Source organism: Zootoca vivipara, chromosome 1 (assembly GCF_963506605.1).
Source record: "Zootoca vivipara chromosome 1, rZooViv1.1, whole genome shotgun sequence".
In the NCBI taxonomy this organism is placed as follows: domain Eukaryota; kingdom Metazoa; phylum Chordata; class Lepidosauria; order Squamata; family Lacertidae; genus Zootoca; species Zootoca vivipara.
In genome coordinates, this window is record NC_083276.1 from 101,957,209 (window position 1) to 102,227,264 (window position 270,056).

General features: G+C 41.6%; 4 protein-coding genes across 12 annotated transcripts in view; all 4 read left to right on the forward strand.

Moving 5' to 3' along the window:
- The window catches only part of MBD5 (methyl-CpG binding domain protein 5), a 100,079-nt gene extending 99,869 nt beyond the window's left edge, over positions 1-210 (forward strand). For all 7 annotated transcript variants that reach the window (XM_060279649.1, XM_060279646.1, XM_060279641.1 and 4 more), the window contains one exon: positions 1-210. This exon is cut by the window's left edge and continues 1,822 nt beyond it. The gene's annotated coding sequence lies outside the window, so the exon portion shown is untranslated.
- Positions 211-28,814: 28,604 nt separating this feature from the next.
- EPC2 (enhancer of polycomb homolog 2) lies at positions 28,815-78,218 on the forward strand. Its single transcript, XM_035131277.2, has 14 exons — positions 28,815-29,239; positions 55,903-56,062; positions 57,757-57,902; positions 62,448-62,654; positions 63,879-64,027; positions 64,323-64,455; positions 66,087-66,278; positions 66,761-66,850; positions 67,856-68,001; positions 68,107-68,450; positions 73,925-74,061; positions 75,218-75,374; positions 75,844-76,177; positions 76,965-78,218. Exons 1-14 carry the CDS (start codon positions 29,087-29,089, stop codon positions 77,035-77,037), a joined length of 2,421 nt encoding a protein of 806 aa, XP_034987168.1. The 5' UTR covers positions 28,815-29,086; the 3' UTR covers positions 77,038-78,218.
- A 6,240-nt stretch (positions 78,219-84,458) lies between these two features.
- On the forward strand, positions 84,459-157,062 carry KIF5C (kinesin family member 5C). Its single transcript, XM_035131291.2, has 26 exons — positions 84,459-85,125; positions 104,236-104,326; positions 109,963-110,036; positions 117,382-117,486; positions 118,893-118,941; positions 120,927-120,982; positions 122,444-122,531; positions 124,411-124,535; positions 125,040-125,144; positions 125,520-125,668; positions 126,938-127,086; positions 131,872-132,047; positions 133,244-133,312; positions 135,975-136,181; positions 137,860-138,006; positions 139,368-139,556; positions 139,683-139,800; positions 141,638-141,714; positions 143,167-143,276; positions 145,605-145,706; positions 146,839-146,899; positions 148,771-148,842; positions 150,691-150,795; positions 152,411-152,627; positions 153,105-153,206; positions 156,364-157,062. Exons 1-25 carry the CDS (start codon positions 85,000-85,002, stop codon positions 153,197-153,199), a joined length of 2,862 nt encoding a protein of 953 aa, XP_034987182.2. The 5' UTR covers positions 84,459-84,999; the 3' UTR covers positions 153,200-153,206; positions 156,364-157,062.
- A 6,383-nt stretch (positions 157,063-163,445) lies between these two features.
- On the forward strand, positions 163,446-232,670 carry LYPD6B (LY6/PLAUR domain containing 6B). Of its 3 annotated transcripts, none has more exons than XM_035131312.2 (6): positions 163,446-163,941; positions 225,619-225,719; positions 226,332-226,476; positions 227,364-227,462; positions 228,534-228,664; positions 230,858-232,670. In XM_035131312.2, the coding sequence occupies exons 3-6, from the start codon at positions 226,362-226,364 to the stop codon at positions 231,020-231,022; spliced, it is 510 nt and encodes a 169-aa protein (XP_034987203.2). In that variant the 5' UTR covers positions 163,446-163,941; positions 225,619-225,719; positions 226,332-226,361; the 3' UTR covers positions 231,023-232,670. The 3 variants fall into 3 exon arrangements, with proteins under 3 accessions (XP_034987203.2, XP_034987220.2, XP_060135654.1); XM_035131329.2 differs by having other exon boundaries at positions 225,619-225,715; XM_060279671.1 differs by lacking the exon at positions 163,446-163,941 and having other exon boundaries at positions 224,803-225,719.
- The last annotated feature ends 37,386 nt before the right edge of the window (positions 232,671-270,056 follow it).

Below are 270,056 nucleotides of genomic sequence, written 5' to 3' on the forward strand. Positions count from 1 at the left end.
GTCACTTTCAGTGTTGGTGCCCCATGTGGCAGCAGTGGCCCTCCCCTTTTCCCCAGGCGGCCCCAAACGTATTCTCTGTTTGCCATGCCTGGGCCCAAGATGGAGTCCTTAGGACCACCTTCTACCTCTTCATCTGGGAGCCACCATTGTGTTGTATTCTGGAACTTGGTTCCTTATAACGGCCTAGTTACCTCTCCTAGCAAAGACTGCTGGTAATCGGCACCATCCATGGCTGGTAACAGCACCAGGATAGCGGTAACCAAAATCTAGTGCTTACACAAGGAGTATTCATTCCCTGCCCACGTCACCTTCTCCGGGGCCATGCTCCATTTTCCTATGTGATAGGAGCACCATTAGCTCCAGAGGGATCTGAGAGAGCAACAGTCCCATGGTCAGCTCTCCTGTGCCAACGCACACAGCACTACCCCTGGGCTAGAAGGCTTGCTCTTATCGCAGGTGGACACAGCCCTTCTCTCTTTTTTTTACACCCCAGCCCGATGGAATGCAATTAGCTACTCTAAGCTACAGTGGCCTGGAGACAGAAACCCTTCCTTCTGCTGGGTAGGTTCATTTTGTCTTTTGTGTAATGGCAGGGCAGCCTGCCATAATCCTACATGAAAACTCATGTGAAGTGATCTTTTGTGTAGTTTAGTTAGCACTCTTTTATTTTTTTTGTTACGAGTTGATGTGTTTGTTATGTTTAAAGAGTTAATGTCCATTTTTTCGTACCAGCCTGCTTTCTGCTCTCGTCTAAACAGATGTTTCTATTCATGAATACTCATGTGCGTGCGTGTGTGTATGTGTGTGTTTGGGTGAGTGTGGATGTATGTTTATATTTAGTTCTCCCCCCCCCAAGTTTTTTTTGTCCCTAAAACTGAATTTTGACATTTTTAACTAATTAGGTTTGTACTTTTCTCACCAATGTATACTTTACATTAGTAGACTATGTAAAGTATTTTTGTGCACTTGATTTCATTGGTTAATATTGGCATTGATGTGGGTGCTAGGAATAGTTTGTTTCAGTCCATATAGATTATTTTTCTTCCTCTTCAGAGTTTTTATGGTTTTATGTAAGCAGTTAATGTAAATATTGTGAGCATTACAGGTCATGCAGTGTTGTAACATTTTAAAAAAATGTTGCACCTACTTTACAATTAAAACGCTGGTCACTCGTACTTGAATTTTGCCCATAGAGCCATTTCTTTCTCTTTGCATTGAAGCATAAATTACTTTTTTTATTGAGGCCCAACCCTTCTTTCTACGCTTATTTTTTTGTTTAACAAATCTATATTTTTCTAACAAAAGATTTTAACATTTAATTCTTTTTGCCAACTTTCTAACTTATGATGAGATCCTCCTATATTTAGAGAGTGAGAAAATAACCCTCATTTTGGAAAGTGGAATAATTGAATTCTGCAACTTGGCCCAGTGACAGAAATCACAAGTGGGAAACTAAACTTGGGCCCCATAAGATTAATTAGCCTCTCATTAGATCGATTAGTGGATGTTTGTGTGGTGTTTTGAGGATATAAAGTGGTAACTATCCTCATGTGTCTATTTATTTATTTATTCTTGGTGGGTTGTGATAAAATTATATAAAAATCAAAGGAATTATTCTTCTTTCTATCATGGAGCTTTATGAACACCATATAATTATTTATATTTATGAAAAGGGTTTAGTTCCTAAAACCAATCATTTAGGCTGAAAGTGATTGCTGACAGTAGTTATGAAAATAATATCTAAAGGGGAAAGTTAATACATGTCCCATATCAGTTATGGCCACAGCCTAAGTTTGGGGTTTTGAGTTATAGTTTTATATTTAAATTTACCAATGCCATTGTGCATACAACTTGCTAATTACGCAATATTACTGTGGATTCCCTGAATATTAATGGTATATAGTATCATGGTGGACTGAATTACCTTTTATTAGCTACAGTTTGTATTTTGGTACATAGGGTTTTTAATATGAATATTCCAGAAGAGCAGTAGCATAAGAATGCTTTTCTATTTTAAAAGAACCCCATTCTAGTCTTACTAAGAGTTAGATTTTTTAAAAAAGAAACAATATCAGTTTTGTAAAAATTTGATAAAATTGTCAATATTATGATTAAATCACACAAAAAGCCTCACTGTTATGTTCTCTTCCGGAAGGGGGCCATGTTTGCACAACACCAGGCTGGGAGGGGGGTACATGTCCCTGACTTAAAATGGGGTGTATGTTGTACTATTTTAAAAAAACACACATAAAATTAACACAGAGTTAAATATATAATCCTCAGATAATTTGCTTATGATAGAAAATCTGGGACACAGCACTCAGTTCTCCTGTTGTGTCCAGATGTTAATAAAGACTCATGAAATAGTGTACCCAGCAGGTCCATTTAGAAATAAGATTGCATGATGGCTGTATATTCTGCACTGGTCATCTGTAGTTAAAACATAGAATTCTCAATTAATTCCCCCGCGACTGGGTGTATATTTGTGAAGATCACAGTTGTCCTGAAACTGATAAAAAAACCCAAAGTGCATTATTTTGTATCTGCAATCCATTGCATCCTACACATTTTAGGCAATATTTAAAACCTGTTACTTTGACAGCTAATACTCAATCAATGAAGCTGTGCAGCAAGCGTGGTAGTTACATTTTACTTGATTGGATAAAAGGTCCATTTAATTTAGCACCAACAGTGACCTCACAGGAAGCTCATAGGACTTGATGGAAAGTCCTGTTTGTCCCTGGTCTAGCATGTTTCACCTTCTGATGTTCCATTTTTAAGCTTTTTTTAGGGGTGGGGTGGGGAGAATTATAGCCATTGAAAAATAAATCCTCCATGAATTGGTCTAATACTCTTTTTAAAAAGGCATATAAGCCAGCACCACATCTTCTGGCAACAAATTATGTGTTACTTGAAGAAATACTTAGATTTTGCTTGTCCTTAATCCATTTTGTTCAGTGACCCCTCATTCTAGTATTTTGATGCTGTGTAGGGGCAGGGAGACACATTCTAGAATTGGAAAGAATTGTGCTAGTTTAATATATCTGAGTTTTGAAATGGTTGACTAACCCCATTCTACCTAGCCTTAAAGATTTTTGCCAATCCTGATAATGTATCAAAAAGTTTGGATAAGCAGAAACTCCTATCCCAATGTCCGTTGCCTCCATAATACTGGATATATCCTTACCCAAGACACTGGCACCAGCCAGGCTACAAAGATTGTCATTACTCACTGAGAAAAAGGATGACTTCTAAATGCAAAACTAAAACACTAAGTTATTTATTTCTCATTAAAACATCCATGGAAAGCATATGAATCTTTTGATGTCTCTAATTAAAATGGATTTGCTTTCCAATTGTACAAATGAAAAATACAAGAAAGTAAGATCTAGCTACCCCTTTCCTGTCAATTAATTGGGGGGGGGGGGATCAGGTGAATTTTCTTATAAGCCACAGAGTAATCTGCTGTGTTTTGACTTTATGGTGTAACTTATTAGATAAGAAAGCAATAAAGGAAGAGGTCATAAATACAAAATGGATAAAAGGAAATCTGCAATGTGCAAGTTTGCCAAAGATTCATTCTCAAGTTCATATCACTCAATTATAGACACCACAGGACTGAAAAAAATTAAGCTGTGCTATTATATTTCAATACACGTTATCCAGATATTTTGGTTCTAATTCATCCCTCCACTCTCTACAAATGGACATAATCTTCCTCATTCACTTTAAGGTTGAGAACATCTCACTGTTTGAAATTCACATTCAGTGCTTTCCCAATAATGAAGTAAATGAAGAAAGCCGTACTAACAAATGAACTCAGCATAGAGCTCAATAGATTTGAATTGGGCTGAATGTCTCCTGGAATGAATTTCATATCCCAACAAGGAGTTGCAGATCTTTTTGAACTACTCGTGTATGTACATAAGATTCCTTTTTATCCAGGTGTTCTGGGATTCCAGAACCAGAGTGAATTGGCAATGCAGAAGATAAATGTCTTCATTCTCTTCCAACTCAATCTTGTCGTGATGCTTCATGGCATTACTGGATGGTGTCTAAATAACTGCAGGTAAGTTATCTGAGGGTTATATAAACAAAAATTCTGTTTGACTAGAGAGTTTCTTAGTTGGTTAATTGCCTACTTGACGTGCCTCTTTGTTCTTAATTGCAAGGGTTCCAACCTCCAGCATCAGGATTATAAGCTACATGGACCCTTATTGTTGCTGGAACTCCTGTTCCATTCCTAATGACCAAAATAATAGGGAATGCAGGGTGATTGACCCCTTAACAATTGCATTGATTGACTTGGCCTGAGACCCACTCCATGGGACAACTTTGATCAGAGGCACTCAGCACAGACCCTCTGGAATGCCGTAGCTGAGTCTTATGGTATCCCGTCAGCCTAGCTCCCAGTGGCATACTTTTTAACAGCAGCTGGGCCTTTTAGTAAGTGCCAAAATACAATGTACTATGTGCTTGGTCAATGTGCATGTGGGTTACAGGTTGTGTTGCTATTCTGATGGTACATTCAGTTTTAGTACCTTAATATTAGCAAGGTTTTATTTTATATATTAATAAATTACATCTCAAGATAGTAATAAATAAGTTTTAGAGAACAAAGCAATTACAGGAACAGTGTAGAGAGAGTGTTATAGCTCTGAGCCTATGGCTTCTTATAAAGATGCACCTAGAGCATCTATGGAAGGAATCCTCTTTACAGTTACTGGGTACTCCTGATCTAGCCAAAGGTAATCATTTTGAAGTCTCATTGGTTTCAGCGGGAGACATTTCAACATGAGCTTAACTCTCCCATTTATTTCAATGGGTCTTTTACTACTTTGTGCTCTGTTAGTTTGCGAAGAAACTTTTTAGAAATAAAATACATTAAACGACTAATGAGGACATTCAGTCTGCCGTCAGTGAAACACACAGTGTTATCTTTCAGATACTCAAATGGAATGTGAGAGAGTATGCCGGAAGATGCATTTTATGACACATTAAATATAAATAAAACAGCTCACTAACATATTTGAAGGACAGAGTGCGTTAATAGGAATTTTCCAGGTAGTTAAGGATATGTTGCAGTTAGACTTCATAGTATTGATATATTGAGATAAGATGACAAGGCTCAGAGACACCGATGCAGACTGTTGACTAATGGAGAGAGATGGTGGAGGATAATAGTGATATAATGTTTTTTTTAAAAAAAAAATTCTGTATCTAAATGGGAGGACCTCTAGATATGGAAGTAGTATGAAGGAAGTAAAAACAAATTTTTGAATTGTTATCCTTTTATCATGTAAGCTGCCTTCAGAATAAAAATAGGTTTGGGGGATTTAAACCTTGCAAGAGCATTGTTTAGGCAAAATTAGAGATTTTCGAAGGAAGCATATGAATGGAATCTATTCAAGGCCATTAACAACTGGAAATCACTACTAAGCTATACTTTATGTATTTGTGGCCAACAAACATTCAGAGATATTATGATTGGATCCATCGAGAAGGGCTTTTTCTCTTTTGGCACAAAATCCCTGTATGAAAAAAGAGAACTGATATCCAGAGTTGTGTTTTAGGTTGCATAAAGCAATACACGGTCATTCACATAAAGTCACACAATGTCTCCACTAGCTCTTGGACAATAGTTTACAGAATAGCACTATCACCAGAATTTCTGGTGAATTTTTATTACATGTTGCTGTCCATTTATTCCATTTTCAGGAGCAGTTCTTTTATCTGCTGCTCTCTGTAAGCTGTTTACTAGCAGTGTGCACCAATTAAAAGAACTTTGTAAATCAGCCTGATTCGGCTCAAATCAATATGGAGGTTATATGATACAACTTTTTTTTTCAGAAAAGGAACATCTATAACAGTTTTTTAATTTTTTGCAAAATTCAATGAAACTTGCATGCAAAACTCTTCAGTGGATATCTAAGCACATCCATGAGATGTTTTGCTGTCCAAATGTATCTCCACACAATTGTTTGGGGAAGTGACAGTTGTGGGAGCCTAGGCTCTGATTCTTTAAGCAAGTTTTCATAAAAACAATTCAACAAACATTGCTGGGGATGATTGCCCCAGAAAGCATTTAGTGGAAGTACAAGAACTTAATGATCTTCATCAAAAAGTGTGTCCTACTTAAAAATCTCATGTTGTTACTTTTAATTTATCTTGTAATGTGATGAACTGTGTGTTTGTGTCTTTGCAATATTTTATTTTATTTTTATTTTTTATTTTGCATTGCTTTGAGAAAATGCCACAAGTGGAGATGGAGGCCTTCATGAAATTTGAATGTTAAGTTACCAACCATTTTTATGTGTGTATTTTCTGCAGGTAGCCATGGCCATTAAGCAATATCAAAGCCGGTATAACAGATACTATTAGAGCTTACACTGTGTGACTGCAAGTATAAATATCCAAGGTCACAGGAAATTACCCAATTGAATAACAAGGCAAGGCTGTGCTGTTGAAAGGGCACTGGAGATGAGAAGGCAAGTTGAAAGAGGAACAAGGGTGTGGCAATGAGAAGACAGCTATTTTTATGGCTAGAAATTGCAATCTGAAGCTGTAAGAAATGGCCTAGATGACAAAGGAGCCGTTGCTGCCATTTCATAATTTCATTTATTCTTGAAAGTTGTGATAGTGCTTTTAACTGGCCTGGTGTAACTTGGTGTAAGATGACGCTTGTGCCAAATCATGAGCCAATCAATTCAGCTCCAGGTTAGGCTCAGAAATCTCTGGGACCACATCCAGCATTTAACTCAAAAAGGAAATTTTACTTAATAAAAGAGAAAGTAGTTAATTTTGTCTTGCAATTGGCCTTCTACATGCAAGGTCATTTTTTTTCTCCTCCTTCCCAATATGCAAGTTGTATGCCGTTCCATAGCGTGAGAAGGTAGAAGATACGGTAATATTTTCAGTATTGCAGTAGTATTGCTTCAAATGCTTTTTTCTTTATTCCCCATGAATTGATAAACACCAAAGATTGTGCCTGTATTGCTAGAGTGTGCAGCTTCTTAGACTGTGATTTGATAGGAGCTCCTCACAAATTAGGAAAATGCAGCCCAGATACTGCAAGTTCCATGGTGGTATATTTGTTGCAATGCGGAGCCCCAAAGGCAAGCCCAGTCATGAAGCCAGGAGAAAGAAGTTGTCTTTTCGGGGAGATTTGAGGTGGCAGAATTTGCACTTGGTGATGCTTGTTTTTTTGAAAGTACAAATAAAAGAGTGCCTCTTCGAGTTCCACAAGCACAGTCACCATGGCAACCCTGCATATAATGCTAGCATTGCAACCCTACCAATACTATCAATTTGGAGCATTTTCCAGGGGTCCGCCACTTTCTTTAGCTTTTACTGCTTCCCTTGCCTGTTAAGAGAAAGCATTGCTAAAGGGAGAGAGAAACAAGGAAAAGGAAAAGAATAGGAGAGCCAGATTGGGAGAGACAAATGGTGGCCTGCCGCCAGCACGTAAAGATGAGGCTGCTACGCCTGCTTCCTTTGCTCTTTACATTTGCTCTGAGGTGCACACAGGGGTGGGGGGAAACAGCTTGAGAAATTGTTGCATCTTTTAGATTTGGCTTCTTAAACTCACCTCCCTTTCTTAGGGACTATAGCTGTATGTATGTATGTTTTCTTTTTTTATCCCACCCTTTCTTCCAAAGGATGCTTGCATGCAGCAGGTCCAAATTCAGATACTGCCTTCTGCAGGTCCCAGGAAGCAACACATTTTCTTCAGAATATGGAAGATCTGGCAATCAACAACAGAAGACTAGATCAGGCATAGGCAACCTTGGCTCTCCAGATGTTTTGGAACTACAACTCCCATGATCCCTGAACAATGGCCCTGTTAGCTAGGGATCATGGGAGTTGTAGTTCCAAAACATCTGGAGAGCCAAGGTTGCCTATGCCTGGACTAGATGAAGCACTATTTCATATATTCTAACTTTATTTTTCTTTCAGTGTTTTGCTCCTGCTCCAAGCTTGCTTTACATTTCCCCTCAGTCAAAGGGAAGGAGTTCCTGCCTTCTCTTTTCCTTACTGTAGCAGTGTTGCTTTGCTTGTCTTCAGGTGTTCTTAACTGCTGTAATGCTGGGACTTAAAAAAAGGGAAATCCTTGTTTCTACCCTTTGAACCATGAGCCAAGGACTGCCCTTTCAATTGCAGGAGCAAAGGTCCATTGTGACAATGCTACAACTAAGTATGAAGCAAAGCTGTTTGGACAGCACAGTAAGAATAGCAGATCCAGTGCCTGCCAGCAGTGCTACGGTGCCCAAAAAAATTATGAATCCAAAGCACAGATCTTCATAAGCATTCATGGACAAATGTAGACAGACATGGGGACAGCACAATTTGAAACTGACTTTCACCAGAATTTCGTGTTGGAGTGGATATGGTGATATGATGTCTTTCGGTGGGCAGCCTCCCAGTGGCATGGATATGTCATTCAGTATAGCTCAAAAGTTTATTTTATTTTTATTGACTAGTTTAAAAAGAAAAAGATGGCGACCTGATTACTCATGGTTTGTGTGTATTCATTCAGAAATTTATATTTATGGATGGCAAGCATAGTCTTAAGAGGCATTTCCTCCATGACAGAATGTGGGAGATGCCTCTTCGAATATGATGGCTGCTATGATGCATGGATACATCATCTGAAAAACAAAGGAAAGGCATGCCTCTTGATTTTGAACTATTGTTTTTACCCATATGTAGATATAATTTAGTATAACTGGAGTATCAACTAAATCTCGCCCAATTAATCAACTAAGAGATAGTCGGATAGCAGTCCATAATTTGAACATCTTGGCTTCCCCCCCCCCCCCAGGCAAAATGCACTGGCAATATGGATCATTTCCATCCATCTCCCGTTCTATCAAGATAGCTGTGCAAATTGTCTATAAACGGATGAGGATTCTAAAGTATATTTTCAATGTTAACATAGTTTACATCCCATGTTGTTTGTCCTCCTCATTAATATTTATTGCTTTTACTAACAGAACAATGAATTGGCAAATTGTGCTAGAACTTGCCAAGGGAGAAGCCCTCCAGCCCGACTCTCCAAGCACAAAGTAAACATAATTAAAATTAAAGTTCTCCCTAAGCTCTTGTATGTCCTTAGGAAAAACTCCTTGGAGATAGTTAATACAATTCGGCTATAAAAAGTGATAATCTCTGGTGTGTGTCTCTGTTGGGTATTATTTCATATAAACAGAGTAAACAATAGGGGGATATTATGCTGTAATGGGGAATAAATTAAAAGACACTTTGTCTGAATATAGTCATTATATATCATTTGTATAGTGCTGTATGAAATTGCTTCACAATTTGTATATCACTGTATGAAATTGCTTGACAAACTTTCTTTTTCACTCTTAGCAAAACAAAAACAAAACAAACAAAATCTTTGGAAGATGTTGATGGCTATGCAGTGAGTCTGGTGAAGCAGGGTTTTAACCTAGATGGGCCCAGGCTTGTAGTAATGCATTGTCTCTGTTTAGCTGAGTATGAAAACATATCTTTTTTTAAAAAAAAAAAAATACAGAATAGGTAAGTTAAAATCACTGTGAATAACAGTATACCAACATTTGGGAGGGGGAATATGTCTGAAATACAATGCTTACGAGTTTAAATCTGTATACTAATATTTATTTGGGTATTTTCATGTTTATGTAACCAAAACCACACCACTGACACAATGAATGAGTGTTGGCAGACTTGGAGAAGCCATGAGGTAGCCTCTAGTTCCCTAAGCAGCAGGAGGGGCAGAACTCCAAATGACCCATAATAACTCAGTGGCACGTAATGTTGAGACAACTGAAGCCCTACTTTGGGCATTCATTTTTCAATTGTGTATGGGAGAACAGGGTTGCACTGGCAAGCCCCACCCCTTCCAGTGCATCATTTCCCCTTCTTTACAGCCCTTGTTGAGTTTACCAGGGTTCTAAATCATTGGGCACACAAGTAAAAGAGACTCAGTTCAGAAGAATGCCCTACAAGCTCAAGAAGGACTAATAAAATAGGCATCATTGATGCACCAGTGAGGGCAGGGCTTGTAAGCACTGCTTTATATCATTGTTATCACATGAGAGAAATGAAAAGCCCAAATAGGACTTGTCATGCAGGCATGGGGGGGGGCAGAGTGGAGAGAACCCTGAGAATCAGGTAGAAGGTAAGGACATAGAATGGAATGGCTTGAGCAAGAGGACAGATACACATAATTAAAGGTCAGAAAGGGCCAATCTCCTCCTTTTTATTTGTTAAATTTGTATACAGTGGTACCTCAGTTTACAAACACAATTGGTTCCAGAAGTCTGTACTTAACCTGAAGTGTACTTTCCCATTGAAAGTAATGGAAAGTGGATTAATCCGTTCCAGACGGTCCATGGAGTCCCGGTACTCAAACAAGCGTACTTAACCTGAAGTGAACTTTCCCATTGAAAGTAATGGAAAGTGGATTAATCTGTTCCAGACGGGTCTGCGGAGCACTCAACCTGAAGCGTACTTAACCTGAGGTATGGGTGTAATTGGTTCCGGAAGTCCGTACTTAACCTGAAGCGAACTTTCTCATTGAAAGTAATGGAAAGTGAATTAATCCGTTCCAGATGGGTCCGCAGAGTACTTAAACTGAAAATACTCAAACCAAGGTGTACTTAAACCGAGGTATGACTGTACTGCCCTTCACCCAAAGATTGCAGGGTAATTCACACTGAGTAGCTATTTTTTCAGTGTCCCTGGAGATGAAAGCAGAAGCGACCTAGGGATTGGTGAAACCAGCCCCTGCCAGAGGCGCAGGCCCAGAGTGGGGCACAAATATCACCTATCAGACTATGGAGTATATGATGTATATGTGTGTGGCACTGCAGCACAAAGGAGTGCATTTTTTCCCCACCCTCCTCGTCTTGCCCTCGCTCGGTACACTTTGAGTACTTGGTTGTGTAAAATAGTATGTGTAAAATGGTAAAGTGATTTTTTTTGGGGGGGGGCACTGATACAGCTCCTTGGCAAGGGTGCAAGGGACCCTGGGTATGCCTCTGGATGAAAGACAAATCTGCCCTTACCGGTAGGTATCAGTAGAGGAAATTGAAGGGCTTAGTGTACCTGGGATTGTTCCCGTGCCAACAAAAAAATCACAGAGGAAAGGGGAGGAAGCCAAACAGAGAAAGAAGCCAAACAAGGATTGAGCATTCTCACTGGTTATGGGAAGCTGTTTTTTATAGAAACCCACTGGTTTATATTAAAACCCAAATTACTGTTGAATTACTGTTGTAAGTCACAACCAGCATCCAAACTCTGGATTTTCCAACCACCACCCCTTCTGAGATAGATACACATTCATTCATAATTTTATTTGTATGCTACTTTCCCACACAAAAAAATATTGTGCTCAAAGTGGCTTGCAACAAAGAAATCAGGAATCTCAAAAACAGCCATTGTTAAATGTAAAAATAATAATATAGGTACAGATACAGACAGTGTTACTTTTCTCAAAAAAGAGGTGCCAGAACTCACCATGAACACCTCCCTCGTTCTATTAGAATGGCAATGGCACCCACTTGAGAGGTGCCGGAACTGAGCTCCAGCAAGTTCTGGCTGAAAAAAGCCCTGGATACAGATACGCACTAGATTTTTTTGGGTGAGTCGATTTTTGTTTGTTACAGCGCAAATGTTTTTAAAGGGGATTGCTCACAGGTTAGCAGGATTACAGCTTTGATTGCTTTTCAGATTCAGCTCTCAGATTTTATTTATCTATTTTATTGTCTCCATTGTCTTTTCCCACCATTAGCAAGAGACGGTCTTGCTACTGTTAATGGTTTTTTTTTGCTTTTACATAGTTGCACAGCCATAATAAGACACCAGTTTTAAGTGGGAGGATCGAAAGCATAATCAAAGAAGTCAGCAAAGAATATTATTTATGTAGTCCAGCATTTTATCTATAAAGATTGTACCAAGAGCATGAGGAATCCTATATCTTGCAGTATTTATTTGCATAGCATCCAAATACCTTGAGGGTTGTAAAACAGATAACAACTGTTACCTGACTTCAGTGCAAATATAGCCGTGCCACATTCCTCCCCTACAGACTGTTTTTAATTAAGTAGATTTCAATTAATTATGGAATATGCCCAGCAGGACATTATTAAGCAAAACAGAGATATTGGAATGGAATGATTTTGTGGGAATACAACTTTTCATGTCCCATGTTCCATTCCAGTTCATGTTATAAGCCTGTTTGTTTGAAACGTAAAGAGTCATTGCCATCAGGAAAAATAGGTTCCAGCTAATCAGAGATGTTACTTCTTATGCTTTACTCCCTGTGTGTCTGCACTAAAATGTTTGTGTATTAACAGCAGCTTGGCTTGTGTATATATCAGTCACAGGACAGCTGGAGTAATGGATATTTTGCAAGCTGCTCTCCCCTCAAGTAATTATTAGGCGTCTCAGGAAACTGGCTTGCTAAAGGGCTGGTCAAGGGAAAGCAATTGGAAATGTGTTGTTTTTTAAACAGGTGTGGATAGCCTTCAAGTTTGTGAGATCTGGTTTTGGACTAGAACCCCAACTCGTGCTAACCAGAGTCAGAGCCAAAATACTTGTTGAGGGGTGCAGAGCTATTAACTTCACCACTGGGATTACCTGCATTCATGGCTACAATTCTGGAATCCTAGCAGCCTAATTAAGAAAAGAGAAGGGAGGAGCCTTTTTCTTTTTAAAAAAATGTGGGAGTCAGAAACCCTTGTTGATCTACTGCAGATCACACAGAAATTGACAAGCAAATTCCCATCTACTTTCTGCCTATTACTAGCCTGCTGCTCTAGTAGGAACACTGAGGGGTAGACAAGGTGGTGCCCTTCTCATGTTGTTGGACTACAACTCACATCATCCCTTAGCATTGGCTGGGGCTGATGGGAACTGAAGTCCAGTGCCACCTTATTTTTATTTTATGTATTCACTTAGTAGTCACTTGTCACCCAAAGGTCCCCAAGTCACACACACACACACACACACACACACCACAAGGTAATAAAAATGCAGGGGATTATACAATACATCAATATATTGTCTAATAACATATATGAAAAAGCAAAAACATAACACCTGGAAATAGATATGCATGCAATAAGGATAGAGAAATCCAGTGATTTAAAATGGGTAACATGTTTTTTTTCTGGATTTATCAGAAGTTCCTAAGTTGTTGCTTTCCCCCCTCTGGGCCAGTTAACACACTCTTGCTTGGAGTGATTGTCTGTCAACATATTGCCTCCCCCACTAGCCACCATTGACAAGGAACTTTCACAGAACTGATTTGTGATGCCCATTTTACTCAGCCAGGCGCACACATCATTATAGTTGCAGCTATCATGAGATGATAGTTATGTGAGTTGGTCCCACGTCATCCCTAGAAGTAATTCCAATAAGGCACTTCACATGCACATCTGTGCCAAGGGCTTCCAAGTACCTTACTTTGACAGCCTATATAACTTTCAGAAGCTTCAAACTTTCTGTATTGGCAATGCTATATGGTGCCTGAGCACTGGCAGATGCCTGCAACAAGATCCCTTTTGGCTATTCCATTATGCCGCTTTGCATTATAAAACTTTAATGTCAAGAAATCAACTTTCAATAGAAGGCTTTTCCATTAACTAGGCAACCCTGGAAATTATTAACCCCGATCAGCCTAGGTTGGTACTCAGATAATGGGGGTGGGGAGTTAGCAAAGGAAAAGAATCTGTCCTTGTTAGAGGATGATGGCAAGAAGGGAGAGAGGTGGCTGCTGTAAGTCAAGTTGTGTGTGCTTTGTCGGTTTGATAAAGTTATTGCATGAGAGAGTCCACTTGTGGTCTCCACCTGTGGAGCAAGGCTTCTCATTCCCCTCCCCTCTCCATGTCCTCCTCTGTGAGAGCTTGAGGCTCATGTGAGAAGCTTGGCTGTGTGCCAGCCATCAAGGGGTCAAGTTAAGAATCCAGAGCACCAACAGGACATTGGAGAGCTCCCAGGATCTTGCTGAGACAGCTATATATACCTAGATCCATGAGAAGCCTTGTATATCAGTTAACTGGCCCTGTAGTGGTGAACCCCACCTTCCTAGAGGAGCTGGTTGACTGTTAAAGGGCTCTTGTCTTATTTTGCAGTCTGTGGGGTTGGGAACACAAGTATTGTGAGAGACTTCTCTGAATCAGAAGAAGGCAGCAGGACAGTGTGCTCATGCCATGCAGGTCCTGAAGAAGATCCCGTCGGTTCCTGCCCCCCAATGGATAGAGCTGAAGCCTTATCCTCCTCGGTCTTCCATCATACAGTGCATTGTCTTTTAAAATATACTTTTTATTGATTTTACAACTATATACAGTACCAAATCACATAAAAAAGAAGAAAAAGTTATTTCATGCAAATAAATGAAAAAAGTGCCACAGGTATCCAATTGTAACATTTATCAAATAAAATATTCTTTCATACCGGTTGTCAACCTAGGCTTGTATCTCAAATCATTGCATTTTTCTTCCTATTCTTTGTTTTTTTCCCTTCACCTCATTTTCCCCTACTTGACTTCCTCCTCTCTCTCTCTCTGGTTTTCTTTCCCTTCAGTTGATTTCGTCCCTTACATACCATACAGTGCATTGTCATGGGTTATGGCACCCTGCAACCTCAGTGCATCCCCAGAATCTACTCTGGAAGTTTGGGGAATCATCTGGGGCAAATTGGGTGGGGTGCAAGGGAAGAAAAGGAAGTCCTATCGTACAGTACAAGCTGATTTTCCCTGCACAAGCAAGCAACATTATTGGATATCACCTCAGATCAGAAATACAGAGAAACAGGAATTATGTAAAATTGCCTTTGCTACTTGGTGAGAAGTTAACGGATGACCAGTTTGCCAAATGATTGCATGCAAAACTGCAGTAATTGACTGCTTTCTTAATCATTAGTATTCACCTCAGTCTTTGGCATGTGTGTGAGAGAGATATTAAATCTAATCAGCTTTTTAAAAGAGAGGTACATTTATTAGTTGCATTTTGTAGTCATTCAAGAACGGTCCCCTAGCAGTGAGGTGTGGCCTTCTAAGAATATTTTGATTTCCTGCCACCAGCCTAGTTCCTGCTATCACCACATCCTGTTATAATACTTTCTTTCAACTGAGTACTGGGTTGTGTGATTGGGGTTCAGGGTTTTTTCCTTAAGGGTGTTGCATGTGTTTGTGATTAAGTTATGGAACCTTTTTATGTACAACACAATCTCATGCATGCATGCATGCTTACTCAGAAGTCAATCCCGGTATGTCTTAATGGGACTTGCTGCCCCTTACATATGGATGCAGAAGATTTCAACCTGAACTCATCTTTTCTCTTTTTTAAAAAAAATCCCACAGAATTAACTGGGTTCATTTTGGTGTTTTAAAGTCAGTACGTTTAGCAGCTAGAGTATTTGTGATGTAAGAGAAATTCCCACTCCAGGTCACAAATCTCTCTGCATGACCTTCGGCCGGTCACTAAAACTCAGCTTAATCAACTTCACTGGGTTGTGTGAGGGTTAAATGGGTTCATCACTCTGAGAAAGGATGGGTCACAAATACCATTTTTATCTCAATACTGGAACTTTGTTTATGTTTCGGATAAACATCCAAGGCAGTTTAAGAGAAGGAAGAAGGGCAGAGTAAAGCAAGCCTCTTTCTGAAAAACCAAACTAAATGTTGCTTGGTAGATAATATGTTGAATCAAGACATTGACTTGAGTTTGACACATTTCAGTGATAGACACTTATCTTGGACCTTTGAAAGAGCTGGTAGGGTTGGGTGGGAATTATCCAAATGGTTGTTTCTGCGATAGCAAGAGAAGCCATGATTCTTTTTACTGTGAGCTTTGTTTTTTATATGGTATTGAGCTGATAGGGCCACACCTTCCCAACACTTATTTGCATGCGGACAGAAGATTTTAAAAATAGTGTTCCACTGTTCATGCTGGTGGACACACTAGCTCCTATGTTTCCTCCATGTGACTGCAGCCAAAAACACTCCGTACTCTCTGTTTCAACATACTCTGTAAAATGGCAATGTCTCTCTTCTCCATTCACTGTAAGGTGATTTTGGTTCTAAAGATAAGTGAACGTAATAAAGGAATTTTGTATATTTACATGTATCACACAGGGCTGGGCCGTTGGCATCAGTCTGGAGAGTTTCAGGAAACAGAACACAAGGGCAACAAAGATGTAGAGTCAGAAAAAAAGCCAAGACAGAGATGCAATGCAAGAAATTCAGTACGTGCTACAGCTCAGGTAGATCTTGTTGCTAAAGTAATGTGCAGCTGGAAAAGGAAGTCCTTATATACTTCATACAGCCAAGGGGAAGCCAATAGAGAGCCTGGGTGGATGAAGCCAGGCTAGATCTGGATGGTTCTTCCCGGAGAGGCTGCATTTATGCAGCTCACCACGTGGGGCAGTGGTCAGCAGTCCTTGAAAAATATATGAAAAATAAAATATATGATTGGGCCAAGTTCCATTAACTAAAAGAATTAACATAAATGGCAGATAAAAGTTTTGTTTAAAGTCTAATATGTGGACATAACTCTGAAAAATATTTATCCTGAGCTCCCCCGCCCCCAAAAAAGAATTTTGCATAGGATTATTTTTTGTCTCACAACAATCCAACCAAAAGATTTCTATTTAGTGACAAACATTTTATAAAGATGTAGACTGCAACTTTACCCCTTTCATAGACATGCAGCAGCACAGAAGAAGGTGTGCATAGCTTTCTGAGACCTGTGAGATAATGGACAAGAAATAATTTCCTGTCACAAGGTTCCAAAAGTGCTATATCTCACAGCTCCATAATGTTCTATAACATACAAGGGATGGAGAACCTATGGCCCTCCAGATGATACTAGGACTCCAACTCCCATCATCCCAGACCATTGGCCATGCTGGATGGGGCTGATGGGAGTTTGAGTCAGACAACATCTGGAGAGCCACACGTTTTCCATCCCTGTGCTACCTAGAACAAACCCCAAATAGAAGGTAGGTAGGTAGGTTGTTAGATTGTTGTTGTTGTTGTTGTTTCATGCATAATTGATTGATTAATTGCAATCACTGAGAGAAGGAACTGGGATTGTAATGTTCCTTCTACCAAAGTATAGGTGTAAGGTTAGAAAGCTTATACATATGTTCATGTTCACCCATCTGATGCTTAGAGAGTTGTGAACAGATCTAGGCTGTTCTTTGCTGGGTCATTATGATGAGATTCCTGGATAATCCATGAGCTGCATTGATGACTGCAACTTGGTGAATGATTTTTGAAATCAATTGGCTCGATTAATTTAAGTCTAGCTGGCATATGTATCTATGTTTGAGTGGAGTTTCAACAAGCCGTTCTCTCCCCCTGCCCCCAGACAACTTTTCTAGTGAATATTTGTTTGAGGCTTGTCATTGTACCAGTGTAATCAGATTGTAGGAACAGCAGCTCCAAGTTTTAGACATATTTTGCTGTGGATTTCCATCTCTCCTCCTCCTGAGCAAATGTACAGTAGACATGCTTTGCTCTCCCCAGGTCATTTTGTGAAGAGACGTGCTGTGTCGTGGAAGATTTGTGGCTTTAGATGACTTACAGATGCACAAGAGTTCAAAACCGGAGCCCTGTGTACCATTACATGTCATGCAGTGGAGATGCTTGTAATGTATTTTTTCCTAAAGTAAGAGGGCATATTTTGCTGACAAGATGGTATACACCTATGTTTTCAAAAACTGGCTTGAAGCATAGTAAGAATGTGTTTTAAGAAATGGGCCCATAAGTGCTAAAGTTTCTCAACGTTTAGGTTTTAGATTACATTGGTTTTATAATAATTCAGAACAAAAACATTTTTCCTGCAAATACAATTCTCCCTCTATGGCTTTTGAACAAATGAATCATTATGCAGATACCATTCCGGTACCCCAGCCTCTAAAGCAGAGATTTCATTACAATGTACTGTGTTTTTTCCATCTATAACCGCCCCCATGTATAAGACGCCCCCTATTTTGGGAGACTCAGATTTAAGAAAATGGGGGAAGATGACCCTGTGTATAAGACACCCCCTAATTTTTGACATTATTTTTTAGAAAAAAACATAGTCTTATACACGGAAAAATATGGTATGTTGTGTGTTACCATTTTGAAAACAGGTTGCAGTAGGAGTGGGGAGCAGGGTGAAATGATATTCTAAACATTGTTTATTAATCAGGATCTATTAATCAGCAGACCAAAATATATACCAAAGAAAGAACAGATCAGAGGAAAATATATGGAATATAGTATGAAAATAATTCTATGTATCTCATCTTAAAGGTCTAGTATGAATAAAAATGTTCCATATATAAAACCATTAAAAACCAGTTCCATAATTCCAAAGTTGCATTGGGTTGGATCCAGAATAAGTTACTTGAACTTGGTTCCCATTGAAATCACTGGGACTTGACAATGTCACAAGCAGCTTTTCACACTAAATTCCATGGGACCCAAGTTGAACAAACTTTTCATCTGATTCTAGCCCATTGGTCTTAAGGTAAAAAGCAAGCAGAAATATTCAAAACTTATGTATAACTTTGCCCTGAACAAGTGCACCAGCTGACATTCTGATAGTCCAGTGTTCAACAGAATCAACATACTACAAACACTATGACCTCTCTACAGTATTTAGAGTAATTTATATACCTCCTTATATTCATATAATGTTAAGGCATTTTACAGCCATCTAAAATATAATTTAAATCAATAATTTTAAAAATAGAATAAGTAAATGATACACAAATGAAATTTGATGCAGCAGCATCAACAAACAGTTCGAGTGCAGCAGTTATCTTAGCTGGATATGGATATGAGTGGGAGCAACAGAGCGCAATCCCAAGTTTAGTGATGATCTGAACTGGGAGTCATGGCTTATGAACTGGGAGTCAACAACTTGCTCATAAACACAAAGAAAACAAAGGAGCTGGTGGTGGACTTTAGGAGACAGAAGAACGAGGTCCAGCCACTTTTGATTGACGGAATTTGTGTGGAGAGGGTAACATCGTTTAGATTTCTAGGCATTGAGTTACAGGAGGATCTGTCCTGGAGTGTTAATACAAGGGGGCTTGTGAAGAAGGCGCAGCAGAGACTGTATTTTTTGAGAATTTTAAGGAAAAACCATCTTCCACAAAAGCTGCTGCTTGCCTTCTATCACTGTGCCATACAGAGCGTGCTCACGTACGGTTTATGTGTGTGGTACGGAAGCTGTACTTTCCAGGACAGAGCAGGGCTGTGTAGAATTATTAAAACAGCAGAGAGCATTATTGGCTGCTCACTCACCACCTTAGAACAAATTTACACCATCAGGTGCCATAAAAAAAGCACTAGATATATCAAGAGATCCAACGCACCCTGGTCACCATTTCTTTCAGCTCCTGCCATCGGGACGGAGATATAGAACTATGCAGGCAAGAACGAGCCGTCTCAGGAACAGTTTCTTCTCTAGAGCGATTTTGGCCTTAAATGGAAAGCCTGGACTTTGAAGTCATCTTATTTTACTTGTTATTTTGTATTATATTTACTGTTTTTAATTAGGTTTTTATAATTTTGGATTATGCAGAATGCTTTATCGGAGTGGATGTAGCAACCGAGTAATTTCGTTGTTCCCGCAAGGGGACAATGACAATAAAGAAATTATTATTATTATTATGGTCTTTTTGGAGCAAAACAAACCATGATCCCTGGTTCTGAAGCAATGCTAAGCCAGGGACCATGGTTTGTTTCTCCTGCTAAGGGAGGAGGAACGTGGGAGCCAGCTGCATGTTCAGGCCAAAATGCTGTCCGAGAGTGCATTACGTAGTAACATAGCAAGATAGTTTATGCTGGCTCACCCTTTTTTATGGAGTTACAACCAAAAACGCAAATAAAGATAGTGCTGTAATCATGCCACAGTTATTCCAGCTTTGCTTTAACTATGTAATTACAGCAATGATGGAGTTATTCAATAGGAGTGTGGGTTAGAAACTAGCATTATTTTGCTTGTGTGTGACTGGATATTTCTGGAGTGAACTGTATATTTAAAAATTTACCATAAAATGTTAAGACATTACTGGGTTCATCTTTAGGAAAGCTTCTAACCTACCGTAGTAGCTTTCTGGCATTGTACATATCATTTCTAAACAGTAAGTTCTTTAACCGGGAGAGGGAGGGAGGAAAGGATTCAGATGGCTAGCCCTCTAAACTCTTACAGTAACTTCAGATGAAAATAGTTTGGAACAGCTGAGATGTTTAACTCTCTGAGCAGGAGCCACTCAGCATGCTTAGTAGCTACTTTGATTAAGCTTTTCATAAATGACAAAAACCCATTGACATTGATAGGACAGAGGAGCCTTTCATTTCATTTGGGAGTTTTCCGCAAAAGGGAGAAAGAAGGACTTCATAGTCTTTAGTTGGACTCCAAATCCATTCATCTATCTATCTATCCATCAGAATGCTCTGCACTTCCCCCCTGTGCAGAAGATATGCTTTCTGGCTACTCAAATGTTGTCTGCTATCCAAACTTGCACTTCAACATCTTAGGTTTTGTAAAAGGTGCTGCATACTTCCCCCCAAATTATGAAAGCTTTAAATGTGTAGCAAACTGATAAATTGCTTTTATCCCCCCCCCTTTTTTGCCACAAAACCTGGGTCTGAACTTTTTTTCAGCTGGAACTTGGAGGAACTGAGTTCCAGCACATCTCAGGTGGGCACCATTGCCATAATAAAAGAACAAGGGTGAGTTCATAATGAGTTCCAGCACCTCTTTTTCTAGAAAAATGTCATTGGGCTGGATGAAATGAAAGGTAATCACCAGTTCAGGTCTATGCCCAGAAATGATAATCTGGCAGGATTGAACAGATTTCAGAATAGCAAAGCAAACCTCCTACTTGCATGGGAGTAATTTGCCATTTTCACATGAAGCCCCTAAGAAGCAGATGTTCACCCCAACACCTTTTCCATGCTCTGATCTCCTTTGCTGGAATGGAGCAATCGCCTAAAAATCTTGAGTTGCCAAGAAATATTCACAACAATGCTCCCAACACTTTGACTAATGAGCCATCTCATCATAAGGTGCTGTTGGTGATTAAAGGTCTATCAACCACATGACCTGGCATGCATTACAGAAAGCTGGGTGAGCCTGACCTTCTCCCAGCTATGCTCTCTTAGGTATTAGGAAACAGCACCAGCAGATGTTCGGGGAGCTGGTGGGGCAGAATGCTGCCATCATTTACAAAAATTGCATCTCACTTACCAGGAAGCCTGATCACTTTCAAGGGTTTGACATTTCCCCCTTGAGTAACAGCTTGAACTAAGGCTGGGATGCAAAGGAAGAGAGAACTGAGATAGAGTGCACTCCCTGTTCTTTACTTTGAAGCTGGGTCACTTGGCACCATGGAGAGATGAGGTAATTGACAGGTGGGCAGCCTCATCTGCCAGCCAGTTCCTCTCTCCTACTCTTGCTCTAGACCTGGCAACCCAATACCCATTTACTTCCCTCATCCACCCAACCTGTCCTGCCTCTTCAGTTCCTTCTTGCCAATCGTTACAGCCCTTCCTGACTCTGAGCCCAATGGGAGGTTTTGTCCCAGTCCTCCTTTCTCCTTTAATGTTCCTTTCTTCCATTCCAAGTCTCCCTACCACCCATTTTCTCATCGGGTTTCAATTCCTTAGTTCACTGCCTCCTTTGTTACATATTCTTCAGGGACTTGGCCAAGCTTTCCCAGCACTCCTGTCTGTCACCCTGTTTCACTCAGATAACTCAGATGCCTCTTCTCTTAAGTGCTATTTGGCTGTTTAAAAAAAGATTTCTATTAAAGTACGAATTTTTTTTTACATACATTATATTCTCTCCTTCCAATTTTTAATTTCCCGTACCATTTTCCCTTTCCCTTTCCACCCCCTCCCCCACCCATAATCCATTGGAAGGGTTCAAACAGTTGTCCTCAGCCACGGGCACAATGTCTTTAATTTCCACTGAATGTCTTCTGATCCAGTAGTTGTTATCCATTGAAGACAGGGGTTCCATCTGGTCCTTATAATAGTAGACTTGGCCTTCCATGTTATTTCCTGTGATGTTACTGCCACGATGTCTGACTGAATAAATTCAAAGAAATAATAATTACTGTCCATTTTTCTCTATCTTTCCAACCTAAAGCTATTGTTGCATTTCCCGCTAGTATCATTGCTTTGAAGGTGTTCTGGTCACCTTTCTCTATGGCCATGTTTCCTAGTATACCCATTGTCATGAGATTGAAGTCTATGGGTAACTTCACTTTAAAAACTTCATTAATAACCTTAAAGATTTTATTCCAAAATCCCCTTATCTCTGGGCATCCCCAATACATATGGGAGAACCATCCCTTGGCTTGTTCACAGTGCCAGCAGTTAGGGTTCAATCCTGGTATCATATTAGCTAGCTGGGGCGGAGTTCTATACCATTTTAGAAAGAATTTTAGTTCGAGCTCCCTAAATTTGCTTACTTTAATCTCGTCTATTCCTTTCAATATCTTTTTGACCTTTGATTCACTAACCTCAGTACCTTATCGTCTATACCCTTTTATTTAAACCTCTTGCTTGCTTTTTCCTTCCTTCTCTTTTCAAATGTTACTGTTCTTCAATCTATTGCCTACTTTGCACCTACTTTAGTCATTTCTGTGCATTACCTCTGAATCCTCCTCGGAGTGTTAAGTGTTCACCACAAAAGTATTTCTGTTTTTAGGATCTATGAGGTTTCAATATTTGCTTACAAAACCTGAACTATGAATATTGTGTTGCTTTCAGCTTTGTTTCCTGAGCAGCCGAGATGTTCTTAAGCATTCCATGCCACCACTCCACCCAGCCTCCAAAGCTTCATCACCACAAACAGAATTCAATATAGTTTTGATGTGCATGCAAACAAATGCTTAGAATGGGACCCACCTCTACAAGCACTGGTGCTTTGAAGGCAAGAGGGGATGGTATTAAAAGAATTAAACTTATGGTGTAGATGGCATTTCATAGCACAGATTTACAACAAATAGCTGAGCAGAATTATTAGCCAGTGAATAAATGGCTTCTCCTTAGCTAAATATAGTGTGTTTAAATCTTACACAGTGAATTGAAGGGAGTCTGCACTTTACTCACCTAAATACTTTCCAACTCTCTAAATGCATGACAGAGAGATATGTATTTATATTTACATACTCAAAGACCTAATTTAAATTGGAAAATTCAAGCCACTATTAATTTGAAGCATGGCTGGTGCAGGAGCTCCATCTGCTTAAGGAAACAAATAATAATAATCTAAAGTTAATCTATGAGAAAAGATTTCCATCAATGCATAGCCTTTTTAATGGATGAAGCTAAGATCTAGGTGTGTGATACTTGTGGTGCATTCTTGCCATTAGCATGGATGGTAAAAAGGGTAAAAAGGTAAAGGTTAAAGGACCCCTGACCATTAGGTCCAGTCGCGGACGACTCTGGGGTTGCGGCACTAATACAAACTACATGTGATATTAAATGTCTAAAGCAGCACCAGTGGAGTTCTGCTGATGCAGCAGCACTTCTGTTTCCTCTCTTTCCCTCCTGAGCTGCCACAATCTTCTCTGGAGGGTCCCCCAAACCGCCAGAACTGAGACATCTGAAGGCAGCCCTGTTTAGGGAAGCTTTTAATGTTTGACGGACTACTGTATTTTAATATTTTGTTGGAAGCCGCCCAGAGTGGCTGGGGAAACCCAGCCAGGTGAGCGGAGTATAATAATAATAATAATAATAATAATAATAATAATAATAATAATAATAATAATTACTTTGAGGACATGGGGGAGGGGCCCCAGAGGAGAGGAGTGGGAAATTCCATCATAAGTCTCTTGTTCTAGTACAGGCATGTCCAACAGGTAGATCGTGATCTACCGGTAGATCACTGGACATCTGTGGTAGATCATTGGCTGCTCCCAAAGAAGCTGAACAACTGTGGCTCCCCTTAAAAAAGCTCAACATTTTACCTCCTCCCTGAAAAAACTCAACAACTTTGACCCAAACCCAAAAAAGGGGGTAGATCACTGCCACTTTTTAAACTCTGTGAGTTGATTGCAGTCTCTTGGGAGTTGGCCACCCCTGTTCTAGTAGAATGGAAGCACTGGATATTGCCCCCCCTAAACAGCTGACATGAGAGTGGGGGGGCTGTCCTTGATTAGCATTTCTGAGAGGACAGTCTGACAGCAGTGCCACAAAACAGCTGACTGCTGGAAATACCTGGCAGAGCCATTAGCTAAAGACAATTCTTCCATTTATCTAAAGCCTTCTGGCCCTGGTGTGGTAGTTCAGTGGCAATTATCTTGCCCTTTTGTCCACCCCCATCTGAATATGTTAATCACACACCCCATTCCATCAGTAATACCCAACACTTTGAGATGTTTTTCATGTGCAGATGCCCACTATAAGCATATGAATGGGCAAATGTTCTAAAAGTAATGGTATATGAGGGCAGGTTTTAAGCCCTCATATTTAAAAATACTGTATTTAAAAATACTGTTTAAAATTTAATATTTAATAAATTTAATAAAGTTTAATATTTAATTTAATAAATTTTAATAAAGTTTAATATTTAAAAATACTGTTGCTAAAATACTGTTGCTAAAAACAGATAATACATGTGTACAACCTGGAGAAAAGATTAGGGAATATATTGGATGAGGGGATAGCATAGCATGGAAAGTGTCTGTGCCCTAAATCCACTGCAATATGCTAAAGGCTCTCCTTGGAAAACCACCCAAAGGTTTCAGATGCCCTGCAGAATACAGCTGTCTTCTTTCTTCATATAATGTCCGCACTCAGATCTTTAGGCTTTATCCATTTATGCTTCTGGGGGCAACTGGAGATGCTACTGATTATCTCCCAAAGCATTTAATGGCATTTCTGCTCAGTGCCTTGTTGTTTTAATTTAGTTTTGTTGTGAGCAATCCTTCAGGGTGGGATTTATTAGTGCTGCTTTTAGTTGCTAATTCAGGTTGTTTTCAGTGGTGCTACTTGTGGCACTTAAGTCTTGGTGACAGCGGGCTGTGTGGCATTATGAGGGCTTAACGATTAGTAATGCATTGGCATGAAGTGGGGCAGGGGACTAGATCTTATTTTCATGACTCTTCCAGGGTGAGTTTAGTTCTATAAATTGCTTTTAGCAAAGCTCCATGTCCACATGGCACTGGCAACAGCACTAATACATCTGCTAGCTAGCAATGTCTAATGTTTGAATGTTACAGTACTGTGAAACACAGAGTTAGAGAGAGCAAGCTGTAACTTGGTTAAGCATAAGAACATAATAAGAGCCCTGCTGGATCCAGTCAAAGGCCCATCATAGTTCAGCATCCTGTTCTCACAGTGGCCAACCAGATGCCTATGGGAAGACCTGAATGCAGCAGGCAGTACATGCCAATCAACATTTTATCCATGAGATCATACCTTCCGTTTAGGACTGTAGTCTTATTGTTTTGCCCAAGATAAAAAAAAAAAACATCAACCACATGTTAAGCATCTAGATTAGCATTTTGTCCACTGACTGGACTTTTGGGCCTCACAAGCAGCAGCCATGACAAAAGTTAGGCAACTGGTATGAACTGACTGTAAAGTTTTGTGCTAAACGTTGTCCAGGTATTGCGAGTGTGTCTATGCAGTTATAGACACACTTTTGTAGACAAGCAACTTTTCTTCCTGGTGCAATGTGGATGCCACCACTGCTGCTCAAGTAATAAATGGATAATGTTTGCATAAGTATAGGCTATTAATATTTAATATCTTTATTCATACATGTGCATATACATATAATAATGCAGTAGGTGTAATGTAGGGATCTGTGTGAAGGGATGATGATTTTGTGTGACACAGACAAGTGCTTCTAACTGGTAGTGGTTGGAGTAAAAATAAAGTCAGTTTGTATATGCACATTAATATTACCGTATGTAATTTAACAAAATCGCTATGGGCAGCAATACCAGGCCCCTAGATTAATAGCCCAGGATGACCATGAGAAGATAATTCAAGTCACACATTATTTCAATACTTCCTTCTCTGGATGCTGGACAACAATTTCACGTTCTCTTCCTAGGCTGTTGGTTTTTTAGACTGCTTGAGGTCTAGGTAGTCTGCTCCTTTACTGTGATGTAATGTAATGTAATGTAATGTAATGTAATGTAATGTATGTCAACAGCCAATTCTATTCACAGTATGATCACACTGGACAATGTTTAATACAGTTCTGCTTTTAGACATACCAGTATGTTCACATTCACTAGAGCAGAGGAAACTGTTTCTATCATTCAGCTCCATTCATAACTGTGGCAAAGAAAGTAGAATGCAGACACAATATTGGGTACAAAGAATGTCTTTTGGTGCAAAAAAGAACATCCCACAAAAAATATTCAGTGCCATTCTCGCTTCTATTTCGAATGACATTAAACTGAACCGATCTTCACTTTGAAGCCCATGTGCAAAATAATGATAAAAACAGACAGGTTATCAGGTTTGCACAGGCACAGCAGTAAATATGAATTTTTTCTGTTCATGTCTATTTTACATAGGGAAATGCATGAGCTGAGTTTCATCTGGGGATCACTCTCAGTGTGAGTGTAAAATGTGTGAGGTAAAATGTGTATTTGCCTGTACATATGCACATCAACATACCGGTACTAGTATTAAATTACTGCCAGAATTTGTATACATCATAGCTTTGTGTGGTGTCTTTAAATTAAATACCAATTATGTTTGAAAGTCTTATTGCACATGTGCAGGGATAGTGTTCCTCAACTACGCATGCACAATAAATTCACTTTAACATTCATGGTGTTGGTGCAGATGTCTGCTTGTTAATAAAGAACAAAAGCTGGGGTGTGTGTGTGGTTGCATTCTTTGATCAATGTAGGCTTTTATTTTGCATTACATATGGACTTACAGTGATTCTCATTTCAGTCTTGTGTACACAGCTTTCTTTTCTTAATACCAAGTACTGTAAGTTTAATGGATGCAGTGGGGACCTCTTGAGAGTAGGTAAGTTTTTGAGCTATGAGCTGCACGTCCCAAATCCAAGCTCTCTTCGAACTCTTAGTCATACCGTGGGTTGAGTGCGCTGTGGGTTGCGTACTTTCAGGATAAGAACCGCGGAAGTGTTTACTTTTGGGTTCCGCAGCACATGCATGCGCAGAAACATTCTGTGTGCTTTGTGCGTGTGCAGAAATGCTCTATCGGCGCTTCGCGCATGCGCGGAAGCGCCACTCGGGCTGTGTACTTTACGGGGTGCGAACGGCACCCCGAAACAGATTGAGTACGCAACCCGAGGTACCACTGTACTACTGTTTTGCCAGCAAAGAGCTATTGAAAATGGAGAAATCAAGCTAGTTTACAGAGCTTTAACTGAAAAGTAAACTCTTGAAATGCGTTATACAATGCAGTATATATAAATCTTTTTACCGTCATATCTCTTCGGTAAGCACTTCTCGAACATGAGCTGTTGCTGTTATTTTATTATGTACACTATATATTTCATTATAATTTTTTTTAAAGAACATTCCATGACCATCTTTCAATGCTCAAAGTACCGTATTTTTCCATGTATAAGACTAGGCTTTTTAAACCAAAAAATTAGTTTAGAAATTGGGGCTCGTCTTATACACAGGTAGTGCTGAGGGGTGGTTTCTTAATTTGGAGTCTTATCCAAACCTTAACATGGGGGCGTCTTATACATTGAAAAATATGGCACTTCATATGCATGATCTTCTGAGTCCCCACAACCCAGTGAGGTAGGCAAATAACCTGCATTAAGATTGGTGTGGGTGGGTGCTGACAGACAGCACCCTACTTAAGTTTACTTCGTGAATAAAAGACCATAGAGACCATAGATAATTCTCATTATCTAGTCCAGGCACCCCCAAACTGCGGCCCTCCAGATGTTTTGGCCTACAACTCCCATGATCCCTAGCTAACAGGACTAGTGTTCGGGGAAGATGGGAATTGTAGTCCAAAACATCTGGAGGGCCGAAGTTTGGGGATGCCTGATCTAGTCTCTCATCCGTGATGCTACACTAAGTCTCGGGTTCTTTGGAAGGTGACTAGAATCGAAAGCGGGGTACTCCTACCTTTCTCTGAGATCTTGGCAGAGGGGCAAAAAGTCACCTCAGCTGAAATGCCGTTTTTTGCTACTACCATTGATACAGAAAACAAAAGGGGGGGAAAGCATGGGAGCTCTGTTCTTCACCTCTTCTTCCAGTCACCCGGCCAGCTTCACACATTACGCAGAAGAAATCCAGACCCAGGTTTGCCCCGGGTTCAGCGTTCAACAGGGACCTTGCGAGCGCCCATTGCTCCCCGCCGCCCTCCCCCTCGTACAGGTGCCGGTCCCCGTTCGTATTCTGCTCTCGAACCCGTGTGAAAGAGGAATGTGTGAAGCCGCCAATTCCTTTATAAATAGAGGGTTTAACTGGAGAAGGCATATGTGTTTTATACATTGGGGGGGGTGAAAGTTTGCTGGTGGAAAGGAAAGCTCCCGACGGCGCTCTTGGCGCTCTCCCCTCAGCAGCGCCTCGCTGCTTTATAGCCTTCGGCAACGGCATGCGCTGAGGCGAAGGAACGGCGAGCGGGTGGGGGCGGGAAGCAGAGCGAAGCGGCCGCAGCAGCAGCAGGGTCTCCTCTATCTCTCAGCACGCTCTGCGGGTTACCCGGCTGGGGCTGCGCGCGCAGCCTCCCCCCTCTCGCTCCCCCCGCTTCTCTTTCTCTTCCCCCCTCCCACCCCTCCTCACTCCGCTCGCGCGCTCGCACTTCTCCTCTCTCCCCACCCCTCCCTCTCCCCGCGCTCTCGCGTTGACTGCCGGGATCGCTGGCCGCTTTGGTTAATGTCCGCCATGTTTGCCATGGCGCAGGGAGCGGATCGAGCGAGCCCGGCGCGGACCTAGGGCTGCGGGCGGCTCTTCGGCGGAGCTGTTCCGGGGCGGCGGGGCTCTCCATGGTGTGTCGGGCCGGGTCCGGGAGCGGCTGGGAGGCGGCGGCGGCGAGGCCGTAGTGAGGGGGTCCCCCCTCACACACACTCCCCCCCCCAGCCCGGCCCCGGGGTGTTATTGTGAGGGGGAGACAATGAGCAAACTCTCCTTCCGAGCCCGGGCGCTAGACGCCGCCAAACCGCTGCCCATCTACCGCGGCAAGGATATGCCCGACCTCAATGACTGCGTCTCCATCAACCGCGCCGTGCCGCAGATGCCGACTGGCATGGAGAAGGAGGAGGAATCGGTAAGGGAGTCGCGCAAGTGGGGGGGCACCATTGTTTATCAGACATCTCCACCCCCCCTCCCCTCACGGGAAATAGGCCATTGGCATTCACCAAGCGCCGCTACGCACGCTCGCCGCCGCAGCGGCGCACGCTCCTTATGGGGTCTTGCGTAAACAGCGCAGCGTAAACTCTCCTCCGGCGCCGTAAGCGGGGCCTTGCTCCGCCATCTTCTTTGCGTCCCCAGGACTCGCGAAGTGTTTTGATTAAGGAGGGGCGGGGAGAGTGAGAGGGGAAGGCTCTTACGCTGGCGGAAGAGAAGGGAAGCGCAAAAAGCGTCCTTGAATGGGAGAGTGTGCGCGCCGGCCGTTTTTGTCGGAGCTTGTCTTCTGCTGCTGTTTGGTTTTCAGTTCTGTGCATTAGGCGGGCTTGGGCTTAAAACGGCAGCCGCTCCTAGAGTTTTCCATATGCTTCTTTGCTTTTGACGGAGTGTCTTTATTCCAGGGCATCAGACCTTCCTTATGGCAGATATTGTTTCGTACACATTCGCAGCTGGCTGCTCTCGTAGCAGCACAGCGAGTGATGGCAGCGCTGTATCTGGCTGGATAAATAGCAAAGATGTACGTTGGGGGAAAGGAAGCAGGGTCCTGCTTCCGTTTGAGTTTAATGAAATAGTGATGTGCTTAGCTCGCAGGGATTGGACTATATCCCAAGACTCGGAAGCTGTTATATTATTTTGACAGCCCGCACTTCTGCATCCAAGTGGGGCTTAACGCTGCCAGTTTGCTTTGGCTAACCTGTGAGCCATGCAGAACAAAAATACGGGATTTTTATGGTTTATGTTAATCTGTGTGATCCAGCACTATTCCGTTATATTTTGATTTGTTTCTGTTGCCAAAACAACACTGACAGCACAATCCCATACATGCATGTACTCAGAAGCAGGTACCACTGAGTTCACTGGGGCTTACTGCTAAATAAATGTGTATAGAATTGTAACTGAGACTTAATGATTCACAACAGAAGTGTCTGCAAGTGACCACTAATGTTGTTGGAAATGATGACACTTGTTTGTGGTGGTTGAATGTATGTAATGGGCTGTAGGTGTGAAATACCAGCTTTCTCTTAGTTCACATCTCTATTAGGCTGTGATAGTTGGAATTTAATTCATTGCTTTTGTAGTATATGTATAATTCTTTGCTGTATGTTATAGATAAGACACCTGCTGTCTGTATTATTTGTGCTTCTTGAGCAAACCTGCTGAATTAGTTTTCTTAAAAGCTGGAGTTGCATATTGTTCTGTGTACAAGCTGCCCCTCTAAAGTGCCTGTACTTGCATGCAGAGCTGATAGTAAATGTATCCTCAGAAATTTCTTCAATGAAACGATTTCTCCGCCTCATTGCCAGCCCACTGTGTGTTGGATTGGTTGTGACTGTCAGAAGAAGGTCGCACACTTTGTGATTGGCTTCCTTGTTTGAGTGTTAAAACAGAGAGGCATCTTTGTAATCATTCATTGGTAACTCATGATTATGACCTCATTGTATTTTTTTCCATTATAATTTATAATATATTGAGTATTGTTAATACTTCAACTGTATTTTAACCCTTTTAGGAAGTGAATTAATGCAAATGTGTATTTTTAAAGCAAACTATAATGTAGTTTATATTTACTAATTTAACTGCTTTTTTCCAGTAGCTGTCTAGTTTAAAAGATTTTTATCGTTTCAGGCAACTACTTTGTAGAAAGTGGAATTAATATTCTTTTAAAAATCTGGATATTAAATTTTGCAAATTTTGTGTATAATTTTAATATAAACATTTTAAATTATGCCAACATATACAACTTTTATTATTGGTTGTTTTGAAAAGCAGTCATAATTTACAGTCAGTTATGAAATATGTCTCTTGAAAACAAAATTCGCTAGTCTCTTTGGGACATTCTCACAGATAGGTTAGGTTGAAGCCTTGCTGTACAGTCATGTGCATGTTTAGCCAGAATTACTGTACGTCCCACCATGTCCAGTGAGTCTTACTTCCTAGTACGGCTCTATGACCCAGAGTGTCTTTTGTGCAGACATCTGGCCCACTTAGACTGCCATATATATATATATATATATATATATATATATATATATATAATCTCCTTTCAGCCACATTTGTGCAGAAGGCAACTAATAAATATGAATAATATTAATGTTCTAAAGCAATCCTATGCACACTTACTTGGATTTAACATTAAAAGCAATGGGCCTTATTTGAGTAGACATAGGATTACACAGTTAGTAAGCTTCAAGCCCAATGCTAGCCATGCTTACTAAGAAATCACATTGATATCAGTGGAATTAACTTTGAAACAAATATTTTATTTTATATATACATTTGTATATTATTCTGATGAACTCCACAAAGAGGTTTACATACATCAGGAATTCCCAAACTGTCCTGCGGACCACTCAGTCACTTGTGAGCTTCATTCATGTGGTCCACAGCTTGTCTGGATTTGTAGCTAAAGACAAGAGATGACATATTCATTGCATTAAATAGTCATGCTATGACATATTCATTGCATTAAATAGTCATTGCATTAAATAGTCATGAGTTTGACCAAACTGCGGGGGGCAGTGCAAGACAGGAGTGCCTGGCGTGCTATGGTCCATGGGGTCACGAAGAGTCGGACACGACTAAACGACTAAACAACAACAACAAATAGTCATGCTAATTTTTAATTGTCTTTTGTTTAGCATTGTAGTTACTATTATAAAATATATAAGAAGGAATAAATATACAAATAAAAATCAAAAAGCATATTGGACAGTGCATCATATAAAATCATTAAATAGTCCACTAAGACCCAGTTTTCAAATGATCCATGAGGAAAAAAGTTTGGAAACCACTGACATAATTAAACCCCCAGTCTATCTTGATACCTACTCTTTCGTAAGGGTTCCTCTATACATGGCTGCCATTTCTGATCTGGTATCCTATGCCGTTCTCAATATTTCCCCATGAAATTGTTGTCAGGAAAACCTGGCACTGGTTGACTGTTTTTCAGTGGGGCCTCTCACATTGAGCTGTGCTCGGCTGCAGATGCAAGTCTGGTGCTGGGTTCTGTCTCCATAGAGGGGAAGTGGCTCAGACAAAAGAAAGGGCTGCTAGGACAAGATGGGAACCAACCATTCTTAGCCTAGACCAGGCATAGGCAAACTCGGCCCTCCAGATGTTTTAGGACTACAACTCCCATCATCCCTGACCACTGGTCCTGTTAGCTATGGATGATGGGAGTTGTATTCCCAAAACATCTGGAGGGCCAAGTTTGCCTATGCCTGGCCCAGACCAATCTTAGTTATTAAAGGTGCACCAGATCCAGTGTACATACTCCCTCCTATGGAGTGGCCACCCAAAAAGCCTGACACTGGACTTCTCTTTCTTTGGATCGCACATATTTTTGGCTCAAGGTTCTGTCTCTTCCTCTTTTTGCAGTAGTTCCAGTTGACAAAAGGGGTTTGAGGACACAGTACCCATCCTTAAGATGGTATCCTTGCATTTCTATAGCCCAGGCACGTCCAACAGGTAGATCGTGATCTACCGATAGATCACTGGACGTCTGTGGTAGATCACTGGTAGATCACTGGTTCCCCCCATAGAAGCTTAACAACTTTGGCTCAACTAAAAGAAGCTCAACATTTTCTCCCTACACCCCCCAAAAATGGGGTTTCCCCTCCCTAAAAGACAGCTCAACAATTCTTTCATCTGAAACCCCAAAAACGGCCTTTGTTCCTAAAAAAAGCTCAACAATTTTGACCTGAAACCACCCCCCACAAAAGGGGGAAGATCACTGCCAGTTTGTAACTCTGTGAGTAGATTGCAGTCACTTGGGAGTTGGCCACCCCTGCTATAGCCCTATTGAACATGCAAGAGGTAAAAGTGGGGAGGGACTGGAGTGCACACGCAAGTCCTGCCGCAGGTCACACATTCAGCATAAACAGGATCTGGAGACTCAGGAATGCTGTTCTAACTTTAATATAATAATACTAATACTAATACTAATACTAATACCGGTACTAATAATAATAATATTTATACCCCCCGCCCACCTGGCTGGGTTTCCCCAGCCACTCTGGGCGGTTTCCAACAGAATATTAAAATACAATAATCTATTAAACATTAAAAGCTTCCCTAAACAGGACTGCCTTCAGATGCCTTCTAAAAGTCTGGTACAGTGGTACCTCTACTTACGAATTTAATGCGTTCTGAACGCACATTTGTAAGTAGAAAAAATCCTATCTAAACCGCATCCAAGATGGCGGACGGAGCTCCATTCGTAAGTAGAAACATTCGTAAGTAGAGTTCTTCGTAAGTAGAGGTACCACTGTAGTTGTTTTTCTCTTTGACATCTGGTGGGAGGGCGTTCCACAGGGTGGGTGCCACTATCGAGAAGGCCCTCTGCCTGGTTCCCTGTAACTTGGCTTCTCGCAGTAAGGGAACCGCCAGAAGGCCCTCAGCACTGGATCTCAGTGTCCGGGCTGAACGATGGGGGTGGAGACGCTCCTTTAAATAAATTGAATTTCACTGCATTCACATACTCTTGGTTGGTCTCTATTTCTGTTTCTATGGCAGATTACAAATGGGTCTCTCTGATGTAATAGGGTGGATATATACATGCGGTGAGGCATTATAAAGTAATCTCAGTTTTATTTCCTTTATGCAGTTGTACATGGAAAACATTTCAGTCATGTTTCAGTCAGTTTTGCTTGTAATTGCCATTGATGATGATGAGTATAGTGCTTCTATAAATGGGCCAGAGGTCTTAAAATAGTGTGGGAGTGGGTTGACAGAGTTTATGACTAGACTGGGTATACTCTTGTTGTTCTTTAAAGTGGGGGATGACTTCTGCAGCAAGGTAACCCAAATTACATGGTTTGAACCAATTCTACAACTGGCTTGGCAAGATCAGGGTACTGATTAATCTTATTAAATGGTGGACCCCTAATAAAGAGGTGCTGTATCTCTCTTCTCCGCCTGCCTGGTGTAAATAACTATTTTATTTTTTAATTAGTAATGCATAGTTTATTTAGGGATCAGTTCTGTTGGTACAAGAATCACAGAAACATGAAGTGGAATAATGTAACTTTGTAGTGTTGCTTGTGATTGTAAGGTATAAGTGGAACATGACAATAGTGCCACTTGAGTAGCTACAATAATTAGATGCAGTTCCACTCAAATAAAATTAGTACATCATCTTCTCTGCTCTAGGTGGTCACTGGTGGAGCGCTGGACTGTGAGGCCCTAGAATTTAGCCCTATGGTCCAGCCTTTAGCTGCACTAGTTTACCACTGTGGTTATAAAGGCAGCATTAATTTTGATGATGATAAATGCATACATGTTTTAACATCTAATTTATGCATAAAGCACAAGAGACTCTTGTGCATTAAAGAGTAGATTAAAAAAGATTTTACTAAGCTTTGTTTTTCTTTTTTTGGGGGAAACTACTAGCACACTTCACGTACACACATGATCATCACCATTCTTAACAGTTCTGCAGCTATCAGAATGAAAAACTTCTTTAAAAATATTAGGAAGTGGCATTCTGTACAGTCATACTTCATGTTATGTGCGCTGCGGGTTACGTCCTTTCGGGTTGCGCTCCGCTCCGAACCCGGAAGGACTGGGGGCCGGTCCACTGTCCCTCAGACATTGTGGGGGACCAGGCTATATTTTGAATTTTTTAAAATAAATGAACGAATTCCTCTGCCCCACAAATAACCCAGAGATGCATTTTAAATAAAACGACACATTCTACTCAGTAAAAACACACTGATTCCCAGATCGTCCGCGGGCTGGATTTAGAAGGCGATTGGGCCAGATCCGGCCCCCGGGCCTTAGTTTGCCTACCCATGGCATAAACCTATATTCTGTTGTCTTTGCTAATGCAAACTGAAGATAGCTATGTAAGTTTCTTAAGCTAATAATAACGGAGTTTACACACTTTTACATCAAGTTTTAGTTCAGTTTGAGCTATACAAAATGCTGTGTTCAGATATTCTGAAAAGGTTTTTGGAGTGTGAACACAGCCCAAAGACACCTGTCATAAATGCACTGCTTTCCAGTAGAGAGCCACATGAATGTTTCCATCCATTTGTTTGCCTCCCTTGTTGGGACAATTGTTGATGGGAAATAGTGCCTCTTAGTGTGGCCATATTCAGATGTTGTTTCCTCCCCAGGGTTTGCATTCCACATGGAGGGTTTTAGAGTGTGTGAAACAGCCCAAGTGACTTCAGCTTTCTATAACTTAGTCTTTTGGTTTAGCCTAATGGGAATGCAACAACAGTGACTGTTGTTCAGTTCAGTGGATTAGGTAAATCAGTTCAGTGGATTAGGTAAAATATTTTCATCTTTAGTTTGAGCAAAGGAAAGAGACAACACTTGACACATATGCACTTAAAGCAAAGGTAAGTGCATCTTGGAGTATCATAACTGTTGATAGTTTCAGCCCAGTCCTGTGCGTGTTTCCCCATAATTAAGTCCCAGTGTGTTTAATGGGATATATTGTCCAATAGATTTGCAGATGATTGCAGCAGTGACCATGGAGCTATCAAGAAGAAAGATGACTTTTGATTTACTAACAATGCAATTCTAGATATGTTTGCTCAGAAGTAATCCCCACTGAGTTCAGTGGAAGGTGAGTGAGCATAGGATTGCATTGTTAATGTTGATGAGGATCTGCTGTGAGGTCTAAGCATTGCCAAACCATTTGGATACTGTGGCCATAGTAGTATGAAATTTAACTTCAGTGCAAATTGAGAATTTTCCAGAAGACCTAATGCAGTCAGTCCTTTTAATCTTAAAGGGGAATTTTTCTTAAAATAAAGGTGGGGGTGGGAAGCACAAACTCGGGCATATGAAGGGTAATTGATGGTAAAGTGAACCATTATTGAGCAAGTTGATTCTGTAAAGAGAAATATATACATATAAGCTGGCTTGCACACATGTGGAAATGCACCTGGATGTACATTATCATCCAAGCTCTGTTTAACTGCCTAGATATGAAGTGTGTTGTGAATGAGGATGCAAAGTTATTACATGTTACTAGTTGCTTATGACTGCAGCCAAACTCTTTGAAGCTAGTATTCTTACTGTTCTCTTACGGTGTGAACCAAATATTGATATTAATACCGTGTTTCCCCTTTTTTAATACGTAGTCATTAAGTAAGACATGGCAGGATTTCTAGGCATGTGCGAAACGTAAGACATACCCCGAAAATAAGACATACCTCGGAGAGGTTTGAGACCATGTGGGAGGGGGTGCATGAATTGAGCGCGTTGCCAGGCGAGCCGCGCTGGGAGCCTCCCCACTCTTCCCAGGACTTTTTTCCACTCGGGCCGAGCGCCCGGACAGGGAAGCCCCCCCGGCGTCGGGAGCGCTGCTGGCCCCTTCCGCGCCTCTGGAGCATTGTGGGCTGCATGGCCCAAGGCTGAGCGGCGACGGGAGGCCCGCTGGGCCTTCCGTGCCGCCAGAGCAACGGACGACGGCGGGAGCGCTGCTTGCCCCTTCCGCGCCTCTGGAGCGTCGTGGGCTGCATGGCCCAAGGCTGAGCGGCAACGGGAGGCGTGCGGGCCCTTCCGTGCCGCCGGGGCAATGGGTGGCGGCGGGAGCGCTGCTTGCCCCTTCCGCGCCTCTGGAGCGTCGTGGGCTGCATGGCCCAAGGCTGAGCGGCAACGGGAGGCGTGCGAGCCCTTCCGTGCCGCCGGGGCAATGGGTGGCGGCGGGAGCGCTGCTTGCCCCTTCCGCGCCTCTGGAGCAACGGACGGCTTTTTTTTCTAGCCGCTTTTAAAAACAAAGCGCTGGACTGGAGGGACCTTTGGTTTGGTCCGCCTGAGCTCTTTCTGTTTAAGCGCGGGAGAACAGTTCTTCGGAGAGGCTCTCCCAGCTCCCGCCTTGGGCTCTGCAGCACCACCTTCCACACAGAGAAAGCGTGAGAAGCGCAGCTGCCGAGGGCCCCGCTGACCCCCGCGGAAGCCATCACGCCCCTCCCTCAAAGCCATGTTGTGCTGGAGCAGCCCAGCAGCTTAGCCGGCAACGTCTCGCCCCGCTCCCAATCCGCCTTGCCACCCACAACTGGGCCATTTCAGATTCCACCCTACTCCCGCCCTGCCTCCTCAGCCGCTGTGCGATCGAGCCCCCGCCAGCCAGCCGCCCAAGCCTGGCTCCTTGAAGGCTTCGCCTTAGCAAAATCCCTGCCTAGGCTGGAGCTGGGGGAGCCTCGCGCCATCGCTTCACACACCCGCTCACGGCACGCCCCAAGCACCAAGCTACCCCGGCGCGGGACCTGCCCGGTTCCCGCGTGCGCAGGTTCAGGCCGCGGCTTCGGCACTGAACGGACGGTGACGGGAGCGCTGCTGGCCCCCTTCTGCCCCGCCGGAATGTTGTGGGCTGCATGGCCTCGGCGTCCGGAACCGGCGGCTGCTGCAGCGCCAAGCAGCGCCCCGAGCCAGCGGCCTGTCATAAGGTACCGACTACACTTTCCTCCCTTCCTGTATTCCGAGAGCCAGTCTCTGCAAATTCCACCCTTCCTGTCTGCCTTATAAGACCAACGAGCAACAGAAGGTACCGTAATAAAATAAAATAAAAACCTAATAAAAAATTAAGACATCCCCTGAAAATAAGACACCTTGTGTTTTTTTGAGGAAAAAAAGTTATAAGACGGTGTCTTAAAAAAGGGGAAACATGGTATGAAATACAGTGGTGCATCGCAAGACGAAATTAATTCGTTCCGCGAGTCATTTTGTATTGCGAAAATTTCATCTTGCGGTTTTCCAATGTAAACAAAGCAAAGCAAAAAAAAAAGCAAAAAAATTCGTCTTGAGAAGCACGGCCATAGAAAAATTCGTCTTGTGAGTCAACAAAAAGATTGTGAAACACTTTCGTCTTGCGAGTTTTTCGTTGCGCGAGGCATTCGTCTTGCGAGCTACCACTGTAAATAAAAAATTTTTTTAATAGTCTGAAACAGGAAATCAGTCACACAGCCAATGGGACTATTAGATACTCCTTTTCCCCTATTTTAAGATGTAGTCATAAAATAAGCATAGCAGGATTTTTAAGCATTCAAGGAATATAAGCCATACCCCGAAATTAAGACATAGTGATAGGCGCAGCAGCAATGCCAGCTGCGGCAGGAAGAGGAGGAAAAAAATAAGACATCCCCTGAAAAAAATAATACATCCCCTGAAAAAAGCCATATTGTGTTATTTTGAGGAAAAACACGGTAGCTATGGGGGGAAAGGAGTATTAAAAGATGACAGGGAGACTCTATAGAAGCTAAATGAATTATTTACACCAATTTTCATTGTAGAAGAGTTGATGGTTTTGAGGAATTGATTTTGAAGACTCAAGTGGAGCGACACAAGATTTTGAGACTAAAACAGTTGGGAACCTTTGGCCCTACATGAGCCACAATTCCTATCATGCTTGCCCGTGTAAACTGATAGTACTGCAAAGGACAGAAATGTTTTGTTCTGTTCTATTAGATGACACAGAATTATTCTTTTTTTCTGTAACAGAAAATATTGCTTCACTAGGTTTTGGATTATTTTTAGATAGTATTAGTAGACGTGAAATTAGAATGATCTGGTAGATAAAGTCCAATAAAAATTTGGACTTAAATATATTTTGAAAAATCACAGAGTTTCTAAGCAATTTTTATCAGTAACTGCTTAAAAAGGGAGTTGAATAAATCAACAGGTGGTTTGCATTAGAATGAAGTTAACAGTGGAGTTCCCCAAGAATCTAAATTTGGAATAATTTTAGTTATTAATCAATGATCTGGAGTCAGGTGAAATAAATATAATTTATTGATTGCACAGAATTATTCAGGATGTGCAGGCTGTGGAGAACTCCCAAACGACCTTTTCAAATTGGTTGACTAGGAACCAACTAGTATATTAGATTCAATGTAACCTTGAGCACATTAAACAAATAAATAAACCAAAATAATGTCTCATATACTGAGGATGTCAAAAGTGGCTGTAATTGTTGAGGAAAGAGATCCTGGGGTCACAGTAGAAAGCTTACTGAAAATGCCGAATCTTTGCCAGTGGTAGTACAATGGACTGATGAGCATCCTTCTGTAGACTGCAATTTCCAGATTTCTCTTATTCCAGATGGGCCTCTTATATTGAATTATTTGCCCACAGTGTCATTTCTGCTTTGGGGCTGGTTGTACTGTTGGTAATAACTAGATCTTTGTTCCTAGAACAACTTTCTGAGCTAGGAAGTGTTTCCAAGTATATAGGCATTTCTGACCTATATCCTCCCTCCCTTTACACCCCCTCCCCTGTGTCCTGCCCTTTCCCTTCTCTACACCTTTGCTTTTTTTATTACATAAAAAGAAAAAGGAACAAAGGTGTTAATAAAGAAGTTTCCAAGCTTTGGCAGTGAAAAGGGGTGTGTGTGTGTGTGTGTGTGTGTGTGTGTGTGTGTGTGTGTGTGTGGAATCGGTACTAATAGGTTATGAGGGAAGGGACAGAAAATAAAACACCAATAGCATTGTGACATTCTGTAAATCTAATGGTGTTGGATCCAGGCTTGCACTCAGTAGAGTTCTGCCTGTGCTGAAAGAAGAGGGTGGAGTAACCATTTTTACTCATTCCCCCACTCCATGTTCCCTAAAAAGCTGCTCTGGAGGATTGGGGCGCACTCTAACAATATGGAAGGTGGTTTTGGTGTGAACAGTGCAGTCTGTTTCTGTTTCTCTTTCTCTACTGGGGTGCCTGCTGGAACTTTGTTCCTCCTCTAGAGAAAATCTAGATGTAGTCCACAGTGTGGTCACACTTTTAATATTTTGTACATTTATCCTTGATGTCTCCCCCACTTCCCCTCCCAGAAAAACAAACAAACTGCTGTATAACTGGAAAAGGCATAACAAGGAGAAGCTAAGATAAACAGGGGTTTGGTGCACCTCACCTGAAAGCTTTTGGTGTTTTTTATTTATAGTAAAATGACAGCCAATAAAAGGCATGACAAATATTTATAAGATTATTAACAGCCTGAAGAGAGTGCGTAGATTAATTGTATTTATTTCTCTCAATACAAGTTATTGTGATCTTCTAGTGATATTGGCAGTTGGTTCAAAAGAGAAAACAGCAGGTACTTCACACAAGACACACTAAACTTTGAGAATAAAATGTAGTATCTTAGGTTTTAATTGTATTGGACAAAAATCACAAAAATAGTTCTATCCGTGGTTAATAGTCATAAAAGCAGAAATGGAGCTTCAGTATTCAGGAACAGTATACTGTACATCTGAAAATCAACAATAAGGAGTAGTCTGCTTGTGAATATTTTGAGTAGAAACTGAATGCTGAATGAGATGGGCCATACTTTCAACCACCATGGCAGTTTTTGTTGGGGTCATTTTTGGTAGACTGTATATGGTAAAGAGCGTTTTAAGGCAGAAAAGATAAACCCTTGACTCTGAGAGAACATTTTGCATAATGCAGTGGAAGGGTGTAGAGATAGACAGGTTGTATGCAATGTAGCATTAAACAGCCTATGCAGCATTAAGAATCTTACGCCTTATCAGTGGGACTTTGCTCCCCTCTCTCCCTCCTGTACACCTCCTAAATTTGTAATTGCTTGCAAAGTGGGAGGGAGACCAAGAGTCCTCCATATGGGTAACATACTGTTTGTTCTTCTATGGAGTGTTTCTTTTTGTTGCTGGTGAGTGGGCAAATGGCAAATTAAAGGCTATATTCTATCCACTTTTTTCACACAGTATATCTGGTATAGAGGAAGATCTAGTTTGGAAAATATTGTTGGAAACTTTTCTCTCTCTTTAAATAAGTATGGAATAAGCAAATTGTAATTTTTGCAACAGGAGACAGTCAGTTTATGCCCAGTATATTATTTCTGAGTGAGGAAGTTGTATTGTTAAATAATTCAATCTGCCTTTCCCCTACTTTGCTGTTTCTAACCCCCCCCCTCCCCCAGAACACCAGTTGTATTGCTAAAGGTTTGCTTTGTTTTTAGTGTCACAATTCCAGGACTAGACTCTTGCTTGTATTGATCTGGCTAGCTCCTCTCATTTCTTAAGTTTTGACAGACCAAATGACAATGGTCATGATCCAAAGAACTAGTTTAGGTCAGGGTAGATTAATTAAATCACGATTTAAATCACTAGTCAGTAAGACTTGATTTAATTCACTAGTCAGTAAGACTTGATTTAAATCATATTTTTTTTTCAGAAAGACTCATTCTTGCTGGTATAATCTTAATATTTACAACCAGATGAAGGTTTCATTTTTGGAATAATAAATTTTCAGAGTAGTTTTTACAGTTATACATAGCTGCCAAATCTCCCGCTGAAAAATGCGGGATCAGCCGTGGCGTGGCACCGGAAGTCGCTTCTACGCATGTCCGGACATAGTTTTCTATCTTAATTTAGGAAGGTTTGCTTTGACAGTTTAAGAGTCCCCATCCTAGTGAATTCCATAAGAAATTTTCTTTCATTATTTGAATACTACCTGCTACCTGGAAACTCAACATACATTGAAGGATGGTTGGGTGAAACATGGAGTTACCAAGCTGATAGTTCTTTTGTAACACATTTAAATTATGGGGGGATACCAACTACTCCTGTGGATTTAATTTGAGGAATGTTTGTGAGAAAAAACATTTTTATTGCAACCAACTTCACAATGGTGCTTGTAACAAGGCACTATTTTTTACCTTACTCAATCACCTACAAGAAGTTGCCATGTACATTGTTTGATTTTTTTTTGTTATTATTTTTACTATTATTTTGTCTTGGAAATTGAAAAAGCAGGTTGCAGTTTGCCACAGGGGAGGGATTCAGGGGTGGAGAGTGTCAAATGGAATGCAGCAGTTACAGCCTCTGTCATGTAGGAAGACACCATTCCCATGGAGAGAATGGTGCCTCCTGCCCCAGAGTTTCTGTATCCTATTCTACCGCCTCTGCCACTGCTTGCTTTCTGGAGTGAACCTCTAACTCCTATTGAAAAGGACCAGAAGCTCCTTGCTGCGCACAACTAGCAACTGTGTCCTTTACCCTATTTATTAAAACAAAATAAAAAAATTCCGTGTGCATGCACACGAAAGCTCATACCAATGACAAACTTAGTTGGTCTCTAAGGTACGGCTGGAAGGATTTTTTTTTTATTTTGTTTCGACTACGTCAGACCAACACGGCTTCCTACCTGTAACTAGACCTATTTATTAAAATATTTTATCCTACACATTCAGGCAGGATTAATAATATGAAATTAAAGTAGTTGTATGTACTGTACATTCTAATTCCCTGGCTATTCTTAACATTGACAAAGCTTTCCTATTAGGTTGTTCGTACCTGAGAGATGAGGACCCCCACTGCTTTGTGTGCAGACACAGTTTCCACTACTTAGCTAGGGCCTAAGAACCAATTCTGTACCTTCTACTTGAATTGTCTTTCTGGCCCTGGTTTGGTTGCAAACCCATCACTGTGGCTTGGAGGGCTCCATATAAAATTATTAGGTCTTGGATGTTTTGCTGCTGCTGTACTGAGAGTTAGAAGTGGCTTGCTTCCTTCAGCCTGTGCCTTCAGAATTTTCTGGGTAAGGTAACTGCTCACTGTTTGACCTGATTAGCGGGTGCTTAAGGTGGGGTTTGGCTACATGTTCTGTATGGTTTGCTAATAAGAAGTGCTGAAGAAGGAGGGAGTTGGTGGAAGAGCACTTTAATGCCCCCTGCAAATAGGGCTGGGCGACATCTAGTTTTTCAACATCATGATATATCACCAGGTAAATATCATGATATCTTGATATATCACAATATATATCTGTGGTGGCGGAGGGCCTTGCTGGGCCTCCCCAAAGGGCAGAGGGTCCTGGCATACCTCCCTGCAGTGACAGAGGGTGCGCCGCGCTTCCCTGCAGTAGCAGAGGGCCTTTCCATGCCTCGTTGCAGTGGCAGAGGGCCCCACCATACCACCCCACAGCGGTGGAGGGTGCGCTGTGCTTCTCCATAGCAGTAGAGGGCCTTGACAAGGCTCCCTGTGGCGGTGGAGGGCCTTAAAATGTAAGGAAGAGGAAGATTTAATAAAAATATTAAGGAAACTTCCATATATTATATTTAATATATTTTCAACTAATTTATGAGTAGTTTAAGTGATTTACTAGTCAAGTTGCATCTGCTAAGTGAAATCTGTGCATGCATAAGCCCCACTGAGTTCAACTAAGCTTACTTCTACTTTCCTGGGAATGAATCCCAAACCGGGCACAGTCAAGTTCTTCTTATATAAACCCCCTTCTGTGAGCACATATTGGGATCCAAGCATCTTAGGTTTTGTTGATGTTTTTCAGTTTAAAGGCTAAGCCTTGTTAGAGGTATCCTAAGGACCACAGAGGCTCAGGATCCCGTGCCTTGGACACAATTCTGCATGTGTTTTGCATGTGTGTGTGTGTGCTTCAGCACAGGTTTTGCAGTGGAAATGAACTAGGAATTAATGTTGTATGTACATACAGAATTTGACAATTTGTCTTTTTTCAGCAAGATAATAAACACCTGCCTTTTTGACAACAAGGTAAACTGCAAAAACCCTTACTGCAATTAGCTATACATTGGTACCTCGATTGTCAAACATTATCCATTCTGGAAGACTGTTTGACTTCTGAAATATTTGACGACCAAGGCGGAGATTGCAAAGTCAGTCGAGAAAATTGGGGGAAAAACAAAAACAAAAACCCAACACAGTGGAAAACTGAGATACCACTGTACTGTCGACTCAACTTACATAGGGGGCATGTTCTGGGGATAGCGCATAAAGCCAAAATCACGTATAGTCAAAACGTTCCTAATGCTCCCCCTTTTAATTTTTATTTTATTTTTTGGCCAAGTGCATAAAGCAGAATTCATATGCAAGTGAATATGCATAATATGCGAGTTGGCTGTACAGTATCTGATTTGTTTCTGGCTTTTGCTCACTAAAGGAGGTGCTAGATGTTTGTGGTCAGGGGTCCCTTTACCTTTACCTTTAGATGTTTGTGGAAAGAAATATACCATAGATTGCATGACTGTTGATGAAATGATGGGGAGTAGAAAGCAATTTTTTTAAAATTTAAAAATAGGATTTCAGTTCAGTATATTGTCATACGTATTACCTCACTCTCTGCTGCTTTGCTTCCCTTTTTGCTTCAATATTTATGTTATAAAATACAAACACATCATCAGCAAATAAAGCAGCGTGGTAAAAATGGAGTAATAAAACAGGTTGTTAATAAAATACATTGATGTTAAAAACCCAGGAGAATAAAAGTGTTTTTGCATTGTGCTAAAAATATATTAAAGAAGGTAACAGGCAAGCCTCTTTGGGAAATGAATTCCATAAAAATGGGATGCCACAACCACAAGGGAGCTTTTCCCAGTCATCTCCCTGTCACCTCAGGCAGGAAGAAGAAGGTTCTCTTAACATCTTGTGCAGGCATGTTTCTTAGGAGAAGTTCTGTTCCCAGTCAAATTTTGTATCTGAACTGAACTGAACTCTTCATCAGTTTAATTCCAAGCCAAAAGTGGGGTGTCTTAGAGGAATTTGGAGCCTTTCAGAGGTGAAGCAAGTTAAGTACTGATGGCATGAGTTGAAGCAGGGACCCTGAATGTTAGAAGGGAGAGTAAGCACCATATCTGACTTATAGAAGACATCTGAAGGCAGCCCTGTTCAGTTTTTACTGTTTGATGTTGTATTGTGTTTTACGGTAATTTCTTGGAAGCTGCCCAGAGTGGCTGGGGCAACCTAATCAGTTGAGAGATAGACATATAGATAGATAATATCATAATAATTATCATTATTATATTCCTTTATTGAAATTAGGGGGCACACCTGCTTTAGGGTTATGTGCCTCTTTTTCTTATGAACTTGTTTTTCTAGTGGTCACTAGAACACCCCGAAGTGGGGTTTCTCCAGCCTGCCCTCTAGGTCATGCTCCTCACTAGCCCTGCTTCACACCCTTTTTGATTGCTTTTGCTTGGCTAGAATGTGTCCTTGAACATGGATAATACTTATTACCTGCCTGGATGGAGGATAGAGAGGGGTGTGTGAGTGTGTGGCCTACTATACAAAAGTAGAAAGTGCATTTGTTGCTCCACTCATTTTTGCCTTTGGCCCTGCTCACCACTGGTATGTGTCCCTTGGCAGATTGTCCAGAAGGCAATGTTGCCCCTGGGTTTTGGGTTTGCTACTGGTCATTCAAATTAATCTTTTTCTTCCTCTTTCTTAGGTCACACAGATAATTAGATTATGTCTTATTGTAGTATGTCTACTGCAAATTTTGAGCTCTGAATGCTTACTTGATACCTTACAGTCATACCTCAACATCCGAACGCTTCGACATCTGAAGGTTTCGACTTCTGAAGTCGACAACCCCGGAAGTCTTTTCGCCACGCGCGCCCGGTATGCGCATTCTGCACCTGCACAGAAGCGTGAAATTGCGCTTTGCGCATCCGCCAAAGCGGCACTTCGACATCTGAAAACCTCGACTTACGAAGACAGCCGCGGAACGGATCGTCTTCGTAAATCGAGGTTCCACTGTATAACAATTGAGTAGAGAGTGCTTCATTCATTTATTTCTTTGCCTCTCATTTATATATGCTTAGAAAATCTCTCTCTCTCTCTCTCTCTCTCTCTCTCTCTCTCACACACACACACACACACACAGAGTTGTGGATTCCAAGGTTATGCACTTTAAAAATAAATAAGCTCTGCAGTTACTTTAACAAAAATGGGGGTGCTATGCATACTTTATTGAAGAACTGAATAGTGATTTAAATTGCTATCTTAAACCTGAGAGTATATCCAATGGGCTTTTTCCCCTGAGTAGACATATATTGAATGGCACTGTTAAGAATCTTTCAGTCTGTTTTGCGGCATATCTAAATATTTGAAATCTTTCGAGGATGAATACTTAATCGAGGGCTTTGAGAGAGCATGTGGTATAAGTATGTGTATGCATGTGGAGCTATTTTTGTTGAGAGAGACTGCAAAAATGTTCTTGCCTAGTTTCCTATAGTGTCATGCTGCACTAGCAATTGGGAGATCTACCGGTAAGTTCAGATTCTAATTATATGCTCTCTCTCTCTTTTTTTTAATAATAATTTTTATTAGTTTTTATAGAAACAAGACAGACAAAACATACAAAATAAACTCTGTCCCTTCATTTTCCCTCCACCCCCAAGACCACTTCTGCCACCAGTGGTACCCATGGGCATTGAGAAACAAAGGGGTCCATTTTAAGCTGGGTTTGACCTCCCCCCTCCCTCCTCCACCCCCATCCCCCCCCTGCCACTGAGAGGACAGAGGCGGAGGTTCTCTGAGGTTTGGTTTTTTCTAATTATATGCTCTCTCTTTGCACAGTGGTTGAGTACACAATCCGTTCCAGAGTGCTGTTTGCACCCCGAAAAGTATTCAACCTGAGCAGCGCTTTAGCGCATGTGCGAAGCGCCGATAGAGCATTTCTGTGCACATGCGCAGAACGCTTCTGCGCATGTGCACATGCTGAAACCCAGAAGTAAACACTTCTGGGTTCGCCGAGTACTTAACTCGAAAGTACGCAACCCGCAGCGAACGCAACCCGAGGTATGACACTATTCTAATCTAGCCTTGATGGAGTTGCCTTTTTATTGTTTACATTTTAAAAGTAGTTGTTTTTAAACTAGCTAAGTAAGGGGTCAGCAGACTTTTTCAGCAGGGGGCCGGTGAACTGTTCCTCAGACCTTGTGGGGGGCCGGACTATATTTGGGGGGGGGAAATGAACGAATTCCTATGCCCCACAAATAACCTAGAGATGCATTTTAAATAAAAGGACACATTCTACTCATGTAAAAACACCAGGCAGGCCCCACAAATAACCCAGATATGCATTTTAAATAAAAGGACACATTCTACTCATGTAAAAACATGCTGATTCCCGGACCGTCCGTGGGCCGGATTTAGAAGGCGATTGGGCTGCATCCGGCCCATTGGCCTTAGTTTGGGGACCCCTGAGCTAAGTACTTCCCTACTCATAGTTACATACTCCTCTTCATTCTACACTTGCTTTATTTCTTATTTGTTCCCTTTGTACATCCTGCTTCAGGCAGGCCTGTGTTACTTCTTGGAATTGATGCACATGCCTAGAACCCAAGGCTTGTACTCAGGGCTGACCCACCCATGAAGTAAGATGAGGCCACCACCTTAGATGGCAGGATCCACAGGAGCAGCAGATCCAGCCTCCAAGGAATGCATCACCCACTGCTGCTGCCATGGTGGTGGTGACAGCTTTGGCATGCTCCCTTGAGGCCGGATCTGCTGCTTCCTTAGCAGCCCCCAACCCCCATGTTCCCTCTACAGCAGCCTATTGATGAACAGTTGCTGCTTATCTCCTCCCCAACCTTGTTCCCACTATAGATATTACTCCTTCCCTTGCGGTTTGCCTCAGGTAGTGGTGTGGGGTGAGAATATTATCCAGAGCAGGCACCCCCAAACTGCGACCCTCCAGATGTTTTAGCCTATAACTCCCATGATCCCTAGCTAACAGGACCCAGTGGTTGGGGAAGATGGGAATTGTAGTCCAAAACATCTGGAGGGCTGAAGTTTGGGGATGCCTGCTCCAGAGAATATTCTCTGCTAGAAAATTCTCTGGAGAATGTTGTTGTTTAGTCATGTCTGACTCTTCGTGACCCCATGGACCATAGCACGCCAGGCACTCCTGTCTTCCACTGCCTCCCGCAGTTTGGTCAAACTCATGTTCGTAGCTTCGAGAACACTGTCCAACCATCTCATCCTCTGTCGTCCCCTTCTCCTTGTGCCCTCCATCTTTCCCAACATCAGGGTCTTTTCCAGGGAGTCTTCTCTTCTCATGAGGTGGCCAAAGTATTGGAGCCTCAGCTTCACAATCTGTCCTTCCAGTGAGCACTCAGGGCTGATTTCCTTCAGAATGGATAGGTTTGATCTTCTTGCAGTCCATGGGACTCTCAAGAGTCTCCTCCAACACCATAATTCAAAAGCATCAATTCTTCGGTGATCAGCCTTCTTTATGGTCCAGCTCTCACTTCCATATATCACTACTAGGAAAACCATAGCTTTAACTATACGGACCTTTGTCGGCAAGGTGATGTCTCTGCTTTTTAAGATGCTGTCTAGGTTTGTCATTGCTTTTCTCCCAAGAAGCAGGCGTCTTTTCATTTTGTGACTGCTGTCACCATCTGCAGTGATCAAGGAGCCCAAGAAAGTAAAATCTCTCACTGCCTCCATTTCTTCCCCTTCTATTTGCCAGGAGGTGATGGGACCAGTGGCCATGATCTTGGTTTTTTTGATGTTGAGCTTCAGACCATATTTTGTGCTCTCCTCTTTCACCCTCATTAAAAGGCTCTTTAATTCCTCGTCACTTTCTGCCATCAAGGTTGTGTCATCTGCATATCTGAGGTTGTTGATATTTCTTCCGGCAATCTTAATTCTGGTTTGGTATTCATCTAGTCCAGCCTTTCAGATTATGGCCCTTATGGTTTCTTGCATTAACAAGTTAATGGTTCACAATGAATGTGCTGATCTAGGCTGTCTGCCCTCCCCACCTGGTGTGTGAAGGAAACAAATCATACTCCCTTGCTTTTTGCATTAATATAGGGGTTGTGATTATTTTCACTTATAGAAAAACACAATGGCAGCTAAAGTTTTGTATTGGCTTACTGGGTATGGTATGACTGAAAAAAAGCCTGTGATGTCCAATTCAGAAGTAGCACTAAGCCAGGGATCACTAGCAAGGAGGCTATATAATTGCATTCTGAAGTATGCTTTGCTGTCAGAAGAATGTTTTAGAGTGATGTGCAAACTGGGCCACCGTGGTGAGGTGACAGATTGAATTTGGGGGAATCTTCCAGACACCCCATTCCAGTGGTGGATGGAGCAAGGGATGTGGCTCTTACTTTTGTACAGTTGGTTACTGTAATGGTGTTGTTGTGGCTACTCTCGGGTAAAGACACCTAAGTCCGTGCCTGTCTTTAATGGTTTTATTGTGCATAGTATTTATAGTGCAGAGATAGCAGAATACATGACCTCCTAGTCACTTGCAGAATCCGGGAGTGGACGTTTCCTGTTGCGTTACCAGCATAAGAGCTTAGGCACCCCAAAACGCCTCCTCCCGACCTTACGTTTAGTGGCGCGCCTTAATTCGGGCGCCGGAAGGGGCTGCCTGTTGCCCTCCACCTGTTGGTCAAGGCAGTGCAAGGGCTCTCCAACATCGCTGAGCCTTGCCTCCTCCATCCCGCTAACTTCCTCATTCCCCCCCACCTGACCCGCTGCTGCTGCTCTCACTGGGCGAAGTGCTGGTCAGCAGGATGGGGAGAGGTTCCCTGTAGGAAGGTCCCCGACAGTTACATTCCAAAATTTCTTCATACAAAAGTCAGGTATTTTTGCACATTCACAGCTCTAAACACTCAAGAACTATTATCACATTTCATTCCAACTAGGCAAAAATACTACTCAAGAAGGGCATCATATCGGGCTCATTCATTCATTCATTAAAAATATACACACTTAAAGCTGTTTACAAAAGATACAATAGTGCACCCCCACTTTAAAATATGCAAAAGTTAAAATATTAAAACAGATTTAAATTATCTCAATTTTCTAAGCATGTGTAACGGGTGTTCTTCATGCTGCTGGAAGGTTTTTTTTTTGATCCACCAGAGGCTCTTGTCACCAGAACAGGGTGGAGAGCTACTTTCACCGATTTCCTGTTTCCATACTGTTCCAAAGGGTCTCTCTCCCATTCTTGAGCATATTTAGAGGGCTGGGGAAGTAGAATCTCATCTGTCAGTGAAATGGGAAGGGACACCATTTGATTCAGCCACCTATCTCCATCCAAGTTACATGAACACTGCTGTTAAGAATGTTTGCTCTTAATTACTATGTTATATCTTAACCCAGGGGTCAGCAAACTTTTTCAGCAGGGGGCCGGTCCACTGTCACTCAGACCTTGTGGTGGGCTGGACTATATTTTGGGGGAAAAATTGAACCAATTCTACTAGAACATATTCTACTCATGTAAAAACACTTATTCCCGGACCGTCCGTGGGCCGGATTTAGAAAGCGATTGGGCCGAATCCGGCCCCTGGGCCTTAGCTTGCCTACCCATGTAACCAGTATGTTAACCAATATGTTGAAAATGTTTGCTGTTAACCTTCCTGAGCCAGGGGATATTGTCTGGACCCCACAGTTATAGCAAATCTGAATTCCTTTCTGATCCATGTATTCATTCCACTGGATGGTGCCAGTTCTGCTGCATATGTTCTTGGATGAAATGATTTTATTGACCCATTGCAGTATGACTTAAACCCTTGCTTTGGTGGACAAAATTTGGTTTGGTCACTCTGATGACCTTCAAGAGAAGAACAGGAAGAAAGTGACTGTTGATTCTCCTGGAACTCTCAGCAGCTTTTGATAGCTTAACCACAATATCCTCCTGGACTGCTTCTGTAGGTTGGGGGGGGGGAGAGACTGTTTCACTCCTTATGGGTTTGGATGACTGCACCTCAGCCCCCTGGCAGTTGTGCTGTGGGGTGCCACAGCACACCATCTTGTCCCCAGTTGTATTTAATTTCTGTATGAGGTCATAGGGAGTGGTTGTTAGAAGAGATAAGGCAACATGCTGCTGGTATGCTGGTGATACTCTACTCTGTTTATCTGAATCTGGAGAAGGGGTGCATACCCTAAAGCAGTACCTGGCAGTGTTGGAAACTGTGATATGAAAGCTAGGAGCTAAATGACAGCTTAAATCTAGGTTATGGGTGCTGCAACGGAATGTCTAGGCATGCTTTTTTTATTACAAGAATACAATGCCGAAAATGAATTACAGTGGTACCTCTACTTATGAATTTAATGCGTTCTGAACACACATCTGTAAGTCGAAAAAATTCGAATCTCATAGGAAAGCATTGGGAGAAAAATCCGTAAGTAGAAGCAACCCTATCTAAAAATTCGTAAGTAGAAAAAATCCTATCTAAACCGCATCCAAGATGGTGGACGGAGCTCCATTCGTAAGTAGAAATATTCGTAAGTAGAGTTATTCGTAAGTAGAGGTACCACTGTAACTGCAGCTAGAATCTTATATTCATTTTTTGTATAGTCTAGTCATTATCTGAAGACTGCAAAAAACAAAACAAAAAAAATGCCATTCTTCCCCTGTCTTCCCCTCAGAGAGTGGCTGGAAGTGGGGAGGCAGAAAAAGGTCCTCCTTTTGTTCCAGCAGTGGCAATTTTAATCTGAAATCTTAGCACAGTACTGCTCCCAGAGCTCAGAAACTGTTCTCATTAATGAAATTCCCTGTTGCAGAATGGGCCCAGAACAATGAGAGTTTTGAACGCTGGTACCTGGATGCACTCATGGACTGTGTGAGTGCTAATAACTTTTGACCATATCCTGACAAGATGGAGGCCCTATGGCTGGGTGGTTCAGACAATTGGGTTGTGTACTAACTTTCTATAGGGTTATATTTCCTCTGAAGAAGCAGGTGTATGTATTAAAGGTGCTGCTAGGTACACTGCTGTGTTTGGAGCACTTGGCACACCAACTGCAGTTGGTGCCAACTATGGCTGTCCCTAGACAGGACTAGTGTTGGTAACCTGATGAGGCTACCCTTACAGTTGGTTCAGAAATTGCAACTAGTGTAAAATACAGTTGCTGGGTTGCTTAGTGTGACACCCAGCTTTACACATATTACAGTAGTTTTGAAAAAGTTGTGCAGGCTGCCTATTAGGTACTGAGCCAGGTTTTGTTGTTGGCATTTAAAGTCCTAAACCAATTTGCTACCGATTTGGCTCAACTTGTATTAATTCTCGAAGCCCTAAACTGCCTTAAGGGCCATTTGACCCCATGTGTTCCACCTCAGTCACTGACATCCTGTAATGGGCCACTTCTTGTGATTCCCCACACACCTGACTTAGAATCTGGTTGGCCTTTACTAGGGATAGAGCCTTTAGTGCAGCAGGAGTGCCAGTAGAGGTTTAGCAGGAATCTAGTATTTGAAACATGCCTTTTCTTTTAACAAAGTAATAGTTATGGATGTTTTGTATGATATATATGACTTTCATTTTTTATTAAACTATAGCTTATAAATATTTTTTAAAAACCTACTTGAGACCAAGATACCTTGCAGACAGTCTCCTGCAATACACACCAAGCCAGTGTTGAAAATCTTTTGGGGAAACCTTGCTGGTCATTCCACGACCAGTGAGTTGTCACTTGAAAGCAGTGTAAAAGTGGGCCTTCCCAGCAAAAGCTTCACCCTTTGGAATGCCTCCCCTTGGGTAACTCAGTGGAGAGAAGTGGAGAGAATAATGATTTTAAAACAGATTTAAGTACACTCAAGCTCTCCTAGATTCTGACTCTTATATGTTTTTTTGTCTTGTTTTGTACTCTGCTCAGTTTTATTTGTAACACTGTATACAGTTGTGCTTTTATCTTATTTTTAATAAATCTACTGAAAGATATTTGCATTTTATTGTTACTGTATTTTATTGTAAATTACTTAGAGATATTTGTTATTTTAAGTGGTATAAATGTGTACACACAAACTCTTTTAATGGTCAAGGGTCAAGTCTTAACTTGAACGGGAAAGGCAAATTAGGCTCCTTTCCCCATGGCAGGGGAAATAATTTAGCATTTTGCTTATATATATATAACAAAGTCCATGTTTGTGCTTTAACGCTTAAATAGAGTAGACCTTTTCTGTTTTCTGTTTTTTTAATTCCCTCCTCTACATTCCCAGTGGTCCCAGCTGGGAGATAGAGTTCTAGCCTGAAGGGGAGGCGTGTTCTAGGCATTTGTGACAAGGTCCTGTACCACCACTTCCACATTAAGGTTCAGTAAGTAAAGTAAAGTAAAGAAGAGGACAGGTTTCATTAAGGAAAAGTGAGACATAGCAGAGGATAGGTCATGATTATTAGCAAAGTCAGGCAAGCTGCAGTCAGGGCCAAAAGGTGAAGAAACAAAATGGGTAGCACCCTGGATAGCTCCAAGGCTGGAAGGCAAACTTGAATGTTATTCAGACAACCGGCAAACCCTGGCTGAGCCTTAGTAATATTGTACATCTAGGCCAACCCCTGATTAGTAGAGCCTTTTGCCTTAAAGGTGTCAAACCTGCTTTAGGAGCCACTGACTGGTGGTTTGAGGGAGGCACAGGCTCAGGTTCTATGATTGCCTCTGAGGTGGAATCTAAGAAGGGCAGTATATGCTCCTCAATTTCTAACCTTATTACACTATAAATTAGTCTCTTAATAGGCATAAGATAAGTTGCATGTAAATTTGTGCCGTTGTAAATGGTGTGTAATTTCTTATTCATGTGCATCTTTCTTCCTTTCTTATTTATTTATAGTATTTTGTCCCACCCTTCAGCCAAAAAGCCCCCTAGGGTGGCTTATGTAAAATCAGTTAAAACAAGATAGTCCCTGCCTGCAAGCCTGCAGTTGCAAGACATGACACACAAGAAAAAAGATCCAGGGTAGGAAGAGGAAAGTAAACTTAGCCACCCTCTTTCCCATTGAATTGTCTATTGAGTTTCTCATGACAAATTACAAATTTGACTGATAAGAGAGTTAACAGTGTGCAGTATATAGAATGGAGTACCCGTAGGAGGGCACAGCTGACCACAGAAGTGAAGAGGAGCACTCCACTCTGAAACATTTTGTTGAAAGTTCTGCTTGTTCTATTATGCAGTTAGCCTCTGAGTATCCATGTTTTGCAAATGTTGCTTTTGTATGATGAGATATCATTCATAAGAGTTTTATTCAGAGCATAATACAACAAACAGATTTGAAATGGAATGTTATTTTCAGGACTAGATAGGGCATGTGATTAATGTGTGAGCTTCACATATCACCACCCTGGGGGCCTGGTGCTGAAGGGCAGCCTCTAAATCTACTATGTAGATACAATAAATAAATGCACATTAATTGGGGAGTAATGGTTTTCAGAACTGGAAAGCATTTCTTTCTTACACTTTTGTATAGTCGCTATATTTCATTCTGCAATTTTAAGCTCACAATGCAAACATTAAACTTTCAGTTTCAGAAATTTGCCCCTTGAAACTAAACATAGTACTGTATTAATAATTCCTTGTTTTAACAGTTTGAAAAGTGAAGGTTGACTAAAAGCAAAAGTTTTTGAATTCCTCCTTAGCTGAGTGGGAGGTGAGCATGTGTATTCAGACAGAGGTTATGATCCTTCACATCACACTTACCACAGTCTGAACTTGGTCAGTAGATGGATGACACAAGCTTTTTCTTCCTTGAATTTATTTAATAATCTCATTTTATAGAATGGCTTTAATTATTGATCCCCTTCCTCTGAAAGCAATGTGAGTTACATTTTTCCTCCAACCAGTAGTCTGATTTGGTATAAGGTAAATTATGTTTCACACTAACCTAAGAGTCCACTTAAACATTTCTATAAGAAATCTTGGAAATTTATTATCTGAAGCGCAAGCACAGTGTGTGATGCATGTGGTTAATGAAGATTTAAAAGAAATTATGGCAAATTCAGGATTATCTTTTTGCAAAGGTGTTTATTATTTGAAGTATAAGAGTTTAAGTGATGAAGCAGGGAACACTTATTCTGTTTGGGGATTCATAATTAATGTATTTAGTACATTTTTGCTTTAAAATATTCATGTACTGAAAAAAGAGAAAGATCTGATCCTCATTGTGGATTTTAAAAACTTAATCTATAATTATTAAAGGTTTCTTGAATTACAAAGGTGTGTTCAGTGCCTCTCATATTTTAACATGTATCATTTTTGCAATTCAGTTTCATTTTTAAGACACCAAGAAGAAAGAGGGAAAACAAGATAGATAGGGGGTGGGAGATGAGGGTGGGAGTAGGTGACGATATATGTAGGGCGTAATCTTAATCTTGTTGAAAGTTTAGGAGTCTTCATGGGCAGGGTAATCCTAATTCTGCCCCAGGATCTCTTGTGGGGTGGAGCCACTACCCCAGGGCCCCTCTCTAACAAATGGGTAGGTTTAGGATCCAGCAGTTCCTTCACTGACCCTATTTCTGAGGCATTGCATGGTACAAGTTTTTTTAATTTAATCAACTTGCAATCTATGTCTGCCTTCATGGTTTTCAGTTGTGGAAAGTGAGCAGGGGCTTTTGCCCTTTACATCTTTCACACATTTGGAAAGTACTTCATAAAATCTCTTCCCTTTTCCTTTGCCAAATATCTTCTCATTACAGCTGCCTTGTTAAAAAAAACTCTCAAAAGTAATTAACCCACTAATATGCTTACTAGTCCTCATACTCACACATATTTATAGTATTTATGTGTGGTTTAACAGAAGAAGAAAAAATAGTTTCTATGAAGATTACCTGTCTGCTTGCCTGCAGGGTATTCTTACTTGGCAACGCAAGGAGAGCAATCTTTCTCTAAAGTTTTGTTTTTGTTTTTAACTGTAACCTGTGGGTTCATTGAAGAAGGATGAATGATACTTTCCCTTGAATATATATAATAGTTTAGTAAAAATATTTTTCTCAAAGAGAAGCGACCTATTGAAATATTCTGAAATTAAGCTTTTCCCGAATTTTATTATTTTCAGCATGGTAAGGCAGGATATTGTGCTAGTTGTTTTTCTATAGTGCAGTAGTGACATCTCAACTATTACCTTCTTTTTAGGAACACCATTTGCAACGAGCTATCTCAGCACAGCAAGTCTTCAGAGAAAAGAAAGAGAACATGGTTATTCCAGTTCCTGAAGCAGAAAGTAATGTCAACTATTACAATCGTCTATACAAAGGAGAGTTTAAACAGCCAAAACAGTTCATTCATATCCAACGTAAGTTCATTGTTACTTTTTTTTCTTTTGCATTAAATGTCAAATCCACTGAGTGGCTGCTGACAAAAAATGTGCAGTAGTACTTTTAGGTTAAAGAAGTAATGTAATTTCCTCATTCTATGGGAACTAACCATTCTTCTATATTTGTTTTGTGGATGAGATTCTAGATTATCTTGCATATAATTCACATTGACAGAAACAATTTTGCTTCTTACTACTGATGAAGACAGAAATAGTAAAATACACCGGAAGGTGTAAAACCATTTTCTGTGGTTCAGAATTATGGTTTTATCCAAACAAATACACAATAGCATATGTCCAAGTCATTCATAGAGATCCTGCTTTGGGATCTTCAGTGATGTGAGGCAGGTGTGGACCAAGAATAGGGCATTTTTAACAGTGGCACCTTGGCTCTGACATTTGTCCAGATCTTTTCAGTTCAGCTTGCTGGCCACCCATTTTGGACCCTTGAATGCAGAATTTCACCCTTAGTGGGAACGAAGGGTTATATGGATCCAGTCATTTGCCAGGTATTGTGTTTGGTATTAGAACAATCCATTCAGTATAGGCTTTACCATGGCATCTCTTACTGACAGATGCATGGGGTGAACAGAATGACAGTTTTCATTATGCCCTTTCTGTGAATTTCTCAGGGGAGTGGTGCTGTTTCTTGTTTTGTATACTTGCTACTTCCAAGATTGTGGATGAGCTTCTTGTTTGTTGCATGCTCTTGAACACTTATGGACAAGTTAAGTTTATGCCTAGTGTGGGAGGTTAGCATAATGTGAACTGTATTGGAGATAAAAACAGTTACTACTAGAGAAAGAAAAATAAATAAATATGAACCTTAACTTCATAGAATTGGAATAATCTTGATTATTACCTTAATCAGTCTTCTGCAAGTAGAAGGATTAAGTCACCTCTGATAGGTGATAATCTAACCTCCTTTTAAAAATAATCATGGAATAAGAAAGTGAGATTTATTTATATCATCCAGCTGTTGTTGAGATTATGAAAACCTTCCAAACAAGTAAATGTCAATGTTTGAATGATAAGAGTGGCTGATTGTGAAAGCCCCTTCATTACTGCTTTAGATGGTTTGGGGGGGGGTCCTAATTTGATTAAAATTGAATGCATCCAAGGATACGGCTTGTAGATGTCATAAGGGCTCCCTCCTTTTTTTGTCATTGTAATTTGAGAACTGGTATTTGGAAAAAGTGTCCAGCTATCCTTTAAGACATTAAAGGGTATTAATGCCATTAAGATAGGGTGTCTTAACATATATTCATATTATGTGGTAGGATAAGATAGCTATCATCTTACATTAGGGGAAAGTTTTTCCAAATTGTGCTCTGTTCTTTGTTATTCTTTAAGTCTTGTTAGTCTAGTAGCCCCCAAATTATTTTGCCTTTCTTTGTATTGTGCACAGTAGGTCACTTTTTTGAGTCAGCATGAGCCATTTTTTTGTGGGTATCTTTCAGAAGCACAGATGCTCTGTTCTTATGGTGTACTGATCCTGATCTTCTGTATTGTCTTTTGTGGAAGAGGAAGTTTTCCAATAAACAAGTCCTGCCTTTTGAGAGCAGCTGTTTGAACTAGTTGACATTTTATTCATTTCCAGCTGATTGTTGTTAGTATGCATGTCCATTTCACATGGTATTTTAAAGTATGTTTCTGTCCCCTTTTTATTTCAGCTTTTAATCTGGACAATGAGCAACCTGATTATGATATGGACTCAGAAGATGAGACATTATTAAATAGGCTCAATCGGAAGATGGAAATCAAACCACTGCAGTTTGAAATTATGATAGACAGGCTTGAGAAAGCTAGTTCTAATCAGGTATTACGGTTTCCAAAGCACTATTCATCTAAGATTTCACTAATAAAGTTGAATTTTGATAAGAGTTCCTTAATGTGAATGTCTTTATTTATTTTTACTATTTACTTTGTTGGGAGCTGCCCAGAGTGGCTGGGGCAACCCAGTCAGATGGGTTGCATGTAAGTAAATTAAAAATATTTATTTATTTATATCTCATTAATAAAGCCTTAAGCTTTACTAGTCTATGGAGCTTTCCTTTATCTGTTACCAGTTCCTCTTGCTTGTTGGGAGGTTGTATTGAATGCCTATATCAGCTGTGGGGGGATAAGGCCCTCTGTGCCTCTCATTTAATGTTGCATGGAGGGTCCTTATAGACAGTAGTTACATGGTTTGTGTGATGCCTAGGTGCAAAATCCAGGAGGTGAGCAGAAAATTACTTTAGCTAGGATTTACTAATGCTGCTGTAGAAAGGACCACAGCATGCCTTTTGTCAAGCTAAAAGCTTTTCTCCAATTTAAAGAAAAACATGACACGTCAATTTACACAATAGACTATAAATCCTTGGTTTCATTATATTGTCAAAAAAGTATTCATTTTAAGCTTTCCAATTTTTTCTTACTGATATTTCTTTATTTAGAAATTTCACTTCCACCTTGTGATTTACAAAAATCTAAATCACACTATCATAAACAATCATTCAGTTAAAATATTTTAAAAATTCAATAGAGGCAGGTATTGTGCAAGGTTAAAATATAAACAAAACATCAAGTACAAAGCAAGGCAAAGGCCTGCTGAAATGAAAAGGTTTTTACCAACTGATGAAAGAAAAGAGAGGGGACTATTATTCTTCACAGGGCAATGTGTTCTACAGTGGATGCAAAATTTTGCTCAGTGCTCTGTTCCAACGAATTCAAGAAGCACAAGTTCTCACGAAACCATATTCAAAGTTGAATTAAAGTTTTATCTGTACCTTGAGGAATCATTCTATATTTGTGTATTCTGTGGTTCCAACAATAGTTTTAGAAATGCCTAGTGAACGAGCGTAATAAAAAGATTTCACATCTTCTTGAAGCACTAACTGCTATTCTGTTATATGAGCCCTAACAATTTAGACAAATGGTGTGGTTAGAGCCATCAAAAAGCAAAGATTTTTGGAGCCATTCTATTCATAACCTGGAGCTGGGAAAGTTTCTTTGTTGTGTCAAGTGATATGGAACCTTGGTTCTTGAACACCTTGGTACTCGAACATTTCGCCTCCCAAATGCTGAAAACCTGGAAGTATGTATTCTGGTTTTCAAATGTTTTTTGGAAGCCGAACGTCCGATGCAGCTGTTGGCTATTGTTTCCAGGGTGCCTGTGCCAAACGGAAGCCAAACCTTGGTTTGCGAACGTTTTGGAAGTCGAACAGACTTCTGGAACAGATTGCGTTCAAGAACCAAAGTACCACTGTACTTCAATTGGCTGGTTAAATAGTAGTTTATAGTGCCTCTCATTATAAAGCAGACTCTGTCATAATTGATGCTAGGATCACATTTCTTCTGCAAGGGGGGACTTGACCATATAAATCATACAGTGTCATCTTCTAAAGTGTAAATAAGATAGCAACTAGTGTAAATTTCAGATACTGTCCAAATAATGATAGTTAATTGATCATTGTTTTCTTGTGAAGAAAATGAGGCCGTGAAAGAGCATGGAACAACTTAGAGATTTGTGCTGAATATTGGTTCATTTTGACTGTGTGTATTCGTCCAAACTGCCAAAAGTTCAGTCTTCCATTCTCAGGCACTGGATGGCATTAAACCTAATTCAGCAGAGCATGTGCAGGATCCCAGAATAAGCATTTGAACATGTGGAACTGGAAAGTTGCCCATGAAATACGTTTCGTATAGGAAAAATAGCTGATGGTAATAGTTTCTGTGTAGGTGTTATTAAATCATTATTGGCTGAAAAGCAAGGTCTTCCAAGGAAGTAGTTAACTTCATTAAGTGATCAGTTTTCATTTCAAAGAAATAATTGTTTGTGCAAACAAAGAACAATAGAGCTCAAGTGTCTTGAGCTCAGATATATAGAACAAATGTGTAACTTGTGTCAAAAGCAGCTTTACATTTTCAGGCATATAATCATAATGGAGAGGTTCTGTTTAGTTGATGTCTGGGTATCCAGTTACTATTCTCAAAATCTCAAAAAGTGAAATAAAAGATTTTTATAAAATCCTTGATATTGTTATAATTAGCATTGTTATCAGATGTGCCTGAAGCCAATGAACCTTGACAGAATTTAAGAACCAGTTCATCCTGCCACCCCATAAAAAGTTACTTGTTGCAGCTTTAAGAGCGCATTCTGTGCCTGTGTATGCAACAGCTTTACAAACAAGCTTACAGTAAACTCAAGCAATTTTAATGTAAGGTAACTGCAAACTATTAGATTTAATTCCTGGTTCATATGACACAACAAGCCAACATTCATTGAAAACGAAACTAATCTCCACAGAAGTCCTCATCCCACTAAACAGGAGGAATAGAGGGAAGGGTGGAGTGGGCAAGCCATGGTTCAGCATTATTTGTGAACACAGCCAATGTCTTAAAAAGCAGTGGTTCCCAATTAGCTAAGTACTATGGACCCCATAGGGACGCAGGTGGCGCTGTGGTCTAAACCACTGAGCCTAGGGCTTGCCGATCAAAAGGTCGACGGTCAGAATCCCCGCGAAGGGGTGAGCTCCCGTTGTTCGGTCCCAGCTCCTGCCCACCTAGCAGTTCAAAAGCACATCAAAGTGCAAGTAGATAAATAGGTACCGCTCCGGCAGGAAGGTAAACAGCGTTTCGTGCGCTGCTGTGGTTTGCCAGAAGCGGCTTAGTCATGCTGGCCACATGACCCAGAAGCTGAACACCAGCTCCCTTGGCCAGTAAAGCAAGATGAGTGCCACAACCCCAGAGTCGACTGCGACTAGACCTAATGGTCAGGGGTCCCTTTACCTTTACCTTTATGGACCCCATGTTTTTCAAAAGCCAAGCTATGGACCCTCTACTTTTTTGGGGGGGGATACTTGGTTATTTTTGTTATGTGAATGGTGCTAAGGACCCCCTGGGTGAATTACGCGAACCCCCGATGGTCCGTGGACCCCCAATTGGGAATCACTGTGTTAGAGTGTTTTCAGAGAAGGAAACTTAACAAGAGCAGTCCCAGAATGTCAAACTCTCTTACTTTACCAAACATACGGATATCTGGAAACACCTGGGATTACAATATGCAGCTCTTAGGAGCACTTAGGAATGTCTATAGTACATCACAGTGCATCAGAAATCAGTATTTTGGGACCTATAGGGTAGCTTTTGTAAAGACTCAGAATTGCAGGGTAATGTGGTCTGAAGCATCATCATGTTTCTCTAAAGTACTTGTCTCAACCCAGCAAAAGTTAGTTGCACTCAAGTCCCATTAAAGTCTGTGAGGCAAAGTAGTTACAGCTAACTTAAGCCCCATTAATTTTAATGGGATATAAGTGTGACTACTTTTAGTTAGAATAGGGCCGCTGGGTGTTGATATCCTCATTTTGACTACGAGAGAAGGCTTTCTGAAAACTCTTGTTTCCTGCGGCTGTGAGCTGTTCTCATTCTTTATTATAAAATATCCCTTTTACCCTAGTTCTTTAGTTTTATACCTCAATCCCACCAAAATCATTGTGTGGGAAGGAAAAAAGCTTAGCAGCCTAGATTCCACAGCACTAAAGTTCAATAATTTTATCTATGTAAAGATGAACTGACATTTTCCAGTTTGCTTTTCCTCCTTTAGTTGAATAAAACTTACTTTCATTGGGTGTGCTCCTAAGGACTGAGTGAAGAAAATATGTAAATCATTTTAAATACCTAATAGACTTACTAGCTTATTTGTTTTGCTGCTTGGAATGGAGAGACCATTCACTCAAGGAGTGTAGACAGAACTCAGGCAATTCCAGTGTAGCTCAGGGGTGGTCCGGATCTGTATTCCTTGGAACAACTCTGTTCTTCAGAGAAATTGGTAGGTTAGGCAGGGTCTAGATTATGGAAATGGTGAGAATAGAAATTATAGATTTATTTTGACACAAGTGTAGGCATCATTTTAGCCTTTAATCGCTTAGCAAGATAAGCTTGTTGAGGTATGAAATATTTTGACCAACCCAAATCACCTGAAGGTACCTCCTAGTTTCTATTGCTATATTGACAGTATGGAAATATGTGCACCTGCAGCCAAAATAACTGTCTGCTGCTACAGAGGAAGTAAATGATACAGACACTGCATTTCAGACACCGATGAATAATTTGTAGTATTAAAGAAGTATTTCGTCATAAAATGTCTGATGTCTAATTTTTGTGCAAAAGGTCTTTTTTTTGAAGCTGTAAAGTCATGCCACATTGCTCTCTTCACACCTTGCAGTACTAATTGTATAAAGAAACCAAAGTTCTAATAGCTAATACATTGTAGAGGATTGTGTGTTACATGTCCTTATCAAAATTTTCATCCTGGATTATTGTTAAGAACAACTTTTAAAATAATACTTTGTGTTACACAACAATGTTTTTATATCTTTTCCAGCTTGTAACACTTCAGGAAGCTAAGTTGCTGCTAAATGAGGATGATTACCTTATTAAGGCTGTCTATGACTACTGGGTAAGAAAACGTAAGAACTGCAGAGGGCCTTCCCTCATCCCCCAAATCAAGCAAGAAAAAAGAGACGGCTCCACCAACAATGATCCATACGTGGCATTTCGGAGGAGAACAGAGAAAATGCAGACAAGAAAGGTAACTCAGTTCTGCAGTTTTCCAAACTGCTATTTTCCAAAGGTTAAATGTCACAAATTCTTTGTCTTATTAAGGACAAAAGGTGAAAATGTTGCATTGTCTGCTAAAATCTGTTTACCTAACTCCTAATCAAGATTACAGTAAGGAAGTTTTTAAGTAATATTAGCTAGAATATTAATAAAATAAAGATCATGGGTCTAATCACATTCTCATTCTAATTTTTGGAGTACTATAGTACATGAATGCAGTGTGCCTTCAAAGTGGATCCTAATTTACAGTTTTTGTTCAAGACTTTAGCTTCCCTTCTCTTGTCACTTTCTGCAGTCCATTCTTTGAAACAATTCAGTCACATTTCCTTGGATTTCGAATGCCCAGATCTCTGTATCAATATTCCGTGGCCCTGATGATTATGTTAAAAGATATAACTTTTGTTTATTTTGATTTCTGTTGTTTGTTTTTGCATTTTGGAAATAAATAAATATTCTATAGGCCAGTTGTAAATGTTTCCTTTTTAAGGAAGTAGCTTGAGCAAATAGTGGGTTTTCAGTTTTAGATGACACTATTTAAGAGTCATCTCAATTTGGCTTTAGGCCAGTTCCAGCTTGGAACTGAAACTGCCTTGATCACCCTATGGGATGACATTTGCTGGAAGAAGGATGGAGAAGTGTGACCATGCTAAATTTCTTGGACTTTCAGGGACATGGACTAGTGTCTTTTGAGATTCACTGGCCAAGCTTGATATTGAAAACCACTTGCTCTGGTGTTTCTGATCCTACTTGGCAGATTCCTTCCAGAAGGTGATGCTGGGGGACTGCTCTGTGCCATGGCAATTATATTATAGAATGTCACTCTCTGTATCATTCTCTATTTAACTTCTATATGACATTGCTGGGGAAAACCATTTGTAAATTTGGGCTGAGGGCATTGCTGACATTTGGCTTACCTCCTTTTCATCTAACTTGGGTAAGGCAGTAGAAGTCTTGAACCAAGTGCCTATAGTCATGGACTCGATTCCGGCAAGGCATAGGCTCTGTGGATGTTTCTGACTGAGGAGGTGAAGTTTACCTTGTTCTGGATTACTGTTGTGGAAGCAGAATGCTACCCGAACATAGTTTGGACCCAACCTTAAATGTCAGTGGTTCAATATAAAGTGCAATTATTTAAACTCCGTACGACTACATCTTCCATATATGCTTTTTACTATTAATATTTTTTCTCCAACAGAACCGAAAAAATGATGAAGCCTCTTATGAGAAAATGCTGAAATTAAGAAGGGAGTTTAGTAGAGCCATAACAATTTTAGAGATGATTAAGAGACGAGAGAAAACAAAACGAGAGTTGTTACATTTGACATTGGAAGTTGTGGAGAAAAGGTAATTTTTTCTTCCATTCTTGTTAAAGAGGTTCCACTTGAATTCCATAAAATAATATGTTTTAGTTGAAGTGCAGTGATTAGCGAATATAGTATATTTGGTGGAATGTTGCACTTGGCACATGGGGTGTTCTATCCTATATCAAACATATCCATTCTCAGTTTGTAAATAGGAAGCAATGATGACATGCCTTGCTGGGTTCCTGTAACAATAAAGACAAAATATTTTAAAGCACTTCACATATTTAAAGTATTTCATTAATGATTAGCAATAATTACTTTTCTTTTTTGTTAAGATACCATTTGGGTGATTATGGAGGTGAAATACTTAACGAAGTCAAACTTAATACAACTGAAAAAGAGATGAACACCACTCCAGCAGCTCTTCATAATGGAAATCATCACAAGGTTCAAGAATGTAAAGCTAAGGTAAATGACTTCATGACCATTACCGTATTTTTCGCTCCATAAGATGCACCTGACCCTAAGACGCACTTAGTTTTCTGAGGAGGAAAGGGGGAAAGCCCCGTTTGGGGGATCAGCTCACAGTTGTGCAGCTTCTTTTGCAAAGAGGAAAAACCCCATTTTTAAAGGATCAGCTCAAAGTTGTTTGCAAAGGGAAAAAATCCTGTTCAACTCACAGTTCTGCAGCTTCTGATAATCTAATCAGCCAGATAATCCAATCAGCCAGTCACATGTTGCTGGGGAAACAAACAGCCTCCCTCTGCAGAACATTCAACAATGGAGGCCTGGGGGGGGGGGCGGGCGGAAGGGAGCTAGCATCCCTTATCTCCCTCCCCAATCTCTTGCAATCAGCTGCTGAGCGGCTTCCTCTTTCCCTCTTGTTAGCCTTTAGATATATATATATATATTATATATAAAAGCACAATCTGCTTTTCACCCCCTGGGCAATTCGGCTTCAGGGACCACACATTCGCTCCATAAGACGCACAGACACTGCACCTTACTTTTTAAGGAGGAAAAAAAGTGTGTCTTATGGAGCGAAAATACGGTAATTACCCTGGCTACTTTGTCCTTTTTGTAATGTGGAAAGTGTGATGTATATGCAGTAATAATTATTTTCTATAATGTTGTCAGAAGAAAGCAGAAATAAAAATCTATTTTAAGTTGTATGTACATCAGATAGCAATACCTGATGTTTGTAGTCAGCTGTATATCTTTTTTCATTTTAGCAGTTCAAAAATCAATAGCACAGGAGCTGAGAAGGTGTGCTGTGCTTCTTGGTTTATGCAACTAATTAGAAAGGGCTATATTTCTAGTTGTATATGAAGCCATTTGCTGGAGGCATTGCTGCATTTTAGAATGCTTTCAGGTTATAGAGGTAAAGAACATAAAATTGTTTCTTCCTTTAGACCTCTTACAAGAGATAACTGCAGATTAAAGCTTTTTTGGCAGTTAATTTTAGCTAATTTATCCAGACACTTTTAAAAATTTGCTTCATATTAGTAGAGAAATAATCTTCCAGCACGGTCTTCAAATCACTGTAATGGTAACAGTTGCAATTACTTCATAGAGACTCATGCTTGCCGAGCTTTTAGAATTGGCTTACTTTTAGATGGTTCTTTTTAGAAAAGAACTAAACATTTTCAAATATTTTAAATCAAAATCCTTAAAACGTTTCTCTCTTGTGTTTAACTTTGATGACATCTAGTGGTTATTACATTGTAGGCACCTATCACTGTTCCATTTGGTTCGTACTTGCCTTGTTCTCTGCTGCCACAAAGTATCAAACTTTGAGCGGGGGGAAAGTGTGCAAGACACCAGCTTTTTAGAAATTTACTGAGTACAGTACTTTTAAAAGTTAGTGCAGAACACAGTAAAGGATACTGAATATTATATGTGCGAGTTGTTTAATATTAAATTTTGTAAAAGAAATACTTGTTCAGAGTTATATAAACTTTATTCTTTAGGCAACCTGTTCATGAACAAAGCTGAACCATAGTGAAATTGGAAGGGTGGTGGAGGATATAGACTGTTTAATGAAATAAGAATAATTATTAACAAACGGGGGGTTGTCCAAAATTTATTGTATACAACAGCATGCTCACCACTCATCTCTAAAAGAGGAAGTGTCTGATGTTGTCCGTCAAAAGAAGAAGTATCCAAAGAAGCCTAAAACTGAGAGTGTAATAAATCCTCAGCAACCCACTACTGAGCCTTTGCCTGTGATCAGTAAAAGTGATATCAAACAGTATGACTTCCACAGTTCAGATGAAGATGAATTTCCACAGGTAATACGTGTCAACTAAGTTATATTGACAGAGAGAAAAGGAAAAAGTTGTGTAAAATAGAAATATTTGTCACTTTAAAAAAGTTTTTAAAAATACGTTGCCTTTTCACCATAGGTTTCTGTTGGAATGTCATGCCACAGTCACTGGGATCCAAAGGGCTGAGGCTTCTACAAAGGGCTTAGATGAGCCTGGTGCCCTTTTTGTGTTTGGGCAGCTGGCACCTCCTAGGCTCTCAAGAACGGTTCTTAAACATAGTCTCTGCGGGATATGGGAGGGGGGCTAATGGAGAAAAACAATTCTACAGACCCTCAAGTTCACAAAACTTGCTTCACCGTTCCTTAGATGCTGGCTGGTGGGAATTTATTTTATTTTATTAAGCGTCCAATAAATGAACTGCTAAAACTGAGCAAATGGAGTACTCGTCAGTTATAATAAGGTGGCATAATAGCGTGTTTTTAAATCAAACTGCTTTGGCCCCCTAGGTACCCTCACCGGTGTCTGAGCCAGAAGAAGAAAATGATCCTGATGGAGCAAGTGCATTCAGAAGGAGGGCAGGATGCCAGTATTATGCTGTAAGGATTCTTGCTACTGTTAAGACCTATCTAATTGATTAATGCAGAAGACAGACGTTTGGTCAAAAGGAACATACTTCAGCCTTCCTCCTCATTTTCCTCTCTCGTCCACCTTGGGTGTTTAAAAACAGACTTGATCTTCCTAAAATACTATCAGATTATGCCAGCCACAGTGTATCCACTCAAGGCTGTCAAATGTACAGGAAGGGCTATACCTTGAGGAAATTGGGGCACACACGGAACTGCTAGCTTCACTTTAACTATTTCAGTATGCTTGAAAGGGTACGCCTGCCAAAAGAGGTGTGGCTGATGGCTACTAGAGGGCCATTTCAGTGGTGACACTCCAGTTGTGGAATGCCTTTCCCAACGAGGCTCACTCAATGCCTTTGTTACAATCTTTGGTGCTTGGTGGAGGCCTTTTTATTTCCCCAGGCTTTACGGACTAAATCGTAATACTTTTTTGATTTTTTGGAATACTGTTATTATGTTGTTGGTTTTACTTTTTTATGCTGTTCCTGTTTTGATTTTTCAATTTTGGAATTTCATGTCCTATTTCAATTTCTCTCTGTGTGTGTGTGTGTTTTGAAGGGATTAAAAAAACCCCTACTAATAGTGTCAGTAAGGCACTAGTTTAGGTATATGGGACTACATTCCATCGAAATATTTTACACAATAGCTTGAACCCTGCAAATCTAATCCTGTTGCTTGTACACCTAATGTTTGTGTCCTCTTAGCAGTTGTCTCCACATTTACTTACATTGTATGATATTTGTTTATTCTATTCATATTTGTAAAAGTGTTTATATATCCTCCCCTCATCAGGGTAGTCTATAGCATTAAAAGCAATAGAGAGCAATAATTAAAATGAGAAATTTGTTTTATGAAAGTGTTCTGCTTTTTGCAGCCAAAATAATGTCAGGACCTTTACGTAAATAGTTCTATTCAAGTTTCATTTTCCCTTTCCCAAGAATGAAAGCAAAATTATTCTTGTCTTGTCTTCTGCAGGCTCATTTGGACCAAACTAATTATTCTCATGAGAATTCAGAACTGGCAGAATTGGATAAGCTAAGGTATAGGCATTGCCTTACAACACTTACTGTTCCAAGAAGATGTATAGGATTTGCAAGAAGACGAGTTGGCAGGGGTGGAAGGTAAGAGAATTGCTAATTTAAATTAACATACTATTTACTTCCCTTTTCGTGGAAGCAAAACTCAAATGTATATTAATATTTTCTTTTCTTCTTCTTTTAAAACAGGGTGTTGATGGACCGGATATCCACAGAACATGATCCTGTCCTGAAACAGATTGACCCAGATATGCTAAACAGTTGCTCAAGCTCTTCCCAAAATGTAGACTTTTCTTCTAATTTTTCACGGACCAATGCTTCCAATAAACATTGTGAAAATAGACTTTCTCTTTCTGAAATACTAAGCAATATCAGATCGTGTCGACTGCAGTGTTTCCAACCACGGCTACTAAACATACAGGACAGTGATAGCGAAGAATGTACCTCAAGGAAACCAGGGCAGGCTGTGAATAATAAAAGAGTCTCTGCGCCATCTGTAGCTTTATTGAACACCAGCAAGAATGGCATATCAGGTAGGCAGAGATTTGCAATGTTGAACTTTAAATGCATATTTATCACCTTGCACCTGGGACTTGGCTGAGGATTCTAGAAGAGAAAATAGTATGTGTATTGGGGGTGGGGGGTGGGAAGAGAGAGATGTCATTGCAATAAAATGGAATCACAGTGTGTGTGCTTTACATACCTTTGTACAGATATTTTATTCCTTCATACAGTGGATGTGTAAAGAGCGATGCAGGGCAATGAATGATGTTCTGGACATCTTTTCCCTAAGATTACACTCCCCACCCACATAGATAATTTACTAATATTTGGTGTAACGGATTTAAACAGGGAACTCACATATGACTTGATTATACTGCTAGCACTAAGGCTGCACACTTAGTGGTGGGTCAGCTTTGGTGACATACATAAATAAGGTCAGGCTACACAACAAGAAATTGCAAGAAAGTCCACTATTTTTATTTTTGCATTGTGAAAACTGATTCAGCAGTTACAGCACAGGTAGCACCTTGAGCCTTAATGCAACACGAAAGCCACCCTGTAACACACATACACAACTGACGATAATAAGTGAATTGACCTTCATACGTTGCATTGACCATGGACCAGACTTCGCATTGCTGGATTTTAAAGAAGCGTTTGACATAATTCTTTATTCTTCGTGTGGGACTTAGGAGATGCCCTTGCTTATTAGTATTGATAACAGTATGTGCACAATGCTGTACAATTTATGCACACCTCCTTTGAGCAACATTAGCTTTTTAATGGTGGTCGGGGCCATTATTCAATCACTCTGTGTGGCCATAATTACTGACCATAGCTGCCAAGTTCTCCCTTTTTTAAAGGGAAATTGCCTTATGCTAAATAGGCTTCCTCGTGAGAAAAGGGGAAACTTGGCAGCTATGTTACTGACTAGAAAGCTGTTAGTGTGCAGTGGCTTACCACATGGATTGTGTGATTTTACCATGGCATTGCAAATGTTCATTCAGAAAATCAAAATAGAAAAGAAAGAAAGAAAGAAAAGTATTTTAAGTTGTATTGGGCAGTCTCTTCAGAAACTGATATAATGAACTTCCTGATGGCCTGCTTCTCATAGGTCTTAAGTAGCTTCAGTTAAAGTGGAGAAGGGGGAAGTCCTAATTTCCCCCCCAGAAACTCATGGTGTACATATTGCCCTGTCTTACCCTGAGGCAGCAGCAATAGGTACTTTATCCCAGTAATTGGGTAATATCTGAGGTCCAGTACCGAGGGCCTTCTGGCGGTTCCCTCGTTGCGAGAAGCCAAGTTGCAGGGAACCAGGCAGAGGGCCTTCTCGGTGGTGGCGCCCGCCCTGTGGAACATCCTCCCATCAGATGTCAGAGAGAAAAACGGCTGCCAGATTTTTAGAAGACATCTGAAGGCAGCCCTGTTTAGGGAGGCTTTTAATGTTTAATAGATTATTTTATTTCATTTTTCTGTTGGAAGCTGCCCAAAGTGGCTGGGGAAACCCAGCCAGATGGGCGGGGGGAAAATTATTATTATTATATTATTATCTTAAGGATCTTTATTTTTAACAGTTACTTTCTATCTCTTCTCAATACCTTCTGTAAGAGGTGTAAGCAAAAATTGTGTGCTTGCTTAACATGCCAGCAGCAACTGATCTCAGAACTGATTCCTGTATATATAACAGAGTGATGAAGACACACACTTTAGTGTCTTAACTTTTTGGGGTTTTTTTTTTGTAGAACTCCGATCCCATATTCCTGTTAACCTCTCTACTAATATTTGCTGAAAATGGAACCAGCTACAGCACTCTGCGTAGTACTGTCATTAACAGGTCAATTGTCAAATTCAAGTGATTGTGCACAGTAGACAAATAATATCTGTGCCCTTTGAGAGCAAAACAGTCATTGCCAAGGATTTCACTACAAAATGATTCGCACTTTCAAAAACAAGTTTTGCATCAGCAAGAGAAATTACTCTTGGCAAAGGAATATTGATTTCTATAATTATTAGTTGTCTAACTCTTTTCATAAATTAAATGCTTCAAAGAGAAGGTTGCAATAATCCCTGCAGGCCTTAATGTAGTCCAGAATTGCTACCCCCATATTATAGGCTGAGTACTGAGACTAAAAGAGTGGTAGCTTACTTAAGTATACCCAGTGGGCTCCTGCCAGTGGAATTTGAAAGCCCGCAGAAGTGGGATTGGCAAAGCTCATGATCACAACTGCGCTGTACCAGTTCTTTGTATATCAGATTTGAGTTTGAGTCAAAGCATCCTTTCAAAGGTTGAGAGCAAATGCATGGAAGCCGAATGTGGTTCAGCTGCATTACTCTTCAGTAGCACAGTGTTCCCTCAATGTTTACTCTTTTGTTTTTCCATATTTCTATGGAATATTAATGTGTTAGATGAGCCCCACCCTTTTCTATGGTCTTGTGTATTTATGTCTATTTTTTCCAGCGTAAGTTATTTGGAGACCCTTTGGGTGACAAGCAGCTAATAAGTTTAATAAATAAATAAAAATAACGGTTGAATAGAGAAGCAGAAATATTTTTGATATTTTATTCTGCCCTCCTTTTTTAAATGTGACTAGATGTGCGGTCTGGCACAAGAAAATGGCACAGCTTTTGAACAACTAGAATAGAAAGTTTTGTAAAATGGTACACATGAGGGGCATTCAGATAGCTAGCCAAAAATAGTCGCAAATCGTGCTCAAGTCCTACTTATATCCCAGTTGACCATAGTGCTTCTAATATTCATACAACCACACCGTGTAGATACAGTAGCCTTAAATGCACCTTCTGGAAGAGAAGCATCTAGTTTTTATATACAGAAAATACATTATATTTTCTGTATATAAAAGTATAGTCTTGAGGGCATATGGCTTTATTGTTTCACCCTTCATATTGTGTAGAAAGGGTACAGCAATATTGTGTATCTGGTTGTCAGCTGCCATCTAGAAATGATCTGCCCTGCAAAGCATTAATGAAATGTGGTATCTTTGTGAAATCAGTAGCAATGATGGTGTCACCCTCAAGTTCAGTAACCAGCAAAGATCACCCCAGAGGTTGGATTAGTCCAAATTTTGGGGCAAATTATGATGTGTAATATGATATATGTGTGATGTGTTCTGCAGTCCTGGTTTATCTTGTTGGGATCCATCCGTCTTGTGAGAAAATGGTAGAATGCCCCTTTGGGGGTGAAGTCTTAACTGTTGTGGCTGTAGAGACTGATACAGGAGAGACATGTTTTGTTGTAGGAGGGGTTGATGTTGCCAGCCTTCATGTCACGTTTGCAGATGTCTTTGTAACACAGAGTTGGTCTGCCAACAGGCCTTGTGCCTGAAACCAGCTCCACATAGAACACGTCCTTTGGGATCCTGACATCTTCCATATTCTTGACATATTCCTGTTACTTGTATTTTGGAAAGAATAGCAATCACAGTATAAGGAACTAGTGGAACTTGTATTGTAAAAATGTTTTACTTTAACTTTTCAGAAATAATCTAGATCTCGTACTCTTGAGTTTCTGAAGGACTACATCGTGCAGAGTTGTGTAACACAAAACCAATGTTATGTTCTCCACTAAATCTTTATAATTTCCCTATAAATTAATAAAAAGCAACAGTAATCTGTTGTTCTCCTTAATAGAATGTTTCCAACATGAATATGGCCAGAAGAATCTATTTCAGTGAAGCTGGGGTGAAAAGCTATGTTAAGCATTTTGGTTCTGGTGCTTAGGCACATGACACCTTTTATTCAGCTGTATGCAGAGGCACATGAAATGCTTAGGCACATTAAATCTTTTATTCAACCATAAGGCTAAGGTTCTGATGCTAAATGCCAAACGCTTGACGCTTACACTGAAGAGCTGAAGTAGCATTCCATTCCCAAGTACAAGTCAAAACCATAATTGGGCTGAAATACTTGAAAAATTCCCTACAACTTCTGCTTTTTGCGCGTCCTTTGTTGGCATCAATTTAACCTAGGCCATAACCACTTGAGTATATAGGAGGCATTTAATATTTGAAAGCCTGTTTTCTCCTCTCCTATACTCTTTGGGATTTATGTTAGTCTTGGCCTGCTGCAGTAGAAAGGGGCTGCAAAGGCAAAAGCTGAGTTGCCCAACAAGTTTGTTAATAAGTTGTGAAATTTGGAAATTTTGTTTTTGCTTCATTGACCTTGCCTTTTCTTCATTCATTTGTGAGTTGTACTAGCTTCCAAGAAAACTATGGTGACTTCTAGCATAACTGTTGTCTAAAATAATACACAGGGCGGGATCCAGTGGGGTGTCTAATGCAAGACATCCATCAGCGGAATAGGGATGGAGGCAACTTTCAGCAATTAATCTGCAGCCTCCCAAAAGGCTGCCTTTCCTATACCACCTATGGATGCTTTCCCCATTTGATTGCACCCATAGCACAAAATATGCTTTATAAATCTTGTTACTTTAAAACTCACACATGACCTTGAGCTTCAGCTTTGCCACTAATTGAACCATGAATTACTCACACTAGGTTGCAATGAATTTGAATGATGAGATGACCACAAGCCACCATAAAACATTGCAAGGCATGCTTTTCATGTTATCGTCATAAATTGAAACTAGGAAAACATCTGCATTCATCCTTTGTAACACTAGTATATTTTAGTCACTTTTAGAAATATTAAATGATGATAAACAGTACGGCTATTTTCATCTACAAAGAAGTAATACCTGTGTAGTAACTGCCTTTTAATGTATGAGATGGGATGCACAAAGTTTTCTGTTTTGTCATGGGAATCTGTCAACCTGAAACAGCCCTACCCATCATTTTGCTAGCATTGAGCAACTATTGCAGGCATCCCCAACCTGCGGCCCTCCAAATGTTTTGGCCTACAACTCCCATGATCCCTAGCTAACAGGACCAGTGGTCAGGGATGATGGGAATTGTAATCCAAAACATCTGGAGGGCCGGCGGTTGGGGATGCGTGAACTATAGTGACTCGTTTCATTAGTATGTCACTTCTAGCAAGATGTTTTCCAAACACAGAGACAAGTCATTCTCAACATTCCAAAGAAAAGGCAACATTTGCTCAGGAGACTCATTGATCCTTTGAATATTACAGAACCTGTTAATTGATGACCACTTGAGAAATTATTTGCAGTACCTGTGAAAGGAGTTCCTTTCTGGTGGCATTTTAAATATTAAGTAACTTACCTCAAATCACAACACATTCTCAAAGGTTTTTCATTAGACAAGGAATTCTTCCATAGCATCTATATTTAGATACTATAAATCAACTGTTCAATGTTGTGATCCAGCAGGTAGTCATCATACGAAACAGAAACCAGTTAACAGCACAAGGTTAAAAGCATTTACTGAAGCTTCTGTACATTGCTTAACTGATTGTATAAATCTGTTGCTTTTTGTCCTGTTTTCATATTCTTTAAAGTTTGCTATGAGAATTGTATTCTGCCAGATTCTTTGAGGAAATTTAAGCATAATCTCCTCCTTTTCTGCAGTAACAGGGGGTATTACAGAAGAACAATTTCAAACACATCAACAGCAGTTAGTTCAAATGCAAAGACAGCAACTTGCTCAGCTTCAGCAGAAACAGCAGTCTCAGCATTCCTCCCAACAGACGCATCCAAAAGCACAGGTAATATTCTGTTCTGGAAAATGTTTTTCTTCTGTTATAAACATGATTTTAACAGCAGTTATCCCTGCTCCCGGGGAGAGCGAGAGAATGAAACTACCCCTCCCCCCACAAAAAAAGGAATTGAGATGTTTCCCTTAAAACTGGTTCACACTGCACTTTTTGTCCATGTGGTCATCCCTGGACTGGCCTTCCTCTAGGTCAGGGATAGCCAAAGTGGTGCCCTTCAGATGCTGTTGGAATCTGTCATGGGGCTGGGGCTGATGAGAACTGGAGTCCCACAACTTCCTGAGGGCACCCAATTGGTTATCCCTGCTCTAGGTATACATGCACACATACACACAGACAAATGTATTGTTTGAACTGGACAGTCACATTCATAGACTACAAAAACAAAAAAGTTCCGCCAATGTCATGATGGCTCTCTATATCAAAAGTATGGGTCAACTTTGCTGCTGTTCTGCATGTAGATCTAGGTAGCAGAAATACCTACTTTGTTAACTGTAAGGGAAACAGATTATTTAAAAATGTGATTCAGCAAACAAAATCATTTGAAATCAGTAAAAATTGGACTAAGAAATGCTTAGTTGATTGCATCCCTCTTATTTTTTGGTTCCTGTGAATGAGTTTTTAAGAACATTTTTTTATATAAATAATAAGTGGCTCACATTATACACTCTAAAATAAGTAAGCCCACCCATATTTTTGTTTGGAAGTTATTACACTATTGCTAAAAATTATTTGGAATTGTGAATTCTTAAAAATAATCTCATGCAGAACACTGCACATTATCATTGAAGCTTTACCCCCACAACCACCACACCACCAAATGTCTACTGTAGCTCTTGGCAAGCAGTAAGTATCTGATGTAGCAGGAACTGCTACTGTTTGAGGTGTGGAGGTGTTGACATCCAAAGGAACTCTTTATAGTTTCAGAACGGATCAACAGAATTTTGCTCTAATAGAGATATAGGATGAAAGGCAAAGATACTCATTTATGGTCTCTCAGCTCTGGGATATGATATTGAAGGGTAATAACACTGAGTTGGAATCATATTTTGACTTTCTCTGCCTGTTACGAGACGTACACTGAGCTAATGCACCAGCATCTCCTTATTAGTCCATAATTAACAATAATTGTTTTGTGCAAATTCCCTAGGGCTCAAGCACCTCTGACTGTATGTCAAAAACGCTTGACTCGGCCAGCGCCCATTTTGCTGCATCTGCAGTAGTGAGTGCACCTGCTCCCAGTCGCAGTGAGGTGACAAAGGAACAGAGCACCAGCCACAATATAAATGGTGTTGTTCAGCCCACAGGTATGGATTTCTTTTTTTGTTCTCCAGTCAAGTAAGATTTGCAACAAACTGCTTGATGCTGATTTTTAGTGAAATCAAATTATTGTTTGGAAACAAACCTAGGAAATAAATGAGACTATGTTCAGTTGAGAGTAAATTTGTTTTATCAAATGGACATGGTCATACTTTTACTGTGTTTTGTTTCAGCCACACTTGAGAGAAGTGAGTGGCTGCCTCTGTGTGCCCACTAGTGCTTTGATCCTATTACTATCTGCAGTCAACTGTGCAAGCCCTTTCAAAGCAGCTTGGCAGATCTTATCCTCAGCTTAAACCTCCTTTACCATTTTAAATTTTTACAGGCTTTGGAGGGTTAATCAAAAGAGTTCTAGTGTTTAGTTCTAGATTAGTTTCACAATGACCTTGATTTTCTTGAACGTGTTATTGTTTATTCCTGGAAATCTTACTGTATATGTGTGTTTGTTTTGAACAGCAACGTCAAAAACTCTGTATTCCACCAACATGGCTCTGTCATCTAGCCCAGGGATCTCAACAGTACAGCTTGTAAGGACAGTTGGCCACACCACCACAAACCACTTAATCCCAGCATTGTGCACAAGCAGCCCTCAAACGCTTCCCATGAACAATTCTTGTCTCACCAACGCAGTGCACCTCAACAATGTCAGTGTTGTTTCTCCAGTCAATGTACATATCAATACAAGGACTTCAGCACCATCGCCAACTGCCTTAAAACTTGCCACAGTTGCTGCCAGTATGGACAGAGTGCCAAAGGTGACTCCTAGTAGCGCCATCAGCAGCATAGCAAGGTGAGTATATATAAACAGAGAAAGAGACAAACAGACAGACAGACAATGATTCAAATCAGGATTTTAATGTGACCACCTCTGCTTTTTATTTTTAACATAAAATTGAATTGATCCCAGATCACATCCTACAAAAGTATAATTTTAATTATATTCTGAGCTAACTTGTTTTGATGGTCACAGGGAGGTGCTCCACCCCCAGTGACTGTAAAGTTTATTCAGTCACCACCTTCTGAAGTTTCAGGAAAAATCTGAAAATCCACACATTACCATTCATGCCTTTTATTTTCCCCTTCAGTAGTTTTCTGTACACTGAATTCTGTTTTCAGTTTCACATTATGTGCTCTTGGAACTGAATGTACCCACAATCCTGATTTTCAGTTAAATAATCGCCTATAATAAGAAGAAAACTTTTTTTAAAAAATGTTACTGTGGAAGAAACTTAAACTGCTTGGTGAAAATATTGAGGCCGTGATCCTATATCCATTTATCTCTGATAAATCCTATTACTGTGACTTCTGAGTAAACCTGGCTGGAATTGTACTGTGAGTTTTCATGTGATAAGATTAATTTCAACTAAATAGAACTTGGATGAACCTTTAAATAACATCCAATAGGTAAGTTTTTTTATTTTAAAAATCTGGAAAATAAACAGTAAGATTTTCAGTTAATTTGATTTGTGTTTATGTTTATTATTTATCCATACAATAAATGTGAATAAACACTGAAGAAAATTAATTTGCCAAATATTGAGAAATTAACCATTTTCCTTTTATAAACACATTTTCAGAGAGAACCATGAACCAGAACGATTGGGGTTGAATGGAATAGCAGAGACGACAGTAGCAATGGAGGTGACATAACCTCAAAGCAGTGGCTCAACCTGTGCTAATGGTGTAGTCATTTATATTCCAGCTGAATGCAAAACAACACCCTGTGGATCACAGGGAATTAAAATGGACCTAAATGGACTATCATATCGTATATTAAGTCGATATATAATGTACATTTTGTAAAATTGGGAAAATCACTACCTTGTAAAATAGTTTATTTGTATCATCAATATTATTTCTGTTACTTGAATAGTAGATATTCATCATCATGCTTTTGCACTTGAATTTGCAACTGAATGGATTTAAAAATAATTCTTTAATGGGATCATGAGCATGAAATGGGATCCTGCATCACTTGTTTTAACTATTTATTTTGCCATGTTTACATTTTGTATCTTGTAAAAATAAATCCAACTTTGTGTCTAAAAAAAAGTTAAAAGATTCATAGCTAGGAAAAATTCTTGTAATTTTTTTCTAAAGAAAATGTAAAGTTTTCACTTGGTTCATTTTGTTTCACAATTTTAGATGGACTTTTTGGTAAATACTTTAGTGGCATTTCACTGTCAAATATGAAGTTCAAGGCAAAATAGTATTTTCTATTACTGTGCAGGGGAAAGGGATGGATCGATACATGCAAATTTAATGTAGTAACCCACTTTTCCATATATTTTGAATGTATATTTCTATTTATAATACCAGTTTATAAAAAATAATTACACAGAAAACCTGACTAGTAAAAAATTATGCATCTAGCACATATTAAACTGTGCAGATATGAAGAAAATTTTCAACTGATTATATTTTATCTGAAGTCTGCATAATTTAACCGGCTTTTAACTGTAACACACCACATAAATGATATTTTACCAGGTATGTATTGCATTATATATCATTGCAATAATTATTGGATGTCTAGATATCGAGCCATCCCAGGTGATGGGGGAGGGGGGAGGGTTGTGGCAGATTGTCTTTCAATTTTGGAGAGTTTTCCTGTGGCTACAAGGCAAGTAACGGGTTGGAAAAAGTCTGACTGTAAGCGTTGGACACCTTCGTAGTGTAGTGTTTTAGTGACTTTTTTTATACAGTTCTTGTAAATTAGATACGTGTAGTGGTGTTTCAGAATGTTTGTTTATGCACTAGTTCAGACAACTTTCCCTGTTACTTGTTCTTGATAAGTGAAAACTGCAGGGAAATAAAAATACATATCAAAACATGGGCACCTTGCATACGTATTTATTTCACAATGCGGAGAACAGTTTGCATATCATATTCCGAGGTTGAGCATGTACACTTGCACCTCCATCCAGCAACACATAGAAGCTTCTCGAGGCGCATGACTGGCTGGATCATGGAGTGCATGTGCAGAAGGTTGCTGCATGGAGCTGGATCTCTCAACCAGCACTCGAGGCTGCACGTGTGAATCCCAACATTGGACTGGTGCCGTGTAGACATCATTGAACAAATAGTGCTGTAAAAGTCAACACGGTAGACTATGTGGTGAACACTGGGCATGTGCAGAACTGTGTGGGCAACACACGGTAGCATGTGCCAATCTCTTCATTGGGGCTTGAATCTGTTTAAAGGGGCAAGTTTTCCTTCATTTGTATTGATGTACATTAGTGCATATTGCACAAGTAACCCCTACCTCATAGCTGTAACTTATGCTGCACCTGCTTTTGCAGAATCATCTAAATAGAAATTTACTACTCGGATTATGTATGTGGCAAAGAAAACTACAAAATGCTTCTCCAATTTTAATTGTTTCGGAATTTATATTTTTGAAGTGAGACTGAACATATTTAAAGTAACAAGTGACATCTGAATTAGACTGCCTTTAGGTTTTATTACGGTATATTATATTACACGGTTTTATGTTGTGCCTCTCTTTTTTTTTAAAAAAAAAGTATAAATCATGTGTGTATACCATGTTATTAATATACTTCCATCAGTTATTATATAAAGAATCGTTATCTGTTCTAAAGTAAAATGCATCGAGCCTCTTTGCTTCTTTGCTGCCAGAGTTTTCAGATTATCTGAGAGTACGGTAGGAGAGAGCCAGAGGACATTCCCCCTCTTGGCAACTAATGAACTCCTGGAGTTTTTAAAACATTGCAGAGAAGGAAAGGAAAGGATTAGAATGGCTTTTTCTCAGAAGAATTTTCAGCATATATGTTACCCTTCCTCATACTTTGTGAAGATTTGGTTGTGTAAAAAGGTAAGAAGTTAATGAATAGGTGACCCATGCTTGACAACTCCATACATACTATTGAGCCAGTCTAAATATTGGATATTGGGTATAGGATATTGTTTGTAAAATATAAGATGTCAGTTAAATTGTCCCGAAGCGCCTACAGAAGTACTGAATGTGGCTCCTTATATCTTCCAAATAAAACTGAACTTGTAATCGCAGTTCAAGCCATGAAAAACTGGTATATTGAGGTCTGCTTTTCCTTCGTTTTATCAGTCTGAAGAATCACTGCTAAAGAAAGAACCAATAATTCAAATATATCTGAAATTTTGGTGAATACTTACTCTTTGTGGGCAAAGGGAGAAATGATGGCACTTAAGTCCAGCTTCAAGGTGCTTTTCTGGTAACCATCCTATTTAGTAGCAGGGTTTGCATCACTTTGAAATCATATGTTCTATTTTGCAACTGTTATGTAGACAGTGTGGCAGCACCTGTACACAGGTACCTGCAGATTAGGGGAACATTGAGGTTTGCAGAAACAGATAAAACAGGCAAAAACTTAAGGGCAAGGGAGAACTCATCAAGTTAATGGCATGGAGTGCTGAGCAACTGAATGAAAAAAAAATGGCAACCAGGTAGAAGGGAAATTGAATGAAGTAGTTGAAAAGGAAGGATGGAGAAAAACATACATGGTGATAAAAGGGTACAAAGAAAACTTGCCTGGGTCGTTCATTTCCTAGTTCTCACTGACCAAGCTATTTTTAAATGCCCCCAGGGATGTACGAGCATAAATTAATGGAGAAATCCAATATTTTAATTAGACTGAGCACCAATATATTTGAACCACACACCCACACCCAAAAAAAACCACCCAAAGGTGGTATGAAGGAAGTCCCCCCCCCTAAATTTTAATGTATTAAACTTTTCTTTAAAATAAATCTATATATATCCTACTAATGCCAATTCCAAAGCAGATGGATTTTGGAGTTGGGAAGGGTTCCCATTTATATGTTGGTCAGACTTGTATGTATTGTTTGCAACAATTGGGCAGTGTCGTGCAGAAGTATTACGGTAGATTGCATGGGCTTAAGTTGAGGTTGGAGTTAACTGGGTGAGTTCAGTAATCTGCAGTCTGTGCTGCAGATTGGATGGTACGCAACAACCCTGCAGTATAATTCAATCAATTCCTGTTACTGGTTGGAGGTCTGTGCTGAGAGAGAGTAGCGCAGCCCTGCAATATAGTCAGCTGTTAATACATCAGACAAAGAGTAAGGGTGGTTTGGATTCCCTGTGGAACAACCCCTATGGCTTTCATGTTGCAGCAAAGGAGATTCAAATTTGGCCCCTCGGTTCTCCCCAGCCAAGCCAAGCACTCAACAGTATGCAGAAGTTTCATGCTCTATTTACTTCCATGCAGGCAGGTTGTGCTTTTTAGAAAATTAAGACAGATTATAGCAAATTATAGCAGAGAGACTCCTGTTAATATGCTTTTATTTTCTTCAACCACTTCTTCCACAGAGTCAGGTAACATGTGCACACCAAGGGTGGTACTCTGCAACATTTGAGGTGGGGCTCTGCTCATACATTTATTAGTACCAAAAAGACTGCTGCCACTGCAAGAGAAGAAATATCCCAAGCTGCTCAGAGTTTGAATAGGGAAATCCGCCAGTTAGAATTAGTACCTAAGATGTAGAACCAACAACTGAGTGACTTGGGTTCATGTACTAATACTAGTCTAGTGGATTACAAAATGTTGGTATGTGTTCCAAACCTCTAACTTTGTCCCACCATGCTACGTAGTGCTAAAGGGCTTTTAATTTGCAAATTTATATTCAGGAAGGACCCTGAATATGTACCGTAATAGCCACCTTTTGAGCAGCCTTTGTTTTACTTCCAAACTTTTAGGCACTCGATGACCCAAATTCACCATTAGGTGGAATGTTGCCGTTGCAGCATTGAATGCATTTTATGCAGCAGGTAAAAAGGCAAACAGTGAGCTCAAGTGGGAAGAATAAAAGCTAGAGGGGAGTGAAGTCAGGAATGCAATTCAATATTCTGGGGATTAATTAGCAAATGAACCAGAAAATAATGAGGTTATTTAAAGTAATCCCTCAGGATGCCATGTTTTGTTCTTTAATGTTTATAAATTATTAAGGAACACATGGTCCAGGTCAAAATGTAATGGATTGACTGTTTCCCTTTGAGCAGTAACAAAACATTGACTACTACTATGTTAAGAACTGTGGCAACTTGCCTCCCTCAGTGTATATGTACTTATTAAATGAATCAATCTACAAATCATATTTCATATTGATAGCCATCCTTTAGTGGCAATCAAACTACTGTACAGTATACTAATAACAACAATACATTCTGTAATTTAATGTTATAAACAATTCATTCTGATAAAAACAGCTCTGTGATCTGTGAAGTAACAACCACTTGTCATATGACAAACTTGTCTACATAGAAAACGTTTTATGCAAGACATGACAGTTTCATGTTGACACTGTTGCACTGCATTATCACCATGTGATGGTTTTGCAACACAATCTGGCAAGAAGCCACAGCTAACTTCTCCCCAGGGATTTGAAACATAGTTTTTAGAAAACATTACAATAGTTGCTTGGATCGTCTGTGCACAGGTTGTTCGTTGTTTTCTCCATAAACTGCCTGCATTAATAATATGTAACTGATATCGGACAAAGATGCTAAACAAATGAAGAAATATTCCTAGTTTGAGCCAGAATGAAACCCTAGGACCTAGTTTCAAGTGTCTCAGATTTCTCTAGAAAACAATGTATGAATTTAGATAGTAAATGAATAGAGACAGCTAAGTTCTATTTGAGTATATTTTTCCAGGTATCAATAGTCCTTTAGAAGTAAGTTGGAATACTGTATAGCTTTTGAAATCTGTCTATCCCATTCTGGGGATCCTAAAACATCTACTCTGATGAATACTGGGAATTATTATGAAGTACAATGTTTATTAGTGAAAAGGTATGAAGTCTCTCTTCATGAAAACAAGGCTGCAGAAATGTACTGTATAAGGAGGTGACCTAAGAATAAAGGATCAGATATATAAATACGAATCCTCCATAGATAATGGAAATAACCATCTGAACAGCTCTCTCATATTCATATATATATATAGAAGAAAGCAATGTAAGACATTTATAGTTTGAACTTATGCAGATATACTCAGAAATAAACCTTGCTAAGTTCAATGTTAGCATATATTCCTTTGGTACTTTTTCAAGCTTAATATACCTTATATTATTAAGCTAGCATCCTGAGCACAAAGCAAGAAAGAGAAATTATTTTCTCATGCTAGGTTCCTGCTTTGTGCTCAGGATGCCAGCTTAATATAAGGGCTTACAAAACACCCCAATTCTAAACACATTTTTGGGTCTCATTGATCATAATAGAACAAATATTTATTGGAAGGTATTTGGATTAACTGCTAATTAGATCACTCTTGGTGTGCACTGTGTAATCCGAAAGGATTGGGTGCATGGGTTGTTGCACAGGAGCAACATGGCAATTTATGTACTGTAACTGCATTGATTCAATAATACAGTGTGTACAATAGGAGTTTGGTGCATGCTTGTCTGAGCTTATTGGTGGGAAGGCTGAATAGCAATGAAATAAACTTGAGTACAGTGGGAACACAGCAGAGGAGAGGCAACACTAAGTAGCAGCCTTGTCTACACTAACAGAACCAGGTAATATACTTCACATATGTATTGCCTATCAATTACTACTAAAGCTCATATAGGCCTCACAAAGGAGGGGCAGATCTATAATAGGTGTGCACTGATCATTAAACACTAACATGAATGGGAAATACCAACATAAGGCGAAGGACGGTGAGCAAAAACTAATTTTTTAAAAGTACATGTGCAATGAAGCCTGGAACCACCATAAAATTATGATTCGTTTGAGCTGGTGCAAGCAACATTATCTTGGAAACATGTTCCATTAACTTTTTTCTAAGTAGCAGTGAAGTAGTGCTTTGCTGACAAAGCAAGAATCCATGGAGCTGCGAGTAAAGCAAAAGGGAAGCAACCCTATTGGAAAGACATGTGAAGAGGCAAGTCAAATATTTAATTATTAATATAGGTACATATTTTAAATTTTGTAATATTCAGATGGTTCCTGAGAAGTCATGGATAGTTGGGTACCCATCTGATTGAAGGATTACCAGAGTAATGTACACAACACCACCCAATGAGCCAGTGACAGAGCGCAGGATTTTAAAGTTAGGTAAATTAAAAGTAAATTAAAAAGAGAAGAGGCAACATCAGGAAGATCTCAGAAAGGGGTTATAATCATCATCAGTGCTTTTTTTTTCTGGGGGTACGTGGGGATATGCATACCCTGAAACTTTTTGTGAATCTAAGTTTGGCCTCATTGAGGGGCAGTACAGTACAGTACCGGTATTTCAATATGAGTAGGAAAATGAGAATACCCCTAAACATTTTTTTAAGGAAAAAAAAGCAGCAGCACCACCACCACCACCACCAACAACAACATTATTCTTGGCAGATAACATTACTTTCACAAGTTGTTTCAAGCAAGGCACTCTAAAACTAGTATGCTTAAGATACTATATGCAGATATTGAGACTGTGGGATGGGATTGTCTACGAGATTTGAGGAAGAACTGCAACCTTCTCTTTTAGGCAGGACTCAGGAGGCGTCTGATTTTTAGTCTGACGGATGATTTCAGGCTTTATACATGCTAACATTGTGCCATTCAGCTTTGTTAATTTGAAATATATTTTCTATTTGTATTTTTTAGAAGTCCTTCAGGTGCCAAAATATAGCAAAAAGTTAGGAGGAAAGGAGGAGGAGGAGGAGGAGGAGGAGGAGGAGGAGGAGGAGGAGGAGGAGGAGGAGGAAGAAGAAGAAGAAGAAGAAGAAGAAGAAGAAGAAGAAGAAGAAGAAGAAGAAGAAGAAGAAGAAGAAGAAGAAGAAGAAGAAGAAGAAGAAGAAAGAAGAAGAAGAAGAAGAAGAAGACCTCTCCTCACATTCCTTCTCGCCTCGTCTCTCCGGTTCCCAGCTCTCCCCACCTGTCCTTACAAGAACTACAACTCCCAGGATGCGCCAGGAACTTCTCCCCCTCCAGTCCAGCCCATGAGCTTTGGGAAGGGTTGATGTAATGCAGTGAAGTCACAAAGCCCTTGAGGGCGGGGGAAGAGAGAGAGAGGGAGAGGGAGAGGGAGAAGGTGGTTTGCTGGCGGGGATGCAGGATGGTGGCGACAGCAGCAGCAGCAGCAGCAGGAGCAGCAGCAGAGCTTGCAAAGCTAGCAAGCGGCTCCGGCGTTTGAGTGGGCAGGAAGTGGGGCGGCGTGGAGAGTAAAGGACCCGGCTTCATTTTTTATTTATTTATTTTTATAAAAGACTTCGAATGATCATATGCATTCCTGTTGTTCGATGCTTTTCTTTCACGGCACCGGCGGCTGCCACCGTCTGAAGAAACCCGAGCTGCAGCCCTCGAGGGGCTGAGGCTGGCGCCCCCCACCCCACCCCTCAGGCCATTCCCGCCCTTCTGTTTATTTCCCTGCCTAAGTTGCTCGCGCCTCGCGCTCGCCAGTGGTCGTGTTGAGGCAACCGGGCATGCTGCCTCGTTGCCGCCGCCTCTCCTGACCGGGCTGGGCTCCTTCCCCTGCCGCTCGAACACCCCCCCGCCACCCCCCAAAAGAAACGAGAAGCCGGGGAGGGGGGGGAAAGGAGCGGGGTCGCCCGCGCCGTCCTCGCCACGCGCCGTAGGTCAAGGCGCCACCTCCTCCCCGCGCCGAGATGGCGGACCCAGCCGAATGCAGCATCAAAGTGATGTGCCGGTTCCGGCCCCTCAACGAAGCCGAGATCCACCGCGGGGACAAATTCATCCCCAAATTCAAAGGCGAGGAGACGGTCGTGGTCGGGGTAAGCTTCCTCGTCGTCGCCTTGCTTGTTTTGTTTTGGGGTGGCTTTTTTGTTTTGGGGGTGGTGGCGTGCGTGGGAGAGGGAGTTGCCTTCATCTCGTCCCCCTCCCCCCTTCGCCTTAAGACCTTCCCTCGCCTCCTGCAGCAACGTGGAGAGAGAGAGAGACCCGCCAATTTCCTCCCTTTCGGCAACATTGTCGTGCTGCCTGGGCCCCCTGCGTGGCGTGCCTTCGCACTGCATTGTTGTGCTACTACTTCCTCCGCCCATTGTTCCCAACCTTGGCTGCTGTTATGGAGCGACGGTGCGCGCGCGTTTCTGTGTGCTGGCTCTTTTCATTCACCTTGAGCTCCGAAACCCTGGTATGGGAGGAGGGTGCGGGGATGAGATTGGGAAACCCCTTCCACTCACTTGCCATGGGAGGAAAGGTCGCGCCCCGCCTGGGTGTCTTCCTCCCTTACTCCTCAGACTTGGAGATCAGCTTGGGGGTCCCAAAGGAGAATGCCTCTTCCTCTTCTCTTTAGCTGGAATAGACACACAAAAGATGTTGGAAAGGGGTGTGAGTAGGTGGTGTTTTTTTTGGGGGGGTGTCACTTAATATAGGTGTTTGGTGGTAGCATTTTCCCCCCTTTGGGGGATGCAACATTCCAAGCCTTCGCATGTGCGTGAGCATAAGGGGATGGCACAGCCAAGTGTCCTGCGGCAACCTTTTTCGAAAGCCTGACATTTATTGCTGCGTGAGCCTTTTGTGGGCTAAGAGCCCACATTGGCAGATGCATGGCACAGTTGCCTTCAGCTGAAAGATAGGCATAAATAGGTATAGAGAAAGTAACTGTGAATGGTGGTGCAGAAAAGGCATGAAATGCAAGCATTTTTTATTTATTTAATGTTTCACTCCCCTGTCTAGCTTTGTTGAAGTGCCCATTTCTTGTCTTATCATCCTTTGCTTCTGTAGGCCAGATACTACAGTTAATTCCTACATCTGTCAAACGTTAGTGCCCTGCAACAAAACATCCTCCTTCGACCCTTTTTGGATGCTTTCTGCAGGGGAAAACCTGCCATGTAAGGTACTGCTTGGCTGAGTTCCTTGTTTTTGTAGCCGCAGCAGAGGGCAATGGTGGGGAACTGAATAGAGTCAACCCCAATTGACTCTTTCAGCTGCCTCCTTTCCTTCCTTGCTGCTGCAGCCTTCCAATCCCCAGCATTGATCAAGCTGATGTCATCTGGATCACTGGGCATGCTCACATACTCCCTCCTGATGCCTTTGACTGATTGACAGGTGGCAAGAAATTGCTGAGAGAATTACAGAGGTGGAGGAATTCCCACCCCCTCTGCCAACCCAGCTTGTGTTTTCATGCATTTTTGCAGCCCTGAGTTAAAAGCATGCCAAGCTGCAGTCTCTGCAGACGAGAGCAAAATTTATGTATTCCATCCAGAGATGTTCAATCCTTGCCTGCTGTGTTCATTTCCTGCTCTTCTTGCTGCATTATGGGGAGGGAGGGAGGGAGGGAGGGAGGGAGGGAGAGAGAGAGAGAGAGAGAGAGAGAGAACCTTCGGTTAACAAGAGTTCCATTCCTTATCACTTACAGGATCATATTGGCCTTGGTTGAGATGTTTGCTCTTCCGTTTTCCTACTGTAGATGTGGTGGCGTGGGTGGGGGAGAGGATGCCTATATATCCGACCTCAACGCCAGCGGTATCTGGCTGGCCTTCAGGGCAATTTGTGGTAATATTCTCCTTGCAATATGAATTACCTAATAGTCCTGTAATATGAATCTATGGCAACCTTCTGCCTGAATTCCTCTGAATAATGGCAACCTTCTGCCTCTATGCTAAGATTTTCAAAATGTGTTCCAAGGAAACTGGTTTAATTAGATTAGAAGATCAGTAATGGCAGACAAAGCTTTCAGCTTGTCTGCCCATTACTGGAGTTCCTGGTGGTGTGCAGCTGTTGGACCCCAGTGAATTGAGTGTGCGCCACAGAATATACCAGAGAGTCGTCAACAGATAGGTGGACTCTTCAGTGGACAAAGTCAGTGTGAAAAGCATTTTATTAAAGGAGTTGAAAGCTACATTTATAAAACATTGGTGGGCAGCTTCCTCAACAACCTTTGGTTTTGTTACCCCTGTTACTCCTTTACCTCTGGAGCTCAAAGCTCAATGCATTTTAGCCTCACAATAACTTTGAGAAGGTAGGGATGGCTGAGAGAAGATGACTATCAAAGACAGATTATGTTCAGAGGTGTGAGAAGTACTTGAACTCTGAGACTGTTGTAAGGGATTGGTGCTTCTATCATAACAGGTTTGTGAGTGTATGGGGAAAGGTCCCAGGAACAACCCCCTGGCATCCGTAATTGTTAGCTGAATTCTGATTTTAACATTTTTATGTTTTTTATTGTGTGGTTGTTGTCATTGGAACATTCTGTGGCAATATTAATTGCATGTTGTCTAACGAAGTGCTTTATTTTTCTTGTCTTTAAAAATACAAACATTCCTATAAGATTTGATAATGGACAAAAATTTTTTAAAGAAGAAGAGTTAAAAAACATCAACTATCAGTTGATAAAGCAAAAGGAAATCTGTCTGGTTATTTTATCTTTACTGGTTATTTGATATCTACTTCTCTTTATTCTGCAATGAGAATTTGCCCTTGACTCTGAAATGGTTGTTTCAAATTGTCAGTACACCCATACCCAGTTTTCAGAGTTACATCAGAGCTGGACTAGGAAACTTTAGTAATGAATTAAGCACTAGCCAACTCTGTTCATTTCTACTTCTGGCCTATCAACCACAACAAAATGGCAATAGATATTTGTATGTGGGTGTAATATTTATGTTGTCGGGGAAATGGTTATAGGGCTTTGAGCTAACAAATGATTATTCTAATAGGCTTACTTCAGTACTCTGCTAGATAATTTTTACTTGAATTAGTGAGCAATTAGCCCAACAATAATTACAGTGTTTGTAGGTGTCGCTATGTTTTGCTGTTTATGTTTGGTAGTTCTGGATGCAGCAGTGATACTACTAATTGCATTTGGTTTTGCCCATGGATACTTAAAAATTCTATCACTAAGTAGCTTTAGAATCACTAAATATAAAATAAGAAGCCTTGCTAAATTAGTTTGTTTTTAAAAATGGTTTGTAACTAGAACTCGTTGGTACAGCTTTGCTTTCATTTTTAAAACGCACAATTATGAATTTGAGAATACGGTATATTTTTATAGGATGGAATTCAATGTAGCACTAAGTGGGATATGTGTGCAGGGAACAAGATCTGCTTGTGTAATGGATCTTCCTTCTGTGCACCCCCAAACCTGTTCTGGTGGTTCCTCCAGCCCTCCAGGCTCGATTTAGGGAGTGCAGGAAGGAGAGGAGGGAAAAGTCCTATCACGTAAGCAGACTTTGTTCTTCACACAGAACAACTTAGTTGAACCCTGCCCATACAAATCAACATATCCCTTATTTTTAGCTTGTTGAAAGAAAATACATGGAAGCATCTCTTTTGAAGCTAGCTGTTGTTACTTGCTTAAAACCAAAGATAAATAAGCTAGGTGAAATCCACTGGAAATCTCTACCCTTTCAATCCTTTACTGTTGTTGTAATTTCCATTTGTTTCAGTACAGCTTTCTCTGCATTCTTGCTCCCCTGGCTTCTATGGCTCTTTTGGGGAGCTTGTGTGGGTGCAGATCCCTGGCTATATGTAGTCCGGGGAGACATTGCCAACCATGGCCTGCTTCACCTGTTTGCCGGTAAAGCTGTCTCGAGGCAACAGTGATTTGATTCTTCTTCCTCTGCAAACTTTTCAGGTGGTAATATTTTCTGTGTTCTTCATCACTGCAGACAGAACTCCTAATATTTGCACCAGAACCAAGCAAAGCTGATTCAGTATTAATTTAGCTTGCTTAATATCTTTCCTCCCTTCCTTCTTTCCAGGCTGTGTGTGTTATTGTGGAATTAGCTTCATAAGAGAAATGATCTGTAATAACTCAGTAAGTGATTACAAATTTTAGCACTTTTAGATTACTTAGTGGCAACTACATTTGCTACATGAATAACTCATGAACTTATCAACTTATGCCTTTGTTGATAAGCATTAGCTTGTCAACAAAAACCTTTTCATATTCCTGTGTTCAACATGCGAAGGGTTAGAGATGTTTTGGATTGCTTGTTCTCCTCTCCGTGGGCAGGCAGTTCCCAGCCTTTCTCCCAGCTCTGAAGCTGGAGAGGATTGCCACACAACTACTTTCAAAGTGGAAAGGTTGGCCAGGCCACTTATCACACACTCTTATGGGCAGGCCACGCTCACCATGCTTAGTGGATTTATTGCATCTCATGTAAATCTGCAAGATTTAATAGGTGCTGGTGTTTTTCAGGGGGAACTTGCTGCCTAACTCTCTGACTCTATGTCCTGCCTGCCTTGTTTTACAGCAAGGAAAACTGTTCCACCACTTCACCAAATTGCTGTCTTAAAAAAAATTGTAACAGTAATTGCAGCCAATTGTTAACTTGCAATCAAAGGCATGTTTCACTCTGGCTTGCAAATGAATATTCTGGACAAATGTAGGTTGTACGATGGCCCTCCTGTAATTGCTGAGGTCTCCTTTCTTTCTCTGCTGAATACTGCAGTGATTAGTTGGACTAATTACACTGTTGTTAGCGTAGCAGCTGATAGTTTCTACTTTTCCTAGTACTGTACTGTATTTCTTGTGATTCCATAGCGGTAAGCATACTTTTGTCCAGTGCTGTGCTGGTTCTGTGTCCTGACAATGAGTGGGATAGAACCCACCACACCCACTTGCACATGGACTTTAAAACTGAAAGGAAACAGCAACATTTCTGCATTATTTTTTAAAAAACCAACAAACAAAGCTCAGCAAACCATTTGTGCCTCTGCAGTTCTGGTAGTGTTGCGGTCTGGAAAGCTGTACAAACCTGAGCTGTTCAATAGGCTCCTCTGGTGGGCTATGAAGTGCATGCTTTTCAATCAGTTCTTTTCAATCCAGATCTGCTGTCTGTTGCATCCTGTTGGTTTAAAGTCAATAAAAAAAAGAATGCACCCCAGGGATCTTGGATCACCACGACAGGCCTTTTGTTTGCATGAGCAAACAGAAGCATGTTTTGGCCAAAGTAAAGCACTTTTCCAGTCCTATTTATCTCAATGGGAGAGATTTAAGTATCTATTGGATAGTCCTGCTGAAATCAATGTGATTTAGAAGTGCTTTTGTTTTACTTGTGCCTTAAATCTAGCATCATTATAAAAGAATCTAGATAAAGGCATTTTGCTCAGGGATTGGGAGGAATGTTCTCAAATAAAGAGGGATAACTTTGTGACAGCCATCCATTGTATGCTTCATAGAACAACAGTTGTCACAACAATTAATGTCCCAGTGTCATGAATAAATTTCAGAAGTTTGTTTTGGTATTAAATCTATGCTTAGCAACTTAAACCCAACAATTCTATTAGTCAAATAAAACTCAATTCTTAATACAGTAAGTTGTAAAGCTGTTCTGCTCATTAGCAAAACTTTATTGTATATTCTGCTTGATTTTTTGCACTGTTTAGCATGAAAATAGTTTGAACGGTGCTTTTAACAGTTTTTTAAAATTATTATTAAAATGTCTTTGAATGAGTAAGCATATGTTTCATCATGGATGTTCAAAACAGATAACCATAGATTTAGGGTAAAATTCAAGTGGACTTCCTTGTCCCTCCCCCCCAAAAAATCTGGCGACATGGGGGAGGGTGAGAGGAAGGGGAAGCCCTTTTGTATAATAAGTCAGTCCCACTCACATATGGATAATGTTGGTGTCACTCTTAAATCATACCTTTAAAATTATATAAAATCCTGTAGAACAGCTAAAATATAAACTCCAAAATCAAGTTAGTCAGTACCTTTATTGGGACCAACTGAAATGCCATTCAAAATGGAAGGTGCTTCCAAAAGATCTTAAATAATTATGATAGTTGTATAGTTTTTTCTTCTGTGCAGCCCAGGACCTACGCATGCACTGCCTGGGCTTGTGCCCCAGAGAGGTCACCTCGGTGCTGCTATTGCAGCAGTTTGACTTCACCCCCAGTGACTTGGAGGCGCACTCCATTGTCTCTTGAGACAGACGGATGCCAACAGATTTATCGATTATTGTGTAAAATAATATCTATGAAAAGACACATGGTTGTGAAACCATCATGCAAACAACACTGGTAGCCCAATAAAACCCGAATTATTCCTCTGCTCCCACCCCTCTGTAATTGGATAGATATCCATTTTATTTCCATTGGTACAAGAATATGGAGCAGAAGCAAAAAAGATGAAGAAGACCATACAGTATTGGAGCATGAGAACAATATTTCAGAAGAATGTGATGAGATGGTTGATTATTGAGAAGTGTGACATTTGTTTTGTGTGCTTTTATCAAAAATAAAAACAATTACTCAAATTACATTTGACCACTGTAACTGGCAACTACATCTAGTATATATTATTGGTCTCTTAAATTTCGGAAAATGAACAAAAATTCCCATCCTGGATATGATGTTTTAAAATGAAGCAAATTTCATTTACATAAAATAGTAGTTTTGCTGAGTGCTGCTTTGCCTGTGCAAAGACCCAAGCTAGGTAAGATATAACTTGGAAAATACTCTGCAGCTTAATCATATCATGTTTCAGGTAGGGATTTATTTTTCTGCAAGACTGAAGTTCTTTCTTTCCCCTTTTCATTCTTTCTGGTTTGCTGCATCCTTCTGGCATCTCCAGAGGTCAGACCTTCATCAGACTGGCTTTTTGTCAGGATTATTTGTCAAGTCATTCTGATTATACGACGCTCATTAGAAGCAACTAGATCTCTTGTGGTCCCAAAACACTAGCCAACATCTTTACTTGGAGCACTAGAGGCAAAATCTGGATCTTGGCTGTAAGTGGGAGGATAATTTGTCATTTTAGAAAACCTATGTGAACAAAGTACAGTTAATGATATAAATTTCTGAGGTTTGCTGCATTTGAATCAGGTTCACATTCAGAAGAATTTGAGGCCCTTCCAAGAAGCATCAGCAAGCACTTGGTGGAGCTATGGGGAAGCCTATCACCTTGACCACGTAGCTGTAAAACCTGCAAGTCCTGGTTCTTGCTCTTTGGCTGATGTCTTGCACGTCTGGGAAGGCAGGGCCCTGATTAACTCCACAAAAAAGGCTACTGTTACTGCTGAAGTTGCCTAGAATATATTTAATATGCTTTATTTAATATCCCTTTACCTTTACCTTTATTGACCCAGGTGGCGCTGTGGTTAAACCACTGAGCCTAGGGCTTGCTGATCAGAAGGTCGGCGGTTCGAATCCCTGTGACGGGGTGAGCTCCTGTTGCTTGGTCCCAGCTCCTGCCAACCTAGCAGTTCGAAAGCACGTCAAAATGCAAGTAGATAAATAGGAACCGCTACAGCGGGAAGGTAAACGGCGTTTCCATGTGCTGCTCTGGTTTGCCAGAAGCGGCTTTGTCATGCTGGCCACATGACCTGGAAGCTATACGCCGGCTCCATCGGCCAATAATGCGAGATGAGCGCGCAACCCCAGAGTCGGTCACGACTGGACCTAATGGTCAGGGGTCCCTTTACCTTTACCTTTATTGACCCAGGTGGCGCTGTGGTTAAACCACTGAGCCTAGGGCTTGCTGATCAGAAGGTCGGCGGTTCGAATCCCTGTGACGGGGTGAGCTCCCGTTGCTTGGTCCCAGCTCCTGCCAACCTAGCAGTTCGAAAGCACGTCAAAATGCAAGTAGATAAATAGGAACCGCTACAGCGGGAAGGTAAACGGCGTTTCCATGTGCTGCTCTGGTTTGCCAGAAGCGGCTTTGTCATGCTGGCCACATGACCTGGAAGCTATACGCCGGCTCCATCGGCCAATAATGCGAGATGAGCGCGCAACCCCAGAGTCGGTCACGACTGGACCTAATGGTCAGGGGTCCCTTTACCTTTACCTTTATGGCTGAAGTTCTTGAACTACAACTCCCACCAGCCCCAGCTAGCATGACAAATGATCAGGGATGATGGGATGTTGATTAAGAATGCTAGAATCGGGCTCATTAACGACCATGCTCATCAAATACAGTAAATAAATAAAGCAAGTTCCATTTAAGGTTTAAAAAGGTAAAGGACCCCTGACAGTTAAGTCCAGCCGCGAACAACTCTGGGGTTGCGGCACTCATCTTGCTTTACTGGTTGAGGGAGCCAGCGTTTGTCGGCAGACAGTTTTTCAGGGTCATGTGGCCAACATGACTAAGCCGCTTCTGGCGAAACCAGAGCAGCGCACGGAAACACTGTTTACCTTCCCGCTGGAGTGGTACCTATTTATCTACTTGCACTTTGATGTGCTTTCAAACTGCTAGGTTGGCAGGAGATTTAATGTTTAGACATTGATAAATTCACTTGAATCGGAACACAGGCAGATGAGATTTTCATTTGTTGGGTGCAACAGGCCAGAAGAAGACAGATGTTTTTGTGTGTGTCAGCATGCACAACTGCATGTGCCATTGTGAGTGTTTGAGGCAGCACATGCTTCTTGATCATATGGGATCAGCTGCAATACTAGAATCTTAATTCATTGCTGGCCTTTGTCGGATAGTCAAGTCAGGGTGACAAAGGAGGTCCCATTGTAAATGAATGATAGTGTAGGGGTTTTTTTATAGACCAACATTCTTGCCCCGGCCTTCAAAGAGGTCAGTGTCCCCATCTGTTATTCCACAATGCTTTTAAAGAAAGATGCGATACATGTTATGTTATGTTATGTTCACAGATTAAGGCTTTGTAGTGTGCAGTAAATTGTGGAATATCACTAGCTACCACTTCATCAATGGAAATGATATACCTCCCCACCCCGTTTGCTCTCTTTAGAAGCTGGTATCCTGCTGACTAGTATTCTTTGGGTTTAGAATTCAAGCTACCGGTGACCTGGCTCGGCTCGGTTATTTAGCTGGTGCTGACTGTGCTTTGTGCTTCTCAGCTGGATTGCTTCTGCTTTCTCTTGATTTAGAATATTGATTTCCACCTTCCCCCCCTCTCTAAGTGAGAAAACTGGCTGCAGACTGAAAATGGCATGGCAGGAGGGGAAAGTGAAACACAGTGGGTGAGATTAGAACAAAATTGGAAGAAATGACAATAGGAATCAATGAGGGGTTGTCGAAACAATAATTGATTATGTGGTCTCGAAACAAGAACATCATGTCCAACAGCATGTCAAGCACAATAGTTGGGAAGTAGATGAGAAATACACATCTAAGCAAAATGTGCACCTGCATTATTTCTTGCTTGATCATAGTCCTGTACAGTGCAACAAAAGGCTTCATGTGTGAAATTGTGCAATTACACTATTGCAGCATGAAGAAACGTAAGAAATGAATTTTACCTTATTTCATGACAAATAGTGTAGCAATAGTATATTTCAGTTGATTACTTATTTTTATTTTATTGCTTACTGAATTTTTATACCGCCCTATACCTGGAGGTCTCAGGGCAGTTCACAGAATAAAATTAAAATATAAAACCACATAATACATAATCAAAATAAAAACAACAACTCAATAATACCCCCCCCAAAAGCCACATTTTAAAAGGGTTTACATCAGATGTCAATCAAATCAACCAGAGGCCTGGTTAAAAAGGAACATTTTTGCCTGGTGTCTAAAGGTGTAGAATAAATGTTTTTTATGTGGTGGTGTCCAGACACAGGGGAGGTGCGTGCAGTTCTGATCGTGATATTATGAACAGAATAGAAATTAACACTGAAAACCTTGCATTCTGGCAGTGCACCCTGCTCCATTCACCTCTGACCTGTGCAAAGCACTACATGCTACAACTTGGCTACTCAAGGCCTCCTGCCAGTAGCCCAGTGCTAGTGCTTTGGGATTATACTAGTGCAAGATGGAAAGATAAAATACCTTTGAGCCAAAGAATCACAGTTCAGTACACCCATGAGAGTTCTGTGGTTTTGATTTCTTGTTGAATACCTCTTCCCATGTTATATGGCATTCCTGTTTTGGAACAGAGGGTAGTACTCAAAACAACTCTGTTGCATGCAGTCTTCTAGTTCAAAGTCTAGAAGAAGAAGAAGAAGAAGAAGAAGAAGAAGAAGAAGAAGAAGAAGAAGAGGAAGAAGAAGAAGAAGAGGAAGAAGAGGAAGAAGAGGAAGAAGTTGTCCTAGACACATCTGATCATAATTTTTGAAACCTGTCAGTATTTCCTAGTGTACAAGGAAAACTCTTGGAGAGATTCATAAAAATTGGCTTTTCTTACTAACCAGTCTCTTCTGCCTCACTACTAAATCTCCCCTCACCCCACTCCTTATGTCCTCTGGTGTGTGCAGAAGACTCCAGGAATAGGCAGGAGAACGTCTAGAGTAAAGTGATCCTAAGAGAGCAGAGACTTCGCTTGCTGCTTTGTATTGTATCCAAAACTTTCTGTAATGGAGAAGACTTCTCTCCCTTGAGCAAGGCCTTTTGTGAAGCAGCATGGAGAAGGGAAGAATTGGCAGAAGGTTTGCCCTCTGTTTTTAAGCTTATCCATGATACGTAACATGTGAGCACTTTGGGCCTTTTGCATGATATTCAAGGAAGGGGTGGAGTCTAGTCATACTACCTGTATTTGTGGGCACGGTATGATAAGACACAGGATGAAGGAGGAACTTGCACTGAGGTCTGGAGAAGTGAAGAAAGAAGCTTTGTGAGAACCTGTTGGAGGTGGCTAGGAGTTCTTGTCAGAAGTCTAGGAACATTTTCTCCTCATAAGCTAGCAGGTTGTTAAGTGTGATCTGGTCTTGGTTGTATGATGCCTTGGCTGAAGTTAGGATGTTTGTGTAAATTTGGTGCTCTGGGAGATCATTGAATAAATGAAACATAAGATTTTTAGGACTTCTTTGGCTTTAGTTAGTAGAAGGTTTTAAGATGCAAGTATGTATTTTTTAAAAATCAGAAAAGAGCAGTTTCATTATTCTTTTTCTGTAAAGTTCAATGAAGTATTGCTGTCAGACCCATTATATGTGTATGAAGACAGTTCTCTCTCTCATCGAGGAGGGAGAGAGAAGGTTCACCCACTTTCTTTCTGTCAGTATTACTCAGTCCATCTCTCTGATGTATGGAGGCTCAATGTGATGCAGTTTGAAAGACTGAAGAGCATTGTTCACTGAAGAGCATTGTTCACAAAAGGGGTGGTGAGGGAAAGATGATCACAGGAATTATTAGTGACTCACCATTGCTGTTGTCTATATTTTGGTTTAATATTAAAAATGGAACTCATGTACCTCCCCCCTTGATGTTGAGATAGCTTGTACTGTATTTCGAGGTTGTGTGCACCCAAAATATCTGAGAACAGGAAGCGGGAGTCACTTGTGTCTACTTAATGGGTGACCAGAAGAGCAATTTTGTTGCTTGGTTTGGTATTGATATTCATAGGGGAAGGCTACAGCATAGACTCCTTATTTTTTCCGCTTGTGAAATCAAGTGTTAGAAGCTATTTTAATTGCTTTCTTTTGTACTGTACAGCAATCTTGCCCTAAACTTCTTCATGGCCACCATTTCATCCCTTATTGAATACTGATACCTTAAGGAAAACAAGACCCTGCTGTGGTGAATTTATGGGGAATTTTGACCCGTTCACCTCACCATGGACACTGCTAATTTACTTGAGCAGAAGCTTATCCTAGGTTCTTCTTGCCAAACACATTTTGATGATCACATCTGGTAAGCTATGTTGACGTTATTGAACAAAGAGTTCACATGCAATATTTTAAAGCACCCTTTCCAAAACTGCTGTTGTAGGAGAACAAAGTGAGTATCAATGGGGAACATGAAAGATTGGTACTCAAGCAGTGAGAGACGAAGTGGAAATAATATGTATCAAATGCTGGCTTAGGGAAATGGTGGACATGTGTTTAGAGATGCTCACAGTGCTGTGAATGCACTTTGATGTGGTGTGCAGCTGTTGCTTATTTGCAAACTGTGAAAACTATAGCATTGGCTGGCCACTGTATGGCAGCTGTGGTGTTGGTTATAGTAATACTACTATTGAATTTATTACTCACCCTCCACTGTGAAGCCCCTGGGTGAACTGCAACAATTTTAAAATGACCTATAGTCAATACCAGGCACCCCCAAACTTCGGCCCTCCAGATGTTTTGGACTACAATTCCCATCTTCCCCGACCACTGGTCCTGTTAGCTAGGGATCATGGGAGTTGTAGGCCAAAACATCTGGAGGGCCAAAGTTTGGGGGTGCCTGGTCAATACCATAGGTTTCCACCTAGAACAGAGTGCCCCACAGCCAGTTCCTGAGATAATAGGAGGCTGTACATCTTTGGTGCCAGGTGCTTCCCCCCCCCATTAAGAACATGGGGATCTGCCTTGTCCTGAGTCCATTCGTCTATCTAGCTCAGGCTGTCTGCACTGACGGTTGGTGGCTCTGCAGGATTTCAGGCAGAGTCCTTTCCTTGTACTACCTGGAGATGTCAGGGATTGGACTCAGGGCTGCTTGCATGCAAAGCAGATGCTCCACCACTGAGCTATGGCCTAGTAGACGACAGTGGTAGCAAGGGGGAGCCGTGTGAGCCAAGAAAGAGAGTGCTTGCTGCAATACACTTTCTTTTCACTGTGTGCTTGGATGGATGGCCCTTCTCCTACTTCTGGGAAAGAAAGCCCCCCACCTTTGGCTGGCCACAATATAGGAGATGAAGATGGTGGCAGAAATGGAGCAGCCAGACAGCAGTTGTAGCATATGCTAGTGTTCAGTTTGGAATGCTGTAAATCCCTTTTCATATTTATTAATTGTATTTCCTGCTTGCCTGATTATGTTTCCAATGGCCTCCCATCTAGATTGCTGACCAAGTCCACACTCCTTAGCTTTACTAGTGCTGCTGCATCTACTGTTCCAGACCAGATTTATATTTTTTTATATAGTAATGTTTAATGGTTTCTTTGTTTTTGTTTTTCTAGGTAAAGGTAAAGGGACCCCTGACCATTAGGTCCAGTCGTGACCGACTCTGGGGTTGCGCGCTCATCTCGCATTATTGGCCGAGGGAGCCGGCGTATAGTTTCCTGATTATGTGGCCAGCATGACAAAGCCACTTCTGGCAAACCAGAGCAGCACACGGAAACGCCGTTTACCTTCCCGCTATAGCGGTTCCTATTTATCTACTTGCATTTTGATGTGCTTTCGAACTGCTAGGTTGGCAGGAGCTGGGACCGAGCAACGGGAGCTCACCCCGCCACAGGGATTCGAACCGCTGACCTTCTGATCAGCAAGCCCTAGGCTCAGTGGTTTAACCCACATTGCCCCTATTTTATCTGTAAGCTGCCTTGAGTCCCTGTCTGGGGTGGGTGGGTGTAAATACATATAATCAGTGCTTTTTTCCCTAGGGGGTGCGGTGCCAGGGTATCCATACCCCTAAACATTTTGTGAATCTTTGTGCTTTTGTCCATTTACTTCCCCCAGTTTTGTCCATTTATTTTTCCCAGTTTGAACTATAAAATGGTGATTTTCTTGAGTCAAAATGAGAGTACCCCTAAACATTTTTAAGAAAAAGTACTGCATATAATAATACTGTACATATAATAATGCGTTATCCCCTCCCCCTCTCTCTTTAATGCATATCTTCTCCTATAGACATACTTCTAGAGTTCTTAGTAATGTATAAAATCATACTTCTGTGCTTTCTATCAAAAATGTGCTTGGTTCTTGGTATGCAGTTTTGCACACTAGGGAAGTTTGATAGAAGAAGGTTGCAGGAAGCTGGTTGTGCTGGTTTTTTTATATACTTTTTGTTGCTGTTGTTGTTTAATGCTGGCCTTGAGCATAATGAGGAGTTAGTGGTAGATAGCAGTTTATTTTTTTTGCAATGATTCACGTTTGCAAAGTGGTGTGCAAGCATTCAGTAATTGAGTTCTTGCAGCTCATCACAGCCCCCAGGTAGGGAACTGTGTCTTAAGAGATGACACAGTTTTAATGGCAACCTAATATGTGTACGCCTGAAGGGAGTGTTGGCTGTAGCTTAATGGTGATTTCTCTTAACTTGGTGCAACTGCCTGAGGATTTTTGCTTACTGGTAGTTTTATATTTACAGCATGAATGATCTAGATTGTAATGAATGTTTAGGTGCAGTTTTCTTCACAGCAACTGCCCTGCTTGAGTCAGGAAGCAATTCTTACTCTATTCCAGAGCTTATTCTCCCTCTCTCTTAAAATTCAGTACATTTGTTGCCTTACCTTTTCACCAAAAAGCTTGAAATGATATCACTTGGCTGATCCAAGACATGATACACATTGCACTAGGTGCACATACTTCCAACATAATTTCTCTCTCTCTCATTTATAGAAAACATACTCCGTATTTTCTATTTTATTTGCTAGATTTTTTTAAGCCACCATTCACCTTAACATTCCAGGGTGGAATGCAACCTTTAAAAAAATAAAAGAAAAATAAATCCAATATAACTTTCTATATCTGAACACTCAAACAAGATTGCAATACGGTACTTTTTCTTTCTTGCCTGTGTTTGCTCGAAGTGTTTCTGAGTGTGGCTCTCTATCATGGTTATATTTGTCACACTACAATTAGCAATATATGCAAAAACCATAATGCGCCTTTGTCTTCATAAAGTAAAAAATGAATGAGTGTGTGTGTGTGTGTGTGTGTATTTAATGTGGTGACTCTTGCAGAAATTCTGAAATAAGTGAACTGGTTCTTTGTCCTGAAGGAACTGGTAAAAAATTCTTTTTTAGCTGCTTACTCATTCATGTCTGATAGAGGAACTTGTACTTTCATCTTGGTACAATAAAAATATGATTGGCTGCTTAGCTGAATTCTAGTGAGTCCTACAAGTTACCTGGTTTTATAGGGCCTTACAGTACAGTAAGCGTTTCCCTGCTTGGGCAACCTTGGTCTTCTCTGGAAATTGAACAGTTCAGGCTTTGAGTATCCCTTCTGCCTTAAGCTATTACCTTAGGCATGTTAAAAGGGGTAAAATGTCAAATTATGGTGGCTACTGGACTAATCATGTGTCTTAAACATATTGGATTTTTTAATTATAATATGTTACTACACTGTAGATTTTTGACCATTATGAAAAAAGGATGGTTTTATAGTCAGTAGCACACACTGACATTGAAACACAAAATATTGCAGGTGAAATCTCATTTCATGGATAATATATTGCTTTTGAATGTGGCTTTTGCACATTTTTTGCTACCGGTCTTCAGAACTCTAACTTAAGCAGGTGACAGGTTTATAGCTGCCTTTATGGATAAAGGTTACAGGTAGGTAGCCGTGTTGGTCTGGATCGAAGTAAAATAAAAAAATTCCTTCAGTAGCACCTTAAAGACCAACTAAGTTTTTATTTTGGTATGAGCTTTCGTGTGCATGCACACTTCTTCAGATACTTTTCTTTATGGATAAAGAAAAGTGAAACTCGTGAATTATGTGTGTCAGAACATCTGGTTGCAGATTGCAGTCTTAAATGACAAGTTCAGGTTGGTAACAGTTGTGTTTTTTCTTTTTCTTTTTAAAAAAGAAGCTGTGTGGGGTTTTTTAATTGAGCAAGTACTGGTTGAAGGACCAGCAGTGTTAACTTTGCCCACAGACTCCCATCAAGCAGAGATTAAGGCAAAGGGCTTTTCATTCCACCCATGAACCAGTATTGAGAGGGTTTAAAGTGCCTGTGATTCATGGCCAGATAAGATGCTGTTTATAGTTGTCATGAGGACTCTGCCCCCTTCCCCTTACATAGCTTCTAGTGGAGGCCATTTTTGGCAGAATCCTTAAGCCAGGTTTTCCTTGTTCTGGCTGTAACATAATTGTATTTGCAATGTGGATTCCTTAGGGCCTCGGGTGGCGGATCTAGGCCTTGGCAAGGTATCCTTGCCTAGTCTATTTTCAAGTTGCGGGGGGGGGGGGAGGCATTTCATGCACCCCCATGTGGCGGTGTTTGCAGGGCCCGTTAAAGGGTTGAGTGCGGGAGTTCCTGGCCCAAGAGCGGCAGCATGTAAGTCAAACTCCTGGCTGTGTAAGTTTGTGCTTTACAGTCCCCTCCCACTGCACCTCATTGCCCTGCACATCTTCAGACCTGGACGGGCTGAGAGGGTTACATGCCAAGGGCTATGCCAAGTTACCCACATTCTGAAGTTAAATAAAGTTGTGGCCAATTTGAACCCATACTTTGGTCTCTTGTCTCTTTCTTTTTTGGGGGGGGGGTAGACTCCACAGACAGGGTTCAGCGTGTGTGCTCGCAATTGTACAGTGGTACCTCGACTTACGAACAACTTGACAACCGAATTTTTCGACTTGCGAGTGCGGCAAATGGCTGCACGCTTACGAATTTCTCGACATCCAAACAGAAACCGCGGCAGTTTTAGATAGGCTTTTTTTGATTTACGAATTTTTAGATGGCGTTGCTTCGACTTATGAATTTTTTCGTTTCCAATGCATTCCTATGGGAAATCACGTTTCCAATGGCGCCTTTCGACTTATGAATTTTTTGACCTACGAAGGTGCCTTCGGAATGGATTAAATTAGTAAGTCGAGGCACCACTGTACTTGCAATGTGGATTGTGCTGTTAGGTGAGTATCCGTGTTCCTGGCATTTATAGGTATCAAAAGGAAAACTTGCAGTGTGGTGACCTCATTGCACTGTGAGTTCTGTGCATCAGAATCTGAAGAGGAGGCTGTTTCAGCATGAGTGTAATGGATATAATATGTGCTCTGCTCCTCTGTGTGCGCTTCAGATTGACAACTGTACCAAGGATGGCTGGACAAGGAACCCTGCCAGTTACACCTCTTGGCTGAGCTGGATAATGTGTTCTCCCCCCTTTGGCTGATCTGGGAAATAATTACAGTGGTGCCTCGCTAGACGAATTTAATTCGTTCCACTGGTCTATTCTTATAATGAAAAATGCATCTAGCGAATCCCATAGGAATGCATATTTTTTTTTGATTTTTTTTTTTGCCCATAGGAACGCATTAATTGAATTTCAATGCATTCCTATGGGGAACCACGATTCGCTAGACGAATTTTTTTGTAAAAAGAATTCGTCTAGCGAGGCAACCTCCGCTCGAAAAATCCTTTCTTTAAGCGAAAATTTCGTCTTACAGGGCTTTTGTTAAGCGAGGCACCTCTGTAATTGTGTATGTGTGCTTGGATATTCTAGAATGCATTCTCATCATCTTTTGCCCAGACCTCTTTTTTATGTATTTACTGGCATCCATGAAGCACTATAGCAAGATGCCATTCAATGTCCTGCTTGTGGACTTAGCATGGGCATCTGACTGGCTAAGGTGTGAAAAGGATGGACTAGATCGTCCCTTGGCCTGATCCAGCAGGGTTTTTCTTAGGTTCTTAATCCTCAAGTACCATCTACCCAATACTTAATTCTTTAGAAGGACGCTGGTGGTGCTGTGGCCTAAACCACTGAGCCTTTTGGGCTTGCTGATGGAAAGGTTGGCAGTTCGAATCCACATGACGGGGTGAGCTCCCATTGCTCTGTCCCAGCTTCTGCCAATCTAGCAGTTCGAAAGCATGCCAGTGCAAGTAGATAAATAAGTACTACTGCGGCTCTGGTCTCCATCACGATGTTCCATTGTACCAGAAGCAGTTTAGTCATGCTGGCCTAATAATAATAATAATAATAATAATAATTCATAATAATAAAAAATTATGTATACCCCGCCCTTCCCGGTTCAAAAACCCGGGCTCAGGGAGGCTAACAACAAATTTAAAACACTTAATACAACATAAAAGCAGCATAAAATACAGTATAAAAGCATGAATAACAATAAAATTCAAGTTCAAGAATCAATTTGGGGGGAATCCATCCAATAAACATTAGATAGTCACCAGGGCTAGCTGGCTAAATTAGACCTACTTGGGCCAGCGAGGAGGCCAGGGGAGAATTAGCTGTGGGGTACCAGAGTGGGTAATCTTCATAAAAGGGGGGGGGAAGAGAAGGGAAATAAAAGATCAGGCTGAGTTCAAATTAAAGGCCAGGTGGAATACCATAGTCTTACAGGCCCAGCGGAAGGAGGTTAAATCCTGTAGGGCCCTAGTCTCATGGGACAGAGCATTCCACCAGGTCGGAGCCATCACTGAAAAGGCCCTGGCCCTGGTGGAGGATAGTCTGACTTCCTTAGGGCCCAGGACCTCGAAACTATGGTTATTCATGGACCTTAAGGTCCTCTGCGGGGCATACCAAGAGAGGCGGTCCTGTAAATATGAGGGCCCTAAGCCACAAAGGGCTTGGAAAGCTGTTTGTGGACAAACACCGGCTCTCTCATACTGAAAGCGAGATGACCGCCGTACCCCATAGTCACTTTTGACTGGACTTAACTGTCCAGGAGTCCTTTACCTTTACCTTTTTTTACTTAATTCTTTGTATTGCATTTGAAATCACTTTTGGGTGACACTTGAATGACTGTGACCATGTCAAAATCTTCCTCTTGCTTCTTATTAAAAAAAGGGAGGCTTTTGTATGCGAATACAATATATTATATTATTTCCTATCCTAATAATATAACACTGATGTTTCTGCCACCCACTTCACACAATTGGAAGGAGGAAGGTGTTATGATGAGTTTCCCGTTCCTTGGTAATATAATCTCAACTATAGACCCATGTCCCTTTAAACATTTCCCTTTCCTTAATTGAAACAATGTATATTTGCACCTTAATGTGCTGTTAATGTAGGATTCAGTGGGAAGAAGATATTATATGAGAGAGATTGTAATGTTTTGATATTACAAATGCAAGTTTCTGTTCAGATTATTCATTTTATATTTTTAATTGCTAAAGAAGGAGGTCAAGCCTTTCCAACTGCAATGTTAATGTTTGAGCCTATTCTGTTTCCTTCATACAATGATGAATCTGATAAGCTTCTGGGAAATTAGGATTCTAGTTGATGTTTGTTAAGTGCTCTGAATAGGCTATCTCACAAATGCCAGATATACCATTATATCCAAAGGAACATCTTTTGTAGTAATCAACAATCCAAATTGAGCAGGTGTGCTGTTTTATATGGTTCTCTGTAGGCTTTTATAATAACCCTTTTGTCATTTGTGGTCTTTTGTAAAAAATACCTTTTTGTTTTTATTTCAGCAAGGGAAACCCTATGTCTTCGATAGAGTGTTCCCTTCGAATACATCCCAAGAACAAGTCTATAATGCTTGTGCCAAGCAGATTGTTAAAGGTAAGAGATTTTCAAATTATTTCTAGTCATGCCTGAAAGGGTTTGTGGCAAACTGAAATAGAGATTGGGTAGTAAACAAAGGCGGAGCGGGGTGGTTTTTCTTTGTTTCTGTTGATATGTATGGAGCTACAGTTGAGATGTGGAAACCTCTGAAATAAACTGGGAGCTCAAGGTTCTCAGCCTGTAGCTCAGGTCGAGAAATACATGCATCTTGCATTGCCCTACTTCTGAATAGCATGGCTCATTAGTAAAGTACCTGCTTTGTATGCAGAAATCCTAGGTCCAATCCCTTGTTCCGCCTGAGCCAACCTGAACCCCTCCCTCATTTTCCCTTTCTTTCCCCCTTTTGTTCAGTCTTGTTGTTGAATTGTATTTTAATTAGTTGTTATATATTTGGTGTTAGCCGCTCTGAGCCCGGCCTTGGCTGGGGAGGGCGGGGTATAAATAAAATTTTATTTATTTATTTTAATATTATTATTATTTATGATCATCATCATCATCTATTTCTGTAACTGCTATAACTGTGATGTGTGACAAGTAATGATATTGTTGTCTACCGGTAAGATGAGGCATTTGTAAACCTAAACCATTGATGGTGTGGCCTGCAGTTCTCTGGGCCTATAGTTTCTACTATTCATCCAGCATCCCCCCACCTTTGACCTTGTTAATCTGGCTCAGGTGTGGCTTTTGTTTTGGATGCAGATTGGTGTCTGCAGTGCCTTTCTCCATCTGCTGGTTTTTCAGAACTGCTATTAACCTTATTAGACTAACTGATAGGGTTATACCTATCCCTGCCAATGAATAAATTAATAATGTCCTCATTTATTCTCAGTGGCAACCTGGTCCTTAGGGATTGTTCCCATTTAGTGACTTGGAGCTGGAAATGCTATTATAAAAAGAGATGTTAATTGTGGAGCTTGCCACTTCATTCCGTAATCATTTTGTCAGTTGGTATGGATACCAATAGTGTTATGTTGACATGCAGTTTTGAATCTGGGGATTCATAGTTGAAAGGCAAAGTGATGGCTTTTCTTTCTCCTGTCTTAAATATCACATATAATCTTTCTCTAACTCCTCCTAATACCCAGAGAGAGTTATTTCAAAGGGGGATGGGGGAGATCTTAGTATATCTTAAAGCTTGCAATATGTTAACACTGATATTTCCCGCCCCCCAAGCTTCAATCACAATTTCCTGTAAATTGTTCCCTTTGCTTTCTCTCATGCCCTGCTCTAGCTATTTGTTGTTAGGAGAATAGAAAGGCTTCAGTCCATTTTCTGTGCAGGAAAATGACTGTTCTATCAGCTGAATCCTGCTGACAGAGAGGAATTAAGCACCATGGTTACTAGAAGATGTTACTGGAGTGAGTAGGAATAAGAAATGGCCAATATGCACAAACTGCTGGGCATTTGTCTTTTTTACTGTGGCTGTTCACAAGGGACATCTGGAGCCTTGGATAAAGGCAAAATGATATTTTAATGCTTTTGTGAAAATAATTGCTTATTGAGACATCCTCAGTCCACAATGAATAAACTATTGACCGACTCATTTGGGTTATATTATTGCCTGACCATTGAATAATAAATTGCAGATATATCTATTTTGTAAAATGTAGAGGGGTGTGTGAACTGAACCTGTGTTACAGGAGCAATATGGTTGCTATTTTATCAGTGTAGAAATTCATAAACAGAAAAGAGCAGGAACAAGTCTGTCCTTGATTTTGTTTCTCCTGTGTGAATTCTGCATTCCTGTGTTATGATTAGCATGAAATGGAAACATGGCATAAGAATCTGCCCTAGTCTGTATTAGGGATTTCCAAACATTCTTTGCAGCAGACCATTTGAAAACTGCTGAGAGTCTGGGCTTTTTGGTTTTTCTGAATGTTGTAGTAATTGTCATACACTGTGCTAAATGTTGTATGATGTTTAATTGTATTTTTATTATCTTTTGTATTTATTATATGTGATAGTTTATGGTTTGACAATTAAAATTTCCAAATTGTAATACAATACTGTAAATACAATGTAAGAAATATAGGAAGCAATGAAAATGCAATTTCAAATCAATATGGATATTTATTATGATGGATGTGCTGTCTCCGGTCTTCAGCCACATATCCGCAGACATTTCATAGACCACCTGAATTAAGCTTATGGACCACAGTTTAGGTAGCCCTGGTCTACCGTTTGTATAAAGAAATGCTTCAGTTTGGAAGAAGACAACACTCCAGCCTCTTGATGCAGGTTTCGACAGTGCCTTCATAGTATACAGCCATCAGCACTATTCCTATGGACAGCTCCTTGGGTGTGATAGAACTCAGGAGGTTTTTGATGGTTTCTTGCTGAACTGCCAGCTTTGATTGTAAACTTAACAACCAGCCATTCCAAATTCTGCACAAACATCTTAAGTTTTATTTCAAAAAAGAGCAACAATTTTACTGGTTACCTCAAAGGATATTGACCTTGTAGATTAGCAAATCTGCATTAAAACATACAAGTCAGGACACTGTCTAATTTTTGGAAAAACTGATTCTTAATATCTTTGTAAATGTCTAGGAAGATATTGCAAGATCCAGACTTTTAGTTAGTGAGTAAAAATATTGACTATCTATTGGATCTAAGTGTTTTAAAATTAGAGTGATCTAAATATGTTTTTTTTTAATTTCTAAAAAAGTGCCTTTCATCTACTTGTTTATTTGCCCTAAGCTTTTGTTGTTGTTGTTTTTTTAAAAAAACCAAACAGAGCTAAATTAAATGTTAATTTTCAGCCTAAGTGGTTTCTTTTGAGTGAAATACAGTGCATGGATGGTTAAAAATCTGGTTCATAATTATCTGTTTAAAACCACAACTGATTGCTCTACCAAGGAAAACTGCTGTCTCAATAATATGCAAGTCTTGTTTCATTGACCTGAAAATCAATATGATGTTGCTTTTAGGAAGGCATTCAGAACGAGACTTTGCAATTCCACAAGCTTGTAATTCCTCCAGCTGTTTAGGGACCCCTTTGCTAAAAGCAAGAGGCTGGCCAGAAACATAAATTATTGTGTTTAAAGGCTAAACCTTTAGTTCATGTTTTTTTCTTCTTCATTTTGTGAGTTCAGTGCTGTCAGTCTTGCAGTATGAAAGGAACAAGGTTTATTATTATCAGTAATGTGGTTCTGTTTTTATGTTTGTGATGCAGAAGGACAGGGAAAATTTTCTATGTCCTAGTATTTATTGTTTTTCCATGCCCGTATTTCTTTGTTGCTCTTCAGTGTTTTTGCATAGTAGCATGGTGATCCCCCCCCCTGCTCCAAGCCAGGAAATAAGGTTCCTTTAGTAAGCTAAAGAGAAAACTGAAGCTTTGAAATGGGGTTAAGAAGGAAAGAGTCACTGGATTTGTATGATTTCTTCCCCTGGGATGGTAACTGCTTATAGAAAACCACAGAAGAATGAATAATTCTGCAGTCACTGTGATTAGACAGCAGTGTATCTCCCCACACTCCCAAGATAGCAGCACAGGTGTTCTGTTTTTCAGATATATATAAGGTTCTTCTCCAAACAATGATTAGTTATTCTAGTATTTTCTCTCTCTGACTTCAGCATTCTGTAGGACTTGAATCTCACATAAAAATACCTTTCCCCCTTCCCTTTCAAATTTATATACTTCTGCATACCCAGGAAATCCTCTGAGCATATAGAAATGTGTTTTGTGGTGACCCAGTTTCACTTCCAACCTGATAGGCACTCAACCACCCTTGTTTACTATTAAAAGCATGATGGTTGCTTTGAGGCTTTTATAGTCCACCCCAACCTCCATCAGTAAAAGTTGTTGTAACACCATCTTCTTTAAAAGAGGTATTTATTTATTCTCACTACCCTACTGTCACGGGACTATACCAGCAGCTTAGGTAGCCCAATTTAACAAACACCCTAGTAGTGAGCCAAAATCTATGTGATAGTAGCCTGATGAAAAAAGGAGGGCACGGTTCCTGCACTTTTAATAGTTGTGCAGAAGAGGGAATTTTATCAGACATAGCTTGCATGACAGTACACTGCTACTTTTAGCCAGTATGCCTCTTAACACCATCGAAAAGTTCATGAGCCCTTCTCTCTTTTCCACCTGGCCATTCCAAAATGCATGCAAGTCCAGTCATTCTCACTGTTTCTTGAATGGACAGCTCCCTTTGTGGAACTGAGAGTAGGTACCTGGAATTTCTGCAACAGTTGAGGGATTTTGGGGTGGGTGGAGGGGTGGGACGTGGTTTCTCTTAAGGTATCACAAATCCTTGAAGCTATTTGTTCTACTGGGCGGACTATTAACAACAGATGTTGTGCCAGGTGAAGAAGAGTGTGTTGTGTGGCACATGTTGTGTGGCAACAATGTAGTCTTACTGGCTCTTAATTACATTTTTTTGCCCTGTATTCCTAACTTCCTTGTTTGGTGAATTTTTGGGTGGTATTCAGTGTTGTGCTGTGGTAGACATACTGGCAGTATGTCTGGCATTACAGCTTTCTGTATGGAATGATTCTGTCCCCTCCTTCCCCTGCATGCTGCTCTGGGTGTTCTCCTGACCCCGTGAGCCAATTTTGGGGAGCACTGCGGGAAGAGCGGGAGGGAAAGCCCTGATGTGCAAGCAGAAGCCCTTGTGCAGGGCTCACCGAGATAACTTGTTAGGTGAATCTAACGGCTTGTATTTTACAAGCCGAAGTAACTTTCATGAATTTGGCAGGGGGAAGGAAACATAATCTTTTGTGTTTCTTATTGTAAATTTTATTCCTTCTCATCTTGAGAGTCTCATTTCCTTCCTAAAATAAGTATGCGCTGAAAGTAACTTTCTGTTCCAGTCTAATTTCTTTTGCCATATGAGCTTCAGGACATAATATTCTGTCCTCAGTCTTCACTAGGTTACTTCCACTCATGTAACAGGACTTCTCCCTCCTCTTCTTTCCCCTACAGCTTCCCCATATGCTCCAGTGAATCCCTCAATCCTCCAGAGCAGATTTTATTGGGGTGCAGGTTGGAGAGAGAGGAAGGGAAAGTCTCTTTGCTTGAGTGGAAGACTATTCTGCTGGCAGATGGACACCACTGGATGTCCCCCATAATGTGGGAAGGAGGAACTCATTGTGCCAAATTTACACTGGGAAGTATTCTAGGCTCCATATCTTTCCAAGAGAGTAGACATTGGAATCAACTTTCTTACTCCTTTCCCATTAAATAACAAGAAAAGATGAATATAAAATAATCCTATATTGAGAAGAAGCAGTAGGCAAATCTTAAAACGGCCATTGTTCCTTTTACTTTGGAACCAGCATAGCTCATGATTCATATAATTATCTTCTTTCCTTATCTTCCTCAATTAGTAAACTGGACAGTAACCAGTACCTAAAGGGTATTTATTTGGGGAAGCAATAGGAAGTCATAACAGATGTTATTTTCTAAATTTGATCTAGCTGGCAAGAAATCTGGTTTCTTTATGTTACCCAACTGCATGGTACATCTGTACATTTTCCTGCCAGATACCTTCTTCTCATTTCCTAGTTCCTCCCCCCCCTTGCCTCCCCCCATCTTCTGACTAAATGTTGGCTAATGGCATATTCCTTGATGAATTATAATAGCCTATAAAAATATATAACAAATTCATTCTTTCTCCTTTTAGATGTTCTGGAGGGATACAATGGTACAATTTTTGCTTATGGTCAAACATCTTCAGGAAAAACACATACCATGGAGGTAAGAGTGATTTTTGAAATATAAATTTATTGACAATATGCTTATTAGACAGGAACAACAGCTTGAAATTGTTGAAGTGGATTTTGCTACTAATAGAGAAAGAGTGGGTTGTGTCAAATTATGTCCGTCTTTGATCCTGCAGAGGCTCCCACGAATGGAAGGGGAGAAGTGATATCTGGAGATTTTCTCACTGTTACTTCATAACACCCTCCTCTAATCTGCTTCAGAGAGTTGGTGAACTCCCAGGAACATGCAGGTGGTACTGCAGAGGACTGCAGGGGGAAAGGGCTGTTTTGCAAAAACCTCTTCCTCCCACCTTCTGTGCATGGAATGCTTTGCTAGAGTAAAAAGCTTTCCACAATTTGAAGAATACAATCGGTAGAACCCACTAAAATTAAACTGCATTTTTAGAGGAGTAAACTTTCATGATAAGGTTTTTTTAAAAAAAAAACACCAAGCAAACAACTGTATTGTATGTATAATATGATATACTGCAGGTGCATGTGTATGTATGCACACTTCCATTTTGAAATTTACCCAACTCAAATGTTCTAGTCTCGGCATAAATATGTGTGATTGTTTCTTAGCATATATTGTTATAACCCTCCCTGAGAAGGGTGGGAAACAAACAACTGGCAGAAGCTTAGGCAGCAATTACACACATATTTTTCTGACCTGTACCCAGAAAACTGCAGGCTTCCAATTGGATGCCTCCCCTCCTTCTCTACAGCCCACCTGCTGCCCCCCAAACCCAGTGCCTGAACTCCTCTCCAGTCCACAACACTTCTGAGATATAGCATTGCAATCAGCCTGATGCCACACATTTTGTGTCTTTAGTTTGCCTATTGGCTTTAACAAAATGAATATTTTGTTGCACTTCTAGTAGAGGTACTGCAAGCTTTTATTCCATTCTAGTCACCATGGATGTGAGCCCCTGGCAGTGGCAGATAAGCTCCCCTGCTCTCTTTGTAAATGAATGTGCAGCTCAAACTAAAGAAGAGAATAACATGCTACAGGGAGGACATGCTAGCAGTAGACTGCAAAATAACTCTACCAGTATTTAATAATGCACAGTTCAGCTTTTAGTGTGCATTAAATGTGCATTATTTAACATACTTGAATGTGGTCGTGGTGGCACACTTGCCTGGTCTAGAAGCAGCCTTATCTTGCACATAGTTTTCTATTTTCCTTCCAAAGGCACATCTGTCAAAAACCACTGACTGGCTTCCTGCTGTGCTGATTTTCTAGGTGGTTTATAGCCCTCAGGAGTCCTATAGAAAGCTCCGAGCTGCTGCTGCTGATTCTTGTTAGCCAAGGGCATGATGGCCATTTCTTTATGCACTAAAGTAGTGTAGTGTTCCAAAATACATTTTCCTGCTTCTTCCCATTGGTCCATTGGTGTCACACACACACCCCCGGGAGCCTCCCTCTCCCCAGCTGCATTAAATAAGGCTAAGGGCCACATGTTCTCCATTCCTAGGTGGTTAAAGGACTGCTCCACACATTATGTGAAACATTCATGTGGTTTGAAAGATGCAGACACACAGCAGGAAGCTCTAACCAAATTGCCGGTTCCCTGCTCTATGTAAATCTCTTGTAGGTCAGTGTTAAATTAATACCTTCCAAAACCTGTGATTGGCATCCTTACATGTTGTAGCATGTAAGGTGGAGGCCACAGGCACACATGATATTTTTACAAGTTTGAACATTAATGTGTGTTTACTTACCTAAAATGCCACATAACTTGAGGCTATCACATAGCATTGTCTGATTCGCCAAGAACATCTTGATCCATGGGTGTGTAGAGAGGCCATCTTGGTTGCTGCTCTGCCAATATGGAATTCTTTCCCACAGGACTTCCATTTCAGCAGAAATGGAACGCTTTCTGCAAGTGCTTCAAGGCTCCTGTTTTTAGATGTGAAATGGCTGACTGTGTGTATTTGGTGTTTTTTAATTTTTAGATGAAATAGTAATAATTGTGTGGAATGCCTTGAGCTACTGGAGGTTGGATGTGGTGAGAATACAAATGACTGTGTAGTCTGTCATAAGAAGGGAAGTGAGAATTAGCTTTTTGCTTCCTATAAAATAACCAGTTCCCTTCGCAGCTCCCACCTCCTCCCCCTTTTAAGTTTAATGATGGAATAAAACGCCACCTCTGCTTTAGCTAAGTCTTCGCCGCCTTTTTAGAGAACAGGTTCGGGGTGGAGCAGGCAAGGGGAATCGCTCACTTGTTGTGTGCAGATGGCGGAATGACAGAGTAATCCACCAGCTTAGAATTTAATTAAATCAAAATGTCTGTGGTACTTGAGCTGGTGGATGGAAAAAATATATTTGAAAGCCAATTTGCATTCAGAGTTACAGGCTCAGATTATTGTAGGAAAAGGCGGGAATGTTTGCTACCCGTTGTTAAATCATGCTTTTTATGATGCTTTAAATGCAGCTCCAAGCCTTTACTAAGTTTTATTTTAATCCTCCTTTTAAACCCTCTTATAATACTATTAAGAATATGTCTTTATTGGGGGAGGGGAGTTGATGTAGAGAGGAGGGGTCATTAATTCCTGGAAGTAAACATCTTAAATGCTTCAGATTTTCCAGGTTTGAAAATACAGTGGTACCTTGACTTCCGAATGCCTCAACTTCCGAAGGTTTCGACTTCCGAAGTCCGCTAACCCGGAAGTATTTTCGCTGTGTGTGTGTTATGCGCAAAGCGCAAAATCGCCCTTTGCGCATGTGCAAAATGGACGCTTCGACTTCTGAAGAGCGCCTCGGAATGGATTGCCTTTGTAAGTCGAGGTACCACTGTACTTTGAATGCTAAAAGACAATAACCTTTTTACAGTTTGCCACTCTTTTCATAATCCACAGTAAACTTCTTCCTTTTGTCCCCACATCCCATTTCTCATGGACCTTGGGGATTGCAAGTTGTATATGTATAGACAACCCTTCCACAATTTAGTGGCCTCCAAATAGTTTTATTTTAATGTTTCTGTTGGAAGCCGCCCAGAGTGGCTGGGGAAACCCAGCCAGATGGGCGGGGTATAAATAATAAATTATTATTATTATTATTATTATTATTATTATTATTATTATTATTATTTTGACTACAACTCCTATTTTTTTTTTACCATTGGCCATACTCACTAGGGATGATGGGAAGTGCAGTCCAAAATACAGGATTGAGAAAGATGAGATAGACTTGTCCATTTAATCACAGTGTTCCTCTTGATGCATACAGGGCCTTTCTCATCTCCTGCTTGAATGTATGAAGTTGGGAAGTTTTAGTAGGCACAGTTCTTCACCCACTCAATATATTCTAAGTCAGGGGTCAGCAAACTTTTTCAGCTGAGGGCCGGTCCATTGTCCCTCAGACCTTGTGGGGGGCTGGACTATATATATATTTTAAAAAATATGAACGAATTCCTATGCCCCACAAATAACCCAGAGATGCATTTTAAATAAAAGGACACATTCTACTCATGTAAAAACATGCTGATTCCCGGACCGTCTGCAGGCCGGATTTAGAAGGCGATTGGGCCACATCTGGTCCCCGGTCCTTAGTTTGGGGACCCCTGTTCTAAGTATTCAGGTGCTGAAGTTGGGAGCAGGACTGTGGATAGAATGTGCTCTGCAGTGAAGTACATATACAGGATACGTCATCTTCTAAATCTTGGACCTTCAAAGTATTCCTGAATGTATATAGTCAGTAGCTAGTCATCTGTCAGATATTTGCAAAGATCAATTATTTTTTGCCATTATTGTGGCATAATATGCGATCCAAGTATAGCCAAGTGGTTCTTCGTTAGGGATGCCTTCTGAATATCATCCTTCTCACAGCTTTCTGTCTCCACTGGTAATTGGGGGATGGAAAACTTTGAAGAGAACCCTTGAGTCAGGCAGCTATATATAGTCTGCTAGCTTTTCATTTTTAATTTCCTTCTGACTGGCTTAAATGTTTAAGCTGGCTGCCATTCTACCAGTTCTGTTGTGGTGTAGTACAGCACATTATGCCCGAAGGGAGATGCAGCTGAGAATTGTGATGAAAACTGATTGGATTTGCCAGTTTCCTTGTTTGTGGAGTGGCACAGCGAGGCAAAAAATAGATGGGCTGTAAACATATTATATTATTTACATTGATTAAAATTATTTATAGACCACCCTTCATTTTTTAAAAAAGATTTGAGGCCCCTTCACTGTAATATAGGCCTGGGGGGCCTTTGGACTGCAACTTCCAACAGTTCCATCCATCATGGAATAATTATGAGGGGTGAGGGATGGGCCAAAGGTTCCCCAGCTTTGGAAAAAACCAGATGTAGCAGCAGGCCATTCTAGATTGAATGCTGGGCTCCCTCATTTTCCTCTTAATTCTACTTTCCCAGTACTTTTGATCCTCACCAGCATGGTGCTGTACGATCAGAAAATAATGGCACAAGGCCTAAGAATCCAGTCACGTTCTTCTCCTTTCTCCACCCAAGGCAGCGTCTTGGATTGACTCTCTGCTTGCCCTCTTGATATCCATGTTGTCAACAGCAGAAACAGGACTACTATGCTCTCCTGCTTCACATGTCCCATCCTCGACTGAAAGTATTCAATTTCATGCTTAGCCCTTACGAGCAGGATCAAAATTGTTTCAGCTGATAAGAGTCCTGATGCATGCATGAAACAAGAGAAGACTGGTTTGCTCCCCTCCTCTCGCATTCTGTTTATGCAAAGCACGCTTGTGCGGTATCTTTTGATCTGACTTGCATTGGTCCACACGTGTGTGCAGGAGTACACGCAGTAGACTGATATGTCCCTAGCAATGCGGAAGCAGGCTTCATGTATTCTGGCTTTTCAGTTCATATGTGCTGTGAAACTGTGAATTGGTCTCCCTCGGGAGGTTGTGGGCTCCTCTTCTGTGGAGCTTTTTAAGCAGAGGTTGGATGGTCATCTGTCATGGATTCCTGCATTGCAGGGGGTTGGACCACATAAACCGTGGGGTCCCTTCCAACTCTGTAATTCTATGGTTCTATGATCCTTTCAAGAGTGTCCTGAGGTTCATAAAACCTTGCCTTCCTTAAGAGCACATGCACTGCAAGACCTTTGTTATGAAACCCTTTGCTGTTCTTCAGAACCTTTGCCACCCTTCACATCAATATCCCTGGGTAATGTTTTCAGAGTGCTATAGCTTTACATTTCAGGCAGGGTGACCACAATGCGGCGCTCCTCAATAACAAAGTGTTGGTTGAAAGGGCAAGTTGACTGTTTCATATTCATAATTGAAACAGAAGGACCGCAGGTCCACTTGCATTATGTTGCACCTAACAAAAAGGAAAGTGAAGGGGGATGCTGGTTCATTACTGTGGCGCTGACTAATTTTTGTTTCCAGAGGAAAAGTGAAAAATGACATGCAGTCAGGAAAAATGTTCTTCTCTTTCATCTTCAGAGCTCTTGAATAAAAAGCAAAGGAAGCTGACTGTGCAAGCTACCAGCAGTGCTGGCAAAGCAGCATTTGTTGGCATTAGGCCCAGCAGAACAATCTGCAGACTTATTACAGGCTCATCATCCCCCTCTTCCATCTTGCAATAATTTCCATCTATGTGGTAGCTCAGTCGCTGGTGTGTAAGCCAGAAACTGCCTTCCAAGTATTAGAAACTGTGTTCTGGAGACATTTGCTCTGCATTCCCCAAAGGAGATTTGTTTTGATGTTAAATGGCCACAAAGAGCCATTTCTTTCTATAGAGAGTCCCAAGAAGGACAAGTAAGTTGAGGAATGAGCATACCTTAGTGGTAAAGTGTATGCTTTGAACGTGGAAGGAAGACCATCCCAGAGTCAAGTCTCGGGCATCTCCTGTTCAAAAAAATAGAAAAGTAAAAGTGATCTGGTAGGAGGTAATGTGGAAGTCCACTGCATGAGACCCTAGAGAGCCATTGCCAGTCAAGGAGATAATACTGAGCTAGATGGACAATACATACAGCCTGATTTGGCAAAAGGCAGCTTCTTACATACCTAATTTAGTACAGCATTACAGAGGATGTTGAGGTGTAGAGTTGGGGCTGTGCTGCATAGCCACATGATGATAAGTGCTTACAGCCCTGCTTGCTAAGCACTTTGCAAGGATATAAGTAGAAATAGTCTTTTCTGCAGGCCTGCACAGTAGAAGAGGTGAGGATGAGAAAAGGGGAGAGCAGGGAACTGGGTAAAGAGATGTACATGCAGCAACTTCTCTAAAAATGGTTGTGGTGTGGGCAAGTTCTAGGGATAGAAGGATAAAGGGGGGAAGCTAATAATTATTAACAGTATGATAAATAATAATAATAATAATAATAATAATAATAATAATAATAATAATAATAATAATTTATACCCCGCCCATCTGGCTGGGTTTCCCCAGCCACTCTGGGCGGCTTCCAACAGAAAAATGAAATAAAATAATCTATTAAACATTAAAAGCCTCCCTAAACAGGGCTGCCTTCAGATTTCTTCTAAAAATCTGGTAGCTGTTTTTCTCTTTGACATCTGATGGGAGGGCGTTCCACAGGGCGGGCGCCACTACCGAGAAGGCCCTCTGCCTGGTTCCCTGCAACTTGGCTTCTCGCAACGAGGGAACCGCCAGAAGGCCCTCGGTGCTGGACCTCAGTGTCCAGGTAGAACGATGGGGGTGGAGACGCTCCTTCAGGTATACTGGACCGAGGCCATACATAATACATACATAATACATAATAAATACAAGCATTTGTATATTGCTTTTTTCATGTTGAAAGCATTTCCCATGGACTATCCTGTTCTTGCCTACCTTCCCGGGGCCATTGTGTTATCTGTATATTCCAGGGGTGTGTGCCCGAGACAGAAAAGTTGTGGCTTGGCTAGGGCCACCTAATGAGTTCATGGCAAAGGTGATCTGCCCAATTAATATCTCAGTCTCTTAACTACCCTGCTGCACTATTGACAAATACTACATTGTGGGGGCAGTAGTCAGCGGAGAGTTGGAGTCAGATCTGAGTCCATGTCCCACCCTCTACCATCAACTATGGGGAATAAGACATATGGTGGGGCCATAGCCATAGTGTATCAAATAGGCAATTAAAAAATACTATTACTTATTTACAGCATTTGCCACATAGCAGGTACACACATTGGTATCCCATCTTGCAAGACTGTTGTGGAGAGAAAAACATAGTAAAGTTTGTGAACCTGACAAATTGAAAAGGAGCACTATATGAATTATTAATATTTGCAATTGTGTATGTATCTAGAAAATTACTGGAAAGCAGTCAGCTTATGTTTGTTACGTGAACATGCATTTTGTGAAGATTTGCCTCACGGTGAACAGTCTTCTGCAATCACTTCTTACCTTTTGTGTCTTCAGGGGAAGTTACATGACCCACAGCTAATGGGAATAATTCCAAGAATTGCACATGACATCTTCGATCACATCTATTCCATGGATGAAAACCTAGAATTTCACATAAAGGTAAATGCAAAATGACATGTTATGCAATGGTCAAATAAAAAGAAGCTGAGCAAGGTGCCAAACCTGAAAGGTTGCACTTTTCCTTTAAATGAAAACCTCAGAATAAATTTGGGTCAGCAATATTTCACTTTCACAAATGTTACTTGTCAAGATTTCAGTATCTCAGATAAAATTATCCTTTCTTTTTTAGTTGAAATAACATCTAATTCTAGATACAGGTCTTTATGAGCTCTTATGTGCCTGCATTTCTTTTTTAGTGAATTGAGAGTGGGAGCAAATAACTGAATCAAATGTGATTTGGAGAAATGTGAACCAAGTAGGGAGCTAAAAGTACATATAGGGTTGCATGGTTCAAAAAAAAAAAAAGGTTGTAAAATCCTATAAAACACATCCCTTTGAGGCACAGTGACCAGACACAATCCTATTTTGTGCTGGATTCAGTCTGCATTTTGCTGTGGAATGAAAGTTGTTATATGTCACTCTTAATGATATGATCAAGATTTAAGAGCTTAGCACATGTTAACACCAGCTGTATTTAAAAGCTTTAAGTGGCTCCTGGATAATCCTGGAGTGAGCTATTGAGCCAAATATTGCACTTATGGCAGGATTAGTTGTGTACCAGGCTGATAGCTTTTTCTTCGATTGGCAAAGTTTTGAGTTAATCAGTTGTGGCACCCAACTGAAATATTATATAGTTGTAAGCATTTAAAGGGATTAAAAATGCTACTTGTAGACTAGCATTTCCTAAGAAGCTCCCACTATTTTTGTTGCTTTGGTGGAAAATTAAGTGTTCTCGTTACTGACTGACAGATTAGAAATGATTCACAGATCCTTGCATGCCGTAGTGACTGTGTATGGTGCTGCATTTGAAAAGCCCTATAGGTGCGTCTTATTTTATGAGAAACACGGTATCTACAATTCCATTGAAATTACTGGGATTTCTTTATCTCATGAGTCTGTTGCTCTTTGATATATCCTCTCAGCATAGCTGCCAAGTTCTCCCTTTTTTAAAGGGAATTTCCATTATGCTGAATAGGCTTCCTCGCGAGAAAAGGGAAAACTTGGCAGCTATGCCTCTCAGTATCCTCAGGTTTTACTTCCTTAATTCCTTGTCCCACCCCAAATAATTAGAAGTGGTTTCAGTCGTTCTTCAAGTAATCCATTCAACCCCCATTTAGCTAGCCTGTGGATTGTGCAAATATTCTTTGACTGACACTTGTTTCAGCCTTTACTCAATACAAAAAAAAAAAATGTAATGAGTAAATCCAACCCTGGCAGAGAATACAAATGTAGTATGCATAGACAGCATTAAATGGTTGTTTGCAACAGATTTGACCTTTTTGCAAGAACCCAAATTGATAGAGGTTTTTGAAAACTTGTTAAATTAGTGTGTTTCATTTCTTTAGGTTTCCTACTTTGAGATTTACTTGGACAAAATAAGGGATTTGCTGGATGGTAAGTAAAACAGCATCTCATTTCTTTTTTTTACTGTAGCTGTAATTACCATAATGAGTATATTTTATCTTTAAAAATGAAATGGTTTTCAGGTCAAGGACATTTGGATGTGTGCATTTCCTGGAGTAATATTCATACACTGCAGACATTAAGGCCTGTTTTCTCATAAAATTTGGGTTAATAGACTATACCACCCATTTGAAGTGGAGGATGTGGGACTAAACTTTTGGTACTCCAAAGGTTGCAGGCTACAAGTTCAATTAGCCCGGGCCATTGGACATTCTGGCTGGAACGGATAAGAGTTGTAGTTCTTCAGATGCAATGTTGGACCATCTTAAGCCAACATGGTGCAATAGTCAGATATGATAGGACTTGCAGTTAGGCAACATCTGGAGGGCCACAGGCTAGCCATCTTTATGTAGTTCATTAAGGCATCCCTGATTAAAAGATAAACTGTAATATATAAATTCTTCCAGAAGTACCTCCAGAAGCAGAGGCTGGTTGGGTTGTCCACATCCCGTTTTTGAAATGCCCAGGGGCTGTAGTCAATTGCCCAATATTTAGACTTCTGTAAACAAAGCACTACTTACAGGAAGAGAACGGGGCAGATGACATATAACAGTTGGGAAGCTCTCTTACAATTTCAGACTGGAGAACAGAGTGTCATGTTTGCACCCATGTCCCCTTCCCACCAGACTTCATGGGCTTTCAAGGGTTGTTGGGTTCCCTTTTATTGGTCTTAATAGTGGTTGAACTAATAATCTCCCACTATTTTTCATACTTAAAAAAATTGCTGGGAGTGCTCTTAATATTTTGTTTTCGGTTTTAAAAAAGGTATCTTATGAATTGAGAATCATGTTATACCTGTGTATATTTAACAAGCCAGACAGCTTTGAAAAATAAAAGAACTGAAACAGTTGCAGCATCCTTAATATTTTGGTTTGAAGTAATTTTTACAGTAAGGCCTAGTGCATGTGGTCCAAAAAATTATAGTTTGTTGGACTGGGAGCAAACAACAAGCTCATGCTGTCTTTCTTTGCCATGACAATTTTATTTATTTCACATTCTCCAAGCAATTTACAAAACAACAAATACAGTATGTATATGTAACAAACAAAACCGAAAACCTACAGTACAATACAATGCAATACAAAATTGTTGTTGTTGTTGTTGTTGTTGTTGTTATTATTATTATTAAACAATGGAAACACCTGAACTGGGAACATACAAGTTGACCATTTTCTACAAACCAGGATTGCAAACTATGGCTATATACTGTTGCCTGGTTTCAGAGTCGTGGTGAGCTTTGGTTTAAGAATTTATTTATTAATTAAAATTTGTATACCACCCTTCATCCAAAGATTACAGGGTGTGTGGTCCCCAACATAAAAATACAGAATGAAAACACAAAAATGCATAATAAAACAAAAACAAACCAGTAACCCCCCTTCCACAAACACATTTAAAATGCCGCAGAACAAACAAAAAGTCTACTACAAAGCATATGATGATGGGAACATAGTTTGGTGGAATGAAAATGTGACCTGTGAACTGGGCTGTAGTGGCACCATTATCACTTTGGTACTGAATCTGATCACTTCTAATTTTTAAGATGATTTTGTGCATTGACCAAGTAGTTTTTATCTTGGTTAAACCATTTGGGAGAAATTGCACTGCAGACATACATCAAAGCTCCCAACTTTTTTGTGATGTATGTTTTTCATGAGCAAGTCAGAGTAAAGTATGTGTGTCAGCATTGCTTTTTTTGGAGTTTAGTTGAGTCTCATGTCTTGTCGTTTAATGTAGAACTAAGCAATGGCATTGTATACTCTGTGTACATCATGTGCGCATCTAGTCTTGTGTAGATTAAATTGCTGCTTTCCTCCATGGAAGGATCTGCTTGTGTTATTCAAATTATTCTTGTGGCTCATCAAATTTGTGCACTTTCTTCATCAGTGATTCTTGATGACTTTTTTCCCATTTAGTTTCAAAGACAAACCTTGCAGTTCACGAAGACAAGAACAGAGTTCCATATGTCAAGGTAAAAAGATTTAGATACAGAAAAACCTTTAAAAATTGTTCTGGTCTAATGATTGAAAATGACTTGTGTGATCACATGAATATGCTTTATTTTTAAAATTTGAATGCCACCTTTCTTCAGACACCATCAATATAGCTTGACAAAAACTGTGAATAGCACTAAATAAAAAAATTACAGAATACATAGATGATTCCAGTACAGTGGAAGCAGATTTATCTCATCTTCCTGCACCCCTCCCCTGTCAGATCTGCTCCAGAGAATTCCCCAACCCTTTGAAGCAGATTCTGAGGGTGTATGGGGTGAGCTTAGGAGGAAATGACTTCTGTAATGCAAGTGAAAGTCTGCTATGCGAGTGGAGCAGCAACTAGGGGTACAACCCCATGTATAGAATCGAGGCCATAAAAGCAATCACAGCATTATTTAACTACTGGAGCCAACAAAACATACATATTACCAAAAAGAAAATCAATGGATAAGAAATTCTAGGTGGTATCCAGCTAAGTCATGACTTACTTAATTAGTTTATTGGTCTATTCAGAATGTGACTCATTCAAATACTAGCCAACTAAATGAACCCCTCAAAATATGGTAAAATAAAAAAAAAGACTGCAATCGTTTATGTTCCCAATGGATTTTTTTTATTTCCTGAGAAAAGACCTTGTGTAGGTAAATTCTGACAACTTTTCTCATACACCGACAAACACATACATATCCCCCAAGCAATTGTCACAAAATAATTTGCTGTTTTTTGTGGTACAGTGGATATTCAGATTCAATTACTGTACTTAGAAACATTTTTTTTCCTTCTGCTGCTCTGAATGTTATCTTTAACAGTACTTCAGTAAGCCTCTCTTACACTAGAGAAAGGGAATAAAGGAAGGGAATAATTTCTTATCAATCGAGAATTCTAACCATAAATATTCAAGCAATGCTTTTCTTAAATATTAATAGACCTTTATATTTTTTGCTTAATTTTCCTCCTTTTTAAATGGTTTCATTTTGTTAGTCATCCTTTTGAAATGAAACATTTGCATTTAATATTAATATTTAATAAATATGGAAGACACTAGAAGGAAGTATTTTATTCTCAATATTCATAGAAGGGAATGGTGTTTTTTGGTTCATGTTTGAGGTGTCAGGGAAGTAAAGGCCTTTTTCAATCTTCATTATGCAGAACTCGGTCTGTTAGCCTTCTGGATCTGCGTATTAAATTGCACTGTAGAAACTGCTCTTCTGTTGTTATCTGGTATGTTTTCTGGATCTGCGTATTAAATTGCACTGTAGAAACTGCTCTTCTGTTGTTATCTGGTATGTTTTCTATGGTTGTGTCCAACATAAATTTGAGGGCAGAATTTTGGCCTTGATTTGGGCCAACTATATTGACTATTGGTACAAGTTTCTTAGCTCTCCCAAATTCTGTTTATCTGACAAGTGCTTTATCTGACAATCTTGAATTTCTAGGGCTGTACAGAAAGGTTTGTCTCTAGTCCTGAAGAAGTTATGGATGTGATTGATGAGGGGAAAACAAACCGCCATGTTGCTGTTACAAGTAAGCATTTATGTACTGCTAACCCTGTAATTAGGTTTTAACTAACTGTATCCAACACCATGCTAAAGTTCTGGTCAATGTTGTTGCATCACTGCTTGCTATAATGCCAAAAAGGTACAATTAGTATGTGATTAGTCTCTTTGATTTTACTCAGCTTTCTTATGCTGGAGTTCCTAATGCATAATGGTAAAATATATTACTAATTTTGCAACTCGAAAGGCATTTTCAAAATTATGATTAACATTTTCTCAAGCGATAATATTTTAGGTCTTTAAATTTACAATATACTGAATTAATTCCTACCTTGTTGTTGATAAATGATAGATTTTTTTAAAAAAATAATAATTAAAAAATCATGTAACTTTTTGTGTTATTTAGCAACCATGAGTATTCACATTTATAACTTGTGTAAAATGTAGCCAAACTCAAGTGTTTGCAAATATGTTGCAGTTGTTTTTGTGAACTATAAGGCAAACAATGTTGCTCAGAGCAAAGCGCAACAAATATGTTGCCTAGCATAGTCATAAAGCCTCTAGTAGACTGAGTGAAATTTGGCCACCATTAAACTTTGTGGGTTTTTTTTTTAATGTGCTCAGTGTAATGGCAGATAGCCCCATCATTCTGATGACTGCACAGCTTTGTGCCTTAATTAGCGTAGTGTAGTGTAGGGCAGGGCTGATAACCACAGTTTTTGATATATAAGTGTTTATAGAACCATATGTGGTTCACTACCAGTGGAACAGAGAAGACTTAATTTCACAAGGTTTCCACGTTATTATTTTTTTGTAAAGCTAGCTTTCAGGACTTTAAGCTTCCACTTGTTACTATCTTTGATCTGCGTTATATTTTTCTTTCTAGTTGCAATCTATTTTGACCTCTTGTCACCCATGGTCTATATTGTTTTTAGTTTGTCCTCCAAAAAGGGTGAATAAGCTGTGGTCTGCTTTAGATGTCTCATGGACATAGTCCCCACTGCAGAAAAGCCCTTATTTTACTCAAAATTGTCATACAAATATCTCACCCTTGGTTGTTGTGACTGGACCCAGGAATAAAGAGGCAAGACGCAAGTGATGACTTGAACTAGGGTCACATTTTCCTTATAATATTTGCAGGGGGAATTAGAAGAGTGGGAAGCTAGCTTAACTTCATCCTTGGGCAAACCCAACCCTGCCAATTCCAAGGCCTTGCTGCCCCATCCCCTGCTGGGCCCCACAACTCTGGGCAGGTGAACTTCCAGAATATTCCATATCCAGGCTACGGGTCCCACAACTCAGAGCGGTTGAACTCTGGAAATGCTCTTCACCTTCAAGGGTGCCTAAGGGTGCTCAGTTGTTACCTTATTTAACCTTAACCTTTCCGGCAGCTCCCTGTTGACAGTGCCAAGTTAACCACAAAACCAAGCCGTCCTATTTAACAGCACTGACCCCCTATACTCCCCGAAATCCAATACAGAGTAGGTGAAGGGACCTGCTCGACTAAGTTGCAGGCAGGCAAAAAATTACTACTCAGGTCTGAAGTGCCTGGTGAGCCTATACTGGAATAGAGGGGTGGGCCAGAAGATGGCCAAAGAGTCTTTCAAGGGCATGGCCAAGGCTTATAAAAGTCTGTCAGCATGCTCCTCAGATACTGGTGCTGTGTGTGGGTATCTCCAAGCAGTTAGGTTCCCCCGCCCACATCCTGGACTGGCCGCAACAACGCTCCCATATGTAGCACATATGTAGCACTTTCTTTTGTGGTCACAAATTGTTTTAACATGGAGGGCTTCTTGTTGGCTTGTTTTAGCCCATTAGTTATAAATAACAACCCTCACGACAAAACAGGTTTTAGAAGGGAGACATAATATTTTATATAACACCTAACCGAATCTTCTTTTTCGTAGACATGAATGAGCACAGTTCTAGAAGTCATAGCATCTTCCTAATTAATATCAAACAAGAGAATGTTGAAACCGAAAAAAAACTCAGTGGGAAGCTTTATTTGGTAGATTTGGCTGGGAGTGAAAAGGTAACAGAAGTATCTTATTACTCTACATAATGTTATTGATTTGTTAGTGGTCCATGATGGTGGTAGCTTTATTTCAACTCCTAACTAGTCCTTTTGAAGCCACTGCATGATTGTCTTGTATACAAGAGGGGCCAGAGAATGATCTGGAAGTAGAGGATACCATTCTGTTGCAGCTAAGCAAATCTGGCTATATAATGCACCAGAATGGATACTGAGATTTCATATGAAAGCTGATTTAAGCTCTGCAAGGGAAATTTGAATATAAGTGAAATAAAGGGTTTTATTTTTTTATTTTTTTAAAAACCCCACTTGTCTGTTGTGTTTATATATAATTAGCAAAGAAAATAACTATTAAAAGTGTTATGAAACTTTTGTAGCTTTGCAAGCTGATAACTTCTCTGGCTCAAGCAGGACGGGGTAAAGCTACTTTGAAGTGTTCAACCTTTTTCTTATTTTGCAATGATCAGAATTTGAGCTCACTGAGCAATATCTGCTCTCTGGCAGGTCAGCAAAACGGGCGCAGAGGGCTCTGTTCTTGATGAAGCCAAAAATATTAACAAGTCTTTGTCTGCTTTGGGAAACGTGATCTCAGCACTAGCTGAAGGAACTGTAAGTAATTCATACTTTTTTAAAAAAAAATAGTGATCATTTGATGGCTTGGTTACGTCCCCCAGTTTTCAACCTCTTGGTGCAAATAGATCTTCACCTTAAATTCAGAGGAGATAAGGTATCTATCCCCCTCCCACCATCCCCACTTTGCCAGCTGGCAAGAAGTGTTTTTTGTTTTTTGTTTTTACTGCAGGAGCTTTTTGTTCCATATTTAACTAGTGTCGGATAAGATGGCAATCTGTTAGAAATTGTATGAACCTGCCTTAGCAATATGAAAACAGTTTTACATACTCTCTGTTGGCTTACTTTTTACCTATTGTCATCCCTTTTAAGCAGTTGTGTGTGTTCTGATCCTGTATCATCCTTCTTAATTAGAAAACACATGTCCCATATCGAGACAGCAAGATGACCAGGATTCTTCAGGACTCCTTAGGTGGAAACTGTAGAACTACCATTGTCATCTGTTGTTCCCCGTCCATCTTCAATGAAGCAGAAACCAAGTCTACTCTAATGTTTGGGCAGAGGTGAGCAGGTGCATCTGTCTCTTGAGAGAGATTATGGGTTGGATCCAGTTGTGATCCTCCTCTGACAAAGGATCTTTAATCTAGGAAATGCTTTCATCAGAAGAATGGGAGCTGAGTTATGGGCAGAAGTGAGGCCAGCTAATTACGGCTGGATAAGAAAGCATCGCTGGGGTTGGACTTGGCATCTTCTGTCAGCAGACAACAATGATATTGCAGTAGTTCCATGATAAGGCACTCAAGAATAAAATTGCATATGCAGCAAAAGAACTTGCTTTGTGCTTAATTTTCTGCATCAGTGCTTTGCTGGCTCATAGCCTGATGTGGCTCTGTTGATCTTCCAGTGACTGCGTTGATGTGGATAATGTGCATAGCTTTCCTCACAGTAAATGTGCAGATCAGATAAGTGAATTGTAACTGGACATATTAAAAAAGCCTTTCAGAAGGCTTCACTTCTGATCTTTAAACCCCGGTAGGGCTATTGGGAAGCTTAGTAGTATTTGTATCCAAAGGTTTTGGTATCAGAGGGGAAATATTATTGTAAAGAGCTCAGATGTGACAGATTATTGCTCAGATGCAATAATTAAGGCTGCCTAGTATCCATCACACTTGCCTTTTCTTGTTTGTTGACTGGGTCCTTCTTTTTGCATTAGCATTTTTTTAATAATAAAAAAGGATGGAATTTGCATTTGGAAGGCATATCCGTTATGCAGCAGACTGAACCGACATAGTGTGGTATAGCCTTGGCTAATGAGAGCTATAATAAATGCTACATGAATTCAGGGATGTGTGTGTCAGCCATAAAATCAAATGAGTACTACATTTAAGTCTTGCTATGCTGGGATTGTTTAAGGGGGGAAAGAAAAAAGAAAAACAGTGCAATTTGATATCAGCAGAACAGAGTCTATCATTTCTCTTGTTAAAAACAGAAATGCTAGCTGAGACTGGTAGGAAAAGAGAGACTCTGAGGAAAACTTCAAGAAGGAAGTACAAACCAGTTATCCAGAAATAAAGATTTATGTGGCTCACCCTGCTGTAAAGGATGCAAAAGAAATATTAACATTTCGTTTTCCAGGAGAAAGATTCTACATTTGCTGCTGTTTGTATTTGTTCTTTTGCAGTGCACAAGCCTGTACATATCTATGCAGAAGTACATTCCATTGAGTTCAGTGGAATTTACTTCCAGCTTAAGTGTGTATAGTATTACAACTTTCAGATCACAGAGAAGTTAATGTCAGTGCTTGTTTGGTGTGTTTTTGAATTTCTGTACAGGGCAAAGACCATTAAGAATACAGTCTCTGTGAATCTTGAGCTGACTGCTGAAGAATGGAAGAAAAAATATGAGAAGGAGAAGGAAAAAAACAAGACATTGAAGAATGTTATCCAGCATCTGGAGATGGAACTGAACAGGTGGAGAAATGGTGAGAAATAACTCTGTTGTCAATTATTAGGCAGCTGTTAAGGTATTAAATTAAAGAAGCCAAAAAGTTGCAATAAAATAAATTATGATACACTTTACTGTCTGTTAAGGCTCTGTTACAATGATGAATCATGTTCTTCTGTTTGTCTGCACAGACCTATTCAACTTCAGTTCATCCCTAAACACAGGCCTGGTTCAGGATGTCACATTGCTGGCTTCATAAACCATGGTTTATAAAGCTGGGAACCAACAATAGGCCTACACAGTCCTCCCCTGTGGCCTGCCCTCTCCTCCTCCTCTTGTATAGCTTTGGTGTGGAGAATCCTGGCTTGCTTTACATCAGAGTTCTCTTGTTGTCTGAAAAAGGAAGGTCTGGTTTAACTGACTAGAATATTAATAGAATGTCTCTATTTTCATGCAGAATGTTGGAGGGTATGGGATCTAATCAGGAAATATTTACAATTTATGCCTTGTTTCCTTAGGCTACTAGCTGTCACACCCAACTATAAATGATAATGTGTACGTGTTGCAGGGATGGGATTATTCACAGAGATTGCTCATCAATAGACTTGCGATTGAGAGGAAGGAAAATTGCAAATGCCACATTGTGCTGTTGAATTCTTAACTTAAAATGCTGAAACTATTAATTGAGAAGCAAATCCTATTGAAAACAGTTGAATTTGAGTAACCTTGACATGCTTGTCTGCTCATAAATTCTATTGAAATGAGTGGGACTTACTCCCTGGTAAGTGGAGATAGGAAAGCAATCTAACCGAGAAATGGAATGAGAGTCTACAAAATGGTTAAATAATGCCACAATCCCATGCAGGTATAATGATAAATTGTGGTTCAGGTTTTAATGAATGAACTCCATATGTAGGAATAAAAATATCTGAGGTGGTATCCAACTGAATGGTCCCACTACCTCAAGAACTTTAAGCTTTGCATTGGAACTTCATCTCCTCAAACGACAACCCCAAATCTGAGGGCAGGCAAACTCTTTTGTGTAGCTCAGGGCCGGCTCTAGGTATAGTCCCGGTGGCGCAGGGTGCCAGGGTGCCAGGGCGCCGGGCTGGCAGGCGTGGCGCTGCGTGGCGAAGCCACGCTGCGAGGGCGGGGGCGCCGGAGTGATCTCAGCGCCTCAGTGCCAGGGCGCCCGACCTGCTCGAGACTGCCCTAGTGTAGCTCAAAGTCCTTGCACTTTTTTTTACTTGCCCTTGATGAGTTTTGTTTTATTCGCCATCATGCCATCATTCTGCTTATATGGTTTTCTCTGTCAGACAGAAAACTATTGGACCTACAGACTGATAATACAGAAGAAGCAAATGCTTCACTACTTAAAAGAGCAACACGAGTCTGAGCAACAATCAGTCTTAGATCACAACTTTTCCCCTAAAAGCATTGTTCGTATGTTGTAAATATTATAGATACATTATTATTATTTTATTTTGTCTGATGTTGTTAGCCTCCATAGTAGCATACAATGTGTTGTTGAGGGAGAAGGGCTTCAACTGCAAAAGAGTTCTCCCCCCCCCCTATAACCTGGATATGTGAATATTGTTTGTGTGTTACTCAGTTGTGAAGGGGAGGAAAAGAATATTCTTTTTGTTTTATTATACCCGCCCATTGGGCTGGGTTTCCCCAGCTACTCTGCTACCATATGATAGGCAAGAGACACATATGGGGTGGGTTCCTTGTATATTGTTACAGTTTAAAAACTAAATATAACAAAAATGAAATTATATATACCAGGAGTTAAGGTTAATTTTGCCAGGACAATGTAGCAGTAAATTATTTTCAAGGAAGAACAGTGAGTTTCCCCCCTCACTGCTGAGTAGCCACCACCACCTGCACACATCTTGGATAGGCAGGGAAAGCTTAAAGGGCAAAAGATAATGACATTAGCACGTATATACCAGAGATGGGGAATGTAGGGTTCTATAGATTTTGTTCTGCTACTATTCCCAGCAGCCATGGTGGGAATGGGACTAATGGGAGCTACAGCCCCACACATAAATACTACTACTACTACTACTACTGCTACTACTACTACTACACCACAGGGGCACAGCTTTGCTTTACACTTCTACCATTTTAAATACTAACATTGCGAGCAGCCATTCTCTCACCCCCGGCAAGGCATTCTACCGATTGCCACTGTATAAACTTGTGAAAATGATAAGCTGCTTATTTTCTTTAGTATCAGAAAGCACACACTGGAACAAATTCTGAGATTGCTTGTGCTTAATTAAACCCCATTCTCCTCTTTCTTTTGAAAGCATTTGCATCCAAGACACTTGCAGTGATACAGACATGCCACTCTTTAACTTTTCTGGTGCTGTCAAAAATAGAAACGAAGCCTCCGGAACTGCTGCCTTCAACTGTAAAGAGACAGGCATTCTTCTCTAGTGTGTCACCAGAACTGCCTGTAAGTGAAATATTGCAGAAGAAACCTTGGAAATAGGTTCAGTTGGCCTAGCAGAAAGTGGTTCGCAAGATTGGGGTAGGGTTTTCCACACAAAAAAAGCATATAGGGGGGAAAAAGCATATGGGGGGGAAGCATATAGGAAAAGAGGCAGCAGGCAATAAAGGATCTTAAATAAATCAGGATTGGCTAAAAAACTTTTTTGTTTTTTTTGAGGCTGCCCTTATAATTATGCAGCGGATATTGGATAATGTGGAGTGCAAAGTTTAGGGAGGCTTTTAATGTTTAATTATTTTATTTCATTTTTCTGTTGTAAGCTGCCCAGAGTGGCTGGGGAAACCCAGCCAGATGGGCGGGGTATAAATAATAAATTATTATTATTATTATTATTATTATTATTATTATTATTATTATTAATTATATAAAGTACTATCATCTTTCTAATTGCATTGAAGGTTATAATTGGCAGAAGGGCCGTGCTTTTCCCCGCATCTTAGCCCTTTTCTGTTTGCAGCCTACACTTTTTATATCTGTGGGTTGGTTCAGGCAAGGCTTCAGCTGTGTTACTTGAGGTTTCCCACAGGCATCTGGCCTGCCATTGTGAGAACAGGAGGCTGGACTAGATGGACCATTGGCCTGATTCAGCAGTCTTCTGATGTTCTCATAGTAGTGAGGGCATGGCATTGTGCCTCCCTACCCAGTCTTCTCAAAATTGTTGGTATGTGCTAAATGGATTGGCCATGCACATTTTTCTTCCCCTTCCAACATTCCATTAAACGTGTGAACATCAGGCTGAACAGGCATGATCAGTGGGAATGTGTGAGTGTCTTTCTCACCGCACACTCATCTTCTCTGTGTGAATCAGCCCTTGATCTTGGGTAGTTGGAGCATCAGAGCGGGAGAACATTGCCAAGACTTCAGCATTTTCAAAATGAAAACAAGCATTCTGTTTTACATTTTCCTGGGATGTGGACCGTGAGTAGTGGCTAATTCTTAGGCAGGATTTTAGATTTAAATCCTTCACTACAGGCTGCAGCCCACAATATTTCCAACTCACAATTTCCCCCCAGATAGGACTTCAATACATAGGGAACAGCAATTTCCGTTGCTAATAGTAACATAAAGAGCAATTATTGCTGTGCACTCTGGATAAGAGGAAAATAAGGTAATTTTGGGGGTGATGATCATGTCAGACTTAAGTGAGCTAATGCTAACGGATTCAACCCCCCCCCCTTTCTTCCAGACGGCTGTAAAGAGTTTCAGTTTTAATTATGAAATGCAGAGAAGGCTGTAGAGGATTTTTATTTAAATACCTATTAAAAGTATTGAAAATTATAGGCCCCTTAAAAACCACCTTCAGTTCTGTTCTAGATCTTTTCAGTGAGTCAGTAGTCTAAAGGTTAATTATATTCATTACTGACACAAACACAAAATTCTTAGTTGTACTATGCACTTATGATTTAGCACTTGACTTCAAATATAGGATTTTTTGAACACAAGTATGTTCTCTTTCCAAATGAGTTGCCATTCATCATAACTGGGCACTTGCTACTGCAGTTGTTGTTGTTATTAATTATTATTATTATTATTATTATTATTATTATTATTATTATTATTTTGCTGCCCCTGTTTGTATGAGGGTGGGGTAGAGACTTTAGTATGGAGAAAAGGTTTCACCATGACACTTTTTGAATATACTCAATGTTAATATTGCAGAGTTGTTGTTGTTGTTGTTTAGTCATTTAGTCGTGTCTGACTCTTCGTGACCTTATGGACCAGAGCACGCCAGGCACTCCTGTCTTGCACTGCCTCCCGCAGTTTGGTCAAACTCATGTTCGTAGCTTCGAGAACACTGTCCAACCACCTCGTCCTCTGTCGTCCCCTTCTCCTTGTGCCCTCCATCTTTCCCAACATCAGGGTCTTTTCCAGGGAGTCTTCTCTTTTCCTAAGGTGGCCAAAGTATTGGAGCCTCAGCTTCAGGATCTGTCCTTCCAGGGAGCACTCAGGGCTGATTTTTAAGAGCTTTTGCCTCTGATATAGCTCATAGTAACCAGATGTATAGGTTCTTTGGAGGAATAATAAAATGTGGTCTGAAACGTGGGGCTGGCAGAATGACTGCCTCATGTTGTTCTGCCATTTCTGTATGTCTACTCCACCATACAGTAGTTCTAATTGCTACTTCTGACAATGTAGTTATGATCCTTAAGGCAAACTGATTTGTTTTTTTATTTCAGCTGGTTCTGAGAGACCACTAGGCATGGAGGCCTGAAATTATAGATTTAAGTCTCCAAAGGACCTTGAAGATTAAATATTGATTCCTTGCTTATTGGACTTTTTGTATTATCACTGATGTGTCTGCAGGAGAGGCTGTTCCTGAGGATGAACAGATCAGTGCTAAGGACCAAAAGAATTTGGAGCCATGTGACAATACACCCATCATCGATAATATTGCACCTGTTGTTGCCAGTATCACAACTGAGGAGAAGAGGAAATACGATGAAGAGATTACTAGTCTCTACAGACAATTGGATGATAAGGTTTAGAAATTATTTCCTTTCAACCTATTATGTCTTGGAAACTACTGTAGATTTTGTTTAAAGAGTGTTTTTTTTTTATTCATCGAAACCACCACATGCTTCAAAGTGTGCAAAATAGAAAACTGGTGCTGTAAAATCTCACAGGTTTTGTGGTCATTACAGTTGAAAAATGTTAACTGAACTCCATTTCTGTCAGTTTTAAGCAACTAATAATGTATTGTCCCTGCCATATGTACAGTTATGAGATTTGGAGGTGCCAGACCCCTCTTGAATCCCTGGGTCCATCAGTTGTTAAAAATGTAAGCCAGGCTTAGCTTCCTATGTTGGGGTAATCGCCTAAGTGATGGGCCATTAAGAGAGCACAGGAGATTTTGTTGGCACGTGGGGCAGGTATAATTATATATTGCACTGAACACTCTGAAGTTCTTTCTTGATTTTGGATAAATGTTCAGGAATCTACAGGAAGCACATGCTTCTCTTTATCTCTGCAAAAGCAAGAGCTTCTGCTAAGGAGGGGAAAACAATTTGTTTTAAACAGCAAACAAAGGAAAATAATATATGTCGTATTCCTATATGAAACAACTTGTTTACTTTACACTATCAGCAGTTTTATTGCATGAGTTTTTTGTTATAAATCTGTAGTGTATTTATATAAAATGGCACTGTTACTAGAAGCAGATTCCAATTTCGAGCAATGTTTACAACCACATTATGCAGGTCATTTAAAGAAAGCAGGATGAAGCCAGTTACAATTTTGTGTCTGCTTTGAAGGGTATTTCTTTCTTCTGTAGAATCAGCTAGTGTGGTGCAGTTGATCTTGCATTCATGCAAAAAGGAACCAGATAGGATTGATTTATGGCAGGCATCCCCAAACTTCGGCCCTCCAGATGTTTTGGACTACAATTCCCATCACCCCTGACCACTGGTCCTGTTAGCTAGGGATCATGGGAGTTGTAGGCCAGAACATCTGGAGGGCCGCAGTTTGGGATACCTGATTTATGGCTTCTGGTGTCTTTTAAGACTGAAATATTTCCCCCATAATGATCAAACAAACTTGGTAGTCTGCAGATTATATCGCAAAGTATATTTAATTATTTATTTCACTCCAATACTGCATCTATTTTGTGTTGGTTTCAAACTTTAACAAATGTAGAAAAAGAGGGGAAGCTCCTGATAGTTTTTTTCACCGATTGCAGGATGATGAAATCAATCAACAGAGTCAATTAGCAGAGAAACTAAAGCAGCAGATGTTGGATCAAGATGAGGTAAATATTAGCCCAAAGCATGTTATTATGATATAATTATTATGACCTTTTAAAATGGGCATTTCCCTATACAGTGGTACCTTGGTTTAAGTACACAATTGGTTCCGAAAGTCTGTACTAAACCTGAAGCGTACTTAACCTGAAGCGAACTTTCCCATTGAAAGTAATGAAAAGGGGATTAATCCGTTCCAGATGGGTCCATGGAGTACTTAAACTGAAAGTACTCAAACCGAAGCATACTTAAACCGAGGTATGACTGTATCTTCACCTTGCCCCACCATCCTAACCCTCACTTTAAACCTAATTCAACCGTTGTTTCATTTGCTATTCATGTTCTGTTTGCTAAAAGGCAGAAGCTCAGCCTTTCCTCAGTTCATCTTGCTCTGCAACTTGGAAGATTTTTCTTGTTTTTTGTTTTAAACGAAAATGGTGCCCATACTAATGAAGTGCTACCAGCTTTAAAAATAGGAGGCAGTAACACTGAAGACCCCTTGGTCAAATCCAGACCCCACTGAGAAATTCCAAATGTAGCCTTCTGGTTGCTAACTTAGAGACACCAGTGCTTCAGTGGGTGGAAATTAATGCACTAGACCAGGGTTAGAGACCCTGTGTCCTTCGATATGTACTCCCACCAGCCCCAGCCAGCATGACCAGTGGTCAGGGATGATTGGACTTGTAGTCCAACCACATCAGGTGGGCCCAAGTTCTCTCATCATTGTACTAGGCTTCTCAAACAGTCTGCTAGGAAAACTAGCTGTTGACCAAAAACATAAAACTTTTGCCATTAATTTTTGTAAGGTGGCACTCTGTTCTCTGCTTAGGAATGGAACGTGCTTTTGCTTCATTTTGATCTCTGTTTACAGTATTCTCTAGTGCTTTCTGCTGTTCTTTGTGATGAGCTCAGTGATAGATGGGCTTCAGGGTGTCTGCCTTAATGATGGCTTTCCTTAATTAGCCAGCACACTTATTTCTGGCTGATTAAGCTAGCAGATTCATTGCTAGCATAAGTGTTACAGAAAGGGGAACATGCTGTTCTAATATCTTTCACATTCTAGTCCCACTGATTAACTTTTTTTGTGCATCACAAAATCATTTGCTGGGACTAAATAGACCGAATGTTGAATATGAATGCCTTCATTTTTTAAATTGTTAAACCGAGTGGGCTAAAGTTTTGTGTATATGTAGAAGGTAGATGTACAGTCATACCTCGGGTTACAAATGCTGTGGGTTGTGCGTTTTTGGGTTGTGGAATGGGTACCGGAATGGGTTAGTTCTGGGTCTCGGTGCTCACGCACGTACCGCTTCAGGCTGCGAACCCTGCGGGTTGCGAACGTGCCTCCTGCACGGATCACGTTTGCAACCCGAGGTATGACTGTAATGGATATGTGGTCTGCTTTTTAGTCTGTTATGTTCACTTGGCGTGATCACAGTTCTAACCCTTATTTTGGACACATATTTAACATTGTGGTGGTTAATTCTTTTGATACCTTCCCATTTTGCAAGGATAGCTTATTGAAACATCTTTAAGCTTTGTAACTGGAATACATGGCCTACTATCCCAGAAATGCCACTTTCTATAAGTTCAGATAGGATTAATACAAACTCATAGGCTTATCTTTACCTCCATCTGGTATAGCCAGTGGTCTAAATGCTCGTAGATTCCATGGCTTTCTATAACAAGTGTCTCATATGTTGATGAGTAGGTGAAAATATAGGGGATATTGTGTTCACAGGTTAGATGCACATTCACAAAAATACATGGTTCAACACATAATGAACTATTTATGTCCAAAAGAACTTTTACAAACTTCTCCTATCTTTTTATTGGACCATAACCTTTTGAATTATGGAGGAAGTATTGGCTTTCCACAGGTGTCGGCAGGCTAAAAGCTTCTCACTGGGTGCTTCTAAAGCGCTGAAGATTGTTAGTGTAGGGATAAATCAGAAGGGTGTGATCAGTTGGGAAGTGGGGAAAGTTGGATTTGGCTTAGTAGGGTTGGTGGGAGTGTTGATGAACAATGTCTGGAGGGCATCACATTGAGTTGGTGGACCAATTATCTATCTGAAGAAGTGTGCATGCACACGAAAGCTCATACCTGTGATGAACTTAGTTGGCCTCTAAGGTGCTGCTGGAAGGAATTTTTTTATTTTGTTTCGACTACGTCAGACCAACACGGCTACCTACCTGTAACTACAATTATCTATTCTTATTGGTTTTTATGTATGCTACCCAGATAACCTGAGTTATGGGGCTGCAGAGAAATATAATTTGTAAATAAAAATAATTTTTCAACCCACTCTTGTACTGTTATGTGTGAGCAAGCAATACTCTTGCTTCTGTTGTTGTGGAGTATCATGCAGTATACTAGAATTCTTCTAAACCCTGAATTACGGTTTGTTACTCTTAAGCATATTACAATTTATTCTATTAATAATGGCCAAATGGAAATTCAGAAGAGTTGGGGCAGTTAATAAGCCCTGCTTCTCATCTGCTCTCACTGAGATGTTTCAGCAATTCCTTCCCACCCCCACAAACATCTCCTGTTTCCAATTCTATTTCCAATTTCTGGTTTATGCCGTTTTCACTCACATTGCCTATGTCATATCAGTCCTCCTTTTAACCTGAGAGTTACACAGTCTTAATGTTTCCATCTCTTTGTAGCTTTTGGCTTCCACTAGGAGAGATTATGAGAAGATCCAAGAGGAACTCACTCGTCTCCAGATTGAATATGAAGCTGCAAAAGAGGAAGTGAAAGAAGTTCTTCAGGCTCTGGAGGAACTGGCTGTTAATTATGACCAGAAGTCACAGGAAGTGGAGGACAAGCTGAGAGCTAATGAACAGCTAGCTGATGAACTTGCACAGAAAACAGTAAGAACAACCACAACGTTCACTAAAAAACCTTCAAGTCTTGATTTATGGGTTTGTTTGTTTTTTTAAAAAATGTCTCTGCCTCTTTCCCTTGTATGCTGTTACATTGCTTCTTTAACTTCTGGCAATCTTTTCACACCCACATCAAGAGCCAGCGCAGTAGTCCTATAAATTGCTGGGCTCATATTCCAGCTTGGCCAGAGACTCAGTGAGCAATTAAGCCAGTGTGTGTCAAATCTTTGTTCCCCATTTAGGAAATGTGGGGAAAGGATTATAATAAGTACGAAGGAGATTATGAGGATTAGCTGTACTCCAAAGTAGTGACCTGTTTCAGGTGCTAAGGGTAAAACCATATATTTTAATTACATCCTGTGCAAACTTGTACTATTGATGGTGTTCAAGGTAGTGAACAACATATCGGAGAATGCCACAGAAACACATATTGTATGCAGTTGCAGAATTAAGAGTAGATAAATAATAATAATAATAATAATAATAATAATAATAATAAACATTGGTGTATCCATTTTTACATATTGTTCATTTATGTATGTTCTGCCATGACAGATATATGAGAAGGCAGAGTACCATTCCTCTGCATATGGGCAGTTACTTTGTGCAGATTTTAATTGCAATAACATTTGTTGAGACAGGGTGGATAGGGGAATGGAAGAGGGAAGTTTTCCTGTTACCATTGAATGGTTTTTGCTGAAAGAATACACTCTCAAGAGAAATTAAGAGTAGCTTACTTACACTGTTATTAAAAAGAAAGAAAGCTCAATGCCTGGTTTTCATGATGTAGCTGTGAAAGGGAGACCAATGGCATGTTACCGGTACTTGGCAGTGAAGATGTAGGGCGGAGTCTGAGATGGAAAGAGCAATCTTATTGCTATAATACAATTTGCAGTTCTTCCAGTTTATTTGTGTTCATGACATTCTAAAAAGCTCTTTTGGTAGCTGCTGCTTGTTTTCTGTTAAGGATTTTACCACCAGCCCTTAACTTAGACGAAAAACAACCTCACCCACCTCCAACTTGGTCCATTCTGATTTATCTCTAGTGATTTTACCTCTAGCTACTGCTTAGAAGCCTGCAGTGCTGTGTGTGAGGTGTGCATGCTCTGATTTGAGTAGTTTTCATAGTGAGTGAGTTTAAGGGAAACCTGGGATATTTGGGAAATGCTGAGGCTGAGTGTAAAGAGACATAGAATCATAGAATCATAGAGTTGGAAGAGACCACAAGGGCCATCCAGTCCAACCCCCTGCCAAGCAGGAAACACCATCAAAGCATTCTTGACATATGCCTGTCAAGCCTCTGCTTAAAGACCTCCAAAGAAGGAGACTCCATCACACTCCTTGGTAGCAAATTCCACTGCCGAACAGCTCTTACTGTCAGGAAGTTCTTCCTAATGTTTAGGTGGAATCTTCTTTCTTGAAGTTTGAATCCATTGCTCCGTGTCCGCTTCTCTGGAGCAGCAGAAAACATATGACATCCCTCCTCCATATGACATCCTTTCATATATTTGAACATGGCTATCATATCACCCCTTAACATTTTGTGTACCAAGACATATTCTTGTGTAGAGTCCACATGTTCAAATTCTAGTGTACAATTCCCTATCTAAATCTCTGTATTGGTACTTAATGGTACTTAATATATGCCTTGTATATTATTTTGCAGTCTGCCCTGACAACTACACAGAGAGAGTTGGGACAGTTGCAAGAACTCAGTAAGCATCAGAAGAAGAGAGCTACTGAGATCTTGAATTTACTGCTTAAGGACCTTGGCGAGATTGGAGGAATCATTGGTACTAATGATGTCAAAACGGTAAGTTGAATTATTATTATTATTATCTTAAATGGGATTGTCTAACTTCATTGGCAGACTGGACTGCAAAGCTTGTTAGTATGTTCTTGGATGTACATGAAACTCATGAACAAGTGAGGTTTTCCCCTATTCATTTTGCCAGCCAGTTTGTATATCCAAAGGGCTGGACTTGCTGATAGGTCCTTTCATTTAAAAGTTGAACCCATAAACATATAAAATACATTGAAGTTAATGGGAAAACTACTGTGAGCTGAGAAACTTCTGCATGGCACGTCCAAGCATTTCTGGATGGGATTTCTAGATTTCGAATATTGTCTACATTGATCTAAATAAAAAGCGGGGTATCCAGCAATCTATTATAATGCCTATTGTTAAGGGGAGCGGGTGGCGCTGTGGTCTAAACCACTGAGCCTCTTGGGCTTGCTGATCAGAAGGACGGCAGTTCAAATCCGTGCAACGGGGTGAGCTCCCCTTGCTCTCTCCCAGCTTCTGCCAACCTAGCAATTCGAAAGCATGCCAGCGCAAGTAGATAAATAGGTACCACTGTGGCAGGAAGGTAAATGGCATTTTTGTGTGCTCTGGCACTCGTCACGGTGTCCCATTGTGCCAGAAGCGGTTTAGTCATGCTGGCCACATGACCCGGAAAGCTGTCTGTGGACAAACACCGATTTCCTTGGCCTGAAGTGAGATGAGCGCTGCACCCCATAGTCGCCTTTGACTTGACCTAACCATCCAGGGGTCTTTTACCATTACCTTTACCATAATTCCTATTGCGTCTTCTGGTAAATGAAGTATTTATTTATCAACACTATCTATACTGTATACCACTTTTCTGGCAAACATCACAAAGCAGTTTACATAATATTAAACAATAAGTATTGATTTTTTTGGGGGGGGGGGAACTACAATATAATGGAAAAGGCAACTTGTGTATTTAGGACAAGCTGTTACTGCTTCTCAGTCCCCTGAGGGCAAAATGGTCCTTCAGATGTCCCTGTGATGGCAGTTGGGGGATAAAGGGGCCTCTATGGGAGCTGGATGGTGACAATTCCCCAAGTGTCGTTCTTTCCAACTTTAGAACTTTAGAATATATATAATGCTTCAAAACAACAACAACAACTCTGCTGGTTGCCATTTAAAAGACATAACAGATTTTAATACCTTAAATTTGGCATCTAGAACTGAGCAAGGTGAGCTTATTGGGAAAGAGTTTCATAACTTCAGCATCATTGGCAGTAAGGGAAGACCAGTACAAATCCGGCTGATTTCCATTGCCTATTGCAAACAGAGTTGAACATCTCAGTAGTAACAAATTGAATTTACTGGTACATGTTCACCATGCAACTCTTTTGGATGTTCAGTTAGCAGATGTGAATGGAGTGATTGAGGAGGAGTTCACCATGGCAAGGCTCTACATCAGTAAGATGAAGTCCGAGGTGAAATCTCTGGTGAACCGTAGCAAGCAGCTGGAAAGCGCCCAGATAGACTCCAACAGGAAGATGAATGCCAGCGAGAGGGAACTTGCTGCTTGTCAACTCCTTATCTCTCAGGTTATTAGAGTGCTTTCTCTTTTTATCCCCCCTTCTTCCACCCGCTAACCAGTCCGATTAATTTGCCTCACGTTTTCTGTGTATATTAAATACAAATATTTTTTTACTTGCTTACATCTTTCAAAGCATGAAGCAAAGATCAGGTCTCTCACAGACTACATGCAGAACATGGAGCATAAACGAAGGCAGCTAGAAGAGTCACAGGATTCACTTAATGAGGAGTTGGCCAAATTGCATGCTCAAGGTACAGTATTTTCAAGCATTCCCAGTTTTATGTTTTGCCTGTTCTGAGCTGAAAACAGCCCTCTTGGGTCACATCCGCACCATAATTTAAAGTTTCCTTCCACCACTTAAACTGTCATGGCTTCCCCCTCCCCCAAAAAACACCAATCCTAGGAGATGCAGCTTGTTAATGGAACTGGGAATTGTAGCTCTGTGAGGGGTCTCCTAGCAACTGTAAGCACCCTTAACAAACTGCAGTTCCTAGGATTGTTTGGAGGAAGCCGTAACAGTTAATGTGGTACAACAGTGCTTTAAATGTACGTGACCTTGGGCTTTCTTCTGCTTTTCTCAGGAGATGCTGAATTTTGGTGAGACTTTTTCTATTGCAGTTACCTTCTTTCCTACCACTGTAATGAGCCCTACAGCTCCATTGAGATCAGACACGGATGGGCAGGCTCAGTTGGATGAGGAGGAAGCAGGAGGAAGGGAATGCGGGATGTAGGTTCTCCCCTTTCCGCCTGTCCTGTGGAGTAGAGAACATCAACCGGCTGCTGAGGATGGCTGAGAGGGAGATGAATGAAGGAGTCAGAAGGGGAGATGCGGCGTTGCCTCTGAGGACCAGGCATTGCCTCCATAGATGGGAGTTGATTCACTCATCCAGATGGGATGTGCCACTATGAAGTAGACACATCTGTGAGGCAAGAGGGTCTCATGCATAAGATCATCATGCCTCTTCTTTAAAAGCCTGGCTGGAGTGAAGTGGAGGCATCTCTGTTGCTTCCATCGATTCCTGAACTTACTGCCTGGCTCCTGAATTCTTGAGTCCTACACTGCGCCTGCTTCAGAGCCTGTCCAGTTAACTTCCCTGAATAAAGATATCTATCTGACTCGCAAGGGAAGAGCCTCTATTATCATGTTTCGGGCAGGAGTCAGGACAACCACCCTCCTCGTTGTTGAGGACTCAAATAGCATTTCAGACTGGTTAAGGCTAATGACATGTCTGATCTGGCTGGAGCAGTGCTTCTTTGGAGGCATTTGCAATGTATTATTTGATCTGACTTTTTTTGCAGTGCAGAATAAATGTGCTGCATAAGCATCCTTTATCATCTGATTCAACATGTGAGAATCTTGTGTGGTTGGTGCAGTGCAACGTGATTCAAAACTCAACTTTCTCCTGGCAGCTTTGCTGGGCTGCCAGAGGCTGAGTAGACTTTTAAGATTTATATTTGGAGTGTGGAATCTGTGGCTTTCCATATGTTGTTATAGACTTGAGCCTCAATCAGCCCCCACCCCTCACAAGCATGGCCAATGGTCGGGGTGATGAAAGTTGTAGGCTAGCAACATCTGGAAAGTCAGAGGCTTCCCATTCCTGATTTATATCCTGCCCTCCAATGCTGATTTTCATTCATGTGCTGAAATCTCCATAGATCTGCAACTAAATAATGTTCCTGGCATTCTGAATTAGTCTTGGAAATTGGCCCTAAGGAAGGACTGCTATGCTCTGAATTAGCAGTGGCTGGGATGAGCAGGCTGTAGCAAAAAAAAAAAAAAAGGTCTTAGCACATACAACATGCTATTTTAGTAGACAGATGGGACTGGATATGGTGCCCATTCTCCCTCCCCCCCCAAAGCACCTCTTGGAAATGTAGCTTGTTCCAATGAAGCAGCTGTTAATGTGGGAAATGGATTCCCTTGGGTTTTGTTGCCATTGTAAACAAATCCAAATGCCAGGAGATAAAAGTATGTGAAGTGGTGTCTTCTGCTTGAAGAGGCAGATTGTTTAGGGCCCTGAATGCTATCTTGTTTAAAATGCATAAAATTAAACAGGAGTTGCTCAGCTTTAATTTTTGTTTTAACAGAAAAAATGCATGAAGTCAGTTTCAAAGATAAAGAGAAGGAGCATTTAACCTTGCTGCAGAATGCAGAGGAAATGAAGGTAACATTCTACAATACAATTGTGAGATCCGTTTCTCACCAATAATACTTCTCAAAGTCATGACAAGGTGCACTTGTAATGTTGCTTTGTACTTTTGAACAATATGTCAAAGGCACACATGTGCATTAAGTATTTCTGTTCTGTTTGCCATGCGGTGGAAGAGCTTCCCTACCAAATATGTGTTGTTGGGTTGTTGTTGTTTTTTTAACCGTTGTATTATTTTCTTGGTAGCTATTTATACTAACCTTACCAGTTGCAGATTATTCCATGCTCACATAATTAAAAAAGGAAGGATAGGTTTGCTGCATAAGAGTGCAGAGGGTAGGTATGCCGAGGTTTACTTTATCTACTAGATGTTGTCCAGATATTGCTAACAGGGGAGCATACAGCCACCAAGCAAATGTGTGCGTGTTTAAATCCCATTGATGTTCTCGAAATGGTAGCAAAGAAGCTGAGAGAGTTGTTTGATGCTGATGGAGCACAGCCAACAACAGTTTAAGAAACCAAACTATATTGCATTTTTGTATGTAGGGGTTGGGTGGAATGGGACTTGTAGAGCTGTGAAGTCACAGGAACTGTCCAATAAGTGCTCATTATATTTGTAACATGAAGCTTGAGTATTTGAATAGTGTGACACCCCTGTAATAAAATGAAAAGCATATGGATCCCATCCAACAAATTATACTAGCTGAACATTCATTGCGCTATAACCCAGGCCTTAAGTCAGGGATGGGGAACCTGTGGTCCTTCCAGGTGATGATCAACTAGAGTTCCTGTTGGCCCTAACCATGTTGACTGGGCTGATGGATTCCAACAACATCTGTAGGGCCACAGGTTAGCTATTCCTGACTTAAGTTGCTAATTATCCATTTTATAGCATGCTTCTATAAACTATTGTATTCCCTGGCACTTCTTGTTTACACTGCTGTTAATGCCCAGTGCTGGTGTAAGCAAACAGGTCATCTATTTACCTTAAGGGCCTAAGGGATGGGGAACAGATTGTTCTCTAGAAGTTGCTGGACTACAGCTCAAATCATCCTTCACTTTTGGTCTGGCTGTCTGGAACTGATGGGAGTTGGAGTTCAACAACAAATGGAGGGCAACAGATTGGCCACCCAGGCAAACACAAAGGACAAAATGTTGGTACAGCATTAGTGTTGGAATCAGTTGCACCCCTGTGTATTCTAAGTGGAGTTTTGATCATAGGTGTGACCATGGTTGGCACAAATATGTGCCAGCCATAGATGGTGGTGTATGCATGTGGGAGTTTTTACTGAAGAAGGCAGAATCAATTTGTATCAAGCAAGTTAATATTCACAGCTACTTTTAAAAAAGCAAAGAGGAATCCATGGGAATATATGCAGTTCTGAGCTGCTTCAGAAATATTGGACAAAGCCATGATCAAAAAGGCAAAGTTGTGTAATTTTATTCACCTCTCTCTTTTTTGAACAGACGACACTAGAGCAACAGATGGAGAGTCACAGGGAAGCTCACCAGAAGCAGCTGTCCAGGTTGCGAGATGAGATTGAGGAGAAGCAGAAAATCATTGACGAGATCAGAGAGTAAGATCATGCTTTGCTTTCCTGTTGGTTTTCCCTTCCATCTCTCTCTCTCTCTCTCTCTCTCTCTCTCTCTCTCTCTCTCTCTCTCTCTCTCTCTCTCTCTCTCCACACAACTACAAACTGCTGATGATTATTCTCATCTAGCTTTATTGGCAAACATCTCATTAGGACCCCAGAGGCCTATTGCTGTGGATGTATCTGTTCAGGGTTTTCTTTGTTTCCTCCTCCTGCTAATGATATTGAGTAAAGAAAGTGCAGAAAACTGCATTTAATGAATTCCAAAGACTTGAAAGCTAGAAATATTTTATTACATGGTGTAATAAATGTTTGAGCAGACTTAAGACTGCTTCAGAAGCTGCTACTGAGAAACTCTGTCAAAATGGGGATGATACAGCTTTGACTTTGGCAAAGCTAGATGATGGAAATGAAGAAGAGTGGGAGGAAAAGCTTGAAATGGATATAGGCGGTAGATGCTTAGGAAAGGGGCCAGGCTGTTCTATACAACTCTGTAGGGAAGCGGAGACCAAGAAAGACACAAGGCTTATAACTGGGAAGTGAAAAAGTGGAAGAAACCCTTACTGAATTCAGTGATGCAGGGAAAAAAGCAAAGGTAAATTTGGAGGAGAGGATGATGAATATCTGATCATGACCAATCAGTTGTTTACATGCAAGCCATGTTAAATAAAACAAAATGAATATAATATTACTAAAACCAGCATCCAGTCATAGATTTGCTTACCCACCCCACCCCCATTACAATTTTTAGCAAGAAGATTATGTAAAACAATGAATAGGAAAGGAACATTTTCAAGCTAAGTGCACTTCCTGCCTCTATGTGCTGCCCTTGAGGTTGGTCTGGAAGCTGTAGCTAGGGCAGAATTCAGCAGCTAGGTTTCTTATGGAGACAAACTAGCGCCGGCATATATCACCTTACTGGCTGCCAAACTGCACCGGGCCAAGGTGTTGGTACTAGCCTATAAGCCCCTATACATCTCAGGACCAACTTACCTGCCTTATCCCTTAAATGCAAAGTAGGTCACTGGGGTCTGTGGGAGATTTTCTCCTGAAGGTTCCAAGGCAATCAGAAGCCCTCTCCAGAGTAACTTGGAGAAGGACTTTTAGTGTGGCTGTCCAAGTTCTGTGGAACAGCTTTCCTGTCGAAATGCAGCAGGTGCCCACTATTTCTGCTTTCCAGAAACAAACTGGAGACATTTTTGTCATGAGAAGCTTTCCCAGCTGGATGAACTAGACTTTGCCGTGGGTGCCTCCTTTGATTATTTTCCAGTTCATTTGCTTACATTTTCTGTGTCCTTTTAAACCGCATCTTAGCTGTTTTTTTCTTATATTGTGTACATCACCTTGCGAAATACATGTGGAAGGCGATTAGTAAGTGACAAAAATTATAGAAGTCATGGTGGTTTGAAATAAAAGCATTCTAACATCATGAAATCGCAGAATACCAAGACTGAATCACAATGGCCAAGACTGAATCAAATTAATTCTGCAAAGCTTGGTGAAACAAATGTTTTTGGCAGGTGATGAAGCACCAAGTTTGTAGGTGCTTGCCTGACTTCAATAGGAGCAGCATTCCAAATTACTAGTGCCAGTATGCTAGAAGCCTTGGTTCACAAACAAAGATGAGACGGCCAGAAGGGATTCTTCAGGTGATCCTAGTAATCTGGCAGAAGTATAAAGCAGTCTTTCAGGTAACCTAAGCCCTAGGCAGTTTAGGACTTTATAACAGCAATATCTTGAATTTAACTTAGTAATATATTGACTGCTAGTGCAGAGCTTTTCAGCTTCAGCATAATATATGCTGATACAGAGTGGCTCTAGCTAAAAGCTGGGCTGCAGCATTCTGTACTAGCTGCAATTTCAAAACCAGCCGCAAGGGTCTCTCCACAGCACCTCCCAGCATCCTTGACCTTTAGCCGTACTGGTTGCGGATGACAAAAGTTGGGAGTCCAAACAATATTTGGAGGGCTGCAGGCTTTTCATCCCCGATCTAGGCTTTTTGACTTTTAAAATAGTTAGCATTAAGTCCACACTTGTAGAGAAGAATTGCCATTTTATGTTTTGAATGCATGTCAATAAGCTGAGAGAGAATCAGTAACAAGGTAAGTATTGTGTTGTCTGTGTATAAAGGGAAATTCTCTAAAGAAGCAAGATGTCTTTATCAATAAAATTTCCCAGAGAGTTATTGTGTAGAGTCTTTCTGTGATGATGGGATTTTATTAAATGTATAGGCATTGACTAACTTTAAGGCTTCTTGAATGGAGGGTTTCTTTTCATCCCTTGTGGTGACCTTTTTCTTTTCTTTTGTCTCAGTATGAATCAGAAGCTGCAGCTGGAACAAGAAAAACTGAGTTTGGACTATGAAAGATTGAAAGCAGAAGATCAAGAACGGGAAAAGAAGCTGGAGAAGCTAATGTAAGTTTGCATTACAAATCTATTCTTATTATTCTTTAATACCTTGCATTCCAATAACGTTGCATCCAACCAATCCCGGCTCCCTGTGAAAACACAGTACCCCTGCTCTGCCCAGGACAAGGAAAATTGATCTTTATTTTATGTAACAAAATTTATGTACTGCTTGATGGTAATAGAACCTCCAATCAGTTTTACAAAAACAAAACCTTAAAATTGCCAATAAAGAGCAGTTACAAACACACACAAGTACTTAAAACATTCATATCTTGATTGAACCCAACAGTAAGCTATAAAACCATAGCTGTCAAGTTCTCCCTTTTTTTAAGGGAAATTCCCTTATGCTGAATAGGCTTCCTCGCGAGAAGAGGAAAAACTTGACAGCTATGTATAAAACACATGTCTACTTCTACATGTCTGGATAGTCTTGCCTAAACAAAAATGTTTTAAGCCGGCCGTGAAAAGATTGCAGCCAGATGTCAATAGGCAGGGAGTTCCAAAGTGTACATAGGTGCTGCTAAACCAAAAGAAAGATTTCTAGCAAGTGCAGAATGAGTATTATCCAGCACCTGCAACAGTGCTAATTCTGCTGGGTGTTCTGTTTGTGCCAGACCTCCCACCACCACCCCCATGTAAAAATGCATGGGAAATGCTTCTCTATTTATTCTTGAAACGGGCTGAGTCCTGTGGCTGCATATAATGTACGGCTGCCATCACAGATGGTTATGCTCCAGTAGCTGCTGTGGCTACAGTGCCACCAAGGACCCTTTTTTGTTGCAGTATCCACAGCTGCCTGCCCTGCCTCTCTCTGGGCAGGAAAGACACTGCGCTCCCTTGGTACTCCAGATGGATGGGTGCTGCTGTTTGTCCTTGCTGCTTGCAGTTATTTGTTTGCCCACCTTGCATATACACTGCAACATATAGAGCAGCAGCATCTTTTCGAGTTCCTTCTGTGACACAGCTTTTTAAAATGCAGGAGTTCTGGAGTGCTTGGTAGGAGACGGGCACAGGTGTTGGTTTCTAGGTTGAGGAATGCATGAGTAGGCTGAGGTGAGCATGTTTGTTTCGTCCGCTTGGAAACTTTACATTATTCCAATTAATTTCTTGAGTTGAGCAGTGTCTTTTCTCTGCCTAGACTGCTTAACGATAAAAGGGAACAAGCAAGAGAAGATCTTAAGGGACTGGAAGAAACTGTGGTATGTATTAAATCTACACTGTCTCTCTTTAAAAAAGAAAAAAAGACAAGTGGTCACTAGGGATGGCACGACTTATTTCACACTTGAATTTTGTATGCTCCCTTTAATTTGTTTTGTGTCTTTTGAAAACATGTGGTTCAGTCTGAATACCTTGGTTTCTTAAAATGAAAAATAGGGGCTCATATACAGGTGAAACTCGGAAAATTAGAATATCGTCGAAAAGTGCATTTATTTCAGTAATGCAACTTATTATTTTTATTTTTATTTTTACAAATGCTTTCTTTTGGAAATTCCACAGCAATAGAACAAATAGTTATAATAATACAAAAAAAAAACATCGCTATTACATTTCATTAATTCCATTCCATTTGTAATTGACCTGCCTAACGACAAATAATTACAATTACAACAAATAAAGGATTGACATATCTTGCTTTGCATGTCATGCATCTATCTCATATATCGGTTTCACATTTTAAGTTGCATTAATGAAATAAATGCACTTTTCGACGATACGCTAATTTTCCGAGTTTCGCCTGTAGATGCCCTGTTCATGTGAGTCTTATGTCATAGTTGTGAACTTCCCTCCTGTTGATGGCTACTGCCTTGTGTATCATGGAGGAAGAAAGCAAGGGACTCATTTGGCTACTGCATCAAACCAGAGTCATATAACACCCATTCTCCCAGCTCTGTACTGGCTGCCTGTATGTTGCTGGGCTCAATTCAAGGTCTAGATGCTGAATTTGTAAAGCCCTGAACAACTTGGGGCCCAAATACTTGAAAGACTGCCTGCCCCTATATCTGCCAACCTGGACCTTGCGGTCAGCCGAGGAGGCCCTCCTCATGGTCCCATTAGGGGATAGTGAGAGAAAGACACTAATGTTAATCTAATATTTCATGGCTAATGATTTTATATTAACATTTTTAGTATTACTGCATCATTATTGTATGCAGGGCAATCTATAAATGAATAAAATAACTTAATATTTACAAGGGTAACTCTATTCTGTACAGCAGTGGCACCTAATAAAAATCCCTGCTTTAGTCATCTTCCACCAGATTATTGATTTGTGGCATACAGTTGGTTCGTAGAGATATAAGTGAAGTTAGATGTTAGTCACAAATACGTTATATATTATTTTCTTGGTTGTATTCTCCCTGAAGTGAGTGAAATGTGTGAAATTTTCATATTCTGCCCCCTTTAAACAAAACTTTTCACATAATGTAATTTGAATAAAACTTCAAACAGATGTACATTTATGGTTGTGAGCTATGCATTTAAGAGGGTGTGCATTTTTTGAAGGTTTTGGCCCTGGTCCGTAGAGACTTGCACACAAACCTAACTAAACCTCATGTGAGGAACAGGGATATCTCTTCTAACATGTTGCCTGATTTAAGGTCTATGCAGGTCATCTTAAAAGGCGTGTGTTTTTTTGCTTCCAAACTGTATTTTTATCTTTTGTGAACATATGAGAATTTAACTGATTAAAGAAATCATAGTTCACCAAACAAAATTTATTCACAGTTAAATTTTCATATGTTCACAAAAAGAAAAAAAATACAGTTCTGAAGCATAAACACATGACAGCCCTGGTTTTTATTGTGCTTATTTATTATTACATATAGCCTGCATTAACGTACAATTAGTGTATAAGGAACTAAGAGATTTAATTTAACACATGCTGAGGAATACCAATTACTAAATTGAGCATTAATGTCAATTTCTTTTTTCTTCTTCTTGGCCACCACAGGGTCCCAATAATTTATTTGAAATATTCCCATCTGTAAGACCTGGCATAAATGTTTGCTTTGTGTTTCTTATTTCAAATAGGTCATTGTTAAGCTAACGCTTTCTTAAACTTGTTTTACAGGCTAGAGAGCTTCAGACCCTCCATAACTTGCGCAGACTCTTTGTTCAAGACCTAACCACCAGAGTGAAAAAAGTAAGTTGAGATATTGTGAGAGGGAATAATTGTGCAAAAATCTTCTTTTCCTAGGCTTACATATATGTATGTGTGTATGTATGTACAGCGGGTGGCACTGTGGGTTAAACCACAGAGCCTAGGGCTTGCCGATCAGAAGGTTGACGGTTCGAATCCCCACAACGGGGTGAGCTCCTGTTGCTTGGTCCCAGCTCTTGCCAACCTAGAAGTTCGAAAGCACGTCAAAGTGCAAGTAGATAAATAGGTACCACTCCGGCGGGTAGGTAAATGGCATTTCTGTGTGCTGCTCAGAAGTGGCTTTGTCATGCTGGCCACATGACCTGGAAGCTGTACGCTGGCTCCCTCGGCCAATAACACGAGATGAGCGCCGCAACCCCAGAGTCAGTCATGACTGGAACTAATGGTCAGGGGTCCCTTTACCTTTACCTTTATGTACACGCTTAGCACTCTAGCAGTAATATAGGCACCTTGCAGTGCAGTGCCTGTGCACCTTGGCTGTGTTTAAATACTTGCAAACAGACATGCAGCTATATTAATGGGCTATGCCAGGGGTTCCCAAACTACAGTTCTAAGGACCACCAGTGGCCTTCATTTAAGGGGTCCATGGCATATGTGTAATCATACAATTACAAATTATACAGCATCTAGCACAGTGCATTACAATTGCCACAACAAGCAGAAGTGGTCTGCCAAGACCCTTGGCGATTTTCAAGTGCTCTCTTGGGGGGGGGGGAGTTAGGGAACTACTGGATATTGCCATTAACAATCCATTCGAAAGGAAGCCTCACTGGGAAGATCAGCAGTAGAAACCATGATATTCATAGCAGCGTTTGCCAGTTATGATGATATAAATCAGTTATGCCTAAGCTGCCTTCCAAAGACTATCAGAGGCCCATATCATGCTTTTGAGTAATTTTTTATGTTATGATGTGTCAGGGAGGTTGCTGGCTACCCTCGAGCAACGACACTCCAAACCATCTTTATTGTGAAAGTTATTTACAGTGCAAGAGCTTCATGAAAACATGTCTACTCGGCATCATCAGATTCTCCCAATGGCGCTTTTCAGCTCCTCCCTCAGCAGAGTAGTTTGGGGACCCCAAATCTCCGCCCCCTGCGTTTGCGAGCCACTGATCGCCTCAGTTCCAGGGTGAATTTGAAAGGATGCCCCTCTGCTGTTTCCCCGCTAGAACTCTCTGCTGGCCCCTCCTTCCTTGCTGGTATCACAGGCTGTAGGCAGTGCTCCTGGATGCTGCCTGAGCCCTGGCCCGCTCCGCTCACTTCCTCCTTCCTGTCTCCTGTCCCTCCGCTGTTGTCAGAGCCGTTCGAAGAGCTGGATTTGATGAGGGGTGGCTGTTCCCTGTAAGCTCACCCCCTTACACGATGAAAATAAGAAAATGCATTTATAGGGTAAACTGTGATGAACATTGAAGTTTCTCTCCTTTTGAGAGGGGTAAAGGTAAAGGGTTGCCGCATAAAGGAGGGGGTGCCCTTGTTTGTTGCTGGAGAGGCCTCCTGCAAGGGCTCACAGAGGCATGACCCGAGCACAACTATCTCCTCACTTTCATTTTAATATTTGGGGGCTGTGGTTTGTTGTGGTGTCACCTTAAACCGTGGTTGTTTATAACTTAACAATGTTTAGTTTTTTTGTTTCGAAATCTCTATTAATAACCCAGTCAGACTGAAATGCATTGTTTCAGCATTAGCTTCAATACCAGGCACACTGTTGAAGTTCACATTGGTCTCTAATGCTTCTAAGGAAGGACTTGTGTACAGTTTCAGAGCTTTTCAGTCACTATTTATTCATTTTATTCAGAGGCTTGGTTCTAATTTGGCTTTTTGTCTTCACAGAGTGTTGAACTAGATAGTGACGACGGAGGTGGAAGTGCTGCTCAGAAGCAGAAAATTTCCTTTCTGGAAAACAACCTGGAACAACTTACAAAGGTTCACAAGCAGGTGAGATAATTGTGGTGTTGTTCATTACCATTCTTACCCCAACCTCCAAGGTTGGGGGGGGGGGGGAGAGAGGAAAACATAACCCAGTCAACTTTGTGAGCTTCCTGTGGTCTTGTTTGGTCACAGAATACAGCTCCTCTGACTGTTAAAACAAAAAAACCATATGATTATATAAACTTAATTTATGAAAAACCACATAGTGACTGACAATATCAATGCATCATGATAAACCACAGTTAATTGTTTACTGAAAATGCACCAGCTGTTTCCACTTCCTCCCTCCCTCCTAGCATGATGGTGGTGGGGAGAAACCACAATCCATGGCTTAGTGTTACATCCAAACTCCAAATTGTGATCATTAAGCCAAGAACAGACCTTAGCTGCAGGTCATGGTTTGTTTGGAGCCACAATATCCACTTCAGACATAATGCCAAGCCAGGTTTCTTTGTTTCTTCCTCACACTCATTGGGAAGAATGAAGTAGGCAGAATCAATGTGCTCATGGTAAGCCATTAACCATAGTTTACCATGGTTTGTGAAGTAGGTCAAAGATTTTAAATGGCTAGCTAATATTTACTTCATGTTGGTCTAATCTCCGCTTTGTACCATTAAATTCATTGCAGTTGCTGTTAGAAATTTAATTTAGAAGTACCCCTCATCCTGCTGAGAAATCACAAAATAAAAATTCAACATGGCAAAAAGTTAATTAATAGTAGTTGTATTATGGCAGACCATTGGGCTGCATGTGGCTTCAGCACTCAGCATTTCAATAACATATCAGAATATGTTATTACAAAATGCAATGGCAATTATGACTACTGTGGACTGCCATCTGTCCAGATTTTAATTTGCTCTGAACTAATTTTAAGATGTATTTTAATTAATTGATTGCCTGTTTTTATGTTCTTATGTTCTTTGTATACCGTGTTAGTTTTATGATGTTAGCCGCCCTGAGCCCGGCTCTGGCCAGGGAGAGCAGGGTACAAATAAATTATTATTATTATTATTATTATTATTATTATTATTATTATTATTACTGTTTATGAATATGAAATCTCCCTGACCTTGTTCATGGGGGGGGGGAAATCTCAACTTCGCTTTTGTAGTACCATGTATACTTACTAGGAGTAAGCCCTACTGAATAATAACTAACTAACTAACTAACTAACTAACTAAATTATTATTTATTCTCCACCCATCTGGCTGGGTTTCCCCAGCACAAGGACTTGCTTTCATGTAAATAAATATGGGGGTTGGACTAATGCACTCTTTTGCATGAAGAAAACAACAACAACCACTAAACTGTTGTACTGAGTTTACTTGGACGTGGGATTTTCCTGACCCTCAACATCTCAGTTCAAAGAAGGGCTTCAATAGGGGGCCAGGAAGATTTTGCCTTTAGTTAAACATGGTATGTACGTGGCAGTTCACACCCTTACCTTTCTCATGTGGATGACAAGCTGTGGCAGAAGGTGGTCTATGCCAAAGGTTTCTCTCCAGAAATACCATCTGTAAAGGCTCTGTGACTTTCTCTATTTCTTTTACTTTAAAAATATCAGTGACTATTTTGTACTGCACACTATCCATAATCAGATCTCTGTATTAATCTTTCACAGCTGGTACGTGATAATGCAGATCTTCGTTGCGAGCTTCCTAAGCTGGAAAAACGACTCCGAGCTACGGCAGAGAGAGTTAAGGCCTTGGAGAGTGCTCTGAAGGAAGCCAAGGAGAATGCCATGCGAGACCGGAAACGATACCAGCAGGAAGTAGACCGCATTAAAGAGGCTGTAAGAGCCAAGAACATGGCGAGGAGAGCACACTCTGCTCAAATTGGTATGTATTCTGGCTCAAGAGGATTAGAGATAAAGGGTTATTAGAATATTGCAGTGCCTCCAGTGGACATTGTGGATTTCTTGTCTTCTCCACCATTTTTAGAATCGTGTGTGCAGTGGTACCTCGGTTTACAAACTTAATCTGTTCTGGAAGTCCGTTCTTAAACCGAAACCATTTTTAAACTGAGGTGCACTTTCCCTAATGAGGTCTCCCTCCGCCGGTGCCCTTCCACTTTTCGGATTCCGTTCTTAGACCAAGGTGAAGTTCACAAACCAGGACACTACTTCTGGTTTTGTGGAGTTTGGAAACCGAATCATTTGTAAACAGGACTGTTCTTAAACCGAGGTCCCACTGTATTGCTGTTTTAGGTATTGCTCTCTGTGTTAGCCATTTGGGCTTTCCACAGAACACAAAAAAATATGAAGCTTGTATAAAGCCTGTTTTTCACCCCCCTGACTTTGATTTGCCTCTTTGCAGCCAAGCCTATACGCCCTGGTCATTATCCAGCATCTTCTCCAACAGCCATCCATGCCATTCGAGGAGGAGGAGGGTATTACCAGAACATGAAATAAACACCAGGTGAGCTCATGGTGATCAGCTTGTAAGTTTTCAACATGTGATTATTTGTGAGGCGCTCACTCTGCCAGTTTCCAAATTCTCACCTGCAGAAAAATTGAGGTGGGCCAGGTTAGGTCCTTTGTGTAGGTTGGTAGCTGATGTCACTATATTGAAAACTTCTTGGATTATAAAAGCATGGCGGTTTCTGTTGTATGAAGAAAGATCAGTAAAGCAACAGTGGAAGTCCTGAGATGCAGGGAAGGGAAACCTTTAACCTTCCAGATGTTGCACTACAGATCTCATGATTTGTGGTCCGCCCTGAGATCTTATGTTGAAGGACAATATATGTCTAATAATAAATAATAGTAATGATGATGATGATGATGATGATCAATGGTCAGGGCTGATTCTTCTCTTGGCTCAGAAGCTTTCCTTTGCTTTTATTTGCATGTAGTGTTTCTGTGATAATGCCTATAGGAAAACATGCATGGGTGCTGTTTCAAGCCAGCTTATATTATAACTGTTAACGCATGTAGTACATCATGCCTGACCATTTTTGATAGATTTTTCTTTTTGGCTGCTGTTCTCTAATAATTTTACTATTAGAATCAGCCCCCTACCCGCAGTAACAGGAATCTAGCAATTCAAGTAAACATACTTGAGGCAACAGGATTTTCTTTCTAAAATCTATATATTCTCCTTGATAGCATGGCAATCTTTTTTCTAAACAGTTTAACCCCTCTCCCTGCATGGTATGATTTTTTTGTTTAAAAAACCAGGATGAAGTTCCTAAATATCAGTTATATCACATTTCATTCCTCAATGTTTTTGACATTTCCTTAGGCAAGCAGCTAAATATAAAAGGATTCTGGAAAGTAATGGCAACTTGCCAACTTTTTCCAACCATTTCCCCCCATGTGTTTATTTTCTGAAGCTTCCTTGTGAACAACTGCATGGTTCTATCACATAGTCTGAAAGGGACTCTGGCTGGAGACCAGCTGTATGTAGGTATTTTTAATAGCTTTGTTTCTTTAGGCATCAAATATTCATGGATAAAGTGCCACTTTTGTTGCACACATTGCATGTCATACCTGTTTGCAAACCATCTGCTATATCAAATTTTGGCTTTATTCCCCATGGCCTTTTTTTTGCTGCTGGTGTTTCCTTAGAAGTGGAGCTCTTTTCCCTTCCATGGACAAATAATTCAGCGGTTTTTTTCAAGTGGTTTAAAGGATAGGATTGTGGGGTTGTTTATTTGCCTCACCAATAATTTAACCTGAACTTGTTCTGCACTCTGAGAAACAAAACAAAACAAAAGCATATACAATAGTATCTGCAATAAAAGCTTTGCAAGCAGTCCGGCAAGAATCACTGCAAGAGCCTTTCAGGATGAAAGAAAATGAACGTATGTGTGTTTTGTACACCTTTAAAGAGACATCGTGTATGGAAGTAAGAACTCTGTCAAAGGCATATCTTCAGAGCAAGAACTAGAAACCTCAAAGCAAAAAATAATGATGATAGTCCTGACTGTATTGAATTAAAGCTGAAAGACAGAAGAAAACCACACAGTAGCCAACAATAGTAGAAAAAGACTCAAAAGAAATGCAGATGTTTTACATGTGACAAGCTACAAAGATACGGTACTTGGACAGTAGCCTTTAGCACTCTGAATAATAATAATAATAATAATAATAATAATAATAATAATAATAATAGGTTTGCTTCTAAATCCTCTTTGAAATCTATGCACATGAAGTATGCATGCTGAAGGAGATTCCATAATATGGAAGAGAAAAATGATGCAAACAAACAAGCTGATGTTAACAATTGGTGCTCTGCTTCTTAACACCCAAAATGCCACAAAAGAGCCTTGTTCAAATAGCACTGGTAGGTGGAGGGACTGGTAGTGATCTTTTACATCTGTAATTCTCACCTTCCAGGTAGCAAGGCAGAGACACAATAATTTTTCCAAGGCTACCAATGAGCATCATTACTGAGGAGTGCATTTGCAACCAAACGTGTACCAGTTCCAAGAGTCTAATATACTCTTCGCCACACTAGTGTGCCTGTCGGTTTCGAGCACAATCCAAAATACCTTCACAGTGTGAAATAGTTTAGGATCCAGTAGATGCTTAAGCTGCTGCTTTCACCCATAAAGCCTTAAGTAAATCTTGCTCCACGCGTCGTCATCTCCATGGTGCCATAACTTTTGTGAAATCCTCTCTGCAAAAAGTTCAGCCAGATGTAGACTATGGAATTTCTCCTAAAAGTAATAAAAGTGCACTTGTTCTGCCCAGCACTTCATGATGGACTTTCGCTGTTGCTGGGGTCTTTTGTTTAATTCTTTTCCAGTTGCCTAGCTTGTGGCTGAACTTTTTTTTGAAATGTTAGATTGTCTGATAGTGTGCCCCCCGCCCTGTGGAACACCCTCTCATCAGATCTCAAAACAGGTAAACAACTACATAAATTTCCGAAGGCATCTGAAGGCAGTCTTGTATTGGGAAGTTTTTTGAGTGCGATGTTTTGCTGTGTTTTTATTATGTTGGAAGCTGCCCAGAGTGGCTGGGGCAACCCACTCAGATGGGTGGTGTATAAGATGATGAAGATGATGATGATGGTAAGGCATCCATTTGATGTTCATGAAAGGATGATGTCTCTGCAAACAGCAGAACTGGATATATGATTTTTTGCTGATTTCCCTCTCTTCCATTAGTGGAAGTTTCCATTGGAGCAAAAGCCCTTCTGTGACTACAAAGGAACCAATTGGGTTCTATCCACAGGGCAGGGTTCAGCTAAGGAGTCCCATCAGTGGAGTCCTGTGCAAACAAGTTTTCCCCGTTCTCCTCCCCTTGCATGCCCCTCAACAACTCTGAAATTGACAGAGGGGGTTGGGAGAACTCCTGGAACAGTGCATGGAAGGAGAGGAGGTTTTTAGGGGTTTTTTTAAATAAAAAAAATAGAGAACTATGAAAAGGCAATTCATTCACTACCTCACTTTTGACTCTATCTGGTGCTTCTGATTTCAGATTAACCTAAGCACTGTTTATGTTATGCAGCATTGCACCATTGAGATGTGTATCCTGTATATTATTTTAAGTGTTCCTAATGAAAGTTCATCATGCGATGTTGCTTTTGTTAGGATATAGGACTAACAAATGTCGGCATATTTCTCTTGCAGATAAAATTGCAGGCTCCACTTCGCACGTGAAAAATCATCAGCAGTTCACTAGTTCCTTTCCCTTTTGGACTGGATCTGTACTTCTGTTCATTGTACTCATTCTATAGCCTTCTGCAGTGCACCGGTTTCAAATATTTTTTCGGCTTTGTAGAATCTCCATGTGCACAGAAGTGTGACCAACCTGGCTTTTCTTCTGAAACCATGTACAGTGTATCTAACACACGCACTTAAGCTAACGGTAGGAGTTTGCTGCTCAATCTCTTTCACTGACTGACTGCATTTTTGACCCTGTTGTGCCAGTTACTTTGGGGCTTTCATGCTGGCACTGATGCTTTTTTTGTTCTGTTTCAAGTACTTTGGTGCATCACTAAAATGCTGGTACCTGGCATCAAAGAATTAACAATTCAACAACCAAGTGCCATCAGAAGCAGGTGATTGTGCTCCATCTTTCTGATTTCCTGTAAAATATGCATATTATTTTATATTTTTAGAAGATGACAGTGTGCAGTTATATGTTTTTTTTTGTTTTTAACCTAACATGCTTTCAAAAAGTACAGCTCTGCAATTTAGCATTTTTAATATCCTGGTGAAATCTTTAAACTTGTATTTAAAATGGGAGAGAACACAGAATCATTAGTACACTTAATTCAGTAGAGATCAAACTCTAAGGATGTAGAGCAGGCATAGGCAAACTCCAGCCCTCCAGATGTTTGGGACTACAATTCCCATCATCCCTGACCACTGGTCCTGTTAGCTAGGGATGATGGGAATTGTAGTCCCAAACATCTGGAGGGCCAGAATTTGCCTATGCCTGATGTAGAGATATGTGTTAGTGTAGCTCTAGAATCTCTTGAAATTCAATGATCACATGGGCACATCATACTCTCAAAATGTCGCATTAGATCTGCCTTGTAATAACACATTGGTCAGGTTTTCTGACAGCCATGTGAAAGCATGGTTTTGGTTCAAATGAAATTGAAAGATACATTTACAAAAGCAGCTGAAACCATTGCCATCCTCTTCCTAACTCAATTTCTTCATGATTTTGAGAAGCCAGAAATAAGAGATAAATTATCTGCTGTACTGAAAGGAAGATTCTCTTCAGGGTTTTGAGGGAGAATAGGTTTGCATGCTTAGTTTGCAGTGCAACAAAAAAAGAAAAATGATGGAAGATAATCTTTTTGTTTAAAATGAAATAAGATGAAATAAGATAACAGTATATGCTGGAAATGAACAATATGCAAGTCTGCCCTAGGGATAGTATAGATTTATAGCTTACTCACCATTAGTGAGATAGACTTCTTTTTTCCAGTCTTTCTTAATGACCTATGTAGGGTGTCAGATTTTATTTCTAGTGGAAATCAAACATAGCCATAGGAAATGTTAGATAGGCAGACAGGTGTTAAATCTGTAGCTTAATATGTCTGTTGTGTTTCTTTCATGTAGTATATATATAGACACATAATGCATCTACAACCATGCACATTAAAATGTATTGTCCTGAAAGACTATTTCAAAATGACTGAATTAGGAGTTTACACTCATTCAGTCCTGTCTGCTGCTGTGGCATTTTTTATTTATTTTTTTAATTAAGGGTAAGTTTGGGGGCTTCTGAATGTTTTTGGCTTATAGACATATTTTAAAAAGCTAACTCGTTGAAACTCTAAAGCCTTTGGAAAGATTGTGAATTGACCTCAGACATTTTGTCCTGATGTTGCTTTAGAAGCTCTCAAACTTCACAAAGATATCCAGGTTTTGCTTAATTTATTAAGGGTTGCACTATTTGTGTGGGAGAGACTTTTTTGTAACATATTTAATGAAATATTGAATCTTTTGCATTTAATTTATTTTGTTACATTTTTTTAAATATTAAAAAACCCTTTTTGTTTCCAAATACACATGTATTAAACACTGCCAACACACTGAAGGGTAAAGTTGCCATATCTGAACCCTATTTCTGGGAGTAATGTGGCCAAGATGTTTATATATAGGTGAACTCTGTATTCCAAATAAAGGTACCAAGAGGTCTCCTGCTATTTCTGCTGTTTAACCTTACTGCCAGCCCATATGCCATAACTCCAACAAGGATGCTTGAAGCAGTTTCTGAGTGGCAACTACTCCAAAAGGTGGTCATAATATTTACGAAGGTTTTACCTGGTGAATCAGGTTTATTTGTGGCCCTCTGGATGATATGCTATATGCAGTGGGAATGATCCACATGAGAAATGGCTCAAAATAACACAAGTAGCAACTGCCATTCAGATATTTTCTCAAGCCGTGTGTGGGCTATCATATCCTATAGATCAGTTCTACATGTACATCGTTTACAAAGTATTTTTTTTAATGTGTAGCTTTTGTGTAGCTGAACTGTCCCCTCCCCCCCGATTGTTAACATACAGTTTTGTGTAAGTAAAAGTTTATGCTTATCATGAATGTAATCCATTAAGCATTATACCTGTGCAATTACCATTAGAATTGATGAAAATTGTGTGCCGTGAGTACCCAAGCACTTTCGTAACAGAGAGCTTTAGCTGTTCTGCACAAGTGTGTGTCTATCTTGAGCATCATGGAAAAGTAACTTTTGATGCCTTTATAAGGACAGTGTTCCTGGTACCTTTTAGGAACAGCTAGTTGCTGATCAGCCAGTCAGTTCATCTAGCACAAACCCCTTAACGGAGGCGTCAGAACTAACTAGTCCATTCTGATTCAGAGATGGCAGATTCTCCTCTGAAATGCTAAAAAGGCACATCTTAGAGTTGACTTTTTAAAGTGTCCACAAATTTTCATCTTGTTTCTGTGGCACTGCAATTTTATTTTGCTGCTAAAGTTACTTTTTTGTTGAAGAGTTAATAGATCTAGTTTCGGTACCTATTAGTAGGTCTTTTAGAATACAATTTTTTTACCATATTTTTTTGGGAAGCAACATTGACATTTCATCACTGATAGTCATTTGTGTTTGCTTTTTCGTTTTCAGATTCAAAATCGTTTCTTTCAGCTTATTTAAATTAAGTATTGCATCTAATATTTGACATGTTATAAACCATACGATATGGAATTTCCTTGTTAGTGATTTCAATTGTACCTTTTTCTACTGTCAAATTTCTCATTTTTCTAAGCAGTTGTTATCAGATGCACTTTGTATTTTATTTAGTCCTAACCCTTTTAACCTCGCTGAGACAAATAAGAAAGCTTGTGATGATATTTGCTAAGTGTGTATTTTGCCAAGCAAAGGTGAGAGGGGATTATCCTGAATCTAGTAGAAACCAGAAGCATTTAAGCTATACAGTACTAGTATCTTAAATGCAGCTGAATTTTTGGAAACATTTCTGTATACATACCTCAGTGAGTGGAAAAAACTACTTGAAAATGTAAAACAACAACTTCATAATTGATCTCTAGAAACACGTACTTTTTAAAAAAGAAAGAAAAAGAAACACACACATGTGAAAACTCAACCATTGAGTGTTGTATATGAAATGGGCAGTAATAATAATAATAATAATAATAATAATAATAATAATAATAAATTTATTTATACCCCGTCCATCTGGCTAGGTTTCCCCCAGGCCTTGGTCTTGGGAATGTATCACCCATGACTTTTCCCATTTCTGAAGGTTCTATCTGTGTGTGTCGCCCATGCAAGACATGTTGAATAAGAGATTATACAGCAACTGTACAATCTGTTGCCGATGGAATTGAACACTATGCCTTTGTACGCTTTGGAGGCAAGCAGAATACAAAAATGTTTTTTATTCAGTAACCATTCTCATCAGAATTGTGCAACTACACCTACAAGGATGATTAATTTGCTCCGTTCTGTTCACAATTAGAGCTTTATTTAATGCCTTTATGAAGTTCGAAACACATTGGACAAATGTCTGTTTTAAACACCCGGACAAAAGGATTGCCACTTCCAAGTTTGCGTCTTACTCCTAAATACTTCTGTCTCTCTCATTTCTGAAACACTTTAAATCAGGGGTCCCAAAACTAAGGCCCAGGGGCCGGATGCGGCCCAATCACCTTCTAAATCCGGCCCGCGGACGGTCCGGGAATCAGCATGTTTTTACATGAGTAGAAAGTGTCCTTTTATTTAAAATGCACCTCTGGGTTATTTGTGAGGCCTGCCTGGTGTTTTTACATGAGTAGAATGTGTGCTTTTATTTAAAATGCATCTCTGGATTATTTGTGGGGTATAGGAATTAGTTCTTTTTTTTTTCAAAATATAGTCCGGCCCCCCACAAGGTCTGAAAAAGTTTGCTGACCCCTGCTTTAAATAGTGGAAGATGTGAAAGAACAATAGGGATCTAGGCATTCTGTAGAAGTATACATGTCTAGTTTGTAAAGTGTGTAATGTGTACTCCAGATGTGTATTCTCTGGGATCTATGTATCTGTACAGTAGCTTGTTTTAGGGGGAAAAAAGTGAAATGTGGATACTTTTCTGATTACAATCTGGGGGGGAAATTGCCACTATTATAAAATACGCTGTAATGACTCAAGCTCTGTAACAGCAGACCTGAATCTCCCCAACCATTCCCATAGATAAGTCTTTTGATCTTGGTTCTAAAAATACTATCTATTAAAATGTATGGATACACTGGCAGACTGCATGATGTATCATCCAAAAACTGTTTAAAAGTGGAAATAAAATTGAAGTAAACTTTATCTTGCAAGTAGCATTTGTGGCCTATATTTATCTGTGGTTGCAATTTCACCCTGTTCTGTGTTTACAGACGGCTTTTCCGAGGTCAGATCTTTTACAGTTAAAATTAATAAACACTTCAAATGCAGGGTTCTTGTTGCATGCTGTGGGAGCAAACCTGTTCACCAGTCCAAGCTGGAAGCCTACTGATTGATAAGCCCAGCCCAGCATGTAACTTGAAGGTTTTGGGTTTGCATTGCAGATTTCATGCCTGGTAGGACCAACCGGACTTCAACTCTGAAGACAGGCCACTGGAGAGAGAGAGTTTGGAACCAGCACAGAGCCCCTATTTTCAGCAAAAGCCCTTCGAGCTGCGCGCGCGTGCTCGGGGAGGGGGGGGAGCAGCTAACCAGATGAGATCTGTCTCCCCGAGATGAGATAATTGAATGCAGCCCATTTGGTTTCAGCAAATACATTTGGTATTTATTGTTATTATTTGTTGTCGCTCGTAGCATGACGACTTCTCAGTCAGCAAGGCACACACAGTTCCCTTCCAGTCATTCTCTTTTGATCAGAACAGAGTACTAAACTGTGTTTGCACGAAGGGTTGGGGGTTTATAAAGATGTTAGAAACAGGGAGAACCGTGTTTGGCAAGTTGCAGACTCAACCACAATCCCCTTCCCCTGTATGAAGCTCCCCTTTATAAAGAGTCAGACCATTGGCCCATCCAGCCCAGTTCTTTCTACAGTGACTGGAAGCAAGCCTCCAAGCTTTCAAGTGGAGGGAGGCCTTTTTCTATACAAACTCGGATAGGGATGGTTGAAGAGCCTGTGCTCCCTCTGGGAAACTTCCATGCTTCTCCCTTGAAGAGGAGCCGGCCTATTGATTTATGCATTGTTATTACTACTATGGGGATGCAGGTGGCGCTGTGGGTTAAACCACAGAGCCTAGGGCTTGCTGATCAGAAGGTTGGCTGTTCGAATGCCTGTGACGGGGTAAGCTCCTTTGCTCGGTCCCAGCTCCTGCCAACCTAGCAGTTCGAAAGCACGTCAAAGTGCAAGTAGATAAATAGGGACCGCTACAGCGGGAAGGTAAACGGCGTTTCCGTGTGCTGCTCTGGTTCGCCAGAAGCGGCTTTGTCATGCTGGCCACATGACCTGGAAGCTGTACGCCGGCTCCCTCGGCCAATAATGCGAGATGAGCGCGCAACCCCAGAGTCGGTCACGACTGGACCTAATGGCTCGAAGGGCGAACCAGAGCAGCACACGGAAACGCCGTTTACCTTCCCACTGTAGCGGTCCCTATTTATCTACTTGCACTTTGACGTGCTTTCGAACTGCTAGGTTGGCAGGAGCTGGGACCGAGCAAAGGAGCTCACCCCGTCGCAGGGATTCGAACCGCCGACCTTCAGATCAGCAAGCCCTAGGCTCTGTGGTTTAACCCACAGCACCACCTGGGTCCCTACCTTATTACTACTTAGTGCTTTGTTACTTATGCAATGCCACTTAACAGCCACCAGGTGGCAGTATTTGCAGACAATCTTTTACTTTTCTGATAAGCAAAAGATCAACTTGGGTAAAAAGAGATGAGCGAGAGAAAGAAGTCAGTATAAATCACTGTGGCTCTAATGAGGTTGCTGATTATAAATTGGTGTCTTGTCACTGTCATTTTTAAAGAGGTATTTGCAGTGATGACCTGAAAATTATTGTTAAGAGCTTGGGGTGGGCTGGGGGAAGAGTGAAATGCGAGATCATTTTCCAACATGCATACATCCGGCTTCCATTTGTATATACAACCAACTTCCTAGCTATCTTAAATAGGAACTAAAATGAAATTGGCCCATTTTGTATTGCTTTCCTGCATTCATTTTCCTTTTATGCAATTGCATATAAATATGTAACATTGCAGGATATAGGTTATTGTGTGTAACTATACAAATACAAAGGTGTCCCCCCCCCATATCGGCACTCAGTTTGAAGGAGCAGGGGCTGTGCCCGAATTCATTGCTGCCTCGGGTGACAAGGGGTTAATGACGGGGGGGTCAGGCTGCTCCCCGTGCGCACGCGCGCAGGTGGGAGGCGTGCGAGAGTTTCCAGGATTGGAAGGGACCCCCAAAGGGCATCTAGTCCAACCCCCTACGAGCGCCGCTAAAGAATCCCTGACAAGTGGCCACCCAAAACCCTCCTCCTGCGAAGTCCGACGTTCCCGAAGAGGCAACAGGTCCAAACAGAGGAGGCACCCCAGCAGTTCCTGGGGAAGGGGAGCCGCTTCCGAATCCGCGCCGGCGCTTCGGTCGCGCTCTCGCCCGACCCCACTGTTCCCTCCGCGCGTCTCCACAGCGCCGCCTACCCGCCGACACCGCGCCGTCGTGCGCGGCTACCCTTTCCCTCGGCCCCCGCCAAGCTTACAGGTGTTGCACAACTCCGCATCCTCCCGCCCCGCCTCCCGAAAGCAACTTCTTTGAGGTGGCGGGAGAGAGTGGCGCCGAGGGAACAACTTTCCGAGGAGCTAGCTCCGCGTTCCCTGGCCGTCCCGGAGCGCGAGGCCCAGTGGCTCTTGCCCGTTGCGCGGGAAGGACGGGTGTGTGTGTGAGTGAGAGTGAGTGAGAGAGACTGTGTGTGAGTGTGAGGTGTCTTCTTGCGCGCCGCCTCCTCCAGCCCCTTTCCAAGCCTCAGCCGGCGCTTTCCTCCTCCCGCCCCCTCGCTCCCCGCCTCTCAGAATGGGGGGTGCGAGCCGACCCCCTGGCGGGCGGGCGGGCGCCCACCTGGCAGCCCCACCCCGGCAGCAGGTAAAGCCCCGCCCCTCAGGTGTATGAGGCGGCGGCGCTCCTCTTTTTCTTCCTCGGGTTCCCGGGGCTCGCTCTGCCCTGAACGAAGCCTCGCCTCGGCGCACACCTTCTTCGGGAGAGAAAGAGAGACACGACCACTCGAGCGCGGGGTGAGTGAGTGAGGGTGGCGGCGGGTGCGCGGGGTCTGGGCGAAGCGGCGGTGCCTCCTCCCTCCTCCTCGGCCCCCAGCTGATGCCCTCAGCTGATCCTAGCCCCCAGCTGATGCCCTCCAGATGTTTGGGCCTGCCAGCTGCCGCCCTCTCTGGTAGGCCTGGTGGGAGTTGGGGGGTGTTTGGGGGTGTCCAGCCACACCTAGAAGGGATCGGGTTAGGGCAGGGGCAAGCCAGTGGGGTGTAAGGAGGAAGCCAGAAGTGATGGGCAACAACCCCAACCATGGGCGTAGCCAGAGGGGGCAAGGAAATAAATATATTTAACTAACTGACCACTTGCATCACAGATAATTTGGTTATTCCCACCACCACGTAAGGACTGCCCCTCCCTAAAATAAATCCTGGCTACACCCATGACTCCCAGCGTGGCCAGTGGCCAGGCGTTAAGCAGAACAGTTTGTCCATAGATACCGTTTGGCTACCCTGGGATGCGAGGAGGTGAGGAAGCTGATACCGTATTTGGGAACTGGCCATGGCACTCCAGGGTTTCAGACAGGAGGTGCCAAATATCAATTCTGCAGGGAGGTGCCAAACATCAAACATGGAAACTTTTGCATGCAAAGTGTGGCTTCTGAACATGTGTCAAGGGATAAGGAAGTGGCTTTGAAGACACGCTCCTTGGATTCCGAGGCATTTGTATTTTTTCAGGCTGAAGGATGTGTCAGAATAGTTTCTGCTGCACTCTGCCAGCCTGTGTGTCCTTACCCCTTGGTCTCTCTGACTCTTGCTCTGTGCTAGGTTAGATCTAGCTTGCAGCCACGAGAGACAGGTGACGTCCATCTCTAGAAGGCTGCAAGTATTGCTGAGCAGATTCTGATCGATGCCCACCTAGTTCAGCATTGCGTTGCCAGCCAGACAGCTCCAAAAGTTCACAAGCAAAAGCCCCCACCCCCCATTTTTAGTTTTATTTTATTTTTGCTTATAGGTCATCCCCTCACCAAATGGTCCTGGGCTGTAACAAAACCATCACAGTTCAAAGAAATGCAACATACAGGTCTTTAAAATAAAGGGCCAATATCATAATAACAAAGCCACAGCACAGAACAGCAGTGTGTAGCAACGCAGGAGGCAGGAAGACACCCACTCAACCAAAGGCTCAGGAAAGAGGTGTGTCTTGGCCAATCACCAAGAAGCATACATTGATGGCCCAGGACACACTTGGAAGGCCATTTGACAACTTGGGGACCACCTCAGATAATGCGGATTGCAATTCCCATGGGCCCAAGCCAGCACAGGGATGATGGGAGGTGTAATCTGACAACCTCTTGAGGACACTGGGTTGGGGAAGGTTGCTCTGTTTGTTCCCTGGGAGTGCTGTTTCTTGCTCATGGCAAATAGCCCTTACTATGACTATTCAGAGCAGGGTTTGCCATCCTCATCTTGAATGGGGCCCTATGCATTTAACACTTTGCAGAGTGGGCAGGAATTCAGTAGGGAGAACTGTTTGTTGGGGCTGAAAGCCTAAGCTGTTAAGGTATGCCTGTCATGCAAGTGTTGGAGATAGAGGAACCTTGTGAAAAAAAGGAGGAGGGGAGCTGGCAACCTTGTTCAAAGAGTGTCCCCTTTGAGCAGGGTGGGTACAAATTCAGAACACATTGCTATTACTTTTTTCCCCAGTTGGGTTGCAACAACTTCTTTTTATAGGGGAAACATATTTTCTTTTATTTGTTTTATTCACACTAGTATATTTCCTATGGGCTTTGAAAGACGAATACTGCTGTGTTTCAGTTTGTCCATGTATTTTGGGGCCTTTTGGTGTTCACCTAAATACATAGATAGATATAGGGACCTGCACCAAATACATAATTTGAGCTACAAGGGAGTTATTTGCTTTTGGGGGGCTTATATGCCTTAAGTTACGTTAAACATGACTAGTCTTCCTTATCAGTACCATTCATCAAGTAAACTGAGAAATCAAAAATACTTAGATCAGCTGTGTTTGGGGTGTGTGGTCTGAAAATAGATTGAATACAAATGAATACACATTACACACTGGCTTGTATTTGAGTCAAGCAGCTATAATTATAATTGGGTCTGTAAATTCAAATCTCAGTTTTACTTGAACAAACAAGCTAGACTCTGATTCACAAACACGAGTCCTGTTTGGTTCCAGCTTGCTATTAACTTTGTTTTCTTTTCTTGCCTTTTCCCTCTGCTCTTCAACTATGGAGCCGCATTTTTCTCTTATAATTGGTAGGTTATACTCTATTTGTTTCCATAAAGCTTTGCTGGACCAACAATTGTGGTGACTCTCTCTGAGAGTGCAGACCTGCAAATGTCAATAATTGCACACCTGAACTATTCAATCAACAGTTTTTATTTATATTTCGCATGGACTCTCTAGAAAATAATACTGGGTGACTTTGTTTTATGAGGGAATAGGCTCCAAAGTCTACCTTTTGCTTTGTAGTGTGTTTTGCACAAAGAAACGGGCAGTTTTGAGTAAGGGACCATGGCCAACTTCCACTTGCAAAAGCCCTTGGTGAGGAGATTATGTCCTACCATCTGTTGAACTCAGCTGGGATGGGCTTTGGGTGCATGCACAGCTTCCCAACATCTGTGGTGCTGTGCCCACGGCTAACTTTGGCTGAATTCAGTGCTTGTGCACATGCTGCTCCCAACCACATTACACAGCTTGGTTTTAAATTTTTGAAGGCTGACAACATCCCATGAACCAGCTCTTGCATGGAAGGAAATAATGGGAGTTGGGTTGCAGCATCTATTTTACGAATTCCTCTGAAGTCATAACGACACAAAATTTTGTGAAATGGGAGTTGGTGGCATGCCCCTGCTTGATGGGGGTCACACTCCTCCTGATGGAGTGATTTGCCGCCAGGGCTGTTCAGAGACAGCAGGTGATATTTCTGATCTGCAGTGCTTTCTGTCTGTTACACTTCATCGGCAGCCACACTCTTACCAACAAATGAGGGATCTTGGCAGCTGTAGTTCATGGCTTCGTAACTGCACATAGTGATTATTGCAGCGTGTTCAGCGTGGGGTAACATGAGATATTGAGCAGTGTGGGCTTTATAGGTTACCTGTGCTACCCCCAAGAGCACTGCTTAGTTACCGAGGGATGGCCATTGCCTACAAAGTCCAAAAGTTGCTAACTTTGGTATTCCTTGGGAATACCTCTTCCCCATCGAAGCCCTCCACCTTGAGAGATCTGATTGTGAGCTGGTTTGGGTAACAGTCAGAAGCAGAGTAGTCAGGATAAAGTTGTGGAACATTCTCGCTGAAGAGGTGTGTCGTAGCCTGACCCTGTAATGTTTTCCAAAGGTATTTCCAGGCTCTTGGTCAGGTATTGGTTCACCTGGAGCTGATCCACCTGTTATTTCCTTGCCAATTCTCCACTTGGTTAGCACTTTGAGCCTTACTGAAAAGCAGCATAAAGAATATCTAATGCAGTGCTTCTGCAAGAGTGCAGAAGGGACAATCCCTGCCATTTTCCCCCTACTGGTAAAGGTAAAGGGACCCCTGACCATTAGGTCCAGTCGTGACCGACTCTGGGGTTGCGGCACTCATCTCGCATTATTGGCCGAGGGAGCCGGCGTACAGCTTCCAGGTCATGTGGCCAGCATGACAAAGCCGCTTCTGGCGAACCAGAGCAGCACACGGAAACACCATTTACCTTCCCGCTGTAGCGGTACCTATTTATCTACTTGCACTTTGATGTGCTTTTGAACTGCTAGGTTGGCAGGAGCAGGGACCAAGCAACAGGAGCTCACCCCGTTGCGGGGTTTTGAACCGCAGACCTTCTGATCAGCAAGCCCAGCCTAGGCTCTGTGGTTTAATCCACAGCGCCACCCGCGTCCCTACTGGAGTCCCACCTAAAAGCCTCCGCTGACAATCAGGAAAACCTTACAGCTTTTCAGGGCTGTAGTGGGGAAGAGGAGAAGGAAATTGCCCTTCCACAAGCATTGCATTATAGTTATGCCCTGCAACAGAATTCTGCTGAATCACTGGAAGATTTGGCAATACTACCAAACTTTCAAAGACCTGGCTCATCACTCATGTCTTTCCTTATCAGCTTGTAGCAGATACTATAACAAGAGGTAAAAACATTGAGCATCAGTACTGATTTGTTGTGTGCCCTAACTACTAGAATTCCTGGAATTATTTGGCTTTTGACCTCCTTTTCTTATGTTTTAAGGCATATGTGTTTGTGGTATAATCCTTTACAGATGTCAATCCATTAGTCTCTCAACTTCAGTGTTGCATTTTAAATAAATAGGCTCTACAGTAGCATCTGCTGCGCATAAATCAAGGCAGGAGTTACTTCAAAGTGACAGATTAGATGTAAATCTTCCTGGTTGATGAAAAGGAAATGTTAACATTCCTTTTGGGAGAGGGAGAATGAAAACCCGCAAGGGACCGGCTTCATCAGTGTTCAGGACTGAACTCATGAAATCCGAACTTGAGCCTTGTCAGTTTAGGCTTGCAGTAGGTAACAACTGTCTACATTTGATAGAGGCTTGTGATCATTAACAGGATCGCTGAATTTTGAAACAAAGAGTCCTCGGGGCATGCTGTTCATCAGATATGATGAAAAGGCAAGGTAGCATCTGGGTTTTGGGAAAGCATTTCAAGGATCTGCTTACAGAAAAAAAAATATTATCTCTTTGCCATTCATTCTGAAAACAGCCTTCTTATTTGCATGAGAAAACAGGATCACCCAAACTGGTGTGTGTGTTCTTTAAGAGAAAGATTTTGGGGGGCGTTGGGGGAGGTATTCAAAGTACCCTGTTTCTACATGCCTTAGCTGTTATTCAGACAATAGCCACCTTTCTGCCTGTGACACAGGGAAAACTGCTTTTGAAATGGAGGGGAATTTAAGAAATAAATTGTGACATGGCATGGCGTGTGTGTGATGTCAGCTGCTCAAATAAAAAATGATTAAAATTTACCCCAAGGCACATGCAAGCCTTTAGGTGTGCTAGAAGTAGCTGCCTGGACTCCCAAGTCTTTGCTTACAGTATGATTTAACTTTTGGGTGTATCCCTGCTGCTGAGGTTTGTCATTATTATTAATGATAATTTAGATAGGACTATTTATAAATGTATAGCTCTGTGTTTGACAAGGCTGTCAAACGAAAAGGCCCCCTGGGGAGCTTATCACCCTCTTTAATGAGATCCTGGTGCGGCCTATGGAAGGGGTGGGCAGATTTCAGGCTTGGGAGCTCTACAATGTTGGTGTTTGGTTTTTGCTAGAACCCCCCAGGATATATCAGCAAGAGCCCTGTGCAAAAGGCGTACAGTTAGAATTAAAGAACAATGTGCCTCAGAGCACATTCTCAGCCCAGGAATTTGTTATCAGTATCAGTACTATTGTTCCATAACATCTGAATCAGGAAAGGCCACAAAAGCTTTTTGGTTCAGTGTCTGGATATAGGTGTAGACTGGATGAGGGCCAGTAAGCTGTGTTCGAATCCTGGGAAGACCGAGGCTCTTTGGGTGGGTGGTTCCCATGTTCAGGAAATTAGCAATTTACCTGTTCTGGATGGGGTTGCACTCGGTCTGAAGGAGCAGGTGCTTATATTGGAGGTATATCTCTATCAATAGAAGCCCAGGTGCCCTCTATGCTAGGAGTGCCTTTTACCAGCTTTGTCTGGTTTGCCAACTATGGCTGTTCCTACCTTGACCACTGTAGCCCATGCATTGGTAACCTTGAGACTAGATTACCGTAATGCGCTCTGGGTCTGGTTTGGAAGATCAGCTGGTGCAGAATGCTGTGACCAGGTTGCTGACAGGAGCTTCTGTTTGAAAACATGTGACACCTTTGCTAAAACAGCTTCAAAGGCTGCCCATCTGCCACCAAGCCAGGTTCAAGGTCCTTGCATTGGATCTCCAAAGCTCTGAAGAACTTGGGTCCAAGGCACCTCAGTTCCCTGATACATCCCAGTACCGTAATTGTGTAACTTACCGTGCAATTCTATACATATCTACTCAAAACTAAATTCTGTTGACTTTGGTAAATCTTACTCCCAGTAGTCTGAAAAAAAACCCCCGTGGAATTCCTTTAATTGTCATATCTATGTGATGCAAAATAAGTTATTCTGGACATTTATATCCCCAAAGTCACAATCTGGGGAATTTACAACCCTTTCATTGTTATTTTTTTTAAAATAGCCTCTGGTTGCATCCAACTCTTACTCCTTGTTCCCCTCGTACTGTTCAGACATGTAAGATCCTGCCTGTTTACATTGTATAGAAAGGAAACATATTTGTACAATTGGAGGTATTTCTTGTCAGCTAGATGTAAGACTTGATCAGAATGTGTTATTCACTGGTAAGGATCTTTTTTTTAAAAGGCCTTGCATGCTGTGTAAAAGCAAATATTTAATCATATGACAGATAACAAAGGATGAAAGAGAGATTCTCTGAATCTAATGTATACCTTGCAACCAATGAATGTAGTTGTGACAGAGTAGGAAATGGACCACTGTGCTAGGAAAATGAAAGATGTCCGGGTGCAATTGCAATATACCTGTTAAAAGGAGTTCCTTGTCTGTGGTGAGGACCCTAAAGAGACTACAATCCTATACCCATTTACTTGTAAGTAGCCTCATTAACACAGTGAGGCATTACACATGTATAGGATTGCACTGTGAATCATTCAGATCTGTGTTTTGCACACAGGCACATCTACAACTAAGGGACATTGTTATCTTCCTCGTTAGAGAGAACGAGAGGAACCACTTTCCCCTTTTGTGTTCTATTTCCATCCTTTTGCTTCTTTAATTATAATGCTGGTGATATTACCATGCATCGCAACTCTATGCAGGTTTTTCTTTTGCACCTAGTTTTGGTGGCATTCCTCTTGGAGTTGCCAGGATGATGGAGGTTTCCCAGATGGTACTCATTAGCACAGCTTTGCTAGACCTGTATCCCCAATAATGGCTGTGTTGTGCTATATCCATGTCATGTTAACGACGAGAGTGAAGTAAATCTGGTGATCAGCTTATGTCAGATGAGCCCTGCCTAGTGTGCTGATCCTTGGACTGCTTCTGATTATTTCAATCCTCTCCCAAGGGACCAGATGCCATAAGGGCTATTGCTATTGTTGCTTTCAGGAATTTGTAAAAGAAAGCTGTGTTAAAAGAGTGCAAGGCACTTTATGAACTGGGAGAAAATATTAAGGAGATTCAAAAAGCCTGCTGGATTAGGCCAGTTGCTCATCTAGCCCAGCACTCCCCCCTTCTGTGGTTTCCAGCAACTGGCGTTCAGAAGCGTTACTGCTTCCATTCTTCAGTAATATGTGAATAATTTACTTGTGCAAGCTTAAAAATAGCCTCTGCCTTAGTTCTTTGGGATGAGTAAGTCACATGACTTCCACAATCCTGAAAGATGCATGTCCTGGTTTTCCTCTGAGACTTGGTGGTGGTTTTTGAAATAAGCACAACAGAAGGTCTACACTCCATAGCAGAAGTGGGGAACCTTTGGTGCTCCAGATGTTGCTGAACTACAGTTCCTGTCAGCCCTAACAAGCATGGCCAGGGATGATGGGAGTTGTAGTTCTGGAGGGACAGATGTTCCCCATACTTGCTGTGCAGGCAATGCATGGGACTGCTTCTTCCTTTCTGTGCATTTCAGATGACTGCTATTTATCAAGATACACATTTAAAAATCAAGCAAGATGCCATGTGCATGTTATTCGATGCCACAATTACAAGAGACCGACTGAAACACTCAAACATTGTTAATGTTTAAAGCATGGGTAGGCAAATTAAGGCCCGTGGGCCGGATAAATTGCCTTCTGGATCTGGTCCGTGGACGGTCCGGGAATCGCCACATAGATTGCCAGTGCGCACGTTCTTTCCCTCTCCCTTCCTCTCCCTCACATGGCGGCGCCGCCTCCCCCTCCCTCCCTCCTCCTGGCTTCTCTCCGCCCTGCCTAGAGGAGGAAGGGGGCTGGGTTTTATTGGTGCCAGCAGCAGCAGCAGCGCTTGAGCAGCCCCTCTCTGGAGCCCTTTCATGCACCACTCATCGTCCTGCTGCTGCTGCCGCCAGTCCCTGCCGCTCGCAAGACACAGGTAAGTAGCCACCGGGGCTCGTGGTGCTCTTGCATCATCCCCACCCCCACAAATATAGTCCAGCCCCCCACAAGATCTGAGGGACAGTGGACCGGCCCCCTGCTGAAGAAGTTTGCTGACCTCTGGTTTAAAGTTTTCTTGCTTATGAGGCGCATTTTAGCTTGTGGGTTGGCTTCTTAAAAAAAAACTCTTTCATCTAACAAACAGTGTTGTCACTGGGTGTGTAGAGGCAGCGTTGGCTCATGATTTCTGCTTGGCAGCATCGTTGGACAAAATTGCCTATGAAGATGATGCTTGGCTTAGCCAAAACTATTAAAGTCTGATCATTCATATAAAATAGCCAAGTAATATATAGAAGGTAAATATAGTGGCTGCGTGCAGTAACTTGGATTTTAATTGGCTTGGCTATGGTGGAACCATATGGTCTTGACTGCAATACTCATGCTCTCTGTGTTATACTTCCAGCTTCATTGTGTTGTGTAGAAGAAACTGTGATATAAAGAAGTGGCTACATATTTATTTATTTTTAAAAAAATCATTATAACTAAGGGTATCATCTTCATGAAACTTACTCTGGAAAGAAATATTATTTCCCCGAAAGTGTTTTTGGCCTGTACAACTTGGAACAAGAATGAAAAAGTTTATATTTTTAATCAAATGATATTCTAAGGCTGCAGCCCTCTGCACCATTCTTTTTAAGTCCTCAGTGAATCTAAGGGCCCGGCACTTAAATTATGTTTTAAAGTTGTACGTGTCTTGTCTTACACCTTAAAATACTGTGTGAAAAGTACAGACCCAGGTTTGCAAATGTCTACCATATGGCTCAAGGCGTTGTGATGGGCTGTCATTTCTTACTGGATGCTTGCTTGGTGGCAAACTCTGGTTTGCCTCTGGGTAAGATGTGAATGTGCCTCATTTTAAAAATAAACATGAAAAGAATTGGATGCAAGAACATTCTCTTTAAAGCCTTCCGTGTACTCCCTGTGCTCACACATATACATAACATATTTGGTTCGCTTCTAAATTAGTCTGAAAAGTGAAACCCATTGTAGGAGCAATGCACCTTTGCTTTTATCCAGGGTTTTAATATAATGGTTAACCTACAATTGTTGTAATTGGTAAGCCTGTCATAAAAGCATAATAGAGAGTGCCTCTGTAAATTAGGCTTAATGTTGTTCAGTTCTTCTGTGGTGGATTAACAGTGATTGACATCAGGTGAGAGCCTGGATTCGGTTAATAGTGTCATGCCAAGAGTAATCAGCAAAGTTCTGTGTGTTTCTCTTACCTTTAAGTCCCCTTAAAGCCTACTTTGGAGGCAAGGAACTGTAATGTTTATTCTGAAAATGTGGGGCCCTTGGGAATGTTACGACATTTTCCTTGTAGGAGACCACACAGAGGACTTTGGTCTTGAACCTGCCTTGGGAAGTAGCTAGTTGAGGTTTCTTTTTTAAAAATAATATATTTATTGATTTTATAGCAAACAAAAACAAAAACATACAGAATACAAAATACAAAAACACAAAATACAAAAAACACAAAAATAAAATTCCAACTTTCTATATCTTAGTTAAAATCTAACACTGTTGACTTCCTCATTCCTCCTCCAACTGCGTTACATTGTAAATCATCTTTAGTAATTTCTACATCTTGACCTTAAACTTATTTTCCATTTTAACTAAACCTTTTTTATATTATAGCTAGTTGGGGTTTCATAGCAGACTGCTAATTCTACACCAGGGGTCAGCAAACTTTTTCAGCAGCACTGTCCCTCAGACATTGTGGGGGGCCGGACTATATTTTGAAAATAATAATAATGAATGAATTCCTATGCCCCACAAATAGCCCAGAGATGCATTTTAAATAAAAGCACACATTATACTCATGTAAAAACACCAGGCAGGCCCCACAAATAACCCAGAGATGCATTTTAAATAAAAGAACACATTCTACTCATGTAAAAACTTGCTGATTCCCGGACCATCCGCGGGCTGGATTTAGAGAGTGATTGGGCCGGATCTGGCCCCCGGGCCTTAGTTTGGGAACCCCTGATCTACACCAACCAGTATAGATGAAGGATATGAATACATTTATGAGTCTCATGGACATAGAAGCATGTCCTGAAATGTAGTAAAGTTGTACAATTATCAGATATTAACTTTATGAAGGGCGAATTATCCAGACACCTAGCTCTTTTAATGCAACTGCTATTATAGCTTTTGATGTGACAGCTTCAATTTTTGAATTTGTTGCATTCATTTATTAAATTTCTACACCACTCGAAGATCACAGGGCACTCCCTTTACAATATAAAAACACAAAAATACATCTACAGTGGCAACTAATGCAGGAGTTACTAAAGCATTTCCTGCAGGGCATGTTCCTGTGGTTTGTCCGCCAAGCTCATCTTAGTATGTACACAGAAAAACTAGTAATTCCAAAAGCTTTAAGTTTAAGAGCTTCTTAAACAGAGCATCAATACATACAGATTAATGCTTTGTTTGCATAAACTAAGGCTGCATTTGCATGACAGTTTCTCTGTTTCCACATTATATTTGAGCTTTCACATAACATAAGGTCACATGGAAGTTTCGTGCTCATCTCCATGCTAATTGCTTCCGGGGCGGGGGATGGGACCCCATTCTCAATGCCGTCAACCTAGAAAACCACTGGAGTAAAGATGACATTTGGGGTATTATACTGACATGCAGTATTTTCCTCCAGTTTTCATGGGGGAATATGCATGTGTGGGAAGTTTGGAGAATGTCCAACAACATTCATTGTTGTGTAAAACTGTGTGTGTAAAACATGCACACAATACATTAGTGTGAATGAAATTTTGCATGACATGATCAGTAAAAAAGCCACAGTACCATAATGCAACAGGTAAAGGTAAAGGGGACCCTGACCATCTGGTCCAGTCGTGTCGGACTCTGGGGTTGCGGCGCTCATCTCGCTCTATAGGCCGAGGGAGCCGGCGTTTGTCCGCAGACAGCTTCCGGGTCATGTGGCCAGCATGACAAAGCTGCTTCTGGCGAACCAGAGCAGCGCACGGAAATGCCGTTTACCTTCCCACCGGAGCGGTCCCTATTTATCTACTTGCACTTTGCTGTGCTTTTGAACTGCTAGGTGGGCAGGAGCTGGGACCGAGCAACAGGAGCTCACCCCGTTGCAGGGATTCGAACCGCCGACCTTCTGATCAGCAAGCCCTAGACTCTGTGGTTTAACCCACAGTGCCACCTGCGTCCCTAATGCAACCGGTACTACAGTGCAAAAAGAACATTAGAAGGCAGCACAGAAAAAGCACTCACATTATGATCAAGAAAACTAATGTAATATTATCCACATCTGAATGCACCTTAAAAGAGTTTCCTTCAAAATGAAGTCTAGATGAGGAACCAAGAAGTGAATGCTTGTTGTGGAGGAGAAAAGGATAAATGAGGAGGACAGAGCCATCCAACACCTGAGTGAACAATTACTCCCTTTTAGACAAATGGGTGTTATCTGTATTCATCTGCCAACTGACAAGTTGTTCTTAAGGTAACCTAGCAATAAGCTACTGGAAGTTCACAACTAAAGTAGTTGTTAACAACTGCATGCCTGAATGCAGAGTATAATCTTTTTGGAGGATGCCTAAATTCTGCTGTCAGGGACTAAAAGGTTTATGCTAAAAGATAATAAAAAGATATTCGTAGCAATAACTTCCCCGGGCAATTTTGGTAAAGCGTGAGCCACATAGCTTCACTGTAAACAATGGAGGGCTTACTTAAAACAGGTGCAGAAATTCGAATGCTTTTCTGCTCCTTTGCAGATTTATTGCAATCGGGAATCAAGCAGATGGCAAAATATACTGTTAGGAACATAGGAAACTGTCTTATATCTCTATATGAAGAGTCAGGCCCATTGGTCCATATAGCTTAGTGTTGTCCATACTGACTGTAGAGAAACTGCTCTGCAGGGTTTCAGATAGGATACTCTCCCAGGCATAAGGTACCTGAAGATGCCAAAGATTGAGCTTTCCTCATGCAAAGTGTGTGCTCTGCTCTCCCACTGAGCTACAACCTTTCCCTTAATTGCCAACTTCCCAACTTCAAAGGATGGTGAAAGTTACCATTATGGTAAACCCTAAGAAAGACTTTGCAACCATTTACAGCCATGCCTGAAAAGCCTCACAAAGGATCTGAGAGTACATTATTCTAAAGCTCAAAAGAGTCTGGTTGTTTGTCTGATGCTAACATTTCCTAAGGTGCCTACATTTTTTCTCAGCTCGGTTATAGACATAGCTCAAGACATAGCTTACTTGCTGTTTAGTACCCCAAGTTCTTTGAAAGATCATGAATAATAATAATAATAATAATAATAATAATAATAATAATTTATTATTTATACCCCGCCCATCTGTAACTCTGTGCCAATTTGCAGAGATGCCCCAGTGTATAACAGTGGATAAGTGGGAAAGTTTCTCAAGCGATAACTGGGTGCAGATTTGTTCTGATTTTGAGTAATTATCTCCTCCTTTTCTTCTTCCATGAGTGTGCCTGCAATGTTGCATCCACCTGTAATGCTTTCTGGAATTCTGGTATTCCAGAAGGAGGGCATGTCCTTCTAAACTGTGGGTCTGAAAGTATGATGTGAAACTGGCCAATTAAGTTGGACCCATGAGACCTCCCGGCCCCTCTATTGGTCTGTTCGTATCAGAATTTCTGATAGTGCTTTGGTTGGAAGTGGACTCTCCACTTCTCCCTACCCAGTCTCTGCAGCTTTATTTGCTGCATAGATTGTCCATTGAGGGCCAATGTGCAGTCTTCATTATGGGTAGTGGGTTCTGTGTGCTCTGGTATCCGGGACCAGGAGTCTGAGCTCCTTTCTTCAGGTGATGAGGTTGAGGACTCTTAACCATAAGAGGAAGCACACACAAGGCTAGCTGCAGAAGCAATTCTACCATATGACTTCATTGCAGAAGACCTAGTGTGGAACTAGAGGCTGTCCTACTCCAACATGGTAGGATGATGATGATGATTAAAATTTGTATACTGCCCTATACCCGTAGATCTCAGGGCAGTTCACAACATAAATGGGCAGGTCTCATTAGGCTCATCTGGTGAAAGTGCTGGAGAGGGCTGGGGCCTTTTAATCAATTGGAAAGCAACTGCTGCTACTATATAGCATCTCAGTATGTTTCTTGCAAAGAGTTCTGTGGTTTTAGGGCTAAGCTGGAACCTTGGATCCAGTCTGAGCACTGCACCCAGTATAGACCCTTTCTTGTTTTTGCATCTAGCCTGAAGCTCACCCTGCCTATCATCAGAGCGGGATAATAGCAGCAAATAGTTTTCATTTAGCGCAGGCTGAGGAGTATCTATATTTTTGTCCTGAGGACCACATTCACCCATGGACAGCTTTCTAGGGCCTATATGTCCATGATGGGCATGGTCCAATGTGAGTGGGGCCACCCACATTCTTACATGCCCACTAAACCTCTCCATCCAACCCATCACCATGATAGGGATGAAATCACTCCTTCCTCACTTGTGCCTCCATGCTTTTTATTTCAGTGAAGGCACCGTTAGGTTGGGAGGTAGCAGGCCACTTAGTAAAATTTGGCAGGCCAGTCCAGGCCTTTGGGTTTGCTGTTCTTTGCACCTGATTTAGGGTTTTTACCAGTGCGTGAAAATGTGGTAGTAATTTCAGGCAGAGCACTGTGCGGCTTTGATTTTATGCTGGATCCCGTGACATTTTGCTGATCATTTTATTTATATTTATTTGGCAAAATGTATATAAAGCTTTATAATAAACAATACAGTATTGTGATTATTCTAAATTGCTGAAATTGCCATGGCTGTTCCTGTGCTGTTGAGGTGAAGTATATTTCTTTTTCTTTGGCGATCACTCATATCTGAGTAAGATTATCTTCCATAAACACGGTTTTAACAATGGGTCCGTAAGTGACTGTGGAGGCCAATTCTGGATCCGCACGTCCTTTCACAGTGGGGACATTGGTTTCCGAGCGGGAGTTGATCATGGTGTGGATTTGCCCAGCGTGCCTTCCTCTTAGCACGTTTCCCCCTTGCGTCCTGCATTTTGCTTTTTTGGATGTTGAGTGATAGGCCAAGCTTTTCATAAGCTTCTGCAAAGATATTTAGGATGGTTTGGAGGTCATCCTCTGAGTGTGCGCATACTACGTTGTCATTAGCATACTGAAGTATATTCAGTATGCTGAGGACAATGTATATTCTGAAGTATATTCAGAGGAGAAGTAGGAAAATGCAGAGGCATTGGGATGTCTCAGAACTGCTTGTGAGAAGTCTCACAATAATTCCTATAAGTAGGTATATATCTGGGATAGAGAGAGTGGTCCCATGCAGTGATTCAAGGCCCAACACAATAGTTTTTAACCTCGTAGGCTAGAATAAACAAACTTCTGTATATTTCAGAGAAGATTCCCAAACTGCCCTTTCTAGCTGACTCATACGTTCCACTTGTTTTCTGTTCCCAGGAAATCCTTCTCATCATTTGGATTAGTTGCCCTGTCTTCCTACAGGTGAATACCATTCCTATTTGTAATAACTTGCTTGGGGCAGGGAGAACTTGGAGGGAGGAGTATCTGCTGGTACTGATGAAACTACTTTTTCATCTCCACCCACTGAATTAAGGAAAACTTTCCGTGTGGCATTGCACGGAGCATGTACCGTATTTAGGTTAATTATTATTTTGCTGGTGTGGAGAAGAGCTTTAGCAGAGACAATATCCTAAATTAGAAGCCTGATCCTGTAATTTTTACTGTAGACATTAAGGACCAAACATCATGTTGCATTGAAGCTCCTGATGTAGGTTTCATTTTTTTTTCCTCAGTCCATTTTTGGAGAGAGGAGGTGCAAATCTAATCTGCATTGTGAAGTTGATAATACCAGAAGCAGTGAAATGGTATGAAAACAAATTCTGGTCAAGAAAACTTGAGGTTATGGTTTGAGTTGGCCTGAAAGTTGGCTTTAAAGACAGAAATGCCTCTGTCTGCCTGGGCCCCTTGCTGGAACATGAGACAGCTGGACAATGCTTTAGTCAAGCTAAGTTCATGTGGAAAGAAGATATAAGGTGTGATGCTCCCTATGGACTGCAGTGACCCATTGTCTGTTTTGGTGTTGATGTAAGCTCTCCCTGGGAGGGATTTGCTCTGAAAAAGGTGGCTTATAAATCTTTGATATCAAATAAAGAAATAGTAATCATTGTTCTTTCTTGAATAAGATGATTGAAAATTTAAAACTCCAAATATGACTATCCACCCTCACGTTTTTCTAAATACTGGGAAAGACAAATGGATCTCCCCCCCCCCCAATCGTTTGAGAACACAGGGAATTTAGAATGGTATGAGCTTGACATCTCATACCCTTGAGGTGGAGGTGACATGACCTTCCAGTTCCTCTATGAAAGAACCAGGTTGGGTGGCTAATAATTATTGTGCAGCCGGATACCGGGGGTGGGGTGTGGGGGAAGTGTCAAGTGAGCCAGGTTTTCTACTTCATTAGTTTGACAAAATGAATGAGGTGAGAGACGTGACTCGTTGGCCAAAACTGGAAGCAAGGTTGGGGCAGAAATTTGATCAGGCCATACAATGGATGCTTTCCAGTTTACCTCGTCAGCTCTTGTAACGGGTAATTTCATGTTTGATTATAAATTCCTCTGAGGTAAAAGAAACATGCACCTTCTGGTAAGCCATTTTAAGCAAAGCCTGTTGTCACCATAGTTACAAATGTCAAAACAGCCGTGCAGAAGTCAAAAGGCATCAAATGCAACCCCCAATCCACTAAAGGGGGGAGGGAAGACCCTGGGAGATGTGTGGCTGCAGATGGAGTGAGGAGGTTACTACAGAGAAGCCTCAATTTTGCCACAGAGGGGAGCATGGAAAGACTCGTTCCTGGACTGTGGGTGGTGCTTCTGTCATAGAAGGCACCTGCTCCTACTACTCCAAAAAGAAAATGTGGCTCATGGAGCAACTGCATCCTTGCAGACTGTGTACATCTCTGACATTCAGCTGTGTATGAGAACAGTTGCAGGATCCACTGCTTAGTTCAGGCCCTCTCAGAGGTTCAGAGAGCCCTGGACTGGTTCAAGTTTTTGAGACTCCCTAGCCATAATAAAATTAATAAAAAAGAATGACACAAAGAAAACAAGGCATAATCTAAAATTGTTGTTGTTGTTAAGCAAATGCTTGTTGAGTCTTTTTCTGTGCAACTGTGGCAGTGTGTGTCTTTTATCAAATTGCATCTTTTATTTCCTTAAATTTGCAACTCTAAGCTGAGGATATGAGGATATTTACGGTATGTCAGTTTGTGCTGCTGTATACAGGACTCTTATATCTGACACCAATGTTGGCAACATCCTGGTAATTTGACATTGCAGCAGAGCTGTAGCTACAGGGGTGGTGGTGGGATAGCCAGATTTTTTGCCACTGGTGAAGCCTCCAGACGGGTGCCATTGAGGATCCCAGGCTGTGTGTGTATGTGTGTGTGGACGCAAATGTGTGTGCGGTGTGTGTGCCAAACCAGATCCTTGACTTGAGTGAAATAATGCCTAGTTTTGCCCTTGCCTTGCAGGAGCAGTAGGGTTTGCAGCACTTCAAACAAAAGCTGTCTACAGTAGGCTGTATGAAAGCATTAAGAACTACTTGAAGGGTAGGCAAGCCCTTTGATTGTCACATTGTATGTATTCCTGCTTCAACTTGCATAGGCAAACCAGAATGAGTCTTGCCTGTGATACTAATAAGAGGGAGCATGAAAATAGTCTCCTTGCTAACCTTTGAGATGTTCTACAAAAATTAATTCTGTAGAATGAGACAAAACAATCAAAGCAAAGCATCCTTCTACTTGCTTATATCTTGCCCTGTGTGGCGACTGGCTCTAACAGGGGTGGCCTATATTTATGGCCCTGAGGGCTGCATCTCCACCAGGTTTGTGGGCTGCATGCCAGTTTGCTCAGAAAGTGTATGTGGCCAACCCATCCCTGGCAGGTGCAGGCTCATACCGCACGTATTGCAAACATACCAGGATAAATGCACACATCACATGGGCATGCAACACACACAGAGATAAAACATTGCCCCATTCCCCTCTTGTTGTTTTAGATTGATCATCTGATGAGAGGATGATGGAGTGGTTTTCATCCTCATCATGAAATGTTTGGATGGTATACGTGCTCTTTACCTTTGACACACTATATCAGGAGCTGTGAATTTATGTCTCTCCAGATGCTATGGACAGCCAAATGGCCTGGCAGTCCGCATTTTATCCTTGTTCTGGGCGTGGAGCCAAGTGCCGCCATTGGGCAGTTGATGCCACACCCAAGGGAACGTCCCAAAGGCCTTGCCGCCATTGGTCAATTTGGTGGCAGGGAGACGATCCGGCCTGTGACTGTTCACAAGAGCAGCTTGGGGACCACCCTCAAAGATGCCCACCCCAGAAGGGTGAACAGACCTCTCATAATTTCATTGGTAATGCTGGTGGGGGCTGATGGGAGTTTTAATCCAACTATATCTAGCAGGTTCCCCACCCTTGCACTATATCCTGGGCTTTTAACCTAAGTGTCTGTTGGGGACCAGTGGGAACTGTGTTTGTTTGTTTTCTAAATAAAAAAAAAAATAGTGCTTAGGCATTGCTCGGCTCTCTGAATGCGTTTGAATGTTTCAAACAGTGAGTTATTTGAAAGCTGTAGTGTAAGGTTACCAGACATCCCCATTTCCCAGGGACAGTCCCCAGATTTACAAATCAGCCCCCTGACAAAATCTTATCTGTTTAGTAGGAAGTTGAAAAGCGTCCCCGGATTCATTGAAAAAAAATCTGGTAACCTAACTGTAGTGATGGCCACCAAATTGGATGTCTTTATTTTTTATTTTTCCCTCCTCCCTCCCAATCATTTTTCCTTTTATGTCATGTAAGTTTTAGATTGTAAACTTGAGGGAAGGAACTCTCTTATCCACTGAGATTTGTAAAACAGCTCTGGGAGCCTTATTTGGCTACAGAGCAGCATAAAAATGCTCCAGATTAATATATACGAGTGGTGATTAAGCTGCATGATTTTTTTTTAAATCTGAGGCTTAGTTTGTCTTGGTGCTTGCCCATTGGAACAGTCACTCAAAGCAGGTGTAATGTGGTTCTTTTTCTTAGATAGGTTTCTATTAGTAGGGGTGCACAACACTTCCAGTCTTTGCATATCCATTACTTTGCTTTTAACCACAGCATTTGCCTCAATATCTCTGTAAATGACTTTATCTGCAAAAAATTAGTTTTAAATTCTAAGCACATTCATACCCAGCGTTTGATGTGGTTAACCACTTTTTAAAGATAAGATCCCAACCTCATTTTAATTAGATCCTGTTTCTTTGCTTTGTTTGTGTTGACTGCAGCCTTGTCCTTTTATTTCCTCTCTTATTTTCCACATGTCTGTGGTGAATTCTTTATTAGGATTTACAGCTTGTTGTAGCTGAAAAGCAGATAGCAAGATATATTCACCAACTGATATGCTGTAATCTTGTCTTATATAAATGGGCTCACTATCATTCAGCTGTATAAAGCACTCTTGCTATTACTGCAGGAAGGATAGAGCGAGCCGAAGTAAATGGCATGTCGGGATTCATGCAAAATATTTAATGCATCTTGAGAGTTACTGTTTAAAACAAACAGATTGTGACGGTAACACATCTTTCTTAATTCCTTGTCCAAATACCATGCAAACAGTAAAGCAGTGGTCGGGATTCAACTGTTTGTCCTGCTAGCGTAAGCCTGTGGGAGGATTTCTGCTAGTGAGTTGGGACTTCCTTCCCTCTCCTTAACCCAAGCCCCCCAGAATTGGGTGGAGATGGAGGAAAAACCCAAAACGGGGCACAAGAGATGAAGAGGAGGAGGGATTGTTCCATCTGGCAAGCCGAAAGGCTTACACTGATTGAAGGATTGCCACAGTGGAAGTCCTCCTGCTATATTTTGCCATTCTGCTTTAAGAATAGAATGTACTGAAGCACTGTTGTTGCTTGTATATTTACATAAAAGATTATCTATTCCAATCTCACATTTTTAGGACTTTCCATTTGGCCGTATATCATGTGGGCAACTGTGGCCCACTGTGATGATCTGTTTTCCATTGTAGCACAACTTGCAGGCTTGTTGGAGCAAAAACTACTAAACGTCTTGTAGCACCTTAGACCAGGTCAGCTGAAGGATCACTTCTTGCATCTGATGGAAGTACACTTCAGTCTAGTCTGAGGTTACCAGATTTTTTTCAATGAATCCGGGGACACTTTTCAACTTCCTACTAAATAGATGGATTTTGTCAGGGGACTGATGTGTAAATCCGGTGACTCTCCCCGGGAAATGGGGACACCTGGTAACCTTAGTCTAGTCCACGAAAGCTTTTTGCCACAATAATTATGTTTTGTTGTTCGTACTGTTGTATTCTTGTGGTGCCAGATGCATGCCTAGGTTAGCCACATTCTGAAAAACCATGCTGCTGAGATAATTTTTGTTTTTTTTAAAATAACCTTTTAATTGTTTTTGGATGTTTTTAATTGCATTATTTCATGACTGGTGTGTTTGCTGCCCTGGGCTCCTTTGGGAGGAAGTGTGGAATATAAATTTAACACACAAATAAGAATTTCACATTATGTTATGTCTTTGACCCTGCAATCGCACCCAGCAGCAGGGGAAGGATGGTTTTTCAGAAGTGATGGGTGGGTTGAGGAGTGCGATGAGAATGGAAAATGGAGATGACGGGGAGAGGAAGAGATGGATAAATAAGGGGTTCAGCAACCTCGACCTATCATCTAGTTTTCCACTGGAACTCACTTATCCAGCCCACTGCTGTTCTGAAGTGACCTGGGTTTGCAGACGTGGCTCAACTGCTGTCACATGTACCTTTTCCTACAGAATCATCCCAAAGGAGTTTTGATAATTCTGCACTCCCCACATGAGCACTGTTGTGGCTGGTTACTTCTGAAATTGCGAGTTCTTTGAAAACTAATTTGCAATGCTCCTTCGAATGCATGCCTGTACATACATGCATGTGCATGTTGATGTTCAGAGAGCAAAACTCAAAAGCTACCAGGCACGCACAAGGCCTTCGACATTCCTGAAATAGCTATCTCTGTATGTATTATATGGTTGCTTCCTGCAGCTGTACTTGTGTGGTCATTTGCTGCCTCTGTTTTCAACATACAGCTCCTGCTGTCCCCTGTGATTCCATGATGTCAGTGAGAGCTGGATGGCACTACATTATGCAAAGGGAATGCTGCTACAATAAGAAAAAATAAGTATGAAAATATCTGCTACGGCAGCCTGGCCCTAGGGGTGGTAAGGATTTTGATGGGCCAAATTCCAAGTTGACAGGAATTTGTATACAAAAAATAAGTGGCTGCTATATAAAGACACAGTTTAGCTGACTGTGCTGTGTATAACTTAACTACTGTATTTTGAGAATAGTTTTACACCCACAGGTATATATATATTCCTGCCAGCTGATGACAACACCTCACACATCTAATCAACTGGACCCATTCCACAAAAAGGAGCATAGCTGTCAAGTACCCCATTTTCCCCAGGAAATCCCCGTTTTTTCGTACCGTTTCCCGGCGATCCCCCGTATCAGTTCGTCTCCCGCTTTTCTCCCTTATTCTGCTCCTGCCGGCGGCCATTTTTTTCCTGCTTTGCCCATCTATGGGCACCGAAAATGGCCGGCGCCGGCACTGGAAGTCGCGTCTACGCATGTCCGAAAATGCGTAGACGCAACTTCCGGTGTCGGTGGCAGCCATTTTTGGTGCCCATAGATGGGCAAAGTGACACCGGAAGTTGCATCTACGCACTTCTGGACATGTGTAGACGCGACTTCAGCGCCGGCCATTTTTGGTGCCCATAGATGGGCAAAGCGACACCGGAAGTTGCGTCTACGCAACTTCCGGTGTCACGCAGCTGCCAGTCCAGGATTCTGCAGTCCAGGACTTGGCAAGTATGAAAAGGAGTCACCTTTTTGGCTTCACAGAAGGCACCCATTTGTCAGCTTCTCCTACCTCTTCAGTACTCATTGATTTAATTTAAGAGGCTTTTCATTATAACTTATCTGTTTAACTAAGGTGGCCCACCAGTGTTAGGGAACTGGGTGTGGATCTTGCTTCATTTTCCACCCGTTTGCCTTTTCACTTACCTTTCATCCTTTCAGCTTCCATTTCAATTGTTTTATTCAGTACTTCCCCCCCCCTAAAAATGTTTAGGGGTACTCTCATTTTGACTCAAGAAAATCACCATTTTATAGTTCAAATTGGGAAAAATAAATGCAGTAAATGGACAAAAGTGCAAATAACATGCATTACCTCATATTACACAGCTGACAGCTGACAGTAACTTCCACATTGGCATGAGGTTGTGTGCACTAACATCTTCCTGATTCCTCTGCTTGCTGTTGGTGTCCGTCACCAGTTGTCGTCATTTCAAAAACCATGAATTTACATACTCCGTGCTAGATTCCAACTCCTATTTCACACGTTAAACGCTCGCTTCCGTCTGAGACTCAGGAAACTGTGACAGGAAACGAGGTCGCCATCGGGGGTAGCAACGGAACTGACGACTCACTGTGCTAGAGAAGAAACTATTTTTTTAAAAAAATCCTCTCCCGTTAGACTCACAAAATGTTTAGGGGTACGCGTACCCCTGCGTACCCCCCAGAAAAAGCACTGGTTTTATTCCTTTTGTCAACTGTCCTGAGAATAGAACTGAACAACTGCGGTGGGTAGACATAGTTTATGCCATAATTATGCCAGTCTCTTGTTCTGTTTTGACAGGAAAAATATCAAATGTTTATTAAGTATAAACAAAAAGAAAGTACAGAATGAAGATGGGCAAACCGCCAGCTAACAAAACATTATCAGCAATATTCGTGCAGTGCATTTGTTAGGCTTTTAAGCGGTACAGGACTTTGTTGTTTTTGCTAAAACAGACTTGCGTGACTACTCGTTTGGAAGCTGACTTTTTGTTTGTGAATCTCATTGTTAATGTGCTTCTGTGTGTGTTTGGGTTCGTATCCTTTGGCTTCGTGCCAACTCCAGTATGCTCTGAGGGGGGAAAAAATCATTCATTTTCATACAGGGGAAATTTGGCATGTAACCAGCACTACCATGAATGGGCCTTGCCCGTCCAGATCCCAACGGAAGAGATTTTAATACACAGCATGATGGTGGGTGTGGCAGAGAGTAATAACAGTAGGAACAAGAGGATAAACGCAAGGATTGCCTCTCAAAATGGCAGCTAGTCAAAGAGCTAGGATCTGACACTCAAAGAGCAGGGAAAACCCCTACCAAACAAGCACTGCAGTGCCTGTAAAACCATAATGTCTACCTGAGTTAATTTATCACTCAAAAAAAAGCAGGGTCATATGTTCTCAGTGCAATACGTATTTATTGGGTGTAGAGACAGCCACATCTTCAAAGGGTTTTTTGAGGAAATCCTTTCAGAAATGTTTGTAATAACTGTAATTTGTGTGAATAGGCCTACAGCAAAAATAGCTCAAAGAGCACACAACTAAATTTATGTACCAGGATAAATATTTATATGTAAATCTAAGTGTGATTGTGTAAGATGCAGAAAAGACCTCCAGTAGACAGGGATGGAAGTTCTTGGGCAGCATAATTACATATGGTTTGGATCAGATAGTGTTTCAACCCCCATTGTCCAGCCCGGACACAGAGGTCCAGCGCCGAAGGCCTTCTGGCAGTTCCTTCGCTGCGAGAAGTGAGGTTACAGGGAACCAGGCAGAGGGCCTTCTTGGTAGTGACGCCTGCCCTGTGGAATGCCCTCCCAGCAGATGTCAAGGCAATAAGCAACTATTTTACTTTTAAAAGACAACTGAAGGCGGCCCTGTTTAGGGAAGTTTTTAGTGTTTGATGCTGTATTGTTTTTAATATTTGGTTGGAAGCCGCCCAGAGTGGCTGGGAAACCCAGCCAGATGGGCGGGGTATAAATATATTATTATTATTATTATTATTATTATTATTATTATTATTATTATTTTATTATTTCTGAAGCCTTTGGCTCATGTTGGGGAGCCCTCAGCTCTAAGGTGCTTTTGTTTTTATACATTGTGGGATTCATGTTATAATGGATGGGAGAGAAAGTGAGAGACAGTGACTGCTGGCCATATATTTTGTAAGTTGGCCTGTTTCTTGGGCTGGGACTTTTTGTGTGTGTGGCAGTACCCCCCCTCTTTTTGCTGCCTATGACAGTCATTTTGTGCTTGCACCTATGACACTTCTATCAATATATGACTACAAACTCCTCATTACTATTATTTTTCTGGTTAAAAAACCCCACACACTGGCCCTGCCTTTGTCATCTGCGGACCAAGCAATCAGTGTCAGATTGGAAGAAAATCAATACAAGTGTGGGATCCTGAGACAATCAGGATTCTCCTTTGCATGGAAGAGCCTTGCGCACATACCCTGTGTTTCTCCGAAAATAAGACACCGTCTTATGTTTATTTTTCCTCAAAAAAAGCACACTATGGCTTATTTTCAGGGGATGTCTTATTTTTTTCCTCCTCCTCTTGCCGCGGCCGGCATTGCTGCTGCACCTATCACTATGTCTTATTTTCGGGGTATGGCTTATATTCCTTGAATGCTTTAAAATCCTGCTATTTTATGGCAACGTCTTATTTACGGAGAAACAGGGTACATCTCATTCAGACCGATGCAAAAGCCACAGCTAACAGACTGGTGGCTATAATTAGCAGGTGTGATCTTCTACTCCACTCACATGTTTCTGAAGATGTGAGAGGAGAGTCGCTGGCGTTACCTGAGCCTGAGCATTCTGTGTCCCAGCTGGTGAACCTGCTTGATTATTTTGACTGGGATAAATGTCAAGCTTCCTGTTCCAGTTGCCAATGGTTCCTTAATCTCAAATGTGGAAATCATCATCTGCAGTAGGTCTTATTATAAGAGAGTTGTTATGGAAAGGTATGAGGCTCAGGTGGAGGCAGCCAGTGCTTCGTGGAAGGTGACAGCTTATCCTGCCTCAACAAATGTTATGTCATTCCATCGTGATCAACGTTTCGTAACACAGCAAATACTCTGTGATTCCGTCATGATCAATATTCCGTACCTAAGCAAGGGCTTGTATCAGAGTTGTGGGGTTCTGGGAACGGCAATAAATTCTGCAAATGCATACGTTCGGTGAAGTATTCTGATTTTTATTAAAGCTCTAACACACTTGTTGCACTGTGACTCATCCTGGTCTCTTGTGCCGCGCAGGTTAACCTGCCATGGTACTGTGATCAGTGGCTTAGAGAACCTCCTGGATTTCCCAAATAGGTTTTAACTAAAGTGGCTTTGGCGGCGTATTCATTTCCTGCGGGTGTTCATTTCCTGCAGCACAAAGACCAGCTATGTATCTGACATGCAAGGGCAATTCCTTGAGGCCGCAGTTATAATGGCATTCTAAACACTCACACTGAGCAAATAAATCTTTCTCTTTGCCTGAGATGTATGTGGCATGCCGTCTATTAATGTGGGTTTCCTGCGTTTTGATCTCCTCAGCATGCAACAGCTCAGACAAAAGCAAATCATCTGATCATGTTTCATACTATTTCATGCTTATTTCCCTGGTTTCTGTTTTATTTCTTCCAGTCTAGCCATCCATAGCAACCTAACCGCCATAAACATATATTTGTGTACCTTGATAAGACAGTAACTTTTTTGGCTTACAATCACAGGGCACATTCTACAGTAGGTGCTCCTTCCCCCGCCTCCCAGAATGGCGGCTCTGCAGGGTTCCTGGGAGAATGCCATGACTGGCCATTTCAGATTCATAGTGTAGATAGTAAGTCCTTTGAAGGATTAGGACTGGTGTGCACAATGCACATGCAGCAGAATAAGGTGCTGCCGCTCAGCCCAGACTTGCTTTCTACTTGCAGGACTTAAAAAATAATAATCAGGATTAGTCAATTCCCAAAATATGAGGCCCAAGCTGCTAGCTGAAATGGTACAGTGGTGTGTGTGTGTGTGTGTGTGTGTGTGTGTGTGTGTGTGTGTACTGTTTTGGGAGGAAATTTGGTTTAGGAAAGTCACAAAAAGTTGCATTTAAAAAAAATGAGAAAAGCCACTGCAAAGCCAATGTAAACTGTAAAGAAGAGTATCAGAGAGAACAAAACCCACCATCCACTAAAAGCCTGGGCCAAGGTGGGGCCAGGGAACGAATATAGCCTGGCTTCTACAAAATAAAAGTGATGCACATGTGTGTGTGTGTGTGTGTGTGTGTGTGTGTGTCTGGAAAGGAATATCCTAATCAAGGCATCTCTATGGTTGTTTGAGTAATTTGATCTTGGTGGTTTCTGATTTGAACTCACCTGATTTGCAGTTCCCACAGTAATGTGCAGTCCATTATCTTTATCAGATATTGCTCTTCTCCAGATTTTGGTATGCTGTTCTCAGCTTGTAAAAGTGCCAAAATGCATTTAGAAATGCATATTTAGAGATAAAAGACAGTAAAACAAATATTATTTAAATGCAATTTTTGGGGAAATGGTTTTTTATTTTTTATTATTTTAATGTGGAGTTGAGATTGAACAGGCTTATGAATGAACACATGTGAAAGTTACATGGACTGGTCTGTCCATCCCTTGGCACTGCCACAGGGAAGGCTCCTATTCCTCAGCACATTACCAATGAAGGCAGGTTCAAAAAGGTGATATTGAATAATGGACATATTTACAATATTCATCCATAGCAGAAGACACACAGCAAGAGACAAAGTCAAGAACATGCAAGGCAGAAACTCCATGACATTTTGAGAGTCCATCACAGCTATCTTTTTTGGCATGAATGTGTATGAACCTTGGAGCACTATCTTGAGCTAATCTCCTGTGGTTCCCCACCCCTATACATACCCCTTTGTGTGTGGCTAACACATTGACTAAGCTTCAGAATGAAAGATGAACCACTAGCTTTGTTACCAAGGTTTTGGCTCTCTGCCACCAGTCAAGGCTAGGCACAATAACCTTCAATTAAATAAAAGTTAGGTGGATAGTCATTACCTTCTCATTCTTCTCTCATCACTGCCACTCTAATCGCAGAAGCTCAAAAACTGGAATTATAAAATTGCAGGGCTCGTGGTGATTTGAAGGTCATCCAAGTTAAGTGCTGTTGGGTGTGTGCTTTACCCTGGTATGACTCAGACATGCATGGCATCCTGTAGACCCGTGTTCCTCAAACTGGCCACCTCCAGATCACAATTCTAATCATTCCTGACCATGGGAGTTGCAGTCTGGTAGCATCTGGAAGGCACCAGGCTGGGGAAGGTAGTTGCTGGTGAAGATGAAAGATCTCAAGGCCACCAGCTTATCTTACTTATGGTACTCAAGCAATTGGGTAGATGAGCAAGGCCAAACTGCGGCCCATGATAGAACTTGGATGTTTAAGAAAAGTGAAGGGACCTCGAATTGTATGAGAGATGTTTCTCGTGAGTTTGTGACCTGCTGCATTAGAAGTCATACCTGAAGGGAAAAATAGCAAGCATCTGACCAGAGGAGGAAGGCAAATAGGAGCTTGAGGTGGGCAACATGGTGGGGAAGGCAATGGTAGGCCTAGGGAGGGAGAACCTGTAATGAGGAAACAGTCATGTTGAGTATTATTAGAGAGGCATGCCCCCCAAATTGGCCCTAGGAAGGTTGGGAGGGCTCCCAGAACAGTGTGCAGTAGGTAGAGTGGTGGGGAGTCATTCCACCTGGCAACCTGAAATGTTTGCGTAGATGGAACAACTGGAAGAGCACAGTGTTGAATTCAACCTGTGTTATTCCTACAATCAAGTCAAATTAGCTTCCAAAAAAGTTCACAAAATACAAAAAAATACGTTAGGAGTTAAAATTACAGTAAAAAAAAGTTGAAAGTACAAAAATATTTCAACTGTTAAAAAATACCCTAGTTAGCTAAAATGAGTCATTGTGTTTCTGTAAGGATTTTTAGCTGTCTCTTGTCAATAGTAACAATTGATTATTGGATTGCTGCAAACACATCCCTTGCTGTGTGGACACAGCAGGATATCTTCATAAAAGATCATTGCACTTCGTGTCTTTCACAAGACCAGCCCACCCATGAGGCAAGTTGAGGCAGCGGGATCCACGGGGCAGCAGACCCTGATGTACATCTTTATTCACCTGATGAATATCTTCCCTCACCCCTTCTCCCCTGGTGGAGAGTGGGGTGCCATTTTGTGGTTTGCCTCAGGTGCCTAGATGTCTCGGACCAGCCCTGCTTTTTCATATGAGTTGAGTTTCACATTCATTCCTATATGGAAAACTATGAATCACATCATTGCGATTTTTTTAAATATTGAATAGTAAATTGTGTGTGCAGTCAGGGCAATGGCCTTGGTGCTCCAGAGTTTTTACCATGGATCTGGACCCTACAGTTCTTTTAGCATGCTACTTCCACCCTTAACAAACAAGCAGAAGCCATGCCTTGCATGTCTTTGTGTTGATTTTCTCCTGCCTGCAATCCTCTGTGCTTCTCCCTCCCCCCACAAAGAAACATGAATACTGTTTTTGTTGCCTTTTGTAGCTTGATTTCTGTAACTGGATCTTGCTCTCTGGGGTCTCTATTATGCCTGCTGCTAAACTGCTCCTTTGATGGGAGAGGCTTCTAGTTACCAAATTCCCTAAAACCTTCACTGAGATGTGAACATCTATACATATAAGCCTCCCAACTTTATTTTGGAAGGCAGGCTGTTAAGGATGTTACTCTGGCTCTGCCTTCTGCTGCTTTCTGCTGCCTTCTGCTGCAACATTTCTCTACATCCATGGAAAGTTACCAAATGCTCTCGTGCTAACAGACAACAGAGAGATGCAGATGGCTGAGCAAAAGAGGGACCAGGTATAGAGTCCAGCAACAGCAGGGAACAGAAACCTATTGGATTTGAGATGAAAACCATATATGTAAGTAGCAGTAATGTTGAGAACATACTAAAAAAATGCTTTGTGGCAGCAAAGGTTGGCACTGCTGTCGAAAGAAGATACAGGGTAAAGAAGAAGCTCAGTCCAAGAAGTTTAGATAGATGATTATAAGCCACCAAGTTAGACAGAAGAGGAATGTTTTCGTATTTCCAAAGCCGACTCTGATAATTCATGTCAGAGGCAGTATAATGAAATCAGATTAGCCTACCCTCTTTCCTTGCCTTTTTAATGTGATGAGGAGATAAACAAGCATGGAGTACTCATCCTGAGTGAATCAGAGAGGGTCCTCTGCTACCTCTTGATTGTTAACAGGTGGCATTGGGCATGTAAGATCCTCGTAGAGAATTGCTTTCTGTTTAAGTGCTTCTAACTCGAACCTCTCAGCACAAGCTTTCCATTTCTAAAATCCCATCCGCCTCCTTAACTTGGTTTCTTCATGCTCCACTCCATCACTAGGTCATGCATCAGTGTGCTCTGTGTGAAAACGACTTCAGTGCCAGCCACCTGCCATATAAACCTGTGCCTATGTTTGCAAATGATCTCTCTCACCTTTTGGAAGTGCATCTTTTACTTGATGAATAATTCATACATAATTGAAATGCAACATTCAGCTCCTTTGCAGATGTTCTGAGCTTGAATTGTAGAACAGTCTTGAGTTTCAAAGGCAGGTTTGTCTCGAAACTAGCTACACAGTTTTACTCAAAACATTAACATTCTTTGCCTCTCACTGTCTACCAGCTCTTCATATATGCTTTGCAGAATTTTGAGCTGCGTGATATTACAGCCCCAGATATAGGGCGCTGAGCCTGGTTTGATGACCTGCCCTCTTTATTTCTTTTATTATAAATCCATTTAGTAACTGTCTTTTCATTTTGACGACTTTTAGCATTTGCTGAAAACAACTGTTTTAATAACATATACTTTTCACATACATTGGTTAACTATTTGGTAGAACTGAAAACATTTAGGAATTGATAAATATGTATCAGCCAGACAATAAAAGGGCTCATTTGAAGAATAAAGTAATGTTAATTATGATATAATTTCACTCCATTCCATTTATAGTTTTCTACCCCCCCACCTTCACCCCTACATTGCCAATGAGAAAGCTCAGCCTCACTGAGCTATTTTCAGGGGATTGCGGCATAGGATTTTGTTCCTAAAGTTTTAATGTGAGCTTCTGCAAATCCTTGGGTTACCCTAAGTGTGCTGACACCTCGGCCTTGTTTCTCAGTGGTCTCATTTTGACTGCAGTCCTGTTTGGCACCTCCCAGCTGGGCGCCATTGCCATTATAAGAGAACAAAGGAGGCGTTCATGGTGAGTTCCGACACCTCTTTTCCTAGAAAAATAGAGCTGGGTGTGGGTATTAAGTGGCACCTGTAAAAGTTCCAATTCTGCCTATCAAAGTGGTCAAGTGGACACATATAATGGGGTAAGCCGATCTCATAGGCAAATTGGTCCCAAGTCGTTAATGGCTTTATCTACTAATAGCAACACCTTCAACTCAGCCCAGTTGCAAATCGACAGCCAGTTCAGACCTCTGAGCACATTGCAAGGGGTTGCAGTGTGAGTTTGCTGTTGGGAATGCATGGTTCTTTTAGACTAGGTGGCATTGGTAGCATTCAACAGGCTAGACAAATATGGTTTTGAGTTCTTGGAATTTTCATAAACTTGCAGCAGATGACTGGTTCGCAGTTCTCTCTGCTTCTGCTGCTTGCTGTCATTGTTTCCGGGGGGATTGTAAAAAAATGGGGGTTAAGCACTGTGTGTGTGGCAAGTTTGTGCCACATTTGAGATGAAAGAGAGATGACAGAAAGCAGCAAACCTGGATATAATTTAAATATAAATGAGTGTTTATCCTGCCTTAGTATTTAGAGGCACAATTATGTCAACAAATAGTGCTGGGTGGTGTGTCATTTTGGGAAACCAGCACAGCTGCAACCCTCTGCAATGTCTAGAATTTGACATAATTAAGCCAGCCTCAGCTTAATTAGTTCAGTGTCCCCGGTATTATAAACACTGCATTATTATTATTCCACCACCACCCTTCGGGGAATTTCTTTTCTAACTTGGAAACTTTCTCTCTCCCTGCTCCTGCCCTCAAAAGTTTTCCTAATGCTAGCAGAGAGCCTTAGAAATGACTGGAGAACAGTGCTGCAGTCACTGTGCCTCTGGATGGCTGCCACCGTGAGTGAACAAAGCCCGGGATTTCTCGGGGAATGCAGGCACTGATACCTTTATCATTTCTGCTGGACCTATTAACACTAGAATGCAGGCGTCTTGCTTTCTGTCAGGTGTGCACAAAGACCGTTTGTTGTTGGAGGGACTGAGCTAGAAACTTGGCCCGGCTTTGCTAACTTCCAGGGACCAGAAGAAGAAATCTGCCATCTCATTACGGTTGACCCAGTTCCTACCTTTCCTTGTAATAATGTTACACTAGTGTTTAGAGATTTTATGCAAACATACTCTTTAAAGCACCGTCAAGAGAACTCTGGGTTAAGTGGTGGCAGGTGCTATTGCATGTGTGGGTGTGCTGCCATGTCCCATTCCCCATTCCCCCCCCTTCCACTCCCTTATCCAGCAGGAGCCAATTAATGCAGCATAACTGTTTATATGAAAGAGAGAGAGAGATTCTATTGACTTTTCAGGCTTCTAGCCTGCTCCAGGGAACCAAGTGAACGTGGCATGCACTGCCAGAGAGATGACATGTAGAACAGCTGATCTAGGTGAACCCGATGTTGGTGACCAGACCCCATAGCCTCCAACATTTCTCCAATGAAGATAGGGACATCCTATTCAACAACAACAACAACAACAAATTTTATTATTTATACCCCACCCATCTGACTGGTTGTCCCAGATACTCTGGGCAGCTTCCAACATATATATAGAAACATAATAAAACATTAAACGTTCAACAACTCATATAACTCCAACGCCTCTGTTGAAAATAGCAACATCCCACCATACCCTCCAACATTTTCCACACTGGAAATAGGGATGTCCTAAGGAAAAGCGGGGCATTCTGGGATCAAATCAGAAACGGGGGCAGCTTCTGTAAATCCGGGACTGTCCCTGGAAAATAGGGACACCTGGAGAGCCTGAGATGCTGAGTCCCAGAGTGCATTCTTCTCTTTGCTGAACATCAGCCATGACAGAGATGGAAACGCTGCAGGTAATAGCCCAATACTGCATTCACCTCTAATACTGTGAGCCAACTTGCTGATTGCTGAACATTTGACCGAGAGTCTGCTGTGTGGAACACAGAGACCCAAGGAAAGCAGCTATTAAGGTGTTCTGGAAATCTGGTAATACAATATAAGAAACCTGGAAATTAAGGAGAACTCGAAAGTTAATGGGAACTAAGCAGCCGTTAGTCCCCAGCTGAAAATAAAGCAGTGGCCAATGTGTGAGAGTGTCACGGTTTATACTTTATTCACCCTGGGGTTCTTTAAAGGCTGTATTAAAGTGTATCACTGGTCTGGCACATACCAAGTTCACTTTATAATGAATTAGGAAAGGTTCAAGAAAAGATAATTGTGCCAGAGTGCTGTCATGTGGAGAAAGAAAGAGGTGTGCCTCTTGGAGAATTGTAGAATAATGAGGAATTGTGCCCCAGTCATACAACATGGCCATTGCTGCTTGGCTGTTTCCTAGCAGGGGTGGAATTTGTCAAGATAGCAAAGCCCTCGGAATTTGTGTTCAGCATTTTTCAGAGCAAAGTACTACACTCTTAAGTGGACCATCCTGCCAGCAGGCATGCCTTTGTCAATAAAGATAGGACTAAAAACACACACTGTTGAGTTTTCCATTATCTAGCAATCCCTGAAACACCATGTGGGAAACCCCCCTCCCCTTTTTTAAATGTTCCCTGTTAGGCAAACTTTTCAGAACAGTGTTTCAAGAGAAGGTTTCAGAAGGAGCACATGGAAATATGATGCAGTTAATTAAAATGAAAAGGATCACTCTTGCGTTTAGCATTTAAAAAAATTAAGGCATTGGGCAAACTTCCAACTCATTATTTATTACTGGAGATGCTGATCTTTTTTGGGGGGGCATAGGAGGAGTATAGCTATTATGTTCATGTTCTGATTCAGTGGACATCATCACCATCTGTGTTCAGGAAACTAAAGACAAGGGTAAGCTAGAAACTGGGTTATAGCAGCAGTCCCTCAAATAAAACCAATAACAAGGCTATGGCACCTGTTTGGTCATTTACTCAAAGGTCTGCAAGACTTTTATTAAAAGACTGATATATATTCAGTGCATCCTTTTGCTTCCCAATCCCTGTATACAGGGCTGGTTTGCACATCATGGTGTGCCATGATTTATAGGTAAAGGTAAAGGGGCCCCTGACCATCAGGTCCAGTCGTGTCCGACTCTGGGGTTGCGGCACTCATCTTGCTCTATACGCTGAGGGAGCCGGCGTTTGTCCGCAGACAGCTTCCGGGTCATGTGGCCAGCATGTCAAAGCTGCTTCTGGCGAACCGGAGCAGTGCACGGAAACGCCGTTTACCTTCCTGCCGGAGCGGGCCCTATTTATCTACTTGCACTTTGATGTGCTTTCGAACTGCTAGGTGGGCAGGAGCTGGGACCGAGCAACAGGAGCTCACCCCATTGCAGGGATTCTAACCTCTGACCTTCTGATCAGCAAGCCCTAGACTCTGTGGTTTAACCCACAGCGCCACCTAGCTTCCTGTAAAAAAGAAAAGCAGTGTGCTAGTGCTGCTCTACTCTGCTTGTTAGTTTGGGAGAAGCAAACCCTGAGCACTGGTTCACATGTAATGCTAAGCCAGGTGAAGACTCATTTTTCATGCTGGGAGATAATTGTGTGTGGAAATGAGCAAAGGGCAACATAATTAATTTTTTCTTTGCTTAGGTATATTGATTAGTTTGGTTAACCAATCTACTGAGTAGTCTCTGGTACATAAATCAGAGTAGCTCCAGGTGATCTAAATGGAGTCATTAACATTTTTTAAAAGGCACCTCTCCCACATACACTCATTCTGAAATGCACTCCACAGTAGAACCAGATTTCCCCCATAATTTTATTAAAGCTTTTCTATGATACAAGATAAAAATAAAGAAAGAAAGGACTTCTGATTCTCCATCTGTCAGTTACATAAAAAGAATTATTCAAACATTTGTTCCACGATAACATCCAACGATTCCACTTTTCATAATCCAGTATTTTCCCAATCTACAGACCCAAATATTGTGTGTTCATCTTCCTTTTCACACAAAAAGTCCAAAAGGGGCTCCCAATTAATGATATTGATAAATGTCAACAATAGTTTTCATGGCAAAACCAGACTGGTGTATGGTTCACGTAAGGCTTTGTTCTGTATACACACAGCAGGCATGGGGCCATTACCCCATTGTGCATGGACCCTTGTAATATGAACCCAGGGGCTACACATGTTAAGTGCCTAAGCAAGCAATTTCTGTGTGATATGCACCCCTTTTCTATAATAGGTGGATCACACAAATGGGACCTACTCATCTAGGCATTTAAACACCTTAAACTGCCTTAAACTATTCAAAGAGCAAGGAAGTTTGTAATCATAAACACACCCAATGGTACATCTGAGTAGAAAACACAAAGCCAAAGAGATGCTGCAATACACACGGGGGGAGGCATAATGTGCACAGGAGCCAAGTATGAATCAGTCTTTATGCCTCGTAATGCTATATGACATTACATTTCTTCGGCATGGTTCCAAAGATAGTTTACAAACTGCTTGTCTCAATGGAATGAATGGTGGTTGTTCAGCAGCAGTGTCTTGTGCAGCAGCTCTTTGCACTTCTGGTTTCTCCTGTGGTGCTTTCTAATAACACCAGGAAAGTTGCTGCTGCAGCATTCTCTTGTCTCTTCCAAGTGGCCCATCACTGGTGCAGAAGGAATGCCTCCTAGACATTCTTCTCCCTCTCTCTTATCAAATGGAGATATGGGATGAAGACTGCAGGGTGATTAAAGTGCCTCAGAGTGTGGGAGGGGTAGTGTGGAAGTATAGCAAACAGTTCCCAGAATTCTTGTCCTTATAATTATCTTGGCTATGTGGCTGTGTGTCAAAAGTTATCTGTTACTTGACTATCTTAATATGCTTCTCACTAAACCAAGGCTGTTAATCTACACGGGTTATTTTTTTACCCCTTCCTGTCTTCAGTAAAACTACAGCGAATTTAGTTTTCGACTCTTATAAAACTTTCTTTGGCAAGTGGAAGCAATTTCCACTAAGGCAAAGACACCATGAGATGCAGCTCCTAGAGAGAATTTGCACTGAGCACAACAGAGCATTGTGCAAGCCAGGGTGGCAGCTTTTCCAGCAGAATGAAACCGAAAATCATGTGAAGATGTGCCTTTGTATAGTCAACTAGTTTCTACATACACATACGGTACATCTGGACAAATAAGAGGTATTATCAGAGTTCAGTGACACATTCCAACCAAAGAAAAATACTTGAGGTGTACAAAGCAGGGCTATTGAGGGCTGCGGCCTATGGAGAAGGTGGTGGCTTGAGTACAGTCCTGAGGGCCTGACAGGCAGTGTGCAAATCCCACATTTTGCTCTGGAGTGGGCAACCCATTAGTTTTCTTTTGTGACCAACCCACCAGGTATTTTCTACCTTATTCTCTGAAGTCGCATGATCAAGCATTTGCATAAAATTCTAAACCTTGAGCTGTGTGCAGCCAATCTAGTGCACACATTGGACTCCTCATGTGAATTCTGTGCTCCCTATGGTACCCACTGTTGCTAATCCTATTGAGGGATATTTGAACTAATTTCTGCCATGGGCTAAGAAGAGGAATAAATGGAAATTCAAACAATGTCTATCTAACTCAGCTTGACAAATTTTCCTTTGCTTTGTTTTCAGTAGATAGCATTTGGCAGGTGGTAAATCTTCTGTACTATGTGCAAAGTTAAACAAGAAACACTGGTTGAGACTGAAATGGTCAGATTGCAGACCTTTGAGTATTGGCAGGGAGGGCTGACGGGGTGAATTAAACACCCAGGAAGCATTGTGGTATTAGTTAACCTGAGGCAACAAATAAAATAAAACATGAATGAATATTCTATGTTGAACTTAATGAACTGAACTTATTATCAAACTAGTTGTTATCTCATTTCCTGGTTTGGAAAATCACTCTTTTGCTCATCGTGATTTAACAACATGAAATAAATCTTGCTACTGTGGTATTCCAGAATCTTTGGTGCCATCTTTGGTGCCCTGGAGCTGTATGTTGCAAGTTAAGGGCTGGAATCTTTGCTTACTAAAGGGAGAGCTACTTGTGAATAAGGTGGGAATACATTTTATCACTTTTCTTTCCCAGAAAGACCTCATGGGGTCAGTCCCGTGGCATGCCTTTCTCAGCTACTTTGTGCTGACATGCTTCCACTGTGACCTGCGGTTGGCTTCCCAAGTAGCTTCTGCTTAGCCTTGAAATGCAGAAAGAAGGCACTAGAAGGAGTATATGTTGTAAACAGTTTTATGCCTGTCTGTAAAATACATACCAGGCATATTGGGGCTAGAGTTAAAACTCAATTAAAATCTGTGGAGCTCTGGAGCTGACTGCCTGGCTTGCTGGCATCTTGACCAGAAGCCACCGGAAACTAGAACTGATTGCAAAAACTTGGGTCAGTAATGCCAAGAGGAACTATGAAGATAGGCCTTCCTGACTGCAAAAGCTATTCCCCTCTCCTCCATTACAAGAAGTGCTTATAATACATGAACACATATGGAAGACTCTGGAATCTAGACATTTGGCAATAATAAAAAAGGGGGTCCAGGTGTGGATAAGAGTTTGAATAGAGGTGTGTGTGGGAAAATCTTAGATTTCTAAACAATTGCCTCTGACAGCAAAGGGAGGTAGATTGCTGACATATATATAATTTAAGATGTATATTAAAGCTGTATTTTGTCAGTAGAAGACATCTCATGAATTCTGTGTGACAGATATAATGAGGTGAATCCCTGAAACTCGATATCGGTCTTCTTACCCCGACACTTGAGATCTATATTTCTATGATCCACCTCCAGTCTTGCAAATGTAACTTGTGTTAAACTTTTTAAAACAGTGCACTTTTAAATTTTGTAATCCACTCTTGGACCTTATGGTGAAGGGCAGCTAACTAATTCATTAAACAATAGCAAATTTCAATAAATTTTCCATTTCAGTCAAAGTTTTCCAAGAGGTTACATCCACTCAACAGCAGAAATATATTTCTTTAACAACTTTGGGTGGTTGGTTACATTGAAACCAGCCCTTGATACTCTTCAAATAGTGTTTAATACGTGAACAGTCCTCTCAATCTTCCAAGGTGCTTTTGTTACCAAAAATGTCTTGTAGACCTGCACATTTTGGGTCATGAAAACTTGCATACCCAGCTACTATCTGACTTCATTGCCTATCCTGTCAGGTCTCGGTTTTCAAGTACAGTACACTACATGTTACAAAAGCAGTAGAACAGCAGTAAAGCAAGCTTAGTAGTTCTTCTGCATTTGCATCATCACCCTCACGTTAGTGTTCCTGTCACTGGTTATTAATTGTTGAGTTTGTTTTGAGAGTACTGTTATCTGCACAGCTTTATTATGCTCCTAGCTTTATGCTTATTTCTTGTTCTTTTGTGCACTGGCTAAAGCAAGCAAACACCTCTGCTCTTAAGAAGCAAAATTGCAAGCCCATCTTACAAAATCATTACAAAGCAGTGCTGTGTTCTTCACCTGAACTGACATAATTTAGGGCATTTAACCTTTGACCTGATACTGTGATAACCATACTCTGGGGGAGTGAGAAACCTATCCTTTTATGGTTGCCCGTAGAGAAAAGTGAGTTACGGAACTCACTCGGAATGTGCTTTAGGGATAAATAATACAGTGGATGCTTGGGTTGCGAACGTGATCCATGCAGGAGGCACGTTCGTAACTCGCAGCATTCACAACCCGCAGCGTCACGTCTGCGCATGCGCAGGTTGCGATTCGGCGCTTCTGTGCATGCACAAAGCATGATTTTGTGTTTCTGCACAAGTGGCAAAACCTGGAAGTAACCCGCTCGGGTACTTCTGGGTTTGGCGCAGGACGCAACCTGAAAGGAAGCAACCTGAAGCGTCTGTAACCTGAGGTATGACTGTACCTGCCCGGGTAAACCTAGATGAACGTACAGGATTGATGCAGATGCAGAATAAGTGCCTTATACTAAGTCAGATCATTGGTCCTTGTAGCCTTGTAGTCTCCATTGGCTAGCAGTGGTTCTCCAGGGTTTCAGGCAGGGAGATGACACAGCAAGCATGAGGCCTGAAATGCCATTGCTTTTACTTTATATTTACAACTAAAACTGGAAATCTCAACTAAGAGTTCATTGGTGCACCTTAAGGATTTAACATATTGAATGTGGCATAGGTTTTCTTTGTTTTGTTTTGCTTTGTTTTGCTTTTACTACATTGGATGAAGTGGAGTATTATAAAAAGATAACATTGTACTGGGTATAAACTTTTGTATATCTTTGAATAAGTAACATTGAAAATAGATACAGTGGTAACTTTGTTCTCAAACACCTTGGTACTCAAAACAACTTGGAACCCAAATACTGCAAATCTGGAAGTAAGTGTTCCGGTTTGCAAACTTTTTTTTGGAAGCCAAACATGCTCCATTTTGAGTGTTGCGCTTCTGTTTTGAGTGCCACACTTCCGTTTTCAGTGTTACACTGAGGTCTGTCTGATTTTGCTATTTATTTTGCGTTTTTGTTTTTGCGGCTTTTTTGTGTGATTGTGTGGAACGCAGTTCAGCTACTGATTGATTGATTGTGTGACTGCAGTACATTGTTTATTGCTTTCATTTTATGGATCAATTGTCTCATTAGGTAGTAAAATTCATGTTAAATTGCTGTTTTAGAAGCTGTTTTTAAAAGTCTGGAACTGATTAATTCATTTTGCATTACTTTCTATGTGAAAGCGCGCCTTGATTTTGGAACGCTTTGGTTTTAGAACGGACTTCCGGAATGGATTCAGTTTGAGAACCAAGGTACCACTGTACTTTACCAGAGTAAGTGTAGTCCATAAAAGAAGAGGAGTAGGAGGAGTTTGGACTTGATATACCGCCTTTCACTCCCCTTAAGGAGTCTCAAAGCGGCTAACAATCTCCTTTCCCTTCCTCTCCCACAACAAACACTCTTTGAGGTGAGTGAGGCTGAGAGACTTCAGAGAAGTGTGACTAGCCCAAGGTCACCCAGCAACTGCATGTGGAGAAGCGGGAAAGTGAACCTTGTTCACCAGATTACGAATCCACCACTCTTAACCACTACACCATGCTGGCTCTTCTAGCACACACACATATGCCACACTAAATTTGTTATTATTTGAGGTGGCACCAGACTCTTTGTTGCTTTTGCTGCCAGAGATTAGCATAGCTAACCCTCTAGAAAGCTTCCAGGTTCAGTTTCCACCCTGGTTTCTGTTATTCCCAAAATGAAATACTCTTGGGTAGCTGAGCGGTTAAACTCAGTGTCCCCATTGCGTCTTGACCAATGATACAAACAGAACATTTCTCCATAATCAGGCATTTGGCTGATTAACATTCTGTGGCCTTTAAAATGTTTTTGTGGGAGAGGAGTTATTAGTTTTTTTGTGTTATGTATTTTGTGTTCTCATTTTGTATTTTTGCATGTTGTGAACTGCCTTGTGCTCTTTGGATGAAGTGTGGTATACAAATTAAATAAATAATCTAGTTGCAACTAACTCAAGTCCTATGGTTCTCAATGAGACTAACCTTGGCTAGACTGAAGCCAATAAGACTTGTCTGACAGCACCACAGTGTAAATAGACCATAAGGGCACAGTCATTATGCAGAACATCAGCTGGATATTCTTCCTTAGCACAATGGAATATATATTGGTAGCATTAACACTGCAGAGTGCAGAGTACTGTACCTGGGAGCCAGGAGATTGCTTTATGTGTGTGGCCACTGATTTGTTAGGACAAGCTTTGCTAACTGCATACTTGAGAGCAATTTTAATATGTAAAGAAAAGAGATTTCCTCTCCCCCCTCCACCCACAGTGCTATGAGCAAACAAGTACAAATGAAAGAACAAGGAGCCACGTTTTCTGAGATGGTACTGCTAGCGGTGGTCCTTCCTCAACCTTAAAACTATGGAACATCAAAGAGGCAACCAGCAGCAGTGTCTAAATTGCAGGAAATTATATGTGCCTGATAACCAAGAATTTAATGCTCAGCTTGCTTTAAGTGCTCGTAATTTTACTCTGCTCTTTTTGTGCAAGCCAGCAGGGGTTTAGTATATGGCAGGGGCTTGTACAATTGTTTTAGTCTTCTAACAGTTGCCCATGTTGGCGGGTGAAACAATAGGATCACACCCGTCCGAGTCTGGCACTTTCCTGTCTCCTTGATTTTACTGGAAGGGTAAACCATGCACATAAATTTCTCTCACTTCAATAAAAGAGGTGCCAAATTGTGACTGGGGTTTGTTGTTGTTGTTTAGTCGTTTAGTCATGTCCGACTCTTCGTGACCCCATGGACCATAGCACGCCAGGTACTCCTGTCTTGCACTGCCTCCCGCAGTTTGGTCAAACTCATGTTCGTAGCTTCGAGAACACTGTCCAACCATCTCGTCCTCTGTCGTCCCCTTCTCCTAGTGCCCTCAATCTTTCCCAACATCAGGGTCTTTTCCAGGGAGTCTTCTCTTCTCATGATGTGGCCAAAGTATTGGAGCCTCAGCTTCACGATCTGTCCTTCCAGTGAGCACTCAGGGCTGATTTCCTTCAGAATGGATAGGTTTGATCTTCTTGCAGTCCATAGGACTCTCAAGAGTCTCCTCCAGCACTGGGGTTTATATGGACATAAAAAAACCAAACAAAACTTGCTCTATGTCTGTATCCTGTCCTTGACAAATGCTTATGAATCTTGAATTTTCACTCTTGCCACAGTAGTTTCTGTGACTCCATATAAGCCCTGAACTAGATTAGAATGTTGCTTTTTATTGGTGGCATTTGAATGCCATGATTCAGTTCATGATCAATATATGCACATCAAGAAAAGAAGGATGACTTCCTAATTCCCAAAGGCTATTGTGAACATTTTGGTCTGCAATAAACCTTCTGGCTGCTGTTTTCTTTTCTTTTTCTCTCTCTTTCCTTTTTGGTTGCCAATTGACAATTGCCTGCCACCACCTGGTGTGTAAATCAGGGCTACAGAATTCATCAGGTTACACAGAGATCAAAGGGATCTATTGATTTATGGGCATAATGTAGATTTCCCTTTGTATACCCATATGGTAGTTTCATCCCCTTCATGGATCAATGCCTTGTCGTGGCGAAGGGGCTTGAATAACTCAGAGAAGCTATGAGCTATGCCATGCAGGGCCACCCAAGATGGACAGGTCATAGTGGAGAGTTTTGACTAAACGTGATCCACCTGGAGAAGGAACTGGCAAGCCACTCCAGTATCCCTGCCAAGAAAACTCCATGGACAAAGACAACAGGCATATAAAAGTTATGACGCTGGAAGATGAGCCCCTCAGGTCGGAAGGCGTCCAACATGCTACTGAGGAAGAGCGGAGGACAAGTACAAGTAGATTCAGAGCTGATGAAGCGGCTGGGCCAAAGCCGAAAGGACGCTCAGTTGCGGATATGCCTGGAAGCGAAAGGAAAGTCCGATGCTGTAAAGAAAAATATTGCATAGGAACCTGGAATGTAAGAACCATGAGTGGAGGTAAGCTGGATGTGGTCAAAAATGAGATGACAAGAATAAATATCGACATCCTGGGCATCAGTGAACTAAAATGGAAGGGAATGGGCGAATTCAGTTCGGGTGACTATCATATCTACTACTGTGGGCAAGAATCCTGTAGCAGAAATGGAGTGGCCCTCATAGTCAACAAAAGAGTGGAAAAAGCTGTAATGGGATGCAATCTCAAAAATGACAGAATGATCTCGATACGAATCCAAGGCAGACCTTTTAACATCACAGTAATCCAAGTTTATGCACCAACTACCAGTGCTGAAGAAAGTGAAATTGACCAATTCTATGAAGACCTACAACAACTTCTAGAAATGACACCAAAGAAGGATGTTCTTCTCATTACAGGGGATTGGAATGCTAAAGTAGGGAATCAAGAGATAAAAGGAACAACTGGCAAGTTTGGCCTTGGAGTTCAAAATGAAGCAGGGCAAAGGCTAATAGAGTTCTGTCAAGAGAACAAGCTGGTCATCACAAACACTCTCTTCCAACAACACAAGAGACGACTCTACACATGGATATCACCAAATGGGCAGCATCGAAATCAGATTGATTATATTCTCTGCAGCCAAAGATGGAGAAGCTCTATACAGTCAGCAAAAACAAGACCTGGAGCTGACTGTAACTCAGATCATCAGCTTCTTATAGCAAAATTCCAGCTTAAACTGAAGAAAGTAGGAAAAAGCACTGGGCCAGTAAGATACAATCTGAATCAAATCCCTTATGAATACACAGTGGAAGTGAGGAACAGGTTTAAGGATTTAGATTTGGTGGACAGAGTGCCTGAAGAACTATGGATGGAGGCTCGTAACATTATACAGGAGGCAGCAACGAAAACCATCCCAAGGAAAAGGAAATGCAAGAAAGCAAAATGGCTATCCAACGAGGCCTTACAAATAGCGGAGGAGAGGAGGCAAGCAAAATGCAAGGGAGATAGGGAAAGATACAGGAAACTGAATGCAGATTTCCAAAAAACAGCAAGGAGAGACAAGAGGGTCTTCTTAAATGAGCAATGCAAAGAAATAGAGGAAAACAATAGAATGGGGAAAACCAGAGATCTGTTCAAGAAAATTGGAGATATGAAAGGAACATTTCGTACAAAGATTACCATAATCAAGGACAAAAGTGGTAAGGACCTAACAGAAGCAGAAGACATCAAGAAGAGGTGGCAAGAATACACAGAGGAATTATACCAGAAAGATATGGAGGTCTCATACACCCCAGGTAGTGTGGTTGCTGACCTTGAGCCAGACATCTTGGAGAGTGAAGTCAAATGGGCCTTAGAAAGCATTGCTAATAACAAGGCCAGTGGAAGTGATGATATTCCAGCTGAACTATTTAAAATTTTAAAAGATGATGCTGTTAAGGTGCTACACCCAATATGCCAGCAAGTTTGGAAAACTCAGCAATGGCCAGAGGATTGGAGAAGATCAGTCTACATCCCAATTCCAAAGAAGGGCAGTGCCAAAGAATGCTCCAACTACCGCACAATTGCGCTCATTTCACACGCTAGCAAGGTTATGCTTAAAATTCTACAAGGCAGGCTTAGGCAGTATGTGGACCGAGAACTCCCAGAAGTGCAAGCTGGATTTCGAAAGGGCAGAGGAACCAGAGACCAAATAGCAAACATACGCTGGATTATGGAGAAAGCTAGAGAGTTCCAGAAAAACGTCTACTTCTGCTTCATTGACTATGCAAAAGCCTTTGACTGTGTCGACCACAGCAAACTATGGCAAGTTCTTAAAGAAATGGGAGTGCCTGATCACCTCATCTGTCTCCTGAGAAATCTCTATGTGGGACAAGAAGCTACAGTTAGAACTGGATATGGAACAACTGATTGGTTCAAAATTGGGAAAGGAGTACGACAAGGTTGTATATTGTCTCCCTGCTTATTTAACTTATATGCAGAATTCATCATGCGAAAGGCTGGACTAGATGAATCCCAAGCCGGAATTAAGATTGCCGGAAGAAATATCAACAACCTCAGATATGCAGATGACACAACCTTGATGGCAGAAAGCGAGGAGGAATTAAAGAACCTTTTAATGAGGGTGAAAGAGGAGAGCGCAAAATATGGTCTGAAGCTCAACATCAAAAAAACCAAGATCATGGCCACTGGTCCCATCACCTCCTGGCAAATAGAAGGGGAAGAAATGGAGGCAGTGAGAGATTTTACTTTCTTGGGCTCCTTGATCACTGCAGATGGTGACAGCAGTCACGAAATTAAAAGACGCCTGCTTCTTGGGAGAAAAGCAATGACAAACCTAGACAGCATCTTAAAAAGCAGAGACATCACTTTGCCGACAAAGGTCCGTATAGTTAAAGCTATGGTTTTCCCAGTAGTGATGTATGGAAGTGAGAGCTGGACCATAAAGAAGGCTGATCGTCGAAGAATTGATGCTTTTGAATTATGGTGCTGGAGGAGACTCTTGAGAGTCCCATGGACTGCTAGAAGATCAAACCTATCTATTCTTAAGGAAATCAGCCCTGAGTGCTCACTGGAAGGACAGATCGTGAAGCTGAGGCTCCAATACTTTGGCCACCTCATGAGAAGAGAAGAATCCTTGGAAAAGACCCTGATGTTGGGAAAGATTGAGGGCACTAGGAGAAGGGGACGACAGAGGACGAGATGGTTGGACAGTGTTCTCGAAGCTACGAACATGAGTTTGACCAAACTGCGGGAGGCAGTGCAAGACAGGAGTGCCTGGCGTGCTATGGTCCATGGGGTCACGAAGAGTCGGACACGACTAAACGACTAAACAACAACACAATGGTAGTTTCATAGCAAAGGAATTCTTACTGATTTAATCTCTTTTGGGGGTTTGGATGTGGGGCTTTTATGACTTTCTTTCTAACATATTTTTCAAAGCAGTAGTAATTAAGATGGTTTTTCAGGAGCTCCATTATATACCCCTCCCAGTTTTCAAGAGTGAAAGCTATAACTCACCTGTAAAAATTTGCCGCAGGCTGACAGTTGGCAGAATTTTTTTTAGGAGCACAGGAGAATTTTGTGAATGATTATACACTCTTTCGACACAGCTGCCGTGCAGTTCTGTTGTGTCATCTTTCGTATGTGTCTTCTTCCCTTTCTAGGGAAGAAGGAGTGAGGATCTACATCAGGAACAAGGGGCTAGGGAAATAAAGAGCTGCAATGAGATCTGCTGCTCCTGCAGATCCTGCCGCCTGTGGCATTTGCCTGACCTTGCCTCATGGGTGGGCCAGCCCTGGGATAGACTTTAGAACAAACTAGGAAAACTAGAGACAAAACACTATTTGTAGAGTCATATTATCTTAGCACAAATCCATGTATGTTATACTTCTGTCCTGCTGTTCAGTGGGATTAAATGTGCATAAATTTGCAGCCTTAAAAACATGTTAAGCATTCCTCAGTGGTGTTCAGCTAACATCTCATGCTAGTGCAAGCGGATTCCCCCCCTCTTCTCCCTCTTGTGCGGCCTTGCACCATCCCCACATCTGGAGAGTTGTGGGGGGAACCCAGAATGGATGGAGGGGGGGGGAGAACAGCCTGTTTTGCAAGAAGAAATATTTGCAATGGTGGAATGCTAACCTTAGCTTCAGTGTCCCTGTTTTTAAAAAGTATGCTTTTAAAGGCCAGTTCTCGCTTAGCACCGGTATGAGAGGAGCTGACTCATTTCAATGAGATAATTCTTATTTTACCTTTTGCGTTCAACACACAAGTGCCATGCCATGTCAGATGTGATGTATAATATGTGCAAAAAATAAAAACAAACCTGCACAGTCTTCTTATCTGACATGGCACAATGTTGTACTCTGAAGCAAATCTGGACTTGTTGAAGTGTAATATAAACAGCTGGGTAATTGGCAACTAAGGCTATTGAAGTATTGTCTCAAATCAACATCATAGTGCTGGAGTGGTTTCATGGGATGGCTCAAAGCCCCAAGGAATTTAATCCATTTTACTGTATAGAACAGCTTCCTCAACCTTGGCCCTCCAGATATTTTGAGACTACATTTCCCATCACCCCTGACCACTAGGCCTGCTAGCTAGGGATCATGGGAGTTGTAGGCCAAAAACATCTGGAGGGCTGATGTTGAGGAAGCCCGGTATGGAACACTAAGGAAACCTTTACTCAGCAAATACACTCAGCATCTCCTCAAGTTTAAGATTAGCAGGACTTGACACCACCATGATATATTGCCTACCTAGCTTAATTTTCATATTGGCCACAGGACATACCGTAACAGAAATACAAAAACCTAATTATGACTTCGAAACTCATATATTATATAAAGGGATGGAGTTCAGTTTTAATGCAAATTTGCATGTTCCAAAACAATGTGCAAACCCGAAACATAGAGCTATTCTTCAAGATATGAACTACTCTGAATTTTGCAGTGTGGCTCTCCAACGAAATAATGTGTTCAGTGTGTGTATATTAGGGGAGCATGTGTATAGAAATGCAGTGGGGGAGGAAATGTTTGTTGCCATTGTTATTTTCTGCTTATAGATGTTAGTTTGTCCTTTCTGCGTCGTTTATACCTCTGTATAGTCATTGCATTACTTATCTGCACTGGATATTAGTTACCTATACAGTGGTGCCTCGCTAGACGAATTTAATTCATTCCACGGGTCTTTTGTTATAACGAAAAATTCGTCTAGCGAATCCCATAGGAATGCATTGAATTTTTTTTGAAATTTTTTTTTGCCCATAGGAACGCATTAATTGAATTTCAATGCATTCCTATGGGAAACCGCGATTCGCTAGACGAATTTTTCGTAAAACGAATTCATCTAGCGAGGCAAGCTCCGCTCAAAAAATCCTTTCGTTAAGCAGACATTTTGTTAAGCAGGACATTCATTAAGCGAGGCACCACTGTATGCAGCATACGAAAGGTAAATAAAAAGGGTTTTATTAAAAGAAGAAGAAACCAATGGTCATATTGCTGGAAATAACATACCTGTCAGGGAATTCCCAAGGGGTCCACGGGAGGAGGGGGATGCCAGATCGAGTTACAGGGATCCCCGGCCCCTCCTCTCCAGCTCCACCTCTTCCAGCCGGGAAAGCAGCGAGTCGTCCAATGGGGAGGAAGGGGATGGTCAGACAGGTGGGAAAGGGGAACAGTGATTCTATGGAGCCCCTGCAACACCTTCAGAAAGAAAGATGCACGTTCCGTCACCCCTGCTGCGCAGAGGCGTCAAACGCAAGGAGGGGAGGCGGCGCCTGGGGGTCCAGAAGTCCTTATGTTGGGGGAGGAGCAGGAAGGGGGGTACTCCCAGATTCTGCGCGTGACTGAGATGGACGTGTTTAGTTAGCTCTGCAATGTAAATAGTATGCACAATAAACCTGTAAAAAGCCAGGTTGGATCCCAGCATCGTTACTCGTGACTAACCACCTCACGCCCATTACAGCACCAAAACATATATGTTACGGGAAAGTGCTTGCAAACATATGCATATTAGGATAAATGTGACCTAAAATCCTGACAAATTCTTGTGAGGATTTTCTTTTTATAAAAAAAAAAAGTTTGCAGACTCTCATGAAAATGTGGGGAACTGAACTTGAGATTGGAAAAACGAGAAACTGAAATGGCAAGATTTGCCTATTCCTACTCATATGTTATCATGGTGGACAAGAGATAGGTTAATCAAGATTGCTCCTGGTTATTCGTCTATCTTACCTATTCACCACTAAGCATTACCTTGTTGAAACCTTCCTAATTTAAGGTTGCTTTTGCTGAAATCAGGGATCAGTTTTTCAAATACCAGTGCTGAATTACTGTGTGCAGAACCACATAGAGCTGGAATTTTAATCGTTTTGAGAAACTGTAGTGTCCCCACCTACTTTTCTCTTACTTTCCTTTTCATGCTCTTGATTTATATCTGAGTGAAAGGTATGCAGGTTGGGGGTAAAAACTCCAGGTACATTTTATTAACATGAGTGTGCAGCATACCACACTGGAGGGAACACCCACCTACACACACACACACACACACGCACGCACGCACGCACACACACACACACTTTACCTTGAGGCATCTCTACTTTATTATCTTGTTTTCAGGCATGAAGTAAGTGAAGCATGTTGCCCTCTTTTTAGGAAGTTCTTATTAACCTACTTCAGTTGATCTGTTGATTTAGTTTAGTTTCCCTTTAATCAGATCAATCTTAATGAAGCCTTTGGAGACAGTAGGGCTGAATGAGGCCATACAGTGGAATTGTGACAGCGCAAGAAAAATTAGTGCTTGTGGAGGTACTAGGGGGTGCAACACTGCATGTGAATTACCAAGGACTGGATTGTGCAGACAACCCTTACAGAAAATAGTGTGATGTTCAGATGACCTGCCCTTCATACACATCCCATAAAACTTTCTACAAAATCCCACATTCTCTAGCAGCCTCCTCTAACTCTAGGTCGTCAAATATTGATGGACTACAACCTGCATCATCCATGACCATTAGCTGTAGTGGCTTGGAATGATGGGGATCCAGCATATGGAGACCCAAGGTTGGGGTAAGGTTGGTCTGCAGGAAGCATTGATACACACGGTTTGGGTTCCTGGGTGTGAGTTGCTGTATTTGTAGTTGGCTTGGATCAGCTTCAGAGGAAGTACGGTACACAATCTGCCTCACTGTTCTTGGAGCTAAACCCAAGAATCCCCAGTAGATGAGTGTCTTGCCTCTTCCCATCTCCCAGTCCCTCGGCGTATGTGATTGCTCGAAGGAAAGGCACTCTTCCCATACAAGTTGCATACAAGCCTGCAGTCCTAAGCATATCTACTGAGTAATTCCGTCAAAGTTAACAGGACTTGAATGGATGGGAGTGCTAATGTGAAATACACCGTTGTTTCTTTTTCAGAAATCTTAGCATGGTGGATCTCCTTCCCTTTGCCTGTCCACCACAGTGTATGGGATGAGGGATGAGGGAGGTATAAAGTCCTGAGGTGGCAGAATGGCCTATATCACTTCAAACTGCAGTCAGGGGAATACCAGTGCTCCCCCACTTAAATCTCCTTACCAATATAGGGAGAGAGAGAGAGAGAGAGAGGAAGAGAGAGAGAGAGAGAAGGAGGTTATAGCTCAGCCTTCTGTCTTCAGTGCCAGGCCAGAGCCTCTTCCATTGATCTGCTCGTCGGAAGGTGCAGGTAGGGGAGAAGACATTGCACTTGGCAAGGGATAGGGGAGGGATTCCTCTTTCATTTCCTGCTTTTTAAAAGCAGGTCACTGCCTTTTTACTTAATCCTGTTGCTAGTCAAGAGAAGCAGGATGCTGAACCCCTCATTTTGGGAACCCTTCTTAGCCCTTGGTCCCTGTTATTTCACAAAGCATCATCATCATCATCATCATTTATTAAATTTATATATTCCCCATCATCAAGAGACCAATTACAATTGTAATCATGCTTTACAACACCATGTTAAGATTTACTCTTTCTTTACCATTGGTGTTGAACTGGTCTTCTGATAGCAGAGAGCAGAAGAGCATTCCAGCAAGGACACGTTCAATGGCTCTCCCAGTGGAAATGTGTGCAGCCAGAAAGGGAACATTCAGACACATGCAAGGGAATGCTGCCCTGCAGTCCTTTACCACAGTCCTTTACTGTGTTCCTTTGAAGCCGGGATCAGACTGGACTTTCAGTTAAGCGTAAGTACAAACATGCCTAACCCAAACGAGGCTCTGCTGTAGTGCAGACAAGCGAGTGATACTTTAAAAAGAAGTGAACTTGAACTGCAGCTGTTTACACACATTTCCCCCTCCCCCTTTGAGTCACCAATGTCTGAAGAATGAGCTGTTAATGAAACGTCAGGGTTCAGTTCAATTCAGAGATGCATGGCATGTTGGTTATAGCGAGGAAGATTGCCATATTTTTTATTGGACATAAACCACAGTTGTCACATATTAGACACCTCCCCCACAACCCTGAAGGATTGTTTAGTTGCAAATGGAGAAACCAGAGGCAGTAAAAAAGGGAACAAGCTTGAAGAAAGAAAAGCAAGGGAGAGAGAACAGCAGTGGAATGAGAGAGAACAAAGACGCCTTTCTGAAGCACAGGTGTGCCACCTAAAATGGTAAAGAAAGTGGGGGGGGGGAGAGAGAGACTTGCATCCACTTGTTAGCCACACATAAGGTGGTTTTTATCATGCTTAGGAAAACAAAATTCCCTGTCAGTCATTCAACCCTTCATTTAAATTTTAATCTGGTTTAATATGAATCAAAAATTCAAAATCTTTGTTTCCCCCTTGCTCTCTCAGTCATACATAAGGTGTGTAATGTATGGGATCTAATTTGGCATATAGCAGGGATGGGAAATGTCCAGCCCATAGGGACAGCACCCCCATTTGACCACACCCACCGGCCCTACATCTGACGTCAGGTATGGGGAAGGAAAGATGTGGCTGTGACAAAGGGGCTTTGTAGGCACTATCAATCAGCTGGTTGGCAGCAATCGCAAAGCCCTGTGTACAGCACTTTGCCAGTGCCAACAATCAGCTGATTGGTGGGGCTTACACAATCAGGGTGTGGGAGATAAGGGATGTAGGAAGGATGCAAAAATTGTGGCCCTCCAGATATTGTTGGATCCCCAACTCCCATCATCCTTGACCATTGTTCAGGCAACATCTAGAGGAACCCAAGTTCTCCACTCATGACATAAATGTCCTGATGCTGAAACAGTACATAGAAACAAAACATACAGCAATAGAAAGGCTTGATTTTGGGTAACCTCAGTGTACCGAAACTACATGGGTTCCACTTCAGTTCAGCTTATATCATTTATATTTAATGGAGCAGGATGTCACTCATAAACTTTCGTGCCAGAATAAATAAATTAATCTCTAAGGTACCACACTACTATTTATCTTCCCCTTTAAAAAGAAAAAGAAAAGGTTCCGGTTTCTGCCTGCAGGAATGGCGGACCTGTTTTCCATCTCTCTGACCCTCGTAAGGAATTTGGCGGTTGCTAGGGGAGTAAATGGCAACCCCCTACCCTCTCCGGGGGTTACGGAGAGGGGCCGCTGGCCCGCGATGCCCCCAGACCCACTCCGACTGTTTTTGGAGTGGGGGGAGCTTGGGCTGAGCACTTACGAGAGCCAGGACTCCCGGACGCTAATCTGCATGGCGGGGATTTCCATGGTTAAAGAAGATAATTAGGCTTAAATCTATGGACATACTTCAGAAGGAGGGGAAGAAGCGCTGTTTACTGCTGAGAAATTTATGCTGCTGAGGGAGAGGAGTCAAAGACTGTACTGCATCTGGAAGAAGGATTGATGGGGACGGAGCGATAAGGGAAGTGAGTTTTTATTTTTTTCTTCATATATGTTGCCTCGTACCTTCCCGGACGCGATGTCCTGGCTTGTTTGGAGTGAAAGAGAAGCAAAAGGCTGTGTGAGTTGAACTTTATAACTGTTGTTACTGAGCATATTTTTTAAAGATGTGGAGTTGCCGATGAGAAAAGCCCCCCCCTAGTCGGACGGAAGGAGTTCTGGATGCGTTCGGAGGATTTATGAGCTGTGACGCACTTTAAATTGGAGCAGCGACCTGAAGCTAAGTTCAGCTATAGGGCAAGGAGATCCATTAATTTACCAAGAGTTTATGGTTTGATGTTTGGGTCTCCTGCCTGGAAAAGCTGTAAATTCTATAAAGATCGTAAATCTTCATGGCTATGAGAGAAAACGAAAGTGATTTGAGCTTTTTAAGATGGCGCTGCTTCGAGCTGCTTTGACGCAACAGGGAGCTCCACTAAGAAGATTTATGGGGAGGCTGGACTGATTAACTCACACAGGAGAAAGAACATCTGTGAAACTTTGTTTGATATTTATCTCAGCAGCTGGGAAACAATCGGATGAAAGTGGAAAACATCTATGTGACTGTAAGGGGAAGATCTGGATTATTATGAACTTGGATGACGATTTGAACTTTAGAAAAAAGACGGCAGTGGACGGTTGCGAGGAATTCCCAATTTCTTGAAGCATGGGAACCCAAATAAAAAATTCTTTAGATGATTTGGCATAACATTCGGTTTGATTGATATATATATGTGTATAATTTGAAATATTGAATGTGATATAATTGGTTTTAATTGGAAAATTAATAAAAATATTTTTTTAAAAAAAAAGAAAAAGAAAAAAGGGTGGCATATATATTGCATTAGGTAATGATAAAGAGATTGTGTTTCATTAAAAACAAAAACCACACATGTTGAAATACTATATTCCAACAACAGTTGCTTCTGCTTTATGCTCTTATCAGTCTTTTACAAGACTTAAACAAGACCGTAGTTTTTCCACAGTTGGTGACTCCATTTAGGTTTTTAATTACAAGTAGCAGCTGAAATGGCTTGGATTGTTACAATTTTCAGTTGCAAAACAACAACAACGATAGCTTCCAGGAACAACTGGTAAAAAACAAACCCTAAACAGTGCATTTGTTCAGTTCGCATTGTAGTAGCAGATACTTTCACAGGCTGCTGCACACCATTTGCTGTGCAAAAACAATTTGATTAATGAAGTCGTGGATGGTGGGCAGAAACTCTGGAAATATCCAAACTGGTTCCCTTTGGGGTAGTGGCAGTGTAAATGTTTGAGATACAGAGACTTTATTGACCAAAGGATTTATTAACTTGGCTGGCTTTTAATATGTAACCTGGGGTGGGCAGATTTAAACTAAGAACTCTGTGTGTAAAGGAAAAATAGCTATACATTCCACATTAGAGTACATTTAGGTTGGAGGGCAGAAAATTTCTGATAAAAATAGACAATTCCAAAACTGAGTAATTACAACATCACACAGAGAGAGGGGGGGGAGGTTTAAATCATTGAGCTCTCCAGATTTCTGTGCCTAGTTTTTGTTTTTTTAAAAAAAATGAAGAAGGGAAAGAATATTACATCCAAAGTTTGGTCAAATTTAGGCAATTCCCTTTTAGAGGGGTTCTCGAACTGTGGCTGCCACAGGCAGAAAAGTCATTTAGTGGTCCCACCAAGGCTCTCGGCATTTTTCAAGTGGTCCATCTGAGGGGCTGAGGAGAGTTTTGAGAATCACTTCTCTGATAGTAAACCCAGACAGTCAAGCATTAGTCAGTCTGGAAACTAAATGGGCTCGCTCAAAAATAAGTCAGTGTTTCCCACATACTCAGGGGACTCCCTAAGTGTGTTGATGTATGCAAGTTTGTAAATCAACAGATACACACACACACACACACACACACACTCTAAGCAACCAAGCAAGGACCCATGGGATTCCAGGATATACAAAATGTTAAGATATTAGTCTGAGAAGCAAGGAAGGAGATAACAAGATGGAGGCAGAGAAGAGAGAATAGGCTTGTTCAGGCCAGTGTGTGTGTATATAGTCAGCATCCTAGATGAGGGATTAGGATTGCAGGAAAACATGTCATGAGTTTGTTTGTGTTTTTTAAAAAAAATCTGTACAGGGATGTTTCAGAGTGGAGAAAATCTATGCTGGCTGGGGCTGGTGAGAATTCCTATCCAAGGGCTTCCTGTCGTGCCGCGCAGCCATTCAGTCGGGTTTCAGTTCAGCTGAGCTGAAACCGACGCGTCAAGGACTGGGCGCCCTGCTCCGGCGAAGCGGGCGCCCTCAGAAATCTCAAGAGGGGCTTCTTGAGAACATGGACGGTCCGGCAGCGCAGTTTTGCGGGCTCCCCCTTCCCCGGAAAGGCTTAATTTTGAGCCCCCGAGAGCGAGGGGGTCGGAGCTGCAGCGCTATGGTGGACACAGCACTCTCCTTGACAGCGTGAAGCCGCAGGACTGAATGGCAACAGCGGGCGATTCTTCCTAACAAAAGGCTAAAGAATGGACCGTGAGTACTTAGGATATTAATCTGACTTAATTTGGAATAAATTGGCCACGGATAAGGGGTTTAAAAGAAGGAAGCCAGCCCCTTTCTACTGATTGAAACGGCAGCAGCAAAAGTTACTGAAGCCGCAAAGACTTTTTTCTTTCTAAGACTCTTTCTGGAGAGCTGTCAAACCTCCCCCATAGAGAGGGGGGGGGGAGACGATTTAGGTGTACTTAGAGAGCAATTAAGCAATTAAGCAATAAAGATCTAAAGGGAGTCATTTGCTGGAAACGGAGGACCTGTCAGCTCAGCCAGAGAATAGAGGCTTTGTTAGTGTAACAATGCCTCAAAAGAACTGAAAAAGAGCTGTTGAAGTCTGCCTCTTTTTAACTATTCGTAAAATTGGAGACAGTGTTATTTGAGAGTTAAGGACTTGCCACATTGTTGGAACTAAGTTATATTAAGAAGACTGCAATAGACTTTGTTGGATTTTGACTATACCCCTATGGACAGAAAGAAAGTACTTGCCGCCTGTGAGAAAGGAGCCTGATTTCCAGCACCTACCCAGTTGTTTGGGTTACAAGAAGGTTTGATGACCTTGGGAGCCAGCTGGGGGAAAGTGAGTGTTTTCCAGCATTGCAGCCTCTGTTGGTAATACAGGGGTGTTTCGAACTAAGAGGAAACGAAAGTAAATTCCAGCACGTTGGCTGCTGTGTGGATTACAAAATATTTTGGGTTTTGGAGAAAGAGAAAGTGTGTTCCAGCACATCAGCTGCTGTGTGGATTACAAATGATTTTTGGTTTGGTTGTGGAAGAACTTATGTGATTTCCAGCACGTTGGCTGCTGTGTGGATTACAAAATAATTTTAAGGGCAGGAATCCCACTGGTCTAGCACGCTAGCTGCTAAGTGGATTATAAAATTGGGGACTCTGCAAAGAAGGCATCTCTTTGGAATTAGAGACATAATAATTGCATTGTGGATTACAGTTTTCTGGCTTGGAAAGGCACATTAGCTGCCTGGTGGATTACAAATTATTTGGCAATCATAAAGGTGGAATATATAAATAAAAAATGTCGGGCACCGACAAAAAAATGCAATTGAGAAGGGATTCTAAAGATCAAGCTTTTCAAGAGCAAATTTTGGAATTTATGAAAGAAAATAAGCAGAGTCTACAAAGTTTAACTAAAGAGGTAAAAGCCACCACAAAGTGTCTCCAGGAATTTAAAGAAGAATTTGGTGTGATGAAAAAAGATCTTCAGGAAGTTAAAACACAGGTCTCTGGTTTAAATGTGAGAGTAACAGACATTGAAACAACTAAGCTAACAGACTTAGAAAAGTTGCAGGAAGAAACACAAATTAGGCTTGCTTTTATTGAACTACGGGATAAGGAGAATCAATTAAGACTCAGGAATTTGCCGGAGCTGGAGAAGGGAAAAGGAGATTTGGGAGATTTAATCGCACAAGAATTTTCTGATTGGTGGGGCCTGGACAAAGAAGAGATAAAAGCCACTATTTTGAGGGCTTACAGAGTAGGCCCAAAAAAGAAAAAGGATTCCAATTTCTTGAATGACTGTATAGTGGTTTTTCAAACAAAGGAGCAAAGAGATAAGATACTAGGTCACCACTACCAGAAAAAATTGGAAGTTCTCCAGCATACGGTAATTTTGTTTAAAGAAACTCCTAAATTCTTTTTGGCTAAAAGAAATAAATATTTAGACCTGACAACGATTCTGACGAGGAAAAATATTTTCTTTAAATGGAAATTTCCAGAAGGCCTGGCATTTAAATACAAACAAAAAGAATACAAGATCCGATCGGTTGAGGATAAAAGAAGATTTTTGGAAAGCCACGCAGAGGATTTTAAATCACCAACTGGAGGAGGCCAAGGTTTGGGAGCAGGAGCTGGACCAGGAGCATTCGATTTAGAATTGCTGGCAGGAGCAGGAGCAGGGATTGGCGCTGGACCAGGAGACGAAGATTAAACTTTAAAGTAAAACAAGATGGCGTTAAGAGTACTTTCGTGGAACGTGAATGGACTAAATTCATGCGTTAAAAGAAGGAAGATTTATCATGTAGTTAAAAAACAGAATTTGGACATTATCTGTTTACAAGAGACCCATGTAATTAGGACTCATAGAAGAATTTTACAAAATAAGTTATTGGGCCAAGAATTTATATCTTCTGATAAAGTTAAGAAAAGAGGGGTAGTCATCTATGTAAAGGAAAAATATAACCCTAGACTATTGTTTAAGGATGAAACAGGGAGATATATCGCAGTGGAAATATCTCTGCAAGGCGAAAAATGTTTGATACTTGGAATTTATGCACCAAATGAAGCTAAATCAGACTTTTTCAAGAACATTCATACTGCGCTGTTGGAATATTTGGATTATAAGATCATAATGATGGGAGATTTTAATGGGGCTGTATCGACTATGATGGATAGAACTCAAAGACAAAAAATATCTAATGATGGCAAGCTTCCAAAAACATTCTTTGATTTGGTGGAGAATTTTGATTTAGTAGATGTTTGGAGGCTAAAAAATCCATTAGAAAAAGAGTTCACCTTTTTTTCGGACTCGCAAAAGTCAGGAAGTAGATTGGACTATATTTGGATTACAAAGGACTTATGTCCAAAAGTGACAAAAAGCGAGATATGCCCCAGAACTTATTCAGACCACAACGCAGTTTTAATGGAGTTAAAACAGTACCTGCAGGGTTCTTTTAGATGGAGGATGAATGACTCTCTACTGAGAAATGAGCAGATAAATAATAAGGCCCAGAAGATGTTGAAAGATTATTTTGAATTAAATCTGAACAAAGGACAAAATATTACAATGGTTTGGGATGCCGGCAAAGCAGTAATGAGAGGATTCTTGATTCAACAGAATACAATTTGGAAGAAGAGGAGGAATGAAAAGAAGGAAAAGATTTTAGACAAATTGAAAGAAAAAGAAAAAAAATTGAGAGATAATCCAAAAAGTCAGGAAGTTCAAAAAGAGATAAAAGCTTTGCAGGTGCAGTACTCCCAAATAATAAATGAAGAAATTGAATGGAAAATTAGAAGAATGAAGCAAAGATCTTTCGAATCGGCCAATAAATGTGGAAAATTGTTGGCTTGGCAATTGAAGAAAAGACAAAAAGAGAATACAATTATAAAGATTATGGATGAAGGAAAATCTATTGAGAACCCTGCAGAGATACGGAAATGCTTTACAAAATATTACAAACAGTTATATAAAAGGGAAAAAGAAGATTTAGATGGAATTGAGAAGTTTATAAAAGAAAATGGACTGCAAAAAATTCCAACACAACAAAAGAGCCTACTGAATGGATTGATTACAAGACAGGAGGTTGAAACAGCAATACAAGAATTGAAAAACGACAAAGCCCCAGGACCTGATGGACTTACCTCCAAGTACTACAAAACATTAAAAAACTGGTTGATACAACCATTAATGGAGGTAGCAAATGAGATTTTAGGGGGGGGCAAAGCACCAGAGACTTGGAAAGAAGCTTTTATCTCTCTGATACCAAAACCGGATGTGGATAAGACTCAGGTTAAAAATTACAGACCAATCTCCTTATTAAATGTGGACTATAAGATATTTGCTAGTATTTTGGCATCAAGATTGAAAAGGGTGTTGAAAGACTTAATTCATAAAGACCAGGCAGGATTCCTGCCTGGTAGACATATGAAAGACAATGTGAGAATTATAATAGATATTCTTGAGAGATTGGAAGTGAAAATAAACACCAAAGCAATGTTAATTTTTGTAGATGCCGAAAAAGCTTTTGATAATATCTCTTGGAATTTTATGAAAAGAAATTTTGTAAAAATGGAGGTTGGCCAAAACTTTGTTAATGGGATTAATGGTATTTACTCTGAGCAAAGAGCTAAGATTATTGTAAATAATGTGGTCTCAGAAGAGATAAGAATTGAGAAAGGAACAAGACAAGGGTGCCCACTCTCCCCCCTGCTATTCATTTCCGTTCTGGAGGTTTTGTTGAACATGATAAGGAACGATGATGGTGTTAAAGGAATTACAGTGGGTACAAAACAATATAAGTTAAAAGCCTTTGCAGACGATTTAGTACTGACCTTGCAGAACCCTGAACAGAGTGCAGTGAGAGTACTGCAGATAATTCAAGAGTTTGGCAGTGTGGCAGGCTTTAAGTTAAATAAAGGGAAAACTAAAGTACTAGAAAAGAACTTGACATTGCAAGAGAGACAGAATATAGAGGATTGCACAGGACTGAAGTGTGTAAAAAAGGTGAAATACCTAGGAGTTAATATGACGTCAAAAAATTTGAACTTGTATAAAGACAATTATGAGAAACTTTGGAAAGAAATCCAAAGAGATTTGGAAGTATGGTCAAGGTTGAAATTGTCCTTAATGGGAAGAATTGCAACTGTTAAAATGAATGTATTGCCGAGAATGTTGTTTTTATTTCAGGCCCTACCGATAGTTGACAAAATGAAATGTTTTCAAGAGTGGCAGAAGACACTGTCTAAATTTGTCTGGCAGGGGAAGAAACCCAGGATTAAATACAAACTTTTGACTGATGTAAAAGAAAGAGGAGGATTCTCCTTGCCAGACTTAAAGATTTATTTTGAAGCCGCAGCTTTTTGTTGGTTGAAGGAATGGTTTTTGTTAGACAATGATGACTTGTTGGATTTAGAGGGCCATGATAATGCGTTTGGTTGGCATGCATATTTATGGTATGATAAAGTAAAATTACACAAAGGTTTTAAAAGCCATATAATTAGGAAATCATTGTTTAATGTTTGGATTAGATACAAAGATCTATTGGAAAGAAAAACTCCTAGGTGGATCTCACCACTTGAGGCAAAGAAACCTAAAAGGACAAATATGGATGAGAATAGGTTGAAATACAAAGATATCCTGATGGAGGTGGGAAACCACTTTAAGTTAAGGCCATATGAACAACTGAAAGATAGGTTGAGTGACTGGTTTCAGTATGTGCAGATAAATGAAGCATTCAAGCTAGATAAAAAAATAGGATTCCAGACAGAAAAGTCGAAATTAGAAACGGAGTTATTAGAGACAGACTACAAGAATTTGTCTAGAATGTATAATTTGTTGCTAGAATGGCATTTGAAAGATGAGCAAACAAAATCAGTGATGATTGAATGGGCCAAGGACTTGGGTCATAATGTGATGATGTCGGAGTGGGAAAAATTGTGGAAGAAGGGTATGAAATTTACGGCTTGTACTGTGTTGAAGGAAAATTTGATGAAAATGATGTATAGATGGTATTTGACGCCGGTCAAGCTGGCTAAAATGTATCACAAAAGCGACAATAAATGTTGGAAATGTAAGCAGGATGTTGGCTCATTCTACCATATGTGGTGGACATGCCCTAAGATAAAAGGCTTCTGGGAAATGATTTATAATGAGTTGAAAAAGATGTTTAAAAACACATTTTTGAAAAAACCGGAAGCCTTTTTGCTTGGAATAATTGGGGAAGAAATCCCCAAGGACGATGTTAATTTGTTTATGTATGCCACCACAGCCGCTAGGATCTTAATAGCACAATATTGGAAAAAAGAGGAACTGCCTTCGAGGCAGGAATGGCAAATGAAAATGATGGATTATATGGAATTGGCAGAATTGACAGGAAGACTCCGGGACCAAACAAATGACAAAGTTTTAAAAGATTGGAAGAAATTTAAAATATACATAGGGTATGAATTTGAAAACTAGATTTTGAACATCCAGGAAAATAAAGAAGTTAAGGCAATAGGGAAATAATAGAAGATTGAAAGGGAGAAAATATGATAGATGATATAAAGATGAAATTTTTGAAGTGTTAAAGAGACTATATGATGGGTAAGAAGGATGATTTAGAAACTGCTACAGAAGTTTATAAAAAAGAAAATCAGATAGTAGGGAATTGGGGAAGCCAGAGGACAATGAATATTAAAATGGATTAGAGATGATATATATTTTTTTTGTTGTATTTTTGTATTTTTGTATTTCTGTATTTTGATGTTTATTTTTTGTATTTGTGTTCTGTATGTGTGTTGATAAAATGTTTAATAAAAAATATAATTAAAAAAAGAGAATTCCTATCCAAAACACCTTGTGGGCAGCAGGTAGGCGAAGGCTGGTCTTAGCTTGCATTGCTTGCTTTCCTTGAAGTGGCTCATACTGAAGCAACAAGGTCTAGAGTGAAATGTTTGTTTGGTGGTGCAGGTGCAGTTTTGTGTTTTAAGGTGAGTGTTGGCTGTCAGAAGCTCTGTGTCATGCCTTGCTTCCATAAAAGCTGGTTGTTTTTCTGCGACAGATAAGCCCTGCATTGAAGGGTATCAGTGCCCCACCCTCACAGAGCAAACATTAAGTGAGCTATTCAGAAATAAAGCTTTGTCTATATTACCGGCACCACTTAATTCAGCTCCAGCACACTTGCACCACTGGGGGGTGGAAGCTGAGTACACATGACGCTAGCCACAATCCATAGGAAACCAGTTCAGGCAGTCCTTGCACATGTGCAGATTACAGTGCATGCGCAGATTACAGCTTCAGTGAACTGGAGTTTGGTGCACTGAAACAAATAAGGTAATGGGCATTGGTGATGTGACTTAAAATGTAGCAGAGGAAAACAACTTTGCTGGGCTCCAAGCTGCTGATGTGTACGTATCCTACAATATGGCCCAAGATTCTTTGGCTAGTTTGGTATTTGAAGAGTACAGAATGAGAGAGAACAGAAGCAATAGTTTCAAGGACTGGGAGAAACAAAGTTCTTTGTGTTGCAAAACTGTGTACGGTCAAAGCTATGCATAAAAAGCTGTAGAGTATTTCAAGGGTGAGTCTACTCCTGTTACCACGCTTCAGTTGTGCATCAGGGATAAATAGTTGTCAACTCAAATAGAAATAAAGCAAAAATAATGCATGGTTCTAAGCAGACAAGATCTAAGATAATATTTTTAAAGAACGGTGTGTGCCTCCTTATACTAGTCTGCAGCAAACATAGGAACCAACTCCTAGGGGCCATGGGGGCTTTGGCCCCCACAAGAAAACATTTGAGGGGGCTGAGCCCCCACAAAGTTGATGGGCATTCCTATTAAAGTGGTGTGTGCGCACTGCATCATGTGATCGATTGCGTGGCAGGGCTTACCTTGGGCCCCCACAATATTTTATTCAAGTTGGCACCCCTGGCAGCAAGGAAAACCAGCATCCTTTGAAAAAAAAAAGCACTTTCTACTTGGTATTGGTGGCTGGAATTATTCTAGAGTTATAACATAATAATTTTGTTAACAAATTGGACTTGTTTTTGTGTGACAGTATATTCTCTGGGCATGTTTGCATGTCATAGTAAGTCCGCATTGCTTCCATGGATTCCATGGGGCAGGTTTCAACTAATGTGTCCTGTCAGCGGAAGCCCTGTGCAACGACTTTTTCTTGTGCAATGGGGCTTTCCACCATCTCCTCCCCCTGTGCCCCCCAACATTGGCTTGGGGGCAGATCAGAAAAACCCATGGAAACGGTGGTGGGGAGGAGAGGGGGCATCATTCTGTGTGGCAAGCCAAAATTCTTGCACTGACGGAACGATTAGTGCAACATTGAATTCCTCTCATGATTTATCAGGAATAAGCAGATATATTCTACTGTGCTCTTCCCTTGTCATGAACAGGGAAATGCAAAGCAAGAAACCACATCCTGAGATGTTCAGACGCAAGTTCATTGTTTGCTTCCTCTTAAGTAGCCAGGAATATTTAGTCAACAAACCATGCCTTAATGGCTAGCAATTCTGGATTGCAAGAGAGCAACAGTGCACAATCCAGGACATCACAAGAAGCCGAGTTTAGTATCAATTTCCTGATTTGTTTCTCTCACGTGCACCAGGGAAGGACCACAGCAGGAGCACGCAGCTAGTTTCCAACAAACCATGGTAAGTTAGAAACCCTGAAGTATGGACATGGCCCAGTGTGTTGGGATGTTCATATGGGTATTTTTAGTTATTGGACTCCTTTTCATTCATTTGGTGACCAGATGGAGATAAACATTTCATACACAAGATTGTGTGTGTCCTAGGAAGAATTGGGGATTAATTTGGTCTGCTAAACAAACATGGAACATTCTTCTGGAAATAATCTGTGATAAACTGTAATACCCAGCAGGGCCAGCTCTAAGGCAAGGCTGGGTGGCGCAGGGTGCCGGGCCGCCAGGGGGGCACTGCGCGGCTGCGCCCGCCAGACAGCCGCGGTGGGAAACGGGGCGGGGGGGGGGCCGCCAGAGCAATCTTCGTGCCACGGCGCCCGGGCACCCGATATGCTTAAGACGGCTCTGATACCCAGTCACCTTCACATGTTTGCAATGGCCATTGGTTTTTAGCCAATGAAACTTGACTTGACTTGTGCACGTTGAGTGAGAGAAGAAGCACAGGCTGGTTCCCAGCTCCTTAACTGGCTGCAATTCAGATCCCAGTGTACAAAAATGGGTTTGGAAACTCTGCAGATCTCATCTGATCTCATGCCATCTAGTGGTGATTCTGAATAGCGGTCGTATATACTCCACTAATATCGGACACGTCCATGTTGTGTTTGTGCAATATTCAGAAGTGCCAACAATGTTCCTGGATGACAACATTAACCGTGTACATGCTTGTAAGCTTTGACACAAGTGTATTCTGTTGTAAATCGTGTCATTCATGGAAAAAATGCTGTGATATTGTGATATTGATGATACATTTTGTGGAAGGACTGTAGTTCAACTTCCAGCATTTCCAGGGAGAGATGGACAAGAGTCCTGTCTGAAACTCAGGACAGCCTCTGTCAGACAGTGTTACTGAGTCCAATACACCAGTAGCCTGACCCACAGCTTTCTATGTCCCATATTCATCTTTTCACCAAACCTTTGGATTAAATCCATTCTCGGTTTGAAGGTATGACTGCACTTATTAAGTTCTTTTGTCCTTTATGTAACCAGTATCAAATCCACCCTCCCATTTTGGTAAATGAGTCTTTGTGACTTGGAAAAAGCTCTTTAATGTTTATCCATGAAGACTTTTCCTTTAAATGTGACCTTTAAGTGGGAGAAATCACGCTGAATGCCTTTTTAAATTTCTCATTAGCACCTGCAGATCTGCGTGTGGAATTCTGATACCTTCAAACTGAGCATTGATACTTGCTGATGTGATGGCATTGTGCAAGATGAGAGATGCAAAATAGGCAAGTAGGTAATTCTATTGGAGCAACTACTTTTTGAATATGCATGTTACCTGTTATAGATAAGCGTTAATTAAGAAATTTAAAATGCATGCAGTAATGGCGATGTGTGAACTTGTTTTGCATTCAGCAGAAAATGGACAGCCTAGAAATCATAATGTTGTAGATTCTGACCTTGAAAACCCTCTTTAAAAAATAAACCTGAAGCCTGTATGCTTCTACAGTTCAGATTGGCAATGGCCACTGCAACCTGCACTCATCTTTCTTTCTAAAAAAGCTTAATTTTATCCATTCAAGCTTGTTAATGGATGTTTTTTTTCTTAACCTCCTCTGCTCTATCACAACCACTGCACTTATGAATGGCCTTCTGCTGCAATATGTAGCAGTGCTGTGATGTACATTACAACCAGGCCAGCAGAAGGCAGTGCCCGCTTAGCTTTGTGGAGCTGATGTCACCTTTAATTCATGTGTGCCCCCTAGGCCATTGCTGGGACTAACAGTGCTGGCAGTGGTAGATGTGAGTAACGTATTGTACAGAGTGTGCCAGACATAAAATCAGTTCTCAGGCTGTTTTTGGTAATGATACATTCTTTCTCCCCTTCTCCCTCTCGGTTATAAGAACCTTATGCTTTGATGTGCAACAAACAGCATGCCGTTCCTCTATCAAATGTTGGCTGCAGCTTTTGTTCAGGTCTTCATAGTCTCCAATAATTGGATTCTAGCCAAGAACATCAACTTCCATAATGTGAGACTTCCAGTAGACCGTAAGTAGCCAGTTACAGTTCTGTTACAGTTTCGTTGGCTATGCCAGTACATATGTTTTCAACTCTTTGGGCATTTTCTATTTGAAATCTCTTGTATCATCATCATCATCATCATCATCATCATCAGGAATTCACAATGCATTTCTAATAGACCTAAAAGCTAAACATCAATTTGATTGTCTCTGGTAATTGTTCATTTTTTGGTTGAACACTTGATTAAAGCACACCTGCATGTTCCTCTTATTATTACTTTTGCTACATCTTTTTCATACTGTTGTTTAGGACACATCCTGCAGAGATTTTGCATCTGTTATTGAACATAGCAGTTTTCCGTTTGTTGCCTTGCTCTTTGGATGTTGTATTACAAGAAACCAGGGGCTGGATGGGCTCCTCATTTAAAGTCTGCCTGCGCCACTGTACTGTAGTTAGTGCTGATGTGTTTTATTTAACCTGGTACAGTGAGTACCTCACAATGGGCTATGCAGCCACCGAGGGTTATTGAGATGAAGGATAAAATCAAGAAAGCACTGACGAAATCCACTTTGAATATCTTGGTTGGGTGTGAGAGACAGGATATGAATGATTAACGGTTGCATGCAGACAAAACTGAGCAAAACTCCACTCGTGCAATGGAGCTTGCTTAGCTCCTCTCCACATGTCAGCCCCCTGCACTCACCTAAAACCCACTCTTAAATCAATAGGCCCATAGTGAGTATACTTGGTATTGTGATGCAATTCAACATTGCTCTTTGCTGTTTGGTTCCCCTCTCCCTGGAACCCAACTGGGGAAGAACTGAATTTGGGATTAGGACATTTGGGCATTTGGGATTCTGAAACTATTTACTTCTTTTCTTTTCTTTATTTTTATTTTTATTTTAATTTCAAAGCTACTCCATTTCCAAGCAGCTTCAAGTGTTTTACATGTGACAATGTGGTTGACAATTACAACTGTAACAGATGGGCTGAAGACAAATGGTGCCCGCAGAGTAAGTACATGGGGAACAGCAAGATGTTTAATGTTATTTGTTCTGGCTTTTCCATCTGACCACGCCATATTTTAGATATCGAAGTGGCTAAGAAGGTATTTAACACTATTGGCTTTAGATTACACTGCTATACTTGCCATGCTTCTGATTTGTCGCAGAGCCAGTCACATGTATATCTGACTTTGGTGTCCTTCACACGGCTTATCAGTAACTTCATTTTATGTTGTTGCTGTAAGGCCCTTTCCCATAGGACTGTTTCCATTCCCAGCTTGTCATCCACTGCGCAGAAAGTACCCACAAGACCGAACCCACCAATAGGATGCCAAGACTTTAACATGTCAAAGACCAGCAGTTCCTCTGTAATATATGAAGGGCACCTTTGGCACATGTTATTGGAAAACAAAATGGTGACTTGGTAGTGGAAAGGTGGTGTTCACTCCTTGAGTTTTTGTCTAGGTAACACCCACATCCCCAATCTCTGTGTGCCGCAGATTGCATTTAGATCAGACATCCCCAAACTGCGGCTCTCCAGATGTTTTGACCTACAACACCCATGATCCCTAGCTAACAGGACCAGTGGTCAGGGATGATGGGAATTGTAGTCCAAAACATCTGGAGGGCCAAAGTTTGGGTATGCCTGATTTAGATGCAAGCAGTGCTGTCTTGCCTTCTGTGTGGGAAAATGTGCTGGTCAAAGGAATGGCTGCAGGGTGGGTTGTGCTAATATCCTGGCCACCTTCTCCAGTACCTTGGGGAAACCTGCACCCAGTGGAATTCAGGAGTGTATGTTAATATGTAGGGATTTCCATTCTAAGGAAGAACAGGACCAGAAAGTCTATGCCCTAATTTCAGAGCCAATAGAACAAACGTTTAAAATATTCTGAAGCAAGGAGAGATGTGTCTGTGGTCAAGCCAGGGGATGCAGGGCACTGGGGGCAGAAAAAGAATGGCTTATTTATGAAAAACTCCAGACATCTTGAGTTCTGGTCAGAAAGTCCAGTCTCTGATTTGACTCTCACTGCATCAACTCTATTACTGATTTTTCTCTTCTTCTTCTTTTTGGTTGCTTAGACACAGAGTACTGCTTGACAGTCCACCACTTCACCAGTCATGGAAGGAGCACCTCTGTCACTAAAAAATGTGCTACCAGAGAAGAGTGCCGTTTTGTTGGATGTCGCCACCACAGGGAAACTAGTCACACTGTGAGCATTGCCTTTTTGTGTACAGGAATGTACTTTAGAACAAGGTGCCCTCTCTGTCTTCCACACCCAAGGCATAAATTAAGCAATTATTACCCTCGGAAGACAACAGTAATCCCCATCCAAAGTATAGTTGTTGCCTGCGTTGATGATGGAGGTGATGATGTGTTAAATTTCTATACCGCCCTTCATCCAGGGATCACAAGGCAGTTGACAGTATAAAAACACAAAAATACATAACATAGTAACAAACAAAAACAGTAACCTGCCCCCCCCCAGTTTAAAAGGTCATTTGTTGTTGTTTAGTCGTTTAGTCGTGTCCGACTCTTTGTGACCCCATGGACCATAGCACGCCAGGCACTCCTGTCTTGCACTGCCTCCCGCAGTTTGGTCAAACTCATGTTCGTAGCTTCGAGAACACTGTCCAACCATCTTGTCCTCTGTCGTCATAGTGTGTATTATTAATTATTAAATTTATTTTAGTCACTTATTATGCACATATTAGCATTCCAGAAGAAGCTGCTTACATTGCACAGAACATACAAATAATTTTTGCTTGGTTTGCATTTGTTTATATAGGTTGCAGAACACCAGTCAACTTTACCTATGCTGTACTGTTTTTAATATTCGGTTGGAAGCCGCCCAGAGTGGCTGGGGAAACCCAGCCACATGGGCAGGGTATAAATAATAAATTATTATTATTATTATTATTATTATTATTATTATTATTATTATTATACCTAGAATTTAGATTTTTTAAATTTATTTTTAAAGGACACAATCCTGTCTTAAGAGGCTGGAAAAAGCAAGGTTTCCTTGGCCCTTGTGTTCTTGCTGACAGCCGAGGTCCCAGACTGTCAGACATCTGTGATCAGGCTGTATGTGGATTAATACATTTTGACCTAGATATTGCAAGCATGTAGTAGACAAAATGATGCGTGTTTATATGTAGCTGAATCACTGACTGAGGTCTCCACTGTTGGGAATTGGTGTGGCCTGTTGACAGAAATCTCATGCTAGGACATTGGCTGAAGTATCTGCACAGTTAGACAACACATTGGGTGCTTTTCGCCTCTCATAAAATGGGGACAATGGGCATTATTCTCACAGAGCTGATGTAGAGGAGAAAAACCATGATGATTATGAAGCAGGGGGAAGCCAGAACCTTCCACAATGTTGGCCACAGATGAAGGATGTTTCCTTTGCACTCACACGGCTTACCATTCTGTTACTGGCAATGGGAATCTGCAAGTGTACATTCTTCTGGGTTGTACGTCGCACGTCAAGAGCAACACACAAATTATTAACCTTCCATTTAAAAGCACACATTTAGCATGGATTCAGCCCTTTATTATCCATTTAACAGTTACATAAAAATGGCAAGTTTCCATTAATTAATTATGGTAAAGAAACTGCTGCCATATGAGGCTGTGACATTTAGGTTGCTTCTGCTGTAATTAGCTCTTTTCTCGAGAATTACTGTCGTTCGTCCACTCATTTCTTGCAGAGAATCCAGACAATGCCATTGCCAAATTGTTATATCCCTCCCCGCCAGGCTTGATTTGTGGCATTTGTTTTCTATTTCTTGCTGCACAACACAAATGCAATGTAGACAGGCAATGCATTGCTGAGGATTGCAACTTTTACTCCTGTATAAACATTGCGGCTGTTCTTTCCCCGCTTTCAGTTCGGTTGACTGATAATAATGAACTGCCATTTAGCTCCTGTTCTGCTCAAGAGCAGTGGGTTCCTTTCTGCCTCCTTGACACAGAGGCACGGTACATCTGGATAACATAGTGCCATATTACTGCTCCGTGGAACTTCCCTTACAGTTAAGTGTAAGGAACTTGGTGTAGAAGCAACTTTAGTTGATATCAAATAAATGATTTAAAAAAAACTTTTAATTTTAAAGATGTGCCTTCCAATAAATCAAGAAACAGATTGCTTACTTATTTGTAATGCAGGTACTTGCAAAACAAAACACCAACCCACAGATGCCAGGTACCGTCATAAAAGAGGCATCCCTCTACCATGGTGTATCGATGGATTGCCTTTTCTTAAGTTGAGCCTACTATAGCAAAACAAAAAATGCTCCTTCAGAATGTTTATTTTTCTTCACTTGCAACTTTTTGCAGATTTAACTCATTGACTAATTAAATGGGGGAAAAATCATATGTTGTCTTTTAAAACTTACAGGAATGCATCTCTTGCTGTGAAGGGATGATCTGCAATGTAGACATACCAACAAATCATACTAATGCGGTATTTGCAGTTGTCCATGCTCGGAGGACATCAGGCGGCAGCAGACAGGCTGCTAGTATCCTGTTGCTGGTTTCAATCACCACCATTTTTGTTTTGTGACATGACTCTTTCTGTCAAGCAGAATTAATTTGTCACTTGGAGCTGTATGAAGACTGTCTCTCAGAAGGTGACCAGTGCTACTTTTCTAGAAAAAGAGGTGCCGGAACTCACCATGAATGACTCCCTCGTCCTCTTATAATGGCAATGGCATCCACCTGAGATGGTAACAAAGAAGAAGAATCCTCTGACATCTACTAAACAAAGAAAAAATATAGAATGGTGCTGTGTTCTGTTGTTTTTGAAGAGTGCTGCCTTTACTGTGAAGACACCAGCAGATGCTTGTTCAAAGTATTAAGAAGACCAAACACGATGACCAAATGTTGTTGACTTGGCTAGTTACTGGAATTCTAGTCAGTGGAAGAGTTTCTGGTTGATAGGAGAATTTGTACATTTTGCATATTATCTTAATAAGGAATTGTTCTTTCCCCCCTCTGATATGGAGGTTAAGCATTGAACCGTCATGTCTATTTCCCCCCCTAATATTGCTTTTAAGAATAAATAGTCAATTTGATGACGATGAGTCTTTAAAACGGATGAAGCGGTGTGGTAAAACATCTGGTAAAACATCCTATTTATTGGGACATCAAGCCATACCACAGCAATAAAATGTGAATTACATGGTTTTTCTCTTGCTACATCAGTTCTTCAATAATAAACTATGGAAAATTCATGGAGGAATCTATGTAATTACAGATAGGTATCAGTGCTCAATACAAACGTCTCTGTGTGAGGCTGGAAAAGACTCTTGTCCGAAATCTTGGAGAGCAGTTGCTACTCAGTGTAGACAGTTACTGAGCTAGATGGAGCAGTGGTCTGACTCAGTTTACTAGGTTTCTTCCTGCAACTGTGGTTTGGAAATTCAGATATCATAGTCGGCACAAACCTTGGTTTTGCAAGCCTATTTCTAATTTTAAAAAAGCACTTAAAGCCTTTAGTTTAGATCAGGGGTCCCCAAACTAAGGCCCGGGGGCTGGATGCGGTCCACTTGCCTTTTCAATCCGGCCCGCGGACGGTCTGGGAATCAGCATGTTTTTACATGAGTAGAATGTGTCCTCTTATTTAAAATGCATCTCTGGATTATTTGTGGGGCATAGGAATTTGTTCATATTTTTTTTCAAAATATAGTCCGGCCCCCCACAAGGTCTGAGGGACAGTGGAACGGCCCCCTGCTGAAAAAGTTTGCTGACCCCTCGTTTAGATCCTGCCACTAGTTCAGCACAATAGTCAAGAAACAAAGGGGAAACAGAAACAGTTTGGATGTGGCCAATGAACCCACACTGGATGGAGGCCACCAGTATCCTTTAGCATTACAAACGAGCGTATGAATTACTTGGAAACCTATACAGCTAGTGAGAAAGCATTTAATACACCTGAAATTTTTGTAGCTTAGCAAAACCTATTGTGCTCTTCCCCCCCACCCCCAATTGTTTTCAATGTGTGTAACTTGTCTGGATCTTTTTCATCATGACCTTACAGAACATAATTAGCAATATTATACAGTAGAAACAAAACAAAACCCCAAGGTCCTGTAGGTCATTCCTCATCAGTGCACAATAGTTTCCTCTTGTAAAATTTGCAAGTAGGCCTTCATGGTTCCTCCCCCCTCCTCCTTTTGGAGGGGGCAGCTTTATTCAGTCACCCTGTGGATTTTGAATGTGTTTTTAGCGGCCATCCAATATCTATAGGCAGATGAAATGTTGCAGTTAGGAATCTAGGCTTCAAATCCCTGCTCAGCTACTGACTTGCAGGCAGGTCAGTTTGTGGGAACATCCTTTCCCTGCATAACAAATACATCCTACCTCACAGGGTTGTTGTGAGGATGAGAAAAATAAAGACATGATTTGGTCCTTCTCGGAATGAATTCTTTTGCACGTGGAGATCTTTGCATGTACAAGAGGATTCTTTCCTCCCATGTACCAAAACCTGCACAGATGTGCAGGTCTGCATGTATACCTTGCTGTTCTCAGGGAGAGGCTGGATCACATATGTATTGTACATACGACAAAATACTGCAACTTGGAAGGATCATGTCTAGATAAAACAGTTGCCTAGGAAACGTATTTATATATATATACTAATATAGTCTTTTTATAGAGAGTAACATCTGCAGTTTAAACTGCAGAACTCTCCTTAATTATTGCTCTGTTTTACCATGCTCTTGGGTATCTTAAATCATTTTGCTTTTGAACCAAAGTTTTGCATGCTCAGGCTCTAATTTTATTTAACTAAATTTGAATTGCATGAAAGTAAGAAGACCAGCCTCTGCTGAATTATGCGCCACTTAAACCTGAATTCTTCCATGAGCATTGCTCATTAGTTGTTGTTTTTTTGGGGGGGGGGGGCGGGGGCAGTGTTCCTGATTTTTGTGACATTTGTTTGTAAAAAAAAAGTCCTTTGTTTTTAAAAATTGTTTCTTGTTGTTACTTGTAGACAATGTAATGGTTTGATTTTGTTTACTCTGTAAAGAAAAGGTCACTGCCCAATATGGGGTGATAGCTAGTCTTTTGGAGAGAAGCCAAGATCATCTGGGAATAGGATTAACGTGTGGTGCCCTTTTATTAAAAGCTTTTTGGTTACTATGCATGCGTGTGTGAGACACACACACGGCTGCGATTGGAAATTTTGCAAGTTGTAAATGGCACCACAAAGCTAGATAGCATTTAACTGGTGCTTTAATTGTACTGTGTCACTTTGGAAGAAATAATGGGTAAAATTGCATTTAGGATACTTCGGTTAATGAGTGAAAATTCACAAATTCTAGAGTGTGAACTTTCTAGAGTTTGTGACACAAATGAGGATAAACCTTATACTGAGCTTCCATTAAAACAAGAAATACCCTATGTTTAGTAGGAGCAGATACTCAGATCAAATACACACCACAGCTAGAAACAAGCCATGAGCACAAAGCTCAGTGGCCAAGCATGCACTCTGCATGTAAAAGGTTCTAGATCAATCTCTGGCATTTCTGCTTAGAATGGGGATGGGAAACAGTGGCTCTCTAGATTTTGTTGGACTCCAGCTCCCGTCATCCCTTACCATTGGCAGTGCTGGTTGGATCTGATGAGACTGGCAGCCCAACAACATCTGGGAAGCCAAAGGTTTCCCACCCTTGGCTTAAAGGATCTCAGATTGCAAGGCTGCTTTGATACCACTGCATTGTGAACAGAAATTGCTGGGCAGAATGAATGATTGGAAAGGCAGGTTCTTATACGAGAGACATGGCAAAGTGAGAGACTGGAATGCAGCAAATACAGATTCCTGTACTAACTCATCGTATCTTATTTTGGGTATCATACTTCTATAAATTGTGACCCCACTGCTGGGAACGTTTTGCACAGGTTCTCAATTCATACAATGACTGAAATTGAAGACTGTTGCCTAGGGAGAAGAGACGACTAAGGCGTTTGTGAGAAACGTTGGCTACAACTTGAGGCAGCCTTTGTTCTTTCTTTGCGCCAGGCACATCCACATGCAAGTTTTAAGACCAATTCATGGGAGGTAGAGGAAGCTGTCCTAATTTGCGTGTGCATGTAAATTAAATTAAGTTAAATTAAGACTCAAGAAAATCTAGTTTTGAGTGGGGAAACTGCACTAGTGGAGCCGTTTCCTCATGCAAATAGTCTTCGTGGGGCTCCTTGAGCTCAAGGAAGGAAAAACGGACTGCATCTAGCAATAGTCTCTGTGTGTAGCACATCTGTTTTGACATCATTAATTCTTGTCCATTGGTGTTCCATAAATATTTGCACAGCCACGCATACACAAGCACTCTATATTGCCTTGGTATTTGACCTTCTGTATCGTGGGCCAAGACAGAAGCGCAACAAACACGAGGGCACCCATGTATTTCATATGCATGCTCTTTGAGGAAGCACACACTCACTGCGCTTCTCTTTATGCTTCTCCAGCACTTTTGAAAGGATTAGGGTTGTTTTTTAAAAAAGACTGTGCAGCCTCCATCTCCACCTGCGCCACTCCACCTCGTCGCCCCATGTTGTGAGGAGCAGCATAATTGAATCCTTAAGGAGATTAAGAAGACAAAGATTGGGATGATATTCATTGGGGTCGGGGAGTGAGCTTTAATACCCCGAAGCCAGATAAGTGTGATGAGATTGATATAACAGATTAGTAAAGGCATTGTGTAGGACGCCACCCCCTTTTTTGTGGCTAAATGCAGCACTTAAAGGTGAAAAGGGAGCTTAATGAAGGGGAAAGGTTTGGGGGATATAATTAAATACAGGAGAGACATTTGCCAAAAATGTAAGCCACAAATATTTCCAGCAACTTAAAGAGTGCACCAACAATCCAAACTTTGTGGGGGGGGGGGAATGGTGTTTTTTTTAAAAAGTTGCTTCCCTAAGCCGGGGAACCCGGCCAGATGGGCGGGGTATAAATAATAAATTATGATATTATTATTACTTGTGCCGCATAACTGTAAATCTGCCAGTGGTGGCAGTTAAGAGTTTTCAAGATTTGAAGTAAAACATACACATACAAAAATAGTGCAGATGTGTATGGAGAGGAAACCTTTTATCCCAAGCTGTGGATCATTTATTCTAGAGCACAGATGGGATATCCCTAGCCTGGGAACCAAACTTGGGTTTCAAATTTGGCCTGTAAAGCTGTTTTCCACAAACCACACCCATAAGCCCAACGTCTGACATCTTACGTGACTTCAGGTGAGAGGCAGGTACAGACACAGACACCAATGTGCCATTGGGTGCATTAAAGTGCATTCCCAGTTGGCAAGGGAAAGCAGACTTTGGCTTTACTGCCATCAGCTGGAAGAGCAGAAGCCCGCCTGCTGGATTGGCTGCAAGAGTTCTGGGGAACTCGCTTGCACAGCCAAGGCCTGCAAAAAGATGCCTTTGACTCTTCTGGCCATCAGCTGATGGACAGTTGAGCTAAAGCCTTCTTAGAATCATAAAATTGTAGAGTTGGAAGGGACCACAAGGGTCATTAGTCTGCAATTCAAGAATTCTTTTGCCCAACATGGGGCTTGAACCCATAAACCCTGAGATTAAGAGTCTGTTGCACTACCAACTGAGCTATCCCAAAGCCTTCTAGGTCTGTTATGCAGGGCTTGCATAGTGCTTTGCACAGGGTGTTTTTTGTTTTGCCAGAAATTGTATATTTTACTCCCATAGTGGTAATTTTTCTTCAATGACAATATTTACTTTTTAGCCATAAAAGTTGTTAGTTGACAAAACCTTTAAAAAACACCTGACAACTAATTTTTTAGCACAGTTTTTAAAAACACCCCCCAAAAAATATTTATTTCCAAAAAAAGGAAAAATGGTTTCTCTCTTCTGTTTATGACCCTGTAATGATGGTAATAATAAGATGATGGTTTGACTAAAAGCTAGTGCATTTGCCCCCAAATGGACTATTGTATGCTGTCTGCTAACCCTTATATAAAGGTATGTTCTATTTCCCACATTGAACTAGCTTGTTTGCTTCAAACTTAAGTATCAGCAGGAAGTGATTTGTGTGTGTGAAAAACTCCCAGTTTAAACAAGCAAGTGAAAGTTTTTTGGGAAGCTCCTCAGTGCTGTGAGTGTTGGGCTATATTTGTGCAAAGGGTATAACCGGTGTCATTTCAGGATGTGGTTTAAAAGGTCGCAGTGCAGTGTTCCTTTGTTTTTCATTGCACAGCTCTTTTTTGTTCTTATCGCTGGTATTTCAGATCACCACCCTGTCGTTTTGTTCCACCATAAACAGAAGAGACACGGTGATGATGTACCGGGTAGTTCTAAATTGACAACACAACCGTAGCCTTCAGTGTGAGCGAAAAGAAGCAGTATTTAATTATACATGTATGTAGTATTGAATTCCCAACTAGTGTGGGGTAGCAGTTAACAGTGTCAGGCTAGGACTGGGAGACTCAGGGTCAAATCCCTGAGAATTTCCAAACCATGGACATAGTCCTTCAAGGGAGTACAACGTCTGGTCTAAGACTCAGTCTGGAGCATTCAGTTTTCCTCCTCATACTACCTCTGCATAGACAGAACACCTTGCCTATTCATGGCAGAGGCAAGATTAATAGGATTTCTTGAATCATAGCTCAGGTAACATCCATACTTAGCTTTCCCTTAAGAATCCTGGGAATCGTAGTTTGTTGAGGGCACTGGACACTGTAGCTCTGTGAGGTGTAAACGACATTTCCCAAGATTCTTTGGGGAAAGCCTTGTGCTTTAAATGCATGGCGAGGATGTGACTTCCATCTCTTAGCCACTGTGCTATGTAAAAGCCAGAGAGAACAATCACATTTTTTTGCTTTGTGATTCATTCATAGCACATCTGCAGCTGTGGAACATGCCCAGAAGCTGAAGACTGTCTAGAGCAAAGGTTAAGGAGATAGGATGGCACAATGTAAACAGACCTGGACAGTTGAAAGACATTGAAAGGCAGTATCTCCACGACAAGGAGTAAGCTATTAGCTTTTACAAGTGCTCGGGCTTTGCAAATGTTTTCACTGAAGGTTTGATCTCCAGGTTTGCTATCAGCTGGAGGCTGCTTCAAAGGTCATTGGAGATGACTTCATGCGGTGTGGGAGTTCTCAGAATGGAAATTTATGGGCTTGGCATAAAGTGTTAATGCACATCTGAGGCTGAACACGGACATGATTTATGGAATGTGAAACACATTCCCGGCTCTTTTCGACATCTGAATTTGATGGTGAGGAAGATATAACAGGGACAGGGCTTAAAAGAGACGTGAGGTTTTTTAAAATCATATGGAAGAATCACAGAATTTGAAAGAGTGAAGTTACTTCAATTTTTGTAAAAAGTGACTTTAAGAAAAACCTGTTCTATTTTCTGATGTACTTAAGAGGTAAAAAAGGACAACATCAGCTCTCATCCACTAGATTTAAAGCTGCCACCCAGCAGCCTTAAGGCAAGGCCATTGCATGATCTATGGGATCACACTTTTATTTGTTTAAAGAACAAACGGGGTGGGGTGCTCAGCTGTGCTCCACTGCCGTCTTACACTCACTAATACCTACCCACAGCTGCTATTGATGTCCACTCACTAAAACCGTATGGTTGTCACTCAAGTCAGGTACCTTGGCATGAGCAGGTTGTAGTGCACTAAATCTGGAGTTACTAACCACTGGCTCCTTGATTCCCATCATTCCTGAACATTGGCTGGGTCTGATGGGAGTTGAGTCCAACAATACCTGGAGCGCTACAAGTTTCTCCACCCTGTCTTACGAGATTTGTAGCTACTCCCTCAAAGTTCTGAAGATCTGAGAGAGAGAGAGAGAGAATGTACCGTATACCTGAAGGACAATCCCTCTTTGCCAGGGCCCCCAGATACAGAATTGAGGGAGAAGAGGGATGAAAAAAACTGGAAAAGCTAAGCACAGAAGGAGCGAAGGAACACATGCTATTAGTCTGCCTGGCTCAGGGGTCTCATTACACTGACAGGCAGTGGCTTTCTAGATGTCAGCTGCACCTGCTGAACAGCAGCCTGAAGGGGGAGAAGGTGGAGTGACTCCACCTGCAACTGATAAGCTTTCAAGGAGACAGAGGAAAAGGCACTGATGAGAACCAGCTGGCTTCAGGTTTCTTAAGCAGGGCTTCCAGCAGCAATCAGGTAGTAATGCTTGTAGTTCCTGGCTCTACCTTGCTGCTTTCTGCTCAGCTTGACCTTTGAACTCCTGATCATCGGAATTCCGGACCATCTGACCATGCGGATGGCTGTTTGCCCAACCCTAGGATTGGTCCTGACTTTGGAAGCTGACTCTGCCTCCAGGCAAGTACACCTTGGAGACACTTCTGGTTAGCTGGCCTCCCACTCCACTGAGCTCTGTATGCTGTTGCTCAGCAAGGAGACTACAACACTAGGGTTTCAGATGGGAGGGTTTCTCAGCCCTATCTTGAGAGGCCAAGGTATCTTGCAAAGCATATGCTGTGACACTGAGTAGCATCCCTGCCGTGGAAATATTGGGTAGCCAGCTTCTTCCATCACTACACCATGAGGCCTCAATGACCTACTTATGAATTGGGGCCTACTCCATCAGCCAAGAGAGCTGTGTAGAAAAGGCAGAGGAATGGGGAGGTCAAGGAGAGGATCTCGATGTCCCAGGTAACAGAGAGAGAATGTGTGCACTAGGAGCCCTGGAGGAGAAGGAGCGAGTTAGAAATAATTCCCATCCAGGCATTATTGTACATCGTTCTTTGTACTAGTAAGTATTAAAGCGTTAATGCTAGTATCGTGTACACTTTAAATCAGGCTTGTTATTGAATCTGCTTGTCCTACCGATTTCTGGGATCAGCATTTGTGTCCATAAATGCATTCATATACACATACTGATTTTAATTCCAGGAGCACCTCTACATTGGTATCTTTTTCTTTGCATCAGATTTGATAAAAGCCCTTATTGTTTGAATGTATAGTAATAATATGAGACTTCTGGAGTAATCCAGTTGGATTTGTTGGGTTATCACTGCAATGAAAACCATCCATGCATGTGAAAATAGAAGACAAAGCCAATACTGCTTTACATAAAGGGTGTATTAATTCTTTATCAGCCTGTTTCCTCCCTCCAGGCATCTGTAGGCTTTAATTCTATTGGCCTCAATGGAAATTATTTCAATGCCGGCATGCGAGATGCTATTTCCCGTACTATAAAATTTCCAAAAAGAATTATGCATGAGGCTGGGTTAGTGGCAGCAGGCTAAGTGTCACTGTAGTTTCAATGAGTTCATCATTATCCTCATCAATCGCTTTAGTCTCTTCCACTAAAATGTTTTATTCAGGCTATTTTTACACTATGTTAAATTAAGTGCCAGAAAATATAATAGCCTTTTCTCGAAAGCTTGCCCCCATGCCCTTTGATTCTCAGATTGGACACTGCGATATAGATAATTAGAGATCCCTTTGTGCATTTCAGAGGCATTTTGAATTCGTAAGGAAGTCGAGCTATAAAGCCACAGGAAATCCGATTTATGTGTGCAGAGGAAAAGAGAGAAGCTATGATGGAACTATTAACAACGATGAAAAGGCAACAATGCACTTCACCACTGATATATATATTCCGTGCTAACAGTGCCTCCTAATGCCAGGTGAAGCCTGACATCCATCCTCTACAGAGGGCAAATATTATTAGCACTGTTTATGGATATAATCAATGAAAAAAGCATTCATCAATTTGAAATGTTGCTGCAGTGCATTGCCATATCATCTCTCCCTTATTCCCAGACAAAAATATGCTTGTGCCCTTCTGCCTTGTAAGAAAAGGACAGTGTGAAAAGGAGGTATAAAACTTTGGATGCAGTCCAATAATTTTCCATTTCCAAAATTGATTTGAAAAAAATACATTTTGAAAAATGGGAGGGGGGGGGCTATTAACAAGTAACCTTAGCTTACAAAAACAAATACACCAAAGGCTGAATCCAAAGGAGTCCATTCCAAGTACAGATTCAGCTTCTGTTTCAGGAACAAGAGGCTTCCATGGAGAGATCTTCCATGGAGAGATCTTCTTTCAAAAAGAGAAGCACCTGATGTTTGTTGGACCCAGCCATTGGATCCAACCCCTTGATTTCATGGTTTTAGTTTTAAGGTTGTTTTATTCGTATAGCATGATCAGTGTGGACACATGCAAGTGTGCAAATTGCAGAGGTCAGGACCCAGAGAGCCCCCTGCAAGACTTAAAGATGTGTGCATAAATGCAGGATGGGGAAGAACAACAACTTTCCTTCCCAGCTGTAGACCTCTATGCAGAATGCTTCTCACAAAGGTCCCCTGACATTTATGCTTGTGTGTGTTTAGTAGAAAAGACTGCAGGAAGAATGGAGGTCTTTAAAAGTCCCAGTGCATGTACAAGCACATTGTATGAAGCCTGGCCTCTGATTTCACAACATTCAGGGTCCTGCAGGCAGAGTGAGACAGTCACCTGAGGCAGCAGATCCTTGATGGTGTGGAGGCAGTGATGGCAGCCTCCAGAATTTTCTCTTGCACCCCCCCCCAGCCATTCCCCTCAGTTAGAGGACAGAACTGGGTCCATCCATGTCCCCTGAAGTAGCCTGTGAGTAAGGATGCTATTCCATAAGCAGTGTTCAACTGGATTCGATCACCAGCTAGATGGCTCCTCCTGAACAAGGAATGCGAGGAGAACCACCACCTTGCCTTTTGTTTCATGAAGTAAAATAAGGGGAAGGCTCATTATCCAGTCATAGAGCAACTTGTTGGCATGCAGAAGGTCCTTGCTTCCATCCCTGGCATCTCTAGGTAGAATCGGATATCCTGGAGGGATGGGCCAGTCAGTGTTGACAGTGCCAATGGTCTAAGTCAGGCATCCCCAAACTTCAGCACTCCAGATGTTTTGGACTACAATTCCCATCATCAATCCCTGACCACTGGTCCTGTTAGCTAGGGATCATGGGAGTTGTAGGCCAAAACATCTGGAGGGCCGCAGTTTGGGGATGCCTGGTCTCAGTCATTGTAAGATGGTTTCCTACGTTTGTCTTGTGAATGTTGAACTTGTAATTTTGCCTTCTGGTCTTTAGTGATGGTAATGAAAATGCTTTAAGAGTTTGTTTTTATAAAAAAATATATATCCCCATTAGTAGTAATTTTGATACAGATAAACAATGCACATGCATTTGCAGTGTATATATTTTAAATAAATAAACACTGCCAAGAGCGGCATTGTGGAATATTGTTTTATAACTCTGTGTGTCTTTAAAGCTCCAGAATGCCTGCTGACATCTCATAAACAGGAAGCTTGCCCTGTCTATCTCGATCATAAACCAGGAATGGAAGTGGTGATAATTTCCAAAGATGTCTATGAAGCAGAACAAGAGTTCATTTCTAGACTTTTGAAAGCAGAAAGTTTATCATAATTAGTTTTGGCTATGCCATACACAGCTACTGTAATTTGGCAAAAGAAGGAATATTTTTGCACTTGGTTAATGAGTTCACATTGGCAGAAGCTCAAGTTCATAAAAAAATATTTCTCGTCCAAAATGTATTCTACTAATGAGCATTTGTCTCCTGGGATGGTTTCTATTGTGTGGGGAAAAAAATGGTCCATGAAACTCTGTCAGCAGCCAACATCAACTGAACCTCTCCTTGTGCCGGTAATAAAGCATGAGTAACCCACTTTGTCTGTGAACTTAAAAGGAACTAAGTTCTGAAACAAAGTTAGCACTCAGATTCTCAACAGTCCTTGACCTCCAATAATTCAGAGTGATGGTCATTTTCATTGAATGCATTGGATACCATGCCATGGGGGCAACATTCAGTGAAGACTGAAGATGTAGCTACCGGTATATAGTGTTAAATGACAGGTGGAAAAGAACTGGTATAGGGGAATGGAATGGAGTATTCTGGATTAGAACTTGGCTAGCTAGTGGGAAGGGACCCAGGTGGCGCTGTGGTTAAACCACTGAGCCTAGGGCTTGCTGATCAGAAGGTCGGCGGTTCGAATCCCTGTGACGGGGTGAGCTCCCGTTGCTCGGTCCCAGCTCCTGCCAACCTAGCAGTTCAAAAGCACGTCAAAGTCCAAGTAGATAAATAGGAACCGCTACAGCGGGAAGGTAAACGGCGTTTCCATGTGCTGCTCTGGTTTGCCAGAAGCGGTTTTGTCATGCTGGCCACATGACCTGGAAGCTATACGCTGGCTCCCTCGGCCAATAATGCGAGATGAGCGCGCAACCCCAGAGTCGGTCACGACTGGACCTAATGGTCAGGGGTCCCTTTACCTTTAGCTAGTGGGAAAGCAGCACTCCTTTAGGATGAGATGATACACTGCAAGAAAAATGTCCCATGTGTAATATGCAGAGCTTCAACCTGAAAGCTTTGCTTTTATTGATGAGCGGCTTTGAAATACTTGTTCTGCAGGAGGTACTTTAATTGCGATAAAACATTGGATTTTTATTCTCTAAAGCTGTCTAGAGAACAAAATTAATAATCAATGCATTCCTAAAGAAGAGCCTCACTAATTTTAGAACATAAACTGCATGCTGCAGATTTTGCACGTCTTTCATTATTTCCGTGGCAGTTTTTCTGCACTTTGACTTCTCCACTTGCCCGTTTCTTGCAAGTCAGAATCGAGCTCAAGTTCTTCCTGTTTCCCGCACAAACTGCCAATGGAGAGTGCTGATTGATTGGCCCTTGTGGCAATCACACACACACAAAAAATCCTTGCCACATTATAAAAGAAAGATTGCCTTTAAAACAAAAAGTTCTGTGAAAACATAGCTGGATCAACAAGTCTGGCAAGAAGAGCAAATACACACACTAGATTCAGAGCCAGGCACGTGTGTCATTAGAGAAAAAATGTGGAGGAAAGCAGAATTCTGTAGGTATGTAGATTGTACACACCCATAGCTACTTCGAGATATTTACCCTCTAATTATTTTAACACCACGGGAAAACCACCATATTCCATAAGGCCTTAGGAATGATATATCAAAAAGTTGCTGCTGCAATAGTAATTTTAAAAACAGGGCGGTGTTTTTAATTCTAAGATGAAACTTTACCTGAAGTGGAGGATTATATTAGATTTTTGCCTCTGGCTTTTGAAAGAAAATGTTCCTATGGTGCCACTCCATTGCTTTCTGGATCTTACAGATAATAATAATAATAATAATAATAATAATAATAATAATAATATATTTTATTATTTATACCCTGCCCATCTGGCTGGGTTTCCCCAGCCACTCTGGGCGGCTTCCAACAAAATATTAAAATACAATAGTCTGTTAAACATTAAAAGCTTCTCTAAACAGGGCTGCCTTCAGATGTTTTCTAAAAGTCTGGTAATTGTTTTTCTCTTTGACATCTGGTGGGAGGGCATTCTACAGGGTGGGTGCCACTACTGAAAAGGCCCTCTGCCTGGTTCCCTGTAACTTGGCTTCTCTCAGGGAGGGAACTGCCAGAAGGCCCTCGGCGCTGGACCTCAGTGTCCAGGCAGAACAATGGGGGCAGAAATGCTCCTTCAGGTATACTGGACCGAGGCATTGTAGGGCTTTAAAGGTCAGCACCAACACTTTGAATTGTGCTCGGAAATGTACATCTTTCAATGTAGATCTTTCAAGACTGGTGTTATGTGGTCCCAGTCAGTGGCTGCTCCCAGTTACCAGTCTAGCTGCCACATCCTGGATTAGTTGTAGTTTCCCGGTCACCTTCAAAGGTAGCCCCACATAGAGCGCATTGCTGTAGTCCAAGCGAGGGACGTCCAGGCTCTGTTTATCACTTGGCTAGAAAGAAAAAATGTAATACACGTAACTTGATTTGTCTTTGATAGATACATTTATGGGGCTACCACACAGCATCCTGGCTATAATTCACACAATCAAAGCCTGGTAATAAATTGCGACACCCTCTGTGTTCATGGCTAGTTGCTGCATTGTTCTATTGACTCGTATGCAGTCCCACATGACTGCAGCCAATAGGACTGCTTTGTTTGTGGGATATTGGCATTTATTAATGGGGGTATGGTCTTACATGGATTGTTAAAGAGAGAAGTAAAGGTAAAGAGACCCCTGACCATTAGGTCCAGCCGTGACGGACTCTGGGGTTGCAGCGCTCATCTAGCATTATTGGCCGAGGGAGCCGGCGTACAGCTTCCGGGTCATGTGGCCAGCATGACAAAGCCGCTTCTGGCGAACCAGAGTGGCGCACGGAAATGCCGTTTACCTTCCCGCCGGAGTGGTACCTATTTATCTACTTGTACTTTGATAGAAGTACCAACTACTTGCACTTTTATAGTACCACCAACATCTATGAACATACCCCTTAATTGGTAATATATTTTACGCACTTCATTGTACACCAGTATTTATAACCTTTCTTTTCTTCCTTGCTTCACCATGTCCCCACTATCTGGAAAAGACACAAAACATCTTTCAGCACTGCCTAGCTGTAGGAGGCCCAGGTCTAGACTTCAGTTAGGTCATCCATTTTTGTCTTTTACAGGACAAATGATTTCATCAGGCACGGAGTAGGAGCCAGTTTTCTGTCTTTGATATCTGACATATCTACAGACTTCTTCATATTAGGACTAAAGATGGCAGAGTGAAGGCAGAGTGCAAAAATACTGCCATGGAAATAATGAAAGGCATGCCAAATCTTCAGCAGGCGATTTATGCTCTGAACCGAATGAAGCTCTTCTTCAGGAATGCATTGGCAATGAATTTTGTTCTCCAGACAGCCTTGGAGAGTAAAAAAAAAAAAATCCTACCGGTAATGCTTTATCCAAATTAAAGCAACTCTACCAGAACAAGAGTTTCAATGCCACTCATCAATAAAAGCAAAGCGTTCAGGTTGAAGGTATGTGCATTACACATGGGACATTTTTCTTGCTGTGGATCTTCACATCCTAACAGGAGCATTCCTTTTTGGGTGGCAATCGGCCAACTAGCCAGGAATGTCAATATTATAGGTGTGTTCAGTATTACTCTCTTTCCTCATGTTGTTGCCTCATAGGTTCCCAAAACACAGTGGGTCCCTCCGGACTGGTGGGTCTTCTTTTGCTGCCATTGCAATGTTAGTGGTGGGTTTATACTGGGCCATTTACACATCATTCCAATTTATTAGTGGTTCTGAGATGCTTCTCTGTTGTCATGGCCTTATTGTCATCTACAGGGGTACCCTTTGCACCATGCAGCAACAGAACCAAGGTGAAACATCTGGAATATTTGTGGTATGAAAAAGACATGATTTCAGCAGGAAGTTATTGGCGGTGTGGGGGGGGGGAGAGACACAGAAATGAAGCAGCATGTCTGCGCTGAAACTTTTGCAGGTGCAAACAAGTATGCATTGAAAGTGGGATTGCCTATAAACCCTGCAGTGCCATGGGGACACAAATGGTCATGAATCCACAATAAAAAGGGTCTTTGGAGGGGCCTCTTGTCCCCATCCTCCTATTGCAAGACAGCTTTGCTAGCATTTCACAGCCTCACTTATGCTGAAAAGCACATTAGCTGTAAAACTGAAAAAGATACTGTTCGGCTGATGGAAAAGTAAGTACCTGAAAAATAGGCATCCAGCGTGATTCTTTTGGGCCAGAGAAACGTGACTGAATAAAATAAATAATTCTAAGTCATGTGGAAGTCTTTCTTTAAAATAAAATTGTCAGCAGCAGATGGTTAGAGACTTCCTTGTGGCTCACGACTCACTGATTTCAAGCCAGCATCTTGTCCCCTGGCTCCTCTGGCTTATTTAGCCCCATGGAGTGATGGGCCAGATGAAATAGATTATCTTCACTGAGCTTGAGATAAAACGAATGTGTGCCTTTTGGCAATGGGGTTGCGAATAAACATTTTTAATTGCTGAGTTGAAAGCAAACTTTCCATGGTGCCCATCATAAAAACGCTCTATTCTGAGAGCCACTTCAGACTTGACAACATTTCAGCACGAAAGCACTTCTGTGTAGGGATTGAGCAAAATTAGGCATGACTTGCCATCCTATTTTTGTTTGTTCGTTGCTTTTTTAAAAAAATACTGCTGTGAACAATGAAAATCACCAAGCGGTTTTTATGGAAATCAACAGAAGCCACACAATAACCTTCATTAAAGTTTCCCGAGTAACCATCTGTAGAAAGGCTACCCTGCAATGATGATATTGTAGATGCTGTGAAGTCTTGATTGCCCATAGCTTTCCAATGCCATCTACCTCCTTGTCCTGATCCTTTTGGTTTCTTACAGAACCCCTGGACTGTGCACACACAACTCTTCAATAAAAGCCAAAATCCCACCTATCAGTGGTTTGGCATGTGGCAGCCAATACAGTGGTGCCTCGCTTAATGAATGCCCCGCTTAACGAAATTTCTGCTTAACGAAAGGATTTTTCGAGTGGAGGTTGCCTCGCTAGACGAATTTGTTTTATGAAAAATTCGTCTAGCGAATCGCGGTTTCCCATAGGAATGCATTGAAATTCAAGTAATGCGTTCCTATGGGCAAAAAATAAAAAAATAAAAAAATTCAATGCATTCCTATGGGATTCGCTAGACGAATGTTTCGTTATAAGAAAAGACCTGTGGAACGAATGAAATTCGTCTAGCGAGGCACCACTGTAGGTGGAATTCTTTGAACTCTTTAAAAAGGGGCATTGAATGTGTGTGGTTCTGCAACACACAGACACCAACTTTGTGTAGTGACCCTAAGTAGACAGTGCTTATGTAAAGATGTATGTCAGCATATGCAATTACCATGTGATAATCTACATGTGGGACATATGCTATTTTTCTATAGAGAAGTGCCTCCTTTTTGGAAACTTCGACCCATCAGTCCTTGGGCTCACTCCAGAATGAATGCAATTAATATGCTCTTTTTAAAATTTTATTGCATTTGCAGCAGGGCTGGAGCAATCACAGTGGTCAAGGGCTAAAAATTTAACCTTTCCTTCCTTACTGTGGTTCTGGTGAAAATAATCTCAGTGACGCATTGGATGGGAAGCCTCCATTGATGCCAGTGTAGAAACCAGCATGAAGGAGATGACTTTCATCAGGATCGCAGTGGGGTAGGCAGGGCCGGTGCTAGGGTTTTTTGCGCCCTAGGCGAGATCACCTTCTGGCGCCCCCCCCCCCCATTAATAAAAAATAGAAAATAGAAAAAATTAGAAAAAAGAAAAAGAAAAATCGAAAAAAAATGAAAAAGTAGAAAAAATGCACCTCCGGAGCTTCACGTGGGGAGCACGAGCCTGGGCCCCCCTCCACCCACTGCACCTGTCAGCTGCTGTTGAGCGGCTTCAGGCCGCTCTCCGGAGGCACGCGCATGCCTTGGGATAGTGGCCTGAAGCTGCTCAAGTGCAGTGACAGGCGCAGAGGAGGCAGCAGCCCCAGGCTCGTGCTCCCCGCGCGCCTCCAGAGCTTCGTGGGGGGAGCGCGAGCCTGGGGCCACCTCGGCATGCCTCTCTGCTGTTGAGCGGCTTCAGGCTACTCTCTGGAGGCAAGCGCACGCCTCAGGATACAGTAGCTGCCTGAAGCTGCTCGACAGCTGACAGGCACAGTGGAGGCGGCACCGGGGGCGGCGGGCAGGCTGGCCAGCGCCCTCCATTTTGGCGTCCTAGGCAGCTTCCTAGTTCACCTAAATGGACGCGCCGGCCCTGGGGGTAGGGGTGGGGGAGAGAGTTAAACTCCTCTTCTCCTTCTGCTGTGGTGCCACTAGTCCTTCCCCCCTTGCAGCTGCTCTTAACTTCTTAAATAAACACACCCTAATTGCATTTATGACATTAACATTGCATCTAGTTTGGCTCTGAGATACCTTTTGCAGCTAGTGACATTTTGGCTATGGTACTCCTTTTTAGAAAAAAGATAGGAAAATCAATTAACATGGGAAGCTGTCCTATATTGAGTGGGACCTTTGTTTAACCTCACTCAGTACTGTCTACACTGATGGGTTCCAGACAGGAAGTCTTTCCCAGTCCTAACAAAATTTTAAAAAAATTCCTTCCAGTAGCACCTTAGAGACCAACTAAGTTTGTCATTGGTATGAGCTTTTGTGTGCATGCACACTTCTTCAGATACCATTGGTCCTACTTGGAGATGTTGGGGGTTGAACTTGGGACCTTTTGAATTCAAAGGCAGATGCTCCACCAATGAGCTGCAGTTCTTTCCAAAGGACCATGCAGGAACAGAAACATCATTTCTCATTTGAAGGAGAGTCCCTACCTGTATAGTGGGTGCTTAATTTTAAGTGAGCTGGTGTCCATGCGTTATCCTCCAGCCGTCAACAGATGTATTACCTTACCTGGGAGCATTCTCTTCCATTCTTCTATCTTCTTCCTTTCTATCTGTCAGTCGTTTTCCTCGCCAGTTTGAACTTGCCTGCAGGAGGGGCATCATCTCCTGCAATAAAACAGCGGGCCTGGCATTTCAAAGCACGCTCATTTAAGCATGAATATTTAAAGTAGTGTCATGAAAAATCAGTGTGATATCATGGAGCACATGTGGCAAAGAAATTAGTTTGTGCCTTTTGTGAAAGAGACTTGGGTTGCCTCCTGGAAATGGCAAATTAATAATAATAATAATAATAATTAATAATAATAATGGTGCATTTGCAAAAGTACAGTGCTCTATTTAGTTTTAGCCCCTGGTCACTTATCCACCACTTTCCATTATATGCCTCACACTGTCTGTGCATCAGTAAAAATGCAAATGATTTCCAGCCATCTGGCTCATACAACAGTCCTGTAGTAATTGCTCAAATTGCGCATCCCTTACTGGGAATTTAAATATATATACAGTGGTACCTCGGGTTACAGACGCTTCAGGTTACAGACTCCGCTAACCCAGAAATAGTACCTTGGGTTAAGAACTCTGCTTCAGGATGAGAACAGAAATCAAGTGGCGGCAGCGCAGCAGCAGCAGGAGACCCCATTAGCTAAAGTGGTGCTTCAGGTTAAGAACAGTTTCAGGTTAAGAATGGATCTCCAGAACAAATTAAGTTCTTAACCCGAGGTACCACTGTAATATGTAATTATAAAATTATAAAATTTTTATATATATAATTTCCGTATATGCTTTATGCTTGACAAATTTAACTTGTAAATGACTTTTCCATTCATGTTATAAACCTCAGAAGCTTTCTATGGACTGGTTTTACTTTTCCAATGATTATTCATATAGAGAACTCAGACTTCTAACTCTTGCCATAGCTGCCAAGTTATCCCTTTTTTTAAGGGATTTCCCCTTATGCTTAATAGGCTTCCTCGCGAGAAAAGGGAAAACTTGGCAGCTATGACTCTTGCATATACAAATACATGTCATTATGTAGCGCAAGCAGTTTTACCATCTCTCTGTTCCAGCAGGGCAACCAAACCTTAGTTTAATAGAGACGCCGTCCCACTTTATTATACTTCTATGTACAAATATTACATCTTCTTCATTTCTAAGCACAATCTTGTGGCTCATGATACTGTTCCAAGTCTTTCCTACCTTCTCCTCTGGCTGCCACTGTCATTACTTCATCAAAATACACATAAGTCATTTTTCTCCCAATGTTCAATACTGCTCTCCTCTCACTCTGCTCTACAAGAGCAGCTGCAGAATAATATGTGAGATTATGGGTGGTATTCAACCAACAATATAACATTGTCAGAAGGGCTTTTCCCCCCAGCCAGAACTCACAGGAACTGGCACCTTTCAGATGGGCACTGTTGCCATTATAAGAGAACAAGGGAGGCATTCATGGTGAGTTCTGGCACTTCTTTTTTCTAGAAGAAAAGCACTGAGTAGGCACCTGGCAAGCTTCACTTGGGAGAGGACTCCAGAGGTGGTGTTTCACGACCAAGAGACTTCAGGCAGCTAGCCCTAACTATTTACCCAGAGGGAATGTGGCCCTTGGGAACCTCAGCTGCTGTCAGGCCATTGGTCCATCTAGCTCAGAATTGTCTCTACACTGACTGGGAGCAGTTCCTTAGACACTCTGCCAGCCCTACCTGGAGATGCTGAGGAGTGAACCTGGGACCTTCTGCATGTGAAGCAGATCATTCCCCACTGAGCTATAGCCCTATAGGTGAGGACAAAGTTAAACAAATCAGCAAATGGATGGTGGCTGATGATCTCGCAGTATTCCGCGTTTTCTTGCCCCTATGGAATATGAAAGAAGTTACTGTTGCTTAAAACAATTATTCTCCCTACATATGCCATTCTTTCTAACTGGTAGACCACAGTGAGAAAGACAAGATAGGTAGTTTTTTTTGGGGGGGGGAGGGGAGAAGGACTTAGGAGATGCACATTCAAGAAATATATACTGTATTATGAAGGAAATAACTTTTGGGAGGCCAATGCCCAACTGAAGACGATGACAAGATAATTATAGTCTTGGGGGGTATGAAGTAATGGCTCAGACTGTTCAAGCAGCACAGGATCCAGTCTTGGAAGGTTTTACATTACAGCAGGGTTAAAAGCCAATTTGAAACGAAACTTGACAGACAGCGTACAATAAGGAGAGACACTTCATGGTAGGATATTTGAACTCCAGGGAAGTTCTGATGTCTAATGGGATGCATAAAAGTAGGAAGAGATACTGGATATCCATGCGGGATACACAAGAAGCTGGCAATTAGTTTCATGCCTATGAAGGAACTCTGGGAATTGCCTTCCTTGTTCTGCACCCTTATTCCAGGCACAATCACTTTTTAAAAAGAGAGGAAGCTACCTTATACCAGGTCAGATGATCAGTATTGACCAATCTGATTGTAGGAATAAGCTGATAACTCTAAATTCAGTATGTGCCAATTTTACTTCCTTTTAAAGTCCATTCCATCCTGTTTCTACATTATTTTATGATCTTCCTTAAAAAGAAAATCTGCCCAAAACTCTTGAAAAAATATGCTTACAATGTGATGCAAGGAATGCCTTTGGAATTTTTTTTAAAGCAGATAATAGAAGCTTGGAGGGCTAGCAAACATAGCTACTTCTGCTTGGGCTGAAAATAGGGCCACAATTAAGGTAAAGGTAAAGGGACCTGTTATGTACTGAGCTGAATCCTAGAACAATAGGATTCAGAATCAGCGGGAGCTACCCAATCCAACTCCAGGTGGAAGTGAATCCGCAACCTGATTGGCCTGCTGGAGCAGCCAATCAGGCGGCTGGCAGAAGTGAATCTGCTACCTGATTGGCCTGTAGGAGCAGCCAATCAGGCTGCAGGCAAAAGTCAATCCACAATATAATTGGCCCACAGGTGTAGCCCTGAAGTAGCCAATCACGCAAGGCCCATTGTGTAAATAATGTATATAAGCAGATGGTTTTGGGAAAAGAGCCATTCGTCTTCTCTTCTCCTCCTTGATGACTATGAGCTGAATAAAGAGCATGAAATTCACTCTTGACTCCGAGTATATTTCACTCGTTGTGCTTGGGGTGCTGTGCTGTGCTAGAAGAAATGCAGCAAGGCGGTATTCCCAGTCCCCTTGTGTCATGCGGCGGAGGCTGTCCTTGGTGGTCCGCACCATGCGCTCCGCTTGGCCATTGGTGGCAGGGTGGAATGGTGCTGAGCGGATGTGGCGGATGGCGTTCTGCGCTGTGAAGGTCTGGAACTCCTCTGACGTGAATGCGGTTCCATTGTCCGAGACGAGGGTGTCAGGGAGCCCGTGGGTCGCAAACAGCTTACGTAGTACCCGGATGGCTGCCGCCGTAGAAGTGGATGGTACCAGTGCGACCTCCAGCCATTTGGTGTAGGAATCCACCACTATGAAGAATGTTTTTCCCTGGAAGGGGCCAGCGAAGTCCACGTGCAAGCGTGACCATGGATGTCGGGCGGACTCCCAGGGCTGGACTGGGGCCCTTGGGGGATCCGGGCGGGATTCTTGGCAGGTCTGGCAGTGTTGGACCCAGGCCTCTATCTCTCTGTCAATCCCCGGCCACCACACATAACTCCTGGCAAGGGCCTTCATCCTCACTACCCCTGGGTGTGTCTCGTGTAGGGCTGTGAGGACCCTTTTGCGGAGGGGCTGGGGAACAACAACCCTGCTTCCCCATAACAGGCACCCCTTGTGGGCCGACAGTTCATGTTTGCGGTTTGTGTAGCCAGCGAATTCTGGCCCGGGGCTGCTGCTGGGCCATCCTCGCCACACCCAGTCCAGGACCCGGGAGATGACCCTATCTTTTGTGGAATGGTGCGCAACTTCTTGTGCCTGAATGGGTCGGTCGGGAAGCAGCTCCAGGGTCATAACCTCTTGCGCAGGCGCTGGGTCGGGGCCTGTTTCTGGTAGTGGTAGCCTGCTGAGGGCGTCTGCGTGGCCCATCGCCTTCCCAGGGCGGTGGATTAGTGCATACTGGTAGCCGGCAAGGAAAATTGACCACCTGAGGACACGTGGAGACAACACTTGGGGGGTCTGCTTCTCAGGGGCAAACAGGCCAAGCAACGGCTTGTGGTCAGTCACTATGGTAAAGGGCCGCCCGTACAAGAAATCATGGAATTTTTTTACGCCCTTCACGATTGCCAGACCCTCCTTGTCAATCTGTGAGTAGTTTCGTTCGGCTGCAGCAAGCGTCTGGGAGAAGTATGCCACCGGCACCTCTCTTCCATCCGGGAGTTGGTGTCCCAGGACAGCGCCGATGCCATAGGGAGAGGCGTCGCATGCCAGCACCACTGGCAGCCTCTCGTCGAAGTGTGCTAAGACCGAGTTCGAGACGAGCAAGTCCTTGACTGCCTGGAATGCGGCCCTTTGTCGCTGGCCCCACACCCAAGGGGCCCTTTTATCTAGGAGTCTGTGTAGGGGCTCCGCTACCGCTGCCTTATGGGGAAGGAAGGCATGGTAAAAGTTCAATAGTCCCAAGAATGACTGAAGTTCGGGCTTGCTCTTGGGCGCTGGGGCCTCACAAATGGCCCGTACCTTGTCACCGGTTGGATGGACCCCTTCTGCGTCCACCTTAAATCCCAGAAAGTCCACCTGCGGCACTCCCAGTAAACACTTTTCCCGCTTCACCTTGAGGCCCGCCGTCTGGAAACGGTGCAGGACGGAGCGGAGGCGGTCCTCAAATTCCTCTGGTGTGGGCCCGGCGATCAGTACATCATCGAAGAAGGGGGTGACACCAGGAATCCCTTTAAGGAGAGAGTCCATTAGATTCTGGAATATGCCTGGTGCCACGCTAACGCCAAATTGCAGCCGCTTTACTCTGAATGCCCCTCTGTGCGTCACAATCGTCTGAGCCTCTGCTGTGGCTTCGTCCACAGGCAACTGTTGATACGCTTGGGCCAAGTCCAGTTTGCCAAAGATTTTTGACCCAGCCAGGGTGGCGAGGACATGGCTGACCACTGGCACTGGGTATGCATGGGCCGTGAGAGCCTTGTTTATGGTGCATTTGTAGTCTGCACAGATGCGGACCGAACCGTTAGGCTTGACGGGTGTGACAATTGGAGTTTCACAGGGGGCGTTGGGCACCGGCTCCAGCACTCCTTGCTCCACGAGCCGGTCCAATTCCTCGTCTATGCGGGGTTTCAGGGCAAACGGGACCCGGCGGGCCTTGTGCCTGATGGGTCGTACAGCGGGGTCTAGCTGTAGGGCAATGGGGGGTCCTGTATATCGTCCCAATGCCCCATCGAAAACCCCTGGAAACTCTTTGCATATGGCGTCCACGTCCACTTGTAAGCTAGTGCGGTTCACCCCGGTAACGGCTAGCCCCAGAGGTCCAAACCATGCCAGTCCCAGTAAGCTAACGTAGGGGCCCTTAACTACCAGCAAGTCCAATTGTTGCTTTCGCCCTCGATATTGCACCCTGAAGGTCCCCACCCCCATAGTAGGGACCTTACGTTTCTGGAAGTCCCGGAGGGTGAATGGGGCCGGCCTTAGTTTGGGACCCCCATTAGGGCACAGTTCCCTTAATGTTCGGGCCGAGATTATGGATAGAGTTGAACCCGTGTCCAGCTCCATGCGGCATGGGGCTCCCTCTATCTGTACCTCTATATAAATTTTCTCTGTGCTGGGATGGGGCAACTGGAATACCTGGTAGTCCGTGATCTCCGTCGAGTTGCCTTGGTGCATGGTGCCGTGTGACCTGGGGCTCCTGGGTCGGTCATCTGATGCTTGTCGACGGATGAGTCGAGCCCGACACACCCGGGCGATGTGTCCCAATTTTCTGCACTGCCTGCACTCTGCGTTACGGAAACGACAGGTCCTCCTCTCGTGGTTCTCCCCGCAGCTTGCACAGTTCCCTCCTTCTCGTCGAGGCTGCTGTGGTGTGTGTGCTGCTTGAGTGCGCCGCTGTACTCAGTGTACTTCCTCCCTGTCAGATTCGGATTCGTCGGTGAGGTCTTCGTGGTAGACCCTCGGTTGGGATGGCGGGGCCGGTCGTGCCTCTTGCGTTGACCTCTTGGCGGCTTCGGTTGCCAGGGCTTCCTCCAGAGCAATCTGGAACGTGAGGTCTTTTTTGGCGTAGAGGCGTCGTTGCAACATCTCGTCCCTCAGGCCACCGACGAGGCGGTCACGAAGCATGTTCTCCAATTCTGAGAAGTTGCATAACCGGGCGGCTTGGCGGAGGGAGGTCACAAACCCAGTTATGGTTTCCCCCGGGGCTTGCCGTTTTGCGTAGAAGGCATTTCGGCAAGCTACCACCGAGGGCTGTGGTGAGAAGTGCTCCTTCAGCCGTTCCATTATTGTTTTGTAAGAGACGGTAGCGACATCTCTAGGTGCAAGGAGAGCCCGGGCGATTTCAAACGTCTCCTCTCCACAGACGCTGAAGAATGTCGCCCTCTTCATGGCATCGTTGGTGACTTCTTTCGCTTGCAGGAGGAAGTTGAAACGGGCGGCGTACCCTTCCCAGTCTCCTGATGCTGGTTTGAATGGCGAGAAGCTGCTGTCGGTTGCCATTCTGGGTTCCTTGGGTCCTGGAGCTGAAGCCTGGATGCACGGTGCGATGCAGCGGTGCAGCAGGTGGCGGTGCAGTGCGTGGTGGCGGTCAGCTCAGCAGGATCCCACCTTCGTCGCCAGTGAAATATACTCGGAGTCAAGAGTGAATTTCATGCTCTTTATTCAGCTCATAGTCATCAAGGAGGAGAAGAGAAGACGAATGGCTCTTTTCCCAAAACCATCTGCTTATATACATTATTTACACAATGGGCCTTGCGTGATTGGCTACTTCAGGGCTACACCTGTGGGCCAATTATATTGTGGATTGACTTTTGCCTGCAGCCTGATTGGCTGCTCCTACAGGCCAATCAGGTAGCAGATTCACTTCTGCCAGCCGCCTGATTGGCTGCTCCAGCAGGCCAATCAGGTTGCGGATTCACTTCCACCTGGAGTTGGATTGGGTAGCTCCCGCTGATTCTGAATCCTATTGTTCTAGGATTCAGCTCAGTACATAACAGGACCCCTGACCGTTGAGCCCAGTCGTGGACGACTCTGGGGTTGCAGTGCTCATCTCGTTTTATTGGCCGAAGGAGCCAGCATTTGTCCACAGACAGCTTCCGGGTCATGTGGCTAGCATAACAAAGCCGCTTCTGGCAAACCAGAGCAGCGCACAGAAATGCCGTTTACCTTCCCGTCGGAGCGGTACCTATTTATCTACTTGCACTTTGACGTGCTTTCGAACTGCTAGGTTGGCAGGAGCTGGGACCGAGCAACGGGAGCTCACCCCGTCACAGCGATTTGAACCACCGACCTTCTGATCGGCAAGCCCTAGGCTCTGTGGTTTAGACCACGTCCCCAGGGCCACAATTATCCATGGAGAAATGAGGCAGGATCATTTGTTATCCCATCCAGGGACATTATACAGAGGAAAAATGGGTTCCCCAATGGACCTGTAGTGCTTTTTAGCAGTTCCAAATGGTCATTATCTGTAAAAGAAAAGAAAAGAAAATGATTAAAAGGCAGCTCTGGATATTTTTAGAGTGTGGATTCAAAATAGGATCATATTCCTGTCCACATTTTAATCCCCTTCAGAATGCAGATCCACTGAATCCTCCTATCTGAATGGCAGTGGCTCTCCTAGTTTTCAGTCAGAAGTCTATCACCCTTTGACTGGATTTTCTCAATTAGAGATTGAACCTGAGACCATCTGTGTGCAAAGTATTTATGTTATCACTGAGCTATATCGCCTTCCCACTTATGAAATGGGCTCAACTCCTCAAAATGCATATCTATGGCACTTCATACATGCACACACATTCCTAATGGAGATCTCTGAACCCAGCCTATAAACTTCAGACAGAAAGGCGAAATTTTTGTGCAGCAACTCCTGCAAAGGACTTTTATTTATTTATAATATTTTAGCCGCCTCTTTTTTACTATAAACAAGCCAACACTGCCAGGCGACTATGGAATAGATTGCCAAAAGGTACTACAACAATAATAAAACAATGGTTAAGGCAGCAGCATAGTCTGAAAAGATCAGCAGCATTCAACGTATTGTAAAACAAATAATTTACAACAGGCATCCCCAAACTGCGGCCCTCCAGATGTTTTGGCCTACAACTCCCATGATCCCTAGCTAAAAGAACCAGTGGTTGGGGAAGATGGGAATTGTATTCCAAAACATCTGGAGGGCCGAAGTTTGGGGATGCCTGATTTACAATAATTTTAAATTTCACCTGGTACTGAAAAGGAATAAGATTTTGTGCCTGGTGAACCTCTCTGAGAAGGTAATTCAGGACTGAAGCACCACCATAAGGAAGCTCTATCCCAGTTGCCAACAGCCTCATCTCCAAAGGTGTAGTCAGGGTCCCTGAAGATGATCTCAACATTTGGGCAGATCACAGATGAGAATTATAATCCATCACCTAGCTTATTCATAGATAAGTTTCATAGATTTTATTGAGACATGTTTCAAGTAAATGTGCTTAGGATTCCAACCTTAAGCATGATTTGTATTAAATCGGTTTTATTGCAATTGAAAAACTGCAACTTCCACAGAGAGCAACATGTGTGTTTCTGTCTGCCATCAGTATATTCAAACCCATCATTACGCCTGTATTCTAGTGAAACATCTTTGGAATTTTTCTAGCCTTAGGCTCCCTTAATTGATCTTTAACCTTTGTCTGCTGCTCTGGGATTGGAAGTGCATTTTGTTTGAATATAACACGCATGGATAATTTTCACCAGGAACCAGAGATAGTCAAATTACAGATTGCCTGAAGTTCTAGTTACAGGTAGGTAGCTGTGTTGGTCTGCTATGGTCGAAACAAAATTAAAAAATTCCTTCCAGTAGCGCCTTAGAGACCAACTAAGTTTGTCATTCGTATGAGCTTTGGTGTGCATGCACACGAAAGCTCATACCAATGACAAACTTAGTTGGTCTCTAAGGTGCTACAGGAAGGAATTTTTTTAGATTGCCTGAAGTTAGGGAAGCCATGAGATCTCTCGTAAAAAGCCATTATTAATCATGGAGATGAGGTAATAGTTTTATCAATGAAAAAGCAAGGGACCCTCATCCACTCTCCCTTTCCAGATTTATGGATCCTTCAGAGCTGTGAGGTCCCAATGCAATCCTGTACTGGCCTAATCATGTGCTGGCAAATAGGGATGTGCATTACCGTAGCTGCCAGGCCCAGAGCTCTGTTTAGCTGCAGAAGTGCAAACAGGTTGATGGGTCAGGTTTGTTTGTGGATACCCAAGGGCCATAGCTCTGTGGTAGCACATCTGCCTTGCATGCAGAAGGTCCCAGGTTCAATCCCCGGCATCATCGGATCAGGCTGGGAGAGAACTCTGCCTGAAACTCTGGACAGTTGCTGCCACTGAGTGTATGGCAGCTTCCTGTGTTCCTCAAATGTTTAAACCAGGTGCCCCCAAACTTCGGCCCTCCAGATGTTTTGTACTACAATTCCCATCATCCCTGACCACTGGTCATGTTAGCTAGGGATTATGGGAGTTGTAGGCCAAAACATCTGGAGGGCTGCAGTTTGGGGGTGCCTGGTTTAAACCAAGGTTTCCCAAACTCGGGTCTTCAGCTGTTTTAGGACTACAACTCCCATCATCCCTAGCTGGCAGGACCAGTGGTCAAGGATGATGGGAATTGTAGTCCAAAAACAGCTGGAGACCCAAGTTTGGGGAACCCTGGTTTACAATAATAACTCTAAAGCCAGTCTTATATGGGGGTTGGTTTCTCCTGTGTGAGGGGAGTGAACTGGAAATGCATAGCTTGCATGCTATTTACAAAAATACATGCAGAGACAAGAGCAATAGGAATGGTGGAGAACAAGATTTGGTCAGTGTTTAAAAGTGAACTTGGTTCAGTCTCACTTTCTGAAACAATATGTTAACCAAAACACAGACACCCTCTGAAATTTATGCTTCTCTGAATTTTGTAACCCAGTTCTCTGGCCAAGTAATGTGTACAAAAATGCATATATTGCTTAAAACAACAAAAAATATTGTATTGGGGAAATGGCTTTGGAAAGAAGTGTGTATTATGATAAAATTGCACAAAACACACATTTTCACAAGGACTTCTAATGTTAAAAGTAATAATTTGCAAGCTGATGTGGAAATGTGGAAGAACTAACCTTAAGATTGCAGAATGAGAAACTGAGAAGAAAACAAAAATTTGACAAATTTGCCCATCCCTAGGGAGTAGGGAGGTATGAATGAATGAATGAATGAATGAATACTCCTATTTGTTCATTAATTAAGAATATGGATACCCTGCATCTCCTAGATCCCAGGACATGGGTTCAAAGTACGATGTACAAATTCACATTAAAACAGAGTAATAAATTGCACACAAAAACAGTTCAGTCAGCAACACCATCCAAAACCAGAGACCAGAATTACCAGCAGCTAACTAACTGCCAAGTGGGATGCAAACAACACCTGAGCATTTCTTGCCACCTGAATTTCAATATGCCAAAAAGGTTCCCTGGGCCCTCAATTCATACAGGTGAGGTTGCATGCATCCATTAGTCAGCACCCAGCTTCACCATTGATTTTAATTTAGGTAAGTGATGGGGAGAAAAACGTGGGTTCTGTTATTTCAATGTTACTTCGTGGTTCCTGTTTATTTCTGTACCAAAAGCAAAAATATTTTTAACAAAAGGAAATGAACTAACTAACTAAAACCGTAAGTGCAGTATAAAAACAGTGCAGGGACCACTCAGAAGTTCTTATATCTTTTTCTCATCTTTGGTATAGACAGGAAGATTCCATAAGTGATGCATATGAACTTAGATGTATTAAATGACTGCACCTAACCTTCCCTTTTCTTTTAGTGGCCTCTTTGACTGACCATTTAAAAAAGAGAGAAATAACTAATGAGCTGAGGTCTCTTTGCTAGATGATGATTAATGGAAGGTTCATTGCATGCTTGCTTCATGTTTTGTACAATAAGGACGTTGAAATGTCATTTCTTCTTCTGGAACCTTTAAGTGCATCGCAATTACATTACATTTGCTTGGCTCTGCCGATAGCCTTTGAAGTGGAAGCAGAGAGGAAGGTAGCGGTAGACACTGCAGTTGATAGAATCTGTGATACACCAGACAGCTCAATAGCTCTGTGTTCTGCCTTTTGCATGTCTTCAATATTCCCATTGTTACGGTATTGCTGGTAAATGCAGGGAGATAATACAAATGGAAGACGACATTTTTTAAACAAAACAAAACCCAAAGCCATGGAGATATGATACGACTGCATCTGGCCATGACAAGTGAAAGATATAATCCTGGGTCATGAATAATGGAATGATTACTTCCCAAAATTATACCCTCTGTCCCAGAGATGCATGGCATTCTAGATTATAATAAAATAGTGCTTCTGTAGCCTTCTCCCAACCTCTATGGAATGCATTAGGGCTCCCCCAGAGGTCCATTCATGGTGATATGTGCTCATGGTGGTATCAGGTATCATTATGTGTGATCTTTCTTTAAATACTGTTTGTACCTAAAAAAGGTTTGGAGGAGGACATACTGCTTAGATGAGAGCATGTTTTTTAGCTTCCTGCTGAAATCCTGTAACTTTTCATAGAATCCTAGAGTAGAAAGGGGTTCAAGGGTCATCTAGTCCAACCCCCTGCAGAGAAGGAATCTCAGCTAAAGCATCCGTGACAGATGGCCATCCAACCTCTGCTTGAAAACCTCCAAGGAAGGAGAGTCCACACCCTCTCAAGGGGGACCATTCCACTGTTGAACAGCTCTTACGTTCAGAAAGTTTTTTTTGTATGTTTAGTTGGAATCTCCTTTTCATTCCACCAATGATGTTGTTGTACTATAGTGCAAGAATGCTCCTTCGATGGCGATAATGCAGTAGCCTTGGGGAAACATCATAAAACCATTGATAATGTGTGGGTGCTCCAATATAAATCCACCATTTTTGCATTAATGACATGTTGCAGAATATACCCTCTCATTAAAAAAACCCCTCCAATCTGGAGGTGCCCTTACTGTAGCGCTAACGTCCTGTACCATGTAGTCTGGGGAGGTCATTGGGTGCTGAATGAAAATCAAGGCATCAGATGAAGGCTCTAGCAACAACAAAAAGAAGCTTTTGTTTGAAAGGCAGCAATTAAACAGTTCCTGTGATATTTCTAAGTGGGAAAAGCAGACTTAAAAGCTGTTTAGATATGAAAATAACATGGAAAAATGTTTCCCACTAAGCCTAGTTGATAGTTTTCTTTTTTTTAGTAATATTGATTTATTACTTTATTATTACTTGGTAATAAAGTGATTTCTTTCTTTTTCAAAGCATTTCTTTCTTTCTTTTTCTATCCGCTCATCCTCCTAGCTGATAGTGGATCTTCCAGTCTTCATGCTTTTAGTTGAGCTTCTAATGTCTCGAGCTGGGAAGCGGTATATGGAGCCCTCCAGATTTTTCTAGACTCAAACTCCCATCTGCCTCAAACAGCAGTGATGGGAGCTGTAGTCTAACTACATCTGAAGTGTCAGAAGTTTTCCATTCCTGATGCAGAATCCTGGTCTTCTCTATCCTGGCTTCTTATGATTTCTGTGGGTCTATGTGTGACTTCAGCTTCTGTAATGGAACATCATCTTAGTGCACCCCCATAGTCCCTGCACATCTTGTGCACCCTAAGAATCTGCTCCATGGGGTATGGGGACCCTCCAGAGGAGATTTAGGTGGCACATGGGAGCTGCAGAGGAAGGAGAACAGTCTCACACAATGTTGTATTCTTCTTTCCATAATCTGTTCAGGAAGATGACAGGGAATCTACAAACCCTGCTGTGCTCACGGTTTTATGGAGAAAAACCATGGCTTTCCTTTTTTAAAAAACAACAACAACCCCCCTCAGTATATTAAATGAGATTCACATGCACTGCCAATTCACCACTTTAACAGTCAACAGAGTTTACACAATGCTTTCTTGATGCTGTGAAGATTCCATACCTTCTGACCTTGCAGTGACACATCTCTAACATGCGTGGCCTCCATCCAGCATTCCTTGTGTAAGCACATTATCCCACTGCAATTTCTGTGTCCTCGTTGCTAGTACTGCACAAAAGCGGTTAATGAGGCCACATATTCTGCCAGACAAGCAATCTGGGTCCCAGTCCAGGTACGCATGTGAATACATTTAAGCATATGAGTAGACCGGGGATTCCATGCAGAAATTGAGGAGATGCAGTGTTTGTGTTTTTGGGCATGGGTAAATGTGCAATATCTGGTTGAACGGAGACACAAGCTTGCTAGCCCCTGTTTTAATTTAATGTACTTTATTCCCCATTCCTAGCAGGGCATTTGCAAAAAAATATTAGGTTCCATTAGTTTGCCTTACAGGTACATGTATTGTTATGCTGATACCAATTCAGTGTGTGGTGAGAACTCCAGAGACACAGTGCGTAGCCAAATTCCTTTGGAGGCTTGTGGTATGTTGGCGGTTTATGGTCTATTTACATGCAAGTAAAAGATATGACTAAGTGAAAGGTTCAGAGCATTAACACTCCAACAGATCCTATTAGATTTTCAGGGGGCAGAGGCAACATGACCTTAAATGTGATTCCATCCAGATGTTGCTAAACTACCATTTCCCTGGCTACTGGCCATGGTGACTGAGGGTGATGGAATTTGGAGCCCAACATCTGGAGGGCACCATATTGGCTACACCTTGCTAAACCTGGATCTTTTACAGTCAAATCCTTGAGGAATCATTTAGACCAACAACTCCCCTCCCCTCCCCTCATTAGTATAATCAGATTCTTCATTATGGTGTGCTGGAAGTAAATAACTGCATGGCATTTCCAGGTAGCAAGTGAGCCAAAGTTAAAATAAATGACTGTCTGCTGTCAACTACATTATGAACACCAGTTAGCTCAGTTGGTTAGATCATAGTGCTGATAATGCCAAGGTTGTGGGTATGATCCCCATATGGGCCAACTGCATAAGGTTGGATTAAATGACCCTCAGGGCCCCTTCCAACTCTATGATTCTGTGCCAACAAAGAAACTATTTACTTATTGTGATACTTGATGTAAAGGCTAGAAAAAGCACTAGGACGATGATTGAAAAGAAACATGAGTTGTTCTCTCTCTGCTCAACAGTAATAAATCTTTCCGTTTTTTGATGAGATAATATGTTGCTTTATTATTTCTTCCTGTAGTTCTTAGAGCCCAAACCTATTAATCACAATTAATGTTTTGCACCCATAATTATAAAACCATTCATCCCACGTTGCGGAAGCATATCACTAACAATAATTAGGAAATTAATTAATGGAATGTGCTCAGCAATATCTAGCAGCCTTGGCTCCCTGTGCTGTTTCCTGAGTTTGGGTGCATAAAAGTGAATATATTAGTGAAACTAGCCTACAAAAATGCTGGATGTTAGGGAACGTTGCTTGCGAAAGCATTGCATTAGTCGAAACTGCATACAATGAAATGCTGATTTGGAGAAACGCACATTAATATGCTGGTTAATTTTCATGCTGGGGAACAGTGTCAGGTGAGAGAAGGAGAATGGAGGTCCGTCAAAAAGAGGGAGTGGTTTGTTCCTTGGAACTTCATCTACCACCTGCCATTATACAGCTATAAAATTATCAGGTTTGGGGTTAGCAGCCCTCTTACAATACATAGCACACCAGGGGAAGGTCTCAGTGGTAGTGTACTGTAGTTTATTTTTAATTTTATTATTGAATTTATATCTTGGTTGGCTCCAAGGAGCTCAAGGTGACCTACATGATCCTTATCCTTGCAACAAAGGCCTGGAAACGATGCCTTATGAGGAACAGTTTAGGGAGCTGGGTATGTTTAGCCTGGAGAAGAGAAGGTTAAGGGGTGATATGATAGCCATGTTCAAATATATAAAAGGATGTCATATACAGGAGGGTGAAAGGTTGTTTTCTGCTGCTCCAGAGTAGCGGACATGGAGCAATGGATTCAAACTACAAGAAAGAAGATTCCACCTAAACATTAGAAAGAACTTCCTGACAGTAAGAGCTGTTCGGCAGTGGAATTTGCTCCCAAGGAGTGTGGTGGAGTCTCCTTCTTTGGAGGTCTTTAAGCAGAGGCTTGACAGGCATATGTCAAGAATGCTTTGATGGTGTTTCCTGCTTGGCAGGGGGTTGGACTGGATGGCCCTTGTGGTCTCTTCCAACTCTACAATTCTATGATTCTATGATTCTAACCCTGTGAACACCAGCTACCACATCCTATCGGCTACCTCATTCTTTTCACTCCTCCTCACGCCTCTCCCTTGAACAGCACTATAAAGCTGCTATTTTGTGCTAACTGGATCCCTGAATATATACTCCAACCTTGTGTTACAGTTCCTGCACAATGTTAATAATTATGATATAATGGTTAAGAGTTCATAAAATAGGAATTTTTACCCTGCTTTACTAGCTCTAAAAACAACAGTGATGTTTCATTTTACTCGTGAAATAAAGAGGGCTCAAATAGTTCTCAACTTTGCCTGGGCTTGATGGTGTTCTTTTTGTTAACATTTTTAAAGACACCCACATGAGGGTTGGGAACAGTTTATGATGATTCACGTCGCCAATTCCACATGCCACGGCAAATGAACAATAATTTGTGCATACTTGGTGTGTGAAGCTCTTATTGGCAATTAACCCTGTTAATCAAAGCTAACTGGTGGGTCCTTTGGCATAATAATGGCTTTTCTGGAAATCAGATATGGTGAGCCAGTGGCTAATATGTGGGGGTGGGAGAATGGCAAAATCTGCACCAGATGTTTGTGTTCCCATTAATTTCACAAATGCTGGTCCCAATCCAGTCAGCATTGGGTAGAATTAGCTCATCTGGTGAAAAGGTGGGGCTGTATCCACTGGTCTGCTGTAGGTGATCTAGAGCCAGCGATAGATGTGCTTCATTTTTCCCACCTAAGTTAACATAGTAAATGGCTGAAGTTGAAACTATTGAGCTGTAAAATATGATTCACCACTGCCGATCCCTTTCTGTCTCATGGCGTAATTATTCTTTCCATTTAAAGACCATTTAAAGGTGAAATTAAGAAAACAAAGATGTAATCCTTGGCGAACATCGCCTAATGAGATCTTTACAGCCTTTCTGAAGCTTCTCATTAATTTGCACCAATCACAGATTCCAGTTCTGCAAAATACTTTCCTCCCACGGACTGTAGTGATCCTCGCTTAGAAATATTTTACATTGTCCCTGCGTTTTCTGGCATGTTCCCAGAGCTGCTGCTTTTTGTGTATTCTATAATCAATGGAGGAAAACAGAAGGAATTAAGTGCATTTCCCCAAAACAAAACAAATAAGTCCTGTGTGGGCATTCAGCAGAACTCACAAAATGAACATTTTTTAAAAAAATGGAAGCTTAGTGCATGACACACAGTGAAGAATATTCTGTTTTCTTTTAAAAATTATTTCTTAGTATAGGAATTTTTGGGATGAGTTAAGCTAAGTCACAGACTGCAATCAGTTGGGTTAAGTTAGGCTGCAATCCTAACTCTCTCTCCTCAGAAGTAAGTTCCATTTGATTCAGTGGGGCTTTGTTGTTGTTTAGTCGTTTAGTCGTGTCCGACTCTTCGTGACCCCATGGACCATAGCATGCCAGGCACTCCTGTCTTGCACTGCCTCCCGCAGTTTGGTCAAACTCATGTTCGTAGCTTCGAGAACACTGTCCAACCATCTCGTCCTCTGTCGTCCCCTTCTCCTAGTGCCCTCCATCTTTCCCAACATCAGGGTCTTTTCCAAGGATTCTTCTCTTCTCATGAGGTGGCCAAAGTATTGGAGCCTCAGCTTCACGATCTGTCCTTCCAGGGAGCACTCAGGGCTGATTTCCTTAAGAATGGATAGGTTTGATCTTCTAGCAGTCCATGGGACTCTCAAGAGTCTCCTCCAGCACCATAATTCAAAAGCATCAATTCTTCGACGATCAGCCTTCTTTATGGTCCAGCTCTCACTTCCATACATCACTACTGGGAAAACCATAGCTTTAACTATACGGACCTTTGTCGGCAAGGTGATGTCTCTGCTTTTTAAGATGCTGTCTAGGTTTGTCATTGCTTTTCTCCCAAGAAGCAGGCGTCTTTTAATTTCGTGACTGCTGTCACCATCTGCAGTGATCAAGGAGCCCAAGAAAGTAAAATCTCTCACTGCCTCCATTTCTTCCCCTTCTATTTGCCAGGAGGTGATGGGACCAGTGGCCATGATCTTGGTTTTTTTGATGTTGAGCTTCAGACCATATTTTGCGCTCTCCTCTTTCACCCTCATTAAAAGGTTCTTTAATTCCTCCTCGCTTTCTGCCATCAAGGTTGTGTCATCTGCATATCTGAGGTTGTTGATATTTCTTCCGGCAATCTTAATTCCGGCTTGGGATTCATCTAGTCCAGCCTTTCGCATGATGAATTCTGCATATAAGTTAAATAAGCAGGGAGACAATATACAACCTTGTCGTACTCCTTTCCCAATTTTGAACCAATCAGTTGTTCCATATCCAGTTCTAACTGTAGCTTCTTGTCCCACATAAAGATTTCTCAGGAGACAGATGAGGTGATCAGGCACTCCCATTTCTTTAAGAACTTGCCATAGTTTGCTGTGGTCGACACAGTCAAAGGCTTTTGCATAGTCAATGAAGCAGAAGTAGACGTTTTTCTGGAACTCTCTAGCTTTCTCCATAATCCAGCGCATGTTTGCTATTTGGTCTCTGGTTCCTCTGCCCTTTCGAAATCCAGCTTGCACTTCTGGGAGTTCTCGGTCCACATACTGCCTAAGCCTGCCTTGTAGAATTTTAAGCATAACCTTGCTAGCGTGTGAAATGAGCGCAATTGTGCGGTAGTTGGAGCATTCTTTGGCACTGCCCTTCTTTGGAATTGGGATTACTCCCAGGGGCTTACTCCCAGGTAAATGAGGTTAGGATTGCATGGTGTACTCCATTGTTTTTTAAAGTAATACATAACACCATAAAAAGCAATATATAATGCTCAACACTTAATACACATTCATTGTAGGGAGATTTCCAGTCAGTGATGCACTCACAATTTTAGACTGAATTAAATGATCTTAAGATGGTACCGTAATGTTATTGCTTCACTTACTTCAAAAGGTCTTACTCTAGCACCAGCCACAATATTTGACTTGCATCTGTAGCTTTGGGAGGCAACCTGATCTCTTTCCAGAGCCACACTGTTTATTTCCAATCTGTGTTGGGCCAGACTCAGCCCCGCTTGTCATTACGGGGACACCCTCTTTTTCCAGCTGCTGCTGCTGCCTGAGTTGATTTAAACTATCCTTTGTTTAGCAGCCACCACAGTATTGGGGATTTTACAAAGGACATTTCATTAAAACTTCAAACAGGATGAATGGAGTTGCCGCACTCACCTAATAGGAAGAGCCAGTTTGGCCAACAGAACTTTGCCGTTTTCCCATTTGCATGTAGTCTCTCTGTTTGATGGGAAATTAATACAACCGTCTCTTTGAAAACTTGAAAAATGTCAAAGCATAAAAAAGTCAGAAACAGCAAGTGCAGGCTATGAAAAGTTTAAATTGGCATGAGCATTACAGATGATGGCAATAGCGGTTTCTGCTGTAATGATTCAATCCACTGTTGTGTAAGCAAAACTCTTCTTTTGAAATAGGGGCACTGAAGCCTCTGAAAGGCTTCTTGTGAGGCAAGGTGGGGCTTAGCAAGGCCTGAAATGTATGGTGGGGGCTGCTGTGGCACAAGAACAGTGTTTCTGATCACAGGGAAGGTTCCAAGTGCTCTTTGCATGCACGGGGATGTTGCCCCCCCCCCACCTGGTTTCAGCTGTCACGTGTTCTCGTCTGAAAAGAGAGAGTGTTAAAGTTGGTTGGAACGGCAACACATTAAATATTTTGTTTATTTAGTGTCAGCAGCAAACTGTGGCTGGAATGAGTCCCTGATGCTTGCCTGGATCGAGAATGGACAGACGTATGTGTGGAAACCTCTGTTTTGCAAAGCTATAATGTAGTCTACTATAAAAGTAATAGCCATTGCTCTACTCACTTTCATCTTTCTGGTCTCTCTTCTGCATTTGTCTCTTGCCATTCCCACAACCCCTAGAAGGCTGTCCATGAAGGAATGTGGTCCTTGGACCGAAAAGGGTCCTCACCCCAGTTTAAGACTTTAAAGGACATAATCAGCACTTTGAATTGATCCCCAAACCAAAGTGGAAGCCAATGGATGTTGTCTAATGCATGATCTAACCTGCTAGACCCATGTAAAACCATGCCAATTAATGCATTTTTTAAAATTGCATTGAGCATGGGAAAATTCTGAATATAACAGACTTTTACTTCAGGTGAACCAAGACTGAACAACAAGCACTGTGCCAAAGATCTCCACTTGTTTTGTGTCCAATTTAATTAACGTTTATGGAAGTATGAAGTAAACAGTGAGCAAGACCTACCCCTAAATTCCCCTTGCCTGTTGGCTCCACAGTTCTGCCACATGCTGGAGATCTGTAACTTCATTTGTGAGAAGAAACTAGAGAAATCCCTGCAGCCTAGTTGTGAAACCTGGCTGGCTTCCTGTCTTGATGTATTCCACAGCCAATGAATTGTTCACACTCGTCTACACTGTCTGGATTGAATTATATATTGCTAAATATGCATAGCTGAAAGCTCTGGTTATTTAGGGCTGCCTTTAGTGAATATTTTTAGTGTCTGGAGAACACTTAACTATCCTAGTCACAAGAAATGTGAAAAGATAGGTGTCAGGATTCAAAACCCACCTAGAGGTTATTTCACGAGATAGGGGCAAATGTTTGAGGCAAAAAAGGTCCAGTGCTCCCACTCCCACACCAATGGTAATAACAAATCTAATACTATGCTAAATAATTGGTATTTTGATGGCATTCAGTAGTATCCATTGCTTCAGCCCACCCTCCATCCCTGCAGCCTACAGTAAAATCTGCCTTTCATCCTCATTGTGCAGTAATGACATCTATCTGTCTATCATCTATCTATCTATCTATCTATCTATCTATCTATCTATCTATCTATCTATCTATCTATCATCTGTCTGTCTGTCTGTCTGTCTGTCTGTCTGTCTGTCTGTCTGTCTGAATCCTGGACTGGCAAACTGTATCTCTGGGCCCAGCTGAATGTAATAGTAAACACTCCATTTGTTGCTGCTTTTCTTGAAACACACACCTGAATTTCATTGGGACTGTAGTGTTGAGGTTGGATAACCTTTTCCACCTTTTTGCCAAAATCTACCCCTCTCTCAACTTTCCTAGTATTAGTCCTGAGAGAGAAGCTTCCATTGGCGCCCCTTCCTGCTTCTGTTACTGTTGAAAAAAAGGCAGGGGGAGAGAGAGATGCGCATTCAGGCTATATACGCACTATCCCTTTAAGGCACATTCTCAGGCAGGAGCAGGTGAGGGAGAGCTTCATGGAGGCCCCTCCGTGGTGGGGAGGGGGGGGGGCTGCTGCTTCTGTAGGGCATCTGCTCAGAATTTGGCACTGGGTTCCTGAAGCACTGAAGCAATGGTTCCTGATGGACCCTGACCCTGTTTTGAAGAATCACAGTATTCGTTTTAGGTTGTCCAGGTGATATCTATCATTCATGCCACAGGTCATCATGAAAGCATCTGCAGATGTCTGGGACAAGGACCAAAGGGATACAGGGGGTGAGGGGAGTAATGTGTTTTACTAGAGTGGGGGGGGGAGTGAGAGGGGGGGCAACAGGTGAAGTTGCCCATAGGAGAGCAGCAGAGGATGGGAGGTTAAGGTAGCAAAGGAATGAAGGTGGGGGAAAGCAATGGCAGAATCCTAAGATGTGGAACCCAATCACAAGTGGCTGTCAGATAAGGAAAGTTGGGCCTTTGGGGGCATATTTTGCCACAAACATACAGTGGCGATGGTGGTTTCTTTTTCCGCTACTGGAAAAAGTAGCCCAGTCCTGTGCTTAGGTTCACCGCCTGCATTCACGGTGCCGTTGGGAGAGGGTTTGGGTTCTAAAGATGACGGGGCTCTTTTTGGGGCGCGGAAAACAGAAGTGCTTCGGCGACTGGGGAAGTCTGGCAGGCATAGGAGCGAACTCCTGGGGGCCAAGGTCCCTTCAGCCCCCCCTAAAATATTTGAGGGGGCTGCACCCCAAAATTAATGGGCATTGCCATCATTCAAATGGCGTGCATGTGCCATGTCCTGTGATCGATTATGCGGGGCGGGGCTTACCTGCCCCCCCCCCACATTTTATTCAAGTTGGCACTCCTGGTGGCAGGGGGTTCCACAGGCGCCCCAATCTGAGAATCATTCCATGG

What these genes read in the sequence shown, in the direction of transcription:
- EPC2 (XM_035131277.2), top strand. Translation starts at nt 29,087, where the DNA reads ATGAGCAAACTCTCCTTCCGAGCCCGGGCGCTAGACGCCGCCAAACCG. An exon ending in AGAAAATGCAGACAAGAAAG is followed by an intron (nt 62,655 to 63,878) that starts GTAACTCAGTTC and finishes TTTCTCCAACAG; the next exon opens with AACCGAAAAAATGATGAAGC. An exon ending in TTCAAGAATGTAAAGCTAAG is followed by an intron (nt 64,456 to 66,086) that starts GTAAATGACTTC and finishes TGTATACAACAG; the next exon opens with CATGCTCACCACTCATCTCT.
- KIF5C (XM_035131291.2), top strand. Translation starts at nt 85,000, where the DNA reads ATGGCGGACCCAGCCGAATGCAGCATCAAAGTGATGTGCCGGTTCCGG. An exon ending in ACTCTAATGTTTGGGCAGAG is followed by an intron (nt 125,669 to 126,937) that starts GTGAGCAGGTGC and finishes ATTTCTGTACAG; the next exon opens with GGCAAAGACCATTAAGAATA. An exon ending in ACTGAACAGGTGGAGAAATG is followed by an intron (nt 127,087 to 131,871) that starts GTGAGAAATAAC and finishes ATGTGTCTGCAG; the next exon opens with GAGAGGCTGTTCCTGAGGAT.
- LYPD6B (XM_035131312.2), top strand. Translation starts at nt 226,362, where the DNA reads ATGCCGTTCCTCTATCAAATGTTGGCTGCAGCTTTTGTTCAGGTCTTC. An exon ending in TGTGAGACTTCCAGTAGACC is followed by an intron (nt 226,477 to 227,363) that starts GTAAGTAGCCAG and finishes TTAATTTCAAAG; the next exon opens with CTACTCCATTTCCAAGCAGC. An exon ending in AGACAAATGGTGCCCGCAGA is followed by an intron (nt 227,463 to 228,533) that starts GTAAGTACATGG and finishes TTGGTTGCTTAG; the next exon opens with ACACAGAGTACTGCTTGACA.